A 288358-nucleotide genomic window follows, 5' to 3' on the forward strand; every position below is an offset into this window, starting at 1 on the left:
CTCTGTAATACAATTTTGTAGAAAGTGACTGGGAGGTTAATGGTTGCAGTAAAAATTCTGTCCACCAGAATGCTGAACGCTGAACGCTGACTAGGAGGTGAAACACTGCTGAAAAAAGCTTTTCTGTGTAACACACACAGGCTGTCCATCCTATTTTTCTGCAGTGTAATAATTGAAGTCACTGACTGCAATATGGCTGCCGATTATATAAGGCTGTGACATCACAGGGGTGACTGGCTGCTGATAGGCTGCATCCTGCATGTAATTCAGGGTCATCCCACCTACCCGCCTTGCCTTCCTGCCTTCCTAGAGTTCCTTGCCCCATGTCCTCACATGTGGATCCACCATTTTAGATGCTCTGGAGCCTAGACCGCACTAAATGGAGTTTCATGAAATTCATAACAAAATTGGATTAATCAGCTTCCATTTGCTCATCTCTAGTCTTAAGCTTGAGGACAGTGGTGCAACTATCCCAACAGCTAAACACAGGGATGATCACCAAGACACAAAAAAAACAAGCTCCTCGAAATTCAGGAGGGCACCTGCATTACAGACAGAAAAGGAATAATGCTCCCAACTTTGTGGCCAAGAAGAAGGCTCCACCAAAAATAAAGATGAAACCATCTGTTATTTCCGGGTGGGGAGGGGTTTCACTTGAGTGTAGGTGTCACCATAAATGATCACTGGGTACTGTCGGTCATAATAAGTATGTTTTGGACTTTCCTGAAAAAAATATTTATAAATACCACAGAAGATTCAAACCTGGGACCTGAGGACCTGACGAAACGCATAGTCCATAGTGCTGAATAAAAGTATTTTACTTCCCAATCATTGTCTCTAATGGCTTTATATGTCCATCGGGTGAGAGCCAAGAGGATCTATTGTTAACCTGCATCTTTGCAGTTTCAGATGTGATTCCTTCGACCGCTACTATGTTCCACAGAGACGGGCAAGATCCAGGCTGCTTCCTGACTCCATACCCTGGTATTAGGGATACAAGCTTCAGTAGGTGTTGTGCTCTGAGCATAACACCTTTAGGTGAGCAGGTGTCTTTATTACTGCTATTCATAACCTCTGTACCATCGGGGTAATGGCACACGATCTCTGCGCTTTTGTCTGTTTTGTTTTTACATATTGTACAAGTTCAACAGCTAAACACAGGGATGATCCAAGACACAAAAAAGAACAAGCTCCTTGAAATTCAGGAGGGCACCTGCAATACAGACAGAAGAGGAATAATGCTCCCAACTTTGTGGCCAAAAAGAAGGCTCCACCAAAAATGAAGATGAAGCAATCTTATATTTCCGGTTGGGGAGGGGTTTCACCTGAGTGTAGTGTCACCATAAATTATCGCTGGATACTGTCGGTCATAATAAGTATATAAGACTTTCCTGAAAAAATATTTATAAATACTACAGAAGATTCAAACCTTCTCCCTCAGGTGGAAGTCTTTATAGCAACAGGAACAGTGAAATGGTGTCAACGGTATTCAGGTCTGATAGCAGCGGGCATCTGCCAGTTACATCATGGACCAGACATGCAGGCCTCTCCATATCCCCCTCACATGACCTATGACGTTCCAGTATGTCATGGTAAGGGAAAAGGCTAAAGTGTGATTATGAATATTTTAGTAAGGTTATTTTTACCCCCTAGATGACACATTGGTATCCCATTGCCATCTTGGACTAAATGCACCAGGGTCTGCCTGTATGCCTTCGAGCATTAACTGTCAATGGGGCAAGCACAGGAATTGCTCTCGATCTATAGGTGGCAACTCTCAGTGGAGCACTGATCTTACAGCATAGCATCATAAAGTAAATCTGATGATTGCATATAATAGTCCAAGGATCCATTTGGGGCTTAAAAAGTGTAAAATAAAATAAATAAAAAAATATATAAAAGCTCACCCATATAAAATAAAAATCACCCTTCTTTTTCTCATTGGGGTTCTTGTGGGGAGTATTGGGCTGTCTGGACGCTGGACAGGCCAAAGGTAGTTGTCACGATTCGGCAGGCTGAAGGTGGATCCTCTGTGCCAGAGAGGGATAGGCGTGGACCGTGCTAGTGGACCGGTTCTAAGCTGCTACTGGTTTTCACCAGAGCCCGCCGCAAAGCGGGATGGTCTTGCAGCGGCGGTAGCAACTAGGTCGTATCCACTAGCAACGGCTCAACCTCTCTGACTGCTGAAGATAGGCGCGGTACAAGGGAGTAGACAAGAGCAAGGTCGGACGTAGCAGAAGGTCGGGGCAGGCAGCAAGAATCGTAGTCAATATGGCAATAGCAGGAGGTCAAGTACACAGTATGGACAAACACAGTAAATGCTTTCTCTAGGCACTAAGGCAACAAGATCCGGCAGGGGAGTGCAGGGGCAGTGATCAGATATAGTCTGGGAGCAGGTGGAAGCCAATTAAGCTAATTGGGCCAGGCACCAATCATTGGTGCACTGGACCTTTAAGTCTCAGAGAGCTGGCGCGCGCGCGCCCTAGAGAGCGGAGCCGCGCGCGCCAGCACATGACAGTAGTCTGTGCATGAGCTGTGCCTCCCAGGCAGGGGAAGCGCATGAGATTTAGCTGCTGCGTCAGCGGTCTCCACATATGGCTTCTCCAGGGGGGGGGGAAATCCTCTTGCGAGGTACTCACTGCGGGATGCAGAGGAGAGTCGGACACCGTCGGAGGAGCTTGCCGCCACGCTGCAGAGGTATGTTGAGCCATTTGTACCTCCGTGTTGTATGTCAGGAGGTGAGAGGGATCGGCCGCAATCTCGGGAGCGGAGTGAGGTGACGGCGGGTTAGGCCGCGCTTGTGGCAGTGGGCCCGCCGCAGTGCATGAGGGTTTAAAAAAGGCCGTGATCGTTTGCGCGGTGTTATGCGAGCCCTGTGGGGGTCCCTCCTGGTGTTTGGCGTCGCTTTTGCCTCTCATTCTGGCAGTATAAGTCCCTTTTTCTGAGGCCAGTGCAGGAGCTCCTAGGAAGTGCGACCGGCCGCCAGTGTGTCAAGCCACGCCCCCACCCTTCTTTTTCTATTTAAAAATAAATAATAAAATAAACATATTTAGTATTGTCACACGTGGAATTGGCTGAACTATTAAAATATATACTCTATGTTGATTTTGGTCACATCATATCCAAAAAAATTAATATAAAAGTAATCAAAAAGTTAAATTTAAACCAAAATGGTACCAATAATTTTATGATTTTATAGTCCTCCAAGGTTCAGACTGTTGTCTCAAGCTTTCCAAAAGTCCTGTTTGGCTTAAGATAACAGTTGATCACAGGGGCAGCGGCCCATACATCTGGACCTCATACATCATAAGGAGGCTGGTTTGTCAGGGAAGACAAGGAGAAGCCAAGCCCCCCTGTGATCATCTATTGTCTCAAGCCAAACAAGAATTTCGGAAAGGCTAAAGGGGTTGATCCAGCCCACACATGGAAGGCAAGTAAAGCAAATAAGACATCACTTGGCATCACAGGCACAATAATGAAAAGTTAATAAAACCTGGATAACCCCTTTAACCCTCTCCCGCTATAGGATGTATGCATACGTCCCAGCACCCAACACGTTCGCACTCTTAGATGTATGCAAACACCCTGATGATCTCCTGCTCTGCTGCATCAGGAGATCGCCTGTGGGACCCGGCTGTCAATCACAGCCGGTGTCCTGCCGCAGCTAATGATTGTGGCGGTCCTGGCAGTATTAACCCCATAGATTCCATGATCAATTCTGATCACGGAATCTATGGTGTTGACAGGGGGAGGGTGCTCCCCTTGTCCACCAATGGCAGCGGCGCAATACGATCGTGGGTTGCTATGGCAGCAAGAGGTCAGATAATGGCATCCTATCTGCCTGCCATGGAAGCCTGTGAGATCTAGCCAGAGGCAGCTCATCAGGTCATACTGTGCTGCAGTACAAATGTATTGCAGCATAGTATAACCTGTAAAAAAGTGAAAAAAACAATCAAAGGTTCTTCAATAAAAATATAAAGTGTAAAAAAAATTATAATGATAAACGTCCCTTTCCCAATAAAAGCCCAGTATTATCATTAAAAAAAAAACACTAATCATATACATACTAGGTATTGCCACATCCATAATGATGTGTACTATAAAGCTATAATGTAAATTATCCCGCACGGTGAATGCCATAAAAAACAACAACAAGCAATATAAAATGGGTATCGCCACAATCGTACCTACCCACAGAATAAATATAACATCACTTTTACCGCACAGTAGACATCATAAAAAATTATAATAAAAATAAAATACATTTTCAATTTTTTTACAATATTTTGTAGTTTTTCACAAAAAGTGCTGCTTGTGTCAACAAAAATGCACCACTTATATAAAGTACAATATGTAACGAAATAAACATCTCAGAATCGCTCTGCTCAGAAAAAGCGTTCTAAAGTTATTACCATTTAAAGAGACATGTCAAATAAAAATAAAAAAAGAGCTTTGTCATTAAGGTAAAAAAAATGGGTCCGTCCTTAAGGGGTTAAAACTAAAAATGGGCTATTTTCTTAAAGGAAATCTGTCATCAGAATCACCCGTACTAAACCTGTTACACAGGCTTGTAGTGCGGGTGATCCTGATTAAAACGCTTCTTACCTAGTTAAAAATGGTTCAGCGCTTCTTAAGATATCTATATTTTTAGTTTTCTGTTATTCCCTGGCTTGGGACTCAGTGGGAGGGGTTATCATCTGGGACTCGGCCACATGTCATTCTAGCTGGGCGGAGCTGCCGCCCGGCTCATGAATATTCATGAACTAATCCTCCTGGTCTAATTCTTCTTTCTCGGTCTGGTGTGGAGGGCCGCGTTCCGTACACCAGGAAGCGGCGTTCTCCCCCCGGCTTCACTCAAGCTGCGGCCCTATACAAGTAAGAAGACGGGCTGAATAAGTGAAAAGCCGGGGGTGGGAGGAAGGGAGGGACAGAGGGTATATTTATTCACAAACAGACCGAGAAAGAAGAATTAGACCAGGAGGATAAGTTCATGAATATTCATGAGCCGGGCGGCAGCTCCGCCCAGCTAGAATGACGTTTGGCCGAGTCCGAGATGATAACACCTCCCACTGAGTCCCAAGCCAGGGAATAACAGAAAACTAAAAATATAGATATCTGAAGATCCGCTGAACCATTTTTAACCAGTTAAGGAGCGTTTTAATCAGGATCACCTGCACTACAAGCCTGTGTAACAGGTTTAGTGCAGGTGATTCTGATGACAGATTTCCTTTAAGGGGCAGATCTCTAATTCAGAATAAACAGTGCAGACTATTTTATTCAGTTTGTTTAGTCTATTATTGTTTTTTTGTTTGTTTGTTTTCGATGTAGCGGCTGTGCTCCCATAGTAATGTAAGCTTTCTATGGGAAAAATGTGACATGTGTCTCTCTATGTTAAACAGATATCATATCTTTGAAGGTGAGATGGAGACAGTTGCTTGACATTTAGGGAAGAAGGTCCCTGTGTTCCGCAAAAGAAAATCTTGAAGGACACGTGTGTATATTACAAGTGCTTTTTCTGCACTGAATACATTTTTAGCTCTGGATCATTGTTGTATGGTAACAAGCCATCATTCCAAGTAGCATTTTAATAAGGCCACCTACATCCGGATTGTTGAACATGAAGCATTGTTTGTTCATCATTTCTTATGGGTGACAGCTGCCTTAGAATAAACAAATATTCTATACAAGTAAAAATTCTGTGAGGCATAATCAGTAACCATAAGGTACTCCTATAGGTGTTAAAGCACACAAAGCATAGTGTAAATAAGAGTTCTAATCCCTACTATTAGATATCCTGGTAAAATATTTCCACCCTATTACATATATTTACAACATGGGTGGGAATATGTTTACACAACATGATATATTTATGTCATGTCATCATCTGTGCTCGCTTCATTGAATGTGAGTGATAACTGCTATCAACCCTTTACGTTGTAGAGATCAATGCCATTCAGGGCCAGGGGAGGATCCAGAGTCTAGTCTCGGGAGGGGCACTATTAGAGAATTTTGCATTGGCGGACAGAATATAAGGTGTTGCTTAAAGAACTTACAATATTATTAAATGTATCCAGTATAATAATCAAATATACCAATTGCCACAGAATGGGAAAGCGCTAAAGAAGTTTTTACCATTTAAAACTACAACTCCCAGTATGACCTAAGTAGTGGTGAGGAGATGCTGGGAGTTGTTGTTTCACCCATCATCACTGCAGAACTTACAAGTGACTACCGCTCTGATGGGACAGTCAGGACAATACACAATGATATCTGTGACTATAGGTGACGTCTTCTCTATAGTCTTTCCTTATCTAATTCAGATGGTACATACCGCCAGGTCCAGCTAAATGTTCTCGCTGAAGAACTTGATGCCCAGACGGCTCTTCACTGTGTCAGCGGATTCTGAACCTCTATATGAAAAAAGTATTATTATAATACTGCCAAACACCATATCCTTTGAATATAATTTTGACACACTGTACCCTCCAAATATACTACAACTCACTTTACCCTTTGAATATAATACTGCCACACACTGTACCAACTGAATATAATACTGCCACTCATTGTACCCACTGAATATAATACTGCCACACACTGTACCCCTGAATATAATACTGCCACACACTGTACCCACTGAATATAATACTGCCACACGCTGTACCCACTGAATATAATACTGCCCACACACTGTACCCAATGAATATAATACTGCCACACACTGTACCCACTGAATAATACTGCCACACACTGTACCAACTGAATATAATACTGCCACACACTGTACCCTCAGAATATAATAATGCCCCACACTGTACCCAATGAATATAATACTGCCACACACTGTAACCTCAGAATATATTACTGCCACACACTGTACCCTCATAATATAATAATGCCACACACTGTACCCTCAGAATATAATACTGCCACACACTGTACCCCTGAATATAATTCTGCCCACACATTGTACCATCAGAATATAATACTGCCACACACTGTACCCTCTGAATATAATACTACCACACACTGTACGCTCTAAATATCCCTCTGAATACAATACTGTGATGTATTGTGACTAATGAAAACCGCACTACCTCAGAAATTCTTTATACTCTGTGCCCCTCATATATAGTAGTAATGCCCCATCCTGTGCCCCCACTTATAACTATGACCTGTCCTGTTCCCCCTCATAATAATAATGCCCTCTGTCCTGTGCCCCTACCATATAATACCCCCTGTGCTGTGCCCCTCACATATAATGCCCCTGCAATGTTCCCCTCACATATAATGCCCCCCAATCCTTCTCCCTCAGGGGGCATTATAGGTAAGGGGAACATAACAGAGGGGCATTATAAGACAGGGCACATTATATGTTAGGGGCACATGACAGGGGGGCATTATACGTGAGGGGCACATGACAGGGGGTTCCTCACTTATGATGCCCCTCTATCATGTGCCCCTCACATATAATGCCCCTGTAATGTTCCCCTCACATATAATGCCCCCTGTCCTGCCCCTTCAGGGTGCATTATAAGTAAGGGGCGCATAAGTAAGGGGCCCTGACGAAGTGGGTTAGCCCACAAAACAGACGTCCGTTGAGGGTGCACGGGAGTCCCCAGATGGCCGCTGATAGTATGCAAGGAACAGGTAATGCGATTTAATGTGTCATGATGCCGATGATTGTACATATTATATTATAGTGATACCAGCATTTCCTATGTAGACATATGGAGGTATAATTATTAGGTCATTTTGCATACTGTCATAGTGTGCGAGTGATCGGCCCGGGATTCCCATGCTATTTTGGGGTGTGTGTTTTTTAGGAGTTAGGGGTTGCGTCTTTTTCTACTATTGTGCATTTTTGTAATTCTATTTTGTTAATAATAAAGATGTCTTTTGATACTACTTGATTGTGGTTATTGGTGAGGGATAGCAAGTGTAGGTGTATATAAGTAAGGGGCACATAACAGGGGGCATTATAAGTTGAAGTACATTATATGTTAGCGGCCCAAGACAGTGGGGCATTATAAGTGAGGGGCCCAAGACAGGGGGGCATTACAAGTGAGGGCCTGTTATGTGCCCCTCACTTATAATGCCCCCCTGTCATGTGCCCCTCACATTTAATGCCCCCTGTCATGAGCCCCTCACATTTAATGCCCCCTGTTATGTGCCCCTACCTTATAATGCCCCTTTCATGTGCCCCTCACATGTATTGCCCCGTTATGTTCCCTTCACATATAATGTCCCCTGTCCTGCACCCTCAGGGGGCATTTTAAGTAAGGGGCACATGACAGGGGGCATTAAATGTGAGGGGCACATGACAGGGGGCATTCAATGTGAGGGGCACATGACAGGGGAGCATTATACGTGAGGAGCCCTCCTGTCATGTGCTCCTCACTTATAATGCCCCCCTGTCATGTGCCCCTCACTTATAATGCCCCCCTGTCATGTGCCCCTCACTTATAATGCCCCCCTGTCATGTGCCCCTCACTTATAATGCACCCCTGTCTTGGGCTGCTAATATATAATGTGCTTCGACTTATAATGCCCCGTTACGTTCCCCTCACAAATAATGCCCCCTGTCCTGCACCCTCAGGGGGTATTTTAAGTAAGGGGCACATAAAAGGAGGGCATTATAAATCAGAGCACATTATTTGTTAGCGACACATGACAGGGGGGCATTATAAGTGAGGGGCACATGACAGGGGGGCATTATAAGTGAGGGGCACGTGACAGGGGGGCATTATAAGTGAGGGGCACATGACAGGGGGGCATTATAAGTGAGGGGCACATGACAGGGGAGCATTATAAGTGAGGGGCACATGACAGGGGGGCATTATAAGTGAGGGGAACATGACAAGGGGGCATTATAAGTGAGGGGCACATGACAGGGGGGCATTATAAGTGAGGGGCACATAATGGGGCCCTGTCAGTCTGCCGGAAGTGGCCATTCCAATGTCCCCCGCAGGAAGCTCCGTGCAGGGTTCAGCACCCCCTTCCAGCAGACTGCAGGGGCCCTGTTCGGGAGATTGTAGGGGGTCCTAGCGCTCGGATCCCCCACAATCTATAACTTATCCCCTGTCTCGGCATCTAAATAGGCTGTAAGTAAATGAAAAATAGATGCTGGCAGCAGTGGGATAGATAGAAAGATATATATGAGATAGATGGATATATAGATATGAGATAGATAGATATAAGATAGATAGATATAAGATAGATAGATAGATATGAGATAGATAGATAGATAGATAGATAGATAGATAGATAGATAGATATGAGAGATAGATAGATAGATATATAGATAGACATGAGATAGATATGATATAGATAGATAGATAGATATGAGATAGATAGATAGATATGATATAGATAGATATGAGATAGATAGCTAGATAGATAGATATGAGATAGATAGATAGATAGATAGATATGAGATAGATAGGAGATAGATAGATAGATAGATAGATAGATAGATAGATAGATATGAGAGAGATAGATAGATAGATATATAGGAGATAGATAGATATGAGATAGATAGAGAGATAGATAGATAGATATGAGATAGATAGAGAGATAGATAGATATGAGATAGATAGATATGAGATAGATAGATAGATATGAGATAGATAGATAGATAGATATGATATAGATAGATATGAGATAGATAGAGAGATAGATAGATAGATATGAGATAGATAGATAGATAGATAGATAGATAGATAGATAGATAGATATGAGATAGATAGATATGAGATAGATAGATAGATATGAGATAGATAGATAGATAGATATAGATAGATAGATATGAGATAGATAGATAGATAGATATGAGATATGAGATAGATAGATAGATAGATATGAGATAGATAGGAGATAGCTAGATAGATAGGAGATATATAGATAGATAGATAGATAGATAGATATGAGATAGATAGATAGATAGATAGATAGATAGATAGATATGAGATAGATAGAGAGATAGATAGATAGATAGATTTGAGATAGATATGAGATAGATAGATAGATAGAGAGATAGATAGATAGGAGATAGATAGATAGATAGATATGAGATAAATAGATATGAAATAGATAGAGAGATAGATAGATATATAGGAGATAGATAGATATAAGATAGATAGATGGATAGATAGATAGATAGATAGATAGATAGATAGATAGGAGATAGATTGATATGATATAGATATATAGATAGATAGATAGATAGAGATAGATAGATAGATTGATATGAGATAGATAGATAGATAGATTATATATAGATATGAGATAGATAGATATGAGATAGATAGATAGATAGATAGATATGAGATAGATAGATACATAGATATGAGAGATAGATCGGAGCTAGAAAGACATATAGATCAGTGTTCCCCAACCAGGGTGACTCCAGCTGTTGTAAAACTACAACTCCCAGTATGCCCACAAAGCCAAATACATGCTGGGAGTTGTAGTTTTACTATAGTTAGAGGCCTCTGCTGGGAAACACTGATAAGAGTTCCCCTTTACCTGTCTCCCGAGCCTGACCACCCCCCCTTTCCTCCTCCTCCCCCAAAGTTACTTACCATGAAGGGCCGCATCAGGGTGGGCAGGGGGGGTCAGGAGGCATTGGGTGGGTGTCCGGGACTGTGGTGGAGGGCAGTAAGCTGAGCCCAGCCTGCTGGAAACACAGAGGGGTGAGAAGGGGAGGAGCTTATCTATTCCCAGCCCCTGCACAGTGTAATGGCTGCAGACTGAATGATGCTGAGACGAAGCATTCTCAGCACTGACAGGCAGCCCGCGCGGCCTGCAGAGAATGGTGTCCTGCAGAGAATGGTGTCCCGCTCATCACTAATATAGTATCGGGAGGGGCAGCAATCTCGGGGAGGGCAATTGCCCCGTTGACCCATTCCCCCCCCCCCCCCCCCTGGATCCGCCACTGATCGGGGCATCTAAAGTTGAAAAGGAAAGTTGCCGACAGGTGCAACAGGGGCATTCATTGAATTCCTGATGTACTGCCAAAACCACTTCACTTCATTGTACAGGCTCTTTGGATAAAAAAAGTGTATATTTTCACTGCAGCTATTGCATGTGTGTCTCTGTAAGGAGTCCCAATGCAGGAAGTGTGGGTGGACAAGCAGGGCTCTGGGCACTGAGGACAAGCAGGGCTCTGTACACAGAGGTCAAGCAGGGCTCTGTACACTGAGGACAAGCAGGGCTCTGTACACTGAGGACAAGCAGGGCTCTGTACACTGAGGACTAGCAGGGCTCTGTGCAGTGAGGACAAGCAGGGCTCTGAGCACTGAGGACAAGCAGGGCTCTATGCAGTGAAAACAAGCAGGGCTCTGTGCACTGAGGACAATCAGTGATCATTACACTGAGGACATGCAGGGCTCTGTAGACTAAGGTCAAGCAGAGTTCTGTGCAGTGAGGACAAGCAGGGCTCGGTGCACTGAGGACAAGCAGGGCTCTGTACACTGAGGACAAGCAGGGCTCTGTACACTCAGGACAAGCAGGGCTCTGTACACTGAGGACTAGCAGGGCTCTGTGCAGTGAGGACAAGCAGGGCTCTGAGCACTGAGGACAAGCAGGGCTCTATGCAGTGAAAACAAGCAGGGCTCTGTGCACTGAGGACAATCAGTGATCATTACACTGAGGACATGCAGGGCTCTGTAGACTAAGGTCAAGCAGAGTTTTGTGCAGTGAGGACAAGCAGGGCTCGGTGCACTGAGGACAAGCAGGGCTCTGTACATTGAAAACAAGCAGGGCTCTGTACACTGATGACAAGCAGGGCTCTGTGCACTAAGGACAAACAGGAATCTTGTCATGGAGGACAAGCAGGGCTCTGTGCACTGTGGACAAGCAGCGCTCTGTGCAGTGATTGACAAGCCAGGAGCCTGCACAGAGCCCTACTTGTCCTGTCCCCACTTCCTGTATTTGGTCTCCTCAAAGAGACACACAGGCAGTAGCTGCAGCATTTTTCACCCAAAAATATACACATTTGAAATATATATATATACAGTCATGGCCGTAAATGTTGGCACCCCTGAATTTTTTTCTAGAAAATGAAGCATTTATCACAGAAAAGGATTGCAGCAACACATGTTTTGCTATACTCATGTTTTTCCCTTTGTGTGTATTGGAACTAAACCAAAAAAGGGAGGAAAAAAAGCTATTTGGACATCATGTCACACCAAACTCCAAAAATGTATTCCTTTCGAATGGTGGATAAGCAGCCCCAAACAAGTTTCAAAGATATTCAAGCTGTCCTGCAGGCTCAGGGGGCATTGGTGTCAGCGCAAACTATCCGACAACACTTAAATGAAATGCAATGCTATGGCAGGAGACCCAGGAGGACCCCACTGCTGACCCCGAGACATAACAAAGCAAGACTACATTTTGCCAAAATGAACTTGAGTAAGCCAAAATCCTTCTGGGAAAATGACTTGTAGACAGAGGAGACCAAGATAGAGCTTTTTGGTAAAGCACATCATTCTACTGTTTACCAAAAATGGAATGAGGCCTACAAAGAAAAGAACACAGTACCTACAGTGAAATGTGGTGGAGGTTCAATTATGTTTTGGGGTTGTTTTGCTGCCTCTGACACTGGGTGCTTTGAATGTGTACAAGGCATCATGAAATCTGAGGATTACCAATGGATTTTGCGTTGCACTATACAGCCCAGTGTCGGAAAGCTGGGTTTGCGTCCGAGATCTTGGTCTTCCAGCAGGACAAAGACCCAAACATATGTCAAAACAAACAGAAATGGATGGCAACAAAGCGTTGGAGAGTTCTGAAGTGGCCAGTAATGAGTCCAGATCTAAATCCCATTGAACAACTGTGGAGAGATTTTAAAATTGCTGTTGGAAAAATGCACCCTTCCAATAAGAGAGACCTGGAGCAGTTTGCAAAGGAAGAGTGGTCCAACATTCCAGCTAAGAGGTGTAAGAAGCTTATTGATGGTTATAGGAAGTGACTGATTTCAGTCATTTTTTCCAAAGGGTGTGCAACCAAATATTACCATATTTTTCGCCCTATAGGAAGCACCGGCGTATAAGACGCACCCAATTTATAGGTGCAAAATCTAAAAAAATAAAGATTTTGAACCCAATAGTGGTCTTCAACCTGCAGACCTCCAGATCTGGAGGTCCGCAGATTGAAGACCACTGCATAGGAGGTAATACTCACGTGTCCCCGCCGCTCCGGACCCGTCACCGCTGCCCTGGATGTCGCTCCATCGCTGTCGCCGTGTCCCCGTCACTCCGGAACGTCTCTGCTGCCGGCCGGGTATCCTCGCTCTCCGTCGCCGTCATCACGTTGTTACGCACGCCGACGCACGTATGCGATGACGTGATGACGAGGAAGGAGAGCGCCGACCATATAGGGGATCCCTGAACGGAGAAGACAGCGAGGAGGCAGGTAAGGTCCCCCCCGGTGTCCTGTAAGCACTAACCCGGCTATTCAGTCGGGCTGTTCGGGACCGGCGCAGTGAAATCGCGGTGGTCCCGAACAGCCCGACTGAATAGCCAGGATAGTGTCACTTTCACTTCAGACGCAGCGGTCAGCTTTGATCGCCGCGTCTGAAGGGTTCATACAGGGCATCACCGTGATTGGTGATGTCCTGTATTAGCCGCGGGTCCCGGCCGTTGATGGCCGCAGGGACCGCCGCGATAGAGGTGTATTCGCCGTATAAGACGCACCGACTTTTTCACCCCCGTTTTGTGGAAGAAAAAGTGCTTCTTATACGGCAAAAAATACGGTAAGTTTAAGGGTGCCAATAATTTTGTCCAGACCATTTTTGGAGTTTGGTGTGATATTATGTCCAATTAGCTTTTTTCCTCCCTTTTTTGGGTTAGTTCCAATACAGACAAAGGGAAAAAACATGTGTATAGCAAAACATGTGTTACTGCAATCCTTTTCTGTGAGAAATACTTTTTTATGGCCATGACTGTAATAGTAATATCTACATTATATCAAAAGTTATTGAAAACGACAGGTATAATTACAGTGAAGTACACAACTGGCTGCATCATTGAAGGGTTTGAAGTAGCAGCAAAAACAATTTTAGGTCATATCATATATAGACATATTAACATACATACATAAATTGTTTTATAAAATAAACTAGCAGAGTACTCGGCGTTGCCCTGTTTTTCGTTCCTAATCCTTGTAGGGAAGGAAAATAAGCAAAGGAGGAAGCTTTTGACATCATATCCCGTCCTCATATATTGTCATATCCCAACCCCGTATCCTGTCCTCATATCCCGACCTCATATCTCGACCTCCTATCCCTACCTCCTATCCCGTCATCATATCTCAACCTCATATCCCATCCTCACATCTCGTCCTCATATCCCGACCTCCTATCCTGACCTCCTATTCCGTCCTCCTATCCTGTCCTCCTATCTCGACCTCCTATCTCAACCTCCTATCTCGACCTCCTATCCCGTCCTCGTATCCCGTCCTCCTATCCCGTCCTCCTATCCTGTCCGCCTATCCAGTCCATCTATCCCAACATACTATCCCGTCCTCCTATCCTGACCTCCTATCCTGACCTTCTATCCCATCCTCATATCTCGTCCTCCTATCCCGTCCTCATATCTCGACCTCCTATCTTGACCTCCTATCTCAACCTTCTATCTCAACCTCCTATCACAACCTCCTATCCTGTCGTCCTATCTTGACCTCTTATCTCGACATCCTATCTCGTTATCCTATCCCGTCCTCCTATCTCGACCTCGTATGTCGACCTCCTATCTCGACCTCCTATGTTGACCTCCTATTTCGACCTCCTATCTCGACCTCCTATCATGACCTCCTATCTCGACCTCCTATCCTGTCCTCCTATCCCGACCTCCTATCTCAACCTCCTATCCTGACCTCCTATGCCGTCCTCCAACCCCACCTCCTATGTCGACCTCCTATCCCGACCCGTAATATGTGTACCAGGTATTGAAATATCGCCAGCCGTACGGAAGTTATGTGGGAACATACATTTCCCATTGATTTGCATGGGACTTTAAACAAAAACCCTGACGCTCACAAATGGGGGTATTTAATGGTTAACTATCCTATATTTTAAGTGGACATATAAGTAACATGTGACCAAGTATTATCGAAATATCTTCAGCCATTTGGAAGTTATGAAGTAACGCATATTTCCCATTGACTTGTCTGGGACTTTAAACATAAACCCCGCCCCTGGCAAATGGGGTTGAGTAAGGGTAAAATCACCTATCCTATGTTTGTTGATGACATATAAGTAACATGTGTGCCAAGTTTCATGTTAATATCTTTAGCCGTTTGGACGTGATGCTGGAACATGCACACATACAGTTTTATATATTTAGATTCTGAAGCATAAATGCAATGCTCTGATGGGGATCCTGTGGTTATGTGCCACATGCCCTACTGTACACTATTTTTATATTGTTTGATATTGTTTAATTGTTTGATAATTAATTTAATTTAATAAAAAGCTGCAAGATTGGCACAATGCCCTCAATTACACCGCAAAATGTGAACATTTTTTTTTAAGTCTTACTTTTTTTTTGTAATGGGTTACAAAATTGCAGTTTTTTTCCCACTGCAAAAGTTGCAGTGGGAAACTATAGGACGCACCAGCGTATAGGACGCACCAGCGTATAAGACGCACCCAATTTATAGGTGCAAAATCTAAAAAAATAAAGATTTTGAACCCAATAGTGGTCTTCAACCTGTGGACCTCCAGATATTGTAAAACTACAACTCCCAGCATGCACGGAAAGCCGTTGGCTGTCCGGGCATGCTGGGAGTTGTAGTTTTGCAACCTCTGGAGGTCCGCAGATTGAAGACCACTGCATAGTAGGTAATACTCACGTGTCCTCTCTGCTGCCGGCCTGGTATCCTCGCTCTCCGTCGCCGACATCACGTCGTTACGCACACCGATGCACGTATGCGATGACGAGGAAGTAGAGCGCCGGCCATGCTGGGGATCCCTGAACGGAGAAGACACCGAGGAGGCAGGTAAGGTCCCTCCCGGTGTCCTGTAAGCACTAACCCGGCTATTCAGTCGGGCTGTTCGGGACCGCCGCGGTGAAATCGCAGCGGTCCCGAACAGCCCGACTGAACAGCCGGGTTAGTGTTATTTTCGCTTCAGACACAGCGGTCAGCTTTGATCGCCACAAGTGAAGGGTTAATACAGGGCATCCCCGCGATCGGTGATGTCCTGTATTAGCCGCGGGTCCAGGCCGCTGATGGCCGCAGGGACCGCCGCGATAGGGGTGTATTGGCCTTATAAGACGCACCGACTTTTTCCCCCCAGTTTTGGGGAACAAAAAGTGCGTCTTATATGGCAAAAAATATGGTATATACTAGCACCATATTTAATACATTTCATGTGACCATTTGGTAGACATACACATTGCTAGCACACAAATTAAAGGTGTAGAAAAATTGTTCACCTACATCATCCTTGAGCAAAGTTACAGTTACTGATAAAATATTTATCTATTACTATTAAAATGAATACATTAATAAACAAAAACAAAACGTTCATTTTCATGTCTGTGCCAAGGTCTGAAGTCACTATCACAGAATGGTTGTTCTTCCTTCGTACTATTGTTCTGCTTAAAAACATGTCCAGATGAGTCAGGCTTGAACCCCGGTGGCTTCTTTTATCCTCACTTTGCAGGGATTACTGTTCTGGTCACGGGGATGTTTTGTATTTTCCAATGCTTTCCGTGAAGATAAAGTTGGACACACGCTACTTTCTTAAGTAAGGAACCTTTTTACTGAGAAAGTACATGGATGTTTCTAGAGCCTTTGTATGATTGTTCTGTGTAATTTTGGTTTTCTTTTGTTGCTTTGTTATTAGTTTGTAAACCTCTTTGGTGTTAAAGAAAGTGCGGCTTTGTGCTTATAATTGTAGAAAACTTGTTAAGTACTTCTAGACACATCATTTCCACAAAGAAAAGAAAAAAGGACAAATAGCACACAATCTTCTTAGAGATACAAGCAAAAAAAAATTATTTTCTTATGTATTACAAAATAAAAAAAAAACTATTGTGAATAAAAAAGCAGGACGGTGGGTGGTAGAAGGGACACAACAGTGTTTACAATTGCTTCTTTCTTGATATAAAAGGCATACTGAGACCTAAAGGGCACACAACAATTAAATTGCTAAGGCCTTGAGGCAATTGCTAAGGCCTTGCTGGCCAATTTATCCTTTGGTTGTATTACACATACGGGGGAGTGGCTACCTCCATGTTGGCTCCTGCACCCCATCCACCTCTATTAGGGTCCGTCCCAGAATGAGGTCACTTTACCGTGGTGGGACGTTCCACGCTATTTGGCGCCAAATTTGGGGCTGCTCCTATATACTGTATAGCTCTCAAGCAGTTAACTAGCAATGTAAAGTAAATAAAATGTCATTAAAAAAGACAGTTCACATTAATGTACTCACTCCCTTTTAAGGCTCCCAAAAACATCTTAGACTATAGAGAACTGTGTGTGGTGATGCAGAAAAAGTGAAATTGTCCAGACTACCTTGATAAATAACATCCAGGGTAGAATCTGCTAAAAAAAAAACTATTGTGAATAAAAAAGCAGGACGGTGGGTGGTAGAAGGGACACAACAGTGTTTACAATTGCTTCTTTCTTGATATAAAAGGCATACTGAGACCTAAAGGGCACACAACAATTACATTGCTAAGGCCTTGAGGCAATTGCTAAGGCCTTGCTGGCCAATTTATCCTTTGGTTATATTACACATACGGGGGAGTGGCTACCTCCATGTTGGCTCCTGCACCCCACCCACCTCTATTAGGTGTATATAAGGTGCCTTGGATGTTTCAGACCTTGCAATGCCTGTTGTACTGTTCAAACAGAGGCATATACGCAGTGTAGGGTCCGTCTCAGAATGAGGTCACCTTACCGTGGTGGGACGGTCCACGCTATTTGGCGCCAAATTTCAAGCTAAGTAGCTTAGTAGCTAATAGCTTTTCATGTTCTATCTATATACTCATGTTTTATCTATATACTCATGTTTCATCTATATCTTTGTGCTAGCAGTGTGCTGCTGTATTTTCCTGTTGCTGTAAGGCCTTGAGGCAGCTCTTTGCTTTTACCCATAATGAGATGTGTCTTGTGACACCTTGGCAAAGAGATCTTTTTGTATTTAATATTTATTTGCACTTACTGGATTGCTTTATAATTACTGATATATTTCATATGTTATCATGGATTTCTATGCCTTTTTGTGCCTCAATTTTTCCATGTGTTCAATCATTTCACATTATTACACCTAAATTCATTTCTGATCTTATTGGTTTTGGTTTCTTTGTATGTATGGATTACTTGGGTTGTTACCAAGATCGGTTAAAAATTTCATGTTAATAGCACCTATGGAAATATATTCAGTGAGAAAAATTGTGATGTGTTGAATATTTATTTCATCCTCTGTTTAACCACATAGGGACCCAGGGCGTACAGGTACGCCTTCGCTCCCTGGTACTTAAGGACCCAGGGCATTCATGTACACCCGTGGGAATTTCGGTCCCCACCTCAGACCCCCCCATGTTGGCAATCGCCGCAAATTGCAGATGAATTCACACTTGCAATTTGCACCGATCCCCGGTCATACGGGTCTATGGTGACCCGGTGACCCGGAATATAAGGGGGATAGTGGATGTCCATGACACCCAGGATCCCCCTGAAGGGATAGGAGTAAGGTGGCAGGGGTGCTGGGAGTTGAAGTTTTGCAACAGCTGGAGGCACACTGGTTGGAAAATACTGAGTTAGGTAACTGAAGGTTTTCCAACCAGTGTGCCTCCAGCTGTTGCAAAAGTGCAACTCCCAGCATGCACAGTTTATCAGTACATGCTGGGAGTTGTAGTTTTGAAACAGCTGGAGGTTTGCCCCCCATGTGAATGTACAGGGTACATTCACACAGGCGGGTTTACAGTAAGTTTTCTGCTTGAAGCTTGGGCTGCGGCAAATTTTTCACCGCATCGCAAACTCCTAGCGGGAAGCTCACCATAAACGCACGCCAGTATGAATGTACCCTAAAAACACTACACTACCACAAATAAAGGGTAAAACACCACATATACACCCCCTTACACTGTCCCCCCCAATAAAAATGAAAAAAGTATTGTACTGCAGTGTTTCCAAAACGGATCCTCCAGCTGTTGCAAAACAACAACTTCCAGCATTTCCAGGCATGGAGGCACCCTGTTTGGGAATCACTGGCGTAGAATACCCCTATGTCCACTCCTATGCAATCCCTATGTAGTCCTCAAATGCGCATGGTGCTCTCTTACTTCGGAGCCCTGTCGTATTTAAAGGAAACAGTTTAGGGCACGTATTTCCGAACTCAGGAGAAATTGTACTACACATTTTGGGGGGCTTTTTCTCTGGATATTTGGAAACTTTCTTCAATCTTATGAGAGACTACCTCCACAAAGACATCTATGTTTTCTTTTGTCACCAGTAGATGCTGGTCTGGTGCTTTTCAGCCTACGTGCGGAGAAGGGACCAGTCCCTTACATCTCTATTACTTTCCTCATATAGAGAGGCCAGTAATGATACATCATCAAGTTCATCATGATTAATGCCAAGTTCAAGACAGGTCCTTCTGTCATGATGATGGAAAAATGTTTTCCATCTCAATTTTCTTGCAAAAAGATGTAAATCATTCATCAAATTGAATACATCAGGTTAATTAGTGGGTACCAAGGAAAGTCCCTGTTTCAATAGGCCCAACTCAACGTCCGTTAGTATATGTTTTGACAAATTGATAATTTGGCTGTCCCTTCCAGTCATATCATCTATATTAGATGACCCAGGCATTTGCTGTTTTCCAGTTGTGTCATCTATGTTGGATGGTCCAACTGCTGTTCTTCAAAAAAGAAAACGATGCGGAAGATGAGGAGGAGTGTGCAGTAGTTCCTGGACTAATTCCAGGGGCTGCTCCAATATACTGTATAGCTCTCAAGCAGTTAACTAGCAATGTAAAGTAAATAAAATGTCATTAAAAAAGACAGCTCACATTAATGTACTCACTCCCTTTTAAGGCTCCCAAAAACATCTTGGACTATAGAGAACTGTGTGTGGTGATGCAGAAAAAGTGAAATTGTCCAGACTATCTTGATAAATAACATCCAGGGTAGAATCCGCTAAGGAAACTTAATGTTTCTGGTCCAGTTGCTAAGTGACTGTGTAAATGAATAGTCACAGGACATAAATGGGATTGAGTAAATAATGATTTATGTGGTGGCATGTAATGTTGCCACATGATGTCTCACTCACCGGAATGTCTTCTTTATCACAGCCTTGTCTTTTTGAATCATTGTTTGGAAGAAAAATGCTGAACGCTTTATACAGAACAAAGTAAGCAAAGTTGACAATGATGGAAGAATACAAAGACATATTTTCAGAAGGTCCTGGGACATGAAGAGTTAACAGCTGTAGTGCCTCTCGCTCCAAACCAGAACTTCAAACAGACGCTCGTACCAACATGGACATTTTACTTCGTGTTTTTTACCTGATCTTTTATTAATGTTCATCTAGTATGTAAGGTGTAGTGTTGAGCGGCATAGGCCATATTCGAATTCGCGAATATTCGCGAATATATGGACGAATATTCGTCATATTCGCGAATATTCGCATATTCATAATATTCTAGTTTTATTTTCGCATAAGCGAATATTCGCGTGTGCGAAAATTAACATATGCGAATATTCGCATATACAAAATTAACATAAACGAAAATTCGCATATGCGAACATTAACATATACAAATGTTCGCATATGCGAATATTCGCGCACCGGTCTCACACAGTAATATTAGAGCCTTCTTACACCACATAAGCTGGAAGCAGAGAGGGATGATCGCTGTGATGTGTACTGTGAAAAAAAAAAAAAACGAATATTCGTAATTACGAATATATAGCGCTATATTCGCAAATATTCGCGAATTCGCGAATATGCGATATTCGCAAATAAAATTCGAATTGCGAATATTCGCGAGCAACACTAGTAAGGTGCTGTTTCATATGCAATTGTAAAATATTTATGAGCGGCATTTAGGGAACAAACTATCCCTAGTCTTTGTATTACAATACAGAGAACACTAAATACTGCACCAAGTCAATAGAAGTATATGGATATTTACTGTGTTGCTTTATAAGCAGATGTGCCATGGTCCTACAGTATTTACTGTAAAATATAGAGTTTTCAGATACAGAATGAAATATGTTGTGAATTTGATATCCAATAAACATTTTGCTCCTTGGCCTCTCAGTATAATTTGTTTGCCGTGTGGATATAATATATGTGCTTCATGTAGTTACAATGCACCATAAATACATAATAATGCTATTGTCTGTTGTTGTCCATAGAGACTTATTTCCAAACTAGTGTGCTTGCTTCAAGCCAGCATGCCTGGACAACCTTTGGAAGTAAAGAATTAAGAAAATGTCATATAACACTAATAGGTGTTCTGGGCATGGTGCTTATATGTCTACATATGTACTACATATTCCACAATGTCCCAGCAGCAAACCTGGGAGGAGATGATGAAGCAGGCTGTAGACAAGAATTATAATAGTGTGCAGTGATAAGAGAAGCGTGTTCACCAACATACATGTAAGGAGCATGCATTGTCCCCTACTAGACATGCCAGTAATATCAACAGCCAGGCCCTGTTCCAGAAACCCCTGCAGCACGGTAAAGATTAGCCGGTATGTCAGCACATAAGCCAGCCTTAATGTCCGCTCCTGAAAGAGCTTGTCTGAGCACCAGCGGGGGCCACTTCAGCAAAGCAGACCATGAGTGCAGAGGCCACAGAGTCAGGAATACACGGTGCAAGTGTGTAGAAGGAGAGGGAATTCCCTTCTGTGTATGCCTGAGAGATGCAGGCATTCCTGGTTGGAAATATGAGGGCGTGCTTCAAGACCACAGAGAGAGCCTTCAGGTATTGGGTGAATATTGGGTGAAAAATGTGCTGTGTGTGGGGTGGATACCAAGAAAGACAACTGTCATAGTGGAGATATGTCCAAGGGGCCAAGCAAGAAATTACTGTGCATACTGGGAGAACATCACACCTGAGTAGTGACTAGTTATTGTGTCATTCTGGAGGAGTGTGGCAAACTAACATAGTAAAGATAGTGACAACACTTGTGCCAGGTACTTCAGTAAAAAAGGACACCTTAACAAGGCACTTGTAAAAACTGCGTCCTTAGAGGGTGAGAGACATGTCATGCCTCAGGTCCTAGATTGGCTTGTTGAGCTTCACCAGAGACTGGTGCTGAAGAGTCTGCCTGGTACATGTTAAGAGAGGGAGAGACTGAGAAATGGTTTCTAAATATACCCAAGTGCTGACCCAAGTTAATGCCTCACCTGCCACTGAAGATGTTGCTGGAGACTGTAAATAGCTTCAATAAGCCACCAGCATATTGACTGTTTCCAGTGGACCCGTCTGACTGTTACGTAAAGATACATCAAAAGAAATACATTAAATTGCAATGAATTGCAAAATTTCCTTTAGGACCACCACAGGAGAGCTGAAGCATTACACAATTCTTGTTAACTCCTTAACGACGGAGGACGTATATTTACGTACTGCGCCGGCTCCCGCGATATAACGCGGGGTTACGCAATATGACGCGGAGTCATCGGGTTGGTCCTGGCAGCCATCAACGGCCGGGACCCGTGGCTAATACAGGACATCACCGATTGTGGTGATGCCCTGTATTAACCCTTCAGTCTGAAGTGAAAGTATCCCAGCAGCTCAGTCCCGAACAGCTTACAGGACACTGGAAGGATCCTTACCTGCCTCCTTGGTGTTCGATCGGCAAATGACTGCTCCGTGCCTGAGATCCAGGCAGGAGCAGTGAAGCGCTGATAACACTGATCAATGGCATGTTAATATATACCAGTGATCAGTGTAAAAGATCAGTGTGTGCAGTGTTATAGCCCCCTATGGGGGCTATAACACTGAAAAAAAAAAAAAAAACTTAATAAATGTGATTTAACCCCTTCCCTAATAAAAATTTGAATCACCCCCCTTCCCCCCCCCCCAAATAAAACCATGTAAATAAAAATTAACATATAAAAACCGATAAAAACTTCAGATAACGACACAAAAAATGAGCCCTCAAACCACCCCATACACAGAAAAATAGGACATTTTTAAATTTTCCTGCATGTAGTTAGTATGACAAAATCAAACCTATATAAGAAGGATATCATTTTAACCGTATGGACCTACAGAATAAAGATAAGGTGTCATTTTTACCGAAAATGCACTACAGAGAAACGGAAGCCCCCAAAAGTTACAAAATTGCGTTTTTCTTTCAATTTTGTGACACAATGATGTTTTTTCCTTTCGCCGTGACTAATGTCACTGCAAAGTACAATTGGTAGCACAAAAAATAAGCCATAATATGGATTTTTATGTAGAAAATTGAAAGGGTTATGATTTTTAAAAGGTAAGGAGGAAAAAACGAAAATGCAAAAACTGAAAAACGCTGAGTCCTTAAGGGGTTAAAGGTGTACTCAGCCTCAAGACATCTTATCCCCTATCCAAAGGATAAGGGATAAGATATCTGATTGCCCCCTCCCATAGACTTGCATCACAAGGGGGCGGAGCCATGACATCACGATACTCCGGCTCCTGTATCATGAGTCATCAGACACGGAGAGATCTTCACTACAAAGTACCCCTTTAAGGATGACCTGTGATCAACAACAAAAAACTGAGAGGTTACAGTCAATAAATAGCTTAAGGTGCCAAGTATCGTGATACACCTTCCTGTTATGGGCAATTGTGGAGATCAAACAGATGGGTGTGAACTTAATTTTAACAATAGGAGTGAATATCAGGTGATGGGCGAGGTTATACAGTCGGGGGTATGAATATTTTACAATGAGGGACGTGTATGCTTAATATACTCTCCCTGACTGAGGACGTAGGAATTTTAGATTTTTGCAATTTCAATTTTTCCTCTTCACCTTTAAATAATCATAACACTTTTATTTTTCCACCTAAAGACCCATATGTGGGCTTTTTTATGCCACCAATTAATTGTACTTTGTATTGATATCACTAATTCTATCAAAAAATCTACAGCGAAAAAATATATGTATATATATTTATACAGGGCCATTTATATGGATACACCTTAATAAAATGGGAATGGTTGGTGATATTACCTTCCTGTTTGTGGCACATTAGTATATGTGAGGGGGGAAACTTTTCAAGATGGGTGGTGACCATGGCGGTCATTTTGAAGTCGGCCATTTTGAATACAACCTTTTTTTTTCAATAGGAAGAGGGTCATGTGACACATCAAACTTATTGGGCATTTCACAAGAAAAACAATGATGTGCTTGGTTTTAATGTAACTTTATTCTTTCATGAGTTATTTACAAGTTTCTGACCACTTATAAAATGTGTTCAATGTGCTGCCCATTGTGTTGGATTGTCAATGCAACCCTCTTCTCCCACTCTTCACACACTGATAGCAACACCGCAGGAGAAATGCTAGCACAGGCTTCCAGTATCTGTAATTTTAGGTGCTGCACATCTCGTATCTTCACAGCATAGACAATTGCCTTCAGATGAGCCAAAAGATAAAATTCTAAGGGGGTCAGATCGGGAGACCTTGGGGGCCATTCAACTGGCCCACAATGACCAATCCCCTTTCCAGGAAACTGTTTATCTAGGAATGCTCGGACCTGGCACGTTCCCTGAGTTTTTCCAGCAAGATGGTGCACCACCACATTATAGGTGTCAGGTCTGAGCATATTTTTTTCTTAGTCCCATATGGGACAATTACCGTATATACTCGAGTATAAGCCGAGTTTTTCAGCACGATTTTTCGTGCTGAAAACACCCCCCTCGGCTTATACTCGAGTGAACTCCCCCACCCGCAGTGGTCTTCAACCTGCGGACCTCCAGAGGTTTCAAAACTACAACTCCCAGCAAGCCCGGGCAGCCATCGGCTGTCCGGGCTTGCTGGGAGTTGTAGTTTTGAAACTTCCGGAGGTCCGCAGGTTGAAGACCACTGCGGCCTTCAACATCATCCAGCCCCCTCTCACCCCCCTTTAGTTCTGTACAGTACTCACCTCCGCTCTGCGCTGGTCCGGTCCTGCAGGGCTGTCCGGAGAGGAGGTGGTCCGGTGGGATAGTGGTTCCGGGCTGCTATCTTCACCGGGGGCGCCTCTTCTAAGCGCTTCGGGCCCGGCCTCAGAATAGTCACGTTGCCGTGACAACGACGCAGAGTTGCGTTCATTGCCAACGTACTTCTGCGTCATTGTCAAGGCAACGCCTCTATTCCGGGCCGGAAGCGCGGAGAAGAGGCGCCCCCCGGTGAAGATAGCAGTCCGGACCACCTCCTCACCGGACCACCTCCTCACCGGAAAGTCCTGCAGGACCGGACCAGCGCCAAGCGGAGGTGAGTACTCAGAACTAAAGGGGGTGAGAGGGGGCTGGATGATGTTGAAGGCCGCAGTGGTCTTCAACCTGCGGACCTCCGGAGGTTTCAAAACTACAACTCCCAGCAAGCCCGGACAGCCGATGGCTGCCCGGGCTTGCTGGGAGTTGTAGTTTTGAAACCTCTGGAGGTCCGCAGGTTGAAGACCACTGAGGGCGAATGATGAGAAGAGGATGATGAAGGGGGGGGGGGGGGTGTGGGGATGATGACGGGGGGTGGGGATGATGAAGGGGGGGGGGTGTGGGATGATTACAAGGGGATGATGAAGGGGGGATGTGTGGGATGATAAGGGGATGATGAAGGGGGGATGTGCGGGATGATTACAAGGGGATGATGAAGGGGGGATGTGTGGGATGATAAGGGGATGATGAAGGGGGGGATGTGTGGGATGATAAGGGGATGATGAAGGGGGGATGTGTGGGATGATAAGGGGATGATGAAGGGGGGATGTGTGGGATGATGACAAGGGGATGATGATGAGGATGTTAATGACGGGTCTGGATGATGACAGGGGGGGATGAGGTATTTCCCACCCTAGGCTTATACTCGAGTCAATAACTTTTCCTGGGATTTTGGGTTGAAATTAGGGGTCTCGGCTTATACTCGGGTCGGCTTATACTCGAGTATATACGGTACATGCAATATTCAGATGTCATACACTGTTCAATGCTATGCCATAGGACCCTCACTTACTGAACTTTTCCATGCTTGTGTTCCAGACAAGATGATGTTGCACCAGACATGATTATATTCTGGATGGTATGGGGATTTGTAGTTGAGTTTTTTTTTTTGGCCAAAATGTTCAACATGAATCTGACAGTGCCCATTTAACCAAATAATACCTTTAAATACAGTACAATATGTTAACAATAATCAAGGATTAAAGGGGTACTCCCCTGGAAAACATTTTTTTTTCAATCAACTGGTGCCTAAAAATGTTAAACAGATCTGTAAATTACTTTTATTAAATAATCTTAATCCTTCCAGTACTTATCAGTTGCTATATGCTCTACAGGAAGTTATTTTCTTTACTGTCTGACCAAAGAGCTCTCTGCTGACACCTCTGTCCATTTTATGAACTGCCCGGAGCAGGATAGGGTTGCAATGGGGATTTGCTCCTACCCTGGACAGTTCCTAAAATGGCAAGAGGTGTCAGCAGAGAGCACTATGGTCAGACATTAAGGAAATTCAAAAAGAAAAGAACTTCCTGTACTTGAAGGATTAAGATTTTTTTATAGAAGTAATTTGCAAATCTGTTTAACTTTCTGGCACCAGTTGATTTTTTCCAGTGGAGTACTCCTTTAAATGAGACAATGAAGTGTTACAGTATAATAGGAACAGTTACAAGGATTATTTTTTTAATAAAATAATGGCGGAAAATACAGCAAATGTATGAAAGGGACCACAGAAAACCCTTGCTGTAATACTCCCAAGTCCTATTATTGTTTGTGGCACTGAACTCATTGTCAAGGACCGGAAATGAAATTTACTAAGACAAACTCATTTATTGATGTCAGAACTTCATTCCCAAAACAGATTTTTGCTTAATTTTATCGTTATTTGGTTAAAAGCTTACATTTTGTTAACATTTTGCATACTTAGTAAGTTGGCAGAACCTCCCTCCCCTTTGTAAGCCCGATCTTTCCATATTTCAGCACAATGCAGGCAATTTACATAATGTTGTCTGTATAAATATTGTTCTCTTAAAATTGAATTTGTGATTTTCTTGTAAATGAAGCTCCTACATTGGAATGGAGCCAAACCTGTCGGTTTCTCTTAAAACTAATCATAGCTCAGCTGACGTTTTCAAGAAAAATATCTCAGGCAAAACAAGACATATTGCTCACAGTGTAGGATTCAAAAAGCTCATCTAAGCCAGGGATTGCATGCTTGAGATCCTACGGGGTTATTGGCCTATATTAAGGCTTTCTATGCTATACTGTTAACATGTTTACCGAAAACTCTTCTCCATGTATGCAAAATATAATTCTTTGTATATTGGTAATACATGTACGAGGCCTACATTCTTTTTTAAATGTTGACAAGTGATAAAACTATAGCAAGTAGTATTTTTACTATAATCAAATCATGAACATAAATAAAGAAAACTGTAGTTATTAAAGGGGTTGGCACACTAACAGCATTTATCCACAGTATAGCTTGATACATCTATGATCACTGTGGATCCAACCACCAGGACACCAATCAAGAAGGCAGACAATTTGGATTAGTTAGATGGCCATGCATAGAATCCCCACTCCTTTGGGCCATACTGTTATCCGCAATCTACTTACTGTAGGGGAATTGGGAGTTCTGTCAAAATGACAAGTACCTCTTCTTTTTGTATTTTCCATAGAACACTACACTAAGACACCCTGGAAATTACTTACTGAGCAGAGAGGAATATTTTATATCCCTCACTGTTCAGTTAACAGTTTGGAGGATGAAGGCACTAAACAAATAAACACCAATGGTCTGGAATAACTTTCTATGCTGCTAACTGGTCCAGCCATGGACTGCTCAGACTGTTTCATTCCACTGCTAAGGCCATATACAAAAGAGAACAGGGTGCACACCCCTGGATGGAACCTGATGGATGAGATAGTGAAGAGCCCAATCAAAACGCACTCACCTATGCGAGTTGTGCGAATGTAGGCACAACACTCAATGCACCTGATAAGAAATCCTGTAATAGCGGCTTCTGCAGCTCCCAGCATGCAGGCGCAAATATAGGTAAAAGGAGATCCAAGAAAGGGAGATGAATCACGCTGCCACAAGAAGTATATATAGGTAAATTTATTGCACATAAAGGATCCACGCAACAGGTTTCAAAGCCGTTACGGCTTTTTCGTCAGGCGTGGTTACACATTACACAAAATCCAGTGCACCTTCACTTAGGTACACTGGATTTTGTGTAATGTGTAACCACGCCTGATGAAAAAGCCGGATCGGCTTTGAATAGTGTTGCGTGGATCCTTTGTGTGCAATAAATTTACCTTTATATACTTCTTGTGGCAGCGCAATTCATCTCCCTTTTTTGGATCTCCTTTTACGGCTAAGGCTATAGGTCATGTGGTTGCTGTGACCTCATGACAAGCAGTCACTGCCATGAAATGAAGAAGTTGGGTGATCTGAGCAGTCAATGGCCAGAGTGGGCATCTACAAAGTAGATTATTTTAACCAGCTACCATGATTTTATTTATTTGCTCCTCCAAAAAATGTTTAAAGGAACAGTGACTATTGAAATTTCATATTGAGCATGAGAAATATACTCAGCCCAGGAGTCATATTATAAAATACCTCTGGATGACATACATTCACTGAGCTGGGTGCCACCCGCCCATTGAATATGTACTGAGCTGCATGTAATAAATGTCGTACTGCTCAGTACGTATAAAAGCAGGGACCACAAAAAATTTGAATACCAACTAATCAAAATGTTTTGAAAAATGCTGAACAAATTTGATTCATTTTGAGTCACTTTGCTCATATCTATGTGTAAGTGCTAAGGAGGACAGACAGAGTTAACAAGAATTCCTAAGACAGAGCATTGCTGACTATGACAGTGGATTACGATTTTGAGCGACATTCAGAAACTATTTTCTGGTTGAAATCTTTTCTGAGTAACGTTGGCTCATTATTACATTGGGCCTAATGTTGTCACGCAGCATTAAATAAAAAAAGTCATGATACAAATCCGGCTAAAATGTCCTTTTTTAAGCTCAAACCGATTCTATTGTTCCTATTAGCATGAGAATCAGATTGTGCAACAATTGCAAGTTTTGTAACCACACTATAAAAATAGTGACATGGGCTTTTCATTCCGATTCTAATGACTTTATTCACAAATGTCTTCAGTAGCTGAGAAGGCAAATGATCCGATTAGAGCGGGTGAAGCAAAAATGTCAGAGCTGTGGTTGCAATGCGTCTAAGTGCCAATTTAGCTTGATCTGCACTCTTGGTGATGTTGGGCAGAAACAAAGTATATTGTTGATGAAAAATCGCAGACATTACCTTTGATGTATGGCTTCATTAGCGGCTGTGATGGGTTTTGACAGAAACATTGCCATTGCAGATTTACTCGGAATGATGCGTTATCCTACCAATTCTGGGCACAAACTTCAATAAATGTCAGAAATGGCATAACAGTTATACTGCATAATTTAAATGTAGGCTGGCACCTATTTACCTTGGGCTTTTTAAGATTATATTGTAGCACTTTTTAGCCTACTGTTCTGTAGATTAAGCCAACACCTGCTGTGCGATTCATCTGTCTTTGCAGTTATGGAAGAATTTATTGTGATCTCTCTCTGAGCACAAATTCTTTGTGTTGTATACTGTCTTTTGTTCATAAAATATAGGGAAGGGGGGATTTATTGAGACCAGCATCTCAGATTACTGTCAATAAAACAACTATTGACAAGTTGCTAAAACAAGTCAAAAGTTGTCGATCGCTCTGGAAGTCACTTTTGAGACCCACTGGGATTGTGAGCTATAAGCCTGGGTAGCAAGCGGTATTGAGCTCCACTTTGCAGCAGGTGTCAGGACTTTTATGTAGAGGAATGGTCTAATCTGCCAGCAGGGGAGTGAATTACAAAGCTGCCCTTTTCTCAGGCTTCAAGGGGTACTCAGCCCCTTGACATCTTATGCCCTATCCAAAGGATATCTGATGTCTCTGATGTCTGGGGACCCCGCAATCTCGGCTGCAGAACCCCAGGCATCCGGCGCACAGAGCAAACTTCACTCTGTGCCGGATGACTGGCGATGCGGGGTGGAGGCTCATGACGTGTTGCCATAGACTTGCATTGAGGGGGCATAACCGCAACGTCGCGAGCCTCCGGCACTGAACCCGATACTCTAAACGAACGCCGGATGCAGCACAAAGATCTCTGGGGTCCCCAGCAGCGGGACCCCTCACAATCAGACATCTTATCCCCTATCCTTTGGATAGAGGATAAAATGTATAGGGGCGGAGTGCCCCTTTAAATGTCATAATAGCAATGGGTCTTAGGAGTGAGACCTGGTGCGAACAACAACTTTTTACATGTCTGAGTAACATGTTGAATATTGTTTTTAATAACAATAATGCTGTAAGTAAACAACTTCTTGCTTAAGATGTGCTACATCGCGAAGGAATCCAAAGCCTGTTAATAAATTTGGTGCATTTCTACACTCTCAATGCATCAGGCTTAGAAATCTACATCAGCCTTAAGCTGGAATAGATTTCTGACATAGCTTACACCGAATTGGGCCAAGCTGTGGGGTTCCATGCCCCCTCCCACAAAGCCCTGCCCTCTTTTTTATAAAAGGCAAAAAGTAGCAATTTCTTCCCCACAAAACAGCAGCCTTAGCAAATATTTGTGACTTATGTATGCAAGACAACTGGCATACAGCCTTGATAAATTCCCCTCACAGAGAATATCTCGCCAGTCTTGTCTTTTTAGCTTGGCATCATATGCCGTATGCAATTACACCATTTATCATTCGAAATATGAACAATTACATCTTAAGAGAAGGTGAGCAAGATCATTAAGAAGAGGGCAGCGTTCTCTCATCTATCATCTGGAGTTTAGTATCAAAGGCTCCTAGTTATCCGACAATTACATTTTCAAATGTATAATGATTTCCATTAATATATAGTTAAATCCTTTAATCAGATAACAAATAATGCGCTTTATAAACTGCAGCCTGGGAAGATAATTGTAAAGGCTTCAGGAATATTGCCGAATAAGCAGAGCAAACACATATCATATCTCCGGGAGAGTGCACAACAGCTGGGAAGATTTAAACGGGTACTCCGCCGCCCTCCTTCTGGAGCTCCACTCCCCAGCGTCCGGAAGTTTATAATTCAGAACGTTGTGTGCGGGCTTCCGTGTTCACGGGGCAGCCATGACGTCACGAGGGGTGGCCCTGAACACGGAAGCCCGCATACAGCGTTCTGAACAATAAACTTCTGGACGCTGGGGAGCGGAGCTCCGGAAGGAGGACAGCGGAGTACCCCTTTAAAGGGGTACTCCAGTGGAAAAAAAAGGTTTTTAAATCAACTGGTGCCAGAAAGTTTAACAGATTTGTAAATTGCATTTACTTATGAGCTGATGTGTACTGCAGTGGAAGTTCTTTGCTTTTGAATTTCTTTTCTGTCTGACCACAGTGCTCCCTGCTGACACCTCTGTCCATGTCAGGAACTGTCCAGAGAAGGAGCAATTCCCCATAGCAAACCTATCCTGCTCTGGACAGTTCCTGACATGGACAGAGGTGTCAGCAGAGAGCACTGTGGTCAGACAGAAAATACATTTAAAAAGAAAATAACTTCCTCTGTATATACAGCCACTGATAAGTACTTTTCAATAAAAGTAATTTACAAATCTGTTTAACTTTCTGGCACAGTTGATAAAAAAATAGTTTTCCACCAGAGTACCCCTTTGAGAAGTGGTAAAATAGATCTTCAGCACATGCACTAAAATTTATTTGAAGATAACATTTTTGTAAATTGGGCAAAATTGGTTAAATTTTTTAAAGATTGGATTTCTTTTTGAGTTGCAGTTCTAGTATTCTCAAATAATTTCAGGTTTACATGTTGTGGGAGGTTAGCTCAGTAGAGATGGGAAAATTGCATTAAACAGCAGTCAGAGATAGTGACCGTTCAAATGCAGGACTTCTCTGGATCTTTTTTTAGCTAAACACAATTTATAGCCGTATTCACATTGGCAAAAAAACTAAAGAAAAAAACCAGCTTGAACGGAACTAAATATACAAAAAATTTCCTGACAATACATGTGGCTTACTACCAACTACCCAACAAACAATCAACAAATATGTTACTCTCACAAAGTCCCTTTTTGAGACCACAGCCTTTCCATCAGAGGGACAGGTTTATCTCAGTATTTTAGCACAGACGGACTCATACCTAATTCAAGGGCCCATTGATAAACTGTTTTCAGCACCTGTGCTGATCTAGGATAGGCTGAAAACCTGGAGTGACCCAGGAAGGAGATGGAAGACCCCACTACCAAACCTGCCTTTCATTCCCAAAAAATTCAGGCCCGATGACATAAATAACCAAAAGTCGTAGCAAGTCAAATCTTTTTGGATTTCCCAAATCTACCCAGACTTCCCTGGATGAGATATAAGCTTTCTAAAAACTGGCAGACACATATTAGGTAACTTGGAGAAGTAGTGATCCCTGACAAGTTCATTCCTGTAACTGTCTCACAATACGGGGATCCCATTGGGGAACATTTTAAGGTACCTGAGATATTGCCTATTAAGTAGACTGCATCTTAAGCCATGTATGGCTTTTAAAATGATGTCTACTCTTGCAAAATACTTAAGCAAATGGAATTGCGCTTGGGCACTCCTAACCATGTCTAGCAACATGTTTCCCATATATTTTCATATAGTTAGTATCTAATTAACATAAACATATACAATTTACATATAAATACAGACTGTCCTGTAGCATATTTATATGTAATTTTCTAGCATAATAGTACATAGAAATAATCAATAAAGATTACAATTCCAAAATTCTTTAATAGGAATATGTTGACTTTTAATGGCATGTCATTATAGCTGAGAAGACTCCTTCTGCAGGGGAAGTAAGAAAGGATTATCCTGTCAGGTGCTAGCAGAGGAAGGAGACTGATTCTATCCAGAGTCCAGAAGCAAATATTTAAAGCCGCAGCAAGGGATACATTGAACAAAAGAAATTGTAAAAAAAAAAAATACTATGAAACAGCTACTAATAGCATTTCGGGTCTATGGGAATAAGAAAGAAAACATCAACAAAAACCTGCTGATGGTTGACCTCCTATAATTGCTTATGATGGTTTTCACAGCTTACTTAATGTCTGTAAGTCCGTAAGGTTTATTGAGCCTGTGGATAACAGCTTACAGTGTTTGCTCCATTTATCATTTTACTGTTTATCACATTAATTTATAATTAGCCCCAGGTGATTAGATGTTGACTACAATACGGTTTATCACATTTATACAGTAGCAGAGGTGAATGTAACATGCCTATATTTTAGATCTGATTAGAATTAACCTACATCCATTAAAGCAGACCTATCGGAATTTCTTTATTTGATTGTTATGCTGTAAATATGTCTGGTTTTATGTAAATACAAGTATAGTTTAAGAAAAAGTGACATTTCCCTCACATTTCGACAGCATCTAGTTCCCCTTTTCCTACCTTCCCCGGTACCAAAAATAACTATTAAATGTAAATGGTAAATAGGAAATAAGAAAAAGGAGAGAACAGGGGGGGTGGAACGGCAGGTTCAGTAAATCAGCATGAATAGGGGCAGTAACAGAAGAGACTGATTGGCTTAGAGCACAGCACACCAAAAGAGGGTAAAACCATTTATTAGGTAAATACTTATACAAGCACTCCAGATTTTGTTGCCCATATCATGGACACTCCCCATTACTAGTCCTTCAGTGCCATTTGTTTCATTCTAGCACATATGCGTCTATACATTTTTATTACTGTAACTGGGTCATGTAAACTGATGCACAGAAAATTACAGTGTTTAATGTGTTAGGGAAAGAGGCTTGTCCTGGTCAGCTTACTTCCTGTGAACTACAGGATGACAGCATCACCTATCATATCTCTTCTGGCTGCTCACACCCCTCCCCCAGCTCTATTTATATACTCCTTTTTTATCTCTATGGGATCATGATATTTAGTAATAATACATCTCTCCTGAGGCTGTGTTCACACATTTGTGGAGATTTATCAAAACCAATGCAGCGGAAATATTGACCAGTTTCCTATTTCAACCAATCAGATTGCTTCTTTAACCCCTTAAGGACCGGGGTTTTTTCCGTTTTTGCATTTTCGTTTTTTGCTCCTTGCCTTTAAAAAATCATAACTCTTTCAAATTTACACCTAAAAATCCATATGATGGCTTATTTTTTGCGCCACCAATTCTACTTTGTAATGACGTCATTCATTTTGCCCAAAAATCTATGGTGAAGCGGGAAAAAAAATCATTGTGCGACAAAATTGAAAAAAAACGCTGTTTTGTAACTTTTGGGGGCTTCCGTTTCTACGTAGTACATTTTTCGGTAAAAATGACACCTGATATGTATTTTGTAGGTCCATACAATTAAAATGATACCCTACTTATATAGGTTTGATTTTGTCGGACTTCTGGAAAAAATCATAACTACATGCAGGAAAATTAATACGTTTAAAATTGTCATCTTCTGACCCCTATAACTTTTTTATTTTTCCGTGTATGGGGCGGTATGAGGGCTAATTTTTTGCGCCGTGTTCTGAAGGTTTTAACGGTACCATTTTTGCATTGATAGGACTTATTGATCACTTTTTATTCATTTTTAAATTATATAAAAAGTGACCAAAAATGCACTATTTTGGACTTTGGAATTCTTTTGCGCACACGCCATTGACCGAGCGGTTTAATTAATGATATATTTTTATAATTCGGACATTTCCGCACGCGGTGATACCACATATGTTTATTTTTATTTACACTGTGTTTTTTTTTTTTTTTTATTGGAAAAGGGGGGTGATTCAAACTTTTAATAGGGGAGGAGTTAAATGATCTTTATTCACTTTTTTTTTTTCACTTTTTTTTTGCAGTGTTATAGGTCCCATAGGGACCTATAACACTGCACACACTGATCTTCTGTGTTGATCACTGGTTTCTCATAAGAAACCAGTGATCAACGATTCTGCCGCATGACTGCTCATGCCTGGATCTCAGGCACTGAGCAGTCATTCGGCGATCGGACAGCCAGGAGGCAGGAAGGGGCCCTCCCGCTGTCCTGTCAGCTGTTCGGGATGCCGCGATTAGCCGCAGCTATCCCGAACAGCTCGACTGAGCTAGTCGGGAACTTTCACTTTCACTTTTAGCCGCGCGGTTCAGCTCTGAGCGCGCGGCTAAAGGGTTAATAGCGTGCGGCGCCGCGATTGGCGCTGCACGCTATTAGAGGCGGGTCCCGGCTTCACTATGACGCTGGGCCCGCCGTGATATGACGCGGGGTTACTGTGTAACCCTGCGTTATATCAGAAGAGCAGGACCAAGGACGTACCGGTACGTCCTTGGTCCTTAAGGGGTTAATTAAAAAGGCCTCTGATTGGTTGCGATTTATGTTTTTATTTATCTCCCATAATGCATGTATGTCACATAATGCAAGTGATTGGATAAGTTGGGGTCATGTGATCTTGCTGATAGCCGCATGGTATGCTGGGCTACTCTACGGTCATTTCAGTGTTCCTAGTACTTCCTTCATTCATTTGGGTGCCAAAATTCCATGTGTTATTCATCAATTTCGCTATAACTACTGCCCTAAATTCTGTAATCTGATTTTAACCTAATATTTATTATCATTAATATCAGATTGGTGAGCATGGACTCTGTGCACTCCCACGATCAGTGGACTTCTGAAAATGCTTGTTTTTTTTTTTTTGTGTTTCCCTAGTCCAGAGCTTTCAAAACTTTTTAAACATGCATCGTTTGGTGACACACTCCTTGCCATATCACCAATTGCATGTATAGCATCCTAAGACACATATCATGATACTAGTAAGCAGTATCTGCATTACAAATGTGGCTGCTACTCCCGTGCCATTTTATTCCCCCCCACATTGATCACCCCCTGTGCCATGTCATTCCCCCTGATCTTCCTTTGTGCCATTTCATTCCCCATCTTCATCACCCTCTGTCTCATTTCATTGTACCTCCTTTATCACCCCCTGTGCTCCTTCATCTTCCCCATGTGTCACTTCATACTTTTCACACTGTGCCACTGCCCTCCCCCCCCCATGCTTTTTCATTCTCACCTGGCCTGAGTTTGGCTCTGGCAGACCCAGGCGAAGGCTTGGCATTTCGGCGGCTGTGACGAGTGATGTCCTCCTGTCTACCAATGACGCGTTTCGGGTATACACCCTTCCTCAGATTGGCATAACAAACAAGTGTTTAGACAGGGTATATATACACACTCAAAAAAGCCCACCACAGTTTGGCGGGTAAAATCACATGAATGCACAGAAAGATATATAATAGAATTAGTAATATAGATAAAAGTACATAAAATTACATAGAACGCTATGGGATAGATTACAACTTAAAATTATATATATTAACTTGGCTAAAAGAATTTGAATTTTCACGTAAAAACGGAAGTAGACTTTGACTTGGAGGCTTGGTCTGCACATAGAATGATTGACATGTTGAATTTGCAAAGGATCAGGAATGAGGCTTGGAACTTCTGGGGCACAACTCTCCCTGATGCGGATAAAGTAAAAGAGAATAGAAAGACACTTGTTAGTATAAAATAACAGAGTTTGAATTATTAATCGTTTTTTGAATGACTGACCTAGAGCAAATATATATAATACCGCTGGAGTGGATTTATATAATATACTGCCGTATATTAAGTAGTACGCTGAGTAGCGATCGCGGGGATTTCTGAATAAAAAATCACATAGTACTTCTGAGGACTTATGAATGGAGGGTTACATGATACTTGAATGACCAATAAGAGCGAGTAGAAATGTATGTGGCAAATTATACTAATATGTGAACACTCACATATGCTCTGGTGCTATAAATGTAATGAGTACACTGGAGGTAATAGATAGTAATGATATGTTGGGTTACAATTTTTATATGTACAAAGTTGCAATATGACTTATAAAACTTCTAGAGCACCCGAACTGAATACTCGTGGTATGGTTGCTAATGGCAACCTAGTGCCTATGGGCTTTGTATGTATAGAAGCTGCGTGCACAGGATATAGAGACTGCAGCGATCAGAAGGAACATGATGACTACTGTGGTAGGTGGTACTAAATTATGATATTATGTTTACATTCTAACTTATGAACGTCAAAGATGTTTGTAATTATATGATGGGACGTTCTATTTGCTGGAGCAGAGGAAAAAAATGTAGATGTCAGGATATTAGCCTGTAGTTGAATTGTATTAATATGATGTGCGGCAAAGGGACATCTGATGGATTTTTAGGATGTGAATGTACTAGGTAATAACGCAAGGGGGATTGTAATACTGCAATGAATAAATATGAATATGATAAAAATGATAAAAAGTATATATATGATGAAACGAATGTATATGATAAAAAAGAATATATATGATAAAAAAGAGAATTGATTACTTACATATTAGCGGAGATTGTTAGGAATTTAACCATAAAATGCTGTGGACTATAAACAAGTAAATATTTGGTTAAAAAATAAGTATAGATGATTAGAGCAATTGGCAGGTAAGTATCCAGAGTATACAATAATATGTATGTTCATGATAAATATACAATATATAAATATCTAGGATATACAGTATAAATGTATAATCACAGTGAGTAATATATAAATCAGGTGTAATTAAAAGACATGGGAGGCGTAATTAGAATATAGTGTATATTGGTGGTTCTCATGTTGCACATTCAATATATTCGTTGAGTCCTTGTGGAGCTTAAAAATCCAATAATTTCCCCTTCGTTTTAATTTATCAAATCTATTAGGTCCTTCTGAAATTTGTTCAATGGGGGTAACTGAAAATTCTTTAAAGTTTCTATTATGGTGGGTTGTCGCATGCCGATAAATAATATGCAGGGGAAATGTATTGTTAATATTGCTTCTATGTTTATTTATGCGGTTCCTCAAGTTATGGGTAGTTTGAGTTATGTCTGCATCACTGATTTCCTCCTCAGGTTCCTCAACTGTGTCTGCTTCAGGAGCCTGAACGCCACCTCCCACGCCACTCTCCTCATTACTACTTGCCTGCATAGCGGAGGAAGCGGCGGATGTCTCCTCCACTTCTTGGCTGGGCAGTAGCTGCTGACTGTCCTCTAGTATATCTTCTTGACTATATAGTGGAGCTGAACCCACAGCATAGGATACTTCTGTGGGGGAGAGAACAGCATAGGACAGAGGAAATGGGAGGACAGGGACTGCTCCCGGGCCATGCCAACTGAGGGTTGTGTCTCAGGAACCCACGGACTGTTGACTGGGGGTGTCAGATGTCACTTGTGATGAAGTGGATGACCATGTTAACCAATTGATGACTTCAGATGGGTTACTGGTTGAGACACAACCACTAGCTGATATCGGGAGCTCAGGCCTCTCACTGCTGCTCCTGCTGCCACTCGCCCCTAGTCTGCTGCGACTTCTGCCTGATGAATTTAGGCCTCTGCCACTCCTCTGTGCACGTCCTGGCACTTCTCTGCCTGACATACTGAGTGCGTATATGAGGATAGTACAATACGCTCCAGTACGCTTAAAACAGCATTTGTCTACAACACCAGCAGGTGTGTTCTTTTGCCTGGCCTTTCACAGTATTTAGGCCATTAAGACTTTAACAGGAACTAAATGGTACACCACTTAGATGTACACACAAGTTAAACTTAATAGAGGACAATATGCTTTCAGTGCTCTACTCACCCTAACTGGCTGGCTACTATTAGCTTTTCAGTTTTTGTACACACCAGTGCTGCAGCACACAGTCGCTGTGTACTACACCCAAAATTGCACTTTCTCTCAATCTCATTTCCTTCCCTATCAGTGCTTCTAGGCTAGATTTGGGCTTGAGGTTAATCGCTGCTGTAAAAAAGTTTTTCTGTGCAACACACTACTCTCTCCTTCTCTGCAATAGAACTCTGATGTGACCGGGAGATGAATCGCTGCTGTAAAAATGCTTTTCTGTGCAACACACACACTGCTTTCTGTCCCTCTCTCTCTCTCTGCAATAAAAGGCTGAAGTGACTGGCTGCAAGATGGCTGCCAATTATATAGGGCTTTGACATCACAGGGGTGGCTGGCTGTTGATAGGCTGCATGCTGCATGTGATTAAGGGTCATCCCACCGACCCTTGTTCCCGCCTTCCCAGTATTCGTTGCCCCATGTCCTCACATGTGGGTCAGCCATTTTAGATGCCCTGGAGCCTGGTCCGCACTAAATGGAGTTTAATGAAGCGATTTGAGCAATAAAATCACGGCAATATTTGCATTTGTTGCGAATCAAATTTTCCCTGAAATTTGTAAGTTTCGGATTCGGCAGATTTGATTTGCTCATCCCTAATTGTAATGTTTATGTCACTGAAGTTCCAGCGTGTGCATGGAGCAGAAAAATTCCTTTGAAAGCAATGGGACTCCGAGCTGATTCCGCTCAGAAATTCTGTCTTAGGCTATGTTCACATGGCAAAATTTTGGCAGAATGTTCGGTCGGAAAATTTCTGGATGACATTCTACAGACAGTAGGCACCGGCAGAACATGACAGTGGGCGCTGGGAGAATATGACAGTGGGCGTCAGCAGAACATGAAAGTGAGTGCCTAGAGCAATGTATTTCCTAGCAGGTTCTGCGGAAAGAATTAACATGTCAGATTAGATGATCCCTGTGCAGAAATTCTGCCGTGTCCATGGTGCAACAGAATGCTATTGAAAATAATGGGACTGCTGCAACAGAATTTGTTTGCAGAATTTTTCTGCCGGATGCCGCTTGGAAATTTTGCCATGTGAACATGATCTTATTGTACAAATCTGCACATCCCGGACTGCTAGAGTTGTATATTGTCAAAAGTGTGCCTTGTTAAGAGAATTAACCTTCAGTAATGATGTGCTTTGTTACAGCATTATCTAAGTGGGTCTTGCATAAATACTGCTCCTAACCATCAGGTCACTTCACTTAACAACCTACCTGAGAATACATTAGGGTATGCCATGGGGGACTTTACCTTCCAAAAATCAAAACATGGTGGCCCCTTCAGCACTGGTTAGCCTCTGGAGTATGGCATTAACCTGCAAAAGCCCTCTGGCCATCCCTACCATGAATGGTAACCATAACTAGCTTTAGAACAACAAAGCACAGCCACCCTGCAGGTTCTGCCCCCTATGCTTCATTCCCTCTGGGCTGAGCACTACAGATGTTGGCTACAGGAGCAGAGAGGAAATTACAGTATAAAGAGTTCAGAAGAGAAAGATTCTGCTATTGCTCTCAATGATGTGGAAAAGAGAAGAACCCAGTTGTGAACACGTTTTAATAATATATACTAATTGGTTTATTTATTTTTTTAATTTTATTATTTTTATTTTATTGCATTAGTACGTTCTATATTATTGCAAACACCTTTTCTTTTCATATCACTTCATGTAAGCAGATAAGGATAAAGTTATTGCACCAATAGATTTTTAATGAGATTATCCAATTAAAGAAAATTGGCAGAACATTTAGTAGTTAAATCATATGTGGTAGGAAACACAGTACAAGTGTAAAAAAAAAAAAAATAAGACTGCACCATGTAAACAAGTCTGTGATTTATTAAAGATTTTCCAGTGCTTTGCAATAAAGAAGGAAATAGAACAAAATCCATCAGGGTAAGGCTTTTAGTCATATGAAGGAGGGATGTTGTCTTTGATAGATGTGCTGTGTCTGTCCCTGGTGTAGAGGAGATAAACAGTCCCCTAGTTCTTCAAGTTATAATCCAGCATTGAAGTAATATGCACAGTAAGAAACAATGGAAAATAACAGATTATAAATGTGATATAGGTTTTTATATGTTGCACTTCCATAAGCACTATGGTCCTTTGTGGAAGAAGTGCTTCTATAAAATGGTGTGTTATGGTACATAGGTTGTTTCTCATCACTTACTAAGGAATCAGTGATTAAAAAAATGCTTGTGTGTTTTTATTTAAAATTGGAAAAACAAGGAGGCACAGTACATTATGGACCCAAGGCAGGCTATAACAGTTTTGTACATCACATATATCTAATATGGCAGTGTATACTGTACATATGGCTATATGTTATAGGATACACTTATGCAGAGCTTTAGAGAAGTAACACCTTATCCTGTCCAAAACCCACCTATATGAATGAGTGTGTATAACTAAATATGCACAGTTACTAGGTCTTTAAGTTTAGTTGTTTCATTAGGCAGGGAATAGTGCAGCTTTGACCTCCCCCACAGCCTCTATCTCTGCCTACTTAATGATCCGCTCTAAGTGAAGGACCCTTAACTGGGTGACAGTCCCTATTCTGAGTAAGGTGCAGGGAATAGCAATGACAAAAACAATAAAGCAAGCACAGTTCAGAAGTCACGGAGCAGGCCAAGACACAATGTGGTAAACAGACACGAAACAAGGAGTAATCACAAAACACAGTGAATGAACAAACAGACAGATAAAGAGATAAGTAATTTAGAAGGGTAAGTCCAGTTAACAAGAGTAAATAAGAAAACTGGCCACAGTACAAAAAAACAAAAAAATTACGACAAAGAGACAAACAAGCGAGATCAGGTTACCCAAGGCAAACAAGGAGGTCTACAAGGTACAGAATAGCAAGTAACGAAAAATCAAGAGTTAGTAGATGTCAGATACACACATAAATAGGCAGGAACAAACCATGGTGAAAGAGGTATAAACTGCAAGGCTTGAAGGCTGAGCAGGGATCTAAATATCCTGCCTTGGAGCTGTGTATGCCAGCCCCACTGCTGATTGACCAGGCTAGCACACTTTCTCTTTGGCTAACCGTCCCATCACTGTTTGATGAGCGCCCCTGTGATATGCCTGACTACTGCTGTGAATTCCGAAAATGCAGCCAAGTGGAGGAACCATTAGAGGCAGCTTTGAAGCCTGGACAGGTGAGTATGTTACACTAGTATAATTTAACAAAGTGCTAATAGGAAAGTGTAAACACCACATGCAAAGTATGCATAATAATTGCTTCCTTTACCTTTTCTGTTCAGTAACAATGTTACAAAAATAGTAAGACTTTCAATAGGCTTTAAACAACTTTGTAATTGATCTTTTTAGACAAAAAATGCTTCTTCCTCCTCCAACGATAAATCGTCTTCCACTCAGAAAATCAGCTCAGTTTTGTCCTGTGTTTATCCTGCAGTTCACTCAGGAATGAAATTACAGGCAATCCAAGTCTAAGGAAGGGGGAGGATAAAGATGGCAGGGGAGTGCCTAAGAACACACATAAGCTGCAGAGTGACAGTAAAGGAAAAACACATACAAATTAATGCTCCCCACCATGCACATTAGGTTCTACCCACATTCTCAGAAAAATAAAATGAATATTATAAATGAAGCATGCAAAGAAGAAATATGTAAAACAAAATGCCCTATGCAAGTTTATAGAGATGAATACATTTTTTAAAAATTTGATTCCCACAATTATCCAAATTCTCCGAAAAAATTTGGTTGGGTCCGAATTTATTTGTGGCGAATCTGTATTAAAAATGGTTATTTCTGGCCAACAGAGAGCCTCAATAGGGGTGTAGAACACTTTGCCTTACTGAAACACGCATAGGGTGTGTGCTGGGTTAGTGAAATAATACTGTTATTAAGTAATGACATGCAGATTAGAGGCGTCGCTATTAGAATCACTGTCGCAGAGTGGCACAATGACAGAGCCTGGAGGTGGCATAAGTATGAGGAGACCATATAGTGGCTGAATGACACCACATGGAGGTGGCAGCAGCATGAGGAGACCATATACTGGCTGAATGACCATGCCAGGAGGTGGCAACAGCCTGACGAGACCATAGATCCTTACAATTGTACAATTAAAGATATTTTTTTACATTTAAATTAAAGATTTCAAATAGCTGAACCTAAAAAGTTTTATTCAATGTGACAGCAGTATGTGGAGACCACATGGCGGTACAGTGAAACAGCCTGGAGGTGGCAGAAGCATGAAGAGATCATATAGTGGCTGAATGACACAGCCTGTAGTTGGTGGCAGCATGAGGAGACCATATAGTGTCTGAATGACACAGCCTGGAGTTGGCGGCAGCAAGAGCAGACCATATTGTGGCTGAATGACAGCCTGGATTTGGAGGCAGCATGGGGAGAATATATAGTGGCTGAATGACACAGCCTGGAGGTGACAGCAGCATGAGGAGAACATATGGTGGCAGAATGAGACAGCCTGGAGCTGGCAACAACATGAGGAGAACATATGGTGGCAATATGAGACAGCCTGGAGGTAGCATCTGCAGCATCAGGAGTCCTGAAAGTTACCCGGTGCCATAGTGGGGTGGTGGGTGACAATACCAGTACCCTTTGATGAAGGTGGGTGAAAAAAGGAGAACTTGGCATCAAATGTGTGGCATCAGGTGAGTGGCAAAATCAGAATAGTAGCTTAGGCAGGTAGGCAGAAGAAAACGGTCTCTTTTGTAAAAGTGTTAGTGTGCACAAGTAAGTATTGATGATACGTATTACTTAAAACTTAACTTTTAATAATATGCTTAGGATAAAATATATGTAGCCAATTATTTTTTTTTAAATCAAACAAAAGGAAAGTTGTGCAAAAAACACCATATGCCACCTACACCACCAAGTATTGATGTGATGCAAAGACTTCTAAAAGGTGGAAGGGAACAACGTATGGTTCATTGTAACCGGTGGGGGGTAAAAACTTCCCCTGTAAGGCCCTACTCTCGCAATATTATTTCCCTTCTTGGCAAGTGTTGCACCGCCCTAAAAAGGACGCCCCCACAAGACAGGAACCTCTCCCTATTTCCACCTGCAAACACTGCCATTTCATACAGTTTTTAGGTGGAAATAGGGAGAGGTTCCTGTGTGGGGCCACCCATTTTAAGACGAGTAACGATTTCCTCGAAAAGGTGGAAGGGAACAACGTATTGACCATTGGAGCAGGTGGGGGTAAAAAATTCCCCTGTAAGGCCCTACTCCCACCATATTAATTCCCTTCTTGGCAAGTGTTACTATAAACGGTGGCCCCACACAGGAAAATCTCCCTATTTCAGCCTAAAAACCCTGTGAAATAGCAGTGTTTGCAGGTAGAAATAGGGAAATGTTCCTGTTAGTGTTGCTCGCGAATATTCACATCACAGTGATCATCCCTCTCTGCTTCCAGCTTGTGTGGTGTAAAGAAGGCTCTAATACTACTGTGTGAGACTGGTGTGCGAATTTTCGCATATGCGAAAATTTGTATATGCTCATTTTCGCATATGCAAATTTTCACTTATGTTAATTCTTGTATATGCTAATTTTCGCATACGCAAATGTTCGCATATGCGAAAATGAAACGAGAATATTACGAATTTGCGAATATTCGCGAATATATGACGAATATTCATCCATATATTCGCGAATATTCGCAAATTCGAATATGGCCTATGCCGCTCAACACTAGTTCCTGTGTGGGGCCGCCCATTTTAGGGCGTGTAACACTTGCCAAGAAGGGAATTAATAATGCGAGAGTAGGGCCTTATAGGGGAAGTTTTTACGTCCAAATGTTACAATGGACCATACGTTGTTTTCTTTCACCTTTTAGAGTTCTTTGCATCACATCAATACTTGGCGGTGCAGGTGGCACATGGAGTTTTTTGCACACCTTTTCTTTCGTTTGATTTAAAAATAAATTTGAGTACATATATTTTATCCTAAGAAAAGTTAAGTTTTATATCCTCAATACTTGTGGTCTGATGCAGAGGATTGTCTGTAACTGGGGAGCAGCACCTTAAATATGTTTTGCACTGTCCATATTTGTGAAGTGTTGGTGTGGCACCAGGGTCAATCTACTTTGATGCATCAGGCATTGGTGGGTGGAAATCCTGGCTGATCCATGCCTGATTCATCTTCACAATGGTCAGTCTCTCCACATTTTTCGTGGACAGAGGAGTTCTCTTTGGGGTGACTATGGCCCCCGCCACACTAAACACCCGCTCTGATGTCACACTACTGGCCGGGCAGGACAGTTTTTCCAGAGCAAACTCTGCTAGTTGCAGTCAAGTTTGGCTGCCCAGAAGTCCAGCTAATCTTCAAGGTGTGTTGGCATGGTCATGTAAAGGTATGCCACCCCCTGCTGGTTCACGTCCTGCTCCAGGTCAACCTTCTGATGATGAGTTGCTTCACTATGCGGGTGAAGAAAGCTGCTCATCAGTGACTGTAGACTTAGGCTGTTGATAATGGAGCTGGTACTGCTCCTGCCACCCCTCCCCTCCCGAGCAGCCATGGCAGTGGAAGGTGAGCGCAGAGGGCCCCCTGAGTCAGACCTGCGAGTGGATGGACCATGTCGCCGATAGGCACAAGGCTAGAAGCATCAGTGAGGCAAGTTGTTCCTGAAAGACACAAAATCAGTCAGGAGCAGGCATTTGCAGTACCCAAGAGGGTTTCATAACCCCTTACATTTAAAGATGAATGTTGAAATTTGCATTAAGCATGTATTTAGCTACTGCTAAACTTCCAAAAATTAAAGGCTCAAGGCCAGAAGCATCAGTGAGGCAAGTAGTTCCTGAAAGACACAGGATGAGTCAGGAGCAGGTATTCGCAGTAGCCAAGAGGGTTTCATAACCCCTTATATTTAAAGATGAATGTTGAAATTTGCATTAAGCATGTATTTAGCTACTGCTAAACATTCAAAAATTAAAGGCACAAGGCCCAAAGTATCAGTGAGGTAAGTAGTTACTGAAAGTCACAGGATCAGTCAGGAGCAGGGATTCGCAGTACCCAAGAGGGTTTCATAATCCCTTACATTTAAAGATCAATGTTGAAATTTGCATTAAGCATGTATTTAGCTACTGCTAAATTTCCAAAAATTAAAGGCACAAGGCCAGAAACATCAGTGAGGCAAGTAGTTCCTGAAAGTCACTGGATAAGTCAAGAGCAGGCATTCACAGTACCCAAGAGGGTTTCATAACCCCTTACATTTAAAGATAAATGTTGAAATTTGCATTAAACATGTATTTAGCTACTGCTAAACTTCCAAAAATTAAAGGCTCAAGGCCAGAAGCATCAGTGAGGCAAGTAGTTACTGAAAGACACAGGATGAGTCAGGAGCAGGCATTTGCAGTAGCCAAGAGGGTTTCATAACCCCTAACATTTAAAGATGAATGTTGAAATTTGCATTAAGCATGTATTTAGCTACTGCTAACCATTCAAAAATTAAGGGCCCAAGGCCCGAAGTATCAGTGAGGCAAGTAGTTCCTGAAAGACACAGGATCAGTCAGGAGCAGGCATTCGCAGTACCCAAGAGGGTTTCATAACCCCTTACATTTAAAGATCAATGTTGAAATTTGTATTAAGCATGTATTTAGCTGCTGCTAAACTTCCAAAAAGTAAAGGCACAATGCCAGAAGTATCAGTGAGGCAAGTAGTTCCTGAAAGGCACAGGATGAGTAAGGAGCAGACATTCGCAGCACCCAAGAGGGTTTCATAACCCCTTACATTTAAAGATCAATGTTGAAATTTGCATTAAGCATGTATTTAGCTACTGCTAAACTTCCAAAAATTAAAGGCACAAGGCCAGAAACATCAGTGAGGTAGGTGCTTCCTGAAAGACACTGTATAAGTCAAGAGCAGGCATTCGCAGTACCCAAGAGGGTTTCATAACTCCTTACATTTAAAGATGAATGTTGAAATTTGCATTAAACATGTATTTAGCTACTGCTAAACATCCAAAAATTAAAGGCCCAAGGCCCGAAGCATCAGTGAGCTAAGTAGTTCCTGAAAGACACAGGATGAGTCAGGAGCAGACTTTCGCAGCACCCAAGAGGGTTTCATAACCCCTTAAATTTAAAGATCAATGTTGAAATTTACATTAAGCATGTATTTAGCTACTGCTAAACATCCAAAAATTAAAGGCACAAGGCCAGAAGCATCAATGAGGCAAGTAGTTCCTGAAAGACACAGGATGAGTCAGGAGCAGGCATTTGCAGTACCCAAGAGGGTTTTTATAACCCTAATTAATAACCCAAGAGGGTTTCATAACCAAAATTGTGAAGTGTTGGTGTAGCAGCATGGTCAGTCTACTCTGAGGCATCTGGCATTGGTGGGTGGAAATCCTGGCTGATCCATGCCAGATTCATCTTGACAAAGGTCAGTCTCTCCACATTTTTGGAGTATAGGCGAGTTTTCCTTAGGGTTACTATGGCCCACACCGCACTTAACACCCGCTCTGATGGCACACTACTGGCCGGGCAGGACAGCTTTTCCAGGGCAAACTCTGCTAGTTGCGGGCACATATCCAGTTTTGCTTCTCAGAAGTCCAGCAGATCTTCAAAGTGTGTTGGCAGGGTCATGTCAAGGTATACCACAACCTGCTGGTTAAGGCTGCTGATGGAGTTGGTACTTCTCCTGCCACTCCACCCCTCCCCAGCAGCCATGACAGTGGAAGGTGAGTGCAGAGGGCCCCCCGAGTCAGACCTGCGAGAGAATGAACGATGGTGCAGATAGGCATCGGCCAACTGACTACGTAGGATGTCTCGGTAGTAGGTCAGTTGGTCCTCCCTCTCAGTGGGTGTAAAAAGGCCCCCATTTTGTGCCGGTAGCTAGGTTCCAATAAGGTGGAGAGTCAGAAGTCATCCTGCTTCCAAATGGGGACAATTTGGTGGTCACTGTGCAAGCAAGTGAGCATGAATTCTGTCATTTCTGCAAGTGACTCGGAAGGATTCCCTGCCTCCATCTCCACTGCATACTACCACAATGTGTCTATGTCCTCTGTCTCACCTTCCTCATAACCCTCTAGCTCCTATAGCTGCTCCTGCTCTTCCTCTCCTGTCAGATGACTAGAAAAACCACCCATCCCACAAAACCTAAACTGTGCTCCACTGCGCCCCTCCACCTCCTTCAGTTCAGCCCCCTCAGGGCTGTGAGATGTAGGCGTCATGTCTCCAGTGCCCTGACCAGCCATAGTTTCCAACACGTGTTGCAGTAAGTGAAGCAGTGGAATTATGTAATCCTGGCAACTGACTAATAATGTGGCTTCCTCAAAGAGCCTGAGCAAACGGCGGGTGTCACGTCTGAGCTGCCACGGGTTCAAATTGAAGTTACACAGGGGAGTTCCCTTATCTGCTTGGATTATCAATAAATCGGTGATGGCTTTTCTCTGTTCATATAGTCGGTCCAACATATGTAGGGCGAAATTCCAACATGTGGAAACGTCGCAAATCAGACTATGTTGGGGGAAACTGTTCTGACGCTGCAGCTCAAGGAGGGTGTGCTTTGCAGTGTACAAGTGGCTGAAGTGCATGCAAAGTTTCCTTCCCATTGTTAGGATGTCTTGCAGATGGGGGAACACTTCAGGAACCACTTGACAACCAGATTGAACACATTGTCATTCAGGGCGCATTTCTCAGGCTTCCTTGTCGCAGCGCAGACAAGATGTACTTCCCGTTGTCAGTCACCATGTTTCCCATTTCCAATTTTTGTGGAGTAATGCATGATTCGATTTCTTAATCAATTACTTTTAGCAGTAGTGTTGCTCGCGAATATCGCATATTCGCGAATTCGCGAATTTTCGCAAATATAGCGCTATATATTTGTAATTACGAATATTTTTATTTTTATTTTTTCACAGTACACATCACAGTGATTACCCCTCTCTGCTTCCAGCTTGTGGGGTGTAAAGAAGGCTCTAATACTACTGTGTGAGACTGATGTGCGAATTTTCGCATATGCGAAAATTAGCATATGCTAATATTCGCATATGCGAATTTTTGCTTATGCTGATTTTTTATATGCTAATTTTCGCATATGTTATTTTCGTATACGCGAACTTTCGCATATGCGAAAATAAAACGAGAATATCACGAATATGCGAATATTCGCGAATATATGACAAATATTCGTCCATATGTTCGTGAATATTTGCGAATTTGAATATGGCCTATGCCGCTCAACACTATTTAGCAGTACCTCCCCTGTGTGACTCTGTTCGCCAAGGAAAACCATGTGAAGAATAGCGTGACACCGCCGTGACCTGCACACATGGTATGCTGGAGGGGCACTTAGACTTGTCCGTGCAGTGGAGGCTGAGGACACGGTGGAGGATGAGGAGGCAGACGGCACACTGTCACAGGACCAACGGCCTGAGAACATGGAGGCGGAAGCCGCTTGACCTGTCCAAGTTGCTGTTGTAGCTGTGCAGGAACCACATTTACCCAGTGGGCCGTAAAGGACATGTATTGTCCCTGACCATAGTTACAGCTCTACACGTCGGCGCTACTGTGCACTTTTGTACACACCGACAGGCTCAAGGACCAGCCCACCTTCTGTTCTACATATTTGTGCAGGGCTGGTACTGCCTTCTTCGCAAAGAAATGGCGGCTTGGGACTCTTCACCTTGGCTAGGCACAAGCCATGAGTTCTCTATAAGGTGCAGAGTCCACCACTTGAAAAACAACTTGGACAGGAGCACATTTAAGCTTCTTCGCCGTTGGATGAGTAGGTGCATACTGTTGTCTCTTGGACATTGTCACGATTCGGCTTACAGGTTGTGGATCCTCTGTGTCAGCGAGGGATTGGCGTGGACCGTGCTGGTGGACCGGTTCTAAGAGGCTACTGGTGTTCACCAGAGCCCGCCGCAAAGCGGGATGGTCTTGCTGCGGCAGTAGCAACCAGGTCGTATCCACTAGCAACGGCTCAACCTCGCTGACTGCTGAGAAGGCGTGGGACAGAAGGACTAGGCAGAGGCAAGGTCAGACGTAGCAGAAGGTCGGGGCAGGCGGCAAGGTTCGTAGTCAAGATGGATAGCAGGAGTTCAGGTAACACAGGCTTTGGACAACACTAAACGCTTTCACTGGCACAAGGCAACAAGTTCCGGCAAGGGTGTGCAGGGGAAGTGATGAGATATAGCCAGGGAGCAGGTGGAAGCTAATTAAGCTAATTGGGCCAGGCACCAATCATTGGTGCCCTGGCCCTTTAAGTCTCAGAGAGCTGGCACCCCCCCTTAGGTCTCCCCCTTTCTTTGTCTGGTAACTGCTTCCCATGGGATGAGGACAGCGGGAGTGATTGAAGGGTTTCCTCAAAGGCAGGCCGTACAGCAGGAGTGGGAATGGGGAGGGAGGGCAGAGGGTGAAGCTTGGCACGGGGCAGGGTTACACCAGGACGGGGGCCATGAGGAGGCACTGAGGCTTGCCTGACGGGACTGGGAGGGGGGGAGAGGCATTTCTTGTGGCAAGCAGAGTCCCAGTTCTTGATCTCCCCGGTGGTCCAGTCAAGGGTGGGAGAATGAAGCTGGAGCCATGGCAGACCGAGGAGGATCTCAGAGGTGCAGTTGGGAAGGACGAAAAATTCAATCCTTTCGTGGTGGGGTCCAATGCACATTAAGAGAGGTTTTGTGCGGTAACGCACGGTGCAATCCAATCTAACTCCGTTGACCGCGGAAATGTAGAGCGGCTTGACGAGACGGGTCACCGGGATGCAGAATTTATTCACCAAAGAATCTAAAATGAAATTCCCAGAGGCACCAGAGTCCAAGCAGGCCACGGCTGAGAGGGAGGAGTTGACTGAAGGAGAAATCCGCACGGGCACCGTGAGACGTGGAGAAGCAGACTTTGAACCAAGAGACGCCACACCCACGTGAGCTGGGTGCGTGCGTGCGTTTCCCAGACGTGGAGGACGAATAGGGCAATCCACCAAGAAATGCTCGGTACTGGCACAGTACAGACAAAGATTTTCTTCCCTACGGCGATTCCTCTCTTCCTGGGTCAGGCAGACCGATCCACTTGCATGGCCTCCTCGGCGGGAGGCCCAGGCGTAGATTGCAGCGGATACTGTGGGAGAGGTGCCCAGAGATCTAAGTCTTTTTCCTGGCGGAGCTCCTGATGTCTCTCAGAAAAACGTATGTCAATGCGTGTGGCCAAATGGATAAGTTCTTGCAGGTTGGCAGGAATCTCTCGTGCGGCCAGCACATCCTTGATGCTACTGGATAGGCCTTTTTTGAAGGTCGCGCAGAGAGCCTCGTTATTCCATGATAATTCGGAAGCAAGAGTACGAAATTGGATGGCGTACTCGCCCACTGAAGAATTACCCTGGACCAGGTTCAGCAGGGCAGTCTCGGCAGAAGAAGCTTGGGCTGGTTCCTCGAAGACACTACGGACTTCAGCGAAGAAGGACTGGACTGTGGCTGTGGCAGGATCATTGCGGTCCCAGAGCGGTGTGGCCCAAGACAAGGCCTTTCCTGAAAGAAGGCTCACTACGAACGCCACCTTAGACCGTTCTGTAGGAAACAAGTCCGACAACATCTCCATATGCAGGGAACATTGAGACAAAAATCCACGGCAGAGTCTAGAGTCCCCATCAAATTTGTCCGGCAGGGACAAGCGGAGGCTAGGAGCAGCCACTCGCTGCGGAGGAGGTGCAGGAGCTGGCGGAGGAGATGGTTGCTGCTGTAGCAGAGGCAGAAGTTGCTGTAACGTGGCGGTCAACTGCGACAGCTGCTGTCCTTGTTGGGCAATTTGCTGCGATTGCTGAGCGACCACCGTGGTAAGGTCAGCGAGACTTGGCAGTGGCACCTCAGCGGGATCCATGGCCGGATCTACTGTCACGATTCGGCTTACAGGTTGTGGATCCTCTGTGTCAGCGAGGGATTGGCGTGGACCGTGCTGGTGGACCGGTTCTAAGAGGCTACTTATGTTCACCAGAGCCCGCCGCAAAGCGGGATGGTCTTGCTGCGGCAGTAGCAACCAGGTCGTATCCACTAGCAACGGCTCAACCTCGCTGACTGCTGAGAAGGCGTGGGACAGAAGGACTAGGCAGAGGCAAGGTCAGACGTAGCAGAAGGTCGGGGCAGGCGGCAAGGTTCGTAGTCAAGATGGATAGCAGGAGTTCAGGTAACACAGGCTTTGGACAACACTAAACGCTTTCACTGGCACAAGGCAACAAGATCCAGCAAGGGAGTGCAGGGGAAGTGATGAGATATAGCCAGGGAGCAGGTGGAAGCCAATTAAGCTAATTGGGCCAGGCACCAATCATTGGTGCACTGGCCCTTTAAGTCTCAGAGAGCTGGCGCGCGCGCGCCCTAGAGAGCGGAGCCGCGCGCGCCAGCACATGACAGCAGGGGACCGGGACGGGTAAGTGACTTGGGATGCGATTCGCGAGCGGGCGCGTCCCGCTGTGCGAATCGCATCCCCGACGGCCATGTCAGTGCAGCGCTCCCGGTCAGCGGGACTGACCGGGGCGCTGCAGGGAGAGAGACGCCGTGAGCGCTCCGGGGAGGAGCGGGGACCCGGAGCGCTCGGCGTAACAGACATGGCTTCGCCCATGAATTGCTGGCAGAATGATTGATTCAAAATAAAAGGAGCAGGAGCATCTGGGGCGACAGAAGATTGGTATGATACACAGCTCCCTTCAGCTGAAGTGGTGGAGCCTTGGCTGGCTGAAACAGGAAGCAGCGTGCCACTGGGTGATGCAGTAGGCTGGACCACCACATCGGAACCACAGTTCTCCCAGGCTACATTGTGGTGATGCTGCATATGTTTATGTAGGACTGTGGTGGCAACAACCTGCAATCTTCTTCTCCTGATGATGATGAAACCCCTTCTGCACTCAGCTCCCAAGTGCAATCGGCTTCATCATCATAGAGTTGCTCCTCAGGTTCCTCAACAGTGTGTGCTTCAGGAGCCGAAAGGCTCGCAACACTACCTCTCATGCCACTCTCCTTATCACTAATTGCCTGCCTACCGTAGTAAGTGGCGGATGTCTCCTTCACTTCTTGGTTGGGCAGTACCTGCTGACTGTCCTCTAGTATGTAATCCTCACTAAATAGTGGAGCTGAACCCAAAGCATAAGATACTTCTGTCGGGGAGGGAACAGCATAGGACAGAGGCAATGGGAGGACAGGGACTGCTCCCTGGCCATGCCAACTGAGGGTTGTGTCTGAGGAACCCACCGACTGTTGACTGGGGGTGTCAGTGTCACGTGTGATGAAGTGGATGACCGTGTTAACCAATCAATGACCGCAGATGGGTTGCTGGTCAGTATGTCAGGCAGGGAAGTGATGCTAGCTAATACTGGGAGCTCAGGCCTCTCGCTGCGACTCCTGCTGCCACTCACCCCTAGTGTCCTCCGACCTTGGTCTGATGAATTTAAGCCTCTGCCACTCCTCTTTGAATGTACTGGCACTTCTATGCCTGACATACTTAGTGCATATGTGAGGGGAAAACAATATGGTCCACTATGCTTAAAACAGTATTTGTCTACAATACCAGCAGGTGTTTACTTTTGGCTGGCCTTCACAGTATCTAGGCCCTTAAGATTTTAACAGGAACAAAATGGTACACCATTTAGATGTGCATATGTGCCATGCACTTATGAGGGAAGGACACTGCGCTCCAGCACGCTTAAAACAGTATTTGTCTACAACACCAGCAGGAGTGTACTTTTGGCTGGCCTTTCACAGTATCTAGGCCCTTAAGACTTTAACAGAAAAAAAATGGTACACCACTTAGATGTATGTATGTGGTATGCACTTATGAGGGGAGGACAATGCACTCCATTACGCTTAAAACTGTATTTGTCTAGAACACCAGCAGGTGTGTACTTTTGGCTGGCCCTTTACAGTATCCAGGCCATTATGACTTTAACAGGAACAAATTGGTACACCACTTAGATGTACACACAAGTTATACTTCATAGAGGACAATGTTCTTTTAGAGCTCTGCTCACCCTAACTGGCTGGCCACTATTAGCTTTTCAGTTGTTGTTCACACCAGTGCTGCAGCACACAGTCGCTGTGTACTACACCCAAAATTGCACTTTCTCTCTCAATGTCATTCCCTTCCCTATCAGTGCTTGCAGGCTGGATTTGGGCTTGAGGTGAATCGCTGCTGTAACAAAGCTTTTCTGTGCAACACACATTGCTCCCTGTCCTTCTCTGCAATAGAATGCTGATGTGACTAGGAGGGGAATCGCTGCTGTAAAAATGCTTTTCTTTGCAACGCGCACTGCTGTCTGCCCCTCTCTCTCTCTGCAATAAATGGCTGATGTGACTGGCCGCAAGATGCCTGCCGTTTATATAGGGCTTTGACATCACAGGGGTGGCTGGCTTCTGATAGGCTGCATGCTGCATGTGATTCAGGATCATACCACCGACCCTTGTTCCTGCCTTCTCAGGATTCCTTGCCCCATGTCCTCACATGTGGGTCAGTCATTTTAGATGCCCTGGAGCCTGTACCGCACTAAATGGAGTTTAATTAAACAATTCACACAACTGAATTGCGGTGATATTCGTATTCCTTACGAATCATATTTTTCCTGAAATTCATAACGATTTCGGATTTGTCAGATTCAAAGTGCTGCTCATCATATACAAACAGGAAAGATTATCCTGAAAAGTCATCTGAAAAGTCACTTTCAGTATGATAAACTTGTTTATATTTTGTAGTACTTCTGATAAGATTACTTTTTAAATATATACATATATTTAAAAAAAAGTCAAATTGACATTTACAAAAAAAATTACTAGGGTTCATCTGTCTTTATGCGGACAGACTACTCTGTATTTTGCAGTATACTGGATATTGGCCGTCAAATGTTTTGGTATCCAGTATAGGAGATCCCCATTACACCACTACAGCCTTCAGCTGTTCCTAAACTACAACTCCCATGATGGGAGTTGTAGTTATACAGCAGCTGGGGGTATAATCTTTGTAAAACTTTGTTTTAGAGCTGTGTATTCTCCAGCTCTTTCAAAACTACAGACAAAGGATGTGTGGGCATGCTGGGAGTTGTAGTTTTGCAACAGCTAAAGGCAACACTGCTCTAACACAGTGCTTTACAAACAGTTGCAATGCAAAACTGCAACTCCCCGCATGCTTGAGCAGCCAGAACCTTCTCTGACTTCTGAATGACCAAGAAGCTGATCAGACATTTAGGAGTCTGTGAAAGCTGAATGACACACATAGTGACAGCAATGTTTATTAGCATCCAGCTTTACCAGGAACAGATAGAAAATGTATGCATAAAAACTAGACATGAGCAAATAAAAAATAAAAAAAATCGATTCAATCCGAATAAATTCTCGGCAAATTTTTATTAGTAATATATTTTAATAATGTGTTTAATAAAGTGTGTGTGTGTGTGTGTTTCACTTTTTTTCTCAATTTAAAAAAAAATATTATGTAGGTAGTACTACTACTCCCAGCATGGAACAGACTGTTCCACGATGGGAGTAGTAATACCTGTGCTAATAGACAGATCGCCCCGGGTGTCACTCCTGAGAGCTGCTGCGATCATCCTGTATAATGTATAGATGCGAGCTGCTTTCTCGGTTCCAGATAAGGCGATTGCATTAGGCGATTGTGTTAGGAGTGACACCCACTGTGATCTGTCCTTAACTGCAGGTACTACTGCTCCCAACAAGGAGTACACTCTGCTCCATGCTGGGAGCTGTAGCACCTGCATTAATGGACAGATCGCAATGAGTGTTACTTCTTACACTCGATGCGATCGTCCTGTATAATGTATAGATGAGGACAGCCGGGCGCTCTTCGCTGGTCCCACTTTAGTATGAGTATATGCCGATATGCCGTATATATATATACCTATTGTTCATATTTTCCGCAGAAAGCTGTGAGTGGCTGGAACCATTTTTAGGTCCCTGCTCACCCACATAAAATGACCTCTGTTTAAAAATCAACGTTAACATTGTTTTTTTGTCTTTCAATTTTCGGGAGTAGGCAGGGACCAGAAAATTCAGCACTCACTATTAAAAATGGGGCTTAAAAAGTAAAGTCAAAATAAAAAAAATTATGATTTAGAATGAAAACTTGAAAAAAAATTATGAAATGCACTCATTTGTAATATTGAGCGCTGAATTTTCTGGTCCCTGCTCTGGTCACTGCCCACTCCCAAAAATTGAAAGACAAAAATTAAAAAAATAAATACATTTTAACCCCTTAAGGACCCAGGACGTACGGGGACGTCCCCGCACCCTGGGCTTTAAGGACCCAGGACATCTCCGTACATCCTGGCGTTTTCCGGTCCCTGCTGCGCGCCGGGCAGAGATGCTTCAGCAGGCATCCAGGGCAAACGCCGAGGGGGGCCATATAGGCCCCCCATGTCGGCAATCGTCGCAAATCGCAAGGGAAATTGCCCTTGCGATCTGCGGCGATACCGGGCTGATCGGGTCTCTGGGACCCGACCGCCCGGTAATTTTGCATGATGCCGGTTGTCACAGACAGCCAGGACCATGCTGAAGAATAGGAGCGAGGTGGCAAGCCTCCCACCTCCTCCTATCCCCTTTGATCCGTTGGTTAGCTAACCGACCAATCAACAACAACATCAGCAACATCTGGAAGGGCACAGATTGGGAACCACTGTATTAGTGGTCTGCAAACTGTAGTCCTCCAGATGTTGCAAAACTACAACTCCAAGCATGCTGGGAGTTGTAGTTCAGCAACATCTGGCTCTAAAGATGTTGCCGAACTACTACTTAAGCATGCCTGAGAATGTTTGGGAGTAGTGGTTTTGCAACAACTGGAGGCACACTGGTTGGGAAACATTGTCTGTTTCCTAACTCAGTGTTTCCATACCCGTGTGCCTCCAGCTGTTGCAAAACTATAACTACCAGCATGCACTGATAGACTGTGCATGCTGGGAGTTGTAGTTTTGCAACAGCTGGAGGTCCCCCCCCCTGTGAATGTACAGGGTACATTCACATGGGCAGGGGGCTTACAGTGAGTATCAGGCTGCAAGTTTGCGATGCAGCAAATTTTGCGCGGCAGCTCAAACTCGCAGCGGGAAACTCGCTGTAATCCTCTGCCCGTGTGACTGTACCCTAAAAACACTACACTACAATAACACAAAATAAAATAAAAAGTAAAAAACACTACATATACACATACCCCTACACAGCCCCCTTCCCCTTCCCAATAAAAATGAAAAACATCTGGTACGCCCCTGTTTCCAAAATGGAGCCTCCAGCTGTTGAAAAACAACAACTCCCAGTATTGCCGGACAGCCGTTGACTGTCCAAGCATGCTGGGAGTTTTGCAACAGCTGGAGGCACCCTGTTTGGGAATCACTGGCATAGAATACCCCTATGTCCACCCCTATGCAAATCCCTAATTCAGGCCTCAAATGCGCATGGTGCTCTCACTTTGGAGCCCTGTCGTATTTCAAGGCAACAGTTTAGGGACACATATGGGGTATCGCCGTACTCGGGAGAAATTGCCTAACAAATTTTGGGGAGCTTTTTCTCCTTTAACCCCTTATGAAAAGGTGAAGTTGGGGTCTACACCAGCATGTTAGTGTAAAAAAATATTTTTTTTTACACTAACATGCTGTTGTTGCCCTATACTTTTCATTTTGACAAGAGGTAAAAGGGAAAAAAGCCCCCCAAAATTTGTAATGCAATTTCTCCCGACTACGGAGATACCCCATATGTGGGCGCAAAGTACTCTGGGGGCGCATAACAAGGCCCAGAAGGGAGAGTGTGCCATGTACATTTGAGGTGATTTGCACAGGGGTGGCCGATTGTTACAGCGGTTTTGACAAACGCAAAAATAACAAAACCCCACATGTGACCCCATTTCGGAAACTACACCCCTCACGGAATGTAATGAGGGGTGCAGTGAGAATTTACCCCCCACTGGTGTCTGACAGATATTTGGAACAGTGGGCTGTGCAAATTAAAAGTTTTGTACAGCCCACTGTTCCAAAGATCTGACAGACACCAGTGGGGGGTAAATGCTCACTGTACCCCTTGTTACATTCCTCAAGGGGTCTAGTTTCCAAAATGGTATGCCATGTTGGGGTTATTTTGCTGTCCTGGCACCATAGGGGCTTCCTAAATGCGACATGCCCCCTGAGCAAAATTTGCTCTAAAAAAGCCAAATATGACTCCTTCTTTTCTGAACATTGTAGTTCGCCCGTAGTGCACTTCAGGTCAACCTCCATACTCAGAAGAGATGGGGTTACATATTTTGGGGGGGGTATTTTCTGCTATTAACCCTTGCAAAAATGATAAATTTGGGGGGGAAACACACATTTTAGTGACATTTTTTTTTTCCTATGCAAAAGTCGTGAAACCCCTGTGGGGTATTAAGGCTCACTTTATTCCTTGTTACATTCCTCAAGGGGTCTATTTTCCAAAATGGTATGCCATGTGGGTATTTTTTGCTGTCCTGGCACCATAGGGGCTTCCTAAATGCTTCCTAAATGCAAAAAGCCAAATATGACTCCTTCTCTTCTGAGCATTGTAGTTCGCCCATAGTGCTCTTCAGGTTAACTTATGGGGTACCTCCATACTCAGAAGAGATGGGGTTACAAATTTTGGGGGTATTTTCTGCTATTAACTCTTGCAAAAATGTGACATTTGGGGGAAATACACATTTTAGTGAAATTTTTTTTTTTTTACATATGCAAAAGTCGTGAAGCACCTGTGTGGTATTAAGGCTCACTTTATTCCTTGTTATGTTTTTCAAGGGGTCTAGTTTCCAAAATGGTATGCCATGTGTTTTTTTTTTTTTTTTTTTTTTTTCTGTTCTGGCACCATAGGGGCTTCCTAAATGCAACATGCCCCCCAAAAACCATTTCAGAAAAACGTACTCTCCAAAATCCCCTTGTCGCTCCTTCGCCTCTGAGCCCTCTACTGCGCCCGCTGAACACTTTACATAGACATATGAGGTATGTGCTTATTGAAAAATATAAGTATACATTTTCTCCTTTTACTCCTTGTAAAAATTCAAAAATTGGGTCTACAAGAACATGCGAGTGTAAAAAATGAAGATTGTGAATTTTCTCCTTCACTTTGCTGCTATTCCTGTGAAACACCTAAAGGATTAAAACACTTACTGAATGTCATTTTGAATACTTTGGAGGGTGCAGTTTTTATAATGGGGTCATTTGTGGGGTATTTCTAAGATTAAGACCCTTCAAATGCACTTCAAACCTGAACTGGTCCCTGAAAAATTGTGAGTTTGGAAATTTTGTGAAAAATTGGAAAATTGCTGCTGAACTTTGAAGCCCTCTGGTGTCTTCCAAAAGTAAAAACACATCAATTTATGATGCAAACATAAAGTGGACATATTGTATATGTGAATAAAAAAAAAATTATTTGGAATATCGATTTTCCTTACAAGCAGAGAGCTTCAAAGTTAGAAAAATTCAAAATTTTCAAATTTGTCATCAAATTTTGCGATTTTTCACCAAGAAAGGATGCAAGTATCGACAAAATTTTACCACTATGTTAAAGTAGAATATGTCATGAAAAAACAGTCTCGGAATCAGTATGATAAGTTAAAGCATTCCAGAGTTATTAATGTTTAAAGTGACAGTGGTCAGATGTGCAAAAAATGGGTGGGTCCTAAGGTGTAAAATGGGCGAGTTAACATTAATTTTTAAACAGGGATCAATTTATGTGGGCGGGCTGGGACCTAAAAATGTAGCCGACAATAATGAAAATGTATAAAGTGGTCATATAAATGTAAAAATTATATATTTTTTATTCATTTTTTTTTTTTTTATTAGTAATGTATTTTAATAATGTGTTTAATAAAGTGTGTGTACTTTCCCCCCCCCCTCTCTATTTTTAGCATTTTTAGGTAGTACTACTACTCCCATCATGGAACAGTCTGTCCCATGATGGGAGTAGTAGTTCTACCTAAAAAAAAAATTTGAGAAAAAAAAGTGAAACACACATACACACTTTATTAAACACATTATTAAAATACATTAAAATTCACAGAAAGAAAAATATAATATATATAATAGTAACTTAAAGAAGTGCAAAATAATATTTTCACTGAAGAACACCCTTTATATTAAAATTTAACTTTTATTCTCTACTATTAAAATTATTCAAAGAAAAAAGCCCCGTGCATATATAATCAATTATGATACTCAAGATAAAAGTAACATATCTCCATCAAGTGTACAAGAAGCGTGTGGAGCCCCCAGTCCAACATGAATAAAACAATGGACTGGTAGGATCCCAACACACAATTTCCGGCTACACACCAAGAAAATTTCAAATGCACACACAAATAATAATTGCTATTTGAAGAAAAAACAACTCTCAACGCGTTTCACTCTGCTATTATCGGGGATCCTCAGGAGAGACACCGGACAAATACAGTATCTTAATGCAAAATGACAGATTGAAACTTAAGCATCATCTGGGACAATACCCCAAACATATATTAGATGTGCTCAGTGCAATTAAAGATAAACAGACGCTCCCACAATGGAGCACTCACGAAACCCCGCGTCTATGATGATCAGATGGAGGCTCGGTCTGACTCACAATCACTGGTTTAAATACAGCTGGATGGCGCCAAAATGGAATAGAAGGTGGCGTTTTCCTACCATCTTAGTACTCGCCTTGCATCTGCGCAGACGTCCCGCCAAGGCTCCGGAGTCTACGAAGCATCGGAGGTGTATGTATGACAACTTCCGGTCCGGCAGAGACGTCCACACAGGCGCCTTAAGCAATGCCGATAGAGATACCGGAGCTGTCCACAGCTATAGTTCGCCGGGCTGCGCATGCGCCCAATTGTACAGGCGCTATACTAAATACGAGGTTAGTAACGATATAAGTTATTAGATATATGGATCCCAATTAGAGATATACCATGATAATATAACAGTATAAAATAATAATATTAATATTACATTTCAATATAGGACCAAAACATTTAAATAATAGCCTAATTAAGATAAATTACATGATAGGCCAGTAGGGACACATGATTTATTATTTGAAACAAACCAGGTATATGAAAATGGAAAAAGAAATTTAAAGAAAAATTAAACAAAGTCAAACCGAACAATGAATTAATAGTGCACTCTATCATGAGGGCACTATCAGCCTTCCATGATTTTACCTGAGTCATGGCATTTGGGGAGAAGTCCACCACAAAGAACAATTGACAGATATTTACCAAATTAATAAAAACGCCTACATATAGAATACCAATCAGATCTAAGATGTATTTCATGAATAAGATGCCAAACATGAGTGGGCTCTAAATAGAAAGAGACAGCTTAGCCTACTATCCCTTTGGACTAGTCTGCCCTACTGTCCCTGTGGGAGGTGCTAGCCCACAAGGTGTTAACCCTATATCTAAACTATCCCTTTCGGTCCCACTAGATAATTGGGGCTATATACCCTACTGGTCCCTTGGATGCCCTAAAGACCTAACCACGGAGCACTCGCCCTAATAAGGGCGACCCCGTCCGGAACCTTTCCCTATTATACCCTACTGCACCCTATTCTATTAGGGGTACGGGAATCGGGGACCGCTACGGAAATTAAAGATAAAGCAAAAAAAAAGGGAAATTAAGAGAGAGAAAGAAAATAATAAATAAATAGAAACACCCTCCTCATTGTATTAGTAAATCAGTAGACATAAGGATGTGTTCAACATCATTCATATATTAGAAGGTTACTGCTATTTAGACAAACTATCATGGTGGACATTCCCCCCAAACTTACCACGGCTCATGGCTAGGCGGTTAAAAAATGGGCTATATTAAATTAGTTATCGGGGTTACTATAATTTCATAGAGATATCCCCTTGCCAGGTATGGTATCCTAATGGTATAATAAAAGATACTACTACTGTGAAGCCAATATGTGATTTACAGAAAGCACGTATAGGTCAATCTCTCATTGAGACCTTTGGGCTGTTGCGAATCAAACCGATAGATCCACGCAGCCTCCTTACATAGAATTTTCTTATCTAGGTCTCCAAGTCTTTGTGTTGGTCTGATTACTTCCAACACCGAAAATGTTAACGCACTGATATTGCCGGCGTGTACATTATTAATGTGTCGGGCTACCGACGTATCTCGCCCATTCAATGCATCATTAATGTGCTCAAGTACCCGTCTCCTCAGCTCTCGTTTTGTCTTGCCAATGTAATCAAGTGGGCATGTACACTGACATAGATAAACTACCCCCCTAGTCTTACAATTGGCAAAGTCTCTTATCTCATATGCTGTTCGTGTCGCCGAGGACACGAGTGTAGAGCCAGTTTTAATGTATGAGCAGGCCCTACAATTACCACAAGGATACATTCCCTTTGTGCGTCTACCAAGCCAGCATGTATTAGTTGAGGGGCGAACATAGTGACTATGTACTAGCCGATCTTTGATATTTCGTCCCCTTCTGAAGGTAACAGCTGGTCTGTCATCAAGAAAGGGGGCAATATCAGGATCATTTTTCAAGATCGGCCAGTATCTACCAAGAATCTCATATATCTTGCTCGTTTGGTTGTCATATGTCCCTATTATTCTCAATTTTTCGGGACCACTTACTCTTGGTTTAGGGACTAGTAACTGCCCTCTATCTTGATTGCATGCATATTTAAATGACTTACGAAGTAAGTTATCAGGATACCCTCTTAGGGCAAATCTATCATACAGATTACGTGCCTGTTTATGAAATTTGTTCTCATTCGAACAGTTACGTCTTACACGTAGATATTGCCCTTTAGGTATACCTCGTCTAAGGGCCGGTAGATGAAAGCTCGACCATTGTAGCAGACTATTAGTCGACGTTGGCTTACGAAATAAGGATGACATAAGCTTACTGCCTTGCTTGTAGATCCGTAAATCCAAGAAATTAATGGAATCATCATGGATTTCTGAGGTAAATGTAAGACCGATCTCATTAATGTTAATCTGATTCATAAAGGTGTTAAACTCTGAACTTGTGCCTGACCATAAAACAAAAATATCATCGATATAACGGGACCAGAATAAAATATTATTTGACCAATCTAATGACTCAACCGGAAAAATGATGGTATCCTCCCACCAGCCCAGGAAGAGATTCGCATAAGTGGGGGCACAAGGGCTCCCCATTGCGGTCCCCCTGAGCTGGTGGAAGTACCGTGAGTCAAAAAGAAAAAAATTGTGAGTCAAAATAAATTCAAGCAACTGTAAAATAAAACGGTTATGATGTTGAAATTGACTGCCCCGAGAACTTAGGTAGTATTTTACAGCATGCAGACCCCAACGATGTGGAATTGTACTGTACAAAGACTCCACATCAATACTAGCTAGTAGGACATTGTTATCCACTTCCAATGACTCAATTTTCAATAATAGATCCATACTATCTCTGGTGTAAGATTGTAGCGACGTCACAAACTCCCTAAGGACCACATCCACGTAGGTACTTATATTCTGGGTTAACGAATCAACCCAGACACAATAGGTCTGCCCTTCAGTGGATTAGTTCCTTTGTGGACATTAGGGAGTCCGTAAAACGTCGCAATCTGTGGGGATCTTGGGAGGAGATATTCTCGCTCGACTTCAGAAATAATTTTAGATGATAAAGCATTGTCAAGTATGTCCTTAAGCTGTACAAAGAAACAGTCTAGTGGATTCCTATCTAGAATACGATAGCAGTCCCTATCGTCAAGTAAGTTTCTACACATTCTGGTATATTGAGTATGGTCAAGCACCACAATATTGCCCCCCTTATCGGAGGGCTTAATGATGATGGTGTTATCTTTCTCAAGATTGATCAAAGCCTGCATTTCCTCCTTAGTAAGGTTAGGATAATATGAATGAGATGAATCAATAGTTCTTAATTCTGTAGTGACTAGCTCTAGAAATATATCAGCATGCGAGTGATTATCCACCGGGGGCATCCGGGTGCTTTGTGTTCTTAGGTTGGTAAATGGACCCTCTCCTTCTGGTCTTTGTGACTCCTCATATAATGAGGCTAGTAGCTGAACGTCACCCATGTCACATGCATTTACCCCTAATTCCGCTCCCAGCCTTGCATCCTGCTGTTTAAAAAATTTCTTCCATTTAAGTTTGCGTATAAAAAGATGTAAGTCTTTCACCCAATTAAATTCATCAAATTTTGTGGTGGGAACAAATGATAAACCCTTATTAAGTACTGATATTTCAGAGGGAGACAGAGAGCGTTTAGACAGATTAATTATCTGTAGGTCTTGTACTGTCCCCTCCTCTGATTCCCATAATAATTCAACACCTATATTGAAATGTAATATTAATATTATTATTTTATACTGTTATATTATCATGGTATATCTCTAATTGGGATCCATATATCTAATAACTTATATCGTTACTAACCTCGTATTTAGTATAGCGCCTGTACAATTGGGCGCATGCGCAGCCCGGCGAACTATAGCTGTGGACAGCTCCGGTATCTCTATCGGCATTGCTTAAGGCGCCTGTGTGGACGTCTCTGCCGGACCGGAAGTTGTCATACATACACCTCCGATGCTTCGTAGACTCCGGAGCCTTGGCGGGACGTCTGCGCAGATGCAAGGCGAGTACTAAGATGGTAGGAAAACGCCGCCTTCTATTCCATTTTGGCGCCATCCAGCTGTATTTAAACCAGTGATTGTGAGTCAGACCGAGCCTCCATCTGATCATCATAGACGCGGGGTCTCGTGAGTGCTCCATTGTGGGAGCGTCTGTTTATCTTTAATTGCACTGAGCACATCTAATATATGTTTGGGGTATTGTCCCAGATGATGCTTAAGTTTCAATCTGTCATTTTGCATTAATATACTGTATTTGTCCGGTGTCTCTCCTGAGGATCCCCGATAATAGCAGGGTGAAACGCGTTGAGAGTTGTTTTTTCTTCAAATAGCAATTATTATTTGTGTGTGCATTTGAAATTTTCTTGGTGTGTAGCCGGAAATTGTGTGTTGGGATCCTACCAGTCCATTGTTTTATTCATGTTGGACTGGGGGCTCCACACGCTCCACACACGGAGATATGTTACTTTTATCTTGAGTATCATAATTGATTATATATGCACGGGGCTTTTTTCTTTGAATAATTTTAATAGTAGAGAATAAAAGTTAAATTTTAATTAAAATACATTACTAATAAAAAAATAATTCAAAATTATTATAAAAAAATATATTATTTTTACATTTAAATGGCCCCTTTCTAAATTTTTATTATTGTTGGCTACATTTTTTGGTCCCTGCCCACCCACATAAATTGATCCATGTTTAACCCCTTAAGGACCCGAACATTTTTTTGCACTTCTGTCCACTGTCACGTTAAGCATTAATACCTCTTGGATGCTATTACTTATGAATTTGATTCCGAGATTGTTTTTTCATGACATATTCTACTTTAACATAGTGGTAAATTATTGCTGATACTTGCATCATTTTTTGGTGAAAAATTCTCAAATTCGAATTTTTTTTTTCTAACTTTGAAGCTCTCTGCTTGTAAGGAAAATGGACATATCAAATAAATGATATATTGATTCACATATACAATATGTCTACTTTATGTTTGCATCATAATGTTGACATGTTTTTCCTTTTGGAAGACATCAGAGGGCTTCAAAGTTCAGCAGCAATTTTCCAATTTTTCACAAAATTTTCAAAATCTTAATTTTTCAGGGACCAGTTCAGTTTTGAAGTCGATTTGAGGGGCCTTGATATTAGAAATACCCCATAAATTACCCCATTATAAAAACTGCACCCTTCAAAGTGTTAAAAATGACTTTCAGTTAGTGTTATAACCCTTTAGGTGTTTCACAGGAATAGCAGCAAAGTGAAGGAGAAAATTCTTTTACAAGGGGTAAAAGGAGAGAAATCATCCTAAAATCTGTAACCCAATTTCTCCCGAGTAAGGAAAAACCTCATATGCGGATGTAAAGTGTTCGGCGGGCGCAGTAGAGGGCTAAGAAGGGAAGGAGCGACAATGGGATTTTGGAGAGTGAATTTTGCTGAAATGGTTTTTGGGGGGCACATCCCATTTAGGAAGCCTCTATTGTGCCAGAACAGCAAAAAAAAAAAAAGCAACATGGCATACTATTTTGGAAACTAAACCCCTCAAGGAATGTAACAAGGGGTACAGTGAGCCTTTACACCCCACAGGTGTTTGACGACTTTTCGCTGGTTTTCCCCCAAAGTTTACACTTTTATAGGGGGTGATAGGGAAAATGCCCCCCCAAAATTTGTAACCATGTTTGGATGTCAAGTGCACTGCGGGCACACTACAATGCTCATAAGAGAAGGAGTCATATTTGGCTTTTGGAAACCCTGTACTTTGTGAATGGGGGGGCAAACCTCCAGCTGTTGTAAAACTACAACTCCCAGCATGCCCTTTGGCTGTCCGTCCATGCTGGGGGTTGTAGTTATGCAGCATCTGGAGCTGGTTGCAAAACACTGAGTTTGTTACTTAACTCAGTGTTATGCAACCAGTCTGCCTCCAGCTCTGTCAAAACTACAACTCCCAGCATGCACAGTCTATCAGTGCATGCTGGGAGTTGTAGTTTTCAACAGCTGGAGGCACACTGGTTGCAAGACAGTTGTCCTTATTTACTAAGAGTGTTGTGTAGGTTTCTTTGTGGTTTTAATTCCCTACAATTTATTTTCCACGGTATTTACTAAGGTTTCCCTACATTTTGCACTTTCCCTACACTTTGCTTTTTACACATACTCTGATCTGTCGGGTTTCCTCAGCTCAAATCCACCACATTTTATGTGGAAACCTTAGTAAATATGTTGGGATTTTGTGAAAATGACGGGAACATGCCCCCTTTCTGTGACCACGCCCCCTTTCCCAACACCCACGCCCCTTTTTCGGGTTTTCTTAGCAAAATGGAGAGTTAGTTGGGGTTTTTTCAATTCAGGCGCAATTTCAGGCACAAATTCAGGCGCAGACAGAATTTCAGGCGCATATTCTGGTGCAGACTTCCTGGTGCAGAATTTCAGGTGCAATGTGCCCGAAACTGGCACACGACCCGACAAAACATGTCTGATTTGCAATAGTAAATGAGGGCCAGTGAGTTGTTTTTTTTTCAGGAAGTTTTCGGATATCTGCCACTGCAGTTTTTGAACAAAAGTCAGAAGTGGATCTATAAGGGAGAAGAAGTGTATATGTCCTATTCCTTTTGAATACATTTCTGGCTTTGGCTCAAAAACTGCAATGGCAGTTTTCCAAAAACTGCCAGAAAAAAACCCAAGTGGAAACTTAGCCTTAGTATTTTGCAACCAGTGTGCCTCCAGCTGTTGCAAAAACTACAACTCTCAGCAGTGACAGCCCAAGGGCATGCTGGGATTTGTATAAATGCAACAGCTGGAGGCATACTACTACAACTTCTAGCATGCACTTTGGCTGCCCGTGCATGCTGGGGGTTATAGTTATGCAACAGCTGGAGGCACACTGGTTGCAAAACACAGAGTTTATTACTTAACTCAGTGTTTCCCAACCCTTGTGCCTCCAGCTGTTGCAAAACTACATGGTCTGTCAGTGCATGCTGCGAGTTATAGTTTTGCAACAGCTGGAGGCACACAGGCTGGGAAACACTGAGTTAGGAAACAGACAATGTTTCCCAACCAGTGTGCTTCCAATTGTTGCAAAACTACAACTCCCAACACGCCCAGACAGTCAAAAGTCATGTTGGGAGTTGTTGTTGTGCAACAACTGGAGAACAGTTTGGAGACCACTGTGTAGTGGTTTCCAAACTGTAGCCCTCCAGATATTGCAAAACTTTTTTTTTTTTTTGTAAATAGTTTTTATTGAAATTTTTTGAACACATAAGAAAAACATAAACATTATCGTCACAATGGATGTTGCAAAACTTAAACTCCAAGCATGTCCAGACTGCCTAGGCATGCTGGGAGTTGTAGCTTGGCAACATAAGAAGGGCCAGAAGTTGCCAAACTACAACTCGGCATGCTTGGAGTTGAAGTTTTGCAACATCTGGAGGGCTACAGTTTGGACACCACTGTATCGTGGTCTCCAAACTGTGTCCTTCCAGATGTGGCAAAACTATAACTCCCAGCATGCCGAGACTGTCCAGGCATGGTGGGAATTGTAGTTCTGCAACATCTGAAGGACCAGATGTTACAGCATTTTAACTCTTAGCATGTCAGGACTCTCTGGGCATGCAGAGAGTTGTAGTTTTGCAACATTTGGACGGGCACAGATTGCCCATTGGTGTCCAAACTGTGGCCCTCCAGATGTTGCAAAACTACAACTCCCAGCATGTTCAGACAGCCAAAGGCTGTCTGGGCATGCTGGGAGTTGTAGTTTTGAAACTCCTAGAAGCAGCAGTTAAGATCACTTTACAGCAATCTTCACTGCTGCCTCTGACGTCGCCGCTGCATCCACTTGCCTGCGCCTCATTCCTGCAGCCGGTCTCCGGTCCCCGCATGTCCTCCAGGTATCTGTGACCAGTCCCCCCCCCCCGCATCAATGGCCTCTGCAGCCGTTGCCGCCATCTTCCACCGCTCTGCCTGGACTTCTAGGGGCAGGCAGGGCGGGAGAAATTAACTTTCACCCCGCACCTGCCCTGCGATTTGCAGGTGATAGGAGGAGGTGGCACCCTGCCACCTCCCTCCACTTTTTTCGGAGGATGTGGGCTGTCTCTTGCAGCTCCAATCATCCCAATTTTTTTGGCGATCGGGTCACCAGAGACTCGATCAGTCGGGAATCAAATTGATTTGAATTGATCAGCGATTTGTGGTGATTGCCAACATGGGGGGGGGGGTCTCAGGTGCTTGGCGGGGGCAGAAATTCCCATGGATGTACAGGTACGCCCTGGGTCCTTAAGTACCTGTACGCCATGGGTGCCTAAGTGGTTAAAACATGAACATCATTTTTTTTTTGTCTTTCATTTTTTTTTCTAGTTTTCGTTCTAAATCATATATATATTTTTTTTCACTTTACATTTTTAGCCCCATTTTTAATATTGAGTGCTGAATTTTTTGGTCCCTTCCGCTCGTGAAAATTAAAAGACAAAAAAAAATGTAAATTTTTAAACAGGGATCAATATCTGTGGGTGGGCAAGGACCTAGAAATAAATATTAAAAAAATTAGGGGGCCATTTAAATGTAAAAATAATATTTTTTTCATAATTATTATTTTTTTTATTGGTAATGTATTTTAATATTGTGTTAAATAAAGTGTGTGTGTGTGTTTTTTCACTTTTTTTCTCTATTTTTTTAATTTCTTTAGGTAGTAGTACTACTCCCAACACGGAACAGACTGTTCCATGATGGGAGCTGTAGTACCTGTACTAATAGACAGATCACAGCAGGTGTCACCCCTGACACCTGATGCAATTGTCGTTTCTATTGCAGAGATGGAGCAGCTTTCTCCTGCACTCGCATCACTGCACTATGTGCCAGTGATGTGAATAGAATTCACATCACTTTTTCCTATTTCCCGCAGAGACCTGTGATTGGCCAGATGGTTGCAGCCAATCACAGCTCTCTGCGGGAAATATGAATAATAGGTTTATAGAAGGCATATACTCATTCTACAGTGGGACCAGAGAAGAGCGGCCAGCCAATCCGCATCTTTACATGGCATCTATACATATATACAGGACAATCGCATCGGGTGTCAGAAGTGACATGCGCTGTGATCTTTCCTTACCTGCAGGTACTACAGCTCCCAGCATGAAGCAGAGTGTGCTCCATGTTGGGAACAGTTGTACCTACAGTTAAGGACAGATCACAGCAGGTGTCACTCCTGACACCCACTGCGATCATCCTATCTATTGCAGAGATTTGAGCGCAGGAGAAAGCCGCTCACATCTATACATTATACAGGACGATCTCAGGGGTGTCGCTAATGAAGAATTTCATTATTTCAAATTGAGTCGAAGTCTGGATTCGGTCTGAACAGAATTTTTCATGAAATTCGGAGGAATTCAACTTCGTCCGATTCGATTCACTCATCTCTAATAAAACTACTGTGCAGTGATTTGCAGACTGCCAGGCTGCTCACAGACTCAGAGCAGAGGAGTCATCCACAGTGAAGGAGAGACACGGACATGCCCCCTCCACAAGGCAAGAAGGCAAAGCAAGTGAGCAACATATAAATGCTATTTGTTAGGGATACAGTACATAGGTCCTATAAGTAAAGAGGAGAGACAGCACCGATCCAATTAGCGTGTGCAAGTAATCATCTGGGAATGCCAACCCGGAAAGGAATGCAAAAGTCCAAAGTGGATACAGCACCAAATAGCTGAGGACTCAGGCTAGTAGATGGATTGAGACTTTATTTGCTATCCATGTGCACATGGATAGCAAATAAAGTCTCAATCCATCTACTAGCCTGAGTCCTCAGCTATTTGGTGCTGTATCCACTTTGGACTTTTGTATATAGGACTAGGCACATAAAAATGATATGTACATGATCAGGATTAGGTACCGAGTAACATATCACTTTTTGGACTATGATAGGTACACTTTAAGCTTTATATGAATTCAGATTTATAAAATAATGCTCTATATAAAGTAATGCCATTTTAATATAGTAAGTATGCTTAAATACAAATAGTGCATAATGGTCTTAAAAAAATAGAAGAAAAGATTGTACTGTCAGAAGGTAAGTTATGCTTATTTACTGTACCAGTTCTGCTGTCTATCTGCCATTATATCCCTGGGGAAAATAATTGTAAATCTGGCTTTGGGCTTCCTGTCATTATTATATGTCTAAATTATAATATAGTTATGTTAAATTATTTAGTGGCCTGCAGGTGTTTTCTAGATGGTTATTTAATTTTTTTTTTTAAGTTACTATGCGCCTGTCTCACAGGTGATCCATTGCTCTGGATCAGTCGATCTTAATGAGGTACTTTGGTGGAAAACTATTTTTTTTAATTAACTGCAGAAGGCACTGTGGTCAGACAGAAAAGAAATTCAAAAAGAAAAGAACTTCCTCTGTAGTATTCAGCAGCTGACAAGTACTTGAAAGGTTAAGATTTTGAAATAGAAGTCCTTTAAAAATCTGCTCAACTTTCTGGCACCAGTTGATTTTAAAAAAAACTAAGCGTTTTTCTGTTTTTGCACTTTCATTTTTTCCTCCTTACCTTTTAAAAATCATAACCCTTTAAATTTTGCACCCAAAAATCCATATAATGGCTTATTTTTTGCTCAACCAATTCTTCTTTGTAATGACATTAGTCATGTTACCCAAAATTGAACAGCAAGACCAAAAAAAAATAAAAATAAATCATTGAGCGACAATAAAAAATGCAATTTTGCAAATTTTGGGGGCTTCCGTTTCTTTTTTGGTAAAAATTACACCTTATCTTTATTCTGTAGGTCCCTACAATTAAAATGACTCCCTACTTATATTGGTTAGATTTTTATCGTACTTTTGGAAAAAAATCATAACTACATGCACAAAAATGAATACGTTCAAAATTGTCATCTTCTGACCCCTATAACTTTTTTATTTTTCCACATATGGGGCGGTATGAGGGCTCATTTTTTGCGCCGTGATCTGAAGTTTTTATCGGTGCCATTTTTTGTGCATACGCCATTGACTGTGCAGTTTAATTAATGATATGTTTATTTTTAATTTTTATTTACACTTTTTTATAAATGGGAAAAGTAGGGTGATTCAGATTTCTATTAGGGAAGGGGTTTCATTCTCATTAATAACTTTTTTTTCACCTTTTTTTTTTTGCAATGTTATTGCACCCATCATGGGGGACTATAACATGTAGTACATTGATTCAATACACTGATCAATGCCATTGCATTGCATTGATCAGTGTTATAGGCGGTTGATTGCTCAAGCTTTGATTTCAGGCTTGGAGCAATCAATTGATGATCGGACGCACAGGAGACAGGTAAGGCACTCTCCTGATGTGTCCTAGCTGATTGGGACATTGCATTTTCACCACGATGGTCCTGATCAGCCCGACTGAGCTGCCGGAAGCTTTCACTTTCACTTTAGACGCGGCGATCAATTTTGATCGCCGTGTCTAAAGAGTTAATGTCGGACATCTGCCTGACCAGCTATGTCCGGCACTAGCCACATGTTCTGGTTGCTGATAGCAGCCGGGAATGTGCGGGTATGATGTGAGCTCAGCTCCTCAGCTCGCTTCATAACCCTGCCATGCCGAAGCGCCATTTATAAATCACGTATTGCAGCAAGGGGTTAACAGTTCTTCTTTATAGAGAAGATTGGGATTGGTTTCAGTCTCGTTTTAAATATGTATAATATGATAATGCATCTGTGACTATAGTGAAATTTATGTTGTTAAAACTTACGGAGTGGTACTGCACTATCACTGCCTTCTCTCTTGTATGAAGCTAAAGAAGGTGAATAAGGGAACTGCAATCACTTGTAATAGGACAAGTCTGCTATAGGTGGGATTGGAGGAACCAGTGATCCCAGCAGAACTGTGGAAAGGCAGCAAAGCAATTGTAGTATGATTGGATTGGCATACTAGATTACGTAACATACATACATACATCAGACTGTAAACACTATCTGTGTTAGAGCCGAGTAAAAAACTTTTTTTTATTGTTTTTAGAACAAAGTTTGTGGTGTCTTCTTTAAAATTTTAAATTCAAGTATTACCTACACAGAGCCTTGAGTTCTGCCACACACTGCACAATAACAGGAATGTTTTACAACAACTTTTACTACCAAATAGCAATAATGTTTATGTTGCTCACAAACCTCTTCGTTCAAACACATTGCATTCCTATTAGAAGGCTCCTAAGTCCTCCGGCTGGTGCAGGAACAGCCGTAAAAGCTGGTGACATTTATTTTTTAATTATATAATGCACTTTAATCCTATTGTGGCTGAAGTCTCACAATATTTAATAAACAGGAATCAAGTAAATGGATTCAGCCGTTAATTGGAACTCATGGGAAATAGTAGAAATAACAGAAAGTCGGACAGATTTCAGGGGCAAATCCTGCTAAGTGAGGCCATAATTATGCCTGAACATCCGCCAAAGGGAATAGAAAAAAAATCTATAAGGCTCCTGATATTAACAGACTAGATAAAATCTGTTTCATTGTATGTCCAGCTTGTTTACTATCTAGTACAGCTTGCAAAGGAATCACCAGGGAAATTAAGTTTTAATTGAAATTGCTCAGTTAATAACAAGCAGACATTACCTTGTATAATGTCCAAATGATTGTGGAGCCGATGTAGTTGGGTAGATAAAAGAGTTAAACCATTTGACAATGGTATGAGGTAAGAAGGTTCTCTCCCTAACTGTAATAACCACTGACAAATGTAAAGCGCGATCCTCACGTAAGACGATCAATGGGCAATAAAGAATGATCAGACCCCCCTACAAATCAATCCCAGTTCTGTGTGTTGTGTGTCACTCAATATGTTTGATTTACCAAGAACATCACTCAGAGTAAATTCTTGGTACAATGTCGATAGTTAAATAGAGTCTGTTTATAAGTTAAATGAAAGACAAGGCAGCCATATCTAACTTCATGTCTTCAAAGGAAACTTAGGAGGCAGAGCTTGGCATGCAAAGAAGAGTACATGCACACATGACAAAATATTGCTCCTTTAGCATTTTTATGGCTTATTTCCTGTTTTTTGTATGTCGTTCTGTCTCCAAATACCCCTCTGCTCTGCTCCTTATCTCAACATGTACAATCAGAGTTTGCCCCTTAAATGGTGATAAGAGAGATGAAAGGATGCACTCACCCAGGGTACTTGATAGCAGATTGCTTTATTCAGAAGCCAGTACAACACACAAGCGGATAGACGCAGAGAAGCGACCACGCAGCGACAAGATGTTTCCTGCGCACAAAGCGCACTTCTTCGGGCTCAGAGGTTGCTCCTCTGCGTCTACCCGCTTATGTGTTGTACTGGCTTCTGAATAAAACAATCTACTATCAAGTACCCTGGGTGAGTGCATCCTTTCATCTCTCTTATCACCGTTTACGTCTGTTGTTTGCTTGAGTGCACCCCTGGACACCATTCAGACTGTGTGGCTGTAGCCGTTTATCCTGGCGGGATTTGGCTTGCTTGGACAGCAGTGCCGGACTTTATTTCTTACACGCAGCGTTTGTCCCTTAGTTTGAAGTTGAAGTTGAATTGTTCCAGCTGCCTACTGCCTCAATAGAAGAACCAGTCCTGCATGTGCCCATCCTGCTGGGACTGCACCAGCCATCTGTCTTTTCCCTACTCCACGCAGCTCTTTCAGAAGGCCTTTTTTTGCTGACTATGCCAGACACACCCTGTTTAATAACTGGCACGCCATTAGAGCACAAGTACTCTGTTGGTAAACAACTCCTCTATAAAACAGAAGCAAATATCAGACCGAAACCTCCATAAATGGTCCTTGTGCAGCGCTCATTTATAACAACACTCAAAAGAACTTTTATACACAGTAGCCAAAAACTTTGAGACTAACACAAATTTTGTTTTTCACAAAGATAACTGCTTCAATTTTTATGGTGGCAATGTGCATTAACCCCTTAAGGACTCAGGGTTTTTCCGTTTTTGCACTTTTGTTTTTTCCTCCTTACCTTTTAAAAATCATAACCCTTTCAATTTTCCACCTAAAAATCCATATTATGGCTTATTTTTTGCGTCGCCAATTCTACTTTGCAGTGACATTAGTCATTTTACCCAAAAATGCACGGCGAAACGGAAAAAAAATATCATTGTGCGACAAAATCGAAAAAAAAACGCCATTTTGTAACTTTTGGGGGCTTCCGTTTCTACGCAGTGCATATTTCGGTAAAAATTACACCTTATCATTATTCTGTAGGTCCATACATTTAAAATGATACCCTACTTATATAGGTTTGATTTTGTCGCACTTCTGGAAAAAATCATAACTACATGCAGGAAAATTTTTACGTTTAAAAATGTCATCTTCTGACCCCTATAACTTTTTATTTTTCCACGTACGGGGCGTTATGAGGACTCATTTTTTGCGCCGTGATCTGAAGTTTTTATTGGTAGGATTTTTGTTTTGATATGACTTTTTGATCACTTTTTATTCATTTTTTAATGTTATAAAAAGTTACCAAAATACGCTTTTTTGGACTTTGGAATTTTTTTGCGCGTACGCCATTGACCGTACGGCTTAATTAATGATATATTTTTATAGTTCGGACATTTACGCACGCGGCGATACCACATATGTTTATTTTTATTTTTTTTTACACTGTTTTATTTTTTTTATGGGAAAAGGGGGGTGATTCAAACTTTTATTAGGGAAGGGGTTAAATGACCTTTATTAACACTTTTTTTTAACTTTTTTTTTGCAGTGTTATAGGTCCCATAGGGACCTATAACACTGCACACACTGATCTCTCATCCTGATCACAGGTGTGTATTAACACGCCTGTGATCAGCATTATCGGCGCTTGACTGCTCCTGCCTGGATCTCAGGCACGGAGCAGTCATTCGTCGATCGGACACCGAGGAGGCAGGTAAGAGCCCTCCCGGTGTCCGATCAGCTGTTCGGGATGCCGCGATTTCACCGCGGCGGTCCCGAACAGCCCGACTGAGCAGCCGGGATACTTTCAGTTTCACTTTAGAAGCGGCTTTGACCGCCGCTTCTAAAGGGTTAATACCGCACATCGCCGCGATCGGCGATGTGTGGTATTAGCCGCGGGTCCCGGCCGTTGATTAGCGCCGGGACCCACGCGATATGATGCGGGATCGCGCCGCTTCATATCACGGGAGCCGGCGCAGGACGTAAATATACGTCCTGCGTCGTTAAGGGGTTAAAGGGGTATTCCAGGCCAAATTTTTTTTTTATATATCAACTGGCTCCGGAAAGTTAAATAGATTTGTATATTACTTCTATTAAAAAATCTTAATCCTTCCAATAGTTATTAGCTTCTGAAATTGAGTTGTTATTTTCTGTCTAACTGCTCTCTGATGACTCACGTCCCGGGAGCTGTGCAGTTCCTATGGGGATATTCTCCCATCATGCACAGTTCCGGGACGTGACATCATCATTGAGCAGTTAGACAGAAAACTTCAGAAGCTAATAACTATTGGAAGGATTAAGATTTTTTAATAGAAGTAATTTACAAATATGCTTAACTTTCCGGAGCCAGTTGACATATATATAAAAAATGTTTTGCCTGGAATACCACCTTAACTCTGGAGTGTTATAAAGACTGATCAGATGAATTGCAATCAATTGTAAAATTAAACTGGTTCCTGGTGGATATCAGGTTTCAGGGAGTACATATGCCATACAGGGAAACTTGGGTGAGATATTGGATGAAAGGAAAATTTGGTAGTTGGGCATTGGATCACCTTTCTGAGACATTACTGGTTTTTGAACTAGCACGGGTCAGCACAAGTGCTGAAAACAACTCATCACTTAAAACTAGATAAGAGTCGGACTGCAAGAGAGACTAAGAGAAACCTGCATCACTTGTTTGTATCTAGATGTTTGCAGCTGCAAGAAAAAGACTTTGTGACCTGTGTGAGTAACATATGTTGTCTACTTCTTTGGGTGGCTGGACAAACAAGATGTTCCTGATGTTCCTAGTTTTTTTTATTTATTTTTTTTAGTTACTTTCTTGTCCCTGCATCTGACTGCTAGTTTGTCACTATTTGACTGGTTTTACATAGCTAATCTCCCACATTTGGTGCTTTGGATTCATGCTTTGGATACAGGCAGTCAAAATTATGTTATAAAGGGATACACACACTTTTTTTTTTATCCAATCATGTATTGGGTAGAAGCTGCAAGAGAGCAGTATAAAGAGGATATTGTTAAAATAAAGCACTGTAAGATTTTTTTTTTCTTTAAGTGCAGTTCTTTTATGATTTTATGTAAGATATGACAAAATTAACAATAAATACTGCTCAGCAATTTGCTCATAATAGACAAACATGCATGATAGATAAAACATGAAATACAAATGCAGGGGAGATGTCATAAGTGTAAAAACAGGACAACTATATGAGATGCCCCATTTTGCCAACTGTGACACAAAGGGTATCATTTATTTACTGACATGAACTTACATTTATGTCGGGAAGACCTATAGATCGTTCAAAAAATGTTTATAGGAACATTTACACAGATATTATACATGCAAAGGATACCCTGGTAGACATTCACTTTGCGAGTCATCATGATAGCTGTTCCCCCCCCCCCCCCCCCCCCCAATCACCTGGTAAGGAAAACACTATTCATGTAGTTGCTGACGTTGAGCAGTACTGACATGGAAATAACTGAATGGAGTAACCAGGTTAGAAAGAAAGATTTAAAGCAAGGCAAGGTATTACAAACAGTCGGGCCACTATCAGTACCACACACTGACAAAATATGAAAAAACGCTGCAATATGATCTCTAAAGATTTCAAGCAGATGAAACGCGTAGCATTGTTAAAGATAATGTGAATGGAGCCTGGAATTTAAAGATCAGCAACAAAGCCCCAGATACAGCTAAGTGCAATATAAGTGATGTTTACATAACCATCATCCAGAGAGTACTAAGGACTATTGTGTGCGTGTGGATTACGAGATACAGTGACGGGGATTGGTGTAATGGTGCAGTGATGGGACATATGCAAAAAGTGGAGTAAAGATAACATTACTGCTGCTATTACAAGGGACCTGGTGCAATAAATATGGGACTGTGTGCAATAACAATGTAAGAGTCCTGTGAAGAGTGCTACAGGTCTTAGGATGATATGTCTAATAGAACAGGTACAAACTACTATGCGTATGAATTAATGAGTGATTGCTGCTGTCGGGATAAGTGCACATTCATGGTAAATTACATGCACAAGTAAATATGGTGGTCGATAAAAATACATCTGGTCACAAACAACATCATGACAAATAGTAAATGCATCTAATACTAATAAAAGCACCATCTTACGAACAATAGTTAATGCCCCATATGATCTATAGCAACATTACTAACATACTAAACGTGCACTGCATGATCAAATAACAAGAGACTGTGTAAAAATGACTGAACAACTGAACAAACAGAAATATACCTGGTCAGTTATTTAACTAATATCTGTATCCAACCACTAAGTTACTCATAAGCAACAGCAAGTTACATACAAATCATGGATTGTAAGAATAAGCAAGTATTGTAGGAACTTTTTTCTTATCAAGTATGCAAGTGTGTATATAATGTTACCATTTCATGTCCTCGAATGATGCTTGGAATCTGGAAACAAGAAGATTTATAAATCTACCGTACTGTATGTAAATCCTTGGCAAAAAGGTCCCTGCGCTTGCGTCATTCTGAACTAGTCAACATGCCTCGGGCTGTAAATAATCCTCTCCAGCCTCTAATCCCGCCTACATAGATGTGATGATGCATGATTAACAACTCTGGCACAGTTGATTTCTCATCTTCTCTTCTCCGAGTCTTGTACTTGTATAGTAGGCATGAAAAAAAAGGTGAATAAGCCTGATTACAGCCCGAGGGAGATGACTAGTTTTAAATGTCACACACACACACCTGGGCACTACAGTTTCTTTACTGCATATTCTAGCTGGACAGGAGATATATAATGTATATCTCCTCTATAGCATGAACTGTACTCATGGCTGTATAGCTGCGGGCACAGCACAGCCCTGCTAGGAGCAGAGACAACCATCAGAACATCGACGGGTCCAGGCTCCTCTATATTGTACAGTAGCACACTTTGCAGCTGGCAGAGGATGCAGAGTATTACAACTTACATCCTTACACTCTGCAAAAATGCCCAAAAAATGCCACAAAAGATGCACAGCATTTTTCTGTTGAAAAACATTTGCTGCCAGATATAACCCACTTGCCTTTTTTTCACTCATTTTAGGCATTGTTTTTGGCTTAGTGACAATTTTCAAATATCGCAGCATATTTAGATTATGGCTTTTTGGGCTGAAATCTTGAATTTTCTCTCCTATTAAAGTCTATGGGAGCTAAAAAAAAAAACACCATTTTGGTTTAGTATTGGCATTTTTCTGGAATGTTTTTCTTCCCATTTCTTTAACATAAAGCCTTGAGTCACAAGATGATAGAATTACATGACTTGCCATGATAAAAATTCTAAAGACTAAAGACTAAAACCAACTATTTAAGAAAAAAAATGCATATTTGGAGTGCAAAATAACAGGGTAGTTTTTTTTAGCGCCTTTTTTTTTCAGTTGAAAAAATTGCAAAAAAACCTAAGTGAAAAGCTAGCCTGAGGCAGTTTGATTTATCTTTTTTCATAGTAAAATATCCATAAAAAAAGTCAACAGTTTTTCTTAAAATAATGTCCACTATCCCATTGTTGACCGTTAGTGCTAAATAAGGTAAAATAATGTCCATAATTAACAAAGCCATTAAATTCCATATTCTATATTTTCAGCAGAGAAATACAAAAATGCATGTGAAAAAAATTAATTCAAAATTCATAAACAGCAACAGAAAACAAACAAAAAATAAGGCAGATTATTTCACAATTCTTTATTCTTTAAAATATGCAGATTTTTTTATGCCAGAAAATAACAACCAAAAATGGTATGTGAGCATAGCCTAAAAGGGCCTGGCTATTTGGAGTAGGTTGAGTTGGGTGGGTCCCTGATATGTCTTCTGCATATGTCTTCTGATAGCTTCCTGCTTCTGAGGAAGGGGGAAAAACATGTAGTAAATAACTAAGGGGCAGATTTATCAAAATGTAGAGGAAGAGTGGTGCAGTTGCCCATAGTAACAAATCAGATTGATTCTTTCATTTTTCACAGGCCTCTTTAAAAATGAAAGAAGCAATCTGATTGGTTGCTATGGGCAACTGCACCACTCTTCCTCTGCACATGTTTTGATAAATCTCCCCCTAAGTGCTGTGCACTAGGTTCAGCTCTGCTAGATAGCTGCTTGGTGTATAGTTAGTGGCCAAAAGTTTATATATAAATCAACAACTTGTCCCGGGTATTATGTTTGGTGATTTAAGGGTTCAGTCAGATTTACAAGAAATGTGTGAAAAAATGTGTCTATAGTTATACCTACATTTAATACCCCTAATCCCCAATTTTAACCAGTGGCCTCACGTACGACTTCACTTGACATTTTTCAGGTTGCGGTCGAACGAGAGCTCACTAGCTTGTCGAAAAATATGAGTAGACACTATAACAATCTTAGTTTTGGTTAATGACAGGCCTTGTCACAATTGGAAAAGTGGGAAGACTTGATTATAAGACAGGCAGACAAGGGGGGTGGTGTTGTTCTTCTTGACAGCGGCCTGTATTGTAAGTTAAATATTCAATTGTTATCAGATTATACTACATACAGGCTGCTGCCGGGGAGTCCGACTCCAACCTTTCAAAAGGAACTTCAAGATTTGGTACAGTTAGAGGCAAGGAATAGAATACTTACACAGAAAATAGCTGAATATTTAATTATAGAAGATCCAGTGGTGCCGATATTCCATTCCTTGCCCAAAATCCATAAAAATACGTTTCCACCGCAAATGAGACCTATGGTGGCCGGTATTTCATCATTAAATGAGTGGTTATGTGCTTGGACAGACAGCATGATACAACCATATATTGCCCATATGCCAGGGTATATTAAAGATACTCAACAAGTTCTGGCAGCATTTGATAAATTAAAGTGGCAGGATCACTATTGTTGGATCACTGCCGATGTAACAGCTTTATACTCTGTTATTCCATATAATCTGGCATTGGTTGTGTTACGCTAGTTTATTAAGAATTTTTCTTCCTATTCCTCTGATCTGCAGGAATACCTAGTTGGGTAGTGGAATATCTTCTAACCCACAATTTCTTTATGTTTAATGGTCAATATTACCTGCAGATCACCGGAGCTTCGATGGGGGCACAATTTTCTCCATCTCTCGTCAATATTTACATGTGCTGGTGGGAGAGAGAGGACTTACCATATTTTTCGCCGTATAAGACGCACTTTTTCTTCCCCAAAACTTGGGGGGGGGGGGGGGGGGGGAGTTGGTGCGTCTTATATGGCGAATACACCCCTATCGCGGCAGTCCCTGTGGCCATCAACCCACGGCTAATACAGGACATCACCGGTCGCGGTGATGCCCTGTATTAACCCTTCAGACACGGTGATCAAAGCTGACCGCTGCGTCTGAAGCGAAAATAACGCTAACCCGGCTGTTCAGTCGGGCTGTTAGGGACCGCCGCGATTTCACCGCGGCGGTCCCAAACAGCCCGACTGAATAGCCGGGTTAGTGCTTACAGTACACTGGGAGGGACCTTACCTGCCTCCTCGGTGTCCGCTCTGTGCCGGGATCCCCTGTATGGCCGGCGCTCTCCTTCCTCGTCATCACGTCGTCGCGTCCGAGCGTCGGTGTGCGTAATGACGTGATGGCAGCAACGGAGAGCGAGGATACCCGGCCGGCAGTAGAGATGTTCCGGAGCGAAGGGGACACGGCGACAGCGATGGAGCGACATCCAGGGCAGCGGTAACAGGTCCGGAGTGGCGGGGACACGTGAGTATTACCTCCTATACCAGTGGTCTTCAACCTGCGGACCTCCAGATGTTGCAAAACTACAACTCCCAGCATGCCCAGACAGCCAACAGCTGTCCGGGCATGCTGGGAGTTGTAGTTTTCCAACATCTGGAGGTCCGCAGGTTGAAGACCACTATTGGGTTCAAAATCTTAATTTTTTTAGATTTTGCACCTAAAATTTGGGTGCGTCTTATACGCCGATGTGTCCTATAGGGCGAAAAATATGGTAAAAATACGGTATTTGCACCCCATACAGGGGTTCAGTCACTTTCTTTGGGTCTAGTTTTCACATTAAATCATCACATCACAGACCTTTCTTTTCTTGAATTGAAATTGCAGGGAGATAGAGAGACACATACTGTCATAACCAGAACATATAGAAAAGAGATGGCAGTGAATTTGACTCTTCATGCGGGATAGTGTCATCCTCCTCATGTCATACAAAATATACCTACGGGTGGGATGATCCGCGCTCTGAGAAATTGCTCTAGGTTGCCAGACTTTAGGACGGAGGCCGATGAAATTGGCAAACGCCTGTCAGAAAGAGGATACCGAGTTTGGAACATCGACAGAGCCCGTAAAATAGCCGAAAACAGGGACAGAGCCACTATGGTATACCCCACCACTAGTGTGATAGCTAGGGTGAAAAAAGATAACATGTCTACAGCTAATTTGGGCGTAGTTACCTTATAGAGTACAATTTAAATCTATATGTGGCATTATAAATAAATACATGCCTATCATTTTATCTGACTCAGCTCTTGCCCCAACCCTGACAGAAGGTTACAGGTGTATAGCATGTTGTGTCCCAACTTTGGGACAGAAGTTGTCCCCAAGTCTATATAATGAAAATTCACATATAAATTCGGTCTGGTTAGTACATAAAGGGACCTTTCAGTGTGGTCTTAATACGTGCACATGCTGTAAAATTTTATCATCAGGTACACACTTTAAGTCTTGTACCAGTCACAAGTCTTTTCCGATTAAACAGTATACTAATTCTAATACCAAGTATGTCGTCTATTTATTTACATGTGACTTGTGCCTGGTACAATATGTTGGGTGTACAACTAATTCTCTAAAAAATAATATTAGGAAACATTTATCAAATGTTCCGTACTTTAAAAGTATGAATGTCTCCATGGTGTCTAGACATATTGCTGAGCACCATGGAGGCGACACCTCTACTATCTGATTACAGTGGATTGAAAGGGGGTCACGTCCCCCCATGGGGAGGTAACCATATATGTAAACTAATGCATTGTGAAATATTTTGGATACCAGATTTCAACAAGTATAATACGTAAGTAGTAGGGCCTCACGTCTGCCTTAGCGACTACACCTTGCGGATCAAAAACTAAAGAAAATTTATAAAGGTGCCGTAAAACTTAGCATTTAATTGTATAGCTAGATAAAATTCACCACAATATTAGTGCAATGTAATAATACTATCACCAAATAATAATAATAGATAATTAATGTATGTATCCTATTTATGATGATCGCCTGGTATGTTTAAGCGAACCATTCACAATACATATCTGATTGCTTTAAGTATGCGTAAAGATAACCCCAAGTATACCCGACGCGTTTCTGCCTGGTTAAGTTTACTCATTATCACATAGATAACCAGGCTTCCTCAGGGGTAACACAACACACAAAGGGTTAATTGAACACTCAAAAGGGTTAGTAATCCTATATAGAGAATAATATGAATGGTCACAGCCTTTAATGACCACATTTATTAAAGTGCAACACTGCAGCTCTAGACCGCTCCAGGTGGAGCAAACATTAGATTATATTAAAGGATTTGTTCATCCAATGCAAGACACCTCCCCTCTGGGTAACGATAAACCCACTCTGGAATGATACCAATGATAGTGCGGGGTTGTCTCAAAAATGCCTCCTATATGAATAATTCCAGGTCCACTGTACTGTAAATAGATGTACCAGATAACACTGAACTATAGGAGACCCGACCTGAGCTGCAGTGAAGAAAGGCGAACAATCGCGCATGTCCTGCAGTGGCAGGGGACCCGACCGTCTGCCGGGATACACGCCATCGTGTATCCCGGCAGACGGTCGGGTCCCCTGCCACTGCAGGACGTGCGCGATTGTTCGCCTTTCTTCACTGCAGCTCAGGTCGGGTCTCCTATAGTTCAGTGTTATCTGGTACATCTATTTACAGTACAGTGGACCTGGAATTATTCATATAGGAGGCATTTTTGAGACAACCCCGCACTATCATTGGTATCATTCCAGAGTGGGTTTATCGTTACCCAGAGGGGAGGTGTCTTGCATTGGATGAACAAATCCTTTAATATAATCTAATGTTTGCTCCACCTGGAGCGGTCTAGAGCTGCAGTGTTGCACTTTAATAAATGTGGTCATTAAAGGCTGTGACCATTCATATTATTCTCTATATAGGATTACTAACCCTTTTGAGTGTTCAATTAACCCTTTGTGTGTTGTGTTACCCCTGAGGAAGCCTGGTTATCTATGTGATAATGAGTAAACTTAACCAGGCAGAAACGCGTCGGGTATACTTGGGGTTATCTTTACGCATACTTAAAGCAATCAGATATGTATTGTGAATGGTTCGCTTAAACATACCAGGCGATCATCATAAATAGGATACATACATTAATTATCTATTATTATTATTTGGTGATAGTATTATTACATTGCACTAATATTGTGGTGAATTTTATCTAGCTATACAATTAAATGCTAAGTTTTACGGCACCTTTATAAATTTTCTTCAGATTTCAACAAGGTCACAACATGAGACAAGATGTTATTCTCCACTATTAATTAGTTGGGTAGTATTATTATTATTTTTCCCCATTTATATATTTTTATGATCAATTTTTTGGAGTGATAGCTATACATAAAATAATAATAACAACTTTTATTTGTATTTGTTGGACTTTTTTTAAGCAGTTTTCTGTCGTCAAGGATTATTGCCAATAGATCGGGTATCATTTTAATATAATCATTTTTTTATATAATATCTAATATGGCTTTACCTTCTCTGACCTACTATGTAGGCATTTTGCTTTAATAATGTGTTTCCATTGTTTGTAGAGCATAACGCAGGACATGTTTTTCTATTTATCCAAGTCACTGTTCACATTATGTGAGATAATGGTGGTGGAATATGAAAATGTATGGTACTTTATTTTTATTCTGCGATAGTCTCAAATAAGCAATGGAAAATACATACTTCATTATACATACAGATATACAACTTTAGAATGAGAATGAGAAATGTCAAGTATTTTACATACAATATATGTTTTCTCTTTTCTTTGGATTTTCATACATTTTTTTTAATGCAGGATTTTTATTTATCATGTATTAATAAAATAAATGTATCTGTTTGCTTTTTCTTTATTTTTGTACATTGTATACAGAATTTTGTAGAGACAAGCTTTCGAGATTCCTCCCTTTATATTTGCTTTGGACTTGATAAAGGGAGGAATCCCGAAAGCTTTTCTCTACAAAATTCTGTTAGTCCAACTATGTTATCATATTGTAACCTGGTCTTTTTAATATGTAATGACTCTGTTTATTATTCTATGTACTTTTATTTTCTTAATCTCAAATATCTGTTTTAAAGAAAAATTATTTAATAAAAAAAAGTTATAAAAAATAGGTATTTCAAGATACTGCAACATTTTTTGATTTGCAGATATATATATATATATATATATATATATATATATATATATATATATATATATTAGTGTAAACTCAGTGCATATGTAGCCCTTTGTTATATAGTCATACACAGCATGACATTTGCAAAGGGTAGACTCATGTTCAGATGTGTAGACTCATGAGGTCTGTCTGCATTTACAGTATATATTGTCAATGCAAGGAAAGTATGACTTATTAACAACTCTAAGGAAGGGTGATGGTATTTTATGAACAACCAGAAGTGCTGAGCTGATAACAGAACATGATATTAAAATAAATGGTTTCCCTGTTCAGAACATATCCTTCAAACCTGGGACGTCTTCTGATAACTGCAGAGAAGCACCGAGAGTAAAGCAAGTCAGTGCTCAAAACCCATCCCAGGCCCCATATATCACTATGAGACACAGTTAGGGTGACTTGTCAGATTAAACATTTGAGATTTAAATGTCTCTTTTGAAAAATGATGTAAATCTAAAAAAAAAAAAAAAAAACTGGTACAACTAAAAGTGAAAACACTATATAGAGTGGTAATAGCAAAGACATGAACTACATCTACACCGCAAGGCAGGTCTACTGTGACTCCAAGTTATTTCATAACACTCAGAATAAAAGTCTAAGGCTAAATGTGCAAATGGAACAGACAACAGGTGGAAATTATAGGCAATTAGCAATATACCCCCAATAAAGGAGTGGTTCTGCAGGTGGTGACCACAGACCACTTCTCAGTTCCTATGCTTCTTGGCTGATGTTTTGGTTACTTTTGAATGCTGTCTGTGCTTTCACTCTAGTGGTAGCATGTGACGGAGTCTATGACCCCCACAAGTCGATCAGATAGTGCAGCTCATCCAGCATGGCACATCAATGCGAGCTGTGGCAAGACGGTTTGCTGCGTCTGTCAGCGTAGTGTCCAGAGCATGGAGGCGCTACCAGGAGACAGGCCAGTACATCAGGAGACGTGGAAGAGGCCGTAGGAGGGCAACAACCCAGCAGCAGGACCGATACCTCCGCCTTTGTGCAAGGAGGAGCAGGAGGAGTACTGCCAGATCACTGCAAAAATGACCTCCAGCAGGCCACAAATATGCATGTGTTCACTCAAATGGTCAGAATTAGACTCCATGAGGGTGGTATGAGGGCCCGAAGTCCACAGGTGGGGGTTGTGCTTATAGTCCAACACCATGCAGGATGTTTGGTATTTGCCAGAGAACACCAAGATTGGCAAATTCGCCATTGGTGCTCTGTGCTCTTCACAGATGAAAGCAGGTTAACACTGAGCACATGTGACAGACATGACAGAGTCTGAAGACACTGTGAAGAATGTTCTGCTTTCTGCAACATCCTCCAGCATGACCGGTTTGGGGGTGGGTCAGTAATGGTGTGGGGTGGCATTTCTTTGGGGGGGTCTCACAGCCCTCCATGTGCTTGCCAGAGGTAGCCTGACTGCCAATAGGTACTGAGATGAGATCCTAAGACCCCTTGTGAGACCATATGCTGGTGCGGTTGGCCCTAGGTTCCTCCTAATGCAAGACAATGCTAGACCTCATGTGGCTGGAGTGTGTCAGCAGTTCCTGCCACACTCCAGCCACATGAGGTCTAGCATTGCCTTGCATAAAAAAAAAAAGTCAGTGTAAATAAAAATAAACATATGTGGTATCTCTACTTGCATAAATGTCCGAACTATAAAAATATATTGTTAACTTAACTGCACGGTCAATGGCGTAGACATAAAAAAATTCCAATTCCAAAATAGCCTATTTTTGGTCACTTTTTATACCATAAAAAAATGTAATAAAAAGTGATCAAAAAGTCAGATCAAAACAAAAATGGTATAGATAAAAACTTCGGATCATGATGCAAAAAATTTGCCCTCGTACTTCCCGTATACGGAAAAATAAAAAAGATATAGAAGTTAGAAGAGGACAATTTTCAACGTATTACTTTTGGTGCATGTAGTTCAATTTTTTTTTAATTGTAAAATAAAATAAAACCTATATAAATTGGGTATCCTTGCAACCGAATGGACCTACAGAATAAATATTAGGTGCAAATTTTACTGGAAACTGCACTGCATAGAAACGGATTCCTCTAAAAATAACAAAGTGGCTTTTTTTTCAATTTTGCCCCACAAATAATTTTTTTTGGTTTCGCAGTAGATTTTGTGGGGAAATTATTAATGGTATTACAAAATAAAATTGTTGGCGCAAAGAACAAGCCCTCATATGGATTTTAAGGTGGAAAATTGAAAGTGTTATGATTTTTAGAAGGTGAGGAGGAAAAAACAAAAGGGCAAAAATTTTTAATTGCCAAAGAGTCAAGGGGTTGAGGTCCCATGCAAATCTTTGGGAAATGTATATTCCGACATTACTTCCGTATGGCTGGAGATATTTGTATAATACCTGGTACAAATATTACTTATATGTCAAATAAAGATTTACGATGGTTAAATTAACCCTTACCTACACCCTTATATAAAAGATGGGTTTTTGTTTCAAGTCCCATGCAAGCATATGGGACTACAATACCTTACTCCACAAGCTCTGCTCTGCATCTCCTGGTGAATGTGTCAGTCCGGCTTGCAAGCCACACCCCATCTCACAAAGACATGCCCACTGTTTAAGCCCCACCCCTTTTATTTTCTACCCTTTTTGTGCAACGGTCTGGCTTGCAGATCATGCCCAGTCCCACAAAGCCATGTCCCCTTCTATTTTTAGCATACAATATCTTCATTACAAATCAGTCCCACCTGAAGACAGGATATGAGGATAGGATATGAGGACAGGATATGAGGACGGGATGTGAGGACGGGATATGAGGTCATAATAGGAGGTCAGGATAGGAGGCCGGGACATAAGGACTGGATATGAGGTCGGGCTATGAGGATGGGACATGAGGACGAGATATGAGGTTGGGACATGAGGACGGGATATGAGGATGAGATATGAGGACAGGATATGAGGTCAGGATATGAGGATGAGATATGAGGACAGGATATGAGGTCGGGATATAAGGTCAGGATATGAGGATCGGACATAATGATGGGATATGAGGTTGAAATATGAGGTTGGGATATGAGGTCAGGATATGAGGTCTGGATATGAGGACGGGATATGAGGACAGCATATGAGGTGTGTATATGAGATTGGCATATGAGGACGGGAAAGGAGGTCGGGATATGAGGATGGGACATAAGGATGGGATATGAATTCGGAATATGAGGTTGATATATGAGGTCGGGATATGAGGATGGGACATAAGGACAAGATATGAGGACTGGATATGAGGACGAGGTATGATGACAGGATATGAAGCCGGGATATGAGGATGAGATATGAGGTCGGGATATGAGGATGGGACATAAGGACGGGATAGGAGGTTGGGATACGAGGTTGGGATACGAGGTTGGGATACGAGGTTGGGATATGAGGTCAGCATATGAGGTTGGGATATGAGGATGGGATATGAGGATGGGATGTGAGGACAGCATATGAGGTGGGGATATGAGGTTCTGCACAACATTTAAGCTTAGAGGTGGGAACATCATGATGTGGGGCGGCTTTTCTGCAAATGGTACTGGCAAACATAATTGTAGGAAGGATGAATGGGCAAATTTACCAAGACATTCTTGCCAAAAAATCTGCTGCCTTCTACCAGGATAATGAAGATGATGCAAGGGTGGACATTTTAGCAAGACAAAGATCCTAAACACACAGCTTAGGAAACCTTTAAACGGTTTCAAATAAATAAAAAAATTAAGCTGCTAGAATGGCCCAGCCAATCACCTGACGTAAATCCCACGGAAAATCTATGGAAAGAACTGACGATCATGATTCATAGAAGAGGCCCAAAGAACCTTCAAAATGTAATCCCTTAAGCCCATTTTCACCTTAAAGGGGTACTCCACTGGAATTTTTTTTTTAAATCAACTAGTGCAAAATTACTTCTATTTAAAAATCTTAATCCTTCCAGTACTTATCAGCTGCTTTATTCTCCACAGGAAGTTCTTTTCTTTTTTAATCTCCTTTCTGCCTGACCACAGTGCTCTCTGCTGGCACCTCTGTCCATTTTAGGAACTGTCCAGAGTACAAGCAAATCCCCATAGCAAACCTATCTAGCTCTGGACAGTTCCTAAAATGGAAGAGAGCACTGTGGTCAGACAAAAAGGAAGCTCAAAAACAAAAGCACTTCCTGTGGAGAATATAGCAGCAGAAATATATTAAGATTTTTAAATAGAAGTAATTTACAAATCTGTTTAAATTTCTGGCATCAATTGAAATAAAAAATAAATAAAAAAAAGTTTGCCAGTGGAGTACCCCTTTAAAGGACTTTTGTTTTTTCCTCCTCTAAAAATCATTAACACATAACATTTTTCACCTACAGACCCATATAAGGGCTTGTTTTTTGTGCCACCAATTGTACTTTGTAATTACATTACTTATTTAACCCCGTTTTTGCATTTTCATTTTTTCCTCATCACGTTCTAAAAATCATAACGCTTTCAATTTTGCACCTAAAAATACATATGATGGCTTATTTTTTGCGCCACCAATTCTACTTTGCAATGACAGTCATTTTACCAATAAATCCACGGCGAAATGGAAAAAAAGATTAATTGTGCGACAAAATGTAAGAAAAAATTTCATTTTGTAACTTTTGGGGGCTTCCGTTTCTATGCAGTGCATTTTTTGGTCAAAATTACACCTTATCTTTATTCTGTAGGTTCATACGGTTAAAATGATACCCTACTTATATAGGTTTGATTTTGTCGCACTTCTGAAAAAAATCATAACTACATGCAGGAAAATGTATACGTTTAAAATTGTCATCTTCTGACCCCTGTACATTTTTTTGTTTTTCCGCGTACGGGCTGGTATGAGGGCTCATTTTTTTTTTAAACTTTGTTTATTGAGTTTTTCATATTTTATAAACAATGAGAAACTAGCAATGCGAGGAAGTAAAGGTATACGAACAGGCATCGGCAGGTAAAGCAGTACCCTGAATGCCACAACAGATATGTAATAGACAGAAAAGTTATCATTAATATACAGCCTACCAGGCCAAAGTAGTCCCTCCATCCACTCACACCATAACATTTACAAACATTCCTGGACAAAAAACAAAACGACAACAAAGGGACAAGACACATGAAACGGGAAACATTGAGGAAAGGACGTGACATAAAAGGAAAGGAGGGGAGAAAGAAAGAGAGGAAGAGAAGCAGAGAAAAAGGAGAGAGATGCCGATGAGACCAGTTGAGGAGAAGGTACAAAAGCAGATAAAGTCACCCTAAGCTCGACTGACTACCTAGATTCCTTAGCCCACGACTTCCAGAAGACGCAAAGGGCCTAAAGTACCACTGAGCGAGGCCCTACAATACCACTCCGTGTGGCGGAATGGCGTGACAAATGCCTCAATTTGCGGTCTATCCAAGTGAGCTACCATAAAAGTATGCCATTTGGCAAAGAATTTCTTAGCTTTTCGTTTTCTATGCCTCTCCGTATCCCATCTGTCCATCTCCAGAAAGACCTTCAACTCCGCCACCACGTCCGGCAATGCCGGCATTCGTGAGTGGATCCACTCCCTGAGTATAACTCGTTTAGCCACAAGTAGGATCAGATGAACAAAACGCGACACATTACGCAATCCAGCCGCTTCAGCCATCTCCGGACCGACAGATTGGAAAAGGAGAGCCTGAGGGGTCATAGGGACTCTAATCTTCCAGTAACGAGCAATTTAAGTCACTATGTCTGTCCAAAAGGTCTGGGAGAAGGAGCAGCTCCATGTCTCATGTGAAAAGTCAGTACCAGGGCTAGAGCACTTAGGGCAAGACACAATCCTGTCAGGGCACGAGGAGGTGGCCAGGAGATTGAAGCCCAGGTAACCATGGTGCATCAATTTAAAATAAGTCTCCCGCCAATGTTCACTTATGACATTAGCTCTGATCTTGTTCCAACCCTCCAATATTTTGGAGCGTAGGTCCTCATCCTGCACAATGGACACCCATTTGTGAAACACTGCAGTTCGAGAGACTTAAAAAAAATAAGAATTAAGGCTCATATACAAGTTTGAGAGAGACAACTTACGGGCTTGAGAATCCACCAAATCCTCAAAGGACGAGGGGGACACTTCAGAGTGGGATTGCGAAGTTGAGATGTGCAAAAAGATAGAAGTTGAGAAACCTGAAGGAAGTGAGTCGAGGGTAAGGAGAAATTAGACAATATTTCCTGAGGGCGCAGCCAACGCTTTTCTTCTACATGCATGAGTTGCCTAGCTACTCTGATCCCTTTCTGTCGCCATTCCAAGAATAAACTACTTTCCACCCCCTGTGGAAACTCAAGATGCCTCCACAAGTCCAGACACCCAGACAGCAGAAAAGGCAGATTAAATGCCTTACGTACCGCCTTCCAGGTTACAATGGTGTCCCTTACCACTAGCGAACGTTTTATGTGGGTCGGTAGGCGAGGGATGCGCCTGTGTAGGCAAGCCGAAAGCTTCAGGGCTCATTTTTTGCGCCGTGTTCTGAAGTTTTAATTGGTACCATATTTGTGATGATCGAAATTTTTGATCGCTTTTTATGAATTTTTTATGATATAAAGAGTGACCAAAAATACGCTATTTTGGACTTTGGATTTTTTTTGCGCATCCGCCATTGACCGTGTGGTTTAATTAATGATATAATTTTATAGTTCGGACATTTACTCACGTGGCGATACCACATATGTTGATTTTTATTTTTATTAACACAGTTTTGTTTTTTTTTATGGGAAAAGGGGGGTGATTCAAACTTTTATTAGGGAAGGGGTTAAATGACCTTTGTTAACTTTTTTTTTTTCCACTTTTTTTGCAGTGTTATAGCTCCCATAGAGACCTATAGCACTGCACACTGATCTCTTATGCTGATCCCTGCAAAGCCATAGCTTTGCACGGATCAGCGAGACAGGGGCTCGATTGTTCAAGCCTGTAGCTCAGGCTTGGAGCAATCAAACCCCCGATCGGACGCCACGGAGAGAGGTAAGGAGACCTTCGTCTGCGTCCCAGCTGATCGGAACATCGCGATTTTATCGCAATGTCCCGATCAGCCCGACTGAGCTGCCAGGAAGCGCTTACTTTCGTTTTCAGACGCGGTGATCAAAGTCTGAAGGGTTAACAGCGTGCGGCACAACGATCAGTGCCGCATGCTGCTAGCCCAGCATCCCGGCTATCATTAGCAGCCGGGACCGACCCAGTGTGATGCGAGGTCACGGCGTGACCCCATTTTTCACAACGGGACCGGCTCAGGGCGTTCAGGTAAAAAAATTATTTGTGGGGTGAAATAAAAAAAATGCCATTTTGCTACTTTTTACATTTCTACGCAGTGCACTTTTCGGTAAAAATGACACATTATATTTATTCTGCATGTCCATATGGTTACAGGGATAACCAATTTATGTAGGTTTTATTTATTTTACTACATTGAAAAAATTAGTACATGCACCAAAATTTGTATGTTTAAAATTGTTATCTTCTGACCCCTATAACTTTTTTTCTTTTTCCACATAAGGGGCTATACGAGGGCTGTAGTTTTTATCGGTACCATTTTTGTTTTTATGGGACTTTTTGATCTCTTTTTATTAATATTTTTATGGTATATGAAGTGCCCATAAATTCCCAATTTTGTACTTTTTTTTTTTTTTTGACCGTGCGGTTTAGCTAACCTTATATTTTAATAGTTCGGACAATTTGCACGCGGCGGTACCACATAAATTATTTGATAAAAAAATAGGAAAAGGGGATGATTCAAAGTTTTATTAGGGGGGGCTTATTCACATTTATTCTCGGTTTTTTTTACACTTTCTACTTAATTTTTTATTTTTTTTAGCCCCCTTAGGAGGCTTTACCATGCAATCTTTTGATTGCATACACTGATCAGTACTATGCCATAGCGTTCTGATTCTCTAGCCTGCTGAGCAGGCATGGAGCAGTAGATCGCCGATCGGATGATGAGGAAGCAGGTGAGGACCCTCCTACCGTTCAGTAAGCTGATTGGAACATTGCGATTCTGTTGCGATAGTCGCGATAGCACCGCTGAGCTGCAGAGATAGTTTTACTTTCAGTTTAGACGCTGCAATGAATTTTGATGACGGCATCTAAAGGGTTAATGCCAGGCATCAGCCCGATCGGTGGTGCCCGTCATTAGCCATGGGTCCTGGATGCCCATATCAACCGGGAACTAGGGGGTTTAACCCGTTCTCCGCTCGTGAGAACGGTTTAAACCCTGTTAACAGGACTTAGGGCATACAGGTACGCCCTGAGTCCTTAAGGACTCGGAAACGGAAACATACCTATACACCCTGCGTCCCTAAGTGGTTTGTGTTGATGAATGGCCCAAAATCACACCAAAGAAATGCATGTGACCAGTTTCTCCATACGGGAGGCATCTGTACAAAATTTTTTATAAATATCAGCATGTTCAATACATTCCCCTGTGTCCTTTCACATTATTGCACATAACGTAATCATTTCAATAGCACCTTTGGAAATATGTGATGGTATGAGCTATCCCTAGTGGTGTTTTTATAAGCCATAATTTGTCAAGGTGGGGGCAGAGCCTGACAGCTGAGCTGGATGGCTGCTAAACGAATCTGCTCTCCACAGCCACGGCCCTAACCTGCTTCTAATAGCGATTCCACATCTCTGAAATGGGCAATCAGATAAGGACAACTCAGTGAAAACCCCAGGACATGCCAAGGGGAAGAAAAACCAAGCTGACATGGCTAAATACCTGAAGAAAAGGACTCAGGGGAGCCCGGCCAGATTCCCCAAGATGGCACCGGCTCCTACCAGGGAAGCTGAGCAAGATGAAGATACAGAGGAAGAGAGCTACTGCGGCAGCCAAAATGAGTCATAAGGGGAGGAAAGCAGGCTGGCCCTCACCAAATCCTTTCTGAGGAAAACTGTACAACATTCAGTAGCTAAAGCGATGCAGGCCACCTTCGCTCCGGTCCTATTGGAGCTGGCAGAAATTAAAGCAGAGGTACGCCGGTAAGTCGGGAACAGGACGGAGTACCTTGAGACTGCCCTGATTGAAACAGTCTCTATCTGCGACTAGGCAGCTCACCTGTTGTGGCTGCACGAAACACAGCTGAACAGAGCCTTCCTCATGCTAAAGGAACAAGAAAATCAGAGCAGATGCAAGAACCTAAGGATTGAAGGGGTTCCCGAATACTTTGCTGCAGACTCCCTACCTGCGGTGACGAAGCAGATCTTCACCTCACTCCTCGGTGAGGATAGAGTGGCCGCTATCACCATAGAGAGGGTCCAGAGAGCCTTGTGCCCCAAGCCCGCTCCGTCAGAGCCTCCACAAGACCTCGTCTACGGCCTCCTGAGCTTTGTGGACACAGCGGCTGTACTGAAGGAAAACAGAGAGGCTGACTCTCTGCAATTTGATGGTAACCTGATCCTGATCTTCCAGGGCATCGCACCGTCCACATTAGAGAAACTATGAATCTTGAATCCCCTATTGCAGAAACTCAGCAAAATGCACCTACCTTACATGTGGCTGTACCCCTTCAGCCATTTCATACTGAAAGATAGGAAGCACATCTCCGTACGGCACCCGGAAGAGCAGGAGAAGGTCTGGGACTTCATTGGAATTGAGCCGATATCCATACCCTGGTGGCTCCCAGTTGATGTGTGCCACACCTTGCCTCCGCTTCCAAAGATACAGACGAACCACAAAGGAGACAAGCTGAAATCCCCTAAAGCCTGCAAGCAAGCTGTGAAAGCCCAGAAGCAAGTGGAGGACACGGGATGAACCCACAGATGCCCATGGATGACCCTGCTTACTGCTAAGTGTCCAGAGTGCCTTCTATGTGCTAACCATTTCGGGTGTTGCTAGAGAGGCACGGTGTTCACCCCATTTTCTACTACCATGTTTAAATGACTAGTTCTGGGCCTCTGGGATGTGTGGCCACAAGTGTTGTGAATGTGACATTCACAAGCTTCAAGTCACTCTTGTTCCCTCTCTGCTACTATGGGACATGGACATTCCTGTTAACCCCCCCCCCCCCTATCCGGCTCCCCAGCACCTTATCCTACCACGGCACTATGTCAACCCCTTTCATACTCCAAACGGTACAAGATAGGTCTGCCCCCTGTTCCCCTCGCTATACATTATTGTAATGGAAACATTACTGCAAGCTTTGAGACAACACCCAAGGGAGGGAAGGCATTCTGCAGACAACCTCTTGATTCATCATCACTAATCCCGAAGAAGCCCTGTCTGAAATTCAAACTCTCACAGACCATTATGGAACACTTTCTAACTTAAAAAGTTAAATACTCTAACTACGAAATCCTCAATGTGACCCTCCAGCCTCGGACAGCGCCGACAGTCAAGTTAGGGTCTCCCTATAAATGGCCGACACATAGCATATCATACTTGGGTATTGTCCTTCCCCCCCTCCCTATCAAACCTATTCGAGCTGAAGTACACGCCACTTCTTCATAAAGTGAGAAAGCAGATTGAAGCCTATAAATTGTTGTTTCTCTCATGGATAAGCAGGAGGAGTCTCTTGCAAACGTTCATTATGCCGTTGATTCTGTATATCCTGCAAATGGTCACCATAGTGTTACCAACCTCTTATCTTCTCCAGTGGAAGAAATTATTCACTACATTTCTTTTGTCAGGGTAGAGGTCACGGATGCCGTATTGTATACTTACGAGGAAAAAACGCCAGGGTGGTCTGGGTCTCCCAGATGTAGAACAGTGGTACAAAGTAGTTAATTAGCAGAGATGGGCAGAGATGGTGTCTACCTCCAGGGCAACTCTCTTGAACTCTGGCAATTCACCGCCAATAATGTACCAATGGAGAGGGCCTCATGGTTACCAGCTGGATCCTTCCTCCTCAAGTTCACTAATCCTATTCTGCAAGGTACATTAAGGGTTAAAAAGGCTTATAACATGAGACATCACCAACCACTCATGTCTAAACCGACAATTTCAACAGCCCTCCCCAGCTCACTTATCCCCTACGTACTCTCCCCTGACACTCCGGACATTGACGGGACTTGGGCGCTCCTGTGCAAGGTACCTATTAAGGACTTGTGCATCAACGGAAAACCGCCAACACAGACCATGCTTACAACTCTACTACCCTCCGTCTCCCTCAGCTTTTTTCAAATGTATGTGATTAGGAGGACTTGTACCTCTCTATTGAAGGTGTATGATATAGGCACCTTAACAGGTGCTTCCTCTGAGAACCGTCCTAAATTGGCATTGTATTGCACTCGCTATATAGAGGATATTGTCCACTCCCCACCTCTCTTCCTCACCTTTTGGGAGAAGGAGTTGGGGGTTGACGCTTACTGCGGAAGAAGTGAAATGGATCTTGGCAAACTCACATGGCTTTTCAAAATGTGTCAAATTACAGGAAGGCCACTATAAGTTGCTATCCAGATGGTACCGCACCCCGGAGGTACTTCACTCTTGTGGTCTGGTATCTGATGCTACCTGCTGGAGATGTCACAATGCTACTGGATCCTTGTCCCATATTTGGTGGTCCTGCCCATTGATAACCCCCCTCTGGAGAGAAATTAATAAGGCTCTAAAAAAGATAATGGGATCTAACATTTTGTTGGCCCTGGAACAGATATTTCTAGGGCTCTCCAATCCAACTTGCCCCCGATCACATAAATCGTTATTGGTTCAACTCTTAGCTACCGCCAAGGCCCTTGTCCCACTCCATTGAAAGCAACCGGACCCCCCTACCGTGCAGGAGTGGATTAGTAGGGTTTCCCAATTGTTCAGGATGGAGGAACTCTCCAGCTGGAGCACCCATACTCATGATCGCTTTACCCAGACCTGGCGGTCTTGGAAGCTATTTCTGACTGCCCGCTCAACGTGTAGGACCTAAATTATAGTGGACAGAGGTAGTAATTGCATCTATCCTTGGGTAATTTTTGCCTCCCACACCTCACACTCTGCCCTCTGCAGTCAACCCTTCAGCAGCCCCCGATACCCTGTTGACCTTTTCACCCTGTTTCAAGTTAACGTCCCACCTTACCGCCCATCTATCATTTGCCTGTCTAAGTGTTGTGGCTAATGTTTTGCAAAAATGTACTGTTACGGATGAATATTATGATTTTGAGTGATGATCAATTTATTAAAAATAGATATACATGCTAATGCTAATCAAGTGCTGCAGAAAAACATTATTATCCTTATGAGATATATCAGCTTGCTATTTGCTTGTAACCAAGATGGAACCTGCTCTCTGGGACAACATCCAAGAAGTAAGAAAAAAAAGATTTACAGCATCCAGGAAAGGAGAAATAACAAAAATAACATCAGACTGAAAAATATGCAATTGGTGCAAAATAACGGATACATCTGGAATCTTCTGATAAACAGGAAAACTTGCATCATATAAAGGCAGATGACTTTGAATCATATAACGGCATATGACTTTGCATCATATAATGGCTGACAATGATTAATAAATGCTTACATGAGCGTATATACTTAAACAACCAATCAAATAATAAAACAATGATTTTTATGTGATAAACAACCACCCTTTTTGATAAACATAAATAACAATTTTCTTCCTTGAATAAAGCAGAACCTCTTAGCCAGTGAGCTAAAACCTCTGCTGAGAAAGGAGATTTGTACCAAACCTTTGTCTGGTACTCATTTCTTGTGTTGACACTCAACATATACTAATTGGACAACGACAGTCACTCACATTCGAGGCCTAACCAGAGCCACTCCTTACAACATATGAAACGTTTTTGAATCTTACAATGCCCATTTAAGGCAAAACAAAACAAAAAACCTTTCCAGTCTACCTCCCTGATTTTACTCTGAAGCTCTGTAGCTTCAGTAATGACCCCCCTGTTTGTTGAGATATAAGCAGGAAGTAGAGATCAGCATTGGAGGGGTAGTCTGTTTGTTTTTATTTTTATTTTTTTGCAACCCTTTTTAATGCTAATAATCCAATTCTAATATTTAACTAAACTTCTGTAATAAATAAGGACATATTTATCCACACTTGAGGTAATTATTTGGCCACATCATAACTTGGGCCTGTCCTCCACCATGACCACATTCAGCAGGAAGTAACCTCTCAATGTGAAAAGACTGTAAGGCTAAGTTCACACAGCCAAAAAATGTGTGGAATGTCTGCCCAAGAAAATACAGGTGGATAATTGCACATTTGCTTGGTTTGACTGCACTAGGACCATTTGGAAATGCACTGTCTTCATAGATGGCAAGACATTTCAGAGTGGAATCTGCACAAACACTGAAAAGGTTAAATGTTTTTGCAGACATTGTAACCAAGATTTCCGCTGCAGAATCATGTGCTGAGGAAATTCCGCCATGTTCACAATGCATCAGAATCCTGTTGAAATCAATGGGACTCTGCTGCAGCATAATTTCCAAGCAAAATATTCCTGAGGAATTCTGCTTGGAAATTCCGCTGTGTGAACAAAGTCTTAGACACGCAATAACAAACGTGATGGGGTCGAAGCATTCTATCCTGAGACATTATGAAAGTCTTTTATTAAAGGGGTACTCCGCCCCTAGAAATCTTTGGATAGGGGATAAGATGTCTGATCTGGTCTGGGGACCCCCGCAATCTCTGTGCTGCACCCGCCATTCATTTAGAGCGTTGGGTTCAGCACCAGAGGCTCGTGACGACATAGCCGCTCCCCCATTCGTGACGTCACGGCCAAGCCCCCTCAATACAAGTCTATGGGAGGGGGCGTAACGGCAGTCACGCCCCCTCCCATAGACTTGTGTTGAGGGGTCATGGCCATGACATCATAAGCGGAGCAGGGCGTGACCATCACATCATGAGCTTCTGCCCCGCATCGCTAGTCATCCAGCACGGAGCAAAGTTTGCTCCATGCCCCGGGTGTCTGGGGTGCTGCAGCCGAGATTGTGGGGGTCCCCAGCGGTGGTACCCCTGCGATCAGACACCTTATCCCCTTTCCATTGGATAGGGGAAAAAATGTCTAGGGGCGGAGTTCCCCTTTAAATATCAAATTCCTTCCTTGCAGTAAACATGGTACCATCTACTTCTTGTGGATGAACGCTTTCTTGTATTTTCTCTCTTTGGCTGCACTATATATTTCACACAACCTCCACCGTCTTTACATCTATAAAAAAAAAAGGAGGTGGCAATTCAACTTTTTCATGTAGCAAATAAGTTATCACTGACATTTTCAGATGAAAAGCACAATACATCTTACTTGTCATCAAGAGGCTGGTGCCAGTTAGAAGCAGTCACTGCTACGGGCAGTCATGGCATGTGAGACTGAACATCTAAAACTGCTAATGCCACACATTTCATCTTCACACCATTTCTATCAGAACTCCATTAAGAAGCACAGCTTGATCTGTCAGGGTTCTTATGACCATTGCTACTTCCACACTTGGATGGATGATCACTCTTATTATTTAACCCCATCTGTATCTATCAGAGCTCTGCTAAGCTAATGATAAATAAGACAGGTAAAGAGAATGTTTTTGTTATTTATTATTATTATTTTTTTAAATTAATAAACACATTCATTTTTCTTGCTATTGCTACATGATTATACTCTATATAGATTTCTGCCTCCATTGAAAAAGCATTCTATCTCTATAATCATTCTATTATGTTGAAACTATGTTAAAACATAATACATGCAAGTGTATTTAATAACAATATTTCTAAGCACAAGGCCACCTGCAAAGTTTGAGAGCCCCATTCTCAGTGGTTCTTGATCTGCTATGACCCACACAGTGTTGGTGTAAGCACTTTAAATATAAGATTTGCCTTAAAAAAACCTGAGCATTGCAGCTCTAAATCACTTTCTCTGCAGCACTGCTCTGTGGAATATATGATCCACTAGCTGAGTACCACACATTGCCCTGACTTCCCTACCTAAACCTTGTGGGAGAGGAAAAGCAATAGTCCTTTAATTTTTTATTTGTTTATTTTATTTTTTTTTAAACTGCCCCCTACCAAGCTTTCCCATTTTCCTGTAGAGAATATCTGTCTGGTTAAGCAGCCATATTGGAGCTCTTCAGAAGACTGGGATGCTTTCCGCATCTCCTGAAGCCCGAACAGTGAAAGGCTACTCGTCCTCCCTGCACTCCCCACTGTTTCAGTGCTGCTAACCCCTCTCTCTGCATCCACACTTACTCTTCTCTGTACCTTCCTCCTAAATCTTACTATACCATGATGTTGATCCAGCAGCAGGATGTTAAAAAGTCCAGGGCAATCTCTGCAGCCTTAGGAAATGTACTGGAAGTCTTGCATTAGACTTTCGCTACAATGGCTGTACTGTTTTACTTGCAGGCTGTGGAGATTGTCCATATTTGGATATCCCTAAACTTCATTATATTTTCATTTAACATATAAGAAACATGAGTACTGAGCTCCAATATTTTTTTTTTTTTTGGCCTTATAGTAGTTAAAGGGGTATTCCAGCATTATGACAGACAGGTCATAATATAGTGTCTGTGTTCAATGATGATCTTGCAATTCTTCTGTGATTTTTGCCCAATGGTTTATTTTTAAAGGGGTACTCCACTGGCCAGTGTTCAGAATTAAATGTTCCTAAAGCTGTTTTCGCACTGCGGGGGTTGACCATGCCTCTCGTGATGTCAATACCACCCCCCCCCCCCTCAATATAAGTCAATGGGAGGGGGCATGATGGCCTTCAAGCCCCCTCCCATAGACTTGCATTGAGGGGGCATGGCCGTGACGTCACGAGGGGTGGAGCGTGATGTCACTAGGGGGTGTGGTGACCCCGAAGCCCGCACCAGCGTTTGGAACTAAATGTTCCGAACGCTGGGGAGTGGAGTACCCCTTTAACAGCATATAAAGTGAATATTGTCTCAGGTCTTCCCAGGTTGCAGTGTGGTCTGAGAGATTACATCACTAGTAAGATGATCAGAGGGAGCCTGTCTTTGCTTCAATGGGTGGACCAACTGCTGGGTGGGAGGAAGATTTTTCTGTTTTTGCAACAGCTGAAGGCCTCCTGGTCAGAAAACACTGGTCTATTGCATTAAAGGGATCACAAGTGTGTTTCAATGGATGGAGTGGCTGTGTGGGAAGGAGAAAAGTGACCTCACACTTACAAACAAGAAATCATGGGATTTGTAGTTTAGGGAACAAACACAAACAGGAAACAGCCAGTTCACAAAACATAACCTCAGCTTTATGGTAATCTAACAACATAGCCATTTAACCCCAAGACAAGCGCATATCCTTCCTAAGCATGTCCATTACTGTCTGGCATGTACATACTAAAATCACCTTATGGTGGATAACCCTTTTAAAGTTTGTTAGAGAGTTCAGGGATCCAGTGCAGTTACAAACAGTACAGTAGCCACAAATAGGATTGGATAAATAAATAAATGGAAAAAAAAATATTTTGCTTTAACAAGGTATATTATAAAAATCATTATTAGTTACATATGGGGTTGAAATGCAAATGTAAGGTTCATTTTAACTACGGGGTACAATATAACAAAAATAGAAAAGCAACATTGAAAAAGCAGTAAGGTAATTACAAATAAATCTACCATATTATCAAATGCCTGACCACCGAACGTATCAACAAGCCGTATATTCATCTATTCCAAAGCATTTCGCAGGAAGCTGCTGTGTCTTTATCTTCACTCGAACAATTTTCCAAACCACACTCTGCTACAAACATTGCTCATGCCATCTAATCCATTTTCTGGCTCCGCTGTGTATATGAATTAACATAGAAAGCTAGTGATCACTGGATATGGTTATACACAAATATATAATTAAGACAAACATCGGCTCCCCGCATGCACCACTTAGCTGGTCAGGAATCGGAGAGGCTTTTTTCCCTCTTCCTGCTGCAGATGTGCAATATGCAGCTAAGTAACCACGAGATAACAAATGACCTCAGGAGGTGAGTGTATGAATCACTGTCTGTAATGCCTGACTGAGGAGCATTTTTCTGGAGTCATTAACTATAATTAGCAGAGGAAAACATGATTTATGCAGCAGCGAGATGTGCAATGCAAGCTAACCGCTTCCTACAAGTACGGAAAAGTGCAACTTTGTAGAAGAACAAAGTGTGAAAATTACAATAAACTTGTAAATTATAGAGTAAAGATGTGTACTGTATCCTGGGAACTTGTAGATTGTATCCTGAATCTCAGGCTTGGTGCCCTAAGTAATGACAAAACTTTATAGCTATTCCATCCACCCATAATCTGTAGTTAATTCTATTTATTAAACAATTTACCGTATTTATCGGGGTATACCACGCACCGGCCTATAACACGCACCCTCATTTTACCAAGGATATTTGGGTAAAAAAAAGTTTTTTACCCAAATATCCTTGGTAAAATGAGGGTGCGTGTGTGTGCATGCGTATACCCCGATACACCCCCAGGAAAGGCAGGGGGCGAGAGGCCGTCGCTGCCCGCTTCTCTCCTGCTGGCTATCTGCGCCGCTGCCTGTTCTCTCTCCCTGACTATCATGCCGCTGCCCCGTTGCCTCCCCCATCCCCGGTTGTATAATTACCTGTTGCCGGGGTCGGGTTTTCAGGCCTGCGGTGTGTGTCCTATGCGTCGTTGTTATGCACTGCACGGCGCGGCGTAATGACTAGTGACATCATTGCGTCTCGCAGCGCATAGCAACGACGCAGGGGACGCACACCGGAGGCCTGAAGCAGCGCGGACCCGACCCCGGCAACAGGTAATTATACAACCGGGCATAGGGGAGGCAACGGGGCAGCAGCATCGGCAATGGGTGCTGCTGCCCCTTCTTTCCCCCTGTCTGTCGGCGCCGCTGCCCCATTGCCAGCGTCGCCTTTCTCCCCCTGGCTATCGGTGCCGGCAATGGGGCAGTGGCACCGATAGCCAGGGGGAGAGAACGGGCAGCGGCACCGATAGCCAGGGGGAGAGAACGGGCAGTGGCACCGATAGCCAGGGGGAGAGAACGGGCAGCGGCACCGATAGCCAGGGGGAGAGAAGGGCCAGCAGCAGGGCTCTAGACCCCAGGACAGGCAGGGGCAAAGAAGCCGGCAGCGAAAGCAGGTCTCTGCACCTGCAAAGCCACTGCAGTTCATTGATTTAAAGCGCCCGCTTTAAATAATTGAACTGCAGCGGCTTATCGGCGTATAACACGCAGGTAGACTTTAGGCTAAAAATTTCAGCCTAAAAAGTGCGTGTTATACGCTGATAAATACGGTATATTGTGAGTGAAATACATTGAATTCCATGCCAATAGTCGTCTGTAGTAAAAATTAGGGGAGTTCAAAGTGCAAAATACTTGATGGATTGTGTACTATATTTACTATGGAGAAATTGTTAGACTTGAGCCAACTGAAGTGATCAAACATTTTCCTGGTCGTTAACGGGGTACTCCGGTGGAGTTTTTTTTTTTTAAACAGATTTTTTAATTACTTCTATTTAACCCCTTAAGGACCCAGCCAATTTTCACTGTAGGACCCGGCCATTTTTTGAACATCTGATCACTTTCACTTTAAGCATTAATAACTCTGGGATGCTTTTACCTTTCATTCTGATTCCGAGATTGTTTTTTCGTGACATATTCTACTTTATGATAGTGTTAAAATTTTGTCGATAATTGCATAGTTTCTTGGTGAAAAATTCCAAAATTTGATGAAAAAAATGAAAATGTAGCTTTTTTTTTTATTTTGAAGCTCTCTGCTTATAAGGAAAATGAATATTCCAAATAAATTATATATTTATTCACATATACAACATGTCTACTTTATGTTTGCATCATTTTACTTTTGGAAAACATCAGAGGGCTTCAAAGTATATCAGCAATTTTCCAATTTTTCTCAAAATTTTCTAAATCGAAATTTTTCAGGGACCAGTTCTGTTTTGAAGTGGATTTGAAGGGCCTTCTTATTAGAAATACCCCACAAATGACCCCATTATAAAAACTGCACCCCTCAAAGTATTCAAAATGACATTCAAAAGGTTTGTTAACCCTTTAGGTGTTTCACAGGAATAGCAGCAAATTGATTGAGAAAATTAAAAATCTTCATTTTTTAAGTAAGTAAAAGGAGAGAAATCTTCCCAAAATGTGTAACCCAATTTCTCTCGAGTAAGGAAATACCTCATATGTGTATGTCAAGTGTTCGGCTCAGAAGGGAAGGAGCGACAATGGGATTTTGCAGAGTGAGTTTTTCTGAAATGGTTTTTGTGGGGCATGTCGCATTTAGGAAGCCCCTATGGTGCCAGAACAGCAAAACAAAAACACATGGCATACTATTTTGGAAACTAGATCCCTCAAGGCACAAAACAAGGGGTCCAGTGAGCCTTAACACCCCACAGGTGTTTCACGACTTTTTGTTAAAGTTGGATGTGTAAATGATTTTTTTTTCCACTAAAATGTTAGTTTTCCCCTAAATTTAAAATTTTTACAAGGGATAATAGGACAAAATGCCCCCCAAAATGTGTAACCCCATCTCTTCTGAGTATGGAAATACCCCAAGTGTGGACGTCAAGTGCTGTGGTGGTGCACTACAATGCTCAGAAGAGAAGGAGTCACATTTGGCTTTTGAAAAGCAAATTTTGCTGATAGAGTTTTTGGAGAGCATTTCGCATTTAGGAAGGCCCTATGGTGTCAGAACAGCAAAAAAAAAAAAAAAACACATGGCATACTATTTTGGAAACTACACCCCTCAAGGAACACAAAAAGGGGTACAGTGAGCCTTAACATCTCACAGGTGTTTGACGACTTTTTGCTAAAGTCGAATGTGTAAATGAAAAAAAAAATTTCCACTAAAATGCTGGTTTTCCCCCAAATGTTACATTTTTACAAGGGGTAATAGGAGAAAATGACCCCCAAAATTTGTAACCCCATTTCTTCTGAGTATGGAAATACCCAATGTGTGGATGTTAAGTGCTCTGCTGGCGCACTACAATGCTTAGAAGAGAAGGAGCGCCATTGAGCTTTTGAAGACAGAATTTGGTTGGAATAGAAGTCGGGGCCATGAGCATTTACAAAGCCCCCTGTGGTGCCAAAACAGTGAACCCCCCCCCACATGTAACCCCATTTTGGAAACTACACCGCTCACAGAATTTAATAAGGGGTGCAGTGACTATTTACACCCCGCTGGCGTTTGACAGATCTTTGGAACAGTGGGATGTGCAAATGAAAAATAAAATTTTTCCTTTTCACGGACCACTGTTCCAAAAATCTGTGAGACACCTGTGGGGGGGGGGGGGGGGTAAATGCTCACTGTACCCCTTATTACATTACATGAGGGGTGTAGTTTCCAAAATGGGGTCACATGTGGGGGGGGTCCATTGTTCTGGCTCTATGGGGGCTTTGTAAACTCACATGGCCTTCAATTCCGGACAAATTTTCTCTTCAAAATCCCAATGGCGCTCCTTCTCTTCTGAGCATTGTAGTGCCCCCACAGAACAATTTACATCCACATATGGGGTATTTATATACTCAGAAGAAATGGGGTTACAAATTTTGGGGGGCTTTTTTTGCTATTTTTCCTTGTGAAAATGAAACATTTTGGGTAACACCAGCATTTTAGTGAAAACATTTTTTTTTTTTTCATTTTCCCATCAAACTTTAATGAAAATTCGTCAAACACCTGTGGGGTGTTAAGGCTCACTATATCCCTTATATACATGTTCAAATTGATGGTTGATCTAGCATGTAACCCAGTCAAGAGGCTACATGCACAGCAGAGGTAAGAGTTGTGAGTATTAGACTCATAATGTATGTTAGGGACCATCCGAAAATGGCCGCCTCCACGTGGCAGATGGGGGACATTTTTTGATCAAAAAGTGCACTGAGAGCCTTTTAAAAAATATTTTTTTTTAATTTTGATAAAATGTGCTGCTGCAATTTTTTTTTTAATATTTTGCATTTGCCACAGAAGCATGCACTCGTATATAATGTAGTTGTGCTGGCTATTTGTGTTTTTTGTTGTATGATACTTTGAGGGAATGGCACCCTCTCCAGCCATGCATCCCTCCCCCTTTCCCAGGAGGGAGTTTAAATGTTCAAATTGATGGTTGATCTAGGATGTAACCCAGTCAAGAGGCTATATGCACAGCAGAGGTGAGAGTTGTGAGTATTAGACTCATAATGTATGCTAGGGACCATCCGAAAATGTCCGCCTCCACGTGGCGGATGGGGGAAATTTTTTGATCAAAAAGTGCGCTGAGACCCTTTTCAAAAATATTTTACTTTTTTTTTTTTATAAAATGTATCGCTGCAAATTTTTGTTTGTATATTTTGCATTTGCCACAGCAGCATGCACACGTATATCATGTAGTTGTGCTGGCTATTTGTGTTTTTTCACTATATCCCTTGTCACGTTCCATGAGGGGTGTAGTTTCCAAAATGGGGTCACATGTGGGTATTCCTTTTTTTGCGTTTATGGCAGAACCGCTGTAAAATCAGCCACCCCTGTGCAAATCACCAATTTAGGCCTCAAATGTACATGGTGCGCTCTCACTCCTGAGCCTTGTTTTGTGCCCGCAGAGCATTTTACGCCCACATCTGGGGTATTTCCGTACTCAGGAGAAATTGCGTTACAATTTTTGGGGGTCTATTTTTCCTTTTAACACTTGTGAAAATAAAAAGTATGGGGCAACACCAGCATGTCAGTGTAATTTTTTTTTATTTTTTTACACTAACAGGCTGGTGTAGCCCCCAACTTTTCCTTTTCATAAGGGGTAAAAGGAGAAAAATCCCCCCAAAATTTGTAGTGCAATTTCTTCCGAGTACGGAAATACCACATATGTGGCCCTAAACTGTTTCCTTGAAATACGACAGGGCTCTGAAGTGAGAGAGCGCCATGCGCATTTGAGGACTAAATTAGGGATTGCATAGGGGTGGACATAGGGGTATTCTATGCCAGTGATTCCTAAACAGGGTGTCTCCAGCTGTTGCTAAACTCCCAGCATGCCTGGACAGTCAGTGGCTGTCCCGAAATGCTGGGAGTTGTTGTTTTGCAACAGCTGGAGGCTACGTTTTGGAAACACTGTGGTAAATAAGTTTTTCATTTTTATTGGGGGGACAGTATAAGGGGGTGTATATGTTGTGTTTTACCCTTTATTATGCTTTACTGTAGTGTAGTGTAGTGTAGTGTTTTTAGGGTACATTCACACTGGCGGATGTTTACAGTGAGCTTCCCGCTAGAAATTTGCGCTGCGGCGAAAAATTTGCCGCAGCTCATACTTGAAGCAGAAAACTTACTGTAAACCTGCCCGTGTGAAAGTACCCTGTACGTTCACATGGGGGCAAACCTCCAGCTGTTTCAAAACTGCTGGAGGAACACTGGTTGGAAAACCTTCAGTTAGGTTCTGTTACCTAACTCAGTATTTTCCAACCAGTGTGCCTATAGCTGTTGCAAAACTACAACTCCCAGCATGTACTGATCACCGAAGGGTATGCTGGGAGATGTAGTTATGCAACAGCTAGAGGTACGTAACTACAACTCCCAGCATGCCGAGACAGCTGTTTTGGCATGCTGGGATTTGCAGTTTTGCAACATCTGGAGGGCCACATTTAGAGACCACTGCACTGTGATCTCCAAACTGTGGACCTCCAGATGTTGCTAAACTACAAATCCCAGCATGCACAGACAGCAAACTGCTGTGTGGGCATGCTAGGAGTTGCAGTTTTGCAAGATCTAGAGGACAGTATAGAAATCACTGTGCAGTGGTCTCTAAACTGTAGACCTCCAGCTGTTGCAAAACTGCAAATCCCAGCATGCCCAAACAGCTGTCTGGGCATGCTGGGAGTTGTAGTTTTGCAACAGCTATAGGCACACTGGTTGGAAAATACTGAGTTAGGTAACAGAACCTAACTGAAGGTTTTCCAACCAGTGTTCCTCCAGCAGTTTTGAAACAGCTATAGATGTCTCAGACTGTAGCCCTCTAAATGTTGCTATGCAACTTACCGGCTTCCGTCGGATCCAGGGAGCCGTCCTCTTCTGCCGCACGACATTGCTGCCCGCGTCGATCACCGCAGCCGATCCCATCCCGCAGCCTCCACCGACGGATAAGTTTATCTTTGGCGTTCGGTCCCCTTCGGTTCCCCGTTCTGCCCCGCCTATTGTGGGTGGGCAGAACGGGGAAAACAAAAGTAAACCCCCCCGCCCCCGATTTGCTATTGGTGGTCGCGTCTAGACCACCAATAGCAGGGATAGGGGGGGGTGGTGGCACCCCTGCCACCTCACTCCTATCGCTACAGGGGGATCGTGGGTGTCTTAGACACCTTATATTCCGGGTCACTGGGTCACCATAGACCCGTATGAGCCGGAATCGGGGCAAATTGCAAGTGTGAATTCACTTGCGATTTGCGCCGATCGCCGACATAGGGGGGTCTGATGACCCCCTAGGCATTTGCACGGGGTGCCTGCTGATCAATATCAGCAGTCACCCCAGTCCGGTCCCCGCGGTGGGGACCGAAATTCCCACGGGCGTACAGGTACGCCCTGGGTCCTTAAGACCCAGGTACAGAAGGCGTATCCATACGCCCTAGGTCCTGTGCGAGTTAAAGATCTTAATCCTTCCAGTACTTAGCTGCTGTATGCTCCACAGGAAGTTCTTTAATTTCTTCTCTGTCTGACCACAGTGCTCTCTGCTGATACCTCTGTCCATGTCAGGAACTGTCCAGAGCAACCTCCTCTGTCGTATACAGTAGCTCCTCTGTCGTATACAGTAGCTGATAAGTACTGGAAGGATTAAGATTTTTTAAATAGAAGTCATTTACAAATCTGTTTAACTTTCGGGTACCAGTTGATTTAAAAAAATAAATAAATGTTTTCCACTGGAGTACCCCTTTACGTATTCTGACAGTTTAAATCTAAAGAAAGATTGTTAAGGGGATTTTTGTTGGATTCAAATGTACAATGCTGTGGACCCCTGTAATGAGCACAATAAAGGATCTTGGTAAGTTACAGAAACAGTAAGTTACAGTAAGGTTTTTTGACACGACTGGCTTAGTCTTAGGACTATTATTTGGATGCCCACAGTGTGATTTTTATAACATTATCTGATACATACTAGAACCCTTGTCCATATGCACCATATAGTTAATTACAAAAATATTTTGGTTCTCCTCAAACTCTTTATTTATTTATTTCTTATTGTTTTAAACAGTAACTATTTATTGAGTTTTTCAATAATAAAATACAGGGTATACAAGATGTACAAGAATCAGATGAAAATAAAACAGGTCGGCAAAGAACACTCATTCCTAGTAGCAAATACCAGGGTATGATATGACATCAAAATATCAATAAGAGGGCTGGCCGAAAAAGCCATAGGTGTGCAAAACCAGAAAAGACACCAGGCAGTGAAATAAATAGACAAGTAAAGTAACATCAAACATGTCGTATTCAGTTATAAAGCCCAAAGCCATATGGCTGTGGTAAAACTAGAGGGAGTGAAGTGGAAGGGGGGAGGGGGGGTGAAAAGGCAAGAAGGAGGTTAGAAAGGTTGTAGGGAGAAGAAAGCATGAATCATGAAAAGAAGGGAAAAGGGAGAAAAGAGAGTGAGGAATACTCTTCTGGGTAGAAGGGGAAAAGAAAGAAGGTACGTACAGGTTACAATAGGTCTGACCTCGTGGGCTAAGCATATTATTTTTGATCCACATAGGACAGTAAGAGGAGAGTGGCAAGCAGCTGACATAAAAAGGCTTCCAAACTCTGGTGAAGACAAGGACGCCAACCAAGGGGCCCAAACAGCGCAGTATTTTTCCACTTGGAAACCCTTTATTTCTCTTTATCTTTGATGGTCCGAGATGAGATTGTAATCCATTAAAACTGACCTAACCTTGGCTTCTTTATGTCCACCGAAATAGGAAGATATGTTATCTATTACATTTTATGCTAGGGTGAAAAGGTAAGGTGTCTTTATAGCTTTCTTCCAGCCATCTTCTGTATCTTTCATTGTGCACATAAAGGAACAAATGAATCTTGTACTACACACCATATCTGGTTTCTTTTTTACTATTTCCTGTCAGATGAATTAGGAAAACCAACTTTTCAGTCAATATTAATGTGGTACTCCAGTGGAAAACATCTATATATATATATATATATATATATATATATATATATATATATATTTTTTTTTTTTTTTTTTTTTTTTATCAACTGGTGCCAGAAGCCTAAATGACTTCTATTAAAAAATCTTAACCCTTCCAGTACTTGTCAGCTCCTGTATACTCCACAGGAAGTTATTTTATTTTTTAATTTCTTTTCAGTCTGACCACAGTGCTCTCTGCTGACACCTCTGTCCATGTCAGGAACTAGAGGTTTGCTATGGGGATTTGCTCCTGCTCTGGACAGTTCCTGACATGGACAGAGGTGTCAGCAGAGAGCACTGTGGTCAGACTGAAAATATATTTGAAAAGAACTACCTGTGGAGCATACAGCAGCTGATAAGTATTGGAAGAATTATGATTTTTAATAAAAAAAAGTAGTTTACAATTCTGTTTTACTTTCTGGCACCATTTGATTTAAAGGAAATCTGTCATCAGAATCACCCGCACTAAATCTGTTACACAGGCTTGTAGTGCGGGTGATCCTGATTAAAACGCTTCCTACCTGGTTAAAATTGGTTCAGCGCTTCTTAAGATATCTATATTTTTAGTTTTCTGTTATTCCCTGGCTTGGGACTCAGTGGGAGGTCTTATCATCTCGAACTCGGCCACACGTCATTCTAGCTGGGCGGAGCTGCCGCCCGGCTCATGAATATTCATGAACTTATCCTCGTAGTCTAACTCCTTTTTCTAGGTCTGGTGGGGAGGGCCGCGCATGCGCATATTCATGAGCCGGGCGGCCGCTCCGATCAGCTAGAATGACGTGTGGCCGAGTCCGAGATGATAACACCTCCCACTGAGTCCCAAGCCAGGGAATAATTGAAAACTAAAAATAAAGATATCTGAAGAACCGCTGAACCATTTTTAACCAGGTAAGAAGTGTTTTAATCAGGATCACCCGCACTACAAGCCTGTGTAACAGGTTTAGTGCAGGTAATTCTGATGACAGATTTCCTTTAAAAAAAAAAAAATGTCCACTGGAGTACCCATTTAAACCATGTTTCCTCCTAAAAATAATACATCAATTAATAACTCCCGAGTTAAAATCTCGATCTCTTCTACCTTTCCCCTATAGCTCTGCTTATATAAACATGTATACACTTTGTTATAACAAGAGCAGGGTGGGGACAATACAATGGACTGAAGAAGTCTATCTGTGGTGTTTGCACTGCCACTGCGAGAGATCACTGGGGTCCCCAGCAGTGGGACCCACGCAATCAGACAGCTTATCCCCTATCCTTTGGATAGGTGATAAGATGTCTAGCAGCGAAGCACCCCTTTAATAGCAATACTACAGTATTCCAGTTCTACAATTGTTTTATTATTAACAGTTATTTTGTGCATTTAACTATCATCTATGCAACTCTTCTTGTCTTTTTAAATTCAGATTAATGTTATACTTGTTTTTTCTATCTAAACTGATCAATATTGTCCTGTGCATCTTATAGTCGGAAGTACAATTCAACGGCAAATAGAAAAAACAACTCAATAGGTACTCATAATTTTTCAGTAAAATTGTAGATGAAAAATAGCCTGCCACTCACCAACAGTTTATACCACGACTCAATTAGGAGCAGGGGTTAAATGAGTGCCCTGTATCATACTTTGTTTATACTGTATGTCTGTTCACCAGGAAGATACCAGCTGTTCATAGATCCAATCCTGCCAAGTATAGGAGGTGGTAGCCAGGTCCAATTTCCTCTCTATGAGCTCACCATACACACTGTGCCATATGGAGTTCTCCCCACTCCCTGAATATCTTGGCAGTCATTCCACCACCCCTTGATAACCATAACAAACCGCTAACCTGCCAATACTATGATTCATAAGTCCTGGATCTCACAAGGTGGCCGTTTCTTGCTGCTACAAAGTTTCTCATCAAATGTTTTACTGCTTCCTCTATAAACCCATTTATGTCCAACAGCTATGAATTGGCAGAGCTATTTCCCTTGACCCCAAGCACAGCACTGCTAATAAAACTCTTCTGCTAAGATAGAAATGCACTGTATTGAGTTGAAGGCCTGTCTCTCTTACTTTTATTAATACACATATAGTATCTCACTGTCTACATCAAGCAGAATGTCAATACAAAGGATATGCAGTTGTGTTTGGCTACAATATTGAAATATGGTTATTAACTTTTTATGGGGACTATTGACTTATCAAAATTTAAAGTTGGTAATATTGCCTTACTGTCTCTCAGTACATCTACAAAACATATTTTTATAATAATTATAATAACAACATTAAATTATTATTGTTATTATTATTATTTTTATTAATAAATTAATATTCTGGCTTTGAAGATGTGAATACTGCTAAATGACAAAAAAACTTATTCATAGATAAATATGTCCCTTTTATATATGCCCTATTGTGGCTCAGTGGGGCATTTATCCCTTACTACTCCCCTCTATACAGTCTCGAAAGAGTTTTTATTTTATTTTTAACATGCTCAAGTCTTTTTATTTCCAAACGGTGGAGGCTGCTAAACTGTTGTCTCCCAGTGGAAAGGCAAATTACTTACTACTAAAGCCCAAGTGACAGAGACAGGGGACCCTATTCAGATTGTGTGTACATTTGAGCAGCCCCACTTATTAAAGAAATACTCACTGGGATATCCTCAAGTTTGATGTTGACCTCAAGGAGGTTATAGGTGCTACACCAAAGTTCACCTACAGGAAAGGACGGAGTATAAGAGACACCTTGGTACAGAGTCATTTGATCAGATGAAACATCATTTAGAAGCTGGCTTTGTAGTAATCCAAAACCAAACAGATGTTTTAAGGGTAGGCACTGTAAGGCGTTTGCAAATGTGGAAAAAAATTTTAATGGGTGACAGATAGATCTGGTCACAGAGAACTTAAAGCATATCCATCAGATCCAACAAAAAAATTTTTTTTTTTAATATATCACTCAGTACCTAATCCTGACCATGTACATTATTTGTTTATTATACTTTTAATTTAGCCCACTAGTCTGAATTCCTCTCAAAGGGAGGGGGCGTGGCCTCACTGTACAGGTCTCCGCCCCCTCCCTCAGTATGCTGTCTGCTCACATCTCCCCTAGCATTAGCAAAACTACAACTCCCAGCTTGTCCTCATTGACAGTAGCGGGACACAAGCTGACAGTGGGAGGATTTTTCCTCCAGCTGTGAGCCCTGCGCTCACAGCTGTCAATCATGGAAGTGTGTCCGTGACATAGGTGATGATGCATGGACACAGCAGGACTAGTATGTGTCCAAGCAGGAAGGGGGGGCAGTTGTTTGACTGGCTTTTTCAGTATGAAATACTGACAATTTTCTAATGAAAGCAATTGCAAAACCTATTAATTTTGCATGCTTTCAACCTATCAAAAGTTTTTGTATCTGATAGTGCCCATTTAAGATTAAAGAGTACCTCTCATTAACTTGATAAATTTTATATTCCTCCCAGTTCACTTCCTCCATCATGATAAACCACCCCTGCTTTTATCTTTTTATTATTTTTTGGTTTTCTACATTGATATTGCTCTGTATTTTCTCTCAGACTCAGGTTCAGGTTCACAGACTGGGAAGGGGCATTACCCAGCAGGTGTGACATCATTTGAAGCCATACAGGGGAGAACTTCCTCCCTTACTCTGCAACCAATAGCAAATGGCAGTTAAGTGTGAGAGGAGCTGTGATTGGATAAGGCTGGACACCCCTCAGCACTCTAGACTGCATTTCCTGTGTTTGGACTTCTGCCAGACCAGCAGGAGTCCAAAGTCTGTGCAAAAGATGGGGTGAATGTGCTCTGGACAAGTAGGGAGACACCTAGTGGCAGCTTTTTTAAACACAAATAAAAAATAGAAAACTCCATTTAAATAAAAAAAAGTATATTAGAAAGATTTTTTTCTTTACCATAAGGAGTGCAATAGCAAAAATTTGTTTTAATGAGAGTGCCCATTTAAGGACTTTATCAATTCTAGTACAAAACCATTAATTTATGTTGCCCGATGCCCCTTCTCACACTTCTGTGTAGATAAAACAACCAGGGAGCTAAGCAGGTAGGCACTGGAGCACCTGAACGACATACGTTACCACAGAGAAACAGTCATGGGGGGACCTTGGGAGTATTATCTTTAAGGATATTGAAAGGGTATATCCCTCACCAACGGGAGGGGATCTTGATCGCATTCTCCTCCAGAAAGAAAGTAGATGGATACACAAACCCAACTCGCAGGCACCAAATGGTCTTAAAGGGGTTCTCCAGTGCTTAGACATCTTATCCCCTATCCAAAGGATAGGGGATAAGATGCCTGATTTTGGGAGTCCTGCCGCTGGGGACCCCCGGGATCTTGCACGCGGCTGCCTGATTGTAATCAGTCTGATTACTGTCGATCACGGGGCCGGCGGTGTGTGACGTCACGCCTCCGCCCCCGTGTGACCACACGCTCCACCCCTCAATGCAAATCTATGGGAGGGGGTGTGACAGCTACCACTCCCCCTCCCATACGCTTGCATTGAGGGGCGAAGCGTGACGTCACACGGGGGCGGAGGTGTGACGTCACACACCGTCGGCCCTGTGGTTGCCACTAATCAGACCCGGAGCGAACACGCTCCAGGGACTAATTACAAACGGGGTGCCGCGTGCAAGATCACGGGGGTTCCCAGCGGTGGGACCCCTGCTATCAGGCATCTTATCCCCTATCCTTTGGATAGGGGATAAGATGTCTACGCATCGGAGAATCCCTTTAACAACAGATGAACTTTGCCATTTCTTTATGTAGGTATTTGCTTCCAAGTCTGGTTTAGTATGGTGGTGGTGGTAGGAAGAAAGGGAAGACATTAGATGGTCTGTAGGAGATAGAAACAACACCAACAGTAGAGTAGGGACTGAGAGGGAATAGATGGCAGGTTTCCGAGTGGGGCTGCCCTTTTAAGGGCGATAACACCGCCTAGGTTGAGGACTTTGAAGTAGATGAGTGTAGGGGGAGTCAGGACATCATTTATACCCAGTCGCCTTCTAGACAGGGTACCCTTATACCTTTATATCACCAGACCAGTAGTTTTAAAGGGGTATTCTGGACAAAAACATCTTATCCCCTTATGCCCGCCGCTGGGACCCCTCGTGATCTCCCTGCAGCATCCTGCATTCTATGCATAGCTGCGTCTGAAGTTTTGGAAACCTCTGGGCTTCCGAGACGAGGATGTGACGTCACGCCACGCCCCCTCTATTCATGTCTATGGGAGGAGGCATTGCGGCCATTACGCCCCTTCCCATAAAAATGAATGGAGGGGGCGTGGCGTGATGTCACCTTCCCATCTCGGAAGCCCGGCGGTTTCTGAAACTTCAGACGCAGCTACGCATAGAATGTGGGCTGCTGCAGGGAGGTTGCGGGGGGTCCCAGCGGCGGGCCCCCCACAATCAGACGTCTAATACCCTATCGTTTCGATAGGGGATAAGATGTTTTTTCCCGGAATACCCCTTTAATTATCTCATAAAATAAATGGCTGCAGTGGCTCTGTGCGGGGAGGAAGATTGGGGGCTCTTTGTCTCTCGCTCCCTCCCATGATTTTGCTCTGCCCACTCTGTTTCGGCTTCCACATAGGAGATGATGTGGCTGGGGAAGAGAGGGGAGAGGCTGAAGGACAGAGTGGGCAGGGCAGCACAGCAGTATAATGAAACATGTGGGACTCCGGAAAATGGCGGACCCTACACAGAGGCACCAAGAAAAGGCCTGACTGGGACTGATGGACATGCCGACTTGCTGGGACTTTTCTCTAAACCAGGTATTGGATAACCGCCATCTCACGAGTAATTATTAAGAGCTGCCTAGTACTTTAGAGAATGAAAACGCTATATAAAATAACACAGTGACAAGCAAAGTTATCTTTTCTTCTTTAGCTGTATGTGAGCAATTAGAGTAGCTATATTTAGTTTAACTCTGCTTAACGCACTGCAATGTTTATGTTCCACAGCTATTGAATGCTGAATATATACAGTCATTGAATACTGAAAGGTTTGCTGCATTTGGTGTGAACAAGACTGTAACAAATACGAGGTTTGCATGAATCCTTGCATAAGCGCCCTTGGGGCAATGTATTAACTATCTTATGGAATATAATATATGGGAAACACCATCTGTTTCTCCCACAGGAAAAAGAACTCTGCATATATAACTGGGAATAAATCAACTTGGATACTCTGGGTGGAAAAGACAGTTCTTAGTCTGAGGTTAGCGCCCTGTTTTCGCTTGCACGAGGTATGCATGGGTCCTCGCACAGGTGCCCTTGGGAAAATGCATTATCTATCTTATGGAATATAATATACGGGAAACATCATTTGTCTCTTCCATAGGAAAAATAACCTGTTATTTTTGTCAATCCGCTGCAACATTGCTTATTGTTTGTGACTATGTATATAATATTCCGTAAAAGCTTGAAGGGGAGGAATAGGGAAGGGGGAGGGGTAAAACCTGGAATACCCCCCCCCCTCCCTCCAATGGTATGATATGAATTACATATTGTGCTTATGTGTCTTTGTAGTGAAGTGAAATTGATAACTACAACTCTGGATATCGCTATTTTCAATATCAAGAAACTCTCTCCCCCCCCCCCCCCCCACACACCTCTGGATGGAATCATCATATGGTACCGGAAAACAATTGTGGGAGGGAGGGGCTGGCAGGCGAAGGGGAAGGAGTCTCTCTTCTTTTTTTTCCCTAGAACATGATTACATTTATTTTATGGAATGTCCGGGGATTGTCTGATCGCATAGAGATTTACTGTAGAAAACATAGTTAGGAAACAGCTTCCGGCAGTTTTCTGCTTGACAGACACTCACCTTCTGAAGGAGGATACCAAGGGGAAGAATAAACTGTGGGAAAAATTTGAGTACCATTTGTGCTACTTTCATTATTCCTCATGAGTGTCAGTATTCAAACATAATAACATTAAAGGGGTTATCAAGGAAAAAAACTTTTTCTTATATATCAACTGGCTCCAGAAAGTTAAACAGATTTGTAAATTACTTCTATTAAAAAATCTTAATCATTTCAGTACTTATGAGCTTCTGAAGTTAAGGTTGTTCTTTTCTGTCTAAATCCTTTCTGATGACACGTGTCTCGGGAAACGCTCAATTTAGAAGCAAATCCCCATAGCAAACCTTTTCTAAACTGGGCGATTCCCGAGACAGATGTCATCAGAGAGCACTTAGACAGAAAAGAACAACCTGGGTAATTCTGAAGATGGACAGAAGTAAGATTTTCGTATTTTAATATGACTAATAAAAGTTAAGTATTAGGCACCTTCTATTATAGACATTAAAATGTTGGCTGTCTTTTTATGGTTTATATGTAGTGCTGGAAGGTACACTTAGTTGAGTTCTTTCTGCAGGACCAAAACAACGTCTTCTGTTGCAGTATACAGGTTATACAATTGTATTTTATGGTATGGCTGGCTTCCTGACTGTAAATGGTTGGCTGACAGAAGCCAAGCAGGCCTTTTCTGAGAAAGAATACACACAGCTGAAATATTCACCATCACATATATCAGAATTTAGAGAGCTAACTGCGTTCTATAAGAATTATATAACATCTTTTTTGGGAGGTACAGGGATTCGAAAATTATATTAAAAACAAAATAGTCCTTAGGGGACTACGAATTACTGTGCTTCCCGCAACAAGATTAAAAACACAGTCAGTTCTCATTAAATGGGAAATAGAGGCCACTAAGTGTTCTCTAATGTTCCTTCAGATCTTACTAGAGGAAGAGAAAATAAATCTAGAGAGGGCCACAGAGAAATTAGAGGAATATAGGGAAATAGTACTTAAATTTAAGGGAGAATCAGAATTTACAGAAAAGAGACAAAATTGCAGAGTCCTATTGAAAGGTTCAACTATCAACCGAAAGAAAATAAACATTCTCAATTTGTGAGGGACATTCAGGATTTTAAGGAGAACAGGGTTTACACAGGGCATACACAGAGAGACACAGAAACATATATATCTTTACCTGAAACTGAATTAACTGAAACAGATAGACCTTACAATAGAGGGGGGAGGGAGAGAGGGAATAATAACAGAGGAAATAGGTCAAGAGGGGCTAGACGGGCACAGGGTTCTACTTACCCATTGACAAATTCACACTCACCTACTAGATTTACCACTGGTCCCCAGTCATCCTCATCCTCCCCTTTTTTGGAGGAGGGAAAGGGGATCCCTTATCAGTTACGCCTAAAAAGAAAGACGCAAAATGTAAACAGGACGTAACCCCTGAACAGGATAGTATCCCTCAGATATTGAACTTATCGGGTCTCTGTGTTTCTGATGTTCAGGTGCAGGTCTGTCCTTTGTGCCAATGACAGGATTTGACCTTCTTGAATGGACTAGGGATCTGCACTTGTACGCCAGAAAACTCAAACGGCAAAAGTTTTTTTAAATCCTGAGACAAAAGGACATGTCAAGAACTTGGTGTCACCCCAGCAGAACTGTTAGCTATAAGGGACCTTCAACAACTCTTGGAAGAGAATGAGAGTAATTGGACTATAGCGCAGTTCTCGAAATACAACCGTAAAAGTAAGGCATTTCCACCAGTGACTGACACTTCTTGTGTGGATGTGTTTCGAGAATTGCTTCTCAGAGACCTAAAATAAATCCCTCATAAATATGGAGGCGATGGTGAGAACCTGGGTAGAAAGGGAGAGAGGCTCTGAAACAACTATGAACTAACTCTAACCTTATAATAAAACCCTCTGATAAAGGGGGGAACATAGTTCTCCTCAATAAATCGGACTATGTAAAAATTTCAAGATTCTTGTAGATATTGTAAGGTAGATGAAGAACATCCCTTAAATAGGACTAGTTTTATAAGCCATGGTTTCTATAAAAAGGTATAGAAATTGTAGTAAAATAGAAAGGTTAATGTTTTGTCAAGATGTACAACACATTAAAAGACCCCTCTTTTACCTATCCTGTTTAATCCTCTCCTTCCTAATAGTAATAATATTTAGGTGCTCTTCCCAAGGATTAATGCTGAACTATTCCATATAGCTGACTTAATTGACCCTATCAAATTTTTTTACCTGCCCTTCCAAACTCTTAGCGACAAGTTTGGCTCGTGGTCAGACCAGCTGTATGCAGGCTTAAAACATCTAGGTTTGCCGCTTGCTACAAGTATATTTTTCCATCACCATGTTTATGCACGTCACTGCTGGATTTATGGATTTCATATTTTTGTCCTGGTGAGCTAATTTAAATATTTTTTTTACCCAGAAGCCCGCGGAGTGCTAAATGGTCTAACTTGAATCTCTGTTACACCTGAAGAGGTGTCCTCTCCCCATGGAAAGTACTGACCCCTTTTAAAGCCACAGGCCTCTCACCACAGCCAAGCCAGATCACCTTGCTCTGTACTGATGAGGGGCAAACACCCCGAAACAGCTGTCTGCAGATGGGTCCTCTTTCCTTCTGGAGAGAGTTCTGGCTTGGCATAAATCCCAATCAGTTCTGAGACTTCTTAAATGGAGCCTGAGCTGTTTTGCAGGACACACTACCTGTGAAGGTGGTGTGGTGAGCTAATTTAAAGATTTTTTTTTTTTTACCCAGAAGCCCGCGGAGTGCTAAATGGCCTAACTTGAATTTCTGTTACACCTGAAGAGGTGTCCCCTCCCCGAGGGAAGTACTGACCCTGTTTAAAGCCACAGGACTTTAACCACAGCCAAACCAGATCACCCTGCTCTGTACTGACGAGGGGCAAACACTCCGAAACAGCTGTCTGCAGATGGGTCCTCTTTCCTTCTGGAGAGAGTTCTGGCTTGGCATAAATCCCAATCAGTTCTGAGACTTCTTAAATGGAGCCTGAGCTGTTTTGCAGGACACACTACCTGCGAAGGTGGTGTGGTGAGCTAATTTAAATATATTTTTGTACTAAATAAATGAGGAATTTTACTCTGGACAAAAGAGTATTGAACCTTTTTCTTTGTTCTACTATTGGAGACGTTTTAAAGTTTGTGCACTGACATGGGGGAGCTGCATACTCTTCATTAGCTATAAATGTCTGTTATGTTTATGTTTTGAAAACCCAATAAAAAGATTGTAAAACATTAGCTAAACTGCAGAACATTTTTTTTTATATTTTAAAGAGATTTTTTAAATACTTCTATTTTAAAAGCGTAATCCTTCCAATACTTATCAGCTGCTGGATGCTTCAGAGGAAGTTCATTTCTTTTTTAATTAATTTTCTGTCTGACCACAGTGCACTCTGCTGACACCTCTGTCCATGTAAGAAACTGTCTAGAGTAGAAATAAATCACCATAGCAAACCTATCCTGCTCTGAACAGTTCCTGATATGGGCAGAGGTGTCAGCAGAGAGCACTGTGGTCAGACTGAAAATAAATTCAAAAAGAAAAGAACTTCCTCTGGAGCATACAACAGCTGATAAGTACAAGAAGGTTTAAGATAAAATTAGAAATAATTTACAAATCTGTTGAACTCTCTGACATCAGTTGATTTAAAAATAAACAAACAAAAAAATTCCCACCGGAGTACCCATTTAACTGTACTTTTACATTCTAAACGCTGTGATAGCCCTTAAGGAAAAGTTTACTAGCAGTTTACCAGTTTTATGCTAGAGAGCACAGTATGCACCTGTGTAGTAGTCCATTTAAAACTGTGGATTATTATTTTTTTAGCGGTTAAGTGGTGGCAGTGTTTTGTGTGGATGGAAGAACTGATTTTTGGGGTGTGCTTTACTACGTTGTGACAGGCGAGAGTTACTATAAGTGTAAAAGCTGAGTATCATTTAACAGTTGCATTAAAGGGGTACTCCGGCACAAACATCTTACCAGATTAGGGTACAGCATCACCCATCATCACTGCGGAATTTACAAGTGACTCCAGCTGATGGGACAGTCAGAAGAATACACAATGACATCAGTGATCTGAAGTGACGTCTTCTCTGTTGTCTTTTCTTTTCTTCTTCATCTGGTCCAGACGTCAGGACTTCTTCCAGCTCCATCTTCTCTGCAGAGTCTGACGACTGGACATAATTGGCTCCTCCCATTGTCAGTAGATCTTCATCCTCTGTATGAAGACAATAATCATTATTATTCTGCTAAATACTGTACTCCCTGAATATAATACTGCACACAATGTATCCCTTGAATATAAATCTACCATCCACTGTACCCCCTGAATGTAATACTGCCACCCACTGTACCCCTGAATATAATACTGCCACCTACTGCACCCCTGAATATAATACTGCCAACCACTGTACCCACTGAATATAATGCTGCCACCTAATGTACCTCCTGAATATAATGCTGCCACCTACTGTACCCCCTGAATATATAATTCTGCCACCTACTGTACCCCCTGAATATAATGCTGCCACCTACTGTACCCCCTGAATATAATGCTGACACCTACTGTACCTCTGAATATAATACTACCACACACTTTATCTCCTGAATATAATACTGCCATCCACTGTACCCCCTGAATATAATACGGCCACACATTGTATCCCCTGAATATAATACTGCCTCCTACTGTACCCCCTGAATATAATACTTCCACACACTGCATCCCCCTGAATATAAAACTACCATCCACTGTACCTCCTTCATACAATACTGCCACCCACTGTACTCTCTGAATATAATATTGCCACCTACTGTACCCCCTGAATATAATACTGCCTCCTACTGTACCCCCTGAATATAATACTGTCACTCACTGTACCCCTTAAATTTAATACTGCCTCCTACTGTACCCCTGAATATGATACTGCCACATACAGTACACACACATCATTCATGCATACAGTACATACACACACATCATACAAGCACACGCCGCCTCCGCTCCCCACACACATGCATAATACATACATACACACAACATACATACACATTATGCATACACATAATGCCCGCATAATACACACATCATACATACATACATACATCATGTTTACACACATCTATCATTCATACACACACATGATTCATACATACAGTACATACATCATTAATACATCCTACATACAGTACATACACACATCATTAATACATCATACATATAGTACACACACACTTCATGCATCATACATACAGTACATACACATATCATTCATACAAACAGTACATACATACTCATCATTCATACATCATGATCACCTCATGAACAACAGATACCATTATTTATTATTTAGGATGGCTCAACGTGTGCAGCCCACAAATCCCCCCCCCGGACAACAGATTCAATAACTGCCTCAGCCCCCCCCCCATCCAGACCACAAATTCAATAACTCTATCCACCCAAAACCCCACCCCCGCTCCTCCGCACCGCAAATTTACCCATTCGCAGCCGCTTCACCACCTCTTCACCTGCGGCCGCCATGAAGATCAGCGCTAAGGCCTGAGGGTGATCGGGTCCCGGTGGAGGGAGCCCACGGTGCATGCCTGAATGTGCTGGGGGATGGGATTTCAGGCTAGCTCTGGGGGGTGGGCCCCCGTGCTATGGGGCCCGGTCACAATGGCAGCCTCTGTGACCTCTATAGCTATGCCACTGGTTGTGACTTTGCTGCTGTCTAAACCTGAAAGCCTCAAACTAAGTCAATTACAAGTTCTACATTTTTATTGGGAAAGGTAAATGAATTTAAAGCCAAGGGCGGTGTGAGTATACAAGGACATGGGCCTTTTATAAGCCGTCAAGGGCAAGCCGAACAAATATTTCATTTGCATTGAGCAGTTATTGAGTTGCCAGAGAAAAAGTCAAATAGATTTAGTGGAAATATGAAATAGAGAGGACAGGATATAAAGGGGAGGAAAAACAGGCCAAACACTGTGTAAAGGACAATTCTAAAATGTTTAGATTTCTAAGAATAAAAGGTCAGTAAGTAAAAGCGGCAGAAGCAGAGGGAATTAAACTCATCAAAATATCTTCCTTAAAATATTATTATGGTAATAAACATTTTCAGAGTCTCTTTGCAGCATAGGACAAATGATAATTTCATTTTAAAAGCACTTTTGTGATGATCTCAGGGGTGTGATTCAGCAAGTTACAGTCTGCCAGCCTGGTCTTCTCACACCTGTCACATTGCTAATTTTTTAGTGTTATTTTCTAAATATAATAATCTTGACCCACAAAGGTCCCAATCTATAACACGTGCATAAAACCTAAAAATTATTAGTTAATGGAAGGATAGCATAATCCTTAAAAGTGAAGCTCCATCCTGGAACACCATTTTTTTTTTTTCAGAAATATGATCAGAAATCTATGTAATTTATACTGTGTAAAAAAAAACAGTGTGTGTTGCCATTTTCAATTTTCAGTAGGCCGAATAAACAAAGTAAAGGTTCTGATTAGAGACAAGCGGATCGAATATGACAAATCCAAATTCATTATGAATTTCATAAAAATTTGATTCGTAACAAATCCGAACATCACCGCGAATCGCTTCATGGACTCCATTATCTTCAGGCTGGAAGGCTAAAATGGCGTATGGACATGGGGCAAGGAATCCTGGGAAGGTGGAATGCCATGTGAAGAACAGAATGACACTACCGTGCCCTGCACACATGGTATGCTGGAGGGGTATTTTTATTAAAATGATTAATTAAATTTAATTAAAATTAATCTATTACAATGAATTCTAAATATTTATTATTTAACATTTTATGTAATGTGCCAGCAGCATGAGGAGACCACATGACACAGCCTGGAGGTGGCAGGAGCATAAGGGGACCATATATTGGCAGAATGACCAAGCCTGGAGGTGGCAGCAGCAAGAGGAGACCATAGAGCCTCACAATTGAAAATATTAAAGATATATTTTCAAATTTAAATTGAAGCTTTTAAATAGATTAACATAAACAATTTTATGTAATGTGCCTGCAGCATGAGGAGACCACAGAGCGGCATAATGACACAGCCTGGAGGTGGCACCAGCATGAGGAGACCAAAATGTGGCAGAATGACCAAGCCTGGAGGTGGCATCAGCAAGAGGAGACCATATGGTGACAGAATGACACAGCCTGGAGGTGGCGGCAGTCTGAGCAGACCAAAGGGCCTCACAATTGAAAAGATTAAAGATATTTTTTTAAATTGCATGTGGCCATGTTAACATCCTTCGGATACTTAATGATAGACTGCCACACCGCAGGGTAGCTGATTTTTCCCCCAACAGTCCACACCGACTGAAAGCTAATGCAGCCGACTCCAAGGACAGCTGTTCCACTACTTCCCAGGCAAGTAGGCTGCTGCAATGCAGGTGGTCTACCCCGGCACATTTGGCTCCACACTTCCCAATGCTGCCATAATGCTGACTCCCAGGAATGCAACCACCTTGCTGGCTCAACTGCTGTCTCACAGGCAACCTGCCACCCTCTTCTCCTGATGAAGTGTGATCAGCTTCATCATCATCGAGATGTGTCTGCACGTTTCTGATGTCCTCGGTTCCTCAGCAGTGTGTGCTTCAGGAGCCTGAAAGCTCCCAACACCACCTACCACGCCACTCCCCTCATCATTACTTGCCAGCCCAGCGAAGGAAGTGTCTCCTTCATTTCTTGGCTGGGCAGTAGCTGCTGACTGTCCTCTAGTAGATTGTACTTCTATGGGGGAGGAAACAGCATAGGACAGAGGCAACTGGAGGACAGGGACTGCTCCCTGGCCATGCCAACTGAAGGTTGGGTCTGAGGAACCCACCGACTGTTGACTGGGGGTGTCAGATGTCACTTGTGATGAAGCGGATGACCGAGTTAACCAGTCAATGACAGCAGATGGGTTGCTGGTTGATACATGACCTCTAGCTGATACCAGGAGCTTAGGCCTCTCACTGTGACTCCTGCTGCTGAGAAAAATCAAAATCTCAATTTTTTACACTAACATGTTATTGTAGCCCGACTGACGAACTTTCATTAAAGTTGGATGTGAAAATGAAAAATTTGATTTTTAACACTAAAATTCTGGTGTTGCCCTCAAACTTTTCATTTTCACAAGGAGTAATAGGAGAAAATGCCCCCCAAAATTTGTAACCCCCTTTCTCTGGAGTAAGGAAATACTTTATATGTGGATGTAAAGTGCTCTGTGGGTTCACTAGAGGGCTCAGAAGGGAAAGAGCAACATTTGGCTTTTGGAGAGTGAATTTTTGGGAGGCATGTCACATTTAGGAAGCCCCCATGATGCCAGAACAGTAAAAAAAAAAAAAAAACACATGGCATACTATTTTGGAAACTACACCCCTCAAGGAAGGTAACAAGGGGTAAAGTGAGCCTAAACACCCCACAGGTGATTGACAAACTTTCGTTAAAATGGGACATAAAAATAAAGAAATAAAAAAAATTCTATAAAATGCTGGTGTTACCCCCAATTTTTCATTTTCACAAGGAATAATAGGAGAAAATGCCCCCAAAAATGTGTAACCCCATTTCTTCTGAGTATGGAAATACCCCATATGTGGATGTTAAGTGCTCTGCAGGCACATTACAATGCTCAGAAGAAAAGGAGCTTTTGAAGAGAGAATTTGGTTGGAATGGAAGTCAGGGGCCATGTGCGTTTATAAAGCCCCCATGGTGCCAGAACAGTGGACCCCCCCCCCCCACATGTGACTCCATTTTGGAAACTACACCCCTCACGGAATGTAACAAGGGGTGCAGTGAGCATTTACACCCCACTGGCATTTGACAGATCTTTGGAACAGTGGGCTGTGCAAATGAAAAATGTAATGTTTTATTTTCACGGACAACTGTTCCAAAAATCTGTCAGTCACCTGTGGGGTGTAAATGCTCACTGCACCCCTTATTTCATTACATGACGGGTGTAGTTTCCAAAATGGTTTCACATGTGGGGGGGGGGGGGGGGTCCACTGTTCTGGCAGCATGGGGGCTTTGTAAATGCACATGGCCTTCAATTCCAGCCTAATTCTCTCTCCAAAAGCCCAATGTCGTTCATTTTCTTCTGAGCCTTGTAGTTCACAAGCAGAGCACTTTACATCCACATATGGGGTATTTCCATACTCAGAAGAAATGGGGCTACAAATGTTTTGGAGGCTTTTTCCTGTTATCCTTTGTGAAAATGAAAAATTTGGGGTAACACCAGTATTTCAGGGGAAACATAATTTTCACGTCCAACTTTAACGAAAATTTGTCAAACACCTGTGGGGTGTTAAGACTCACTATACCCCTTGTTAAATTCCGTGAGGGGTGTAGTTTCAAAAATGGGGTCACATGTGGGTATTTTTTCTTTTGTGTTTATGTCAGAACCGCTGTAACCAGCAGCCACCCCTGTGCAAATCACCAATTTAAACCTCATATGTACAAGGCGTTCTCTCACTCCTGAGCCTTGTTGTGCATCCGCAGAGCACTTTGCGTCCACATATGGGGTATTTCCGTACTTGGGAGAAATTGCGTGACAAATGTTGGGGGTCTTTTTCTCCTTTTACCTCTTGTGAAAATGAAAAGCATGGGGCAACACCAGCATGTTAGTGTCATTTTTTTTTTATTTTTTACACTAACATGCTGGTGTAGCCCCTAACTTTTTCTTTTCATAAGGGGAAAAAGGAGAAAAATCCCCCCAAAATATTAACACAATTTCTCCTGAGAAAGGAAATACCTCATATGTGGCCCTAAACTATTGTTTTGAAATACGACAGGGCTCCGAAGTGAGAGAGCGTCATGCGCATTTGAGGCCTAAATTAGGACTTTGCAATAGGGGCGGACCCAGATTCAAGGATGGGGCTGGTCTCCACCAAAACCCTATGTCAGTGTTTCCCAAACAGGGTGCCTCCACCTGTTGCAAATCTACGGCTGTCCGGCAATACTGGGAATTGTTGTTTTGCAACAGCTGGAGGCTCCGTTTAGGAAACACTGCCGTATGAGACGTTTATCATTTTTATTGAAAAGGGAGGGGACGTGTAAGGGGATGTATATGTAGTGTTTTACTTTTTATTATTTGTTAGTGTAGTGTTTTTAGGGTACATTCACACAGGCAGGGGTTCACAGTGAGTTTTCCGCTGGAAGTTTGAGCTGTGGCAGAAAATTTGCCGCAGCTCAAACTTGTAGAACGAAACCCACTATAAACCCGCACGTGTGAATGTACCCTGTAACATCTGGTATAGTATAGTGGTCTCCAAACTGTGCCACTTCAGATGTTGTAAAACTACAACTACCAGCATACCCAGACAGTTAGTGCATGCTGAAAGTTGTAGTTTTGCAACATTTGGAGGACCACAGTTTAGAGACCACTACACAGTGGTCTCCAAACTGTAGCCATCCAGATTTTGCAAAACTACAACTCCCAGCATGCCCTGACAGCCAAAGGCTGTCTAGGCATGCTGGGAGTTGTAGTTTTGAAACTTTTAGAAGGCCACAGTGAAGATCACCTACTGACAATCTTCACTGCAGCCTCCTCCACTGCCGCACTTTCCGGCCCCACTCCTCCTGCTGCCACCGATGCCGCCACTGCTCCAGGATGCCGCCGCCTGCCGCCGCCGGCAGTGCTCCCCCCTCGCCACTCGCGTTCCACGCTCTGCCCGGACCTCGATCGGTCGGAATTGACTAGCGATTTGCGGTGATCACTGACATGGGGGGGGGGGTCTCAGGACCCCCTAGACATTGCCACGGGATGCCTGCTGATTGATAGATAGCAGTCATCCCCGTCTGATCACTGCTCAGTGAGCGACGGTGATCGGAAATGCGGAGGGCGTACAGTTATGGCCTCCGTCCTTAAGTACCGGGATGCTAGGGCGTATCCATGTGCCCTCTGTCCCCAATAGGTTAAAAATGATGTTCCGTTGCATCCGTTTTTTTAAGAAAAAAATGTATATGTTTTTAACTTTTCACTCCATTATGAATAAAGTTTCACTTGTTTGATTGAAGTTCCAAGAAACAAAACTGTGCAAAGTCAAAAACCGTATGGTGAAAACCGTATGGAACCGTACGCACATACAGTTCTGTATGGTTTCCATTGACTCCCGTGTTTAAAAAAAAGTATAGGTTTCAATATAGTTTTTCACCCAGAGCAATAGGCTATGGTTTTGGGAACAGAAAAAAAAACGACAAAACCGTACAGGATGCAAAATGGACACAATCGGATGCATCTTCTGGCATACGATTTTCAATGGAGAGTAAATGCAAGCAGTTTTCAATACGGTTCCGTATAGTTTTAAAATTGAAAACGTTTACGGGAACTGTATTGCAAAAACGTTGTGTGAACCCAGCCTTAGTGTGTATATGAAGGGAGTAAAATATGCTCCACTATGCTAAAACAGTATTTGTCTAGAACAGCAGCAATGTGTACTTTTAGCTGGCCTTTCACAGTAACTAGGCCTTTAGGACTTTAACTTGAACAAAATGATACACCACCTATGTACGCACAGGTTACACTTAATAGAGGACAATATGCTTCGCTACTGAACCAGTATAAGGCACTAATAGCAGGTGATTATGGCTTTTAGTGCTCTGCTCACCCTAACTGGCTGGCTACTATTAGCTTTTCAGTTGTTGTACACACCAGTAGTGATGAGCGGCAGGGTCATATTTGATTTTGCGATACTTTGCAAATATATTGACAAATATTCATCCTATGTTTGCGAAATTTGCATATTCGCTATGTTTGTTCACTTTGTTTTTATTTTTTCCATGCGAAAATGTGCATGAAAAATTTCAATAAAATTTGCATGTGAAAAACAAACAAAAAAAATAAACATTCGTTGTTACGAATATATAGCACTATATTCTAAATATTTGCGAAATCGCAAAGTGCCGATAATCACGATAAAAATTTGCATTACGAATATCCGTGCTGAACACTACATACCAGTGCTGCAGCACACAGTCGCTGTGTACGACACCCAAAATTTCACTTTCTCGCTAAATCTCTCTCCCTTCCCTTTTAGTGCTTCTAGGCTGTATTTGGGCTTGAGATGAATTGCTGCTGTAATAAACCCACAGTTGCACTTTCTCTCTCAATCTGGTGTAGGTGGCACATGGTGTTTTTTGCACACCTTTCCTTTTGTTTGATTTCAAAAAATTTTGGGGTCCATATATTTTATCCTAAGAATATTATTAAAACTTAATTTTTAGCTAATGCACATCCTCAATACTTACTTGTGCACACCAACACTTTGACAAAAGAGACCGGTTTCTTCTGCCTATTTGCCTCATCTACAATTCTGATCCTGCCACCCGCCTGATGCCACACATCTGATGCCAAGTGCTCCTTCTTTTACCCACCTTCATCAGAGGGTCCTGGTATTGCCAACCCCCCCCCCCCCCACACACACACACACACACTCTGTCACTTGGTCAACTTCAGGACTCCTGATGCTGCTGCTGCCATCTCCAGGCTGTGTCATTCTGTCACCATATGGTCTCCTTGTGCTTCCGCCATCTCCAGGCTGTGTCATTCAGCCACTATATGGTCTCCTTATGCTTCCACCACCTCCAGGCTGTGTCATTCTTCCACTATATGGTCTCCTCATGCTGTTGCCACCTCCAGACTGTTTCATTCTGCCACTATATGATCTCCTCATGCTTTCACCACCTCCAGGCTGTGTCATTCTTCCGCCATGTGGTCTCCTCATGCCGGCACATTAAATTAAAATGTTAATGTTCATCATCATCTATTTAAAGTCTTCAATTTACATTTAAAAAATATCTTTAATCTTTTCAATTGTGAGACCCTATGGTCTCGTCAGGCTGCTGCTACCTCTAGGCTCTGTCATTTTGCCGCCATGCAATCTTATTATATTGATCTTGTAGTTGTAATTATACACTATTGGAGCTGGATTTACCGCAGCTGCTGCCACCTCCAGGCTTTGTCATTATGCCGCCATGTGGTCTCCTCATGCTGGTGGAACATTACATTAAAATTTTCATCATCATCATCTATTTACATTTACATTTTAAAAAATATCTTTAATCTTTTCAATTGTGAGGCCCTATGGTCTCATCAGGCTACACCATTGGAGTTGGAATTACCGTGGCTGCTGCCACCTCCAGACTATTTCATTCTGCTGCCATTTGGTCTCCACTGGCTCATGTCAGTATTTAATAGCTATTCACTGCAAATAAATTCTGATTGAACCAAATTTTTTTGGAAAATGCGGCTTATCGGACAAATCTAATTTTTTATAAAATTAAATTATCTCTAGTCGTCATATATTATTTCTGGAATTAGCACAAAAAGGCAAAGAAACAGGTTGGAGCGAGAAAATTAAGCCATAACTGATTAAATGAAACATTCACACTTTTACCATGCTGCTGCCACCTCTAGGCTCTGTCATTGTCCCGCCTTGTGATCTTCTTGTTATATTGATCTTGTAGTTTGACAGTATTTTTTCAAAGTAAACAATTCAGGCATCCGTGACACTCAGTCATGAGCATGGGGGGCTTAGAGGCAAGGGCTGGGACAGGCGGTCGCTGGCCTCGGGCCGGACTGCCAGCTTGATTTTAAGATACAAGTACAAGCTTTTTCACTGCTGCAACTTATAGCAGTATGCGCCCACCCATCCAACGGGGCAGAAGCTGAATGTTCTCCTGTCCAAGTTGCTGGTGCTGTAGTCCCTCCCTTTTCAAGTGGACACTCAGTCATGAGCATGGGGCTGTGCTGAAAGGCAGGGGCTGGGACAGGCGATAGCTGGCCTCGCGGTGGACCACCAGCTCATTTTTAAGATACAAGTACAAGCTTTTTCACTGCAGCAACTTATACACTGCAGTACTTATACACTATTGGAGCTGGAATTACCGCGGCTGCTTGCACCAGACTTGCCCTCCAATGGGTCCTCAAAAAGGGATTTAAAGTTTGCTCATTCCAATTACCAGGCTCTGTCATTGTGCTGCTCTGCAGCATTGATTCTAATAGCGACGCCTGTAATCTGCATGTCATAATGAATAACAGTATTATTTCACTAACACAGCACACTCCCTAAACATGTTACGACAAGAAAAAGTGTTCTACACCCCTATTGAGGCTCTCTGTAGCCCGGAAATAGCCATTTTTAACAATGGTTCACTGCAAATAAATTCGGATCGAACCAAATTTATGCGGAAAATTCGGCGAATCAGCCGAATCAAAATTTTCAAAAATTTGCTCATATCTAGTTCTGATGGAACATAAATTCCTAATATATCAGAGACAAGTTCAATCACTTGTCCCCAAAAATTACTCAGAGAAGAGCAGTAACATATGCCAAAAATTAGCACACAAGCCTGAATACACACAATCCTTCCGGTATAAAATAATCTTACCAGGAAGAGATAAATCTGTAATAAATCTAAAATAACACTGGATCCACCACCATTCACGACAGAGATCAACATCCCCTTCCCTATAGAATGACCTCTAAAAATGTCACAGTGACTGTTCAGTGGAGTCTCCAATTCATGTAAATGGAGCAACTTCTGTCTTTTGTTGTCTACAGTCCATGAGTCCTGCCGTAAAGCACATCTCTAAATACTGTTTGAAACAGCTCAATCAAGATGACAGACTCCATAATAATTTACAAGAACTAAAAAAATAAAGTAATACAATCAGAAAATAAAATAGTTTAGAAAAAGAACAAAAAATCTGGGTGATCCATTCCCTTTAATTGTTAGGGAATGTAGATGGGAATACATTTTCACCAATGTGGACACTGAGGGCTTATATGTATTTACTGCTGCTAAGATTAATTCCATTACTTTCAAGCTATGTCTCTCCATCTAGCACCAAACCACCTACTCTACTCTGTATCCTATTGACTTGCGTGGGATGGTACAATTTACATTGGGGAAAAAAAGGCTCCCTAACCCATGCTTGTCGTCTAATGTTGTTCATACAACTCAATGAAAAATTGTATACATCTGTTTTGTCTTCTATCAGAGACAATGATAGAATATCTGACTATTTTGACCTTATTAAGTGGAAAGCATTCAAAGCGTGCAAAATAGCCACCATATCACACATTAAGAGAGACACTTACACACATATAAAATGGAATTTAACTTTCTCCTTTCAAGCTTTACTTACTTCTGACTTATCTTTGAAGCTACCTCTTATCTCCGATAGTTTGCACTTTTGGAAAAACATAAAGAGCACTGAGTTTGTTCTTGGACCTTGAAGATATCTTCCTGGTCCCAAGAACTGAGTTCTTTAGATTACTCCAATTACCCCAACACTGGTCAGTTCTGTCCCCTGAGCAACCATTTGTAAACACCCTTTCATAGGAGTTCCTATTTCTCAAGGAACTCATGCTTCAGTATCTTCTATAAACTTTTTCGCCTTCTAGTTTGTTACTATTTCTGTCACCTGCACACTCACAGTAGCAAAGTCAAATTGTAGATGATTAGTCAGAGATTCGGGGGTCACATAGAGCTGCTGAGAACAAACCAAGTTACTGTATATACAATCTTCCAGGTGTCACCTTTCACTGTATTCCTTCTGTGCTGAGAAAGAAGGTATCACTGGGAAATGAGATGTACAGAACAGAAAGTTTCGATCAAGGTAGCTTCAAAAAGGATGCCGGCTCAGCCTGGCACATGAACAACTCACAGTGTAGTCGATGGTAGAGATAATACCTTTATTCCCAAGAGTCCTGCGATTAGGCAGGGGTTATCCACCATAAGGTGATCTTAGTACTTACCTGCTAGACAGTAATGGACATGCTTAGGAAGGATCCATGCTTGTTTTGGAGGCTAAGTAGCGTTGTAGGGATTTCACTATAATGCTGCTGATTTCTTTTTGTGAAATGGCTATTTCCTGTTGGAGTTCCCTTCCTCAAACTTCCCAGGATTCCTTGTTTGTAAGTGTGAGGTCACTATACTCCCTTCTCCCATCACTTTTCTCCCTTCTCCCATCAGCCACCCCACCCATTGAAGCACAGATGGGCTGTCTTTCATGCTTTGCCTTGAACAATAGACCAATGTTTTCTATCAGGGTGCCTCCAGCTGTTGCAAAATTACAATTCACTGCAGAATTACCTACTTCTCACCCAGTGGTCGATCTACCTATTGAAGCAAACAGGTTCCTTTGAACACCTGACTAGTGATTAGTGATGAGCGGCAGGGGCCATATTCAAATTTGTGATATTTTTGCGAATATGTAGACGAACATTCGTTTTATGTTTGCGAAATTCACATATTCCCCATGTTCGTTCACTTTTTTTAATGAGAAAGTTTGCAATGAAATTTGCATAGTGCGCATGCGCAATTATATCTTTCACCTAAAAGAAGGGAGGGATCAGTGTCCTCTGACTGGAAGTTCTGATATTCGCGAATATATTTAATATTCGTGCTCAACACTACTAGTGATGTGATGTCTCGAGCCGCACTGTAATCTGGGAAAACCTGAGAGGACACTCATTTTGCATGCTGTTAAAAATATATATCGGGGCAAAGATCACATAAGAATTGCGAGACCACCATCAAACAGAGATAAAGACACTGGAGGTGATTCTCAAAGAATTTTGTGCCCAAAAAAAACATTTTGCACCAAAATTTGTGCGTGAAAAGTATCAACTACATTTTCAAAGAGACACTGTTCGCGTCAGTTTTGTAAAAGTGGTCACGTCCACATATATTGTCTGCTTTACATGATCTTTTCAAAGGGGTGAGAGTCCAGTTTACATCGGAAATTTCACACCAGCTTTTTGATAGTATAGAAATCACAGAAATGGTTGTAGTTTTACTGGGCGTTTTTTTTTTTTTTGGGGAAAAGGTTTTATTTAAGTAATTATTAAAACAAGAATTATTGAAAAGTGTTAATTAAAAAAAAAAAAAAAAATGTTATTGGTCACTGCACCTGCACTCACATACATTTAAGCTCAGAAATGTTTTATTTGTACAGTTAGCGCTTGTGTGGTAGTAACCATGGAATATTTTGTGAGATGTTTCCATCAGAATTTTCTAGGATGTAAAATTTGGCGCAAAAATTTAGGTGCCGAACACTGCAGCTTTGGTGCAAAAAAAATCCAATATGGCTGCAACACATTTTTTTCAACTCAAAATAAAAATAAAAGTGGCGAGAGAATACATTTTGAAAGTGTTAGGAGAAAAAAAAGTTGTAAATAATAATGCTGGAACAGAAATTACAGTAGTTTTTCAGAATCTCCCCCACTGTATTATGAACTACACTAACTTTACAGCTCCTGTAGCATAGTCAAATAAAAAAAATTTAATTCCTGGAATACTTCTTTAAGATTATGAAGCTAAGAAAATATCATGACTACTATACAAGCTGTACCGAGACTCATAAAGAATGAGACCTAGTCATAGCAGAACATGATAAATTCTCTGCTGGGTGCTAAACTACATGACAAGGTATTTTATAATTTTTCTCTTGCTTTGATTTTGTATGCAAAAAGCTGTGTGTATCAAAGCTAAGAAAACACAACCGTCATCAAGCCATGTTCTAAAACCTGTTTCCACTAGAGTTTATTAAGTTGGTAAATATCCGCAGGGCTGATGTTAGAGAACAGAACAAGCCAGATGCATGATGCAAGTCCCTGGTAGTTGGAGAAAAATACCAGCTGTCTGACTATAACCTTCAGCGCATTGAGAAATGCCTCATTATAAAAGGCTCACTCTACATTCCCATGGAATGAGTGATAAGAAAACATTTCTAAGAACATTTCCGGATCTATTAGTAAGAAAAAGAATGTAAATATTGCCGGTCATGTTCACAGTGCTGCACACTCCTGTAGGCAGGTGTTTTTGTAGTGTTGGTCCGTTTTAAGCATCCTGCCTTTTCTGTGGAGCACCAAACTGCTCCAACTGCTGGTGTGCAGGGTTGTCAATAATCCAGAAATCTACAAACAGTCCATACAAATAGCGTATTTTTCTAGTTTGTACTAAAGTATGAAATTGTAACTGTAATTATCATCATTTTACATAGTAAATGCTGGTATTTGTTTTATATCAGTTTATTGAGCTATAGTGCTTATAATCATTATACTTCCTTATGGTTTTCCAATTTGTTCGTAAAAAATGTTGGCTTTCCTAGATTTTTTAATAAGTTGTCTAGAGAGGAAATTCAGGTTGATTATCTGAGGAGCCATCGCATAAGACAGTCAATCACCCCTAGAAGTGTTATGAAGGATACTTAACAGCTCAACAATATGTACAAGATGTCCTACAGCCACATGTGATGCTTCTAATGGTAGGGTGTCTGTTTTACCGTATCTCCATAGATATCAGAAATGTAAAGAATTGTAACTAGCTGAAGAATATAAACAATTATTACACTTGGTAATAGTGTGTGTGAGCAGAATTCCACAGAGTGGTCACTTACTTAAATTGCTTCAGTAGGTCCTGAGATATCAGCTTCTGAAGTTCCTATGCTGTATTCAGGGAACTGCCAATGGAGAGCCCACCTTTGTCTCCCTCTCATATCCTAATCCCGTCCCCTGCTATTTCAATATTCATAGTCTTCAACTCCACGTCCTAGTGACGTGAAGTCACCAGTCATGTGAGCGCAGTGCTCTCTCGGAAGAGCGTATGCGGCAAAAGATTTTCCCTTCACTTCATGATTAAATCTTCTGGCGCATGCGTTCTGCCGAGAGAGCACTGCGCTCATGTGACCGCCTCCACTGCGCAGTTCCCTGAATACAGAATGGTAACTTCAGAAACTGGTATCTCAGAACCTACTGAAGTAATTTAAGTCAGTGACCCCTCTATGGAATCCTGTTTACCCACACTATAGCCCAGTGTATTGGGTTTAGTGTGGGTGAACAGGCCAACAGTTTTCCTTTAAAGCAGAATTGCTCTTACTGACAACTTTTTATTGGTTTATGAACATTTATATCCTTTTCTCTTGGAAACACTGGAGGAAACATCCTAACCACCTGTGGCCTGTGTGGTGGACATTATATGAGATTTGCTAACAATTTCACAATTATTTGAACTTTGTAAATATTTTTTTCCCCATTATGAAAAATACATATGAAAATGTATTCTATCCATAGGTCCCTTTGTAAAAATAATGCTCATTTTTAAGACTAGAATAAGTCATATTTCAAAGATAAAAAGGAACTTAACGCAAAAAAAAAATACCTTGCACAAGCATTCTGTCTAATTTATTGCACTATATACGTTTTTCTATTTTTGTTAGGCAGAAGCTATTCTATATGAAATAACACAGTGTTCTTGTACAGATCAATATTTAGACATAGAGGTCTATCAGCCATCTCCTGCTAGTTAACGGATTGCCAGCAGCAAGAGGTCAATGTTCCTGTGACAAAGTCTTTGTAAAGTCTAAACAGCGGTAGTTATAATATATTGGTAGGGCAAGGTGTGTAACCTTTTTTCTTTTCTTGCCGATCCACATATCAGAGGATGAGCTTTGTGGTCTCTTACAGCACAATGAATACAACAGACAAGACTTACGATATACGCATAATTCTATGAGACTCGGATGCTGAATGCTACTCTGGCTCTAAAGGTTCATTAAGTCTTAGTCATGGTAAAAAGTAAATATACTAATGACCGATCTCTTCATTACCGTAATTGTCTCTGTGCTGAAGAGGCTGTTAGTGAGAATGAATGTACTGACGGTTTGAAGGAGCTGCTTGAAAAGGTCACGACTGATGCTTCTTAAAGGGGCATTTCAAGACAATGAAAAATTCTGTGAGCTGCTTATAACTTGGAGATTTTTCAAAGCAGACAATCCCTTTAGCCTATGAAGAAATGAAATGAAGAGGCATGTAATGAAGTAAAGGAAGATGGTAAATTGTATAGTTATGGTTTGCACTGTTAATGATATTATACTCAATTTGTGGTGATGGTATTATGAGAATACTATGTTGTTTAATTCAATATACCCCATGTGTGTACAGTAGTAGCTAACAAATCATTAGAAAGCAGTGTCGCTATTACTCTTCTTTTTGATGGCACCAGTTATGGGGATTCTTGGATTTCATACTGCAGAAGGAGGAGGAGTCATACCTGATGACCTGGACTAGCAGGTCTAGCAAGTGCAAGAAGTGTTATGTGACAGTGTTGGGCTCAGGGTGATTACTATATAGTTGAAGTTATAAGTAGAGTTGAGCAAGCATTTCAGTCTGGAAAAACATTTAGCAAAAATTTGGTTTGTGCCAAACAAGTTCAAAGAACATCGGAAATGCAATAACCCCTGAGCACATATAAAAACACTGCCTTAGAGCTTAAAATCCCTCTATAACACTGCTGTGGTGACCTAGGAATGTATTTAAGTAATTTTAAAATGGTTTTAATGCCAAGTTTATGTCAAAGTGAAGTTGGCATGTGGTAACCCATGGTAACAAAAGAAAAAGAACTATGTCCGGCTACTGTGAGGATGAAGACGGTATGCTTACTGCTGCGCTCCTGCTGCTGTGCTTGACTTGTGGTGGTGTTCTGGCTACAATGATGTGTGGATGATACAGATAGAAAAACTTGAAGAAAAAAACGGCCACTCACCAGATCTTCGTCTCTTGCAGAACGACTTCTTTATTCAAACTTACTCACATGTACATGAAGGGGAGAGGGACATACACCGGTGGGGGTACAGGTAGGCAAGAAGCTTAGTTTCAAACTATTTCAGTGCTTCATCCGGCCATGGCCTGATGAAGCACTGAAATAGTGCGAAACAAAGCTTGTTGCCTACCTGTAACCCCCCCACCGTTGTATGTCCCTCTCCCCTTCATGTACATGTGAGTATGTTTGAATAAAGAAGTCGTTCTGCAAGAGACGAAGATCTGGTGAGTGGCCGTTTTTTTCTTCAAGTTTTTCTATCGGTAACCCATGGTAACTAACAGCTTGTTAAAAAACACACAACACTAGGATTTTCTTGCACATAAGAAAGGTTTGATGACAAGATTTAACACATGTTCCATACAGGGAGAGTGTATCCATATCATCTCTGGCACTCCTCTCAACATGAAATTTTGATGTCTTAGCATATCCAACACAATGCCTTATAATATCACCCTTATGCCTACCACCACCAGTCTTACTAGTTGTATTCTCAGCCAATGCCTTCACCTCCATCACCTCCTCAACACACTACAACAAAGGCTGACTGTCCTCATACAATTCATCCTCGTGGCTAATGCTGTCTTTCTGCTTAGCACTGGGGGAGGGAAAAGCAAAAACAGATGATGGAACAGACCATCTAGGATGGATGTTTCCTCTGTGCCATGTTACTGTAGACAATGAGGAATCCACTGACACCTTGATCAATGTCACATCGTCAGACTTTTCCTACTTCTAAAGTGACTGGGAATGAGCCAACCAGTCCACAATGGCCTTATTAATCTCCAAAACAACACAACCCTTGCAAGACATGGACACATTTTTCTTCCTTATACTGCTGCTACTACTTTCACCTGGCACCTGGCTGGTAATGTTGCCTGTACTGGGCCTGGGCAAAAGGGTGGTGCCCACAGTGCTGATTCTGCCACCAACATGCTTAATTGCAGAGGACATGGCAAGGGTGCTCTTTCCTCTACCACATCCTCATCCAATCATTTCTCTACTAGGCATTTTTTTCTTTTATTATGGAAAACAATTTGGAGGTGTTTTTTTTTTCTTTTCTTTTGGGGGGGGGGGGGGGTAATGTGTCACTCACTAACTAGTCAAGCGGTGGAGAAACTGACAGTCAACGTTCACTCTCAATATTAAATATGCAGCTTTATGTTAAACTCAGAGGCAAATTCTATGTTTCTTAACCACTTAGGGACCAAGGGCATACAGGTACGTCTGGCTAGCCGGTACTTAAATGGGCACTGTCAGACAGATACAAAAAAAATTTGATATGTTATAAAGTATGCAAAACCAATAAGTTTTGCAATTGCTTTCATTAGAACATTTTTAGTATTTCATACTGAAAAAGCCAGTCAAAAAACTGCCCCCCCCCTGCCTGCTTGAACACATACTAGTCCTGCTGTGTCTATGCATCATCACCTATGTCATGGACACACTTCCTTGATTGACAGCTGTGAGCGCAGGGCTCACAGTTGGAGGAAAAATCCTCCCACTGTCAGCTTGTGTCCTGCTACTGTCAGTGAGGACAAGCTGGGAGATGTAGTTTTGCTAATGCTAGGGGAGATGTGAGCAGACAGCATACTGAGGGAGGGGGCGGAGACCTGCAAAGTGAGGCCACACACCCTCCCTTTGAGAGGAATTCAGACTAGTGAGCTAAATTAATAGTGTAGTAAAAAAAATAAAGGTGCTAGACACATACAAATTAAATTGACATAATCAGGATTAGGCGCTGAGTGATATATTTAAAAAAAAAGTTTTGTTGGATGTGACAGGTACGCTTTAAGGACCAGAAGCGACCGACCAATAGCAGATTGGCGGTGGGGGTGTTAAAGTTCGGTTCCTCGCTCTGTCCACCCCCTGTTGTCCGGGCAGAGCAGGGGAATCGTGATGTGACCGGTGCTGGAGGTCACTTACCAGCGGCGATCGGCGGCAGAGGACAGCGATGCAGCTCCCTGGTGCGATGATCCTACGGAAGCCGGTGAGTTGTTGCCTAGCAACAGTTTGGAGACCATTATACAGTGGTCTCTAAACTGTAGTCGTCCAGATGATGCAAAACTACAACTTCCAGCATGCCCAGATAGCTGTTTGCTGTTTGGGAAAGCTGGGATTTGTAGTTTTGCAACAGCTGGAGGGCTACAGTTTGGAGATCACTGTGTGGTGGTCCCTAAACTGTAGCCCTTCAGATCTTGCAAAACGACAACTCCCAGCATGCACGAACAGCAAACAGCTGTCTAGGCATGCTGGGAGTTGTAGTTGCGTACCTCCAGCTGTTGCATATCTACATCTCCCAGCATGCCCTTCGGCGATCAGTACATGCTGGGAGTTGTAGTTTTGCAACAGCTGGAGGCACACTGGTTGGAAAATAGGGAGTTAGGCAACAGAACCTAACTGAAGGTTTTCCAACCAGTGGGCCTCCAGCTGTTGCAAAAGTACCACTCCCAGCATGTATGGTCTGTCAGAGCATGCTGTGAGTTGTAGTTTTGCTGGAGGTTTGCCTCCCCCATGTGAATGTACAGGGTACATTCACACAGGCAGGTTTACAGTGAGTTGCCTGCTTGAAGTTTGAGCTGTGGCAAATTTTCAGCCTCAGCGCAAACACCTAGCGAGAAACTCACCATAAACCCCCACCTGTGTGACTGTACCCTAAAAATACTAAATTACACTAACACAAAATAAAGGGAAAAACACTACATATACACCCCCTTACACTGTCCCCTAAAATAAAAATGCAGTGAGCATTTACGTCCCACAGGTGCCTGGCAGATTTTTGGAACAGTTGTCCGTGAAAATGAAAAATGTAATTTTTCATTTGCAAAGCCCACTGTTCCAAAGATCTGTCAAACGCCAGTGGGGTGTAAATGCTTACTGCACCCCTTATTAAATTCTGTGAGGGGTGTAGTTTACAAAATGGGATCACATGTGGGAGGGGGTCCACTGTCCTGGCACCACGGGGGGCTTTGTAGATGCACATGGCCCCTGACTTCCATTCCAAACAAATTCTCTCTCCAAAAGCTCAATGGCGCTCCTCCTCTTCTGAGCATTGTAGTTCGCCCGCAGAGCACTTTACATACACACATGGAATATTTACATACTCAGAAGAAACGGGGTTACAAATTTTGGGGGACATTTTCTCCTATTACCCCTTGTAAAAATGTACAATTTGGGGAAAAAAAGCATTTTTCATTGACACATCCGAATTTAACAAAAACTCGTCCAACACCTGTGGGGTGTTAAGGCTCACTGTACCCCTTATTACGTTCCATGAGGGGTGTAGTTTCCAAAATAGTATACCTTGTGTTTTTTTGTTTTTTTTTTGCTGCTCTGGCACCATAGGGGCTTCCTAAATGCGACATGCCCCCAAAAACCATTTCAGCTAAATTTGCTTTCCAAAATCCAAATGTGAGCCCTTCTTTTCTGAGCATTGTAGTTTGCCCGCAGAGCATTTTACATCCTAACATGGGATATTTCCATACTAATAAGAGATGGGGTTGCACATTTGGGGGGTCAATTTCTCCCATTACCCTTTGTAAAAATTGTAAATTTGGGAAAAAACTGCACTTTAGTGATAAAAAAAAATTCATTTAGACATCCGATCGAATCCCCGCAGCAGGGGGGGTTAAGTGGTTAAACCCCAAAAATATAGGTGACCTGGCTTAAAAGGTCTATTCAATGTTCACTCTCAATGCTAGAAATGTGGAACGTCCTGGTCCCATTACCAGAGTTTAAAGCATTCTTAAAAGCAGAGAACGCTTTAAACCTGGTGGGTCACGACTGCTATCAGCAGCCATGACCCAGGGTTACTGCCGGGCATCACAGATCGGGCTGATGCCCAGCATTAAGTCTTTTGATGCCACAATCAACTTTGATATGAAACTGAAAGTATCATGGCAGCTCAGCAGAGCTGATCGGGACTATCGCGACAAAATCGCGATGTCCTGATCAGCTTAGAGGACAGTGGGAGGGTCCTTACCTCCCTTCTCACCGTCCGATCAGTGCTCTATTTCTCCAAGACTGACATGCAGGCTGGAGCAGTAGAACACCGATAACACTGATCAATGCTGTAATCATTATCTGTAATCATTTACATATCTGACTGAGATATGACTGTAAGATGAGTTTTGCATGAATCTGACATTTCTATCTGGTTGCTTTATTTTATTCAATGAGTGTATTTTTTTTTTATATTGTGTGCTTGGATTGTTTGGGGACAATGGGGGATATTTTTCAAAACGTGCAAATTAGATTGCCTCTTTAAATTTTAGAAAGCCCTCTAAAAAATAAACTTGTCAACTTTTCCTTTGCACAGGTCTTGATAAGTTTAAAGGGATACTACAGTGCTTAGACAAAGGATAGGGGAAAAGATGCCTGATCGCGGGAGTCCCGCCGCTGGGGACCCCCATGATCTTGCACGCGGCACCCCACTTAAAATCAGTCCCCAGAGCGTGTTTGCTCCAGGGCTGATTACCGGCGACCACAGGGCCGATGGCGTGTGATGTCACGCCTCCGCCCCTCAATGCAAGCCTATGGGAGGTGGCATGACACGGGGGCGGATGCGTGACGTCACACGCCGTCGGCCCTGTGGTCGCCGGTAATCAGACCCTGAGCGAACACGCTCCGTGGACTGATTTTAACTGGGGTGCAAGAACACGTGGGGTCCCCAGCGGTGGGACTCCCGCAATCAGGCATCTTATCCCCTATCCTTTGGATAGGGGATAAGATGTCTATGCACCGGAGTATCCCTTTAAGGTCTAGTCAGCAGGTCCATTTGCTCCTAAGCTTTTGCTTTGGAGCTGACATCTTGAGATCTTGCTTTAATGTCCCCACATCATTTTAATTCTTCATAATGCCAGCTATTTGTGAAGTGCACGAGTCCTCAAAGCACCCCCCACAACTAGTGTTGAGCGTGAATATTCGAAATGCACATTTTAATGCAAATATGGGCACTTTGGGCGATTTTGCGAATATTTAGAATATAGTGATATATATTTGCAATGGCAAATATTTCGTTTTTTATTTTTTTGTGAATACATGCGAATATGCAATATTCACGAATATCAACACTTCTAGTCAGAGAGCACTGAACCCTCCCTTCTTTTAGGTGAAGGATATAATCACGCATGCGCATTATGCAAATTTCATTACACATTTTTGCATGGAAAAAAAGAGAACGAACATAGCGCATATGCAAATTTTGTGAACATAGGACGAATATCTTCGGGATATATTGCAAATTCGAATATGGCCCCTGCTGCTCATCACTACCCATATCGTGATACTGCCACTCCTGGTTGGGATGGTGTTCTCTGGCTTGCAGATTTCCCCGTTTTTCCTCCAACACATTGATGGTTAATAAGACCAAACTGTTCCATTTTTGTTTTATCATATCAGAAGACTTTTCTCTTTTTCTGTTTTGGAGCAGTTGCTTCTTCCTTGCTGGCTTACTTTTAGGCTAACATCAATACAGGACATTCTTTACTGTTGATATAAATAGTTTCCTCCAGCATCTTAACATGGTTATTTACTGTTGTTCTTAGCTTCATATTTGCACTAAAGTATGTTTATCTTTAAGAGACAGAACACATCTCCTTCCTGAATGGTATGATCGATGAATGGTCCCATGGGGTTTAGACTTTTCTACTATTATTTAAAAAGATACCAGATGAAAAGGTCAGACTGGTCTAGAAATGCATTCTATGAATACATTTGTATCAATGAAGAAGAAGCTCCTTTATATCAAAAAGTACATCTGGAGTTATGTGAGCCTGTTGATACCTTTTCAGATTGGAAGTAAAGCGAGGTGGAAACAAATGTGGCAGCAGTTGGCCTCTTTGGACATTAAGTGAAGCCCTTTTGCGAGTTGCACAGTTGACTTTGGTGAGTGCGCGTTATCCATTTTGTTTTGACCTTGGAGTGACTGCCCCAACTACTTGTATGATGATCTGGGGAGCCATCACATACAACAAACATTTAAGGGTTATATAGGTGTTCTCACACAACCTGAGGACATCTGTCTTCAGGTTGTGTGTGGTAGTACAACTTACTAACAGTTGTGCCCATAAGGCACTAAACCATCTTGTGCCCTTCACTCATAAAACTTTACGTTTATTTATAATTATAAAATATATTTAACAGAGGAAAAGGATTAAGAACACAACTACTTCCACATGTGTTTATAGTCCACTATCTTCTCCAGTATCAATTGTGAACACTGTTCCTGCTTGAACTAATTGTTTATATTGCTGGGAGAAGATGTTCAGTGCTGACTGACGACTCAATTGTGCTTATTAGAGATGAGCAAAGTTACAGTGATTCGATTTGTTACGATCTATGTGCTTATACAGTACATGGGCAAATATAAATGCAATATAGATTTTAGCAGTACTACTGTCCACTGGCTAATAGTAATAAGAAGAGGCAGAACACACTGCAGGTATATTTGCCCATGTATAAGCACAAATAAGTCATCAGTCAGTGCCGGGCTCAGCACTGAACATCTCCCAGCAAGATAAACAATTAGTTCAAGCAGGAACAGTGATCTCAATTGATACTGGAGAAGATAGTGGACTATAAACACAAGTGGAAGTAATTGTGTTCTTAATCCTTTTCCTCTGTTAAATATATTTTATAATTATTAATAAATGTTAAATTTGTGAAGGGCACAAGAGGGTTTAGTGCCTTATGGGCACATCTTTTGGTTGGTTATAGTGAATCCTTCCTTCCTCGTGGGACACATTGGTTGTTGGTTGCAGGGCCAGATTAAGGCTGCCTGGAAGACGGAGCACTTCATTTAGTTTCCCCCCCCAAACAGTTCCCCCACATTAGGTGCAGTATAGTTCCCCCACATTAGGAGCAGTACAGTTCCCCCATATTAGGTGCAGTACAGTTCCCCCACATTAGGTGCAGTAAAGTTCCCCCACATTCTGGGCGCTGAGCTGAGCGGTCGCATGCTGCAGTAGTTCCGTACTGAGCCTGTGTTAACCAATATCCTGACATCATCCTGGACTCCTTGATCCTCCCCCAGCGGCTCCGGTACCGCAGTGGGTCACTGGGATCCATTATGCCTGCCAACAAGAGTGGAGCAGCGGCGACAGCGAAGCTACAAAGTTTCGCCCGCACACAGGATCAAGATGGCGCTGATCCCCCACACGCTGCGCAGACGGCTGCACCTGATTCCCGCCCTCCTACTTCCTTGGTGCCGACAACAGCCCCGGGCGACCTAACGCTAGGCGAAGTCTCTACACAACTGCTAGCAGCCATCACAGCCTGCAAGACCTCGCTCACCAGTATGCTGGAGGAAGTCAAGGTGGACATTGGCCTACTGAGGCAGGACATGCATAATCTCCGGGACCGGGTGAGACATGTGGAGGAACGCCTATCCTCGGTGGAGGACTCTGTGGTGCCCCTACCTGCTGCTGTGGCGACTTTGGAACGCACCTCCTTGCAGTGGAGGGAAAAGGCTGACGACCTTGAGAACCGCCTGAGGAGAAACAACCTCCGCATAGTCGGCTTGCCGGAGCGCTCGGAGGGCCAGGATCCGGGCCCCTTTGTGGAGCGGTGGTTGCGGGAACTCCTGCCGGACGCCCCGTTCTCTGCGGCCTTTGCGGTGGAAAGGGCCCACCGTGTGCCAACTCGCCCTCTCCCACCCGGGGCCCCACCGAGACCCCTCCTGGCTAGGATGCTGAATTGCAGTGACCGAGATCTGGCCTTGCGCCTCCTACAACGCTTACCTGAGGTTACCTATAATGGCTCCCTGGTCTCAATCTTCCCCGACTTTTCTCCTGACCTCCAGAAAAAGCGAGCCACTTTCCAGGCTGTTAAACGGAAGCTGAAAGATCTGGTGATCCCATACTCCATGGTCTACCCTGCTCGCCTCCGGATTATGGATGGAGAGAAAGCTGTCTTCTTCCTTTCACCCCAGGAGGCGGATGACTGGGCCTCGCAGCGGAGACACCACAGGCGCTGAGCTTCCTGAGCTTGCCTTCATTATGCTTATGTTCCCTGGACCGATGGGACGCTTCTGGACTTTATGGGCTACCCTCCTGTTTGCTCCACCGCCAAGGCCGTGAGTAAGGTCCATTGGACGCACCCTCTCCCTCCTGACCATGTTCCCTTCATGCCCACTGTCCTCCCCCTCCCCCTGTGCTGGACTCTGGACTTTTGCAGCCGCCATGTTCCAGGCTCCTAGCTGCGATACCCCCAGACTCCATTTCCATCCGCCTCTCCTATACCCCTACCCTCCCTGCCCATTCTCCTGCCCCACTCTTGGTACTTGTCCCCACCAGCCCCCCCATGCTATGAGACACTCACACAGCACCGGGACCTTCTTATGTTGGAGCTGCTCTCCCCTCTGGTCCCCTCCTGGACTTACCTGCTCTGAACCCGGCCGGGCCTTGTTGACTCCCGACTGACCTCTCTGGACCTTAGCGGGTTTGTCCTGTGGGCCGACCTGGGTTCCCCCTGTACTTTACTCAGGGAACTGTTGATATCTAGATGAGCCTGCGTCTTTCTAGCAGTCTTGCGGCCCCTCCGGGGCCCAGTCTCCCCCTCCCATATTTTGTTTCCCTGTGTTAGTTCAGATGTGATTGCATGGAGCCAGCAACATACTCAAGGTTCCCAGCGGTCCTATAACTCCTGTTTATGCACTTTCTTGTTATTGTATATCTTTCAGTTAGCCTCTAGTGGGGGGTGAGATGGGAGTTGTGATGATCCTTGTTTGAGTAAACACAGGCTCTCCCCCGTATTGACCACCACCTTCGACCCTGTGTTGTTGGTTTTTGCCACATTACAAATGTTTATTGTTCCTTTGTTATCTTTTTGTTATTTGTGTGATGTATGTTGTCTTGTCGTGTCGTCGTCTTTGTCCACATGTCCACTTGCTTGGGCTCCTCTTTTTTTCCGGTCTTCTCTCTTCTGCCTTTTTCTGTTCCCTCTATATGGTATGCCGTTTTGTTTATTTTTGCCTACATCTATCACCCTTTTTAGTTCCTACCCCATCGTACCACTAAGGCTGAAGTGAGGTACCTTTCATGGAACGTGAGAGGCCGTGGCAGTCCGCGCAAGCGTTCATTGGTCTACGCTACTATCCGTAAGTACCAACCATCCATTGTGTGCTTACAAGAGACACACCTGACTCCCTCCACCGCACGCTGGCTATCTAGGCCATGGGCGCAGTGAACGCTACATGCATGTCACACCTCCTATTCCAGGGGTGTCTCCTTTCTGGTACACAAATCCCTGAGGTGGGAGGTGCCACACTCTCAGGTAGACCCTGACGGTAGGTTTGTATTCATCGCCTCCCTGATTGATAACTCCCCCCATGTGCTCCTGGAAATATACATACCCCCTCCGGGCTCACTATTAATTTTACATCAGGCTGCCGTATTTGCCGCCTCATTTCCTGGAGCCAAGGTGATTTGCATGGGAGATTTCAATAACGTCTTGGACCCTGCTCTTGATCGTAGGGGGACGGTTGTCCCTGTCCAGACGTCTCTCACGCCACTACATGCTTTGCTCCGGGAACTGGGCTGGCTGGATATTTATCAATACATCCACCCATCCACATGCACATATTCTTGTCACACGCCGGGATATAACTCTCTATCACGCATCGACATGGTACTAGGAAATGCTCTCATGTTACCCTTGATACGTGAGGTGGCTTATGTTACCCGTGGGGTATCTGACCACTCCCCCCTCCTATTGACTATGTCTGTCCCCGGCCCCCCGACTATCCGGAGTTGGCGTCGAAATCCATACTGGCTGTCCCTGCTGGGTCCCCATGACGGTATCCCCATACAATTGACGATGTTTCTCAATGACCATAGGACTTCGAGTGACCGATTGTTAGTCTGGGAGACATCTAAGGCTTTTTTGCGAGGATGTCTTCAGTCCGCTATCTCTTACATAAAGCGGGAGGCGGTGAGGGAGGAGAACGACCTAGGAGCGCGTTGTGCTGAGCTGGAGGACCTATATGTACGGGACCCTTCCGATGCGAATAGGGATGTGTGGCTCACTGCTGGTAGACGGTACCTTCACTGTCTACAGGAGAAGGCTGCCCGCAGATTGTTTTTTAACCAACAGGTGGCCTTTGAGCTGGGCAACCAGTCTGGCAAACTACTGGCCCATCTCATTCATCAGAACTCGGCATCCCCAACGGTCTTACAGGTCCGTTCGTCGGAGGTTCTGTATTAACAACTACCCCCCTGATTACTGACAGATTTGTCACCTTCTATTCTGAGTTGTACACCTCTCAGGCCACCTAATCCCATCATAGTCTTTCTACATACCTGGACTCTATAGTCTTCCCGACCCTTGCACCTGAGAGTGCATCTTCCCTAGAGGCCGGTTTCACGGTGGAGGATATAGAGGAGGCTTTGGGTGCCCTGGCGAGAGGTAAGTCGCCGGGCCCCGATGGTCTTCCATTGGAAGTTTATCAGCAGTACAAGGAGCAGCTGGTTCCGCTGCTGCTGGCTATGTACAATGCTGCATTTGCAGCCAATGTCTTGCCTGACTCCTTCTATGATGCCTCCATCGTTGCTATATTGAAACCGGACAAAGACCCTCTTGAATGTACCTCATACAGACCTATATCCTTGTTGAATCTAGACTATAAGTTGCTCACGAAAATGTTGGCGCTTAGACTTAATCGGGTGATTTTGGAGATTATTCATAGGGATCAGTCTGGATTTATGCCAGGCCGCTCCACCTCCGACAATATCCGCAGGGTCCAAATACTCACGCAGGTGGGGGCGACGGGAGACCGGGACTGGGCCTTTGCTTCCCTAGACACTGCTAAGGCCTTCGACTTGGTCGAATGGCCATTTCTCCTGGAGGTACTAGTTCGCTTCAGTTTTGGTCCTAATTTTATTAAATGGATTTCCCTCCTTTACAGATCCCCCAGAGCTTGCATGTCCATTAATGGTGTTCTTTCCCCATACTTCTCCCTGGGTCGGGGAACGTGGCAGGGCTGCCCTATCTCTCCCCTTTTGTTTGCCATTGCTATTGAACCGTTGGCCCTACAGATCCGACAACATCTGGACTATGCTGGTATTTGCATTGGCTCCCGGGAGGATAGGGTAGGTCTGTACGCAGACGATATGATTCTCTTTATGTCCAACCCCTCTGACACTTTACCCCTGGGTATTGCCCTTACTGAAAGATTCGGTGCATTCTCCGGTCTTAAGATCAACTGGGGTAAATCTATGTTCATGCCGGTCCAGGATGTTCAGTGTGGCTCCTGCCTTCATGGCCTCAGGGTGGTGGACCAGTTTAAGTACCTTGGGGTGCTGGTGCATAGGCAGTTTGGGAACGATTTCCATTCTAATATTCAACCTCTAATTCCATATGTTCGTGACAAGTTCAGAGTGTGGGCAACCCAGCCGCTTTCTGTAGCGGGTCGTATCAACCTCATCAAGATGGTGATCCTTCCCAAATGTCTTTATTTATTAGAACATGCCTCTGCAGCAATTCCCCTTTCCTTCTTTAAGCAGTTACACTCCCTGTTTGCCCCGTTCATATGGGGGAACAATAGGTCCAAGCTTAGGCTAACTACTTTACAACGTTCTAGAGGGGAGGGGGGTATGTCACTCCCTGATTTACAACTGTACTATTTAGCGGGTCAATTGCGCTATTTATATCACTGGGTCTCAGCTCCCTCCCTACCGAATAGCGAACACCACCTGGCCCATTATCTACAGCTGACACAGCTATGGCCTGTGCTTGAGGGCAGATGGGGACTGGGGGGCTCGTGGCTACCGCTGCATAAACTGGTACTCCAGGTATGGTCTACTACGAAACGTATTTTTGGTTATACTGACATTATGTTGGACTGCCAACTGTGGCAAGACCCTCTTCTGCCGCAGTTCTCTGCCCAACTGGATCCCTGGTTTTGGAGAGATCCCACGGTGTCTCCACTATTGGAGATGTACATGATGGTGTAGCTTTTAGGGAGTTTCAGTACTTTGTGGATGAACGGGCTGTGCCTAGGCAGTCCTTCTATAGGTTTCTCCAGCTTCGGCACAGGTTCTCTGTCCAGTTTCCTAGACCCTCTGTACCCTTCTCTTGCTTTCCTGTAATAGGTGTGTTTAACACGCAGGGTAACAGAGGCTTGATTTCTGCTCTATACACTGTATTACTGAACGCCAGGATGCGTGGGGAACCTTTGCTAGTTGAAGCGAGATGGAAAGCTTGCATCCCTGACCTGACCGAGGAGGAGTGGGCGGCTGCCCTATCCTCCCAACTTTATGTCTCGCCCTCTATCAATAACCGCCTTATACAACTGTATATGTTTCACCAGTCATATCTTACACCGACTCGACTAGCCAGAATGGGTAGACGTCCGGACTTAACCTGTCACCGCTGTGGGGACGTTGACGCTGACTATATGCATTTGATGTGGTCCTGTAGACTGATATCCTCTATCTGGACAGATGTTTTGCAGTTTGTATGTTCATTGGTACAACGCCAGATCCCCTTGACCCCTAAATTTTGCCTCCTGGGACTTTTTGATGAGGAACACTGGACTCCAGCTGAAATGACTTTTCTTAGAGAAGTCTTCTTTTTAGCCCGCAAGGCCATAACCTTGCGTTGGATGGATCCCAGACTGCCCACCCTGTCGGGCTGGAAGGCCCTTGTGAACACTGCAGTGGACTTTGAATACTTAGTTTATAAACACCGCAAACAACTCACCAAATTTCATAAGATATGGTCTACCTGGTGTGCCTCTCCGCACGCTAACTATTCTAGGTCCCGGTTCTTATCAGCTAGGGACCATCTCACCTCGGCATCTTAGTTCCGCTCCGCCACCCGGTCCCTGCCCTCCCTTCTGCTTTCCTTTGCCCATATCTATTCGCCTCTCCTCCTCTTATCTTACTTTCCCTTCTCCTTCCCCCCCCCCCTTTTAGTTTCCTCCCTTTCCCTATTTTCCCCTTCTTTTCCTCACCCCCTTCCCCCTTTCCCGCCTAAAGCCCTGTGGATGTGTGGGCTATGTTTGTTTGTTCATTCTATGTCCGTCCTTAGTGTTGTCTTGTCTTTGTCTCTCCCCACCCTTTGTGAAGTTCCCACCGATAGTGGAAGATTGTTCAAGGTTTTATATGTGTGGTTTGGTTTAATGTCAATGTAAATGATACCCACCTGGATTGTACATTGTGGCCTTTCCTGATATGCTTATCGGGACATTATTATGCTACGACTTGAATTTTGTATACTCCTTTAATGTTTTATACTCCTTGGTATGCTTACATTGCAATAAAAACAGTTTAAAAAAAAAAAGTTCCTCCACATTAGGTGCAGTATAGTTCCCCCACATTAGGTGCAGTACAGTTCTCCACATTAGTTGCAGTATAGTTTCCCCACATTAGGTGCAGTATAGTTCCCCACATTAGGACCAGTATATGTCTTCACATTAGGTGCAATATAGATCCCCCACATTAGGTGCAGTATAGTTCCCCCACATTAGGTTGGCAGTATAGTTCTGCACATTAGGTTGGCAGTACAGTTCCCCCACATTATGTGCAGGATAGTTCCCCCACATTAGGTGCAGTATAGTTCCCCCACATTAGGTGCAGTACAGTTCCCCCACATTAGGTACAGTATAGTTCTCCACATTAGGTGCAGTACAGTTCCCCCACATTAGGTGCTGTATAGTTCCCCACATTAGGTGGAGTATAGATCCCTCATATTAGGTGGAGTATAGATCCCCCACATTAGGTGCAGTATAGTTCCCCCACATTAGGTTGGCAGTATAGTTCACCACATTAGGTTGGCAGTACAGTTCCCCCACATTAGGTGCAATATAGTTCCCACCCATTAGGTGCAGTATAGTTCCCCCACATTATTTGCAGTACAGTTCCCCCACATTAGGTGCAGTACAGTTCCCCCACATTAGGTACAGTATAATTCCCCACATTAGGTGCTGTATAGTTCCCCACATTAGGTGGAGTATAGATCCCCCACATTAGGTGGAGTATAGATCCCCCACATTAGGTGCAGTATAGTTCCCCCACATTAGGTTGGCAGTATAGTTCACCACATTAGGTTGGCAGTACAGTTCCCCCACATTAGGTGCAATATAGTTACCCCACATTAGGTGCAGTATAGTTCCCCCACATTAGGTGCAGTATAGTTCCCCCACATTAGGTGCAGTATAGTTCTCCCACATTAGGTACAGTACAGTTCCCCCACAGACATACAGCCTTCAGCCATATACAGTGCATGGCTGGAGGCTGTATGCCTGTTTACTGCCCCACTTCAGTGTTTCGACCACCACTCCTCCGGTCCGGGGACCCCGGGGACAGGGGTCACGATCTACTGCTATGGCCTATGGGCCCCGGAAGCGGAGGTTGGAACACTGGTCACTTACCATGCGCGCGCGTCCATCTCCTTGCTGCTCCACTCTGCATTTCTTCTATGGGTGCACGCACGGGACGTCAGTGACGTCTCTGCGTGCGCAAATGCCCAGCAGCCCTTGTGTTTTTATAGTTAAGGTGGGGGCCACCACAGAGAGGTAACCGCCGGGACATCCTTGTGTCCTGAATAGATTTTTAGGACACAAGTATGTCCCAAGTGTGACGGGGGCCCCCTGCGGGCACGGGGCCCGGATCAGGTGCTCCATGAGCGCCAATGATGATCCGGCCCTGGTTGGTTGATGGTAGTACAACTTGGCTCCATTGACTTCAATAAAACTGAGCTATTACCACACACAACCTCAGTACAGGTGTGGTGCTGTTCTTTTGAAGAGCTCAACTATTTTTCTAATTCTAGATAATCTCTTTTACAGTATACATACATATATACAGGGCTCAAGTCTTGCAGGAACACTTGGCAACTGACTTACTACACTTTTTCCAGAGCAGGAACAACATTCCCATTAGCAGGACCAGCCCTTGAGTGGAAATCTTGGGTGAGTTCCCACACATTTTTTTCCCAGGACTTGAGCCACATTTATTGCCTCCTCTGTCAGGGCTTTAAACTGACATTTTTAAGCAAGAGAATGCTCATCCACAAACAGCAAGAATTTTCCAGATTGCAACACTTCCTTGGCATGAGCATTCATGGGATCAGCTGGGACTCCAGCTGTGGAAACCTAGAAGTGTACAGGATTTACAAGCCAAGCCGCAACATCTAAGGTCAAGTGTGCCGCAGGCTACCATATGGATCCTGTATCCTCCATGTCCGCCCATATCTCATCTTGGCATCTTTCTTAGCAAACTTCGCAAACTGTGTTGCCATAGTTTGCTGACGTTATGTGGGTTGGTAGGGCAATCTATAAAATCAATGTTTGTCTGCACTATACCGGAATTAATGCAAAAAATCCTAACTTCACTCCCCACTTTTACACAAATAAATATTTGGTTGTTTAAAAGTGTGGTGTGTAGGCGGGATGTGTGATTATTGACCTATGGATTATTATTCAGGTTTCTTTGGGATATGCCTAGGAAAACAATAGTCTTTTTACTGCTTTGGATCATTCAAGGAGGGTTCAGGATCGAGGCATGTGGCAGATAAAAATCTGGTTGCCAGATTTAGAAACAACTTACCTTACACCTTTTCGAAATTTTTACACTTGGCAGAGAGATATTACAGCTTTCCCAGAGGGGCTCATGCTGTGACATCTGCCACACTCATGCTGATAGAGGCCTCACAGGAAGAAAATCCATGTACAGATCACATTAAATAGCAATATTTTATAGTACAAGAATGAAGTATGCCTGCCTTGTTGTGACAGTGACCACAGATTTGCACACAACAGTGAGTGGTCAGGGGTGACTCTGGAAACCGCAAGTGCTGTATTCTTATTTGTACAATGTGGATAATAGATGTTAACTAAAAATAGTAATATAGAAACATATCATTTAGTGAATCAAAGTCTAAGCAGAAACAACTTCCAATGGTGCTCCATATTGAAAGGTAACATGATAACATGATTTCAGCCACTAATTCACTGAGAGATAATCTAATAACATTCAGTTCGCAGCCTATCGAGGAATTTCCAAAACATGAGAAGTGTTTAAAGTCTGTAAGTAAAAAGGAATATACATTAAGATAACTGCTGCTCCTCCATTTTCATCAGTCAATGTGATGAGCAGAAATTGTCAGGATCCCTAAGGGAACGTTAGAAACATGGAATCTCTGCAGCGGATTATTTTGCTACCCATTGACTTCAATGGGCCTGCAAAAAGTCTGGAGCAAATCCATAGCAGATTTTGATCGTGTAAACATACCCTTAGAGGACGCTAATAAAGCAAAGACTGGGAACCTCTCCTTGTTTCTAAAAATTTTTAGGTTTTATATAAAATAATTGCAATAAAAAAAAAACTGAACGTGTGAACAAACCCTTTGTATTGCTCATTGTGAAAGTCATCTATTACTGGCAGCCCACCCCCCTGGGGAACCTGAATATACATTTTATTCCATCCTGCTCCAAACTCAATATTCGGTAGAACAAATAAAATGCAACACAGGAGACACAGAGAAAGCAATGAGCCAATGCATCATGAAATAGCGAGATTCCGAGTTCTAGTAAAACACTTTATGATAAGGTAAATTAACATCATTATGGATGATGGGCCAACACAGGAGTTATGAAAAATTATCCAGGTACCAGGCTTTTATACAGACACGTAGAACTAACATGTCCTGTTAATAAAATAGATGGCATTTAGATGAGTTATAAGAATGGAAATAAAGGAGAAATGGAGTGGCTCTTGTTTCGACCACGCCCAATATAGACCTGGGCTGCCCAATCAGTACACCTATACCCACGGTGCACAAGGAAAATGTATAATTAATAAGAGTAATGTTGGGGCTCAAGGTCAAGGATTTAAGGACACAGATATAAATAAAATATTTAAATTAATTTATTCTATAAATAATACATATACGTACAGGGATACCAATAACTCACAGGGCCCTTGTGTAGTTATGGTAATCACTGAATATAGAAATATAATATAAGGTCTAATATAAAATGGTATATAAAAAAACGTAATAAAAAAAAAATGATGATAGGACCACCTATAAATATTGCACAAAGTCCAATGATCCTGCAATAAAACCATCCAGAGAATTGTCCCAAAATCGCTGATGTAACAAATGACAAACAGATTGCTGTATCCTATAGCAACAGTCAGAAGGTACCACTAGCAACAGTCTGTGTGGTCATTTCTTACATCAGCGATTTTGGGACAATTCTCTGGATGGTTTTATTGCAGGACTAATTGATCATTGGACTTTGTGCTATTATTGCTATAGGCTATTATTATTAATATGATAATTTATAGGTGGTCCTATCATTATTTTTTTAATTACCTTTTTTTATATACCATTTTATATTAGTTCTTATATTATATTTCTATATTCAGTGATTACCATAACTACACAAGGTCCCTGTGAGTTATTGGTATCCCTGTACATATATGTATTATTTATAGAATAAATTATTTAAATATTTTATTTATATGTGTCCTTAAATCCTTGACCTTGATGCCCAACATTCTTCTTATGAGTAATAAAAATAGTTGGACACATTGCACTATATTGATCCATGCTCTACACTCATCTCCGCCTCTTATCGGATGCTGAGAAGGTAGACTGACAGGGGGCAATGCTCCTCCCACAGGCTAATCCGTTCTTTCCTCTGCTTTAAGATAAAAAACAATGATAAAAAAAACAAACACACACACACACACATTGAATAAAGGGGTAGTAAAGACCTCGAGACTGGGAGAGAAGATGACATGGGTGGGAAAACAAAATTTATGAAAAAAAAAAAAAACATATTAAAGGGGTATTCCGGCCATAGACATCTTATCCCCTATCCAAAGGATAGGGGATAAGATGTCTGATCATGTGGGACCCCCATGATCTCGGTGCAGCTCCCGGCATTCTGTGACGGGCGCTGCTCCCGAGACAGAGACATCATATCATGCCATGCCCCCCTCATTATGTCAATCCACGCCCCCTTGTGATGTCACGCTACACCCCCTCTATTTGTGTCTATTGGAGGGGGCATGGTGGACATAGACATGAATGGAAGGGGCGTGGTGTGACATCACAAGGGGGCATGCCATGGGGGCATCTCCGTCTAAGGAGCAGCCCCCAGCACAGAATGCCGGGAGCTGCACCAAGATCACAAGGATCCCAGCGGCGGGATCTCGCCATTAGACATCTTATCCCCTATCCTATGTATAGGGGATAAGGTGTCTAAGGTCGGAATACACAAGACATTCTTAGCCAGTTTATTAGAAAAAAAATCTGGTCATCGACGTAGTACACTGAATCTGTAGTCCTCAGTATACATAAATCTAAGATGAGAAGATAAGTAAACACCAAAAAAATGGTTAGCTACCATAACTTAACGCTTTTACTTGCTGAGCTTGAACAGAGCAGGTAGTCCCATCAGTATAATGACAGGGGTCCTGCTCCTGTACAGCGTATAGCAGTGTACTGTATAGCCCAGTGATTCCCAACCGCGGTGCCGCGGCACACATGTGTGCCGTTCAGCACTGCCCGTGGTGCCGCGGGATTTTGCCGTGATTTTTTTATTTTTTGTTATTATTATTTTTTTAAATGTCCCGCCCCGGCCTGACGGCGCAGGGGGGAAGGGAAGTCTGCGTGCGCACTGCGCGCACAGCGTCCCCCTGCATCTCCTCCCGTCCCCCGTGTTCCCCCTCCTTCCTCCTCTGTTCCCTGTGTCCCCCGCGTCCCCCTCCTTCACCCTCCGTCTCCCTCTCCCTTAGAGAGCCGAAAATGGGTCCCTGCCTGGGGCGGAACGAGCTGCACCTGCGCCAGACTCCCGTGCCTGCTGTGGAACTGCAAGCTGCGCGGGCCGGCTTGCTTAAGGTACCGTACCCTTTCCACCCCTCCGTTCACCTTCTCAACCCTGTCTAAACCCCCACGGTCACCCAGGTCCACCCTCTGTCCCCCCCCCCCCTGTCAGCCATGTCTGCCTCCCCCTGTCACCCCCCCCGTCAGCCATGTCCGCCTTGTCCACCTCCCTGTCCATCTCTATCACCCTCCCCCCCCCCCTGTCACCCATGTAATCCCCCCCTGTCACCCATGTAATCCCACCCTGTCACCCATGTAATCCCACCCTGTCACCCATGTCCACCTCCCCCTGTCACCCATGTCCACCTCCCCCTGTCACCCATGTCCACCCTCCCCCTGTCACCCATGTCCACCCTCCCCCTGTCACCCATGTCCACCCTCCCCCGTCACCCATGTCCACCCTCCCCCGTCACCCATGTCCACCCTCCCCCTGTCACCCATGTCCACCCCCCCTGTCACCCATGTCCACCCCCCCCTGTCACCCATGTCCACCCCCCCCCTGTCACCCATGTCCACCCCCCCCCTGTCACCCATGTCCACCCCCCCCCCTGTCACCCATGTCCATCCTCCCCCTGTCACCCATGTCCACCCTCCCCCTGTCACCCATGTCCACCCTCCCCCTGTCACCCATGTCCACCCCCTCTCACACATGTCCCCCCACCTATCATCCCTGTCACCCATTTCCACCCTCCTGTCATCCATGTCTGCCTTGTCCACTCCCCAGTCTACCCTGTCACCCATGTCCACCCTCCCTGTCACCCATGTTCACCTTCATGTCACCCATGTCCACCCCCTCTCACACATGTCCCCCCCACCTATCATCCCAGTCACCCATGTCCACCTCCCCTCTCACCCATGTCCACCCTCCTGTCATCCATGTCTGCCTTGTCCACCCCCCTGTCCATCCCTGTCACTCATGTGTACCCCCCTGTCTACCCCCGTTGTCTACTCTGTCACCCATGTCCACCCTCCTGTTCACCCATCTGTCCCTTTGTTACCCCAGTCCACCCCTCTTTCACTCCTGTCCCTCTTTTACCCCCTTGTCCACCCCTCTGACCCCCTGTCCACCCTCCTGTCACCCATGTCCACCCCCTGTCCACCCCTCTGTCACCCCTATGCCCCCGTCACCCATGTTCACTCTTCTACACCCATCTATCACCCTTGTACACCTCCCTACACCCCTCTGTATACTCCTCTACACCCCTCTGTCACCCATATACACTTCTCTACACCCCTCTGTCATCCATGTACACTTCTCTACACCCCTCTGTCACCCATGTACACTTCTCTACACCCCTCTGTCACCCATGTACACTTCTCTACACCCCTCTGTCACCCATGTACACTTCTCTACACCCCTCTGTCACCCATGTACACTCCTCTACACCCCTCTGTCATCCATGTACACTCAACTACACCCCTTTGTCACCCATGTACACTCCTCTACACCCCTCTGTCACCCATGTACACCCATCTGTCACCCATGTACACTCCTCTACAACCATCTGCCCACTCCTCTACACCCCTGTCACCCATGTACACTCTTCTGTACCCCTCTGTCACCCATGTACACTCCTCTATACCCCTCTGTCACCCATGTACACTCCTCTATACCCCCTTTTCACCCATGTACACTCCTCTACACCCCTCTGTCACCCATGTACACTCCTCTATACCCCTCTGTCACTCATGTACACTCTATACCCGTCACCCATGTACACTCCTCTATACCCCTCTGTCACCCATGTACACTCCTCTACACCCATTTGTCACACATGTACACTACTCTACACCCCTTTGTACACTCCTCAACACCACTCTGTACACTCCTCTACACCCCTGTCACCCATGTACGCTCCTCTACACCCCTTTCACCCGTGTATGCTCCTCTACACCCCTGTCACCCATGTACACTCTTCTGCACCCCCTGTCACCCATGTACACTCCTCTATACCCCTTTGTCACCCATGTACACTCCTCTACACCCCTCTGTCACCCATGTACACTCCTCTATACCCCTCTGTCACCCATGTACACTCCTTTACACCCCTCTGTTACCCATGTACACCCATCTGTCACCCATGTACACTCCTCTACACCCCTCTGTCACCCATGTATACCCATCTGTCACCCATGTACACTCCTCTATACCCCTCTGTCACTCATGTACAGTCCTCTATACCCCTCTGTCACTCATGTACACCCATCTGTCACCCATGTACACTCCTCTACACCCCTCTGTCACCCATGCACACCCATCTGTCACCCATGTACACTCCTCTACACCCCTCTGTCACCCATGTACATCCATCTGTCACCCATGGACACTCCTCTACACCCCTGTCACTCATGTATACTCCTCTATACCCCCTGTCACCCATGTACACTCCTCTACACCCCTCTGTCACCCATGTACACCCATCTGTCACCCATGTACACTCCTCTACACCCATCTGTCACCCATGTATGCTCCTCTACACCCCTGTCACCCATGTACACTCCTCTATACCCCTGTCACCCATGTACGCTCCTCTACACCCCTCCGTCACCCATGTACGCTCCTCTACTCCCCTCTAAACCCCTCTGTCACCCATGTCCACCCCTCTGTCACTCATGTACACTCCTCTACACCCCTCTAAACCCCTCTGTCACCCATGTCCACCCCTCTGTCACCCATGTCCACTCCTCTACACCCTTCTGTCACCCATGTACACTCCCTTACACCCTTCTGTCACCCATGTCCACTCTTCTACACCCCTCTGTCACTCATGTAAAAAAAAAGAAAAAAAAGTTTGGCGCCTAATAGATTTGTTTTGCAGGTTTAAAGGTGAAGAATTGTGTGTGGAAGAAATCGTGATGATAGCCCAGACCAGATGGAGAAGAGAAGGCAACAATGCAAATTAGAGAAGACGTCATTGGTGAGTTGCTGTATAAAGCTGCACTTTAAACTACATGAATAGATATAGTGCATTGCGTTTTTTATCGTTTTTTCCTTTTTTTTTTTTTTTTTTCTTGCTTGTCAACCTCGGTAGCGGTGCCCCGAGGAAAAAAAAAATTCCGAGGTGTGCCCCGACCCGAAAAAGGTTGGGAAACACTGGTATAGCCAAACATTGAAATACATTGAAAAATAGAAAATGACATGAACATTATTTGGTTCTTTGTTCAAAACCAATAGCCTAACATTTCATCGCCTTCTCTAGAGGCAGTAATACATTATAAGGCTTGTCAACACTATATAAAACTATATGAACTGTCCATTAATATTTTGGCTCAGAGAACAGCTGACAAGTGCAGAGTCATTCTGCTCTACCTTCATTATAAATAAGAGCAAATTAATGTAACCTGTGCCAGACTCTTACACTGCAATACAATGTATGGAATATAATTATTACCGACCCCCACCCCCGACCCTTCTGCTATCACGCTTACACAGAATTAAAGGGTGGAGATGGAGCACATGTCCAAGTCACATCACTCATGTAAAATAGCTTCCTTAGCCTTCTATATATTATCATTCCACCCTCAATGCATTAGTCTTCTATTACCTTCAGTCATTTGAGCTGCAGCAGCTTCACTAGTCTTATATCTATCGCATTGTGGGATTATCTCCTCGCATTCAATTACATCCATCTAATTGGATGTAGAATAAATCAGCCCTGCACCTCTCATCTGGAGGACATACTTTACCGGTATTATGGTTTAGAACTCCCTGGTAGCTAACCTGCACATATTTGTCTCATCGAGAAGGGCTTTAGTGCCCTTGTGTAACGTAATATACATCAATGACTCTGTGTTAGTCTCTTAATACCAAGAAAGAGAAAGTAAGATGGAGAAAATGGGATTAACATGAAGATAGTCAGGATGACCTTGTAAGTGCTGTTTATGCTTTGTATAGTATTCCTTACATTTATTGCTTATCCGCATTGTGCAGTATAGTGTTAGGATGTCGCTAGGTGTCAAACAGGGCACTCTCCTGTCTGATAGTACTCCTCTGTGCTCTCTCCTGTCTCATGGGACTCCCATGTGCTATATCCTGTCTAATAGGACTCCTCTGTGCTGTCTTCTGTCTGACAGCACTCCTCTGTGCTCTCTCCTGTCTGATAGGACTTCTCTGTGCTCTCTCCTGTCTAATAGTACTTCCTTGTGCTCTCTCCTGTCTATTAGCACTCATCTCTGCTCTCTCCTGTCTGATAGTACTCCTCTGTGCTCTCTCCTGTTTGATAGTACTCCTCTGTACTCTCTCCTGTCTGATAGCACTCCTCTGTGCTTTCTCCTGTCTGATAATACTCCTCTGTACTCTCTCCTGTCTCATAGTACTCGTCTGTGCTCTCTCCTGTCTCATAGTACTTCACTGATGGTACTTACTGATAGTAAAATGTTCTTATAAATTATATAAGAAAGGTTAATGTTTTGCCAAGATGAATAACATGTAAAACATTTTGAATCTGGCAGTGCCAATATAAATATCTTTTTCAGCATTCTTGAAAACTCCAGCATACCTATTTAACCCCTTAAGGACCGAGCCCTTTTTCACCTTAAGGACCAGAGCATTTTTTGCAATTCTGACCACTGTCACTTTAAACATTAATAACTTTGGAATGCTTTTAGTTATCATTCTGATTCCGAGATTGTTTTTTCGTGACATATTCTACTTTAACTTAGTGGTAAAAAATTTTGGTAACTTGCATCCTTTCTTGGTGAAAAATCCCCAAATTTGATGAAAAAAATGAAAATTTTGCATTTTTCTAACTTTGAAGTTCTCTGCTTGTAAGGAAAATGGATATTCAAAATAATTTTTTTTTGGGTTCACATATACAATATGTCTACTTTATGTTTGCATCATAACATTTATGAGTTTTTACTTTTGGAAGACACCAGAGGGCTTCAAAGTTCAGCAGCAATTTTACAATTTTTCACAAAATTTTCAAACTCGCTATTTTTCATGGACCAGTTCAGGTTTGAAGTGGATTTGAAGGGTCTTCATATTAGAAATACCCCATAAAAGACCCCATTATAAAAACTACACCCCCCAAAGTATTCAAAATGATATTCAGTAAGTGTATTAACAATTTAGGTGTTTCACAGGAATAGCAGCAAAGTGAAGGAGAAAATTCAAAATTTTTTATATTCGCATGTTCTTGTAGACCCAATTTTTGAATTTTTGCAAGGGATAAAAAGGAGAAAATTTTTACTTATATTTGAAACCCAATTTCTCTCGAGTAAGCACATACCTCATATGTCTATGTTAATTGTTCAGTGGGCGCAGTAGAGGGCTCAGAAGGGAAGGAGCGACAAATGGTTTTTGGGGGGCATGTCACCTTTAGGAAGCCCTTATGGTGCCAGGACAGCAAAAAAAAAAAACATGGCATACCATTTTGGAAACTAGACCCCTCAGGGAACGTAACAAGGGGTAAAGTGAACCTTAATACCCTACAGGTGTTTCACGACTTTTGCATATGTAAAAAAATTTTTTTTTTTACCTAAAATGCTTGGTTTCCCAAAAATTTTACATTTTTAAAAAGGGTAATAGCAGAAAATACCCCCCAAAATTTGAAGCCCAATTTCTCCCGATTCATAAAACACCCCATATGTGGGTGAAAAGTGCTCTACTGGCGCACTACAGGTCTCAGAAGAGAAGGAGTCACATTTGGCTTTTTGAAAGCAAATTTTGCTCTGGGGGCATGCCGCATTTCAGAAGCCCCTATGGTGCCAGGACAGCAAAAAAAAAACACATGGCATACCATTTTGGAAACTAGACCCCTCAGGGAACGTAACAAGGGGTTAAGTGAACCTTTATACCCCACAGGTGTTTCATGACTTTTGTATATGTAAAAAAAAAAATTTTTTTTTTAACCTAAAATGCTTGTTTTCCCAAAAATTTTACATTTTTAAAAAGGGTAATAGCAGAAAATCACCCCCAAAATTTGAAGCCCAATTTCTCCCGAGTACGGCGATACCCCATATGTGACCCTAAACTGTTGCCTTGAAATACGACAGGGCTCCAAAGTGAGAGCGCCATGTGCATTTGAGGCCTAAATTAGGGACTTGCATAGGGGTGGACATAGGGGTATTCTACGCCAGTGATTCCCAAACAGGGTGCCTCCAGCTGTTGTAAAACTCCCAGCATGCCTAGACAGTCAGTGGCTATCTGGCAATACTGGGAGTAGTTGTTTTGCAACAGCTGGAGGCTCCGTTCTGGAAACAGTGGCGTACCAGACGTTTTTCATTTTTATTGGGGAGGGGGGCTGTGTAGGGGTATGTGTATATGTAGTGTTTTTTACTTTTTATTTTGTGTTAGTGTAGTGTTTTTAGGGTACAGTCGCACGGGCGGGGGTTCACAGTAGTTTCTTGCTGGCAGCTTGAGCTGCAGCAGAAAATTTGCCGCAGCTCAAACTTGCAGCCGGATACTTACTGTAATCCTCCGCCCATGTGAGTGTACCCGTACGTTCACATTGGGGGGGGGGAGGGACATCCAGCTGTTGCAAAACTACAACTCCCAGCATGTACGGTCTATCAGTGGATGCTGGGAGTTGTAGTTTTGCAACCGCTGGAGGCTCCGTTTTGGAAACAGTGGCGTACCAGACGTTTTTCATTTTTATTGGGGAGGGGGGCTGTGTAGGGGTATGTGTATATGTAGTGTTTTTTACTTTTTATTTTATTTTGTGTTAGTGTAGTGTAGTGTTTTTAGGGTACAGTCGCACGGGCGGAGGGTTCACAGTAGTTTCTCGCTGGCAGTTTGAGCAGCGGCAGAAAATTTGCCACAACTCAAACTTGCAGCCGGATACTTACTGTAATCCTCCTCCCATGTGAGTGTACCCTGTACGTTCACATGGGGGGGGGGGGGGGGGGAAATACCTCCAGCTGTTGCAAAACTACAATTCCCAGCATGTACGGTCTATCAGTGCATGCTGGGAGTTGTAGTTTTGCAACAGCTGGAGACACACAGGTTGTGAAACACCGAGTTTGGTAACAAAAGCAAAAGCTACAACCCCCAGCATGTACAGACAGCGGAAGGGCATGCTGGGTCTTGTAGTTATGCAACAGCCGGAGGCATACTACATTGGCTGGGGATGCTGGGTATTGTAGTTATGCAACAGCTGGAGACACACTGGTTTGCTACTTAACTCAGTGTGCCTTCAGCTGTTGCAAAACTACAACTCTCAGCAGTCAGCGACAACCACCAGATGCACCACTACAACTCCCAGCATGCACTTTAGCTGATTGTGCAAGCTGGGAGTTGTAGTTATACAACAGCTGAAGGTACACTTTTCCATAGAAAGAATGTGCCTCCAGCTGTTGCAAAACTACAAGTCCCAGCATGCCCATAAGGGCATGCTGGGAGTTGTGGTGGTCTGCCTCCTGCTGTTGCATAACTACAGCTCCCAGCATGCCCTTTTTGCATGTTGGGAGCTGTTGCTAAGCAACAGCAGGAGGCTGTCACTCACCTCCTGCTGCTGCTCCACGATGCCGCCACACAGGTCAGTCCCTCGCCGCCACCGTCGCTCCTGGGGCCCCGATCCCAACAGGGACGCCGGGGATCGGGGTCCCCAGCACCGGGGGTCGTCTTCCCGCACCCGCTCACGTCCTCCGGAAGAGGGGCGGAGCGGGTTGCGGAAGTGACACCCGCAGCAGGCGCCCTGATTGGTCGGCCGGGAATCCGGCCGACGAATCAGGGCGATCGTGAGGTGGCACCAGTGCCACCTCACCCCTGCTGGCTCTGGCTGTTCGGGGCCGTCTCTGACTAGCGGCTAGCGGCGGGGGCCGGAAATGCTCAGGGCGTATCCATACGCCCTCGGTCCTTAAGGACTTGGAAACGGGGGCGTATGGATACGCCCTATGTCCTTAAGGGGTTAACTGCTTTACTCACTACTCAGTTTATTTGTTGGTGCAGTCCACTACCTACTGCACGCACATTCCAGGTAAAGGAGGGTATCACTGCAATATTAATCATGGGATATATATATATATATATCCCATTAAATGTACATTCCAATCCTCTTATCAGTTTTTACTTTAGTTGGATTAAAACTCTCCTTACAAGCTTTACTTCTCTGTTTCATTGCATTATTGAAAATCATAAACATTTTGTTCATGAGGACTTTTGAACCATCTGGTAGTGGTTGGTGCACTAGTAAATCGAATACACTGCTGTCGTATTGTTCTTGGATACATGACATTATATAACATGACAGCACACATGGATAAATGAATAAATTAGAAATGAAACCTTTATTAAGTCTCCCAGCTCATTCCCTATGTTGGTTCCAATACTCATCACATTGATTCACCACAGAGGTAGTGACAAGCATGAGAATGACATGCGATTCATTAAAAGAATGGTTTACAGCTTCTATAAGGACCGGTCTCTCTCCTAAACTTCGGCCTGAATGACCTTGTTCATAATGTGTTCTGTGTAATAGTAATGCTAGTTGATGAGCGGCATATGCCATATTCGAATTTGCGATATTTCACGAATATATGAATGAATATTCGTCCTATATTCGCGAAATTTGCATATTAAATATATTTGCGGTTATTTTTGCATGTGCGTATGCGCATATGCACAAATGTGCATGTGCGTGTGCAAATGCGGATAACTATCTTCCTATCTATATTATCTATCTATCCATCTATCTATCTCCCAATATTCTTTAGAGACGATGTTCGCGAATATGAGGATATTCTCGAATATTTGCATATTCGCAAATTCTCAGATTTGCGAAAATTTGCTCTCCAGTCTAATACAGTACTTAGTATAGGAGCCTTCTTTAGACCACATGCTGGATCACTTTGATGTGTTCTGTGGGAAAAAGAAAATTACAAATATTTATAATTGCGAATTTATAGTGCCATATTCGCGAATATGCGAAATTTGCAATAAATGTTCAAATTGCGAATGTTCACGCTCAACACTAATGATAGCAAAGGTATAATATGTAGTTTTATTGTAACTTAGAAATGTTTTTATAATGGATCCAAAAAAATTACAATCTACCCATACAATTATTGTTCAGCGTCATGTTGTTGTAGAGACATTGATAGACTTCTCACATGACTGGACTGTTTTCAAATGTATTATTTTGATCAATATTTGATCCTCATTCTGGAACTCATTTTGGTTAGTTTTTTGGCCAATATATAGTGATGAAATAGGTATATTAAAATATAGCTTATATTGAACTTAATTATAAAAAACATATGTATCTTGAATATATACTGATGTTCCAAGGTTAGCAGACATAAAAACTACCAGGGCCAGCACCCCTTACCGAAATATATCAAAAAATCTATATTTTTATTTTCTCCCCCTTCCCTCCTTTTTTTTCCCTTTTTTTCCCCCTCTTTTTCCCTTCCCCCTTTTTCCTTTCTCACCACTTTTCTCTCCCCCTTTTTCCTTCCTTCCCTCAAATTTCCCCCCTTCCCCTCCCCTCCTTTTCCCTCCCCTTATTTTTCTCCACACATGGTCTTCCCGTCCCTCCAGCCCATTATATAATGTTTTTCACGTTATAGGGTGTTCATGAGATGATTTATATATATATATATATATATATATATATATATATATATATATATATCTATATATGATAACCTGGGGGAGTAGGGTATATGGGATGTAGCTGTGCGGTGACTAAAGGGTGTCTGGTTAACCCTTTCTATTTGTGACGCCAGCGTGAGGGCTCCTCTGTAATGCTTTTCCTACCGCCACCCTTACCAAGAGCGATAGGGAGGTATGCAATAACTGAATGTCCACAACCGGAGAGTTTGCTAAAAACCGTGTGAACGTTTACAGAAGATTTTATGCAAACTTCACAACAGGAACAGTCTCTATACATGCAAATTCTCTTAGAGATTGACAAAGGTTGCGACCTTAAATGAGAACTCCAGAATATAAAAATTTTCCCCCATACTGCTGACAGTTAAAAAATAAAGATGTACATACCTTCCTCCGCTCAACTGGGGCCTCCGGTAACCGTCTCTGGTCTCCGCCGTGATCCTCTTCCTGGTTGGTGGTGGTCAGAGAGTCTTACTACGCTAAGCCAATCACCAGCCGCAGTGAAGTCCTGACTTGGCCGGCAATATGGCAGAGCAGCAGTGTGACATTTTCAGCCACGGTAGCAGGTGCTGGTGTAGTGAAGAATGTTGTGTCCTGAAGCGTTCTCACACTGTCGTTCAGCCTATCGCCGGCCGAGTCGGATTTTGCTGTGGCTGGTGATTGACTGAGCTCAGTATGATTCCCCCAACCACCGGCAACCAAGAAGAGGATCGCGGCGGAGACCGGACCTGGTTACCGGAGGCCCCAGGGGAGAGGAGGAAGATATGTATTTTTTTTACTGCCGGCAGTATGGGGGACAATTTTTATATTCTGGAGTTCTCCTTTAAGCAATTTAGAATCCTTAAGCTGATATGCAATGTTCCATTGGATTTAGGGGATTTAGTTGCGGTCCAGTAATCACGCTAGCTTTAGCGGGGATTAGTTTAGAACTCAAGGTTTAGTTTAGCTGAGGCCGGCAGGTTTTCCGGCCTAGCGTGTCTTTGAAAGTTGCGCAGATCTGTCCTGCTAGTCCGCCATCCACGAGAGCAGCAACCCAAGAGAGCGATAATTGGCTACAGCTCCCTTAATGGGCAGGGGCTGGACTAGAGCTAATTGGTCCAATACTTCTGTCAATCACCTTTACATAGCATTATGGGTAACATGTGATCCATGAACCCCCAAAGGTCCTCACACATACCATAGAGGAATGAACACAGTCACATACTATCCCACCTGGGGGACACTACCTGAACGTAGTTACTCTGACTTTGGGGACCACCATACAAGGTACGGTATGCAATACGGTACCGGGACACCATATATATGTGTTATATATAGATAAAAAATTGTGTTATATATAAAAATATATAGAAATTAGAACCTTATAGATAAGACATTTTGAAACTGATTTTGTACAACAATTATTTTTCTTTAACAATTAATTTTTTTTGCAGACCTCTGGCACCACCATGGGTATGACGTGGTGCCCACGTACGCGAATGTGTACATGGCGGTGCTAGAGGAAAAATTGGTATATGCGTCCCAACACTCCAGCCACGTGCTGGGGTGGTGGCGCTATATTGATGATGTTTTTTTTATTTGGTCAGGTTCAGAAACTGAACTTATTTCTATTCATCAGTATTTATATTCTGTTGACCCAAACATATGTTTTTCCTTAACATCATCACAAACCATGGTGCATTTTTGGGACACCAATGTGACAATCATGGGAGAAAAGCTAGTGACAAGTCTGTTTGTTAAGCCAACAGATTGTAAGTCAGTGTTACATTATAGTAGCTGTCATCCTAGGCCGATGGTGCGATCTCTCCCGGCCAGTCAAATGATGCAGACGAGACGCATCATTGGCCTGGAAGACCAAGTAGAACCATCTCTTGCACAAATGTCTGACAATTTTCGTAGACGCGGCTATCCTAAGAGATTATTGGAAGAATGTAAAAACAAACCCCTCTGTATCAACGGAGACACTCTGCTTAAAAAATCCACGAACGGAACCCGAAAAGTTCGGATTCCGTTCGTCTCCACATTTGGAGAACACTCTGGCCAAATCTCTAAAATATCAAACAAACATTGAGATCTATTGAAGGCCAGTTTCCCTTACATTACTGAATTTCATTCTAGACCTTTGATATCCTGCTGTAGAAATTCAAATCTCATGGACAAACTTGTAAAATCGGATATGTCATTGAAACTAGACTCCCCGATGTATTTAACTGTGGCAAGCAAGGGCTCATACCCCTGTAGACAATGTGTCAACTGCAGCTATATGAGTAAGGGCCCTAAAAATTTACCATCTAAAACATGATTTGACTTGTTTTTCTAATTTTGCGATCTATGTCTTGATCTGCCCATGTGGTCTCCTATATGTAGGGGAGACCACATGGGACTTCAAGACAAGATTCAACCAGCACCGTTATACGATCAGAAAGAAACATATGGATCTTCCGGTATCTAAACATTTTGTGGAAGCACATCATAATGAAAAAGATCTAAAATTTATGTTATTAGACCACATTCCACCATTGAGACGGGGGGGGGGGGGGCGATAGTGTAGGCATCCTCAAAAGATGGGAACTCAAATGGATTTTTGATTTACAATCCCTGCGACCTAGGGGACTTAATGTGGATTTTACAGTGACCCCCCAAATCTATAATGCCTAAAATGTAATCCGTGCCTCTTCTCCCGCTTTGAGTAAGATTATCATTGTGACTGAAAAAATGTATTTTGACATTTGTCGCCTTTTTTTATCTAGCACTGCAAGTGAGAGGGCGGTTAGGACCTCACTGTACAACATCAAGTTATTAACCATGATTCTTTGAGGAGGGTTAACCAGTCAGAGAGTTATTGAATTTTGGATATTTATTGTTATCAGGATGAGGATTAAAATAAAAGGTTTATATGTATATATTTTTTCATATTTTTTATACATATATATTTGTGATACACATGTTTTTTTAAATTATTTTTTTTTTACTTTTCCTTTTTTCTTTCTTTTTTTTGTATATAATTATTTGTTTGTTTTTCATTGGGGAGTGTTTATACCCCGTTAATGCTCTACACTGGTTCCCTAAGACTGTCTGCCCTGCGTGAATGGGGTGAATACACAAAGTGCTGCTATATGTTGGGTGCTATCTGACTGTCTGACTGTCTGCAATTGTTGCAGCTTGTCGGTCAGCAGTAATTTGGACCAGTGCGGCCGATGCTTTGCACTTGCTCTGAACAGTCACCTAACACAAGGCCTTCAATATACCTAGTATGTTTGAACCTATGAGTGCTCAATAGTGCTTGAACCAGGAATTTACTTCATGGTGTGCTATCCTCCGTTATTCTTTATATATATATATATATATATATATATATATATATATATATATATATATATAAACAAAAGTAAAAATAGCCAGCACAACAACCTAATACACAGGTGCCCGCTGCTGTGGCAAATACAACATGTCCAAAAAGAATGTTGCAACAACACTCTTGGTCAAAAAATGGAGGCTCTTAGCGCACTTTTTGATCAAAATATATATATATATATATATATATATATATATATATATATATATATATATATATATATATATATATATATATATATACACCATATTTATCGGCGTATAACACGCATTTTTTAGGCAAAAATGTTTAGCCTAAAGTCTATCTGCGTGTTATATGCCGATAAGCCACTGCAGTTCAATGATTTAAAGCGGGCGCTTTAAATCAATGAACTGCAGCGGCTTTTGCAGGTGCAGATGCCTGCCATCGCTGCCGGCTTCTCTGCACCTGCCTGTCCTGGGGTCCAGAGACTGCCAGCGCCGCTGCCTCATTACCTCCCCCCATCCCCGGTTTTTCTGACCCTGCACAAGCCCCCAGGAAATGCAGGGGGAGAGAGGCTGTTGCTGCCCGCTTCTCTCCCCCTGCCTTTCCTGGGGTCTAGAGCTTTGCTGTCGCCGCTTCTCTCCCCCTGGCTATCGGCACTGCTGCCCCATTGCCGGCACCGCTGCCCCGTTGCCTCCCCCATCCCCGGTTGTATAATTACCTGTTGCCGGGGTCGGGTCCACCCTGCTTCTGGCCTCCGGTGTGGCATCCCCTGCTTCATTGCCATGCGCTGTGTGGCGCAATGAAGAGTGATGTCACGTTGAAGACGTCACTCATCATTGCATCTCTCAGCGCATAGCAACGACGCAGGGGACGTCACACCGGAGGCCAGAAACAGCACCCCCGGCAACAGGATATTATAAAACTGGGGATGGGGGAGACAACAGGGCAGCGGCGCCGGCAATGGGTGCCGGTGCCGCTGCCCCTTCTCGCCCCCTGGCTATCGGCGCCGCTGCCCCATTGTTGGCGCTGCTTCTCTCCCCCTTGCTATCGGCCTCGGCAATGGGGCAGCGGTGCCAATAGCCAGGGGGAGAGAAGGGGCAGCGGCGCCAATAGCCAGGGGGAGAGAAGGGGCAGCGGCGCCGATAGCCAGGGGGAGAGAAGGGGCAGCGGCGCCGATAGCCAGGGGGAGAGAAGGGTCAGCGGCGCCGATAGCCAGGGGGAGAGAAGGGGCAGCGGCAGCAGGGCTCTAGACCCCAGGAAAGGCAGGGGGAGAGAAAAGGGCAGCGACAGCCTCTCTCCCCCTGCCTTTCCTGGGGGATTCTGCGGGGTCAGAAACAGTGTATCGGGGTATACACATGCACACACACGCACCCTCATTTTACCAAGGATATTTGGGTAAAAAACTTTTTTTACCCAAATATCTTGGTAAAATGAGGGTGCGTGTTATAGGCCGGTGCGTGGTATGCCCCGATAAATACGGTATATATATATATATATATATATATATATATATATATATATATATAAAACTTATGATTGAATTATAGCACGAGTAGCACTTTAATATTTAGGTACTGGTAGGGCTGGTTGCAATGGGAAGCATTTATAGCATTTACCTTCAATTATATGAGCTGGACGCTTGATTCCAAGGTGTGCATGCGCACCGCCGCACGGGCCGGCGCCATCGCTCCCCTGTGTCAGTGGAACGCGGGCTGGCGCCCCACGTCACCATAACGTGGTTATGCCGATCTGCGGGATGACGTAGGGGGGAGACTGCGTGATTCCGTCCTGGGACGAGACGCATGCACCGTAGATGGAGGCAGAGCGTCAGGAAGCTAACAGCGCGTACCGGAATTGCGATTCACACGCATTCCCTATATAATATAGACACAGATACACAGCAAAAGTAGCCCTCTGAGGAAGGAGCGAAAGCGCGCTCAGGGGCCAGGCACAGCGGACCAGCAGCGGACATGGTTAAGCGGCCATGCATTTACCAATATTTATGAGGAGACTCTCTGTATTATTAGTGGGCAGAGTAGAGTGGGAACCCCTGGTAGGGAAGAGACTATGCTATGCTTTGCTCCTTATTGCAACCAGTGACAGTGCATGGCTTATATGTATACCTATACCCATGATATTATGCTATACTATGAACCTAACCTGTAATATAAATGTTTTCATATATTTCGCCAAGGGGTGCTGGCCCTGGCAGTTTTTATGTCTGCTAACCTGTGAACATCAGTATATACAAGATACATATGTTTTCATAATTGAGTTCAATAAAAGCTATATTTTAATATACTTATATGAACTTGATTATTTTCTAATAGTATACAATAGTTGTTATATCAAGTTGCTCTACTTGTTGTAGATAATGTGAGTCCTAGTATTAGCCTTAGCATTATGTATAAGTATGGAAACATTGGTAGGCACAAGTGGTTGGAGCTATTTAGTGTAATATATAGTGATGAGCGGCATTAGCCATATTTGAATTTGTATTATTTCGCAAATATATGGACAAATATTTGTCCTATATTCGCAAAGTGCACATAATTCACCTAGCATAGTCACAGGCACATTAAGAGCTAATTTGATTTTGCACTCTCTCACCTGCATGGAGCTACCTCGGAAGAAGTTAAAGACGCGGAGTAAATGTAATGACGTCTCAATGGCCTGACAAAGTGCCCAGTGGCGTGATACGGTCCGTGGCCTGGTGTCAGAATATTGATCACAGAATAAAAAGATCACGGAGCACACACACACGCTGGTGTGACGGCAGATCAGGCTACTTCATCCAAAGAACGACGCATGGATCAGTGCAGGGAGGCAGTAGATGGAACCAGGGGGGGGGGGGGGGGCTGGTTCCATCTACTGCCTCCCTGCACTGATCCATGCGTCGTTCTTTGGATGAAGTAACCTGATCTGCTGTCACACCAGCGTGTGTGTGTGTGCTCCGTGATCTTTTAATTCTATGATCAATATTATTGCATCTGCCATTCTTACACGTAGCTCCACCCACACTGTGTTCTTCGTTATACCTACTCCATTACTGTGGTGATCGGACTGTCATAGGTGTATAAATAGACGACGGTGCTGAACTTCTGTATCTGCTGGGAGTTGTATATATTAGCATCCTTCTCATTGGTCCACAAGCTAAAAGAAGGGAGGGATCAGTGTCCTCTGGAAGTGTCTATATTCGAGAATTTTTGCATATCCAAAATATTCGCGCTCCACACCGACTCACACAGTAAATAATATTGGAGCCTTCTTTTGGACCACAAGCTGGAAGCAGGGAGGGATGATCATCATTGAGATGTGTACTGTGAAAAAAAAAAAAAAGAATATTAGTCATAATGAATATATTATAGCTATATTCTAAATATTCGCCAAATCGCGAGGTGCCGATATTCGCAGTAAAAATTTGCAATTCGAATATTCGCGATCATCACTACCAATATATAAATGCAAAAAAATAAAATAAAAACTAAGGTCAGACCAGGTAGGACTCCTAAATAATACTAATAGGGAGTTATATCAAAGCATGGATCCATCCTGCTATGCAGGGGCGGACATATCACTTGTTCAGCTGGTTCAGCTGCACAGGGGCCCAGCGTGTTAGGGGGCCCACCTAGTAGCCCAGGTCACAGACCTGGGCCTCACAGTTTGGGCCCCTGCAGGGCCCCCTGCCAGTACTTCATACTAAATGCTGCAGCAACAGGTCCCGGACCTGCCGCTGACAGCAGTAATTTACCTTTAAACCAGCCAGGCGAGACGGACAGCCAGGGGCTGATGGGAACAGACGTGCCCCGCGCAGGCATGCATGTCTGTTCCAAGCCCCTGACGTCACGTGTCATGGCCTCTGACCCCGGCAGAAGCGACAGGAGCAGCAAACCTTCCCGCCTCACACGGCCGCATCGCTGAGCAGATGAGGTGAGGAGAGCGACGATCGGGTGCAATGCGGTGGGGGTTGGGGAGGGGATTGTAATGATGAAGAAGAGGACAGGAGGGGTGTTGAAGAGGTTGGTGGTGTAATGATAAGAAGGATTGGGGGTCTGGGAGAGCGTAGTGTTGATAAGGAGGACCAGAAGGGGGGTCAGGGGTGTAGTGATTAGGGGGTTTAATGTTGATGAGAAGGACTGGGGGGTGTCAGCTGTGTAATACTGATGAGGTGCTTAAGGTATATGGGGTGATGAGGAGACTGAGGATGGAGTGTGTGGGTTGTATGGGGTGATGAGGAGACTGAGGATGGAGTGCATGGGGTGATGAGAAGACTGAGGATGGAGTGCATGGGTTGTATGGGGTGATGAAGATGGAGTGCATTGGGTGTATGGGGTGATGAAGATGGAGTGCATGGGGTGTATGGGGTGATGAGGAGACTGAGGATGGAGTGCATGGGGTGATGAGGAGACTGAGGATGGAGTGCATGGGGTGATGAGGAGACTGAAGATGGAGTGCATGCGGTGATGAGGAGACTGAGGATGGAGTGCATGGGGTGATGAGGAGACTGAGGATGGAGTGTGTGGGGTGTATGGGGTGATGAGGAGACTGAGGATGGGGTGCGTGGGGTGTATGGGGGTGATGAGGAGACTGAGGATGGAGTGCATGGGTTGTATGGGGTGATGAGGATGGAGTGCATGGGGTGTATGGGGGGATGAGGAGACTGAGGATGGAGTGCATGGGGTGATGAGGAGACTGAGGATGGAGTGTATAGGGTGATGAGGAGACTGAAGATGGAGTGCATGGGGTGATGAGGAGACTGAGGATGGAGTGCATAGGGTGATGAGGAGACTGAAGATGGAGTGCATGGAGTGATGAGGAGACTGAGGATGGAGTGCATGGGGTGTATGGGGTGATGAGGAGACTGAGGATGGAGTGCATGGGGTGATAAGGAGACTGAGGATTGAGTGCATGGGGTGATGAGGAGACCGAGGATGGAGTGCATGGGTTGTATGGGGTGATGAAGATGGAGTGCATGGGTTGTATGGAGTGATGAGGAGACTGAGGATGGAGTGCATGGGGTGTATGGGGGTGATGATGAGACTTAGGATGGAGTGCGTGGGGTGTATGGAGTGATGAGGAGACTGAGGATGGGGTACGTAGGGTGTATGGGGTGATGAGGAGACTGAGGATGGAGTGCGTGGGGTGTATGGGGTGATGAGGAGACTGAGGATGGGGTGCGTGGGGTGATGAGGAGACTGAGAATGGAGTGCATGGGGTGAGGAGGAGACTGAGGATGGAGTGCATGGGGTGATGAGGAGACTGAGGATGGAGTGCATGGGATGTATGGGGTGATGAGGAGACTGAGGATGGGGTGCACGGGGTGATGAGGAGACTGAGGATGGGGTGCGTGGGGTGTATGAGGTGATGAGGAGACTGAAGATGGGGTGTGTGGGGTGTATGGGGGTGATGAGGAGACTGAAGATGGGGTGTATGGGGTGATGAGGAGACCGAAGATGGGTTGTGTGGGGTGTATGGGGTGATGAGACTAAAGATGGGGTGCATGGGGTGTATGGGGGTGATGAGACTGAAGATGGGGTGCATGGGGTGTATGGGGTGATGAGGAGACTGAGGATGGGGTATATGGGGGTGATGAGGAGACCGAGGATGGGTTGTTTGGGGTGTATGGGGTGATGAGACTGAGGATGGGGTGCGTGGGGTGTATGGGGGAGATAAGGAGACTGTGGATGGGTTGCGTGGGGTGTATGGGGTGATGAGGAGACTGGGGATGGAGTGCGTGGGGTGTATGGGGTGATTCAGTGGTGTATCGTGGTTGGCAGTATTATATTGATAGAGTACAGTGCTTGGCAGTATTATATTCAGGGGTACAGTATTTGGCAGTATTATATTCGGGGGTACAGTGGTTGGCAGTATTATATTCAGGGGTACAGTGGTTGGCAGTATTCAGGGGGTACAGTGGTTGGCAGTATTATATTCAGGGGGTACAGGTTATAATGATTATTGTCATCATACAGAGGATGAGGATCTACTGACAAATTAAGGAACCAATGATGTCCAGGTGTCAGACTCTGCAGAGAAGATGGAACAAATCCTGGTGTCTGGACCAGAGGAAAAAGAAAAGTAAAGACAACAGTGAAGACGTCCCTCAGGTCAGTGATATCATTGTGTATTTTCCTAACTGTCCCATCAGAGCTGTAGTCACTGATATCATTGTGTAGTCTCCTGACTGTCCCATCAGCTGTAGTCACTTCAGACATGATGGGAGTTGCAGCTTTCCAACATCTTGGGAGCCACTTTAACCAAGGTGATTGGTGGGGGTCCCATGAGTCAGACCTCCACCATAAAAATGGGCTGTTTATTTTAAAATGCCTGGGCCTATTTTTGGTCCCAGTCTGGCCCTGCCTGTAAGTCACTTCTATCACTAAGGATAAGAAGCCAAGGAACCAGGGGGTGCCAAGGGGTGCTAAGTCCAGGGGTGCGAATGTAAAGGGGAGCACTGCCCTCTGCCTCCCAGCTAGATATGGGTCAGTCTGACCCGGGGGAGTACTCACTGGGCCGCACACTGAGAGGGACAGGGGCCACCCGGAGCCCACCTCAGGAGCCGTTCCATCCACCTGTGGTGGACAAGGCAAGTGGCGACACTACACGCGCGGGCTAAGTGGAGGCCCTCCGGTGGGGTCTAGGTACATGAGGGGGCACAGTGCTGTGGGGGGGGGGGGCAGGCACATTCTTTGCACAGGGGCCCTCTGCTGTCTGTGTCCGCCCCTGCTGCTATGTATCTACGGTTCAGGCTGCTGATGGTGGTATAATAGTCAATGGGACATTTTCTTGGCACACTTTGGACCCGGTGAAAAACTTTTTAAATCAACTGGTGCCAGAAAGTTAAACAGATTTGTAAATTACTTCTATTAAAAAATCTTAATCATTCCTGTACTTATTAGCTGCTGAATACTACAGCGGAAATTATTTTCCGTTTGAAACACAGAGCTGTCTGCTGACATCATGAGCACAGTGCTCTCTGCTGACATCTCTGTCCATTTTAGGAACTGTCCAGGGTAAAAGGAAATCCCCATAGCAAACATATGCTGTTCTGGTCAGTTCCTAAAATGGACAGAGATGTCAGCAGAGAGCACTGTGCTCGTGATGTCAGCAGACAGCTCTGTGATTCAAAAAGAAAAGAATTTCTGCTGTAGTATTCAGCAGCTAATAACAGGAAGGATTAAGATTTTTTAATAGAAGTAATTTACAAATCTGTTTAACTTTCTGGCACCAGTTGATTTAAAAAATAAAATAAAAAGTTTTTCACCGGAATACCCCTTTAATACCAATTGGCCATCATTTAAACACAACAGCCTACCTGAGTATTGTTGCTGACCATGTCTATATTTTATGACCACAGTGTTCCCATCTTCAGATGGCTGCTTGCACTATTTCACAAAGCTCACATCATCTCATACATGAGTTCACTTACTCCAATGGCCTCCACAGTCACCAGATCTCAATCCAATAGAGCAACTTTGGGATGTGTTGAAATGGAAGACTCACATCATGGATGCACAGCCAACACATCTGCAACAATTGTGTAATGGACCAAAATCTCTGAGGAATGCATTGAGCACCATATGGCGAATATAGCACTATATATTCGCAATTATGAATATTCATAATTTTTTTTCCCCACAGAACACATCACAGTGATCTCATCCCTCCCGGATTCCAGCTTGTGGTCTAAAGAAGGTTCCTATACTATGTACTGTATTAGACTGAAGAGCAAATTTTCGCAAATATGAGAATATGTGAATATGCATATATTCGAGAATATCCTCATATTTGCGAATATCGTCACTAAAGAATATTAGGAGATGGATAGGTAGATAAATGATAGATATCTAATATAGATGGATAGATAGATAGATAGATAGATAGATAGATAGATAATATAGATAGATAATATATCCAAATAAAAGCAGCGGCACTCCAAGTAGGGGAAAAATGTGTTGTCTTTATTCCCTCTATAGTGAGCTACGTTTCGGCAGCCTTTTTCACCTACTTGGAGTGTCACTGCTTTTATTTGGATATCAAGTTTGGATCTCTGACCCAGATCAACAACGGGGGGCAACCGTGCACCTTTTTTAGTGGAGTGCTTCTCTCTTCCTTCAAGTAGATAGATAATATAGATAGATAGGTAGATAGCTATCCTCATGCGCACACGCGCATGCAAAAATAACCGCAAATATATTGAATATGCAAATTTCGGGAATATAGGACGAATATTCGTCCATATATACACAAAATATCGCAAATTTGAACATGGCATATGCCGCTCATCACTAATCCTAGAGCCTGAAAATATACAAAGACGTGCAACTAAACTAATTAAAAAAAAAATTGTATAAAGAGGGAATATATTCAGCTTATTTTAGTGCATAAATGGCTGGTACAAAAAAATGCTTTACTATAAGAACTGTAAATCTGTGGAACAGTCTACGTGCGGAACTGGTCACAAAATACTTAGATAAATTTTTAGAACAATTTAACGGTAATGCTTATGTTAAGGTTTGAGATTCTTTACCTTATCTTCCTCTACATCTTCTCCTCCCTTAAACTTGATGGATATGTGTCATTTTCTATCCATACTAAGTATGTTACTGTAACTATGTAATTTTTCATACAGGACAAACATGAGACCTTAGAGCCTTATAGCTAAACTTATACTACCCCATTGCTCTAACCCTATTGAGCCGTGCACCAAATGTCCTACAGCTTTGTTCAACTTACAGCCAGTCTACCATTAAAGGGATACTTCGGCCCTGATGTCTCACCGTGGGGGTCCCCTCCCATATACTTGCATAGCGGGGGCGGGGTGTGATGTCACACGGGGGGCGGAGTCTTCACGTCATGATGCTCCGGCCCCCTGGTCGCCACCCGGCTGTTTATTAGCTGGCACCACGATGTGCAGCTCAAACAGGTGGGTGGCGAATACAAGATTGCAGGGGTCCCCAGTGGCAGGACCCCCGCGGTGAGACATCTTATCCCCTATCTTTTGTATAGGGGATAAGATGTCTCAGGGCCGGGGTACCCCTTTAAACTTTAAGCCCAAATTTTTATACAGAATAATTTCATATGATATCTCTGTATGTTAATGTTATGTATTTTTTGTATGTACCATTAAAACATTTTTGACAAATCATTTGCACATTGATAGATGTCAGCATATTGCAGCTTCTAAAGGCAATTGCAGCTTGCAGTGATACATATATGAAACATTTCCCTCTGGGTTAGAAATCCAAAGAACTCAGGAATAGATGCTTCGGTTTTGCACACTTTAGGAATGTATATTAAACAACTATTTTAGAAGCAATGATATATAGAATGAGCTTTCACTGGGGTCTTTAGAACAGAACAGATGTTTTGCTAGATCTGCAGATAATAAAGGAATATTGTAGGAATTTCAAGGGTCTGTTAGTTGTAAAGAGATTGGATATTACTATTGTTTAGCTTATTTCTTATTCAAAACTTCCATACTTAGCAAATGCCCCCACATTTCCAATTCTTGTAATTCTAATAAAACATGAGATTGACATCCCTAAAGAATGTCAATAGACACAAAGAAACCGATAATTTCATACTTAATACACAATGGACTTATATAAGAAAACTGCTCACACACCATATTTAATAACATAAGGTGAATGTAAAGAGCAGCAAGAATACATGTTAAGTTATTAATGTTAATGGAATTGTAAAATGACACTAAACTGTTCAGTAGATCGGTAAATGAAATAGTAAAGTAAAGATCCCAATATGTAAAAAATACTATTCACTGTGCACAATGTAGATTTAACGGAAAACCACCTATAAAACCCAGCAGAGTCAATCAAAAAATAAATAAATACATGAATTAAAAAATAAAAATAATTACATAAATAAATAAAAAAATAAAAAAATATATACATCCAGTCCAATTAACCTTTGTTTAAGAATTTAAGTCAAGGACGAAATGAGGAAAATAAATTAAAGTTCTAATCTTTTCGAGAACACTGTACACTGTATTACACAGACACATTTCATAAGATCTTCAGATCTTTCACAGGAACCTTTCACAGGAAAAAAAAATAGCAGAAAAGACAGAAATGTACAAGAAAAAAATCATAATTAATTGTCCAGAATGATAATATTTCTGTCACCTTGCATGGATCCTGTTTACCAGACAAAGGATGAAATGAACCGTGTCTTCTGTGGATTAAGGGAATTGGTGGGATTGATGTCAAAGAGACGGAGTCAAGAATCAATAAATCCAATCTATTCTGAGAGAAATTATCACATGCAATGTCAGCAGCAACAAATAGTTGACAAAACCGCGCTCCACTCCGGGGCCTCTTTACATGCAACCATTTTACTATGAGGCCTATCATCTTGAAACAAGTCATGTTGCTATATTAAATGAGGATCATAGAGTTAAGCTATAGAATGGACTATTAACCTAATTGTGGATTCACAGAAGAGAAGCCTAGAAATGTATAGCATTGTAATAAGTGGCATAATGTGAAATATAATGCTTGTAGGACTTATGACCTTCCTACACATTGGCTTGCTCACTATTTTATACAGATATTATATTTAATGATATATCCCAATCAGCCATAACATAAAAATTAGGTGAAGGGTGAAATAAATAACAGTGAATATCTTACACCTATCAAGTATCCTATACATATATACATAAAAGTAGGTAAGGTACACATTATTGGGGTATATTGATACACCACCAATATCCTGTGTAAAGGTATAGGACAGAAGGGTATATGATATTATGGTATGAAAAGACACCTAAAGACAATTAGCTGTCCCTAACTACGTTAAGAAATCAGTAGCTGCAGCCTAACTAGATCTTAAAGGAGCACTGCAGCCATAGACACTTATTCCCTATCCACAGGATAGGGGATAAGTGTCGGATTGCAGGGGTCCGAACGCTGGGACCCCCTGTGATCTCCTGTACGGTGCCTCAGCCCCCTCTATATATCTCTATGAGAGAGGTGGAGAAGCAGCATTCGTGCATCCCCGCCTCTCCCATAGAGTTGTATGGAGGGAGCATGTCGTTGACCTCAGCCACGCAGAGGTGCGGTAATGCCGGGCCCTTGTACGGAAGATCATGGGGGTTCCCAGCGGTCGGACCCCCCTCGATCAGACACTTAAGTGTCTATGGCTGCAGTACTCCTTTAACGTTTGTATGTGAGGATTAAAAAAAAAAATTGTCCAACATGTTTCTCTCAACCAGGAGCTCCATCAGGGCTTTTAAGGATTTCTATTTTGGTGCCTCATAGGCACATGTCCAATTTGGATATGCTACGTAATATGATAAAACTCAATAATGTCTTCTTTAAACCAATAATTAAACACATATATATGTCATGTGATCGTGCCAGACAATGTACTATACTTACCCAGTTCTGTGTTGGCTAATTTTAGCGCATATGCACCAGCTTAACCCCTTAAGGACTCAGCCCATTTTGGCCTTAAGGACTCTGAGAATTTAATTTTTACGTTTTCATTTTTTCCTCCTCGCCTTCTAAAAATCATAACTCTTTTATATTTTCATCCACAGACTAGTATGAGGGCTTGTTTTTTGCGCGACCAGTTGTCCTTTGTAATGACATAACTCATTATATTATAAAATGTATCCCGCAACCAAAAAACACTTTTTGTGGGGAAATTAAAACGAAAAACGCAATTTTGCTAATTTTGGAAGGTTTCGTTTTCACGCTGTACAATTTATGGTAAAAATGACGTGTGTTCTTTATTCTGAGGGTCAATACGATTAAAATGATACCCATTATTACATACTTTTCTATTATTGTTGTGCTTAAAAAAAATCACAAACTTTTTAACCAAATTAGTACGTTCATAATCCCTTTATTTTGATGACCTCTAACTTTTTAAATTTTCCCTATAAGCGGCAGTATGGGGGCTCATTTTTTGCACCATAATCTGTACTTTTTTTTGATACCACATTTGCATATAAAAAACTTTTAATACATTTTTTATAATTTTTTTTAATAAAATGTATTAAAAAAAGTAGCAATTTTGGACTTTTTTTTTTTTGTTCACGCCGTTCACCGTACGGGATCATTAACATTTTATTTTAATAGTTTGGACATTTACGCACGCGGAGATACCAAATATGTCTATAAAATTTATTTTTTACGCTTTTTGGGGTAAAATAGGAAAAAACGGACGTTTTACTTTTTTATTGGGGGAGGGGATTATTCACTTTTTTTTACTTTTACATTTTTTAACATTTTTTTTTTTTACACTTGCATAGTCCCCATAGGGGACTATTCATAGCAATACCATGATTGCTAATACTGATCTGTTCTATGTATAGGACATAGAACAGATCAGTGTTATCGGCGATCTTCTGCTCTGGTCTGCTCGATCTCAGACCAGAGCAGGAGATGCCGGGAGCCGGAAGGAGGAAGGTGAGGGGACCTCCGTGCGGCGTTCTGAATGATTGGATCCCCGCAGCAGCGCTGCGGGCGATCCGATCATTCATTCAAATTGTGCACTGCCGCAGATGCCAGGATCTGTATTGATCCCGGCACTTGAGGAGTTAATGGCGGACGCCCGCCAGATCGCCAGATGACACGGGCATCGCTCCGATGCCCGCGGTTATGCACAGGACGTAAATGTACGTCCTGGTGTGTTAAGTACCACCGCACCAGGACGTACATTTACGCCCTGCGTCCTTAAGGGGTTAAGCAAATAACAGTAGTGACTATGCCACTCTGCTCAGGGAAAAGAAGCACAAATGTGCATGTGCTTAGACACAATGGGGGAGACTTATCAAAACCTGTACAGTGAGAAAGTTGCTGAGTTGCCCATAGCAACCAATCAGATTGCTTCTTTCATTTTTCACAGGCCTTTAAAAAAATGAAAGAAGCAATGTGATTGTTTGCTATTGGCAAGTCAGCAACTTTTCCTCTGGACAGGTTTTGATAAATCTCCCCCAATCTTGCTGGGAGATACTTCACTACGCATGGCAAATAAATTAGAACAAGAACTGTCAAGTTCTGGTAAAAGCTGCACATGCACATAAATATACATCCTTTAGAAGCAAACTTGCAAATAAGAAATGATGTAGTAATAATAATCATGGTCATCTTTATATATCCTGCTATCATAAGTTAGCAGCACTGAACCAAGGCGGGATGAATATGTATGTATCATAGTGTAAACCACATGTGAATGAATAAAGATCTCATTAACATAAACTGGTATCTTCATTTGTATTATGTTCTTCTAATACATCAGCGCTGACAGGTTTAAATATAACCATAGCCAATTAGAACACATAAGCATATTAATAATCTCTTACGGCTGACAAGTATACCCAGTTACAAAAAAATAAAAAGAGAAACAATGCCGGACCCAAGGCCAAGAGAAGTGTGTGTATGTGTATATATATATATATATATATATATATATATATATATATATATAGCAACAGTGTTCACACAGAGGCATATACACAGTGTAGGGTCCGTCCCAGAATGAGGTCACCTTATCGTGGTGGGATGGTCCACGCTATTCGGCGCCAAATTTGCAAGCTAAGTACCTCATATTTCATAGTTTCATATCTTCATTTATTGCATCACAGCTGTATAGCTTTTCATGTTCTATCTATATACTCATGTTTTATCTATATACTCATGTTTCATCTATATCTTTGTGCTAGCAGTGTGCTGCTGTATTCTCCTGTTGCTGTATATTTAGCCCAGCAGCTTGCACCTGCAAGCCAGGTTTTCACAATAGTTTGGATCAATAGTGCTGGCCAATTTATCCTTTGGTTATATATATATATATATATATATATATATATATATATATATGTGTGTGTGTGTGTGTGTGTGTGTGTGTGTGTGTGTGTGTGTGAGTAAATGAAAATAAACATAGGCCCTGTTTGAGATCAATAATAATCATCATGCCTATCCACTTTGTAGCTCCATTATAATGAATCATAGTAATATGGAAACCTATGTGGTTTACACTATGAGTGATCAAAGACGTATCTAGTGCCCCCTGGGCTCCTGTTGAGGTGCTGTATCAGGTCCAGCGAATCCTCATACACTGGAGTTCCTGTCTTCAGAAACGTGAGTGTTACAGTATCTATAAGGGCCTGTTCACACTGAGGAATTCACAAGGAATTTACTGGAGTAATTCCTTGTGAATTCTCTGCTTGAAAAAATACAACATCTCTTCTTCCAATAGACCTTAATGTATTTTGATATTTCTTGTTCACACTGCGGAAATTCTGCTCAGGGAATTCCGCGGCGGAATTCCTCTCCGGGAATTCCTCTCTGCTTGAAGAAAGAGCATGTTTATTCTTCAAGCAGAATCCACAAGCAGAATCCCATAGAACTCAATTGTAAAAAAAAAATTCCGCCCGACACTATTTTCACGCGGAATTTACATGGAATTCACAATAAAATTCGGCCCAAAAAAAGGGAAATTCTAAATGGTTACTGTCGTTAAGCAAAAAAAAACAAAAACAAAAAACAGCAGTTTTCTCCTATATTTCCATCCAGAATTCTGCATCAATTCTGCACACATTTCACGCTAATAAAAAGGGAATTCCGCTGCAAAATTTTTAAGCAAGAATTTCTCACCAATTACCGAGTGTGAACGGGGCCTAATGGAGCAGATGTACAAGTAATGTAAATAAATTATATTATGCTATATTGTGTATACAGTCTCCTACAAACCAAATCTCATGAAAGAGATCAATGAAAGGGGAGTAGCATATATGGTGCACGAGTGAGAAAACAATGATACCTCTTTTTTTCTATTCAACATCAGGAATTATCTGAGACTGTTGAAATGAGGATAAAACATACTTCAGAATGTCTTTGGAGATCACTAAGCAGTATCCAGCTTTTAACACCCCCACTACGACTTAAGAAACTGCTGCCAAGTTGTCATACAACATGCAGTAATTATATGCAAATAAACACATTGAGAGCTTTGGTATTATTACAGTAAATATGCAAAAAAAATGGGGCTTACTGAGGTCTCCTCAAAATATGTGCATTAACCTTACACCATTAGAATATAAAAGAATCCTTGGCTGACATCAATATACTGTAAATGTTCTGTGGCAAAGAACAGCAAGAAGGCCAGAGCTCAGAGGAGTATTATCAGACAGGAGAGAGAACGGAGAAGTAATATCAGACAGGAGAAAGCACAGAGGAGTGCTATCAGACAGGAAAGAGCACGGAGGAGTACTATCAGACAGGAGAAAGCACAGAGGAGTGCAATCAGACAGGGCAGAGCACAGAGGAGTACTATCAGACAGGAGAGATCACAGAGGAGTCCTATCAGACAGGAGAGAGCACAGAGGAGTCCTATCAGACAGGAGAGAGCACAAAGGAGTCCTATCTGACAGTGCCCATTTAAGGTGTTAAAAGGGATGTACAGGATTGTTGTCTGTTACAGCTAAAAACTAAACAAAATTTTGTGTTATATTGCAACTCAGACCCATTCAATTCAGCTGTACTGAGATGCAACACCAAACACAACCCATGTACACTGGGGTGGATTTACTAAAACTTCTAATATTAAGAAAATGTTAATTTTATTTCTAATAGTTGATGGTGTGCTTAAAATTGTCTCTTCTCACACCCTTATAACACACATTTTTTTTTTTCAATTTATTTTATTTGATTTTTTTCATTTGAACCCTTTCCCAAACCATGACTTACATGTACATTATGGGTTGGGTGAGCGGACATGACGCGATAACCCCTTTAGGTGTGAAATATAAATATTTTATTTTAAAATAAATGCAAATTCTGCAATAATTCAGCAAGACTTTTTCTCCTCATTCAAAAGATATCAACCTAATAGGCCATCTGTCGTATCTGGCTGCAGCTCAATTTCCTATACCCCAAACTAGATAAATAGACATAATATCATGTTGGCATTTGGCAGTGAGGAGTAATACAAAACTCTCGACATACTGCGCTCTCTATGGTTGGCCTCACTAACACAATTATTCGCTTACGTTCATTCACAATACAACAATCTCATGTTTTACACAAAAGTTGTATCACATTCTTTATAAAGTCTATGGAAATGGTTTAAATTTGCAGCACAATTTTTTTTGGCATGTAAAATATTTAAGGAGATAAACAGGATCATCTTCTCAGCAAATCATGAATGTGTGTAGCTAAGCTTGTCTGGAAAGATAAAATGTGTGCTAAAAACTGGAAGGATGAGTTTCAACAATGTTTCCTTGTTTAATAAGCTTTGCATAAGTTACAGGGTTCATGGGAAATATTCACCTTGGCTTGGACTGATCCTGTATCAGAAGTCTAATACAATTATCTTTCTACTGTCAGAATCAAAAACTTTTAATATCTTGTACATGTTGGCAAAACATGAATCTTTCCAATATGCTTCATTAAAAAAAAAGTTAACTCCTTTTTATAGAAATCATGGCTTAAAAAAAAAAAAAAAAAAAAAAAAGACCAATAGGGGTCCCAAGACCATCCAAAACAGTTCTGTCTTCATTTGTGTCCTAACTGAAGCAACAGCTGGGACAAAGTCCAGATAGTGAGGGTGGGGCTAGCACTTGGTCATGTGGCCAATGATCCCCTCATCTCATACAAAATATGCAAATGTTTAACACTTACACATCTGTGATACCTCAGGGTATGCTGTAACAGCAGTGCAATAGATAAAGAAAAATTATACTTATGATACCCCAAACACAGATTCAGGCGCTTAGCAAGAGATTTCTCAGTCACACTTTACAAACAGGTTGGCAGAGTTAAAGGGGTTATCCACCATAAGATGATCTGAGTACTAACCGGCCAGACAGTAATGGACATGCTTAGGAAGGATCCATGTCCTGGGTCCACTATAACTATGTGTCTTTCTTTGTGAAATGGCTGTTTCCTGTTGGAGTTCCCGACCTTCAACTACAAGTGCCATGATTTATTGTTTGTGTGAGGTCACTACCCTGCCTTCCACAAATAAACCACCCCACGCATTAAAGCACGCCGGAGCTGCCTTCCATGCTGTGCTGTAAACAATAGACCAGTGTTTTCTAACCAAGGTGCCTTCAGCTGTTGCAAAACTACAGCTCCCTGCAGAATGATATATTATGAACTACACTTATTTTGCAGCCTCTGTAGCATAGTCAGATAAAATCCTGAAACACCCCTTTAACCCCTTAAGGACACAGGATGTAAAAGTATGTCCTAGTGTTCTGGTACTCAACGCACCAGGACGTACATTTACATTCTGTACATTATGCGAGTACCGGAGCGGGGCTCGCATCATGCATGGCAGTTCCCGGCTGCAATCAGCAGGCAGGAACATGCCAGTAATGGCCTACATCATTTAACCCCTTAGATGCCCTAATCAATACAGATCACGGCATCTGCGGCAATGAGGGCATTAACCCCTTCATGACCCAGACCATTTTCACCTTCATGACCTGGGCATTTTTTGAAAATCTGACCACTGTCACTTTAAACATTAATAACTTTGGAATGCTTTTACTTATCATTCTGATTCCGAGATTGTTTTTTCGTGACATATTCTACTTTATGTTATCGGTAAAATTTCACTGATATTTGTATCCTTTCTTGGTAAAAAATCTAAAAATTTCATGAAAATTTTGAAAATTTAGCATTTTTCTAACTTTGAAAGTCTCTGCTTGAAAGGAAAATGGATATTCCAAATAAATTACATATTGATTCACATATACAATATGTCTACTTTGTGTTTGCATTAAAAAATTGACAAGTTTTTACTTTTGGAAGACACCAGAGGGCTTCAAAGTTCCACAGCAATTTTCCAATTTTTCTCAAGATTTTCAAAATCGTAATTTTTCAGGGCCCAGTTCAGGTTGGAAGTGGATTTTAAGGATCTTCATATTAGAAATACCCCATAAATGACCCCATTATAAAAACTGCACCCCCCAAAGTATTCAAAATGACATTCAGTAAGTGTTTTAACCCTTTAGGTGTTTCACAGGAATAGCAGCAAAGTGAAGGAGAAAATTCTAAATCTTCATTTTTTACACTCGCATTTTCTTGTAGACCCAATTTTTGAATTTTTACAAGGGGTAAAAGGAGAGAAATCACCCTAAAATTGGTAACCCAATTTGTCTTGAGTAAGGAAATACCTCATATGCATATGTAAAGTGTTCGGCGGGCGCAGTAGAGGGCTCAGAAGGGAAGGAGCGACAATGGGATTTTGGAGAGTGAGTTTTTCTGAAAGGGTTTTTGGGGGGCATGTCCCATTTAGGAAGCCCCTATGGTGCCAGAACAGTGGACCCCCCCCCACATGTGACCCCATTTTGGAAACTATACCCCTCATGGAATTTAATAAGGGGTGCAGTGAGCATTTACACCCCACTGGCGTTTGACAGATATTTGAAACAGTGGACTGTGCAAATCAAACAGACCACTGTTCCAAAAATCTGTCATACACCAGTGGGGTGTAAATGCTCACTGCACCCCTTATTACATTCCATAAGGGGTGTAGTTTCCAAAATGGGGTCACATGTGGATATTTATTGTTTTGCGTTTCTCAGAACTGCTGTAACAATCAGCCACCCCTGTGCAAATCGCCTCAAATGTACATGGTGCGCTCTCCCTTCTGGGCCTTGTTGTGCTCCCCCAGAGCACTTTGCGCCCACATATGGGGTATCTCCGTACTCAGGAGAAATTGCGTTACAAATTTATAGGGTCTTTTTTCCCTTTTACCTCTTGTGAAAATGAAAAGTATAGGGCAACACCAGCATGTCAGTGTAAAAAATGTATTTTTTTTACACTAACATGCTGGTGTAGACCCCAACTTCACCTTTTCATAAGGGGTTAAAGAAGAAAAAGCCCCCCAAAATTTGTAAGGCAATTTCTCCCGAGTACGGCGATACCCCATATGTGTCCCAAAACTGTTGCCTTGAAATACGAAAGGGCTCCAAAGTGAGAGCGCCATGCGCATTTGAGGCGTGAATTAGGGACTTGCATAGGGGTGGACATAGGGGTATTCTACGCCAGTGATTCCCAAACAGGGTGCCTCCAGCTGTTGTAAAACTCCCAGCATGCCTGGACAGTCAATGGCTGTCCGGCAATACTGGGAGTTATTATTTTGCAACAGCTGGAGGCTCCGTTTTGGAAACAGTAGCGTACCAGACGTTTTTCATTTTTTGGGGGGAGGGGGGCTGTGTAGGGGTATGTGTATATGTAGTGTTTTTTACTTTTTATTTTAGGCTAGTGTTAGTGTAGTGTAGTGTTTTTAGGGTACAGTCACATGGGCAGAGGTTCACAGCAAGTTTGCCGCTGGAAGTTTGAGCTGCAGCGCAAAATTTGCGCCATCTCAAACTTGCAGCACTCACTGTAAACCTCCGCCCATGTGAGTGTACCCTGTACATTCACATTGGGGGGAGGGGGCAAACATCCAGCTGTTGCAAACTCCGAGCATGTCCTTTGGCTGTCCATGCATGCTGGGAGTTGTAGTTTTGCAACAGCTGGAGGAACACTGGTTTGGAAACACTAAGTTAAGTAATAAACTTTCAAGTGTTTTGCAACCAAACTTAGTGTTTCCAAACCAGTGTGCCTCCAGCTGTTGCAAAACTACAACTCCCAGCATGCATGGTCTGTCAGTGCATGCTGGGAGTTATAGTTTTGCAACAATTGCAACAGCTGGAGGCACTGAGGTAGGAAACTGACAATGTTTCCCATCTAGTGTGCCTCCAGTTGTTGCAAAACTACAACTCCCAGCATGCCCAGACTGCTCAGGCATGCTGGAAGTTGTAGTTCGGCAATATCTGAAGGATCAGATGTTGCCGAACTACAACTTCCAGCATGCTTGGGCAGTCTGGGCATGCTGGGAGTTGTAGTTTTGCAACATCTGGAGGTCCACAGTTTGGAGACCACTGTATAATGGTCTCCAATATGTGCTCTTCCAGATGTTAGAGAACTACAACTCCCAGCATGCCTGGACAGACTGAGCATGCTGAGATTTGTAGTTTTGCAACATCTGGAAGAGCACAGATTGGAGACCATTATACAGTGGTCTCCAAACTGTGGACCTCCAGATGTTGCAAAACTACAACTCCCAGCATGCCCAGAAAGCCAAAGGCTGTCTGGGCATGCTGGGAGTTGCAGTTTTGAAACTCTCAGAGGCAGCAGTGAGATCGCTTTACGGCGATCTCACTGCTGCCAATGAAGATGCCGCACTGCTGCTGCAAACTCACCTCCGGGACGCAGCGCAGCCGGGACCGCACGGAGGACGCCGGGACCGCTCGGGACACCGCTCGGACGGGTAAGTGACGCCGGGGGACGGGTCAGGGACACTTAGCAGAGCGGTGTGTGTCCCGATCCCCGTGATCGGAACTCACACACCGCGCTGCTATCAGCTAGTCAGATTTGACCAGCTGATAGCAGAGATCGCTGGGGGGGGGGGGGGGGGGGGGGTTAGGGGTGATGAAACCCCCCGTGGTCGCATGGTAAGATAGCCACCATCTTTCCGGGCGCTGCGGGATGCCGCGAGTAGCGGCAGTAATGTCCATGACGTACCTGTATGTCATGGGTCGGGAACACCTTGCCACCCATGACGTACAGGTATGTCATAGGTCGGGAAGGGGTTAAAATGGATGATCGGATTGCCCTCAGCACTGCTGCAGGGACCCGATCATCCAACATGGTGGCCGGAGATCCCCTTACCGGCCTCCTCTGCTCACTCGGGACTTCTGCTCTGGTCTGAGATAGAGCAGGCAAGAGCAGAAGATAGCTGTTAACACTGATCAGTGCAATGCAGATGCATAGCACTGAACAGTATTAGCAATCAACTGATTGCCATAAATAATCCCCTATGAGGACATAAAAAGTGTAACAAAAAAGTTAAAAAAAAGTTAAAAAATAAATAAAAATCCCCTCCCCCAATAAAATGTACATCCCCTTTTTCCCATTTTACCCCCAAAAAGCATTAAAAAAAATTAAACAGGTTTGAAATTGCCGCATGCGTAAATGTCAAAACTATCAAAATGTAATGTTGATGATCCTGTACGGTGAACAGAGTAAACGTAAAAAAAATCCAAAATTGCTGCTTTTTTGTCACATCACATTCCCAAAAAAATTATAAAAAGCGATTTAAATGTTTCATATAAGCAAATGTGGTATCAATATAAATTACAGATCACAGCTCAAAAATTAACCCTCATACAGCCACGTACGGAAAAATTAGAAAGTTATAGGTCCTCAAAATAAAGGGATTTTAAACATAGTAATTTGTTCAGAAAAGTATGTAGTCATGGGTATCATTTTAATCGTATTGACCCACAAAATAAAGAAAACATGTAATTTTTACCATAAAGTGTACAGTGTGAAAACAAAACCTTCCAATATTTGCAAAATTGCATTTTTCTTTTAAATTTCCCCACACAAACAATATTTTTTGGGTGGAACGATACATTTCATGGTAGGGGTGATGTAATTTCAAAGGACAACAAGTCTCGCAAAAAACAAGCCCTCATATTGGTCTGTGGATGAAAAAATAAAAGTTATAATTTTTAGAAGGCGAGGAGGAAAAAACGAAAATGCAAAATAACACTGGCCTTCAGGGGTTAATAGTCAGACTTACAGTAACCACTTGCTGCTGGTGAATTTAGTTCCCATTCCAATAATTTGCTGCCTCTTTTACCACCACTTAAAACCAGACCTTATTGTTTAGGCATCATTGTCGCTCCTTCAGATCTATTGAAGGAGATGTGTGAATATATTGTCATATATTTTAAGCTTGTAAACATTTTATAAATTATTATCATCAAAAATAGTAAATACTTGAATCCAGGGACATTGATCGACCTTATGTGAATAGTTTATGAACCTTTGATATGCACTAACGTATATTTATATACTTAGTATTCCTCCTTTTTTCCCATTTTTATCTTTCTTTGAGTTTTTCTTATGCATTGTTGATTTAGTCTATTTCCTACAGTTTGGCAGGGGACATAATATATAACCTCATGAGTGTTTTTTGTTCGGCTGTACTCCTGTATAATTAGATTTGTTTACCATAATCCAATGTAAATAAAATACACTTAGTAATGTGTATTGCTTTACCAGCCTTCATACAGACATGTAGAGATTATACAAACATTATAGAGAACTTTCTACCCATCGTCTCATTTCATAACCAGAAGACTGTCCTGGAGAGCCGCCGAGCTGAAGTGGGAATGATGATTGAAGAAAGGTGGATTTATGGAGGAGAACAAGTTTAACTTTACTACTTGAAACGGAGACAAGTGAAAGTCTTGTCACTAACATTCAATTTATTCAGAGTAGAAAATACTACTTAAGACATCCAATAGAGCCGGGCTAACAACCAGACAGTGAAATATATTCTTTATCAGGCTGTGAGGCCTTGCTAGAGAACCTGCACTGAGCTGTATTTTCCTTATCTGAAGCTAGTGTTGTATAAAGATAATTTTCTGGATGTCAGTATGGAAATTGCCATGTACATATAATGCTAAACTAATCCCAACTTTATCGCACACAAAACTTTCAGCACCTGAACAAATTTCATCCTGATTTAAACAGCCATGACTATAACATTTCCTTCGAGTGGCCGCTCCTCAGTATTGACAGTATTTATCGTCCAGGCTGTTATCAAACAGATATAATTTCCATTATACTAGCGGCTAACAGACACATTAATAACAAGGGAAAACGTGACCTTGCCTCCATGACATTCATTTGTAGAGGAGCCATAATGTGACATCCAAACTTTTTGATGGCTTTTCACTTTTGATCTTGGTTCAGATGTGAATATAAAGCAGTTATTACCGTATATATTCTAGTGTAAGCCAACCCAAATATAAGCCGAGGCCCCTAATTTCACCCCAAAAACCTAGGAAAACGTATTGACTCGAGTATAAGCCTAAGGTGGTAAATACATCATCCCCCCAGTCATCATCCATCACCCCCCTGTCATCATCCAGACCCTCTGTCATCATCAACCCCTGTCATCATCCAGACCCCCCCTGTCATCATCACCCCGTCAACCATCCCCTAGTCATCATCCAGATCCCCTGTCATCACCCCCTGTCAATATCCCCCTGTGATCATCCAGACCCCCCCCCCCCCCTTTAGTTGTCTACTTACCTCCCCAGTTGTTGCTCTCTGTCCTTTTCTGTTGCCTGGTAGCTGCAGGAACCGCCCGCATACTGGTGGGGAAGGAGAGTCATCTGAGCCGTCCATCTTTACCTGGAGACCCTCTTCTCTGCTTCAGACTGGCCCCGGACTAGTGACGCTGGACTGACGCCGCTGCGCAGGCACGTTCGTGCGTAGCAGACATCCGTGACGTCAGGGGTGTCCCTGCACACGGACGTCTCTGCACGGCGTCATCAATGCAGTCTCACTAGTCCAGGGCCAGCCCAGAGAAGAGGGCATCCTGGTGAAGATGGACAGCCCGGACTGGCTCACCCTCCCCACTGGAATACGGACGGTCCCTGCAGCTAAGATGTTTACTTAAGTACTAGCAGAGGGGGCGTTTTCAGCACAAGAAATCGTGCTTAAAAACTCGGCTCATACTCAAGAATATATGGTACATTTATCTCATAGTTTATTTATTTGTACAGGAATGGTAATTAAAATGCAATTTAATATTTAAGTTTAGAATTTACAGGTTTTCTTGAACACAGAGGGACATATTAAAAAACCTGTGTAATTTATGTTGCGGTAATATTGATCATGTCAATTTATCTTTTCGACCCCTTTTTTCTCACTTGCTGTGAAGATATGTGAGTCTTCATTTCAAGCCTCCTTAAATTTCAAGGCAAACATTTTAAACGTTTGGGCCAATTTAAAATCCCCCAAAGTTCTAACAATCTCACAAAGCAAAATTGTTAGATATTATTATGTTTAAGTAAGAAAGCAATAGTAGCCAGCACTCACCATTCAGAGAACTTTATTGCAGCTATCGATGCATCAATACAACTTCGGCGGGCAGGGTGTTTGGAGCAGAGGTATCAGGACAGCACTGTTTTGTGCCGCTCGTGTGCTACCACATGCCCATACGGCTTGTGGTAGCACACAAGCGGCGCAAAACAGTGCTGTCCTGATACCTTTGCTCCTAACACCCTGTCCGCCGAAGTTGTATTGATGCACTGTTATAGTTACATAGCAACAGAAGAATACAGCAGCACACTGTTAGCACAAAAATATAGGAAAAACATGAATATGTAGATAAAACATGGAAAGCTATACAGTTATAGTGTAATAAATGCAAATATAAATCTATGAAATAGTGAGGCACTTAGCTCTAAAATTTGGCGCCAAATAGTTTGGACCATCCCACCACGATAAGGTGACCTCCTTGGAACGGACCCTACACTGTGAATGTGCTTCTGTGTGAACAGTTCAGTAAGCACTGCAAGGCCTTGAACATCCAGCACCTTATATACACCTGATAGAGGTGGGTGGGGTGCAAGAGCCAACATGGAGGTAGCCACTCCCCCGTATGTATAATACAAACAAAGATAAGTTAGCCAGCACTTTTGTTGATACCAAACTATTATATGTACCTGGCCTACAGGTGCACGCTGTTAGGCTAGATATACAGCAACAGAAGAATACAGCAGCACACTGTTAGCACAAAGATATAGGAAAAACGTGAACATGTAGATAAAACATGGAAAGCTATACAGCTATAGTGTAATAAATGCAAATATAAAACTATGAAAGTGAGGCACTTAGCTCGCAAATTTGGCGCCAAATAGCTTGGACCATCCCACCACGATAAGGGGACCTCCTACATAGTTACATAGTTAGTATGGTTGAAAAAAGACATACGTCCATCAAGTTCAACGAGGGAATTGAAGGGAAGGGTGTAAGGGGATAAGGGGAAGGGATGTTGTTTTATAATTTTGCATAAGCATTAATGTTATTGTGTTCCAGGAATGTATCTAGCCCTGTTTTAAAGCTATTAATTGTTCCTGCTGTGACCAGTTCCTGAGGTAGACTGTTCCATAAATTCACAGTTCTTATGGTAAAGAAGGTGTGTCGCCTCTTTAGACTAAACATTTTCTTCTCCAGATGGAGGGAGTGCCCCCTCGTTCTTTGGGGGGGGTTTAACCTTGAACAATTTTTCTCCATAGCTCATTCTGGTAGCTAAAATGTTCCATGCCCCATATTAGTTTAGTCGCACGTCTCTGCACCCTTTCCAGCTCCGCAGTGTCCCTTTTTTTTGACAGGCAACCAAAACTGAACAGCATATTCCAGGAGAGGCTGTACCAATGCTTTATAAAGGGGGAGTATTATGTCCCTGTCCCTTGAGTCCATGCCTCTTTTGATACATGACAATATTCTGCTGGCTTTGGAAGAAGCAGCCTGACATTGCATGCTATTCTGGAAACTGTGATCTACAAGTACACCCAGATCCTTCTCTACCAGTGACTCTGCCAGTTTAATCCCCCCTAAGACATACGACACATGCATGTTATTAGTAGCCAGATGCATAACTTTACATTTATCCACATTAAACCTCATTTGCCAAGTGGATGCCCAGACACTTACTCTATCAAAGTCATCTTGTAACTTATACACATCCTCTATACACTGTACTGTGCTACAAAGCTTGGTGTCATCTGCAAAGATAGAAACAGAGCTGTTAATACCATCCTCTATATCATTGATAAATAAATTAAACAACAGCGGGCCCAGTACTGAACCTTGGGGTACACCACTAATAACTGTGGACCAATCAGAGTACGAATTATTGATCACCACTCTCTGGGTACGATCCATGAGCCAGTGTTCAATCCAGTTACAAACTAAAGTTTCCAAGCCCAAAGACCTTAACTTACCTGTCATACGACTATGAGGGACAGTATCAAATGCTTTAGCAAAATCCAGAAACACTATATCCACAGCCATTCCTCTGTCAAGGCTTCTACTCACATAGGGAGTCATTGACTCAGTAGGGACTAATTAGGGTTATAGATTGAACTTGATGGACTCTGGTCTTTATTCAGCCTTATGAACTATGTTACTATGTTATGTTTATATATATATATATATATATATATATATATATATATATATATATATATATATATATATATATATATATATATTATTGTATTTTTTAAATACATCATCCTGCCTGATTCCATCTGGAGAATTTTTTGCGCCTAAAAGGGGACTTCTTGCCACGGTTCCTGACCTGCTCCATTGTGGACAGACGTCAGCCAGTAACCACCATCCCACGGCTTTTGCAACTCCTCCAGGAATCCAGGATACGTCTGCACCCATTGATTTGGGTTACATGCGCATACTCTTTGCGCTCCAGGTGTGCACAATAACACCTGTTCATTTGACCTAACATCTGGGATAATGCACTAGGCGCCTTGTGTGGTCTCTCTTTTCTCTCTCCTTATACACTTCATTCTCCATATAATATTATATTTTTTCCAGAAAAACATTCATATTACAAGTTATGAATATTAGATTTATGTGGATAGAACATTGACCTAGGCATTTATTTAATACTGAAGCTGCCAAATGACTCCTTGCTTGATCTATAATGTGTATTTTGACCCTTGGATAAGAAACCTGGCTATTCTCTGTATTTCTACTAAAAGAAGTTTAGGTTTGGATTTGGCCTCATGTTTATTTATTTATTTTTTATCTTCCCCTGAATTAACACAGTAGGGTTTTAGGTTGAATGTGATGGACTTTTATCTTTTCTTAATCTCACAAACTATGTAACTATATGTATAATATGTTTTTTGCATCCATGACCCTATCACTCGTGGGGGCTATTAGGAAATATATTCCTCTATTCTTGAGTGTAGATGTTGGGGTATTTACAGTGCTGAAATGCTACACAAACGGGAGCTATACTGATTAGCCTCCAGGGGATGAAAAAAAGTAGTTGAGGTAAACTTTAAATGGGCACTCATTAAAACAAATTTTTGTTATTGCACTCCTTATGATACATAAAAAAATCTTTCTAATGTACTTTGTTTTGAAAAAAAGTTTTCTATATTTTATTTGTGTTTAAAAAAAAGCTGCAACCAGTTGTCTCCCTACTTATCCAGAGCAGATTTCCCCATCTTTTGCACAGACTTTGGACTCCTGCTGGCCTGTCCAAAATCAGAAAATGCTGAGGGGTGTGTGTGCAGCCTTAGCCAATCATAGCTCATCTCACAAACTGAACTGCTCTGGGCTGTGTGTAGCAGAGTGAGAGAGGAAATGCTCCCCTGTATGGCTTCAGATGATGTCACACCTGCTGGGGAATGCCCCATCCCAGTCTGTGAATCTGAGACTGAGCAGAAAATACAGAGCAATATCAAGGTAGAAAACTAACAAAAAAATATGGGGTGGTTTATCATGATAGGGGCAGTGAACTGGGAGGATTATAAAATGTAACAAAATTATGAGAGGTACTTGTTACGCCGAGCGCTCCGGGTCCCCGCTCCTCCCCGGAGCGCTCGCTACACTCTCGCTATTGCAGCGCTCCGGTCAGATCCACTGACCCGGTGCGCTGCGATCCTGCCTCCAGCCGGGATGCGATTCGCGATGCGGGTGGCGCCCGCTCGCGATGCGCACCCCGGCTCCCGTACCTGACTCGCTCTCCGTCGGTCCTGTCCCGGCGCGCGCGGCCCCGCTCCCTAGGGCGCGCGCGCGCCGGGTCTCTGCGATTTAAAGGGCCACTGCGCCGCTGATTGGCGCAGTGGTTCTAATTAGTGTGTTCACCTGTGCACTCCCTATGTATGCCTCACTTCCCCTGCACTCCCTCGCCGGATCTTGTTGCCATTGTGCCAGTGAAAGCGTTCCCTTGTGTGTTCCTAGCCTGTGTTCCAGACCTCCTGCCGTTGCCCCTGACTACGATCCTTGCTGCCTGCCCCGACCTTCTGCTACGTCCGACCTTGCTTCTGTCTACTCCCTTGTACCGCGCCTATCTTCAGCAGTCAGAGAGGTTGAGCCGTTGCTAGTGGATACAACCTGGTCACTACCGCCGCAGCAAGACCATCCCGCTTTGCGGCGGGCTCTGGTGAACACCAGTAGTGACTTAGAACCGGTCTACTAGCACGGTCCACGCCAATCCCTCTCTGGCACAGAGGATCCACCTCCTGCCAGCCGGCATCGTGACAGTACTCCTGTCGTAGTAAGCAGGTCATTTTAAATCCATGAACGCTGGTCCCACTCTGAGGACCTTGCAGATATTATAAGAAACAAAGAGGTTCTTGTGAAGCATATTCTCTATTACTTGGTTACTACTCCCTCTTGAAGGCAACATAATAAATAACTCCTTCTTGGAGGTGAAAAGGTAGCTTGCAATCCTCTCAGTAAGGAGTGAAACATAAAGCGAAAGTAGATTCTTCACAGGAGTCAATCTCATCTGCTTCCAGGAAAGGTTTTCTTAGATCATGGTATGTAACATAATTCATACATATTTGAAACATTATAGCCTCTTTATTATATGCATTTTTCTTTTATGTGTCAACATAATGCAGTCATATGAGGGTTTGTTTAATGTAGGTTTTTATTATTTAATTTTTTTTCTACAATTTAAAAAACTGTATTTGTTACTTTTATTTAGTTCAGCGAGGAGATTTGAACAAGCAGATTCCATCACAAGTCTTCTGAACTGGTCTATTTGCATTGTGACAGTCCTAAAGAAGAAAGGCCTATGGTCTAGGTATAAAACACTGTGGAGCCTCTCCATACTCCCTGCCTGATATTTTCACAGACAGATGTAGTGGCCACCAACATGATGGGCTTTTGCACTCAAAGCTGTTAGACTAAGTTTCTACTTGGTTTATTTTTGGCGTTTTTCACTTTGGCGTTTTTACATCCTTTTGGCATTTTTTCACTCTTTTTTGGCGTTTTTCAGATCGTTCAGATTTTTTAGTCAAAATGTCAAGAAAAATGATATGTGAGTTTTAACTTTGGCATTTTTGCAGGCGGTTTTCATTCTTTTTTGGACGATTGAAGATAATGATGGAGATAATTTTTTCAATAAAATTTCGTAGGGTACCATTAAAATAATAATAAAAAAGATACAGTAGTGAAGGATAAAATTGCATCTAATGAAATGTTTCTTTTTTATAACAAAATTGTTATTAATTTTTAAACAGGGATCAATTTATGTGGGCGGGCGGGGACCTAAAAATGTAGCCAAAAAAAATAAAATGTAGTGTGTGTGTGTTTTCACTTTTTTTCTTTCTTTCTTTATTTTTTTTTTTTAGGTAGTACTACTACTCCCAGCGTGGAACACACTGTTCCATGATGGGATTAGTAGTACCTGTACTAATTGACAGATTGCCCGTTGCGATCCTCCTGTACAATGTATAGATGCGGTGGCTGCTCTTCTATGGTCCCCTGCACTGCAGTATATATACTCCTATTCAGATTTCCCGCAGAGCTGTGATTGGCCAGATGGTTCCAGCCAATCACAGCTCTCTGTGGGAAATATGAATATGTGTACATATATATATATATATGGCCGTGCAGGAGACCATAGAAGAGTGGCCGCATCTATACATTATACAGGAGGATCACAGCGGGTGTCAGTTGTGACACCCGCTGTGATCTTTCCTTAACTGCATGTACTACAGCACCCAACATGGAGCACACTCTGCTCCATGCTGGGAGCTGTAGTACCTGCATTAATAGACAATTCGCAGCCAGTGTCAGAAGTTACACTCGCTGTGATCTGTCTATTAATGCAGGTTTTACAGCTCCCAGCATGGAGCAGAGTGTGCTCCATGTTGGGAGTAGAAGTACTTGCAGTTAAGGAAAGATCACAGCAGGTATCACTACTGACACCCGCTGTGATCGTCCTGTCTATAGCAGAGATGAAGAGCGGCTCTCTACAGCGCTGGCATCTCTGCTCTGCATTATACTCCGGGCCAGCCACTCACTCATTCATATTTCCCTCAGAGCAGTGATTGGCTGCAACCATCCGGCCAATCACAGCTCTGGGTGGAAAATGATGTTCTATTCACATCACTGGCCGGAGTATAGTGCAGAGATGCGAGTGCTGTATAGAGCTGCTCGCATCTCTGATATATTATGGATGATCGCACCCGCCCCTGACACCCGGGGCGATATGTCTATAGTACAGGTACTAATACTCCCATCATGGAACAGTCTGTTCCGTGTTGGGAGTAGTAGTACTACCTAAAAAAAATAAATAAATAGAGAAATAAAAATTAAACACACTCTTTATTAAAAAATAATAAAAATGTTGTTGTAAAATATATACATTTGGGTTTAATAAAAAATTATTAAGCATTAAGCATTTGCCAGCCCAAAACTATTTCTGTCTCTTTGGAAATTTCACTCATAGAATTGTATCCAAAAAATAATAAATTTACACTCATTACAAATAAGGAACATATTAACAAGCTTATATAATCCGAAAACATATTCCAACAACATTAAAAAGGCCAAGAAGTATAATGGGCACTGTCAGATCCAAAATATTTTTATATGTTGTTAGTAATGAAAATTAAAGACCTTTTGTAATATGGTTATTTACAAAATTTAGAATTTTTTCTGAAGAAAACAGCTCCTGAAAATCCTACCACTAGGGGTCCCTATACCTACTGGGACACTTACCTGTCTTGCAGCAGCATCAGGCTTGTCTATGGGTCATGGACAAGAGATGATTCATAGACAAGACTGCATGAGCAGACACACCAATCACCTCCCTACACAAGGTAGGGACACACTCCTTTCTCAGAGGATATCTAACACTGTGAGCTAATGAAAAGTGGTATTTTTATAATAAATATAGGTGACAGAGGCATAACAGTGAGATGCACATGGTCAGGATTAGGTACTGAGGACATATTAATCTTTTTGTGGGATCTGACTATATATATATATATATATATATATATATATATATATATATATATATATATAAATAAATAATGCGTTTCCAAGCTTGATATATGGTAAAATCTCCTACTTGGTTCCCTTTAATAAATATGTGGGGTTTGTTTACTAATTTAAAAGCATCCCCCTTTGGTAGGGTTTCTGGTGGTTTAGTCGGGACATTCAGGGATTTCTGGAGCACCATGGAGCATGATGTCCCGTTAAGGTTGCAAAAATTCTAAACTAAGCGAACGCCAAAAAAACTTCATAAAAACAGAAGGGCCTGACAGAATAGATAACTCAAGTGCAATTATCTGCTGCAGAAAGTGAGTATACCAAATAATTGGTTACTTGGTTACTTAAAGTATTATAAAATATTTATTTTGCACAATGGGGTATGGATTAGTTTATAAAAATAAAGAAAAAAATGGTTAGATAAATGGTTAATGGTAAATAGGCTAAATGCTTTTGCAAAGTAGAACTAAAGAAGTTTAGGAAGTTTTCAGTTCTTCACCATAATTGGCTATAATTTGTATTTTAGACATGTTCAAGTTTAATGGTACGAAATTATTCATTATTTTTTTTCCTGGATAGTTTTCTGATTTCGTGATTACTAAGTGGAAATGCTGATTATATCATGCCACCTTTGGAGACTTTTTGTGATGAAGATTATGATGACAATGATTACTATTATTAATACTAAACTTATTGCTACCAAGATCAACATTTCTTATCATACCAAAGACTGACAAGTAATGTTGCATACACTTACAGTAAAATATTATGCCTATGATGCAGGAGAATTATAGTCAGGAAATCAGGGGCATATTACAATCTGTGCATTGCCATGGGGTGCCTATGAAGGGGTGCTGTGGATTTTCAGAGAAGCAATACTGTGTAAGAGCATGCAACTAATATTAAAGGGATATACCGGCTTAAGACATCTTGGGGGAGATTTATCAGAACCTGTGGAGAGGCAAAGTTGCCCAGTTGCCCATAGCAACCAATCAGATCGCTTCTTTAATTTTTAACAAGGCCTCTGCAAAATGAAAGAAGCAATCTGATTGGTTGCTATGGACAACTGGGCTCTTTTCCTCTTCCCAAGTTTTGATAAATCTCCCCACTTATCCAATGGTCAGGGGATAAGATGTCTGTTCGCGGGGGATAGGGGATAAGATGTCTAAGGCCGGAATATCCCTTTAACTAAATCCACATAACTACCACTGCTTGTCCATCCATACAGCATATACAAATCCTGAAAATACACTGTGTGATCTGAGCCTTAACCCCTTAAGGACCAAGGTCATTTTGGCCTTAAGGACTAGAGCATTTTTTGCACATCTCACCACTGTCACTTTAAGCATTAATAACTCTGGGGTGCTTTTACTTACGAATTTGATTGCGAGATTGTTCTTTCTACTTTATCATAGTGGTAAATTATTGTCGATACTTGCATAATTTCTTGGTGAAAAATTCCAAATGTCATAAAAAATTTGAAAATTTAGCATTTTTCTAACTTTGAAGCTCTCTGCTTGTGAGGAAAATAGACATACCAAATAAATTATATATTGATTCACATATACAGTAAGTCTACTTTATGCTTGCATCATAAAGTTCACAAATTTTTACTTTTGTAAGACCTCTTTTGGAAGAGGGCTTCAAAATTCAACAAAAATTTTCAAATTCGGAATTTTTCAGGGACCAGTTCAGTTTTGAAGTGGATTTGAGGGGTCTTCATACTGGAAATACCCCATAAATTACTCCATTATAAAAACTGCAGCCCTAAAAGTATACAAAATGATATTCAGAATGTTTATAACCCTTTAGGTGTTTCACAGGAATAGCAGCAAAGTGAAAGAGAAAATTCAAAATCTCCATTTTTTACACTAACATGTTCTTGTAGACCAAGTTTTTGAATTTTTACAAGGGGTAAAAGGAGAAATTACCCCCTAAAATATGTTACCCAATCACTCTCGAGTAAGGAAATACCTCATATGTGAACGTAAAGGGCTCTGTGGGTGCACTAGAGGACTCAGAAGGGAAGGAGCAACAATGGGATTTTGGAGAGTAAATTTAGCTGAAATGGTTTTTAGGGGGCATATTTTGGAAACCACACCCCTCAAGGCACGTAACAAGGGGTCCAGCGAGCCTTAACACCCCACAGGTGTTTGATGACTTTTCGTTAAATTCGGATGTGTTAATGAATGCTTTTTTTCTTTCACTAAAATGCATTTTTTCCCAAAATGTACCATTTTTAAAAGAGGTTATAGGAGAAAATACTCCCAAAATTTGTTATACCATTTCGTATGGAAATACCCCATATGTAGATGCCAAGTGCTCTGCTGGCACACTACAATGCTCAGAAGAGAAGGAGCCAAATTTGGCTTTTTGAAAGCAAATTTTGTGGAAATGATTTTTGGGGGGCATGTCACATTTAAGAAGCCCCTATGGTACCAGGACAGCAAAAAAAAATAAAAAATACTATTTTGAAAACTACACCCCTCAAGGCACATAACAAGGGGTACAGTGAGCCTTAACACCCCACAGGTGTTTGACGACTTTTCGTTAAGGTCGAATGTGACGACTTTTTTCTACAAGAGGTTATAGGAGAAAATGCCCCCCAAAATTTGTAACCCCATTTCTTTTGAGTATGGAAATACCACATATGTGGATGTAAAGTGCTCTGCTGGCAAACTACAATGCTCAGAAGATAAGGAGCTTTTGAGCTTTGGTTTGGAATGGAAGTCGGGGGCCATGTGTGTTTACAAAGCCCCCATGGTGCCATGGTATCCCTCATGGAATGTAATAAGGGGTGCAGTGAGCATTTACACCCCACTGGTGTTTGACAGACTTTTGGCGGAGTGGGCTGTGCAAATGAAAAATGTAATTTTTAATTTTCACGGACCACTGTTCCAAAAATCTGTCAGACACCTGTGGGGTGTAAATGCTCCCTGCACACCTTATTACATTCTGTGAGGAGTGTAGTTTCCAAAATGGGGTCACATGTGTTAGGGGAGGGGGTCCACCGTTCTGGCACCATGTGGGCTTCAATTCCAGCCAAATTTTCTCTCCAAAAGCCCAATGACACTCCTTCTCTTCTGAGCCCTGTAGTGCGCCAGCAGAGCACTTTACATCCAGATATGGGGTATTTATATACTCAGAAGGGGGGGGTCCTATTACCCATTGTGAAAATAGAAAATTTGGGATAACACCAGCATTTTAGTGAAAAAATAAAAAAATTTCATATTCACCGAAAATTCTTCAAACACCTGTGGGGTGTTAAGGCTCACTGTACACCTTGTTATGTTCCTTAACCCCTTAACGACGCAGGACGTATATTTACGTCCTGCGCCAGCTCCCACGATATGAAGCGGGATCGCGCTGCGATCCCGCATCATATCGCGTCGGTCCCAGCGCTCATCAACGGCCGGGACCCGCGGCTAATACCACACATCGCCGATCGCGGCGATGTGCGGTATTAACCCTTTAGAAGCGGCGGTCAAAGCTGACCGCCACTTCTAAAGCGAAAGTGACCCGGCTGCTCAGTCGGGCTGTTCGGGACCGCCGCGATTTCACCGCGAACAGCTTGCAGGACACCGGGAGGGCCCTTACCTGCCTCCTCGGTGTCCGATCGGCGAATGACTTCTCCGTGCCTGAGATCCAGGCAGGAGCAGTCAAGCGCCGATAACACTGATAACAGGCGTGTTAATACACGCCTGTGATCTGTGTAAAAGATCAGTGTGTGCAGTGTTATAGGTCCCTATAAAAATGTAAAAAAAAAGTGTTAATAAAGGTCATTTAACCCCTTCCCTAATAAAAGTTTGAATCACCCCCCTTTTCCCATAAAAAAAAATAAAACAGTGTAAAAAAAATAAATAAACGTATGTGGTATCGCCGCGTGCGTAAATGTCTGAACTATAAAAATATATCATTAATTAAACCATACGGTTAATGGCGTACGCGCAAAAAAATTCCAAAGTCAAAAAAAGCGCATTTTTGGTCACTTTTTATACCATTAAAAATGAATAAAAAGTGATCAAAAAGTCCGATCAAAACAAAAATCCTACCGATAAACACTTCAGATCACGGTGCAAAAAATGAGTCCTCATACTGCCCTGTACGTGGAAAAATAAAAAAGTTATAGGGGTCAAAAGATGACATTTTTAAACGTATAAATTTTCCTGCATGTAGTTATGATTTTTTCCAGAAGTGCGACAAAATCAAACCTATATAAGTAGGGTATCATTTTAACCGTATGGACCTACAGAATAATGATAAGGTGTAATTTTTACCGAAATAAGCACTGCATAAAAACGGAAGCCCCCAAAAGTTACAAAATGGCATTTTTTCTTCGATTTTGTCGCACAATGATTTTTTTTTCCGTTTCGTCGTGCATTTTTGGGTAAAATGAATAATTTCACTGCAAAGTAGAATTGGCGACGCAAAAAATAAGCCATAATATGGATTTTTAGGTGGACAAATTGAAAGGGTTATGATTTTTAAAAGGTAAGGAGGAAAAAACGAAAGTGTAAAAAGTGGTTAAGGGATGTTGTTTCCAAAATGGGGTCAAATGTGGTTTTTTTGTGTTTATGTCAGAACTGCTTTAACGATCAGCCACCCCTGTGCAAATCACCTCAAATGTACTTAGCATCCTCACTCCTGAGCCTTGTTGTGTGCCCGCAGAGCACTTTACCTCCACATATGGGGTAATTCCGTACTCAGGAGAAATTGCGTTACAAATTTTGGGTGTCTTTTTTTCCTTTTCCTTTTACCTCTTGTGAAAATAAAAAGTATGGGGCAACACCAGCAAGTTGGTGTAAAAAAATATTTTTTACAATAACATGCTGGAGTAGACCCCAACTTTACCTTTTCATAAGGGGTAAAAGGAGAAATTTCTCCAGAGTACGGAAATACCCCATATGTGGCCCTAAACTGTTGCCTTGAAACATGACAGGGCTCCGAAGTGAGAGCGCCATGCACATTATCCCTATATTAGGGATTTGCATAGGGGTGGACATAGGGGTATTCTACACCAGTAATTCCCAAACAGGGTGCCTCCAACTGTTGCAGTCAGTGGCTGTCCGGCAATATTGGGTGTTGTTTTGCAATGGCCGGAGGCTCCGTTTTGGAAACAGTGCAGTACCATATATTTTTCATTTTTATTGGGGAGGGGGGGGGGTAATTGTGTAGGGGTTTGTGTATATGTAGGGTTTTACCCTTTATTTTGTGTTAGTGTAGTGTTTTTAGGGTACATTCACAAGGGCAGGGGTTCACAGCGAGTTTCCCGCAGGGAGTTTGAGCTGGAGTGGAAAAACTGCTGCATCTCAAACTTGCAGTGAGAAACTTGCTGTAAATCCCCACCCGTGTGAATGTACCCTGTACATTCACGTGGGGGGGGGGGGCAAACCTCCAGCTGTTACAAAACTATGACTCTCGGCATGCAGTGACAGAAGGGCATGCTGGGACTTGTAGTTATGCAACAGCTGAAGGCATACTACTACAACTTTCAGCATGCCCTTTGACTGTCCGTGCATGCTGTGGGTTGTAGTTATGCAACAGCAGGAGGCACACTCGTTGCAAAACACTGAGAGTGTTTCCCAATCAGTGTTTCCCAACAATTAGTGTTTCCAAACCCGTGTGCCTACAGCTCTTGCAAAATTACAACTCTCAGCATGTATGGGTAGTCATTGCATGCTGGGAGTTATAGTTTTGCAACAGCTGGGGGCCCACGGGTTTGGAAACGCTGAGTTAGAAAACAATCAGAGTGCCTCCAGTTGTAGCAAAACTACAACTCCCAGCAGGCCCAGACAGACAAAGGGCATGCTGGGAGTTGTAGTTTTGCAACAACTGAAGAAAAACTGTTTGGAGACCACTGTGTAGTGGTGTCCAAACTGTATCCCTCCAGATGTTGCAAAACTGCAACTCCAAGCATGCCCAGACTGTCCAGGCATTCTGGGAGTTGAAGTTCGGCAACATCTGAAGGGCCAGATGTTACAGAACTACAACTCCCAGCATGCCTGGACTGTCTGGGCATGCTGAGATGTAGTTTTGCAACTTCTGGAAGAGATCAGATTGGAGACCACTGCACAGTGGTCTCCAAACTGTGGCCCTCCATATGTTACAAAACTACAACTCCCAGCATGCTCGGACAGCCAAAAGCTGTCTGGGCATGCTGGGAGTTGTAGTTTTGAAACTCCTAGAAGCAGCAGTGAAGACCACTTTACAGCAATCTTCACTGCTGCCTCTGATGCCGCCGCTGCCTCCTTCACTTGCCTGCAGCCGGTCCCTGGTCCTCACTGCCTGTGCCGGGTCCCAGGTATGTGTCGTGGTCCCCCCCCCCCCCCCTCTGCCCAACTTCTAGGGGCGGGCAGAGCAGGGGATCTGTACTTTCACCCCCTGTCAGCTGAGACACTGTGATTGGTCCACAGGGACCAATCACAGTAATCGCTGACCAGGAACATCTGCAGATGGTCATGGGGGGGGCTTGAAGAAGTTGTCTCCCGCTGGTAACAGCAGCACTTCTTACTGTTAACCCATGTGATGCCGCACATTGCCTGGTTAACTGAATGCCTTATATAAACGGCAGAATGCGCGTATTAATTGCACAATCCGCCGTTTATATAAGGCATTCTGCAGGAAGGGGTTAATGTCACTTTTCCGTGATGTTTTAAGGAAAAGAGAATTTCTTCTAGCGTGGGATAATCTTTAGGCATCAAAGACTAAGCATAATTTAGACTTCACAAAGAATGAGCCTTTTACCATCATACATTTTATGACAATTGAAAACAAGGGACATTTGAAGAAAATAATATCCCTAGCCTACAATTATGTCTCTTTTATCTAAGCCGTATCAAGGAAGAATTTATCTAATGCATTTTCAAAGTCTAGAGTATTCTTCAGCTAATTCAGTTCCATGTCCTCCTGTGTTCCTGCTGCTGTAGATATTTCCTTCTAAGATACCAGATTCCTTCCTCTTTCCTATAATAAACAAATTCCACATAGAATACATCATTCTAGTAAATGCTGTGAAAGCATAAAGAGATTACATATTATGTTTTACATCACTTTACATGATGCAAAATGACTCTAGGCTACATTACTGTCTATAAACATCATGGAGGGGTTTGTGATGCTCCTTTAGAAACAAGAGCAGTGGCAGATATCCCGGCTGGCATCATCATCCTTCGCCTAATGAATGTCACTGAAAAGAATGTGCACTTACTGGCTCCAGGCCTCTTAAAGGAGATATCCAGTGCTGAAAAACGTATCCCCTATCTTAAGGATAGGGGATAAGTTTCAGATCACGGGGGGGTCCTACCACTGGGGCCCCGTGAACTCCTGTACATGGCCCCATCAGCCCGCAGGAAGGGGGCGTGGCTGACACGGCCCCTCAATATAACTCTATAGCAGAACCGAAGCACTGCCTTGGGTAATCTTCGGCTCTGCCATAGCGATGTATTGAGTGGGCGTGTCAGCAGCCGCTTAGTGCAGTGGTCGACATCCGCTATCAGGCCAGCGAGCTGGGGCCCCATTCAGGAGATTGCGGGGGGGCTCCAGTGGTTGGACCTCCCGCGAACTGAAACATATCCCCTATCCTTAGGATAGGTGATAAGTTTTTCAGCACTGGACTACCCCTTTAAAGGGCAACTGTGCACTGAAGTTTTTTGCTCTGATAGCATATGGTGCCTACGTCATGAACCATAATCTGCCAAAGAAGCAGTTCTTCATGGTTGTGACTTCTTTTTGAATACAACATGTGATGAAGCATGACATAAATTAGGGGCATAGCTAGAGGGGGTATGTGTGCAAGATGCAAGAGTTGGGGGGACACCAGTCTAGCCAACTGGACAGCTTCCCTAAAAGAACTGTTGTCACTGTTGACAGGGGCATCCTGTGCCCAGAGGCTGCCACAGCAATTTGCTGAATCAAATGTATAGGATCACTCACCATCAGCTACTCCTATAGATCTGATTTCACATTAATTAGTGGGTTCTCGGTAAAGGAAGGAGATTCTTAGATTACAATGCTGAAATTTGAACTACAAGCACCATTAAGTGTCAAGTTATTTAAATAGGACTGTATGTTGGAAAGGCTAAAAGGAGAACCTTTTAAACAGCAGTCATTGTCTCTCCAGCTACTTGCATTGGATGACTGTTTTGATGTGTCTAAATGAGTAAGCGCTGTTCCATGCATTGAATGGCTGCATAAACCGAATTGACCGGCTTGTGACTGTGTAGTGTTGGCACTACGGATCCCAATACACAAAAGACGATACCATTGCACAGTGATCATAACGGAGTCCCTGCACATGCCGATGCTAAACGGCCTAAAACCATCCTGCACTGAGTCATACAGATGCAGCAGAGTAGTCATCCAATGTTAGTATCCGGGGGGAGACAATGACAGCACTGTCTAATAACCACGAAAGTAGCAAGACGGTTCCTAATACTAACGGTTTTCAGCTGTGCGACTTTATCAATCAGCTGTCACGTATGGGCAGGGAAGAAGTGCTCGCTAAGCTCACCCGAGCCCCTGTCCCTGCCTACTTGTCCGCCTATCCTAAATGATAGGCCGGCAACTGGTCGACAATCCCTTCCTAAATAAGTGAGGGGAGTCAAATGTCAGCACAATAAAATACAATCCTGTCAGTTGTCAGGAGCAACAGGGAAACAAGCAACTAACAAAGACAAACTAAACATACACACATAAAGTCAATGTCAGTCAAACTGAGTCTAGCCAGGAGTGGGAAGAGGTGCCGAATCGTTATCACAAAAGAGAAGTCAGATAGGAAGCCAGAAGTCAAGTTGCCGGGTATACCAAGGAATAAGGAAATGCTAGCTACTCAGGTAATGACCAGTTTCACAGGCATCTTCCCAGTGTCTGATGCCTGGTAATATAGGGAGATGCACATATGGTCAATCAGTAGCTAGCCACTCAGACAGCAGGGCGTAACCCGGCAACCTTGCAACACCTTGTCAGCACCTGTTAACCCTGCTGGTGCTGACAGTAATCCCCCCCCCCTTTTTAAGAGGGGCCACCGGACCCTTAAAACTGGGTTTAGGTTTGTCTGGGTGAGAATCGTGGAATTTCTTAGTTTAAGTGGCCTCATGGACAAAAGAGGCCGGAACCCACGATCTCTCCTCCGGACCATAACCTTTCCAATGAACTAAGTACTGGACATAATTCTGTACCTTTCTGCTATTCAGTATTCTAGCGACCTCATACTCAAGCTCTCCGTCAACCTCAACCGGAGAAGGCAGGCTCGGGACTGGAGACTGAGTAGGAACAGCATGTTTCAACAAGGAGCAATGGAACACATTATGAATCTTAAAAGAAGATGGTAACTTTAATCAGTAATTCACAGGATTAATAACTTCAATTACCTCATAAGGTCCAATGAACCTAGATGCCAGTTTCTTAGACGGAACCTTGAGACGAAGATTTTTTGTAGATAACCACACTTTATCACCAACTTTTTTATTTTTATGCCGCAAGTACGTCTCTTGTCGGACGATTTCTTTTGTAGTACTTGGGCGTTTTCCAGGTTCTTCTGAACCCGAGCCCAAACTGTGCACAGTTTACTCATAGTGGTGTTGACCTCAGGGTTATCCCTATCAGTATAGGTACAGGGTCTCTTAGGAATAGATAATGGACACAGGACGAATCCGAGGAGTCTTAGCTCGGGCACACACATCACAAGAAGCAACAAAAGCTTTCACATCCCTGTTCAGGGTTGACCACCAAAATCTCTTTTGAAGCAATCTCCTTGTACCATGGATACCAGGATGACCTGCTAACGGTGAACAATGAGATTCCTCGATTATACGGAGGCGAAACTGATTAGGTATAAAGATTTTGCCTCTAGGAATCTCTGGAGGAACCAAACCTTGATTACTCAAAATTTCCGATGTTAAATCGGCTGATACTGCAGAGATAACCACACCTTCTGGAAGAATAGTCTCAGGATTAGAGTCTATAGGCTGAGAAGCGCTGAAACTTCGAGACAAGGCATCAGGTAAAAGTTCAATAGCACAGACATAATCTCGGTGTGGGGGCAAAGCGGAGGAGGCCTCCTCAGAAAAAACGTCACAAAAATCTGAAATAAATTCGGGTTGAATACTTTTACCCACACCAAGAGTATCAAGAGAGTCGGTAATGCATTTGTTAGAACACTTAGATCCCCACTTGATAAGTTCCCCTGAGGTCCAATCAAAAACAGGGTTATGATTTCTTAACCAGGGTAAACCCAGAATCACATCTACAGACACATTTTTAAGAACAAAAAAGGTGATTTTTTCAAAATGCATAGAACCGACCAATAATCCCACTTCGGGAGTAGAAAAACTGACACAACCCCCTGACAAGGGTGTATAATCCACTCCAGAAAAGGGAATTGGGTCCTCCAACCTTCTCAAAGGTAAATTTAAAGACTTAATAAATTTTAGATCCACAACATTAGCAGCAGAACCAGAATCAACAAAAGTTTTGAAAACATATTTGCACTTGTAACAAAATTTTTGAAGATAAATTCGGAGGTACCTGTGCGCCTAAATGACCTCCCTGATTGTCATTTAGGCACTGGCGTTTGACGCAATTCTGGAACCGATGTCCTTCGTCTTCACAAAAGAAACATGTGCTTTTCTTCCGAATGGATTTTCTCTGCTGAGGGGAAAATGTCCCTATCTGCATAGGTTCCTTGGCAGAGACATGAGGGACAGGAAAAGATGGAAATATGGAGGAAGGAGAGTGAGGAACAGAATTAAAAGTCCGCTCTCGATTTCTTTCTTTCATACGTCTGTCAAGCCATATAGCTAATGTCATGGCTTGTTCTAATGAGTCAGGTGATGGATAACTTACAAAAGCATCCTTAATAGCGTCAGATAATCCTAGTCTGAACTGACACCTAAGGGCTGGATCATTCCAACCTGAAGCCGTGCACCACTTAAAAAAATTCGCACAGTACTCCTCTGCTGTTCTCTTTCCCTGCTTAAGATTGACTAGCTGCGATTCTTCAAAGGCTGCACAGTCTGGCTCATCATAAAGAAGGCCCAAAGCAGAAAAGAAAGCCTCCACTGAACTTAATTCAGGAGCTGAGGAAGGTAAGGAAAAAGCCCACACTTGAGGGTCTCCTTGCAACAATCCTCTGTGCTAGTAGACTGTGGTCTCATGCGAAAATATAGCTTACAACTCTCTCTGAAGACAACAAATTTATTTCGGTCACCTGAAAAACGGTCAGGAAGACTAATTTTAGGGTAACTTGAAACAGCTGGAGGACAGACCACTGACTGACCATTAGCTGTCTCCTGAGCCTGAACCCTCTCAACAAGAGAATGCACTAACTGGGTTAATCCCTGCATTTGCTCTACTAAAGCAGTCATTGCTTCCATCATAGCAGATGCTGGTAGTAGTTTGGGCCTGTGAAAATGTCACGTATGGGCAGGGAAGTAATACTCGCTAAACTCACCCGCGCCCCTGTCCCTGCCTACTTGTCTGGATATCCTAAATGATAGGCCGGCAACTGGTCGACAATCCCTTCCTAAATAAGTGAGGGGAGTCAAATGTCAACACAATAAAATACAATCCTGTCAGTTGTCAGGAGCAACAGGGAAAAAGCAACTAACAAAGACAAACTAAACATACACACATAGAGTCAATGTCAGTCAAACCGAGTCTAGCCAGGAGTGGGAAGAGGTGCCGAATCGCCATAACAAAAGAGAAGTCAGATAGGAAGCCAGAAGTCAAGTTGCCGGGTATACAAGGGAATAAGAAAATGCTAGCTACTCAGGTAATGACCAGTTTCACAGGCATCTTCCCAGTGACTGATGCCTGGTAATATAGGGAGATGCACATGTGGTCAATCAGTAGTTAGCCAATCAGACAGCAGGGCGTAACCTAGCAACCTTGCAACAACACCTTGTCAGTTCCTGTTAACCCTGCTGGTGCTGACATCAGCTGAGCATTATTAATATATTACTAGGTATTGCTGAAGTGTATGGAATCTTTTAAAATATGATTAGCTGATTAATAAAGTCGCACAGTTAAAAGCCTGAATATTTGCCCTGGGTACAGTAGCATCTAGCTATGCCTCTGGAGGTTTACATTACCAATTGCCCTTACTTTCATAAAGCCAGTAGTTGCATAGGGGATGTACAAGGGATGATTTCAGTACTATCTGTCTATTCTTACAATTTAATCTGTGTCCCCAAAGATTGTTATATGGATTTTTTTTGTCTGTGTAATAAATTGAAAACTACTGTACTAAATACATATAGACACATATTTGGTTTGTATTGTATTACAAGCATATAAATGCACCTATTGAGACTAAAAAGATTTTTAGTATATTAAAAGAAAAAAAAAGAAAAAAAGAAAAGAATGAGGCCGTCCTTATCCATGGGCTGTAAAAGATATACAAATGAAGAAGCTATACGATTGCAAGACCAGACACCTGTTAAAATGTACGGTGTCCATTTTAAGACAGCATCATCAGTAAGCCATACCTCGCTCATCCTTCAGCCAAAACAGCGTCCCGCCTCCTCCCTCAGCCAAATCGCTGTCAGTTTTCAGTTGTACCTCCCACATCCTTCAGCGAAAATGGCAAAACCTAAACTTTGTCAACCTAAACTCTCTCGTGTCTCAGATGAAAATGAAAGTGCTGAGTCAGCAGAGCAGAGCTTCGGCAGACCTGATTGGCTGCCAGCACAGATACTGTGATTGGTTGATGGGAGTGTAGGTGTGTGCAGTCTCGCTCCACTTTTTAGACATTCCTGCAAAACAAACCTACGCTCTCAGCTTTTCCCCTATTCCTGCAAAACCTACAGTTATGTACTCAGCTTATCCTGATTCCTGCAAAGCTTCCAGTTATGTACTCTGCTTTTCCCAATTCCTGAAAAACCTACACCTGAGTACATAATAGTAGGTTTTGCAGGAATCGGGAAAAGCAGAGTACATAGCTTTTGCCGATTCCTGAAAAACCTACAGCTGTGTACTCAGCTTTTCTGATTCCTGCTAAACCTACAGTTATGTACTCAGCTTTTAACAATTCCTGATAAACCTACAGCTAACTACATAACTGTAGGTTTTGCAGAAATAGGGGAAAAGCTGAGAGCGTAGGTTTGTTTTGCAGGAATCGGGAAAAGCTGGGTACATGAGAGGATTAGGGTTTGTAAAGAAGTGTGTCTGAACATTGGAGCGCGACTGGACACACCTACACTCCCATCAACCAATCACAGTATCTTTGCTGGCAGCCAATCACACACTGTATGTGCTAGCAGGTCTGCCGAAGCTCTGCTGACTCAGCACTTTCATTTTCATCTGAGGTATGACAGACTTAAGGATGACAAAGGTTTTGCCTGACACCTGACAGAGGAGGGAGGAGGCGGTACGCCATTTTGGCTGAAGGATGAGCGAGGTACAGCTTGACGGCTGATGCTGTCCTAAAATGGACACCATAAAAATGCAAACTCTTTTAACTCTCAAGAACCAAATTGTGAAAAAGTAAAAGGCATTAATAGGCAAAATCCGAAAAAAAATTAAAAAAGAAAAGAAATGGCAAACTATACTAAGTTAGGGTCCGACTAGCTTCCATTTGTTTGCTTCATGCTTGAGTACAGGATGCAAATAAAAGAGATTAGAAAATTACGGTTGCGTTTAACATTTTCTAAGAGTCGATGCCCTTTGAAAGTTCCACCTGACTTGTTTGTGAAAGTGTGTAGACGGGATGAAAGCAATGCGCCCTAGGGAAATAAAAGGTACAGAGACTAGAAGAAGAAGTTCAGTTTCCAGTAAGAAGGAAACACAAACTGAGATAAATGACTCATAGCTAAAGAAATAATCCTAGTTAAATGTAATGAGAAAGCTAATGGTGCCCATTTATCTCCACAGCAGGTTTATTAACATGCTGGGGTATCTCATTATGTCAACACATTTAAGCAATAAAGTTCTTGTATAGTTCTGGTGTATTCGGGTGGTTTCGAGCGGTATGTTGGCCGGGTCCATTAGAGACATATCTGACTAAAAGGAGGCGCAGCTTCAATGATGTAGAGGTGATTAGGAGTTATATATGGCCGGGTACTTCAGGACATACAGCACTCCTATTATTAATGGCTCAGGAACACTGATCTTCTTTAACAACCGACCTGTCAATGGGCTGAAGTGTTTGCTTATAATTAGGTTATAAATAAGACCTCGCTTTTAGTGTATCTGATGAAACGATGAGTTTTCCTTTTAAATTATGTAATTTCTACTTTCTGGAAACAAGTATCTTGTCTATTGAGCTTCCAGCATAATTGAGTTGTTATGGGCTCCAATGATGGAGATATTCTCTGGAGTTTTTTATTACCATGGCTCAGCTTAAAAGTGTACGGTTAAGTAAAGAAAATGCAACGGAATGTTATGACGGAATATGGCCACCTGGTAAATGCCACTAACTATTGTTCTTCTCTCACAGCTTTTTTAATACGTTTACATTTATATAAAAAAATATATATAACAAAAGAAATGATTTATATATATATATATATATATATATATATATATATATATATATATATATATAGTAAATTTGAGTGGCCATATTAGTCCAGTGATGCTTTGGACTTGATAAAGGGAGGAATCCCGAAGGCTTGTCTCTACAAAATGCTGTTAGTCCAATAAAAAAGGTATTACAAGATACTGCAACATTTTATGATTTACATATATATATATATATATATATATATATATTCCCAATACGTAACAAATATTTATGAAATGGAAAGTTCCATCATATTATGCTTTACCAGGAGGAAAGTGAGCTCATCCCCATTTATTTCAATGCATCATCTATCACAATCCATGGACGAGTATGGAATTGTTTTCTGGAAAAGTAGCCATGTTTTTCTATTCCTATCAACCCCATGTGATCTGAATAAGCATGTATATTTTAGGAAATTGCTTACATAGCAATTGTTTTTGCAGTGTCTTTCTTTAGCAAAAAAGAGCATTCTGATAATAAGTAAAGGGTGGATACAGGCAGACACACCTGCAGTAGGGTATGGCCACACAATGTGGGTCCACTGCAAGTTTTATACGCAGAATTTGATACAGGAAATCCACAACATTAACAATGGCAACAAAGTTAAATTTTAGATTTGTTTTCCCCCCAATTCTATCATTTCAACAATAAGCTATGGAACAAAAATCTGCATAAAAGCAGAATGGAAAGTGCCCTGTGGCCCTTAAGGACTCAGCATTTTTCTGTTTTTGCATTTTCATTTTTTCCTCATCACCTTCTAAAAATCATAATGCTTTCAATTTTGCACATAAAATTCCATATGATGAATTCTCATTTTTTGCGCCATCAATTCTACTTTGCAGTGAGATTAGTCATTTTACCCAAAAATTCACGGTGAAACGGAAAGGAAATTCCTTGTGCAATAAAATTGAAGAAAAATTTTCATTTAGTAAATTTTGGGGGCTTCCATTTCTACGCAGTGAATTTTTCGATAAAAATAACACCTTATCTTTATTCTGTAAGTCCATACGGTTAAAATGATACCCAACTTATATAGGTTGGATATTGTCGTACTTCGGAAAAAAATCATAACTACATGCATGAAAATTTATATGTTAAAAATTCTTATCTTCTAACCCCTATAACTTTTTTAATTTTTCCGCGTACTGGCCGGTATGAGGACTCATGTTTTGTGCCGTGTTCTTAAGTTTTTATCGGCACCATTTTTGTATTGATCTGACTTTTTGATTGCTTTTTATTCATTTTTTCATGATATAAAAAGTTACCAAAAATACGCTATTTTGGACTTCGGAATTTTTTGCGCGCACGCCATTGACTGTGCGATTTAATTAACAAAATATTTTTATAGTTTGGACATTTACGCATGCGGCGATATCACATATGTTTATTTTTATTTTTATTTACACAGTTTTTTTTTATGGGAAAAGGGGGGTGATTCTAACTTTTATTAGGGAAGGGGTAAAATGACATTTAACTTTTTTTTTACTTTATTTTGCAGTGTTATAGCTCCCATAGGGAGCTATAGCACTGCACACACTGATCTCCTATGCTGATCCCTGCAAAGCCATAGCTTTGCATGGATCAGCGAGATAGGGGCTCGATTGCTCAAGCCTGTAGCTCAGGCTTGGAGCAATCAAACCCTGATCAGACGCCGTGGAGACAGGTAAGGAGACCTCCGTCTGCATCTTAGCTGATCGGAACATCGCGATTTTATTGCGTTGTCCCGATCAGCCCGACTGAGCTGCCGGGAAGCGTTTACTTTCACTTTCAGACGTGGCGGTCAACTTTGATCGCGCGTCTGAAGGGTTATTAGCGCGCGGCACAACGATCAGTGCCGCGTGCTGTTATCCCAGGGTCCCGGCTATGGATAGCAGCCGGGACCGACCCGGTGTGATGCGGGGTCACAGCATGACCCCCTTTTAAACACCGGGCTCAGGGCGTACAGGTACGCCCTGAGTCCTTTAGAGGTTAATGTCTTTTCCCAATCCTTAATCAGGTTTTGCTGATTTTTACCAAAAAAAGAAACAGAAAATCGAAGGGCAGCATTGTGCTGTTACTCCTCGCAAGGCTGGAATTCTATTAAGGATTTTCTAGCAATAACGCCGTAAAAAACGCCCATTTTGCCGCACAGCGTTTTTTCAGTGAAAAAACGCTGCGTCCAGATGTTAGCTACAAGTCAATAGTAAACTGCTAAATGCCAGATCCACTTGGCGTTTTTCAGCTTTTTTGGGCTCAAAGGCTGGTTTTCCAAAATGCCCTGCAAAACTTTGTTTGGTGGTTTTTGCACAGAAATCGTTGTGTTTTCCTCCAATAGGAGTCTATGGTACAGCAAAAACATCATGTTGGTTTTTATCCCTTTTTGGAATTTATCCAAAAAAGTGATGGAAATACCTTTTTATTTAAATTTCGTAGGGTACCATTAAAAAAATTATAAAAATGCTACAGTAGTGATGGAAAAATTGTATTTAACTAAATTTATCTTTTTTATAACTAAATTTTTAAATTTTTTTAACTTTTATTTTTTATTTTTAGGTAGTTCCATTACTCACAGCATGGAACACACTGTTCCATGTTGGGAGTAGTAGTACCTTTACTAATTGACAGATTTCCCGGGTTCTGTTGTGATCCTTCTGTGTCATTTATAGATGCGGCCTGCCGCTCTTCTATGGTCCCCTGCACTGCCGTATGTACACCTATTCATATTTCCTTCAGAGATGGTTCCTGCCAATCACAACTCTCTGTGGAAAATATGAATAGGTGTATATATATATACGTCAGCGCAGGGGACTATAGAAGAGCGGCCGGCCGCATCTATGCATTATACAGGAAGATCACAGTGGGTGTCAGAAGTGACACTCACTGTGATCTGTCTATTAATGCAGGCACTATAACTCCCAGCATGGAGCAGAGTGTACTCCATAATGGTAGTAGTAGTACCTGCAGTTAAGGACAGATCACAGCGGGTATCACTCCTGACATCCGCTGTGATCATCCTTTCTATTGCAGAGATGTGGAACGGCTTTCTTCTGCGCTCCAAATCTCCACGCTATACTCCGGCCAGTGATATGAATAGAACATCACTCATTTATATTTCCTGCTGATTTGCTGCCACCATCCGGCCAATCCCCACTCTGGGCAGAATGAGTGATGTGAATTTCTATTCACCTCACTGGCCGCTCCGCATCTCTGCTATATTATGGACGATCGCATTGGGTGTCAGGGGTAATACCATGGGCAATCTCTCAATTAGTATAGGTACTACTACTCCCATCATGGTGTCTTTTCCATGCTGGGAGTGGTAGTACTACCTAAAAATTTTTAAAAAAGATAGAGAAAAAAAATTAAACACACACACTTTATTAAAAATGTATAAAAATTTCATTATAAAAAATAAAAATTTTCATAAATAAATGTTTTCCATCCCAACTGCATCCTTTTTTTTTTTGGTACCCAACACATTTGGGGGAAAAAATGCCAAAGGGGCCAAAGAAGGCAAGTTCCACACAAAGGTAAAAATGGCAGAAAAAAAAATTTAATTACGCCAAAACGCAGGGAAAAACAGTGGCAGGTTTTTTTTTTGGCATTTTTTCTGCCGTAATCTGTATTTTACCAACAACCCCTTACACCACAGTTGTATGGAGTACATCAGCCCTCTATTGCTATGTGCTGCCCATATTCAGTTCCGCTGCTAGTTGAATTTACTGTAGGATATACCTGTGGATGACGTACCAGACACTATGACTGCATTTTGCTTCCAGGTCAGGTTTACTACATTAGAATTGATGTACTAAGGGGTTTGCACAACTTCTAAAGTAAGGGGGTGTTTTGGAGCTATGCTAGCTCTAATTGGTGAATGTGCTACCCAGAATGAGCCACAGTTCATTACAGGAAGTGAGAGTTGCGAGTAACACAAAGTGAGGGAAAATATCATTGTACACCTGTCCTACCCCTCAAGATTATTTTGGGAGTGTTTGCTGGTTTGTTTCTATTGAAAAAAAAATAGTAAAAAATGGTTAATGTCTATTGGCCTCTTTTGCCAAAGTAGTTATACTAATTTACGACTTATACAAATGTGTGCATCCTGACATTTCCTTTAACTCAGTATCAAGAACTTTATCTACATAACAATCACTGGTTGTCCACACATCAGGGACTAATACCCTCATCATACTGTTCCTTTTGTCTTTACATGTGGGATATATGGGGGAGATTTATCAAAACCTGTCCAGAGGAAAAGTTACTGAGCTGCCCATAGCAACCAATCAGATCACTTCTTTCATTTTTAAGAGGCCTTTTCACAAATGAAAGAAGCAATCTGATTGATTGCTATGGGCAACTGAGCAACTTTTTCTCTAGACAGGTTTTGATAAATCTCCTCCTATGTGTGTAGAGACATCTAGGATAACAGCCAGGGCAGCTGCAATAACAGCTAGAGTGTGAGGATCGTAAAGCACGCAGCACCTGTCAGTGTCAGACAACCAAATCAATAACCAGAACTTGTGATCGAGTCACAAAATACAATGAAAGATTGGGCCTACCAGATACACAATGCTGGACAGTGTGTGAATAACTGCTTAAAGGCTCTCTGTGACTCCATTATTGGACATATGTTCAGCATTAGAAGTAACAGGCAGGAGGGAGACAGGCAGGAGGGAGGGAGGGAGCACTGAGTTGTACACAAGCAGGGAGCAAACAGAGGGGATACATTCCCTTGTTACGCCGAGCGCTCCGGGTCCCCGCTCCTCCCCGGAGCGCTCGCTTCTCTCTCGCTACCGCAGCGCTCCGGGCAGCTCCACTGACCCGGTGCGCTGCGATACCGTCTCCAGCCGGGATGCGATTCGCGATGCGGGTAGCGCCCGCTCGCGATGCGCACCCCGGCTCCCGTACCTGACTCGCTCTCCGTCTGTCCTGTCCCGGCGCGCGCGGCCCCGCTCCCTAGGGCGCGCGCGCGCCGGGTCTCTGCGATTTAAAGGGCCACTGCGCCGCTGATTGGCGCAGTGGTTCCAATTAGTGTGTTCACCTGTGCACTCCCTATTTATACTTCACTTCCCCTTCACTCCCTCGCCGGATCTTGTTGCCATTGTGCCAGTGAAAGCGTTTCCTTGTGTGTTCCTAGCCTGTGTTCCAGACCTCCTGCCGTTGCCCCCGACTACGATCCTTGCTGCCTGCCCCGACCTTCTGCTACGTCCGACCTTGCTTCTGTCTACTCCCTTGTACCGCGCCTATCTTCAGCAGTCAGAGAGGTTGAGCCGTTGCTAGTGGATACGACCTGGTCACTACCGCCGCAGCAAGACCATCCCGCTTTGCGGCGGGCTCTGGTGAAAACCAGTAGTGACTTAGAACCGATCCACTAGCACGGTCCACGCCAATCCCTCTCTGGCACAGAGGATCCACTACCTGCCAGCCGGCATCGTGACAGTAGATCCGGCCATGGATCCCGCTGAAGTTCCTCTGCCAGTTGTCGCCGACCTCACCACGGTGGTCGCCCAGCAGTCACAACAGATAGCGCAATAAGGCCAACAGCTGTCTCAACTGACCGTGATGCTACAGCAGCTACTACCACAGCTTCAGCAATCATCTCCTCCGCCAGCTCCTGCACCTCCTCCGCAGCGAGTGGCCGCTTCTGGTCTACGACTATCCTTGCCGGATAAATTTGATGGGGACTCTAAATTCTGCCGTGGCTTTCTTTCCCAATGTTCCCTGCACCTGGAGATGATGTCGGACCAGTTTCCTACTGAAAGGTCTAAAGTGGCTTTCGTAGTCAGCCTTCTGTCTGGAAAAGCTCTGTCATGGGCCACACCGCTCTGGGACCGCAATGACCCCGTCACTGCCTCTATACACTCCTTCTCGGAATTTCGAAGTGTCTTTGAGGAACCTGCCCGAGCCTCTTCTGCTGAGACTGCCCTGTTGAACCTGGTCCAGGGTAATTCTTCCGTTGGCGAGTACGCCGTACAATTCCGTACTCTTGCTTCAGAATTATCCTGGAATAATGAGGCCCTCTGCGCGACCTTTAAAAAAGGCCTATCCAGCAACATTAAAGATGTTCTGGCCGCACGAGAAATCCCTGCTAACCTACATGAACTCATCCATCTTGCCACTCGCATTGACATGCGTTTTTCCGAAAGGCGTCAGGAGCCCCGCCAGGATGATTGGGCAGATCTTCTACCATGGGCCGAATTCTCGTATAACTTTAGAGTCTCTGAATCTTCCTCCAAATCCCCATTTTTCGTGGTGTACGGCCGTCACCCTCTTCCCCCCCTCCCTACTCCCTTGCCCTCTGGTTTGCCCGCTGTAGATGAAGTGACTCGTGATCTTTCCATCATATGGAAAGAGACCCAAGATTCTCTTTTACAGGCTTCATCTCGCATGAAAAAGTTTGCCGATAAGAAAAGAAGAGCTCCCCCCATTTTTGCTCCCGGAGACAAGGTATGGCTCTCCGCTAAATATGTCCGCTTTCGTGTCCCCAGTTACAAACTGGGTCCACGCTATCTTGGTCCTTTCAAAGTCTTGTGCCAAATTAATCCTGTCTCTTACAAACTTCTTCTTCCTCCTTCTCTCCGTATTCCTAATGCCTTTCATGTCTCTCTTCTTAAACCACTCATCATCAACCGTTTCTCTCCCAAGTTAGTTTCTCCCACTCCTGTCTCCGGTTCTTCTGACGTCTTCTCGGTGAAAGAGATACTGGCCTCCAAGACGATCAGAGGAAAAAAGTTCTTTTTGGTGGATTGGGAGGGCTGTGGACCTGAAGAGAGATCCTGGGAACCTGAGGACAACATCCTAGACAAAAGTCTGCTCCTCAGGTTCTCAGGCTCTAAGAAGAGGGGGAGACCCAAGGGGGGGGGGGTACTGTTACGCCGAGCGCTCCGGGTCCCTGCTCCTCCCCGGAGCGCTCGCTTCTCTCTCGCTACCGCAGCGCTCCGGGCAGCTCCACTGACCCGGTGCGCTGCGATACCGTCTCCAGCCGGGATGCGATTCGCGATGCGGGTAGCGCCCGCTCGCGATGCGCACCCCGGCTCCCGTACCTGACTCGCTCTCCGTCTGTCCTGTCCCGGCGCGCGCGGCCCCGCTCCCTAGGGCGCGCGCGCGCCGGGTCTCTGCGATTTAAAGGGCCACTGCGCCGCTGATTGGCGCAGTGGTTCCAATTAGTGTGTTCACCTGTGCACTCCCTATTTATACTTCACTTCCCCTTCACTCCCTCGCCGGATCTTGTTGCCATTGTGCCAGTGAAAGCGTTTCCTTGTGTGTTCCTAGCCTGTGTTCCAGACCTCCTGCCGTTGCCCCCGACTACGATCCTTGCTGCCTGCCCCGACCTTCTGCTACGTCCGACCTTGCTTCTGTCTACTCCCTTGTACCGCGCCTATCTTCAGCAGTCAGAGAGGTTGAGCCGTTGCTAGTGGATACGACCTGGTCACTACCGCCGCAGCAAGACCATCCCGCTTTGCGGCGGGCTCTGGTGAAAACCAGTAGTGACTTAGAACCGATCCACTAGCACGGTCCACGCCAATCCCTCTCTGGCACAGAGGATCCACTACCTGCCAGCCGGCATCGTGACATCCCTCTTCTCTTTTTCATGTTCCTCTCCCCTCTGTCCACTTTCCACATGGCTAATTATATATGCACTGCTTATCTCACTCTCTCCACGGATTTGCTGTTGCTATAACTGAGCTACTGAAGTGCATAGAAAAAAAATGTATTTTAGGGTTTTTTAAAGCAAAATAAATGCAGGGATAGACTTTGTCAGAGTCAGGGACAGATGGGGAGGGGGATTAGGGAAAGTTTAGATGGTGATAGGTACTCTTTACAACCATTATTCACAAGGGACACTGGGTATTGGTGACACATACTACTGTGTGAAATCAGCAAAATGGCACAAAATTTGAGCTCCTTACAGTTTTAGCATTTTATTACAAGGCCCCCTCTAAATTCACCCCCCCCCCAAAAAAAAAAAAAAAAAAATATATATATATATATATATATATATATATATATATTAATTAATTATTTATTTGTATATATACTTTAATATATAATTATAAAGTTATTTAGACATGTGCAAAAAATAGACTCTGTTGGTGAGGTTGACCTAAGAGAATTTTGTGGACACTTTCGATTGAGGAATTCTTAAAATTTAGCAACAAATGAGAAGCCTAACTGTGGTGTACACCTTACACAAATGTTTGATGAATATGATATGTTGAAGAAAAAAATTCTAAAAGGTAACCCAGACTGTACAAGCCAATGCATGCACATGTATTGTACCTCTCAGTCCCTCAGCAGTGCACTGATATTACTGTATGCAGTAAAATCTTAAAAGGTCATATAAAATGTTCCTAAAATTATACAGTAAAATGTGATTTCCAGCATTAAGCATCTATGGAAACAGAACCGGAGTCTGAAAAATCACATTTCCATGTACTGTTTTATTTTTTTGCACCTCTACAGAGCTTTTTGGACAGATACAACATAAGAATAAAAAATTGTACTGTGGTCCCCTGCAGACCTTAAATGAATAGAGTCATTTAAATCTTGTTACATGAGAACCAATGAAGTTGATAGGAATTCTCTCTCTCTTTCGAGAGTTGCTATACAATGATTTAATATTTTATCGCTCACTTCACATGAATAAAAGATCATTGCTTTATAATAGTTAATAGGTTGCTTCTTGACTGCCGATTGAGCATATAAAAAAGGTAATTTCCAGAAAAACATTTCAACCAAGATGTAAAACATTGTCTCTCTTTACTTTTGGAATAAATCAGGAGTTTTATACTGAAAGGAACATCTTTTCTTAGATACTAAAAAGACGTACAAGCCAAGTGAAGTATAATATGACCAATAAACAATAAGGAATAATTTAAAAAATAATCAAATATAATGTTATAACAGAAAATTAGATTAATCGACAATATGGTTATAATCTTGTGAACAAAATAAAATGTGCCCATTCCCAATAAAAGTAGTAGGGAGGAATAAAGCCACTATAGGCCAGTAAGTCTGACATCAATAGTGGGGAAATTAATGGAAACCCTACTAAAGGATAGGATTGTGGAACATCTAAAATCCCATGGATTGCAAGATGAAAAACAACATGGGATTACTTCATGTCAAACAAATCTTATTGATTTTTTTGACTGGGTGACTAAAATAATAGATGCGATGGGGCAGTAGACATCGCATATCTAGATTTTAGTAAGGCTTTTGACACTGTCCCACATAGAAGACTTATCAATAAACTGCAGTGATTGAGCTTGGACTTCAATATTGTTGAGTGGATTAGGCAGTGGCTGAGTGGCAGACAACAGAGGGTTGTAGTCAATGGATAATATTCAGAGCAAGATCTTGTTACCAGTGGGGGACCTCAGGGATCTGTACTGGGACCAATTTTGTGTAATATCTTCATTTGTGATATCACAAAAGGTCTCAATGGTAAGGTATGTCTTTTTGCTGATGATACAAAGATATGTAACAGGGTTGATGTTCCTGGAGGGATCCGCCAAATGGAAAAGGATTTAGGAAAACTAGAAGAATGGTCAGAACTCTGGTAACTGAAATTTAATGTGAATAAGTGCAAGATAATGCACCTGGGGCGTAAAAACCCTCGGGCAGAATATAGAATATTTGACACAGTCCTGACCTCAGTATCTGAGTAAAGGGATTTAGTAGTAATTATTTCAGAAGACTTAAAGGGGTACTCTGGTGGAAAACTTTATTTTTTTAAATCAACTGGTGCCAGAAAGTTAAACATATTTGTTAATTTCTTCTATTAAAAAATCTTAATCCTTCCAGTACTTATTAACTGCTGAATACTACAGTGGAAATTATTTTCTTTATGGAACACAGAGCTCTCTGCTGACATCATGACCACAGTGCTCTCTGCTGACATCTCTGTCCATTTTAGGAACTGTTCAGAGCAGCATATGTTTTCTTTGGGGATTTTCTCCTACTCTGGACAGTTCTTAAAATGGACAGAGGTGTCAGCAGAGAGAACTGTGGTCATCATGTCAGCAGAGAGCTCTGTGTTCCAAAAAGAAAATAATTTCCTCTGTAGTTTTCAGCAGCTAATAAGTACTGAAAGGATTAAGATTTTTTAATAGAAGTAATTTACAAATCTGTTTAACTTTCTGGCACCAGTTGATAAAAAAAAAAAAAAGTTTTCCACCAGAGTACCCCTTTAAAGGAGTACTCCGCCCCTAGACATTTTATCCCCTATCCAAAGGATAGGGGATAAGATGTCTGATCATAGGGGTCCCACTGCTGGGGACCCCCACGATCTCCCTGCTGCACTTGGCATTTAGAGTGTCGGATGCAGCGCCGGAGGCTCGTGATGTCGCTGCCACGCCGCCTCAATGCAAGTCTATGGGAGGGGTCGTCACGCCCCCTCCAAAAGACTTGCATTGAGGGGGCGTGGTCGTGAAGTCACGAGCGGGGTGTGGCCGTGAAGTCACAAGCCTCTGCTCCTGCATCGCCAGTCATCTGGCAAGGAGCGAAGTTCGCTCCATGCACCGGATGTCTGGGGTGCTGCAATTGAGATTGCGGGGGTCCCCAATGGCGGGACCCCACCGATCAGACATCTTATCCCCTATCCTTTGGATAGAGGATACAATGTCTAGGGGTGGAGTATCCCTGTAAAGGTAGGAAGACAATGTAATAGAGCAGCAGGAAATGCTAGCAGAATGCTTGGATGTATAGGGAGAGGTATAAGCAGTAGAAAGTGAGAAGTGCTCATGCCATTATACAGAACACTGGTGAGACCTCACTTGGAGTATTGTGCACATTACTGGAGGCCATATCTCCAAACGGATATAGATACTCTAGAGAGAGTGCAGAGAAGAGCTACTAAATAGACTTGTGCACTAGAAAAATTTTCGTTTAATTTCGTTTCGTTTTTTCATTTTGGAAAAAAATTTCGGTTCGGCAATATTTTCGGTTTAGATTTTTCGGATACATTCGGTATTCGGGTATTCGTGTTGTTTTTTTCGGATACATTCGGTATTCAGGTACATTCGGTAAATCTTTTTAGTCTTTTTTTTGGACTTTAGCGATCCTAATAAATAATGGAGATACCTTTTTTATTAAAATTTCGCAAGGTATCATAAAAAAATCATAATAAAAAAGATACAGTGGTGATGAAAAAAATTGTATCTAACGAAATGTATCTTTTTTATTATGAAATGTTTATTCATTTTTAAACAGGGATCAATTTATGTGAGCGGGTAAAGCACAAAAAATGTAGCCGACAATAATGAAAATGTAGTGTGTGCGTGTTTTTCACTTTTTTTTAAAACATTTTTTAGGTAGTACTACTACTCCCAGCATGGAACACACTCTTCCATGATGGGAGTAGTAGTTACCTGTACTAATTGACAGATTGCAGGGGTCCCTTGCGATCATCTTGTATAATGTATAAATGCGCCGGCTGCTCTTCTATGGTCCCCTGCACTCACGTATATGTACACATATTCATATTTCCCGCAGAGCTGTGATTGGCCAGATGGTTCCAGCCAATCACAGCTCTCTGTGAGAAATAGGAATATGTGTATATATACGGCCGTGCAGGGGACCATAGGAGAGCGGCCGCCGCTTTCATACATTATACAGGAGCATCACAGCGGGTGTCAGGAGTGATACCCACAGTGATCTTCCCTTTACTACAAGTACTACCACTCCCAACATGGAGTACACTCTGCTCCATGCTGGGAGCTGTAGTACCTGCATTAATAGACAGATCGCAGCGGGTGTCAGAAGTTACACTCGCTGCAATATGTCTATTAATGCAGGTACTACAGCTCCCAGCATGGAGCAGAGTGTGCTCCATGTTGGGAGTATTAGTACCTGCAGTAAGGGACAGATCCCAGGGATGTCACTCCTCCTGACACCCGCTGCGATTGTCCTTATGTGAATGTCGGGATCAGCTGTTCTCAGGGTTACAGAGCCGGGAGAACAGCTGACGCTGAGCCGTAGGTATACATCGTATATCTACTGCCCAGCAAGAACTTACAGTGAGCTTGCAATGTGTATACAGTATACACATTGCTGGCTCACTTAACCCCTTGCTGAGCTGTGCGCTATGCGCAAGCCCAGCAAGGGAAGAGTTAACTTACACTGCTGGACAGTGTAGGTTAACCCTTTGTGCGGTATACACTTTATACAGCTATCTATAGATAGCTGTATACAGTGTATACAGAAGACGAAGTCCAGCTTACTTCCCTCGAGTCCCGGGCCGGGTTCGTGTAGCTCCGCCCCCTAGTGGTGACGTCATTAGGGGGCGGAGCTGCAGAAGGGAACAAGGCTAGTTTATCTGAAGCTCTGTTCACATTGTACGTTTTGTATAATGTGAACAGACCCTTCTGGCAGTGTCTACCCAGACAGGGAGACTCCAGCTGTTGCTAAACTACAACTCCCAGCATGCCCAGACAGCCAAAGGCTGTCTGGGCATGCTGGGAGTTGTAGTTTTGCACCAATTGGTGGCTCCCTGTTTGGGTAGACATTGCATCATGGGTGCTCTCCCCAGCGGACAGCGCCAAAAATGTCATAACCAATTTTTTGTGTTTTTTTTTCTTCTCGTTTCAGATCCGTGTATGCAGAGGATTACTGCGGATTCGATGGATTACGGCGGATTATTTTTTTTCCCTTTAATAAAATGGTTAACGAGGGCTGTGGGGGAGTGTTTTTTTAAATAAAATAATTTTTCCAATGTGTTGTGTTTTTTTTTTTTTTCTATTGAATTTTCAGGGTTAGTAGTGGAAGCTGTCTTATTGACGGAATCCATTACTAGGCCAGGGCTTAGTGCTAGCCCCCAAAACAGCTAGCGCTAACCCCCAATTATTACCCCGGTACCCACCGCCACAGGGGTGCCGGGAAGAGCCGGTACCAACAGGCCCGGAGAGTCAAAATGGCGCTCCTGGGCCTAGGCGGTAACAGGCTGGCGTTATTTAGGCTGGGGAGGGCCAGTAACAATGGTTCTCGCCCACCCTGGTAACGTCAGGCTGTTGCTGTTTGGTTGGTATTGTGCTGAGAATGAAAATACGGGGAACCCTATGCGTTTTTTTTTTTAAATGTTTTTATTTAAATAAAAAAAAAAAAAACGCATAGGGTTCCCCGTATTTTCATTCTCAGCACAATACCAACCAAACAGCAACAGCCTGACGTTACCAGGGTGGGCGAGGACCATTGTTACTGGCCCTCCCCAGCCTAAATAACGCCAGCCTGTTACCGCCTAGGTCCAGGAGCGCCATTTTTGACGCTCCGGGCCTGTTGGTACCGGCTCTTCCCGGCACCCCTGTGGCGGTGGGTACTGGGGTAATAATTGGGGGTTAGCGCTAGCTGTTTTTGGGGCTAGCACTAAGCCCTGGCCTAGTAATGGATTCCGTCAATAAGACAGCGACCACTACTAACCTTGAAAATTCAATAAAAAAAAAAAAAACACAACACATTGGAAAAATTATTTTATTTAAAAAAACGCTCCCCCACAGCCCTCGTTAACCATTTTATTAAAGGAAAAAATAAATAATCCGCCGTAATCCATCGAATCCGCAGTAATCCTCTGCATACACGGATCTGAAACGAGAAGAAAAAAACACAAAAAATTGGTTATGACATTTTTGGCGCTGTCCGCTGGGGAGAGCACCCATGATGCAATGTCTACCCAAACAGGGAGCCACCAATTGGTGCAAAACTATAACTCCCAGCATGCCCAGACAGCCTTTGACTGTCTGGGCATGCTGGGAGTTGTAGTTTAGCAACAGCTGGAGTCTCCCTGTCTGGGTAGACACTGCCAGAAGGGTCTGTTCACATTATACATAACGTACAATGTGAACAGAGCTTCAGATTAATTAGCCTTGTTCCCTTCTGTAGCTCCGCCCCTAATGACGTCATCACTAGGGGGCGGAGCTACACGAACCCCGCCCGGGACTCGAGGGAAGTAAGCTGGACTTCGTCTTCTGTATACACTGTATACAGCTATCTATAGATAGCTGTATATAGTGTATACCGCCCAAAGGGTTAACCTACACTGTCCAGCAGTGTAAGTTAACTCTTCCCTTGCTGGGCTTGCGCATAGCGCACAGCTCAGCAAGGGGTTAAGTGAGCCAGCAATGTGTATACTGTATACACATTGCAAGCTCACTGTAAGTTCTTGCTGGGCAGTAGATATAGGATGTATACCTACGGCTCAGCGTCAGCTGTTCTCCTGGCTCTGTAGCCCTGAGAACAGCTGATCCCGACATTCACATAAGGACAATCGCAGCAGGTGTCAGGAGGAGTGACATCCCTGGGATCTGTCCCTTACTGCAGGTACTAATACTCCCAACATGATGCACACTCTGCTCCATGCTGGGAGCTGTAGTACCTGCATTAATAGACATATGGCAGCGAGTGTAACCGCTGCGATCTGTCTATTAATACAGGTACTACAGTTCCCAGCATGGAGCAGAGTGTGCTCCATGTTGGGAGTATTAGTACTTGTAGTAAAGGAAAGATCACTGTGGGTATTGTCACGATGCCGGCTGGCAGGTAGTGGATCCTCTGTGCCAGAGAGGGATGGCGAGGACCGCGCTAGTGGACCGGTTCTAAGCCACTACAGGTTTTCACCAGAGCCCGCTGCAAAGCGGGATGGTCTTGCTGCGGCGGTAGTGACCAGGTCGTATCCACTAGCAACGGCTCACCTCTCTGACTGCTGAAGATAGGCGAGGTACAAGGGAGTAGGCAGAAGCAAAGTCGGACGTAGCAGAAGGTCGGGGGCAGGCGGCAAGGTTCGTAGTCAGGGGAGATAGCAGAAGTTCTGGTACACAGGCTTTAAACACACAAAACGCTTTCACTAGGCACAAGGGCAACAAGATCCGGCAAGGGAGTGCAAGGGAGGAGACCAGATATAGCCAGGGAGCAGGTGGGAGCCAATTAAGCTAATTGGGCCAGGCACCAATCATTGGTGCACTGGCCCTTTAAGTCTCAGGGAGCTGGCGCGCGCGCGCCCTAGAGAGCGGAGCCGCGCGCGCCAGCACATGACAGCAGGGGACGGGAACGGGTAAGTGACCTGGGATGCGATTCGCGAGCGGGCGCGTCCCGCTGTGCGAATCGCATCCCCAACGGCCATGACAGAGCAGCGCTCCCGGTCAGCGGGACTGACCGGGGAGCTGCAGGGAGAAAGACGCCGTGAGCGCTCCGGGGAGGAGCGGGGGCCCGGAGCGCTAGGCGTAACAGTACCCCCCCCCCCTTAGGTCTCCCCTTCTCTTTGTCCGGTAACTGCCTCCCCTGGGATGAGGACACCGGGAAAGGATGGAGGGATTCCTCAACGGCAGGCAGAACAGCAGGAGTAGGAATGGGGAGAGAGGGCAGAGGGCGAGACCTGGCACGGGGCAGTGTGACACCAGGACGAGGGCCATGAGGGGACACAGAGGCTTGCCTGATGGGACTGGGAGGGGGGGAGAGGCATTTCCTGTGGCAGGCAGAGTCCTTAATGACCTTAGGGGGACCGGATACAGGGGGAACCACAGGGTCACGGCAGGGAGTACTGGGAACCGGTTGAAGGCAGTCCTTGGAACAAGAGGGACCCCAACTCTTGATCTCCCCAGTGGACCAATCCAGGGTTGGAGAATGGTGTTGAAGCCAGGGTAGTCCAAGGAGAACTTCAGAAGTGCAATTAGGAAGGACAAAAAATACAATTTCCTCGTGATGAGGTCCGATGCACATTAGGAGGGGCTCCGTGCGGTAACGCACGGTGCAATCCAACCTGGCTCCGTTGACCGCGGAAATGTGGAGTGGCTTGACAAGACGGGTCACCGGAATGCGGAATTTATTCACTAAGGACTCCCGAATAAAATTCCCAGAAGCTCCAGAGTCCAGGCAGGCCACGGCTGAGAGGGGAGAGCTGGCTGAAGTAGAAATCCGAACAGGCACCGTGAGACGTGGAGAAGCCGACTTAGCATCAAGAGACGCCACACCCACGAGAGCTGGGTGCGAGCATGCGTTTCCCAGACGTGGAGGACGGATTGGGCAATCCACCAAAAAATGTTCAGTACTGGCACAGTACAGACAAAGATTCTCTTCCTTACGGCGATTCCTCTCTTCCAGGGTCAGGCGAGACCGATCCACTTGCATGGCCTCCTCGGCGGGAGGCCTAGGCGCTGATTGCAGTGGAGACTGTGGGAGAGGTGTCCAGAGATCTAAGTCTTTTTCCTGGCGGAGCTCTTGATGCCTCTCAGAAAAACGCATGTCAATGCGAGTGGCTAGATGAATGAGTTCATGCAGGTTAGCAGGAGTCTCTCGTGCGGCCAGAACATCTTTAATGTTGCTGGATAGGCCTTTTTTAAAGGTCGCGCAGAGAGCCTCATTATTCCAGGATAGTTCAGAAGCAAGAGTACGGAATTGTATGGCGTACTCGCCAACGGAGGAATTACCCTGGACCAGGTTCAGCAGGGCAGTCTCAGCAGAAGAGGCTCGGGCAGGTTCCTCAAAGACACTTCGAATTTCCGAGAAGAAGGAGTGTACAGAGGCAGTGACGGGGTCATTGCGGTCCCAGAGCGGTGTGGCCCATGACAGGGCTTTTCCAGACAGAAGGCTGACTACGAAAGCCACCTTAGACCTTTCAGTAGGAAACTGGTCCGACATCATCTCCAAGTGCAGGGAACATTGCGAAAGAAAGCCACGGCAAAACTTAGAGTCCCCATTAAATTTGTCCGGCAAGGACAGGCGGAGGCTAGGAGTGGCCACTCGCTGCGGAAGGGGTGCAGGAGCTGGCGGAGGAGATGGTTGTTGCTGCTGTAGCTGTGACTGTACTTGCTGTAGTTGTGACTGGAGTTGCTGTGTCATGGTGGTCAAGTACGACAGCTGGTGATCTTGTTGGGCGATCTGACGAGCTTGCTGGGCGACCAGCGTAGGGAGGTCAGCGACAACTGGCAGAGGAACTTCAGCGGGATCCATGGCCGGATCTACTGTCACGATGCCGGCTGGCAGGTAGTGGATCCTCTGTGCCAGAGAGGGATGGCGAGGACCGCGCTAGTGGACCGGTTCTAAGCCACTACAGGTTTTCACCAGAGCCCGCCGCAAAGCGGGATGGTCTTGCTGCGGCGGTAGTGACCAGGTCGTATCCACTAGCAACGGCTCACCTCTCTGACTGCTGAAGATAGGCGAGGTACAAGGGAGTAGGCAGAAGCAAAGTCGGACGTAGCAGAAGGTCGGGGGCAGGCGGCAAGGTTCGTAGTCAGGGGAGATAGCAGAAGTTCTGGTACACAGGCTTTAAACACACAAAACGCTTTCACTGGGCACAAGGGCAACAAGATCCGGCAAGGGAGTGCAAGGGAGGAGACCAGATATAGCCAGGGAGCAGGTGGGAGCCAATTAAGCTAATTGGGCCAGGCACCAATCATTGGTGCACTGGCCCTTTAAGTCTCAGGGAGCTGGCGCGCGCGCGCCCTAGAGAGCGGAGCCGCGCGCGCCAGCACATGACAGCAGGGGACGGGAACGGGTAAGTGACCTGGGATGCGATTCGCGAGCGGGCGCGTCCCGCTGTGCGAATCGCATCCCCAACGGCCATGACAGAGCAGCGCTCCCGGTCAGCGGGACTGACCGGGGAGCTGCAGGGAGAAAGACGCCGTGAGCGCTCCGGGGAGGAGCGGGGGCCCGGAGCGCTAGGCGTAACAGGTATCACTCCTGACACCCGCTGCGATGCTCCAGTATAATGTATGAATGCGGCGGCCGCTCTTCTATGGTCCCCTGCACGGCCGTATATATACACATATTCCTATTTCTCAAAGAGAGCTGTGATTGGCTGGAACCATCTGGCCAATCACAGCTCTGCGGGAAATATGAATATGTGTACATATACGTGAGTGCAGGGGACCATAGAAGAGCAGCCGCCGCATCTGTACATTATACAAGAGGATCGCAAGGGACCCCTGCGATCTGTCAATTAGTACAGGTAACTACTACTCCCATCATGGAAGAGTGTGTTCCATGCTGGGAGTAGTAGTACTACCTAAAAAATGTTTTAAAAAAAAGTGAAAAACAGCACACACTACATTTTCATTATTGTCGGCTACATTTTTAGTGCTTTACCCGCTCACATAAATTGATCCCTGTTTAAAAATGAATAAACATTTCATAATAAAAATGATACATTTCATTAGATACAATTTTTTCCATCACCACTGTATCTTTTTTATTATGATTTTTTTATGATACCCTACGAAATTTTTATAAAAAAGGTATCTCCATAATTTTTTAGGATCGCTTAAGTCCAAAAAAAGAATAAAAAGATTTACTGAATGTACCCGAATACCGAATGTATCCGAAAAATCAAACTATCTATATCCTCTTTATTATATTTGTTATCAGAATGAATTCTTCACGTTCGTTTACAGATAACGAATGCATTCGTTATTTACAGCATTATGGTCGGGAAATAACGAATGTTTTCCTTACTTTGCTATTCGTATTATCGTGGCTATTCGGGAATGTTCAAAATATGTTTTCGTGCATTCGGATCGGTCCGAATGCACGAAAACGGTAAAATTTGTTAATTTAGACATTCGTGCCGAACCGAATTGCACATGTCTACTACTAAACTAATACATGGATTGCAGGATAAAACTGATCAGGAAAGGTTAAAGAACCTTAACCCCTTCCCGAGATCGCCAGGCGGGTCTCAGCTGTCAATCACAGCCGTAGTCCCACCGCAGCTGCTGGGGCCGCGATCGCGCCGGTCCCGGCAGCATTAACCCCATAGATGCCGTGATCAGTTCTGATCACGGGATCTATGGTGTTTGCAGGGGGAGCGCTCTCCCCCTGCCCACTAACGCTGGCGGCGCGATAAAATAAGGGGGATTGGGGGTGTCCAAGACACCCTCGATCCCCCTGAAGAGATAGGAGTGAGGTGGCAGGGGTGCCACCCCCTCCTATCCCTGCTATTGATCGGCGGAGCGACCGGCCAATAGCAGACTGGGGGCGGGGGGGTTAAAGTTCGGTTCCACCCGCTATGCCCACCCATCGGTGTCCGGGCACAGCGGGGGGAACGGTGTAGTAGCTGCAGCGGCGGTAACTTACCCAGCTCCAGATGACGGTGGCGGCTGTGATCGCGGCGGTGGAGGTGAGTATGGTGGCGGCGTGTCCGGGAGTCTGTTGCCTAGCAACATCTGCAGGGCGACAGTTTGGAGAGTGGTCTCTAAAATGTGGCCCTCCAGATGTTGCAAAACTACAACTCCCACCATGCCTTGACAGCAGTTTGCTGTCTTAGCATGCTGAGATTTGTAGTTTTGCAACATCTGGAGGGCCACAGTTTAGAGACGACTGTCAGTGATCTCCAGCCTGAACCACTCTAAATCTTGCAAAACTACAACTCCCAGCATTCAGGAACAGCAAAAGGCTGTCTCGGCATGCTGGGAGTTGTACTTGCGTGCCTCCAGCCTCCAGATACATAACTGCATCTCCCAGCATTCCCTTTGGCAATCAGTACATGCTGAGAGTTGTAGTTCTGCAACAGCTGGAGGCACAATGGTTGGGAAATACAGAGTTAGGTAATAGGTTCTATTACCTAACTCAGTATTTTCCAACCAGTGTGCCTCCAGCAGTTGCAAAACTACAACTCCCAGCATGCACGTTCTGTCAGTGCATGCTGGGAGTTGTAGATTTGCCCCCCCCTCCCATGTGAATGTACAGGGTACATTCACACTGGCGGCGGATTACAGTTCCCCGCTTCAAGTTTGAGCAGCGGCAAATTTTCCGCCACAGCTCAAACTCCTAGCGGGAGACTCAGTGTAATCCGCCGTCAGTGTGAATGTAGCCTAAAAACACTACACTACACTACACTAACACAAAATAAAGAGTAAAACACTACATATACACACATACACTGCCCCCCCCTTCCCCCCAATAAAAATGAAAAACGTATCCTACGGCAGTGTTTCCAAAACGGAGCCTCCAGCTGTTGCAAAACAAAAACTCCCAGTATTGCCGGACAACCGTTGACTGTCCAAGCATGCTGGGAGTTTTGCAACAGCTGGAGGCACCCTGTTTGGGAATCACTGGCATAGAATACCCCTATGTCCACCCCTATGCAAATCCCTAATTCAGGCCTCGAATGCGCATGGCGCTCTCACTTTGGAGCCCTGTCGTATTTCAAGGCAAAAGTTTAGGGTCACATATGGGGTATCGCCGTACTCGGGAGAAATTGCCTAACAAATTTTGGGGGGCTTTTTCTCCTTTAACCACTTATGAAAAGGTGAAGTTGGGGTCTTCACCAGCATGTTAGTGTAAAAAATTTTTTTTTTTTTACACTAACATGCTGGTGTTGCCCTATACTTTTCATTTTCACAAGAGGTAAAAGGGTAAAATGCCCCCCAAAATTTGTAACGCAATTTCTCCCGAGTACGGAGATACCCCATATGTGGGCACAAAGTGCTCTGGGGGTGCACAACAAGGCCCAGAAAGAAGAGTGCGCCATGTACATTTGAGGTGATTGTTACCCTGTTGCCATGTACAGGGGTGGCTGATTGTTACAGCGGTTTTGACAAACGCAAAAAAAAAAAAAAAAACATAAGTGACCCAATTTCGGAAACTACACCCCTCACGGAATGTAATGAGGGGTGCTGTAAGAATTTACCCCCCACTAGTGTCTGACAGATCTGACAGTGGGCTGTGCAAATAAAAAATTTCGTACAGCCCACTGTTCCAAAGATCTGACAGACACCAGTGGGGGGTAAATGCTCACTGTACCCCTTGTTACGTTCCTCAAGGGGTCTAGTTTCCAAAATGGTATGCCATGTGTGGGTTATTTTGCTGTCCTGGCACCATAGGGGCTTCCTAAATGCGACATGCCCCCCCGAGCAAAATTTGCTCTCAAAAAGCCAAATATGCTTTCAAAAAGTGCACTTCAGGTCAACTTATGGGGTACCTCCATACTCAGAAGAGATGGGGTTACAAATTTTGGGGGGTATTTTCTGCTATTAACCCTTGCAAAAATGTTAAATTTTGGGGGGGGAAACACACATTTTAGTGATTTTTTTTTTCTATACGTATGCAAAAGTCGTGAAACGCCTGTGGGGGTATTAAGGCTCACTTTATTCCTTGTTACGTTCCTCAAGGGGTCTAGTTTCCAAAATGGTATGCCATGTGGGTATTTTTTGCTGTCCTGGCACCATAGGGTCTTCCTAAATGCGACATGCCCCCGAGCAAAATTTGCTCTCAATAAGCCAAATATGACTCCTTCTCTTCTGAGCATTGTAGTTCGCCCATAGTGCTCTTCAGGTCAACTTATGGGGTACCTCCATACTCAGAAGAGATGGGGTTACAAATTTTGGGGGTTATTTTCTGCTGTTAACCCTTGCAAAAATGTGAAATTTGGGGGGAAACACACATTTTAGTGACATTTATTTTTTACATATGTAAAAGTCGTGAAACACCTGTGGGGTATTAAGGCTCATTTTATTCCTTGTTACGTTCCTCCAGGGGTCTAGTTTCCAAAATGGTATGCCATGTGTTTTTTTTTTTTTTTTGCTGTTCTGGCACCATAGGGGCTTCCTAACTGCAACATGCCCCCCAAAAACCATTTCAGAAAAACATACTCTCCAAAATCCCCTTGTCGCTCCTTCGCTTCTGACCCCTCTACTGTGCCCGCCGAACACTTTACATAGACATATGAGGTATGTGCTTACTCGAGAGAAATTGGGCTACAAATATAAGTATACATTTTCTCATTTTACCCCTTGTAACAATTCAAAAATTGGGTCTACAAGAACATGCGAGTGTAAAAAATGAAGATTGTGAATTTTCTCCTTCACTTTGCTGCTATTCCTGTGAAACACCTAAAGGGTTAAAACACTTATTATTAGAAAAAGACCCTTCAAATCCACTTCAAACCTGAACTGGTCCCTGAAAAATTGTGAGTTTGGAAATTTTGTGAAAAATTGGAAAATTGCTGCTGAACTTTGAAGCCCTCTGGTGTCTTCCAAAAGTAAAAACATGTCAACTTTATGATGCAAACATAAAGTGGACATATTGTATATGTGAATAAAAAACAAAATTATTTGGAATATCCATTTTCCTTACAAGCAGAGATCTTCAAAGTTGGAAAAATGCAAAATTTTCAAATTTTTCATCAAATTTTGGGATTTTTCACCAAGAAAGGATGCAATACCGGTTATTTTGCTGTCCTGGAACCATAGGGGCTTCCTAAATGCGACATGCCCCCCGAGCAAAATTTTCTCTCAAAAAGCCAAATATGACTCCTTCTTTTCTGAGCATTGTAGTTCGCCCGTAGTGCACTTCAGGTCACCTTATGGGGTACCTCCATACTCAGAAGAGATGGGGTTACAAATTTTGGGGGTTATTTTCTGCTGTTAACCCTTGCAAAAATGTGAAATTTGGGGGGAAACACACATTTTAGTGATTTTTTATTTTTTTTTTACATATGCAAAATTTGTGAAACACCTGTGGGGTATTAAGGCTCATTTTATTCCTTGTTACGTTCCTCAAGGAGTCTAGTTTCCAAAATGGTATGCCATGTGTTTTTTTTTTGCTGTTCTGGCACCATAGGGGCTTCCTAAATGCAACATGCCCCCCAAAAACCATTTCAGAAAAACATACTCTCCAAAATCCCCTTGTCGCTCCTCTGCTTCTGAGCCCTTTACTGTGCCCGCCGAACACTTTACATAGACATATGAGGTATGTGCTAACTCGAGAGAAATTGGGCTACAAATATAAGTATAAATTTTCTCCTTTTACCCCTTGTAAAAATTCAAAAATTGGGTCTACAAGCACATGCGAGTGTAAAAAATGAAGATTGTGAATTTTCTCCTTCACTTTGCTGCTATTCCTGTGAAACACCTAAAGGGTTAAAACACTTATTATTAGAAAAAGACCCTTCAAATCCACTTCAAACCTGAACTGGTCCCTGAAAAATTGTGAGTTTGGAAATTTTGTGAAAAATTGGAAAATTGCTGCTGAACTTTGAAGCCCTCTGGTGTCTTCCAAAAGTAAAAACATGTCAACTTTATGATATAAACATAAAGTGGACATATTGTATATGTGAATAAAAAACAAAATTATTTGGAATGTCCATTTTCCTTACAAGCAGAGAGCTTCAAAGTTGGAAAAATGCAAAATTTTCTAATTTTTCATCAAATTTTGGGATTTTTCACCAAGAAAGGATGCAAGTATCGACAAAATTTTACAACTATGTTAAAGTAGAATATGTCATGGAAAAACCACCTTGGAATCAGAATGATTAGTAAAAGCATTCCAGAGTTATTAATGTTTAAAGTGACGGTGGTCAGATGTGCAAAAAATGGCCATGTCCTAAGGTGTAAAATGGCTGGGTCCTTAAGGGGTTAAAGGGGTTATCCAGGAAAAAAAACCTTTTTTTTTATATATCAACTGGCTCCAGAAAGTTAAACAGATTTGTAAATTACTTTTATTAAAAAATATTAATCCTTTCAGTACTTATAAGCTGCTGAAGTTGAGTTGTTCTTTTCTGTCTAAGTGCTCTCTGATGACACGTGTCTCGGGAACCTCCCAGTTTTGAAGCAAATCCCCATAGCAAACCTCTTCTACTCTTTGCAGTTCCCGAGACAAGCAGAGATGTCAGCAGAGAGCACTGTTGCCAGACAGATAATTATTGAAAGGATTGAGAATTTTTAATAGAAGCAATTTACAAATATGTTTAACTTAACTCTCTGGAGCCAGTTGATATAAAAAAAATAGTTTTTTTTCCTGGAATACCCCTTTAATATGTATGGCTTGGAAAAAAGAAGAGACAGAGGGGATATGATAGAGACTTTTAAATACATAAAGGGAATCAACACGGTAAAGGAGGAGAGCATATTTAACCCCTTAAGGACCAAGCGTTTTTCTGTTTTTGCACTTTCGTTTTTTCCTCCTTACCTTTTAAAAATCATAATCCTTTCAATTTTTCACCTAAAAAAAGTTATGAGGGCTTTTTTTTGCACCACTTTGTAATGACATCAGTCATTTACCCAAAAAATCTACGGTGAAATGGAAAAAAAAAAATCATTGTACGACAAAATTGAAGAAAAAACACCAAATTGTAAATTTTGAGGGGTTCTGTTTCTACGCAGTACACTTTTCTTTTTCTTAAAAATTACCCTTTATCTTTATTCTGTAGGTCCATAAGATTAAAATGATACCCTACTTATATAGGTTTGATTTTGTCGTACTTCTGGAAAAAATCATATTTACATGCACAAAAATGTATACATTTAAAATTGTCATCTTCTGACCCCTATAACTTTGAAATTTTTTTGCTTATGGGGTGATATGAGGGCTCATTCTGTGCACTATTATCTGAAGTTTTTATTGTTATTGTCACGATGCCGGCTGGCAGGTAGTGGATCCTCTGTGCCAGAGAGGGATTGGCGTGGACCGTGCTAGTGGATCGGTTCTAAGTCACTACTGGTTTTCACCAGAGCCCGCCGCAAAGCGGGATGGTCTTGCTGCGGCGGTAGTGACCAGGTCGTATCCACTAGCAACGGCTCAACCTCTCTGGCTGCTGAAGATAGGCGCGGTACAAGGGAGTAGACGGAAGCAAGGTCGGACGTAGCAGAAGGTCGGGGCAGGCAGCAAGGATCGTAGTCAGGGGCAACGGCAGGAGGTCTGGAACACAGGCTAGGAACATACAAGGAAACGCTTTCACTGGCACGATGGCAACAAGATCCGGCAAGGAAGTGCAGGGGAAGTGAGGTGATATAGGGAAGTGCACAGGTGATAACACTAATTGGAACCACTGCGCCAATCAGCGGCGCAGTGGCCCTTTAAATCGCAAAGACCCGGCGCGCGCGCGCCCTAGGGAGCGGGGCCGCGCGCGCCGGGACAGGACTGACGGAGAGCGAGTCAGGTACGGGAGCCGGGGTGCGCATCGCGAGCGGGCGCTACCCGCATCGCGAATCGCATCCCGGCTGGAGGCGGTATCGCAGCGCCCCGGGTCAGTGGATCTGACCGGAGCGCTGCAGTGAGGAGAGTGTAGCGAGCGCTCCGGGGAGGAGCGGGGACCCGGAGCGCTTGGCGTAACAGTACCCCCCCCCTTGGGTCTCCCCCTCTTCTTAGAGCCTGAGAACCTGAGGAGCAGACTTTTGTCTAGGATGTTGTCCTCAGGTTCCCAGGATCTCTCTTCTGGACCACAACCCTCCCAATTCACTAAAAAAAAGGTTTTCCCTCTGACCTTTTTAGATGCCAGAATCTCTTTGACGGAGAAGATGTCCGAGGAGCCGGAAACAGGAGTGGGAGGAACAGATTTGGGAGAGAAACGGTTAATGATAAGTGGTTTAAGAAGAGAAACGTGAAAGGCATTAGGAATACGAAGAGAAGGAGGAAGAAGAAGTTTGTAAGAGACAGGATTAATCTGGCACAAAATTTTGAAAGGACCAAGATAGCGTGGTCCCAACTTATAGCTAGGGACACGGAAGCGGACATATTTAGCGGAGAGCCATACCTTGTCTCCAGGGGAAAAAATGGGAGGAGCTCTTCTTTTCTTATCCGCGAACTTCTTCATGCGTGATGAAGCCTGTAAGAGAGAATTTTGGGTCTCTCTCCATATGATGGAAAGATCACGAGAAATTTCATCCACAGCGGGCAGACCAGAGGGCAAGGGGGTAGGGAGGGGGGGAAGAGGGTGACGGCCGTACACCACGAAAAATGGGGATTTGGAGGAAGATTCAGAGACTCTGAAGTTATACGAGAATTCGGCCCATGGTAGAAGATCTGCCCAGTCATCCTGGCGGGAGGAAACAAAATGTCGTAAATAATCACCCAAGACCTGGTTAATTCTTTCTACTTGTCCATTGGATTGAGGATGATATGCAGAAGAAAAATTTAATTTAATCTTGAGTTGTTTACAGAGAGCCCTCCAGAATTTAGACACGAATTGGACGCCTCTATCCGAGACGATCTGCGTGGGCAACCCGTGAAGACGAAAAATGTGTACAAAAAATTGTTTAGCCAACTGAGGCGCTGAAGGAAGACCAGGAAGAGGGATGAAATGTGCCATTTTGGAGAATCGATCAACGACCACCCAAATAACAGTGTTGCCATGGGATGGGGGTAAGTCAGTAATAAAATCCATACCAATCAGAGACCAAGGCTGTTCGGGGACAGGCAGAGGATGAAGAAAACCAGCGGGCTTCTGGCGAGGAGTCTTATCCCGGGCACAGATAGTGCAGGCTCGCACAAAGTCCACAACATCCGTCTCCAGAGTCGGCCACCAATAGTAGCGAGAGATGAGTTGCACAGATTTCTTGATGCCCGAATGACCTGCGAGATGGGAAGAGTGGCCCCATTTGAGGATTCCGAGGCGTTGGCGTGGAGAAACAAAGGTCTTTCCTGGAGGAGTTTGCCTGATGGAGGCTGGAGAAGTGGAAATCAGGCAGTCAGGAGGAATGATGTGTTGCGGAGAGAGTTCAACTTCAGAAGCATCCGAGGAACGAGAGAGAGCATCGGCCCTAATGTTCTTATCGGCAGGCCGAAAGTGAATTTCAAAATTAAATCGGGCAAAGAACAGAGACCACCTGGCCTGGCGAGGATTCAGCCGTTGGGCAGACTGGAGGTAGGAGAGGTTCTTGTGATCGGTGAAAATAATAACTGGAAATCTTGATCCCTCCAGCAGATGCCTCCATTCCTCAAGTGCTAATTTAATGGCTAGAAGCTCTCGATCCCCGATGGAGTAGTTCCTCTCCGCCGGAGAGAAGGTCCTAGAAAAAAAACCACAAGTAACAGCATGCCCGGAAGAATTTTTTTGTAGAAGGACAGCTCCAGCTCCCACAGAGGAGGCATCAACCTCCAATAGGAAGGGTTTAGATGGGTCAGGTCTGGAGAGCACGGGAGCCGAAGAAAAGGCAGACTTGAGCCGTTTAAAGGCGTCTTCCGCTTGAGGAGGCCAAGACTTGGGATCGGCATTTTTTTTGGTTAAAGCCACGATAGGAGCCACAACGGTAGAAAAATGTGGAATAAATTGCCTGTAATAATTGGCGAACCCCAAAAAACGTTGGATAGCACGGAGTCCGGAGGGGCGTGGCCAATCTAAGACGGCAGAGAGTTTGTCTGGATCCATTTGTAGTCCCTGGCCAGAGACCAAGTATCCTAGGAAAGGAAGAGATTGGCATTCAAACAGACATTTCTCTATTTTGGCATAGAGTTGATTGTCACGAAGTCTCTGAAGAACCATACGGACATGCTGGCGGTGTTCTTCTAGATTGGCAGAAAAAATCAGGATATCGTCCAGATATACAACAACACAGGAGTATAAAAGATCACGAAAAATTTCATTAACAAAGTCTTGGAAGACGGCAGGGGCGTTGCACAGGCCAAAGGGCATGACCAGATACTCAAAGTGTCCATCTCTGGTGTTAAATGCCGTTTTCCATTCATCCCCCTCTCTGATGCGGATGAGATTATAAGCACCTCTTAAGTCCAGTTTGGTAAAGATGTGGGCACCTTGGAGGCGATCAAAGAGTTCAGAGATGAGGGGTAGGGGGTAGCGGTTCTTAACCGTGATTTTATTAAGACCGCGGTAGTCAATGCAAGGGCGTAGAGAGCCATCTTTTTTGGACACAAAGAAAAATCCGGCTCCGGCAGGAGAGGAGGATTTACGGATAAAGCCCTTTTTTAAATTTTCCTGGACGTATTCAGACATGGCAAGAGTCTCTGGGGCGGACAGAGGATAAATTCTGCCCCGGGGTGGAGTAGTGCCCGGGAGGAGGTCGATAGGACAATCATAAGGCCTGTGAGGAGGTAGAGTCTCAGCTTGTTTTTTGCAAAAAACATCCGCAAAGTCCATATAGGCCTTAGGGAGACCGGTTACGGGAGGAACCACAGAGTCACGGCAAGGGTTACTGGGAACCGGTTTTAGGCAGTCCTTGGAACAAGAGGGCCCCCAACTCTTGATCTCCCCAGTGGACCAATCCAGGGTTGGGGAGTGAAGTTGAAGCCAGGGAAGTCCAAGGAGAATTTCAGAAGTGCAATTGGGAAGGACCAAAAGTTCAATCCTCTCGTGATGAGGTCCGATGTGCATTAGAAGGGGCTCCGTGCGGAAACGTATGGTACAGTCCAATCTTTCATTGTTTACACAATTGATGTAGAGGGGTCTGGCGAGACTGGTCACCGGGATGTTGAACCTGTTGACGAGAGAGGCCAAAATAAAATTTCCTGCAGATCCGGAGTCCAAGAAGGCCACAGCAGAGAAGGAGAAGGCAGAGGCAGACATCCGCACAGGCACAGTAAGACGTGGAGAAGCAGAGTAGACATCAAGGACTGTCTCACCTTTGTGCGGAGTCAGCGTACGTCTTTCCAGGCGGGGAGGACGGATAGGACAGTCCTTCAGGAAGTGTTCGGTACTAGCACAGTACAGGCAGAGATTCTCCATGCGGCGTCGTGTCCTCTCTTGAGGTGTCAGGCGAGACCGGTCGACCTGCATAGCCTCCACGGCGGGAGGCACAGGAACAGATTGCAGGGGACCAGAGGAGAGAGGAGCCGGGGAGAAGAAACGCCTCGTGCGAACAGAGTCCATATCCTGGCGGAGCTCCTGACGCCTTTCGGAAAAACGCATGTCAATGCGAGTGGCTAGGTGAATGAGTTCATGTAGATTAGCAGGGATTTCTCGTGCGGCCAGAACATCTTTAATGTTGCTGGATAGGCCTTTTTTAAAGGTCGCGCAGAGGGCCTCATTATTCCAGGATAATTCTGAAGCAAGAGTACAGAATTGTACGGCATACTCGCTGTTACGCCGAGCGCTCCGGGTCCCCGCTCCTCCCCGGAGCGCTCGCTACACTTCCCTCACTGCAGCGCCCCGGTCGGTTCCACGGACCCGGGGCGCTGCGTTACTACCTCCGGCCGGGATGCGATTCGCGATGCGGGTAGCGCCCGCTCGCGATGCGCACCCCGGCTCCCGTACCTTACTCGCTCCCCGTCAGTTCTGTCCCGGCGCGCGCGGCCCCGCTCCCTAGGGCGCGCGCGCGCCGGGTCTTTGCGATTTAAAGGGCCACTGCACCGCTGATTGGTGCAGTGGTTCCAATTAGTGTTTACACCTGTGCACTTCCCTATATCACCTCACTTCCCCTTCACTCCCTCGCCGGATCTTGTTGCCCTAGTGCCAGTGAAAGCGTTCCTTGTGTGTTCCTTGCCTGTGATTCCAGACCTTCTGCCGTTGCCCCTGACTACGATCCTTGCTGCCTGCCCCGACCTTCTGCTACGTCCGACCTTGCTTCTGTCTACTCCCTTGTACCGCGCCTATCTTCAGCAGCCAGAGAGGTTGAGCCGTTGCTAGGGGATACGACCTGGTCACTACCGCCGCAGCAAGACCATCCCGCTTTGCGGCGGGCTCTGGTGAAAACCAGTAGTGACTTAGAACCGATCCTCTAGCACGGTCCACGCCAATCCCTCTCTGGCACAGAGGATCCACTACCTGCCAGCCGGCATCGTGACAGTAGATCCGGCCATGGATCCCGCTGAAGTTCCTCTGCCAGTTGTCGCTGACCTCACCACGGTGGTCGCCCAGCAGTCACAACAGATTGCGCAACAAGGCCAGCAGCTGTCTCAACTGACTGTTATGCTACAACAGTTACTACCACAGCTCCAGCAATCATCTCCTCCGCCAGCTCCTGTACCTCCTCCGCAGCGAGTGGCCGCTTCTGGAATACGACTATCCTTGCCGGATAAATTTGATGGGGACTCTAAGTTTTGCCGTGGCTTTCTTTCCCAATGTTCATTACACTTGGAGATGATGTCGGACCAGTTCCCCACTGAAAGGTCTAAGGTGGCTTTCGTAGTCAGCCTGCTGTCTGGAAAAGCCCTGGCTTGGGCCACACCGCTCTGGGACCGCAATGACCCCGTCACTGCCTCTGTACACTCCTTCTTCTCGGAAATTCGAAGTGTCTTTGAGGAACCTGCCCGAGCCTCTTCTGCTGAGACTGCCCTGTTGAACCTGGTCCAGGGTAATTCTTCCGTTGGCGAGTATGCCGTACAGTTCCGTACCCTTGCTTCAGAATTATCCTGGAATAATGAGGCACTCTGCGCGACCTTTAAAAAAGGCCTATCCAGCAACATTAAAGATGTTCTGGCCGCACGAGAAATCCCTGCTAACCTACATGAACTCATCCATCTTGCCACTCGCATTGACATGCGTTTTTCCGAACGGCGTCAGGAGCTCCGCCAGGATATGGACTCTGTTCGCACGAGGCGTTTCTTCTCCCCGGCTCCTCTCTCCTCTGGTCCCCTGCAATCTGTTCCTGTGCCTCCCGCCGTGGAGGCTATGCAGGTCGACCGGTCTCGCCTGACACCCCAAGAGAGGACACGACGCCGCATGGAGAATCTCTGCCTGTACTGTGCTAGTACCGAACACTTCCTGAAGGATTGTCCTATCCGTCCTCCCCGCCTGGAAAGACGTCCGCTGACTCCGCACAAAGGTGAGACAGTCCTTGATGTCTACTCTGCTTCTCCACGTCTTACTGTGCCTGTGCGGATGTCTGCCTCTGCCTTCTCCTTCTCTGCTGTGGCCTTCCTGGATTCTGGATCTGCAGGAAATTTCATCTTAGCCTCTCTCGTCAACAGGTTCAACATCCCGGTGACCAGTCTCGCCAGACCCCTCTACATCAATTGTGTAAACAATGAAAGATTGGACTGTACTATACGTTTCCGCACGGAGCCCCTTCTAATGTGCATCGGATCTCATCACGAGAGGATTGAACTGTTGGTCCTCCCCAATTGCACTTCTGAAATCCTTCTTGGACTTCCCTGGCTTCAACTCCATTCCCCAATCCTGGATTGGTCCACTGGGGAGATCAAGAGTTGGGGGCCCTCTTGTTCCAAGGACTGCTTAAAACCGGTTCCCAGTAAACCTTGCCGTGTCCCTGTGCTTCCTCATGTAACCGGTCTCCCTAAGGCCTATATGGACTTTGCGGACGTTTTTTGCAAAAAACAAGCTGAGACTCTACCTCCTCACAGGCCTTATGATTGTCCCATTGACCTCCTCCCGGGCACTACTCCACCCCGGGGCAGAATCTATCCTCTGTCCGTCCCAGAGACTCTTGCCATGTCTGAATACGTCCAAGAAAATTTAAAAAAGGGCTTTATCCGTAAATCCTCCTCTCCTGCCGGAGCCGGATTTTTCTTTGTGTCCAAAAAAGATGGCTCTCTACGTCCTTGCATTGACTACCGCGGTCTTAATAAAATCACGGTTAAGAACCGCTACCCCCTACCCCTCATCTCTGAACTCTTTGATCGCCTCCAAGGTGCCCATATTTTTACCAAACTGGACTTAAGAGGTGCTTATAATCTCATCCGCATCAGAGAGGGGGATGAATGGAAAACGGCATTTAACACCAGAGATGGACACTTTGAGTATCTGGTCATGCCCTTTGGTCTATGCAACGCCCCTGCCGTCTTCCAAGACTTTGTTAATGAAATTTTTCGTGATCTACTATACTCCTGTGTTGTTGTATATCTGGACGATATCCTGATTTTTTCTGCCAATCTTGAAGAACACCGCCAGCATGTCCGTATGGTTCTTCAGAGACTTCGTGATAATCAACTCTATGCCAAAATAGAGAAATGTCTGTTTGAATGCCAATCTCTTCCTTTTCTAGGATACTTGGTCTCTGGCCAGGGACTACAAATGGACCCAGATAAACTCTCTGCCGTCTTAGATTGGCCACGCCCCTCCGGACTCCGTGCCATCCAACGTTTTTTGGGGTTCGCCAATTATTACAGGCAATTTATTCCACATTTTTCTACCATTGTGGCTCCTATTGTGGCTTTAACAAAAAAAAATGCCGATCCCAAGTCTTGGCCTCCTCAAGCGGAAGACGCCTTTAAACGACTCAAGTCTGCCTTTTCTTCGGCTCCCGTGCTCTCCAGACCTGACCCATCTAAACCCTTCCTATTGGAGGTTGATGCCTCCTCAGTGGGAGCTGGAGCTGTCCTTCTACAAAAAAACTCTTCCGGGCATGCTGTTACTTGTGGTTTTTTTTCCAGGACCTTCTCTCCGGCGGAGAGGAACTACTCCATCGGGGATCGAGAGCTTCTAGCCATTAAATTAGCACTTGAGGAATGGAGGCATCTGCTGGAGGGATCAAGATTTCCAGTTATTATTTACACCGATCACAAGAACCTCTCCTACCTCCAGTCTGCCCAACGGCTGAATCCTCGTCAGGCCAGGTGGTCTCTGTTCTTTGCCCGATTTAATTTTGAAATTCACTTTCGGCCTGCTGATAAAAACATTAGGGCCGATGCTCTCTCTCGTTCCTCAGATGCCTCTGAAATTGAACTCTCTCCTCAACACATCATTCCTCCTGACTGCCTGATTTCCACTTCTCCAGCCTCCATCAGGCAAACTCCTCCAGGAAAGACCTTTGTTTCTCCACGCCAACGCCTTGGGATCCTCAAATGGGGTCACTCCTCCCATCTCGCAGGTCATGCGGGCATCAAGAAATCTGTGCAACTCATCTCTCGCTTCTATTGGTGGCCGACTCTAGAGACTGATGTGGTGGACTTTGTGCGAGCCTGCACTATCTGTGCCCGGGATAAGACTCCTCGCCAGAAGCCCGCTGGTTTTCTTCATCCTCTACCTATCCCCGAACAACCTTGGTCTCTGATTGGTATGGATTTTATTACTGACTTACCCCCATCCCATGGCAACACTGTTATTTGGGTGGTCGTTGATCGATTCTCCAAAATGGCACATTTCATCCCTCTTCCTGGTCTTCCTTCAGCGCCTCAGTTGGCTAAACAATTTTTTGTACACATTTTTCGTCTTCACGGGTTGCCTACACAGATCGTCTCGGATAGAGGCGTCCAATTTGTGTCTAAATTCTGGAGGGCTCTCTGTAAACAACTCAAGATTAAATTAAATTTTTCTTCTGCATACCATCCTCAATCCAATGGACAAGTAGAGAGAATTAACCAGATCTTGGGTGACTATTTACGACATTTTGTTTCCTCCCGCCAGGATGACTGGGCAGATCTTCTACCTTGGGCCGAATTCTCGTATAATTTCAGAATCTCCGAATCTTCCTCCAAATCTCCGTTTTTCGTGGTGTACGGCCGTCACCCTCTTCCCCCCCTCCCTACCCCCTTGCCCTCTGGTCTGCCCGCTGTGGATGAAATTTCTCGTGATCTTTCCACCATATGGAAAGAGACCCAAAATTCTCTCTTACAGGCTTCTTCTCGCATGAAGAGATTCGCAGATAAGAAAAGAAGAGCTCCTCCCATTTTTTCCCCTGGAGACAAGGTATGGCTCTCCGCTAAATATGTCCGTTTCCGTGTCCCGAGCTATAAGTTGGGACCACGCTATCTTGGTCCTTTTAAAGTTTTGTGTCAAATTAATCCTGTCTCTTACAAACTTCTTCTTCCTCCTTCTCTTCGTATCCCTAATGCCTTTCACGTCTCTCTTCTTAAACCTCTCATCCTCAACCGTTTTTCTCCTAAATCTGTTCCTCCCACTCCTGTTTCCGGCTCCTCGGACATCTTCTCTGTCAAAGAGATTTTGGCCTCTAAAAAGGTCAGGGGAAGAACTTTTTTTTTAGTGGATTGGGAGGGTTGTGGTCCAGAAGAGAGGTCCTGGGAACCTGAGGACAATATCCTGGACAAAAGTCTGATCCTCAGGTTCTCAGGCCCCAAGAAGAGGGGGAGACCCAAGGGGGGGGGTACTGTTACGCCGAGCGCTCCGGGTCCCCGCTCCTCCCCGGAGCGCTCGCTACACTTCCCTCACTGCAGCGCCCCGGTCGGTTCCACGGACCCGGGGCGCTGCGTTACTACCTCCGGCCGGGATGCGATTCGCGATGCGGGTAGCGCCCGCTCGCGATGCGCACCCCGGCTCCCGTACCTTACTCGCTCCCCGTCAGTTCTGTCCCGGCGCGCGCGGCCCCGCTCCCTAGGGCGCGCGCGCGCCGGGTCTTTGCGATTTAAAGGGCCACTGCACCGCTGATTGGTGCAGTGGTTCCAATTAGTGTTTACACCTGTGCACTTCCCTATATCACCTCACTTCCCCTTCACTCCCTCGCCGGATCTTGTTGCCCTAGTGCCAGTGAAAGCGTTCCTTGTGTGTTCCTTGCCTGTGATTCCAGACCTTCTGCCGTTGCCCCTGACTACGATCCTTGCTGCCTGCCCCGACCTTCTGCTACGTCCGACCTTGCTTCTGTCTACTCCCTTGTACCGCGCCTATCTTCAGCAGCCAGAGAGGTTGAGCCGTTGCTAGGGGATACGACCTGGTCACTACCGCCGCAGCAAGACCATCCCGCTTTGCGGCGGGCTCTGGTGAAAACCAGTAGTGACTTAGAACCGATCCTCTAGCACGGTCCACGCCAATCCCTCTCTGGCACAGAGGATCCACTACCTGCCAGCCGGCATCGTGACACTCGCCAACGGAAGAATTACCCTGGACCAGGTTCAACAGGGCAGTCTCAGCAGAAGAGGCTCGGGCAGGTTCCTCAAAGACACTTCGAATTTCCGAGAAGAAGGAGTGTACAGAGGCAGTGACGGGGTCATTGCGGTCCCAGAGCGGTGTGGCCCAAGACAGGGCTTTTCCAGACAGAAGGCTGACTACGAAAGCCACCTTAGACCTTTCAGTGGGAAACTGGTCTGACATCATCTCCAGGTGCAGGGAACATTGGGAAAGAAAGCCACGGCAAAACTTAGAGTCCCCATCAAATTTATCCGGCAAGGATAGTCGTAGACCAGAAGCGGCCACTCGCTGCGGAGGAGATGCAGGAGCTGGCGGAGGAGATGATTGCTGAAGCTGTGGTAGTAACTGCTGAAGCATAACGGTCAGTTGAGACAGCTGTTGGCCTTGTTGCGCTATCTGTTGCGACTGCTGGGCGACCACCGTGGTGAGGTCAGCGACAACTGGCAGAGGAACTTCAGCGGGATCCATGGCCGGATCTACTGTCACGATGCCGGCTGGCAGGTAGTGGATCCTCTGTGCCAGAGAGGGATTGGCGTGGACCGTGCTAGTGGATCGGTTCTAAGTCACTACTGGTTTTCACCAGAGCCCGCCGCAAAGCGGGATGGTCTTGCTGCGGCGGTAGTGACCAGGTCGTATCCACTAGCAACGGCTCAACCTCTCTGGCTGCTGAAGATAGGCGCGGTACAAGGGAGTAGACGGAAGCAAGGTCGGACGTAGCAGAAGGTCGGGGCAGGCAGCAAGGATCGTAGTCAGGGGCAACGGCAGGAGGTCTGGAACACAGGCTAGGAACATACAAGGAAACGCTTTCACTGGCACGATGGCAACAAGATCCGGCAAGGAAGTGCAGGGGAAGTGAGGTGATATAGGGAAGTGCACAGGTGATAACACTAATTGGAACCACTGCGCCAATCAGCGGCGCAGTGGCCCTTTAAATCGCAAAGACCCGGCGCGCGCGCGCCCTAGGGAGCGGGGCCGCGCGCGCCGGGACAGGACTGACGGAGAGCGAGTCAGGTACGGGAGCCGGGGTGCGCATCGCGAGCGGGCGCTACCCGCATCGCGAATCGCATCCCGGCTGGAGGCGGTATCGCAGCGCCCCGGGTCAGTGGATCTGACCGGAGCGCTGCAGTGAGGAGAGTGTAGCGAGCGCTCCGGGGAGGAGCGGGGACCCGGAGCGCTTGGCGTAACAGTTATCATTTTTGTTTTGATCAGACTTTTTGATTGCTTTTTATTTATTTTTTATGGAAAGCAAATATATTTTCTTCATACCATTTTCCTGCTTTCCCATGATAAGGTCATTTCCTGGCACTAGATGTATGGCTTCTATACCAAGATTTCATAATGTTGTCAGAAAAAATGCCTACATTTCATTTTATCAATTTGCTATTTCAATACCGCCGTACATGTAAAAATAGAAACATATAGAAGAAAGAAAAATGCATGTTGTGTGGACATCTTGACATTTTCATGCATATAATTTCTCCCTATACAATAATAGATCCAGCCATGTAAAACAAAAAATATTATAAAATGCCCTTTATAGATTGATTTCATCTAGGGGGTTGAAGTCCATAGCCAGCTAAGTAAAATGTTGAAAATGTGAGCTCGTGGATAAGTAATAAAAAATCCGCTAGATAAATGGGAACCAGAGAAAAGTAGATTTGAGCCTGTGATGTATCACAGTATAAGTTGTGTGTAGATGGATTTAGATTCTATCTTTTTCATCTTTTCGATGACTACAGCTTTATGGGTAGTGTTGAGCATGAATATTCGTAATGCAATATCGGCACTTCGCAATTTCACAAATTTTTTGCATATAGTGCTTTATATTTGTAATGACGAATATTGTTTTTTTTGTTTCTTTTTCACATGCAAATTTTTATGCAAATTTTTCATGCAAATTTTCACATGGAAAAAAAGTGAATGAACATAGCGAATACGCGAATTTCGCAAACATAGGACAAATAATCGTCAATATATTCTCAAAATATCACAAATTCGAATATGGCCCCTGCTGCTCATCACTATTTATGGGTCTACTGTACAGCTAAATATTCAAATAAAGTCCAGCATGAATATGAAATCAAGTATATCTTTGTTTTCTTGGTCAAACACATACACTTAACGCATTTCAACTCATAAGGGTCATAAGCATACAGAATTACAATAAATCCATAGAGGGTAGATCTTCTGATGTTTCTGATTGTATAATGGCAAAATGTTTTTCACAACATAAATGTATTCCAAATTTTTACTCACATTTCCTGGTCACAGAGACAAGATCTGGCAAATTAGAACAACTACGGATGATGGCCTCATCTGGTTGCTAAAGTACCATACACCTCCTCCTCTGTTACTCCTGCTCTAGTGCCTTGGTGACCAGTGGGGACTGATGACTTAAAGGCTTAAAGTGGGAAAAGTATTTAATGGTGCAGGTTCTCCCACTTAAAAAGATGAGAGAGGCCTGTAATTTTCATCATAGGTATACCTCAACTACGAGAGTCAGAATGAGAACAAAAAAAAACATAAAATCACATTGTCAGATTTTTGAAGAATTTATTTGCAAATGATGGTGGAAAATAAGTATTTGGTCAATAACAAAAGTTCATCTCAATACTTCGTTATATACCCTTTGTTGGAAATGACAGAGGTCAAACGTTTTCTGTAAGTCTTCACAGGGTTTTCACACACTGTTGATGGTATTTTGGCCCATTCCTCCATGCAGATCTCCTCTAGAGAAGTTTTGTTTTGGGTCTGTCACATACATGGACTGTTAACTCCCTCCAAAGGTTTTCTATGGAGTGGAGATCTGGAGACTGGCTAGGCCACTACAGGACCTTGAAATGCTTCTTACAAAACCACTCCTTCATTGCCCAGGCGGTGTGTTTGGGATCATTGTCCTGCTGAAAAACCCAGCCATGTTTCATCTTCAATGCCCTTGCTGATGGAAGGAGGTTTTCACTCAAAATCTCACGACACATGGCCCCATTCATTCTTTCCTTTACACAGATCAGTTGTCCTGGTTCCTTAGCTTAAAAACAGCCCAAAGCATGATGTTTTCACCGTAGGTATGGTGTTTTTTGGATGCACTTATATATATATATATATATATATATATATATATAACAGTAAGCACTACATGGGACTTATATGTTATAACGTGATTTGAGAAAGGTGCATACCTGTGTGACTGTACAGGAGAGTGGGGTGATATAAAAAAGAAGATGCTCACAGGAACTTTAAAGGGTAACTCCCACCATCCTATCATCCTATTTTCTTTTTATAGCCCCCCCCCCCCCCCCCGCTACGGCACTAGCCCATTCCCTCCTTCTTACCCAAATATCCATGGTAAAATGAGGGTGCGTGTGTGCGCGTGTATACCCCAACATACCCCCAGAAAAGGCAGGGGGAGAGAGGCCGTTGCTGCCCGCTTCTCTCCCCCTGCCTTTCCTGGGGTCTAGAGCCCTGCTGCCGGACCTTCTCTCCCTCTGGCTATCGGCGCCGCTGCCCGTTCTGTCCCCCTGACTATCGGTGCCGGCGCCCCACTGCCGCGCCGTGCATAGCAACGACTCAGGGGACGCACGCTGGAGGCCTGGAGCAGCGTGGACCCAGGTAATTATGCCACCAGGGATGGGGGGAGGCAACGGGGCAGCAGTGTCGGCAATGGGTGCCGCTGCCCCTTCTCTCCCCCTGGCTGTCGGCGCCGCTTCTCTCCCCCTGGCTATCGGCGCCGCCACCGATAGTCATGGGGACAGAACGGGCAGCGGTGCCGATAGCTAGGGGGAGAGAAGCGGCGGTAGCACGGCTCTAGACCCCAGGAAAGGCAGAGGGAGAGAAGCGGGCAGCGATGGCCTCTCTCCCCCTGCCTTTCCTGGGGGTGTATCGGCGTATAACACGCACATAGACTTTAGGCTAAAAATTTTAGCCTAAAAAGTGTGTGTTATACACCGATAAATACGGTATATATATATATATATATATATATATATATATATATATATAGCACAGGAGAATTAGAGCAGCACGTCCCACAATGATGTGATAGCGGTGCAAGCAGCGAGTGGAGCCCCGGTCAAGGCAATTCAGACATCTAGGAAGGATGCCGCAGCACACGGAAAGTTCAAAAGTTCACACTTTTGAACTTTCCGTGTGCTGCGGCATCCTTCCTAGATATATATATATATATATATATATGAAAAACTATATACAGTAAAAAGATGCACTATGAACCTGTTCTTAATATCGGTTTTTGCACCCTTATTTGATTAAAATACAGATCCCAAATTCCATGTGTTTTGTGTGCGGCAGTTCTTCAAATGCAGCTGGATCCAAACAGAAGTCTGTATCCTATATCCTGAGATGTTACGGGAGAGCGCCCCGGCCGGCAGCGTCTCAACCGTAACTTCCTCAGTTCGCGGTTATTCAGATGATGTTTGACTTTGAGTAGTGACGTCGTTATGGTGGTTGTAGAGGTCCACAAACCTTTTCAACGCGCTTTGGAAACAAAGAAGTGGTTTCCTTCATCGGGGATGGTATGTCTATGACCTCTGTTGTCTTTTATAACCTGTGAATGATGAAGCCTCTCATTATATAGCACATTGATGTTTTGTTTATGGATGATTGCTTGGATGCTGAGGTTCCAGATTATTTTCAGGGTCACAGAGTGGTTCTGATGTGTTGTATACATTGTGATATATATTATAAAAAGCCCAAAATTTTGAATTCAGAATTTAAGCCGTGTGGGATAAAAGTGTTCATATCCACCTTGATTCGGCTCTGGACAGTTACGCTATGAAATTTCCTCCTCTCCAGTTTGGGATGATGTTTTCTATCCCAAAGAATTTACATCCAGTAAGTTGTTGTTGGTGTTTCTCCTTGAAATGTAATGATAGGGGATGTGCCTCATACCCTCTTTAGATAGTATATGTGTGTTCTCTTAGTGTGGTCCGTAGCTGCCTTTATATATGACCTATATATATTTTGTCACAAGTGCATTGAATTCTGTATATAAATCCAGATGTTTTACAGTGCAGATGTCCTTCTATTTTATATTCAATTTTTTCCTTAGGATTTTGCATATGGAAAGTTGGGCTACTGTTTTTAGTGATTTTGCACATCTTGCAATGTTTGCACGGAAAGAAACCATGCTTTATGGGTAGAAATGAATGAGGGTGATTAGTTGCCTTTTGTATTGGTTTTACTATCTGTTTAAAGTGTACCAACAAAAACGTTTTATATAATGTAGATAATACACACATAAATATATATATATATATATATATATATATATATATATATATATATATATATATATATTTATACACAGTATATGTGTAATATACATTGGTTAAAAAATTTGTTTATTTTTGACCCTACAGCTATTGTTTGTGTGTCTCTATGAGGAGTCCAAATACAGGAAGTGTGAGTAGACAAGCAGGGCTCTGTGCACTGAGGACAAGCAGAGCTCTGCACACTGAGGCTCTATGACATGCCCCTGGCTCACACAGCAGGATGATTGACAAGCCAGTAGCCTGCAGAGAGCCCTGCTTCTCCTGCCCTCACTTTCTGTGTTTGAACCCCTCATAGAGACACACAGGCGATAGCTGCTGGGACAGCATTTTTTCACCCAAAAATATACATATTTTTTAATCAATGTATATTACAAATATACATATAATGGCATTATCTACATTATATCAAAAGTTTTTGTTGGCAACAGTTACACTTTAACAGTGGGAGCAATTTTATTTCCAATGTTCTTAGCTTTTCTTTATACAAAAGAGGGAATGGCCGGGATCTGTTCACTAGCTGCCAGTACTCTGATGAAGCTGGGTTGCCAGCAAAACGTCAGGACTCTGGCTTGTGTTACATTTTAATCAGCAGTGTTTACAGTCAGCACTATATCTCTATATTTTTGTAGCCTCAGAAGTGGCCATATAAATATAAGTGGCACTTATATTGAAAGGCATCTGAACCAAATAGACAATGCAGATGTGCTAGACATACCCTGTGGTCTTAATCCATGTGGTACTGGCACCTAACGGTGTCTAGATCAATTATCATTGATGTTTTCTGGTTTTAAAATGCCAAATAAAAGTTAAGTTTTATAATATTTTTTGTTTATTTGGGGGATTTCTAGTTCAGGGAACTCCTTTAGGGGTCTCCCCTAAAGTCGTTGTTAATTGTCAGTTACCCTATTACCTCCTGCGGTTTGTTCCTTTTTTCTCCCCTTCCAAACAAAGACCATGTCATCAAGGAACCTTTTCCATAGGACTAGGTACACACCAAGTTGGCCCCCAGGGTAAATGATAGACTCCTCCCAGGGGGCCACATATAGGTTAGAATAACTTGGTGCAAACCTGGTCCCCATCGCCGTGCCCCACCGCTGATTATAAAATGTATCTTCATATTTAAAATAATTGTTCCCCAATATAAAAGAAATGCACTCTACTGTAATTTCCCTCCTCTTTTGCCTCTTTTTCTGACTTTTTTCCTCGTGTTGGAAAAAAATCATGTTTGACTGTTTTCTTTGTTTTTGTTGTATGTTTTTGGTTAGACACTGTATTTTTGTTGCTGTCTCTTCACAATTTTCTTCACAATTGGTGTTTGTGTTTGCAGCTCTTTTTGTATTTTGGTTCCTATATGGTGTGATACCCAAGTTATCCGGTTCTATTTCCTGTAATGGAGAAAATCTGTTTTGTGTAGTTAAGCTCCATTCTGTTTGGTTCTCTCCTTCATCCTTATTTGTTTCTATCTCTTCAATATTTTCCTGATATGTGCCGGTAACTTCCAGAGTTTTTCTTCTCACAGTGGTAAAAGTAGGTGAGAGCGGAATATGGTGAACATTTTCTATTTGTTCCGGGAGAGTATCATGAATGGTGAGCCTAGATAAATTATTAGTGTTCTCTGCCGTTGTATCTTCATTAATTTCATCTATGGTTTCCAACTTCTCTAAATTTGTTATAGAAGGAGGAAAAAAGCGGAAAAAAAAATACGGGGCACTCTCTGGCATAGTAACTTAGATTATTGATGGTAGAAAGAAAAAAAAGGGAGAGAAGAAGAAAACCCACCACCACACCTTTGCGGTGGCACTGACCTCCAAGAGTTGTGCGGTGGGTAGGGCACGGCTCTGTCACGGTATGTGGTGGGCTGTTACAGCTTGCTGCTTGGTATCCCCTTGTCCGTTGTTCCCAAGGAGGGGGTCACAAAAAAGACAGTGAAGGAAATGGAAGCACAGAAAAATGCGGGGGTTCTGTCTCCCAAGTGCTACTGCGAAAAAGAGTCAGGATGCCAATTGATGCACAGGATTCTTTTATTTGTGCGTAAAAAGATACAACTGGACAACGCGTTTAGGCGTGTTCTCACACCTTCCTCAAGTACACAACAACAACTGTAAAAGTGCATATAGACATATGTACAACTTGCGGGTAAAATTACATGTATATATGAACGCCCCATTGTGGGGGATAGGGAGGAATTAAAATAAAGAGGGTTACAATAAAATTCATAGTAATACAATAACATTCCTAGTAGTGACTTATAAGTCTAAATGAGGTAAAAAAAAAAGGGCGGGATATAAAAGGAAATTATGATGTCTTATAGAAGTAAAAAGTAATTTTTCCAGAGAAGTGGCTATCAGTAATAATCATTTGGTTTCCAAGCAGAAGAAGAAGGTTATCATAGGGGACGTATAGAAATAAAAAGTAGTTCTTTCAAAAAAGTGGCTACCAGTAATGATCATATGGTTTTCAGGCAGAAAGTGCAAGTTATCATAGAAGGGGAAGTGGTGGTAATCATGCTGTTGTTTATAGATGCTGACCTGGGGATCAGTGGGTTGGGAGTACACCAGTTGAGAAATAGCCAGGGATGAACATTTAAGTGCCAAAAATGTTACTCACTTTTGCGGTGTCCTGTTCATGGGTTCCTGTATTCCTGTATATGGCAGCAAATGGTAGAAGTGGCGTGCCGATATTTATCAGGCAGTCAAGAGGAAGTGTTCTTCTCGTCATGCACACTAATCTGCACATGTCGGGAAGGGAATCGCTGTATGCACGGGTTTCCGGGAAAAGTGCGCATTCGCGATCACGGGCGGGCCATGTGAAATGATACGGTAAGCGCTTGTTGCACTAGGTGTCAGGGAAGGGAGAGAGGTGCGCATGTGTTTGCGCATGTCAGGAGGTGTGTTCCGCTCCTTAGGGCGCGCGCGCCAGCTCTCTAAGATTTAAAGGGCCAGTGCACCAATGATTGGTGCCTGGTCCAATCAGTCTGATTAGCTTCCACCTGTGCACCTGTCTATATAACCTCACTTCCCCTTCCCTTCCTTGCCGGATCTTGTTGCCTTGTGCCAGAGAAAGAGTTTAGTGTATGTCCCAAGCCTGTGTTCCAGACCTTCTGCTGTTGCCCCTGACTAAGACACTTGCTGCCTGCCTTGACCTTCTGCTACGTCCGACCTTGCTCTTGCCTTGTCCTTTTGTACCGCGCCTGTCTCAGCAGTCAGAGAGGTTGAGCCATTACCGGTGGATACGACCTGGTTGCTACCGCCGCAGCAAGACCATCCCGCTTTGCGGCAGGCTCTGGTGAATACCAGTAGCAGCTTAGAACCGGTCCACCGGTACGGTCCACGCCAATCCCTCTCTGACACAGAGGATCCACCTCCAGCCAGCCGAATCATAACAGTAGATCCGGCCATGGATCCCGCTGAGGTGCCGCTGCCAAGTCTCGCTGACCTACCCACGGTGGTCGCCCAGCAATTCCAACAAATCGCCCAACAAGGACAGCAGCTGTCGCAGTTGACCTCCATGCTACAGCAACTTCTGCTACTGCTACAGCAGCAACTATCTCCTCAGCCAGCTCCTGCACCTCCTCCGCAGCGAGTGGCCGCTTCTAGCCTCCGCTTGTCTCTGCCGGACAAATTTGATGGGGACTCTAATCTCTGCCGTGGTTTCCTGTCTCAATGTTCCCTACATTTGGAGATGTTGTCGGACCAATTTCCTACAGAACTAAGGTGGCTTTCGTAGTTAGTCTTCTGTCTGGAAAGGCCTTGTCTTGGGCCACACCGCTCTGGAACCGCAATGATCCTGCCACAGCCACAGTCCAGTCCTTCTTCGCTGAAGTCCGTAGTGTCTTTGAGGAGCCAGCCCGGGCCTCCTCTGCCGAGACTGCTTTGCTGAACCTATTAAAAGGAACTTCTTCCGTAGGCGAATACGCCATCCAGTTTCGTACCCTTGCCTCAGAGCTAGCCTGGAACAATGAGGCCCTCTGCGCGACCTTCAAGAAAGGCTTATCCAGCAACATCAAAGATGTACTGGCCGCACGAGAAATTCCAGCTAACCTGTCAGAACTTATCCTTTTGGCCACCCGCATCGACAAGCGTTTTTCTGAAAGACACCAAGAGCTCCGCCAGGAAAAGGACATTGATCTCTGGGCACCTCTCTCCCAGTATCCTTTGCAATCTACCCCTGTGCCTCCCGCCGAGGAGGCTATGCAAGTGGATCGGTCTCGCCTGACCCATGAAGAGAGGACTCGCCGCAGAGATAAAAATTTATGTCTGTACTGCGCTAGTACCGAACATTTCTTGGTGGACTGCCCTATTCGTCCTCCGCATCTGGGAAACGCATGCACGCACCCTGTTCAAATGGGAGTGGCGTCCCTTGGTGTGAATTCTGCTTCTCCACGTCTCACTGTGCCCTTGCGGATTGCTCCTTCTGCCAACTCCTCCTTCTCAGCTGTGGCCTTCTTGGACTCTGGTTCTGCTGGAAATTTTATTCTGGCCTCTTTGGTTAATAGGTTCTGCATCCCGGTGACCCGTCTCGTCAAGCCGCTCTACATTTCTTCGGTCAACGGAGTAAAATTGGACTGCACTGTGCGTTACCGCACAGAACCCCTGCTTATGAGCATTGGACTGCATCACGAAAAAATTAAATTTTTTGTTTTGCCCAACTGCACCTCTGAAGTCCTCCTTGGTCTGCCATGGCTCCAATGTCATTCTCACACCCTTGACTGGACCACCGGGGAGATCAAGAATTGGGGTCCTGCTTGTTACAAACGATGCCTCACATCTGCTCCTCATAGCCCCCTTCCTGGTAACACTCTGCCCCGTGACATGCTTCACCCTCTGCCTCCCCTCCCCATTCCCACTTCTTCTGGATTGCCTGCCGCTGATGTTGCTTCCCAGGACTTCTCTTTTTTCCGGAAGGAAACTCAAGAGTCGCCCCCTAAGTTCTCGTCTCATTTGAAGGGACAAGGAGACAAAAAGAGGGGGAGAACTAAGGGGGGGGGGTACTGTTACACCGAGTGCTCCGGGTCCCTGCTCCTCCCCGGAGCACTCGCGACGTTCTCCTCTCTGCATCGCCCCGGTCAGACCCGCTGACCGGGAGCGCTGCACTGACATTCACGACGGGGATGCGATTCGCATAGCAGGGCGTGCCCGCTCGCGAATCGCATCCCAAGCCACTTACCTGTCCCGGTCCCCGGCTGTCATGTTCTGGCGTGTGCTGCTCCGCTCCTTAGGGCGTGCGCGCGCCACCTCTCTAAGATTTAAAGGGCCAGTGCACCAATGATTGGTGCCTGGCCCAATCAGTCTGATTAGCTTCCACCTGTGCACCTGTCTATATAACCTCACTTCCCCTTCCCTTCCTTGCCGGATCTTGTTGCCTTGTGCCAGAGAAAGCGTTTAGTGTATGCCCCAAGCCTGTGTTCCAGACCTTCTGCTGTTGCCCATGACTAAGACACTTGCTGCCTGCCTTGACCTTCTGCTACGTCCGACCTTGCTCTTGCCATGTCCTTTTGTACCGCGCCTGTCTCAGCAGTCAGAGAGGTTGAGCCATTACCGGTGGATACGACCTGGTTGCTACCGCCACAGCAAGACCATCCCGCTTTGCGGCAGGCTCTGGTGAATACCAGTAGCAGCTTAGATCCGGTCCACCGGTACGGTCCACGCCAATCCCTCTCTGACACAGAGGATCCACCTCCAGCCAGCCGAATCATAACAGTAGATCCGGCCATGGATCCCGCTGAGGTGCCGCTGCCAAGTCTCGCTGACCTACCCACGGTGGTCGCCCAGCAATTCCAACAAATCGCCCAACAAGGACAGCAGCTGTCGCAGTTGACCTCTATGCTACAGCAACTTCTGCCACTGCTACAGCAGCAACTATCTCCTCAGCCAGCTCCTGCACCTCCTCCGCAGTGAGTGGCCGCTTCTAGCCTCCGCTTGTCTCTGCCGGACAAATTTGATGGGGACTCTAATCTCTGCCGTGGTTTCCTGTCTCAATGTTCCCTACATTTGGAGATGTTGTCGGACCAATTTCCTACAGAACTAAGGTGGCTTTCGTAGTTAGTCTTCTGTCTGGAAAGGCCTTGTCTTGGGCCACACCGCTCTGGGACCGCAATGATCCTGCCACAGCCACAGTCCAGTCCTTCTTCGCTGAAGTCCGTAGTGTCTTTGAGGAGCCAGCCCGGGCCTCCTCTGCCGAGACTGCTTTGCTGAACCTATTAAAAGGAACTTCTTCCGTAGGCGAATACGCCATCCAGTTTCGTACCCTTGCCTCAGAGCTAGCCTGGAACAATGAGGCCCTCTGCGCGACCTTCAAGAAAGGCTTATCCAGCAACATCAAAGATGTACTGGCCGCACGAGAAATTCCAGCTAACCTGTCAGAACTTATCCTTTTGGCCACCCGCATCGACAAGCGTTTTTCTGAAAGACACCAAGAGCTCCGCCAGGAAAAGGACATTGATCTCTGGGCACCTCTCTCCCAGTATCCTTTGCAATCTACCCCTGTGCCTCCCGCCGAGGAGGCTATGCAAGTGGATCGGTCTCGCCTGACCCATGAAGAGAGGACTCGCCGCAGAGATAAAAATTTATGTCTGTACTGCGCTAGTACCGAACATTTCTTGGTGGACTGCCCTATTCGTCCTCCGCATCTGGGAAACGCATGCACGCACCCTGTTCAAATGGGAGTGGCGTCCCTTGGTGTGAATTCTGCTTCTCCACGTCTCACTGTGCCCTTGCGGATTGCTCCTTCTGCCAACTCCTCCTTCTCAGCTGTGGCCTTCTTGGACTCTGGTTCTGCTGGAAATTTTATTCTGGCCTCTTTGGTTAATAGGTTCTGCATCCCGGTGACCCGTCTCGTCAAGCCGCTCTACATTTCTTCGGTCAACGGAGTAAAATTGGACTGCACTGTGCGTTACCGCACAGAACCCCTGCTTATGAGCATTGGACTGCATCACGAAAAAATTAAATTTTTTGTTTTGCCCAACTGCACCTCTGAAGTCCTCCTTGGTCTGCCATGGCTCCAATGTCATTCTCACACCCTTGACTGGACCACCGGGGAGATCAAGAATTGGGGTCCTGCTTGTCACAAACGATGCCTCACATCTGCTCCTCATAGCCCCCTTCCTGGTAACACTCTGCCCCGTGACATGCTTCACCCTCTGCCCCCCCTCCCCATTCCCACTTCTTCTGGATTGCCTGCCGCTGATGTTGCTTCCCAGGACTTCTCTTTTTTCCGGAAGGAAACTCAAGAGTCGCCCCCTAAGTTCTCGTCTCATTTGAAGGGACAAGGAGACAAAAAGAGGGGGAGAACTAAGGGGGGGGGTACTGTTACACCGAGCGCTCCGGGTCCCTGCTCCTCCCCGGAGCACTCGCGGCGTTCTCCTCTCTGCATCGCCCCGGTCAGACCCGCTGACCGGGAGCGCTGCACTGACATTCACGACGGGGATGCGATTCGCATAGCAGGGCGTGCCCGCTCGCGAATCGCATCCCAAGCCACTTACCTGTCCCGGTCCCCGGCTGTCATGTTCTGGCGTGTGCGGCTCCGCTCCTTAGGGCGTGCGCGCGCCAGCTCTCTAAGATTTAAAGGGCCAGTGCACCAATGATTGGTGCCTGGCCCAATCAGTCTGATTAGCTTCCACCTGTGCACCTGTCTATATAACCTCACTTCCCCTTCCCTTCCTTGCCGGATCTTGTTGCCTTGTGCCAGAGAAAGCGTTTAGTGTATGTCCCAAGCCTGTGTTCCAGACCTTCTGCTGTTGCCCCTGACTAAGACACTTGCTGCCTGCCTTGACCTTCTGCTACGTCCGACCTTGCTCTTGCCTTGTCCTTTTGTACCGCGCCTGTCTCAGCAGTCAGAGAGGTTGAGCCATTAACGGTGGATACGACCTGGTTGCTACCGCCGCAGCAAGACCATCCCGCTTTGCGGCAGGCTCTGGTGAATACCAGTAGCAGCTTAGAACCGGTCCACCGCTACGGTCCACGCCAATCCCTCTCTGACACAGAGGATCCACCTCCAGCCAGCCGAATCATAACAGTAGATCCGGCCATGGATCCCGCTGAGGTGCCGCTGCCAAGTCTCGCTGACCTACCCACGGTGGTCGCCCAGCAATTCCAACAAATCGCCCAACAAGGACAGCAGCTGTCGCAGTTGACCTCCATGCTACAGCAACTTCTGCCACTGCTACAGCAGCAACTATCTCCTCAGCCAGCTCCTGCACCTCCTCCGCAGCGAGTGGCCGCTTCTAGCCTCCGCTTGTCTCTGCCGGACAAATTTGATGGGGACTCTAATCTCTGCCGTGGTTTCCTGTCTCAATGTTCCCTACATTTGGAGATGTTGTCGGACCAATTTCCTACAGAACTAAGGTGGCTTTCGTAGTTAGTCTTCTGTCTGGAAAGGCCTTGTCTTGGGCCACACCGCTCTGGGACCGCAATGATCCTGCCACAGCCACAGTCCAGTCCTTCTTCGCTGAAGTCCGTAGTGTCTTTGAGGAGCCAGCCCGGGCCTCCTCTGCCGAGACTGCTTTGCTGAACCTATTAAAAGGAACTTCTTCCGTAGGCGAATACGCCATCCAGTTTCGTACCCTTGCCTCAGAGCTAGCCTGGAACAATGAGGCCCTCTGCGCGACCTTCAAGAAAGGCTTATCCAGCAACATCAAAGATGTACTGGCCGCACGAGAAATTCCAGCTAACCTGTCAGAACTTATCCTTTTGGCCACCCGCATCGACAAGCGTTTTTCTGAAAGACACCAAGAGCTCCGCCAGGAAAAGGACATTGATCTCTGGGCACCTCTCTCCCAGTATCCTTTGCAATCTACCCCTGTGCCTCCCGCCGAGGAGGCTATGCAAGTGGATCGGTCTCGCCTGACCCATGAAGAGAGGACTCGCCGCAGAGATAAAAATTTATGTCTGTACTGCGCTAGTACCGAACATTTCTTGGTGGACTGCCCTATTCGTCCTCCGCATCTGGGAAACGCATGCACGCACCCTGTTCAAATGGGAGTGGCGTCCCTTGGTGTGAATTCTGCTTCTCCACGTCTCACTGTGCCCTTGCGGATTGCTCCTTCTGCCAACTCCTCCTTCTCAGCTGTGGCCTTCTTGGACTCTGGTTCTGCTGGAAATTTTATTCTGGCCTCTTTGGTTAATAGGTTCTGCATCCCGGTGACCCGTCTCGTCAAGCCGCTCTACATTTCTTCGGTCAACGGAGTAAAATTGGACTGCACTGTGCGTTACCGCACAGAACCCCTGCTTATGAGCATTGGACTGCATCACGAAAAAATTAAATTTTTTGTTTTGCCCAACTGCACCTCTGAAGTCCTCCTTGGTCTGCCATGGCTCCAATGTCATTCTCACACCCTTGACTGGACCACCGGGGAGATCAAGAATTGGGGTCCTGCTTGTTACAAACGATGCCTCACATCTGCTCCTCATAGCCCCCTTCCTGGTAACACTCTGCCCCGTGACATGCTTCACCCTCTGCCTCCCCTCCCCATTCCCACTTCTTCTGGATTGCCTGCCGCTGATGTTGCTTCCCAGGACTTCTCTTTTTTCCGGAAGGAAACTCAAGAGTCGCCCCCTAAGTTCTCGTCTCATTTGAAGGGACAAGGAGACAAAAAGAGGGGGAGAACTAAGGGGGGGGGGGGGTACTGTTACACCGAGCGCTCCGGGTCCCTGCTCCTCCCCGGAGCACTCGCGACGTTCTCCTCTCTGCATCGCCCCGGTCAGACCCGCTGACCGGGAGCGCTGCACTGACATTCACGACGGGGATGCGATTCGCATAGCAGGGCGTGCCCGCTCGCGAATCGCATCCCAAGCCACTTACCTGTCCCGGTCCCCGGCTGTCATGTTCTGGCGTGTGCGGCTCCGCTCCTTAGGGCGTGCGCGCGCCAGCTCTCTAAGATTTAAAGGGCCAGTGCACCAATGATTGGTGCCTGGCCCAATCAGTCTGATTAGCTTCCACCTGTGCACCTGTCTATATAACCTCACTTCCCCTTCCCTTCCTTGCCGGATCTTGTTGCCTTGTGCCAGAGAAAGCGTTTAGTGTATGTCCCAAGCCTGTGTTCCAGACCTTCTGCTGTTGCCCCTGACTACGACCCTTGCTGCCTGCCTTGACCTTCTGCTAGGTCCGACCTTGCTCTTGCCTTGTCCTTTTGTACCGCGCCTGTCTCAGCAGTCAGAGAGGTTGAGCCGTTACCGGTGGATAGGACCTGGTTGCTACCGCCGCAGCAAGACCATCCTGCTTTGCGGCAGGCTCTGGTGAATACCAGTAGCAGCATAGAACCGGTCCACCGGTACGGTCCACGCCAATCCCTCTCTGACACAGAGGATCTACCTCCAGCCGAATCATAACAAGGTGGAGTACTAAGTGTACACATGGCCCTGGGAGGTACAGCATTAGAGATGAATAGAAAGTGAATGAGAAGAGAAGGCTGAGATAGGATGGAGGATGAAGGAGGGCAAGGGGTGGGAGGGGGCAATGAATGGCTGAGTGCATATGTGGAGGCAGAGTATAGGAATATTATTGGATATGGATAAATATAATGCTGTTGGAAGAAAATAAGAATAATATATGAAAATGTGAATAAAGTAATGACTAAATATATGGAGATATAAGAATATATGATAAAATAAAATGTGATAATATGAATAAAATATATGAATAAATAAACCGTGATTGAATGGGTCCATATAAATTATAATTCTATGCATTCTTTGAGTTTATCCAGAAAGCTTTGTGCCTGTTTAAGGCGGCTTGTCTATTTTCTTGAGCCTCTTGTTTCTGTTCAATCGGAGTGATGCTGATGTCGAGAAGTCTTTACTGTGTTCTTCAGCTAGGTGTCTTGAGGCACTGTGCTTCAGATAGCCAATAATGCAATTGTGTCTATGTCCATTTAGTCTTTTCCTGAGTGTCTGAGCCGTCCTGCCAATATATAGTGGAGGCCACAGCGGCATTCAATAAGGTACACCACATATGCGAATCCTCAATGCATGATTGTTTTTATATTAAATTCTGTGGATATGTTCTTTGAAGTAAATGTTTTTTTTTTTGCCATGTTTAATACTTTTGCAACATAGACTGCCTCTAATCCCACATTTGTAGGCTCTTGGTGGGAGAATGGAAGTTTTTGTTGTTCTTACTTTCCTCAGGCCACTTGGCGCTAGGACATTTCTTATGGTTTGGGCTTACCTGAAAGTTAGACCAGGTTTCTAGAATTATCAGTCCCCAGTGTTTTTCCCGGGTTTTCCTGATGAGGTGGTGATCCTGATTGTACGTCGTAATGAAATTATAGGGTTAGTTGTTTTTTCCTATGGTTGATTGGTTGGTAGTAGACTTGTTTGTTAGGCTACTATATTTGCAATTTAAGCTTTTTTTTTGGATGCTGGATGGATAGTTTTTGTGTTGGAATCTTTTTTGTAATATCTTGGATTGCTTTTTGTAATCTCCATTGTTGGTACAGTTCCTCCGAATCCTTCTGTACTGGCTGAATGGAATGTTTCTTTACTACTTCTTGTGGGCTATGAAAATCTAAAAAGCTATTGGTGTCCACTTTCTTGAAGTGTGTGGCGGTTGTGATTTTCCCAAGCTTATGGCTGACATGGAGGTCCAAAAACACCACCGTTTTTGGTGGTCTATGGTGGGTGAAAATTCCAGTCCCCATTGATTGTCCACCATTTAACCCCTTAAGGACATAGGGCGTATCCATACGCCCCCGTTTCCAAGTCCTTAAGGACCGAGGGCGTATGGATATGCCCTGAGCATTTCCGGCCCCCACCGCTAGCCGGAGGGGAGCCAGAGCCGGATGCCTGCTGAAATCGTTCAGCAGGCATCCCGGCATATCGCCCAGGGGGGTCATTATGTCCGCTGATCTCTGGACAATTCAGTCCAGCGATCTGCGGCGGATTCCGGGTCAATCGGGTCTCCAGTGACCCGATGACCCGGAATTACTGGCTGATCGGGGCCGTCAGAGACGGCCCCGAACAGCCAGGGTCTGCAGGGGTGAGGTGGCACTGGTGCCACCTCACGATCGCCCTGATTCGTTGGCCGGATTACTGGCCGACCAATCAGGGCGCCTGCTGCGGTTGTCACTCCCGCACCCGCTCCGCCCGTCTTCCGGAGGACGTGAGCGGGTGCGGGAAGACGACCCCCGGTGCTGGGGACCCCGATCCCCAGCGTCCCTGTTGGGATCAGGGCCCCAGGAGCGACGGCGGCGGCGAGGGACTGACCTGTCCGGCGGCATCGTGGAGCAGCAGTTGGAGGTGAGTGACAGCCTCCTGCTGTTGCTTAGCAACAGCTCCCAGCATGCAACAAGGGCATGCTGGGAGCTGTAGTTATGCAACAGCAGGAGGCAGACCACCACAACTCCCAGCATGCCCTTATGGGCATGCTGGGACTTGTAGTTTTGCAACAGCTGGAGGCACATTCTTTCTATGGAAAAGTGTACCTTCAGCTGTTGTGTAACTACAACTCCCAGCTTGCACAATCAGCTAAAGTGCATGCTGGGAGTTGTAGTGGTGCATCTGGTGGTTGCAAAACTACAACTCCCAGCATGCCCGTTGGCTGTCGGTGACTGCTGAGAGTTGTAGTTTTGCAACAGCTGAAGGCACACTGAGTTAAGTAGTAAACCAGTGTGTCTCCAGCTGTTGCATAACTACAATCCCCAGCATCCCCAGCCAATGTAGTATGCCTCTGGCTGTTGCATAACTACAAGACCCAGCATGCCCTTCCGCTGTCCGTACATGCTGGGGGTTGTAGCTTTTGCAACAGCTGAAGGCACACTGGTTGCAAAACACTGAGTTTGTTACCAAACTCGGTGTTTCACAACCTGTGTGTCTCCAGCTGTTGCAAAACTACAACTCCCAGCATGCACTGATAGACCGTACATGCTGGGAGTTGTAGTTTTGCAACAGCTGGATGTTTCCCCCCCCCAATGTGAACGTACAGGGTACACTCACATGGGCGGAGGATTACAGTAAGTATCCGGCTGCAAGTTTGAGGTGCGGCAAATTTTCTGTCGCAGCTCAAACTGCCAGCAAGAAACTACTGTGAATCCCCCGCCCGTGCGACTGTACCCTAAAAACACTACACTACACTAACACTAAATAAAATAAAATAAAAAGTAAAAAACACTACATATACACATACCCCTACACAGCCCCCCTCCCCTCCCCAATAAAAATGAAAAACGTCTGGTACGTCACTGTTTCCAAAACGGAGCCACCAGCGGTTGCAAAACTACAACTCCCAGCATGCACTGATAGACCGTACATGCTGGGAGTTGTAGTTTTGCAACAGCTGGATGTCCCCCCCCCCCAATGTGAACGTACAGGGTACACTCACATGGGCGGAGGATTACAGTAAGTATCCGGCTGCAAGTTTGAGCTGCGGCAAATTTTCTGCTGCAGCTCAAGCTGCCAGCGAGAAACTACTGTGAACCCCCGCCCGTGTGACTGTACCCTAAAAACACTACACTACACTACCACAAAATAAAATAAAAAGTAAAAAACACCACATATACACATACCCCTACACAGCCCCCCTCCCCTCCCAAATAAAAATGAAAAACGTCTGGTACGCCACTGTTTCCAGAACGGAGCCTCCAGCTGTTGCAAAACAACTACTCCCAGTATTGTCAGATAGCCACTGACTGTCCAGGCATGCTGGGAGTTTTACAACAGCTGGAGGCACCCTGTTTGGGAATCACTGGCGTAGAATACCCCTATGTCCACCCCTATGCAATCCCTAATTTAGGCCTCAAATGCGCATGGCGCTCTCACTTTGGAGCCCTGTCGTAATTCAAGGCAACAGTTTAGGGCCACATATTGGGTATCGACGTACTCGGGAGAAATTGGGCTTCAAATTTTGTGGGTTATTTTCTGCTATTACCCTTTTTAAAAATGTTAAATTTTTGGGAAAACAAGCATTTTAGGTAAAAAAAAAAAATTTTTTTTACATATACAAAAGTCATGAAACACCTGTGGGGTATAAAGGTTCATTTAACCCCTTGTTACGTTCCCCAAGGGGTCTAGTTTCCAAAATGGTATGCCATGTGTTTTTTTTTTGCTGTCCTGGCACCATAGGGGCTTCCTAAATGCGGCATGCCCCCAGAGCAAAATTTGCTTTCAAAAAGCCAAATGTGACTCCTTCTCTTCTGAGACCTGTAGTGCGCCAGCAGAGCACTTTTCACCCCATATGGTGTGTTTTCTGAATCGGGAGAAATTGGGCTTCAAATTTTGGGGGGTATTTTCTGCTATTACCCTTTTTAAAAATGTAAAAATTTTGGGAAACCAAGCATTTTAGGTAAAAAAAAATAAAAAAAATTCACATATGCAAAAGTCGTGAAACACCTGTAGGGTATTAAGGTTCACATTACCCCTTGTTACGTTCCCCGAGGGGTCTAGTTTCCAAAATGGTATGCCATGTGTTTTTTTTTTTTGCTGTTCTGGCACCATAGGGGCTTCCTAAATGCGGCATGCCCCCAGAGCAAAATTTGCTTTCAAAAAGCCAAATGTGACTCCTTCTCTTCTGAGACCTGTAGTGCGCCAGCAGAGCACTTTTCACCCCCATATGGGGTGTTTTCTGAATCGGGAGAAATTGGGCTTCAAATTTTGGGGGGTATTTTCTGCTACTACCCTTTTTAAAAATGTAAAAATTTTGGGAAACCAAGCATATTAGGTAAAACAAAAATATTTTTTTTTACATATGCAAAAGTCGTGAAACACCTGTAGGGTATTAAGGTTCACTTTACCCCTTGTTACGTTCCCCGAGGGGTCTAGTTTCCAAAATGGTATGCCATGTGTTTTTTTTTTTTTTTTGCTGTTCTGGCAACATAGGGGCTTCCTAAATGCGGCATGCCCCCAGAGCAAAATTTGCTTTCAAAAAGCCAAATGTGACTCCTTCTCTTCTGAGACCTGTAGTGCGCCAGCAGAGCAATTTTCACCCCCATATGGGGTGTCTTCTGAATCGGGAGAAATAGGGTTTCAAATTTTGGGGGTATTTTCTGCTATTACACTTTTTAAAAATGTAAAATTTTTGGGAAACCAAGCATTTTAGGTAAAAAAAAAATATTTTTTTTACATATGCAAAAGTCGTGAAACACCTGTGGGGTATTAAGGTTCACTTTACCCCTTGTTACGTTCTCTGAGGGGTCTAGTTTCCAAAATGGTATGCCATGTTTTTTTTTTTGCTGTTCTGGCACCAGAGGGGCTTCCTAAACGTGACATGCCCCCCAAAAACCATTTGACGCTCCTTCCCTTCTGAGCCCTCTACTGCGCCCACTGAACAATTAACATAGACATATGAGGTATGTGCTTACTCGAGAGAAATTGGGTTTCAAATACAAGTAAAAATTTTCTCCTTTTTACCCCTTGCAAAAATTCAAAAATTGGGTCTACAAGAACATGCGAGTGTAAAAAATGAAGATTTTGAATTTTCTCCTTCACTTTGCTGCTATTCCTATGAAACACCTAAAGGGTTAATACACTTACTGAATGTCATTTTGAATACTTTGGGGGTGTAGTTTTTATAATGGGGTCTTTTATGGGGCATTTCTAATATGAAGGCCCTTCAAATCCACTTCAAACCTCAACTGGTCCATGAAAAATAGCGAGTTTGAAAATTTTGTGAAAAATTTCAAAATTGCTGTTGAACTTTGAAGCCCTCTGGTGTCTTCCAAAAGTAAAAACTCTTAAATTTTATGATGCCAACATAAAGTAGACATATTGTATATGTGAACCCAAAAAAAAAAAAATTTGAATATCCATTTTCCTTACAAGCAGAGAGCTTCAAAGTTAGAAAAATGCTAAATTTTCATTTTTTTCATCAAATTTGGTGATTTTTCACCAAGAAAGGATGCAAGATACCATAAAATTTTACCACTAAGTTAAAGTAGAATATGTCACGAAAAAGCAATCTCAGAATCAGAATGATAACTAAAAGCATTCCAGAGTTATTAATGTTTAAAGTGACAGTGGAATTGCAAAAAACGCTCCGGTCCTTAAGGTGAAAAAGGGCTCGGTCCTTAAGGGGTTAAAAAACAAAGAGGTGTGCTGAGCATAGGTCCCCTTTCCAGATTATAAACAAATCGTCAATATACCTTCAATAGTACTTGATGTGAGGTAGATAGAAGGTAGAGTTGAATATAAATTCCGTTTCAACCCCCCCCCCCTCATGAATAGGTTGGCGTAGCTTGGGGCTACTTGGGTCCCCATGGCTGTCCCCTTTTTTGGTAATAAACAGAGTCATTGTAAGTGAAAGCACTGTGTGTGAGTATAAATTTGAGTCCTCTTAGAAAAATAGAGATCCGTTTTTCTTTGAATTTGTTTGCAGCATGTAGATTATGGCCTGTGGTTTTTAGCCCCAAATGGTGTGCAATATTCGAGTATAAGGAGGTGACGTTGAGAGTGAGAAAGAGGGACTCTTGTTCCCATTTTACATACAGTAGGTCTTTGATGAGGCTTGGTCTATCAGGAAGAGGGCAGTATTATGACAATTTCTTGAATATATAAATCAATTAAATAAGATAATTGACTAGTGAGGGATCCAATGCCGGATATGATCAGTTGCCCAGAAGGTTTTGTGGTGCATTTGTGGATTTTGGGCAGATGGTAAAAATACGCTGTTTGTGGTGAGTTGATGGTTATGAATTGCCTTTCTTTTTTGTTGAGGATCCCCTCCATATATGCTGAATTAATAAGTTCCATTTACTCCTTGCTGTACAGTGGAGAAGGATCAGTAGGTAGTAGGTCATAGTATGAGGTGTCAGACAGTATCCGGAGGGCTTCCGTTTGATAATCAGTCCGGTCTTGGATGACAATCCATCTGCCTTTATCTGCCCCCTGATGACAATGTTGATGTTCTCCTTGAGTCTTTTTAGTGCTTTTTTCTTGTTGTTTTTGAGGTTGGACTTTTTCTTTTCTTTTTTGTGGGTGGTGGTGGTGAGATGGAAAAAATCTTCCATGACTGAGGTATAGAAGGCATGGAGTTGATGACCTTTATGGTGGTGGGGGTAGAAGGTATTCTTGGGTTTTATATCCTGATGTAAGTATTCGGAGGGTGTGTTACTCGGTGGGGTTTTCATGGTTCTATTGTTTTTCAGTTTTTCCAGTTCAAAGTATCTTTTCAGGGATAGTTTCCTAGTGAACATGCTGAGATCTAGGAAAAGATTGAAGTCATCTGCTTATTGTGTGGGGCAGAATGATAACCCTTTTTAAGTAGTGAATCCTCATCTTTTGTTGGTTGGTATGATGACAAGTTGAAGATTTTGATGGGTTCTGTTTGTTACTTTTTCTTTTTTTCAGATGATCCTGGACTCCGTTTGTGGATGATTCTTCCTCGTCTACATCCTCGGGTCTTTCTTTTCTTTTTAAGAGTGTTTTGTGGATTGGTGTGCCTGCTGCTGTGGGTAGAAAGTACTTGTTGATCTTGTTCATCCGGGGGTATGTTGAGTTTCTTGTAGCAAGGGGCCCCGGTATTTCGGCATGGGAAACTCTAAAAAAGACACCTGGGAGATACTGCTTAGTGGTGAATCGTGTATGCTGAGTAGTTCCTCCTTCTCTTCTGCTGGATGTCCGGTGGTGTGGGATGGGATGATGGTAGTTTGCCCATTGCAGAAGGCATCTGAGGGTGAATTGCATATGTCCAGAAGGTCCTTTTGTAATTGGGAGCAGATGGGGGAATTGCATATATTAAGGAGATCCTTTGAGAATTTGAGAACAGGTGGAGGAGTTGTGGCATGTAGAAAAGCAGAGACTGTCATGGAGTGGCGATCCCAGTGTTCCTGTAGGGACTGGGGTGGTGGATAACAGGTCCAGGTTTGGTGCAGAGGTGTGGGGTAAAGGGGCTGTGGGATGAGATGGAATTTGGGGGGGGGGTCTTGGGAGAGCTTTGAAATCCTTGGTCGGGTCTTTTTTTGGATCTGTATGGGTATTGGTGGATCTTTTGGAGTCTATAAAGGTCCTGGTGGCTTGTGGCCCTTTTGTTGTGCCTTTTCCAGGGGGTTTGTGGGGGTATGGTGATGTAGGTCCCGTGGTGGGTGGTGGACGAATGAATGGGCTTGAAGGTTTTACTTGTTCTGCTTTCTTTGCAGTCTAATGGTAGGTATTTTTGGGATTTCCTACTTTCTTACCATCCGAGGGGTGGAGGCACTTAGTAGTATAGTCTGTCCTGTCCCTCTTGAGTTTATGGGATTTTGTTTCAATCACTTCTTTTTCGAGGCTTTTGAGTTTCTGGTTGACTTTGTTGTTTTTTGTAGAGAATTCTGGATGTGAGCTTAGTTGTTCTAGTTGTTCAACAATATTGTCGATGATAGAGATAAGATTGTTGCAGAGCTCTTTACTTCTTTGTGACATCATAATTGTTACGCCGAGCGCTCCGGGTCCCCGCTCCTCCCCGGAGCGCTCGCTTCTCTCTCGCTACCGCAGCGCTCCGGGCAGCTCCACTGACCCGGTGCGCTGCGATACCGTCTCCAGCCGGGATGCGATTCGCGATGCGGGTAGCGCCCGCTCGCGATGCGCATCCCGGCTCCCGTACCTGACTCGCTCTCCGTCTGTCCTGTCCCGGCGCGCGCGGCCCCGCTCCCTAGGGCGCGCGCGCGCCGGGTCTCTGCGATTTAAAGGGCCACTGCGCCGCTGATTGGCGCAGTGGTTCCAATTAGTGTGTTCACCTGTGCACTCCCTATTTATACCTCACTTCCCCTTCACTCCCTCGCCGGATCTTGTTGCCATTGTGCCAGTGAAAGCGTTTCCTTGTGTGTTCCTAGCCTGTGTTCCAGACCTCCTGCCGTTGCCCCTGACTACGATCCTTGCTGCCTGCCCCGACCTTCTGCTACGTCCGACCTTGCTTCTGTCTACTCCCTTGTACCGCGCCTATCTTCAGCAGTCAGAGAGGTTGAGCCGTTGCTAGTGGATACGACCTGGTCACTACCGCCGCAGCAAGACCATCCCGCTTTGCGGCGGGCTCTGGTGAAAACCAGTAGTGACTTAGAACCGATCCACTAGCACGGTCCACGCCAATCCCTCTCTGGCACAGAGGATCCACTACCTGCCAGCCGGCATCGTGACAGTAGATCCGGCCATGGATCCCGCTGAAGTTCCTCTGCCAGTTGTCGCCGACCTCACCACGGTGGTCGCCCAGCAGTCACAACAGATAGCGCAACAAGGCCAACAGCTGTCTCAACTGACCGTGATGCTACAGCAGCTACTACCACAGCTTCAGCAATCATCTCCTCCGCCAGCTCCTGCACCTCCTCCGCAGCGAGTGGCCGCTTCTGGTCTACGACTATCCTTGCCGGATAAATTTGATGGGGACTCTAAATTCTGCCGTGGCTTTCTTTCCCAATGTTCCCTGCACTTGGAGATGATGTCGGACCAGTTCCCTACTGAAAGGTCTAAGGTGGCTTTCGTAGTCAGCCTTCTGTCTGGAAAAGCTCTGTCATGGGCCATACCGCTCTGGGACCGCAATGACCCCGTCACTGCCTCTATACACTCCTTCTTCTCGGAAATTCGAAGTGTCTTTGAGGAACCTGCCCGAGCCTCTTCTGCTGAGACTGCCCTGTTGAACCTGGTCCAGGGTAATTCTTCCGTTGGCGAGTACGCCGTACAATTCCGTACTCTTGCTTCAGAATTATCCTGGAATAATGAGGCCCTCTGCGCGACCTTTAAAAAAGGCCTATCCAGCAACATTAAAGATGTTCTGGCCGCACGAGAAATCCCTGCTAACCTACATGAACTCATCCATCTTGCCACTCGCATTGACATGCGTTTTTCCGAAAGGCGTCAGGAGCTCCGCCAGGATATGGACTTTGTTCGCACAAGGCGTTTTTTCTCCCCGGCTCCTCTCTCCTCTGGTCCCCTGCAATCCGTTCCTGTGCCTCCCGCCGTGGAGGCTATGCAGGTCGACCGGTCTCGCCTGACACCTCAAGAGAGGACACGACGCCGCATGGAGAATCTCTGCCTGTACTGTGCCAGTACCGAACACTTCCTGAGGGATTGTCCTATCCGTCCTCCCCGCCTGGAAAGACGTACGCTGACTCCGCACAAAGGTGAGACAGTCCTTGATGTCTACTCTGCTTCTCCACGTCTTACTGTGCCGGTGCGGATATCTGCCTCTGCCTTCTCCTTCTCTACTATGGCCTTCTTGGATTCCGGATCTGCAGGAAATTTTATTTTGGCCTCTCTCGTCAACAGGTTCAACATCCCAGTGACCAGTCTCGCCAGACCCCTCTACATCAATTGTGTAAACAATGAAAGATTGGACTGTACCATATGTTTCCGCACGGAGCCCCTTCTAATGTGCATCGGACCTCATCACGAGAAGATTGAATTTTTGGTCCTCCCCAATTGCACTTCCGAAATCCTCCTTGGACTACCCTGGCTTCAACTCCATTCCCCAACCCTGGATTGGTCCACTGGGGAGATCAAGAGTTGGGGGCCCTCTTGTTTCAAGGACTGCCTAAAACCGGTTCCCAGTACCCCTTGCCGTGACTCTGTGGTTCCCCCTGTAACCGGTCTCCCTAAGGCCTATATGGACTTTGCGGATGTTTTTTGCAAAAAACAAGCTGAGACTCTACCTCCTCACAGGCCTTATGATTGTCCTATTGACCTCCTCCCGGGCACTACTCCACCCCGGGGCAGAATCTATCCTCTGTCCGCCCCAGAGACTCTTGCTATGTCGGAGTACATCCAGGAAAATTTAAAAAAAGGCTTTATCCGTAAATCCTCCTCTCCTGCCGGAGCCGGATTTTTCTTTGTGTCCAAAAAAGATGGCTCTCTACGTCCTTGCATTGACTACCGCGGTCTTAATAAAATCACGGTAAAGAACCGCTACCCCCTACCCCTCATCTCTGAACTCTTTGATCGCCTCCAAGGTGCCCACATCTTTACCAAACTGGACTTAAGAGGTGCTTATAATCTCATCCGCATCAGAGAGGGGGATGAATGGAAAACGGCATTTAACACTAGAGATGGACACTTTGAGTATCTGGTCATGCCCTTTGGCCTGTGCAACGCCCCTGCCGTCTTCCAAGACTTTGTTAATGAAATTTTTCGTGATCTCTTATACTCCTGTGTTGTTGTATATCTGGACGATATCCTGATTTTTTCTGCCAATCTAGAAGAACACCGCCAGCATGTCCGTATGGTTCTTCAGAGACTTCGTGACAATCAACTTTATGCCAAGATAGAGAAATGTCTGTTTGAATGCCAATCTCTTCCTTTCCTAGGATACTTGGTCTCTGGCCAGGGACTACAAATGGATCCAGACAAACTCTCTGCCGTCTTAGATTGGCCACGCCCCTCCGGACTCCGTGCTATCCAACGTTTTTTGGGGTTCGCCAATTATTACAGGCAATTTATTCCACATTTTTCTACCGTTGTGGCCCCTATCGTGGCTTTAACCAAAAAAAATGCCAATCCCAAGTCTTGGCCTCCTCAAGCGGAAGACGCCTTTAAACGGCTCAAGTCTGCCTTTTCTTCGGCTCCCGTGCTCTCCAGACCTGACCCATCTAAACCCTTCCTATTGGAGGTTGATGCCTCCTCTGTAGGAGCTGGAGCGGTCCTTCTACAAAAAAATTCTTCCGGGCATGCTGTTACTTGTGGTTTTTTTTCTAGGACCTTCTCTCCGGCGGAGAGGAACTACTCCATCGGGGATCGAGAGCTTCTAGCCATTAAATTAGCACTTGAGGAATGGAGGCATCTGCTGGAGGGATCAAGATTTTCAGTTATTATTTACACCGATCACAAGAACCTCTCCTATCTCCAGTCTGCCCAACGGCTGAATCCTCGCCAGGCCAGGTGGTCTCTGTTCTTTGCCCGATTTAATTTTGAAATTCACTTTCGGCCTGCCGATAAGAACATTAGGGCCGATGCTCTCTCTCGTTCCTCGGATGCCTCGGAAGTTGAACTCTCTCCGCAACACATCATTCCTCCTGACTGCCTGATTTCCACTTCTCCAGCCTCCATCAGGCAAACTCCTCCAGGAAAGACCTTCGTCTCTCCACGCCAACGCCTCGGAATCCTCAAATGGGGTCACTCCTCCCATCTCGCAGGTCATGCAGGCATCAAGAAATCTGTGCAACTCATCTCTCGCTTCTATTGGTGGCCGACTCTGGAGACGGATGTCGTGGACTTTGTGCGAGCCTGCACTGTCTGTGCCCGGGATAAGACTCCTCGCCAGAAGCCCGCTGGTTTTCTTCATCCTCTGCCTGTCCCTGAACAGCCTTGGTCTCTGATTGGTATGGATTTTATTACAGACCTACCCCCATCCCGTGGCAACACTGTTGTTTGGGTGGTCGTTGATCGATTCTCCAAGATGGCACATTTCATCCCTCTTCCTGGTCTTCCTTCAGCGCCTCAGTTGGCTAAACAATTTTTTGTACACATTTTTCGTCTTCACGGGTTGCCCACACAGATAGTCTCGGATAGAGGCGTCCAATTCGTGTCAAAATTCTGGAGGGCTCTCTGTAAACAACTCAAGATTAAATTAAACTTTTCTTCTGCATATCATCTTCAATCCAATGGACAAGTAGAAAGAATTAACCAGGTCTTGGGTGATTATTTACGACATTTTGTTTCCTCCCGCCAGGATGATTGGGCAGATCTTCTACCATGGGCCGAATTCTCGTATAACTTTAGAGTCTCTGAATCTTCCTCCAAATCCCCATTTTTCGTGGTGTACGGCCGTCACCCTCTTCCCCCCCTCCCTACTCCCTTGCCCTCTGGTTTGCCCGCTGTAGATGAAGTGACTCGTGATCTTTCCACCATATGGAAAGAGACCCAAGATTCTCTTTTACAGGCTTCATCTCGCATGAAAAAGTTTGCCGATAAGAAAAGAAGAGCTCCCCCCATTTTTGCTCCCGGAGACAAGGTATGGCTCTCCGCTAAATATGTCCGCTTTCGTGTCCCCAGTTACAAACTGGGTCCACGCTATCTTGGTCCTTTCAAAGTCTTGTGCCAAATTAATCCCGTCTCTTACAAACTTCTTCTTCCTCCTTCTCTCCGTATTCCTAATGCCTTTCATGTCTCTCTTCTTAAACCACTCATCATCAACCGTTTCTCTCCCAAATTAGTTTCTCCCACTCCTGTCTCCGGTTCTTCTGACGTCTTCTCAGTGAAAGAGATACTGGCCTCCAAGACGGTCAGAGGAAAAAGGTTCTTTTTGGTGGATTGGGAGGGCTGTGGACCTGAAGAGAGATCCTGGGAACCTGAGGACAACATCCTAGACAAAAGTCTGCTCCTCAGGTTCTCAGGCTCTAAAAAGAGGGGGAGACCCAAGGGGGGGATACTGTTACGCCGAGCGCTCCAGGTCCCGGCTCCTCCCCGGAGCGCTCGCTTCTCTCTCGCTACCGCAGCGCTCCGGGCAGCTCCACTGACCCGGTGCGCTGCGATACCGTCTCCAGCCGGGATGCGATTTGCGATGCGGGTAGCGCCCGCTCGCGATGCGCATCCCGGCTCCCGTACCTGACTCGCTCTCCGTCTGTCCTGTCCCGGCGCGCGCGGCCCCGCTCCCTAGGGCGCGCGCGCGCCGGGTCTCTGCGATTTAAAGGGCCACTGCGCCGCTGATTGGCGCAGTGGTTCCAATTAGTGTGTTCACCTGTGCACTCCCTATTTATACCTCACTTCCCCTTCACTCCCTCGCTGGATCTTGTTGCCATTGTGCCAGTGAAAGCGTTTCCTTGTGTGTTCCTAGCCTGTGTTCCAGACCTCCTGCCGTTGCCCCTGACTACGATCCTTGCTGCCTGCCCCGACCTTCTGCTACGTCCGACCTTGCTTCTGTCTACTCCCTTGTACCGCGCCTATCTTCAGCAGTCAGAGAGGTTGAGCCGTTGCTAGTGGATACGACCTGGTCACTACCGCCGCAGCAAGACCATCCCGCTTTGCGGCGGGCTCTGGTGAAAACCAGTAGTGACTTAGAACCGATCCACTAGCACGGTCCACGCCAATCCCTCTCTGGCACAGAGGATCCACTACCTGCCAGCCGGCATCGTGACAATAATTTCCTTTTATATCCCCCTTTTTTTCCCCTCATTTAGACCTATATGGCACTACTATGAATTTTATTGTATTACTATGAATTTTATTGTAACCCATTTTATTTTAATACCTCCCTTTCCCCCACAATGGGGCGTTCATATACACATGTATTTTTACCCGCAAGTTGTACATATGTCTATATGCACTTTTACAGTTGCTGTTGTGGACCTGAGGAAGGCGTGAGAACACGGCGAAACGTGTTGTCCAGTTGTACCTTTTATGTACGAATAAAATAAAAGAATCCTGTGTATCCATTGGCATCCTGACTATTTTCGCAGTAGCGCTTGGGAGACAGAACCCCCGCATTTTTCTGTGCTTCCGTTTCCTTCACTATATTTGTTATATTAGCATTAGATGTCAAGTTATCATTGTGCATGAAATCCCTACTGAATTTTCGTTCTTTTTTCTTTATAATTTCATCTTCCTTTTTTAGAATCCTTTGTTTAATGCTGTTTGCTAGGTTAATGATTTCTATATGATCTTTATAAGGTTGAATTTCCTCAAATAATTCCGCTATGTTTATTTTACTTTTCATAAGACCTTCATTTCTTTTATTGATGATGAATAAGACAGCCTGTTTTGAAAATTCATGAAACATACATGCCCATTCCTCTAAAGTAGCTGTGTCGCCTAAATCACTTGATAGTGCTCTTTATACCGTTAACCCCTTGGGGACAGTGTCCCGATCTAGGTATCTTTCCAAATTTGCACTTACCATAAATCCCTCATCTCGGAAATGAGCAATCTCTCCAGCTTTTTTAAATTTCTTTTAGCCTGTGCTATTTCTTCTAGAGAGAAAGAGATATGGGGAGGAATGAATGCTTTGGTATATTAAAAATAGTTCTAGATATTAACCCCTTAACCCCTTAAGGACCAGGCCATTTTATACCTTAAGGACCAGAGCGTTTTTTTGCAATTCTGACCAATGTCACTTTAAACATTAATAACTCTGGAATGCTTTTAGTTATCATTCTGATTCCGAGATTGTTTTTTCGTGACATATTCTACTTTAACGTAGTGGTAAAATTTTTTGGTAACTTGCATCCTTTCTTGGTGAAAAATCCCAAAATTTTATGAAAAAAATGAAAATTTTGCATTTTTCTAACTTTGAAGCTCTCTGCTTGTAAGGAAAATGGATATTCAAAATAAAACATTTTTGGGTTCACATATACAATATGTCTACTTTATGTTTGCATCATAAAATTTATGAGTTTTTACTTTTGGAAGACACCAGAGGGCTTCAAAGTTCAGCAGCAATTTGGACATTTTTCACAAAATTTTCAAACTCACTATTTTTCCTGGACCAGTTCAGGTTTGAAGTGTATTTGAAGGGTCTTCATATTAGAAATACCCCATAAATGACCCCATTATAAAAACTACATCCCCCAAAGTATTCAAAATGACATTCAATAAGTGTGTTAACCCTTTAGGTGTTTCACAGGAATAGCAGAAAAGTGAAGGAGAAAATTCACAATCTTCATTTTTTACACTCGCATGTTCTTGTAGACCCAATTTTTGAATTTTTGCAAGGGGTAAAAAGGAGAAAATTTTTACTTGTATTTGAAACCCAATTTCTCTCGAGTAAGCACATACCTCATATGTCTATGTTAATTGTTCAGTGGGCGCAGTAGAGGGCTCAGAAGGGAAGGAGCGACAAACGGTTTTTGGGGGGCATGTCGCCTTTAGGAAGCCCCTATGGTGCCAGGACAGCAAAAAAAAAAACACATGGCATACCATTTTGGAAACTAGACCCCTCAGGGAACGTAAAAAGGGGTAAAGTGAACCTAAATACCCCACAGGTGATTCACGACTTTTGCATATGTAAAAAAATAAAAAATAATGTTTTACCTAAAATGCTTGGTTTCCCAAAAATGTTACATTTTTAAAAAGGATAATAGCAGAAAATACCCCCCAAAATTTGAAGCCCAATTTCTCCCGATTCAGAAAACACACCATATGGGGGTGAAAAGTGCTCTGCTGGCGCACTACAGGTCTCAGAAGAGAAGGAGTCACATTTGGCTTTTTGAAAGCAAATTTTGCTCTGGGGGCATGCCGCATTTAGGAAGCCCCTATGGTGCCAGAACCGCAAAAAAAAAAACACATGGCATACCATTTTGGAAACCAGACCCCTCGGGGAACGTAAAAAGGGGTAAAGTGAACCTTAATACCCTACAGGTGTTTCACGACTTTTGCATATGTTAAAAAAAAATTTTTTTTTTACCTAAAATGCTTGGTTTCCCAACATTTTAACATTTTTAAAAAGGGTAATAGCAGAAAATACCCCCCAAAAATTTGAGGCCAAATTTCTCACGATTCAGAAAACACCCCATATGGGGGTGAGAAGTGCTCTGCTGGCGCACTACAGGTCTCAGAAGAGAAGGAGTCACATTTGGCTTTTTGAAAGCAAATTTTGCTCTGGGGGCATCCCGCATTTAGGAAGCCCCTATGGTGCCAGAACAGCAAAAAAAAAAACACATGGCATACCATTTTGGAAACTAGACCCCTCGGAGAACGTAACAAGGGGTAATGTGAACCTTAATACCCCACAGGTGATTCACAACTTTTGCATATGTAAAAAAAAAAAAAAAAACATTTTTACCTAAAATGTTGGTTTCCCAAAAATGTTAGATTTTTAAAAAGGGTAATAGCAGAAAATACCCCCCATAATTTGTAACACAATTTCTCCCGAGTACGGCGATACCCCATATGTGGCCCTAAACTGTTGCCTTGAAATACGACAGGGCTCCAAAGTGAGAGCGCCATGCGCATTTGAGGCCTGAATTAGGGACTTGCATAGGGGTGGACATAGGGGTATTCTACGCCAGTGATTCCCAAATAGGGTGCCTCCAACTGTTGTAAAAGTCCCAGCATGCCTGGACAGTCAGTGGCTGTCTGGTAATACTGGGAGTAGTTGTTTTGCAACAGCTGGAGGCTCTGTTTTGGAAACAGTGGCGTACCAGACATTTTTCATTTTTATTGGGGAGGGGAGGGGGGCTGTGTAGGGGTATGTGTATATGTAGTGTTTTTTACTTTTTATTTTATTTTGTGTTAGTGTAGTGTTTTTAGGGTACAGTCGCACGGGCGGGGGTTCACAGTAGTTTCTCGCTGGCAGTTTGAGCAGCGGCAGAAAATTTGCCTCAGCTCAAACTTGCAGCCGGATACTTAGTGTAATCCTCCGCCCATGTGAGTGTACCCTGTACGTTCACATTGGGGGGGGGACATCCAGCTGTTGCAAAACTACAACTCCCAGCATGTAGGGTCTATAAGTGCATGCTGGGAGTTGTAGTTTTGCAACAGCTGGAGGCTCCGTTTTGGAAACGGTGACGTACCAGACGTTTACGCTTTTTGGGGGTAAAATAGGAAAAAACGGACGTTTTACTTTTTATTGGGGGAAGGGATTTTTCACTTTTTTTTTACTTTTACCTTTTTTTATATTTTTTTTTACACTTGAATAGTCCCCATAGGGGACTATTCATAGCAATATCATGATTGCTAATACTGATCTGTTCTATGTATAGGACATAGAACAGATCAGTATTATCGGTCATCTCCTGCTCTGGTCTGCTCGATCACAGACCAGAGCAGGAGACGCCGGGAGCCGGACGGAGGAAGGAGAGGGGACCTCCGTGCGGCGTTATGAATGATCGGATCCCCGCAGCAGCGCTGCCGGCGATCCGATCGTTCATTTAAATCGCGAACTGCCGCAGATGCCGGGATCTGTATTGATCCCGGCACCTGAGGGGTTAATGGCGGACGCCCGCGAGATCGCGGGCGTCAGCCATTGCCGGCGGGTCCCTGGCTGCGATCAGCAGCCGGGATCAGCCGCGCATGACACGGGCATCGCTCCGATGCCCGCGGTTATGCTTAGGACGTAAATGTACGTCCTGGTGCGTTAAGTACCACCTCACCAGGACGTACATTTATGTCCTGCGTCCTTAAGGGGTTAATAATATGGTCACTGCGGTCATTCCACAATTCCCTTTTGAAGCTGCTGTATTGTTTATGGGAATAGTGCTTGTAAGCTGAATAGCACAAAAAAAATGAACGTGGTATGGATATGCTCAACTAAGCTGCTATATTGAAAGTATGAATTTCCATATCTCATACAATATTATAGGATATATATATATATATATATATATATATATATATATATATATATATATATATATATACAGGTTGGGCTATTTATATGGATACACCTTAATAAAATAGGAATGGTTTGTGATATTAACTGTTTGTAGCACATTACTGTATGTGAGGGGGGAAACTTTTCAAGATGGCTGGTGACCATGGTGGCCATTTTGAAGTTGGCCATTTTGAATCCAACTTTAGTTTTTTCAATAGGAAGAGGGTCATGTGACACATCAAACTTATTGGGAATTTCACAAGAAAAACAATTATGTTTATTCTTTCATTTACAGTTATTTACAAGTTTCTGACCACTTATAAAATGTGTTGAATGTGCTGCCCATTGTGTTGGATTGTCAATGCAACCCTCTTCTCCCACTTTTCACACACTGATAGCAACACTGCAGGAGAAATGCGAGCACAGGCTTCCAGTATCCGTAGTTTCAGGTGCTGCACATCTTGTATCTTCACAGCATAGACAATTGCCTTTAGATGACCCCAAAGATAAAAGTCTAAGGGGGTCAGATCGGGAGACCTTGGGGGCCATTCAACTGGCCCATGACAACCAATCCACTTTCCAGGAAACTGTTCATCTAGGAATGCTAGGACCTGACACCCATAATGTGGTGGTGCACCATCTTGCTGGAAAAACTCAGGGGATGTGCCAGCTTCAGTGCATAAAGAGGGAAACACATCATCATGTAGAAATTGTGCATATCCAGTGGCCTTGAGGTTTCCATTTATGAAGAATGGCCCCACTATCTTTGTACCCCATATACCACACCATACCATCAATTTCTGTGTCCCAACAGTCTTGGAGGGATCTATCCAATGTGAGTTAGTGTCAGACCAATAGTGGTGGTTTTGTTTGTTAACTTCAACATTCACATAAAAGTTTGCCTCATCACTGAACAAAATCTTCTGCATAAACTGAGGGTCCTGTTCCAATTTTTGTTTTGCCCATTCTGCAAATTCAGTGCACTGATCTGGGTCATCCTCATTGAGATGCTGCAGTAGCTGGAGTTTGTAAGGGTGCCTTTTGTGAGTAGCTAATAGCCGAAGGGATTTTCCACTAATGCCACTCTCCAGTGACTTGCGGCGAGTGCTAAGCTGTGGGCTCTTGCTGAATGAAGCTAGGACAGCCACTAATGTTTCTTCATTAGTGACAGATTTCATGCATCCACATTTTTGCAAATCCAACACTGAACCAGTTTCACGAAACTTAGCAAGTAGTTTGCAAACTGTAGCATGGGGGATGGGTGGTCGCGTAGGGTGTCTTGCATTGAAATCTGCTGCAATGACCCGGTTACTGCGATCACCAGACATCAACACAATTTCTATCTGCTCCTCACGTGTTAACCTCGACGACATGTCAATGGCTGTAAACAAAGAAAAACTTAAATAACTTAAATAATAAATAACAGTAAATAACTTATGAAATAATAAAGTTACGTTAAAACTAACCACACCAGTGTTTTTCTTGTGAAATTCCCAATAAGTTTGATGTGTCACATGACCCTCTTCCTATTGAAAAAACAATAGTTGGATTCAAAATGGCCGACTTCAAAATGGCCGGCATGGTCACCACCCATCTTGAAAAGTTTCCCTCCTCACATGTACTAATGTGTCGCAAACAGGAAGTTAATATCACCAAACATTCCCATTTTATTAAGGTGTATCCATATAAATGGCCCACCCTGTACAATATGTCTACTTTATGTTTGCATCATGAAGTTAACATGTTTTTACTTTTGGAAGACATCAGAGGGCTTCAAAGTTCAGCAGCAAATTTCTAATTTTTCAGGACCAGTTCAGTTTTGAAGTGGATTTGAAGGGCCTTCATGTTAGAAATACCCCATAAATTACTTTATTGTAAAAACTGCACCCCTCAAAGTATTCAAAATGACATTCAGAAAGTTTGTTAACCCTTTATGTGTTTCACAGTTATAGCAGCAAAGTGAAGGAGAAAATTCAAAATCTTCATTTTTTACTCTCGCATGTTCTTGTAGACCCAGTTTTTGAATTTTTACAAGGGGTAAAAGGAGAGAAATCTTCCTAAAATTTGTAATCCAATTTCTCTCGAGTAAGGAAATACCTCAAGTGTGAAGTGCTCGGCGAGCGCAGTATAGGGATCAGAAGGGAAGGAGCAACAATGGGATTTTGGAGAGTGAGTTTTTCTGAAATGGTTTTTGAGGGGCATGTCACATTTAGGAAGCCCCTATGGTGCCAGAACAGAAAAAAAAACACATGGCATACCATTTTGGACACTACACCCCTCAAGGCACGTAACAAGAGGTCCAGTGAGCCTTAACACCCCACAGGTGTTTGACGATTTTTCGTTAAATTCGGATGTGTAAATGAAAAGAAATTTTTTTTCACTAAAGTGCAATTTTTTTTCGCAAATTTACCATTTTCACAAAGGGTAATGGGAGAAAATTTGTAACCCCATCTCTTCTGAGTATGGAAATACCACATGTACGGACATAAAATGCTCTGCAGGCGATTTACAATGCTCAGAAGAGAGGGAGTCACATTTGGCTTTTGGAAAGCAAATTTTTTTAAATGTTTTTTGGGGGGCATGTCACATTTAGGATGCCCCTTTGGTGTTAGAACAGCAAAAAAAAAAGCACAAATGACTTACTATATTGGAAACTACACCCCTCAAGAAACGTAACAAGGGGTACAGTGAGCCTTAACAGCCCATATGTGATTGACAAACTTTCATTAAAGTGGGATGTGAAAATGAAAAATTTGATTTTTAACTTTGCTGATGTTACCCCAAACTTTTCATTTTCACAAGGAGTAATTGGAGAAAACGCCCAACAAAGTGTGTAACCCCATTTCTCTCGAGTAAGGAAATACCTCATATATGGATGTAAAGTGCTCTGTGGGTGCACTAGAGGGCTCAGAAGGGAAGGAGCTACATTGGGCTTTTGGAGAGCGAATTTTGCTGAAATGGTTTTTGGGGGCATGTCACATTTAGGAAGCCCCCATGATGCCAGAACAGTAAGAAAAAAAAACACATGGCATACCATTTTGGAAACAACACCCCTCACAGAATTTAATAAGGGGCGCAATGAGCATTTACACCCCACTGGCATTTTTAATTTTTACAGACAACTGTTCAAAAAAATCTGTCAGACACATGTAAATGTTCACTGCACCCCTTGTTAAATTCCGTTAGGGGTGTAGTTTCCAAAACTGTTCTGGCACCATGGGGACTTTGTAAACACACATAGCCTTCAATTCCCAAAAACCCAATGGCGCCCCTTCTCTTCTGAGCATTGTAGTTCACCCGCAGAGCACTTTACATCCACATATGGGGTATTTATATACTCAGAAGAAATGGGGTTACAAATTTTGGGGGATTACCCCTTGTGAAAAAATGGGTTAACACCAGCATTTTGGAGGAGATTTTATATATATATATATATATATATATATATATATATATATTTTTTTTTTTACTTTTAACTTTAACGAAAATTTGTCAAAGATCTGTGGGGTGTTAAGGCTCACTGTACCCCTTTTTACATTCCGTGAGGGGTGTAGTTTCCAAAATGGGGTCACATGTGGGTGTTTTTTTTTTTTTTTGTGTTCATGTCAGAAACACTGTAACGATCAGCCACCACTGTGCAAATCACCAATTTAGGCCTCAAATGTACATGGCGCTCTCTCACTCCTGAGCCATGTAGTTCGTCCACAGAGCATTTTACGTACACATATGGGGTATTTCTGTACTCAGAAGAAATTGTGTTAGAAATTTTGGGGTCTTTTTCTCCTTTTACCTCTTGTGAAAATAAAAATTATGGGGCAACACCAGCACGTTAGTGTAAAAAAAAAAAAAATAATACACTAACATGCTGGTGTAGCCCCCAACTTTACATTTTCATAAGGGGTAACGCAATGTACGGAAATACCCCATACGTGGCCCTAAACTGTTGCCTTGAAATTCGACAGGGCTCTGAAGTGAGAGAGCGCCATGCGCATCTGAGGCCTAAATAAGGAATTTGTAATAGGGGCGGACCCGGTTACAAGGATAGGGCTTGTCTCCACCAAAACCCTACAGCAGTGTTTCCCAAAAAGGGTGCCTCCAGCTGTCGCAAGACTCCCAGCCTGCCAGGACAGTTTATGGCTGTCCAACAATACTGGGAGTTGTGGTTTTGCAAAAGCTGGAGGCTCCGTTTAGGAAATACTGCCGTATGAGATGTTTTTCATTTTTATTGGGGGGGGGGGTGGACAGTGTAAGGGGGTGCATATGTAGTGTTTTACTTTTAATTATTTGTTAGTGTAGTGTAGTGTTTTTAGGGTACATTCATACAGGCGGGGGTTCACAGTACGTTTTCTGCTGGGAGTTTGAGCTGCAGCGGAAAATTTGCCGCAGCTCAAACTTGTAAAAGGAAACCCACTGTAAACCCGCCCGTTGAATGTACCCTGTACATTCACATGGGAGGAGGGGGCGCCCCAAAACTTCAGCTGTGGCAAAACTACAACTCCCAAAATGCACTGACTGACCATACATGCTGGGAGTTGTAGTTTTACAACAGCTGTAGGTACACTGGTGGGGAACTGCTGAGTTAGAAAACAGACTCTAGCTCAGTGATTCTGACCCGTGTGCCTCCAGCTGTTGCAAAACTACAACTCCCAGCATGTACGGTCTGTCAGTGCATTCTGGGATTTGTAGCTTTGCAACAGCTGGAGGCACACGGGTTGGAATCACTGAGTTAGTAAACAGACTCCAGCTCAGTGTTTCCCAACCAGTGTGCCTACAGCTGTTGCAAAAGTACAATTCCCAGCATGCCCAGACAGTCATGGATGCTGGGCGTGTAGTTCTGCAATATCTGGCCCTTCAGATGTTGCAGAACTACAACTCCCAGCATGCCTGGACAGTCTGGGCATGCTAGGAGTTGTAGTTATGCAACAACTGGGGAAAAACAGTTTGGAGACCGCTAAGTAGTGGTCTCCAAACTGTAGCCCTCCAGATGTTGCAAAACTACAACTCCAAGCATGCCCAGAATGTCCAGGCATGCTGGGAGTTGTAGTTCTGCAACATCTGAAGGGCCAGATATTGCAGAACTACGCACCCAGCATCCCTGACTGTCTGGCCAATCTGGGAATTGTACTTTTGCAACATCTGGAGGACTACAGTTTGGAGACCATCGTATAGTGGTCTCCAAACTGTGCCACTTCAGATGTTGCAAAACTACAACTCCCAGCATGCCCAGACAGTCAGTGCATGCTGAAAGTTGCAGTTTTGCAACACCTGGAGGACCACAGTCTAGAGACCACTACACAGTGGTCTCCAAACTGTGACCCTCCAGATATTGCAAAACTACAACTCCCAGCATGCCCAGACAGCCTTTGGGAGTTGTAGTTTTGCAGCTTTTAGAAGGACACAGTGAAGATCACTTACCGCGATCTTCACTGCAGCCTTCTCCACGCCACACTTTCCGGCCACCGCTTCTCCTGCTGCTGTCGATGCCGCCGCTGCTCCAGGATGTCGCCTCCGCCGCCTACGTCGGTCCAGTAAGCCGGCCATGCTCCCCACCTCGCCGCCCATCTCCCCCCCCCCCCCCCGCTCTGCCCAGACTACGATCGGTGGGCAGAGCGGGGGAAATGAACTGTAACCCCCCCGCCCCCAACTGCCATTGGTCGTCAGCCTGATCGACCAATGGCAGGGGATAGGAGGAGGGAGGGGGTGGCAACACTATCACCAGCTCCTATCATTCTTATTTTTCGGCCGATTCTTATTTACCAGTGACCCGATTGGCCTGGATCGCAGCAAATCACCTGTCTGAATTGACAGGCGATTTGCAGCAATCGCCGGCATAGGAGGGGTCTCAAGACCCCCCTAGGGATTGCCACGAGATGCCTGC

Source organism: Hyla sarda, chromosome 6, assembly GCF_029499605.1.
Source record: "Hyla sarda isolate aHylSar1 chromosome 6, aHylSar1.hap1, whole genome shotgun sequence".
Taxonomy (NCBI): Eukaryota; Metazoa; Chordata; class Amphibia; order Anura; family Hylidae; genus Hyla; species Hyla sarda.